Below are 238,849 nucleotides of genomic sequence, written 5' to 3' on the forward strand. Positions count from 1 at the left end.
CGATACCATAACATTGAAATAAGTAAGTGTATATGTTATTTTATTCTTGGAGGTTAAAATATAGGCTTCTTTATTTGATGTTGAGCCCCTTTGAAGGTATAATATGCTTTTAGCGCTTCTCATTATGAAATCGCCTTTTAATTATTATACTACGCTAAAACAAACCATTTATCAAAATCGTATTCGTAAATAAAAACAAAAACAGTCATGCAATCTTTATTGCTATGCACAATTTAGCTCACCTTTCCTGTTTAACCTTCGTGACCTCTGGAGTTAATAAATGATGTGTCAGATCGAGACTGGCGTGGCGAGATGTCCGTCCACATCGTCCATGGAACATTTCCTGAAAACGATGAGTTATACTTTACTGTACTTGACGGCGGTACGTTAAACATTGCGACATGGCTGAGTCAGACAAAGACTTAAATACAGCAGGTCTTTTGCCCGTCGTGTCAAATTTTTCACCGAGTAAATATGCCATATTAACAACATTATTTGTATTCAGGTATTTGTGTTGTTGATAGTCATATGTACTCCGGGTGATAAATTATGTCTTATTTAAGAGACAAGCGTGTCAATTTTAGGATGTATATTAAAAGTGCCACGCATATATTAACATTTACGTATATATATAAAACCTAAGGTGTGCTAGCAAACTTACAGAGGTTAGCGTAGATTACCTTTACTTATCTACATACTTTTAGTATACCTGTCTCTTAGGTAGTATGTCCATCCCTCTTCTCCCTTCGTCCCTCCCCTTGTCCATTCGTCCCTCCTCTTCTTCGCCCGCTCAAACGGCACTTTACTCAAACGGCACTTGGATATTTTTACAAGGTATTTGTACTTATATCGAATAGTACACATGCTTGTCGCCACTTTTGATACGAGTCTGTGTCTAATTAACAATAATAATTATGCTAATTATTCAAAATTCAACACAAATATTGATACCTTTATGATAAATTATTTTGTTTTGTTTTGTCATCTGCGTCTCCAGTGGATCAGAATATGAGACGATTGTTTGAGGTTGCTGGTGCCACAGAAACAAATTCTGTCTCCTTCACAGGCAATCCGTCATTATTAAACAAAGATTAAATAAAAAAAGTATTTATCATACTATATATCAGTCAGAATAGCATCATTATGATACCTTTTAAACGTGAATAAATGAAGCGAATCTCACCCTCGTCAGTGCTGATGTGTTTTGGGTAGTAGTGAAACTATATGCTGGTACATAAATCAACTTTCTTTCGCGGGTACTTTTCGCGTTTTCTGTTTCAAAGCAAATTCGCAGAGATTAAATTTCATAGATTTAAACTTGAATGAAAATAGCTTTCATTTTAAAGTGTGCAAAAACTGTGGAAGATAATAATTAGCGGATTTTTTTTCACGATTTTACCACAGTCGCAAAATTCGCGAAAATGCACGCAAAAGAAAGTTGGTTTACAGTATTGGTCTCGTTGCGATAGCGGTGCTTACCTTTTTGCGGGCTTATATTGTAAATATGTCAAAGTTGGCTGCGTTTGATGATTTCATTTTCGAGGTACCACTCACCAAGTTTTTGTCAGAGTTTTTGTCAGTTTTTGAAATTCCCTTCGTAAATATTTTAAAATCTATCACGTAATGGTAAATATTACAATTACCGGGTAATCACATGAATAAAAAAGGAAACGACAAATATTTCCAAAGCCAGTCATTTGTAAGTCAATGCTTAGTATTAAGCGAAGTGATTTCAATTGAAAAATATTGTTAGTTGCGAAAACGTGCCGTTAATTTACTGATGAATAACCGCCTATGGTCTTTTAAGTACATACGAAATTATATTTCCATCAAGAAATTTCCAGGATAACTTAACCAGTAACTTTCAAAGTATTTAGTAAAAGCTTCAATTTTCTACTTGAAATGATTTTGTATTTGAAATAGCCAAAGGTAAACCGTTGATATTTCGTTCCCACGCAATAATTATTTCGTTCCCACGAAACAATTATTTCGTTCGAACGCAATAATATTTCGTTCGAACGCAATAATATTTCGTTCGCACGCAATAATATTTCGTTCGAACGCAATAGTATTTCGTTCGCACGCAATAATATTTCGTTCGAACGCAATAGTATTTCGTTCGCACGCAATAATATTTCGTTCGGACGCAATAGTATTTCGTTCGCACGCAATAATATTTCGTTCCCACGCAATAATATTTCGTTCGCACGCAATAATATTTCGTTCGCACGCAATAATATTTCGTTCCCACGCAATAATATTTCGTTCGAACGCAATAATATTTCGTTCGCACGCAATAATATTTCGTTCCCACGCAATAATATTTCGTTCGAACGCAATAATATTTCGTTCCCACGCAATAATATTTCGTTCCCACGCAATAATATTTCGTTCCCACGCAATAATATTTCGTTCGAACGCAATAATATTTCGTTCCCACGCAATAATATTTCGTTCCCACGCAATAATATTTCGTTCGAACGCAATAATATTTCGTTCGCACGCAATAATATTTCGTTCGAACGCAATAATATTTCGTTCGCACGCAATAATATTTCGTTCGAACGCAATAATATTTCGTTCGCACGCAATAATATTTCGTTCGAACGCAATAATATTTCGTTCGCACGCAATAATATTTCGTTCGCACGCAATAATATTTCGTTCGAACGCAATAATATTTCGTTCGCACGCAATAATATTTCGTTCCCACGCAATAATATTTCGTTCCCACGCAATAATATTTCGTTCGAACGCTATAATATTTCGTTCCCACGCAATAATTTTATTTATTTCAAGTCCGCTCCCAGCCACCGTATTTTGTATCTGACGGAAGGTGGATTTTTTTTATCTGTCGAAAGCCATGGCGATAAGTAAACGTTTGTAAATACGGAACAGAAGCGAGAATAAACATGAGGGAAATATGTCGTGAGAATGGCGTGTTTTGTCAACAAATTGAACAAATTGCGTAGGCGGGACAAAACAGTAAAACCGTTTATTGTCAGCCGTGTTTATTTCGATGTTGACTTTTCTAATAGCAGGGCGCTGTACTCGTGAAAAGTGGGCGTGGTTCGATCGTTCGTTACAAGTCGACATTTTACGCCACTGAAGTGCCAATACCCCCGTACCATACAATTGGTCTGTCCATATATCACGTCCCTGTTTACCGAAGACGCGCAGTGGTCACTTCACATTAATTTATTACCACCTTATTTCACACTAAATGTAGAATGACCGGTGGTCATTACTGACCACTCATTGGCCGGAGAGATCCATATTTTCTATTAAATCTACGTTAACGCTCGATCGCCTTTCGTTGTGATTAATACCTTATCTGGTCTGGCCATTACGCGCGAGACGGAACCCAATGCCTGACCTAAGGGAGCCAAGAGACGATCTTAATGTTCATAAATTTCCCCCTTAATTCCTCTGACAGATTAAAGTGGTGGTGGGCCAAAAGTTCGACCCGCTATCCAAAATGTCTAATGTTTCCTTGTTAAACGTTTTAATGCCCATATGTTGTGTTTTGAACTTGCATAAATAAATGCATGATTTGCATCCACCATGCGCATTAGATATGACCGTAATTCCCTTTTGAAAAAAAAGGTCTGATAGCATCTTGAATTGAGAGTATTTTATTTCACCACATGTGGCGACCTGTAGTGGATCACACGTGCTACAGAACACGTGATAATACCCCGCGGTTTCCGTTGTTTTCGGGAAGGATATTTTAATTTCTGTATAAAGCTTATGCATACGGACTCAATCTGTTTGATAATTGGAACAGTTGATTACAGCCAAGCTAATTAAGGATTATCTTAATTAATCATGGCTTTATCGACAAAGTAGTATTTAGCATTATAGAGGTTGAACTACAGTTGGGAACCTGGAGTATTTTCCGTAAATGGGAAATATTCACATAAAAAATCTTAATGTTTTCTCTCGTTCTTGATATACTTCATTGTTATCGTCATTCTTTAAAACACGAAGTCTGAATGGTTCCTAAAGTTGTTCGTAGCGACAATAAAGCTTATGCATACGGACTCAATCTGTTTGACAATTGGAACAGTTGATTACAGCCAAGCTAATTAAGGATTATCTTAATTAATCATGGCTTTATCGACAAAGTAGTTTTAGCATTGTAGAGGTTGAACTACAATGGGAACCTGTATTTTCCGTAAAAGGGAAAAATATTCAATAAAAAATCTTAATGTTTTTCTCTCGTTCTTGATATACTTCATTGTTATCGTCATTTATTTAAAACTCGAGGTTTATATCGTGTATAACACGTAGGTTGGATGTTTTTCTCTGAGAACTCTGATATTCTCCATCACGAAAAAAACCCAGTACGTCTCTGTAGAGACATTGCTTTTAATATCGCCTATACTATATAAATCTGTAAATGCAATGTCTAGATGCAATCAAATGTGAAAATCTGAGTACTGTGAAATAAGTAGTTTTCAGAATGCACATTTGTCGCTTTATTTTGAGTATGGCACATCAGTAAAAAAATTTAGATGGTCGTATGCCCGACATTACTGGTTGAGCTAGAGCAGAACATCATTGCTAGGTTGTAGTTTGATTTGATACATGTAGATTTTTTTAACGAGGAAGTGAAATAAAAACAAAATAGCCCACGTAGGGTACCAGAAAGGAGCAGTGAAATATTGATAAATTTTTATTAAAGACAGCGAAAGACATGGTAACATGTGAAAATCTTAAACGTGTCGTAAAACTGGTTGGGATCAACTATCCATATAAATTCTGAATTTTGTTTAAAAAAATCATGCTAATTAATACACGTGAAGTTGAAACGCAACATTTACCACTTAAACACCTCCCGCGCGTGGTCAATGCCGAGATATTCCTGAGACATTATGAAACTGGACGGTAGGTTGTTTACTGATGTTACCGTTAATACGATAATCATACCTCTTTGAGTTTGGAGTCTGACTAGCGTTTACTCTGTAATTCTATTGGAAACAAGTCCATCAACCTATTAACATTGTAGAAATGGACACGATTTCTTTTCTATCTAGTTAGGTCCCGATCCGGCCCCAGAGTCGGCGCGGCGAGACTCAGCCCATCTCTCTTCCTGATAGATAGAAATTGACATATTTGACATACGGTGTTTCTGTCATTGAACTCTACACAGCACACATGCTCTTTGGGATAATCCAGTTTCCGCACCAATACTCCTGTGTATGAAATGGGTTCCAAGTATTGAAGGTATACATTAGTAATGGTCAGCGATCAATTTCTGGACAATATTGAGTTTGACAGTCGGTGCCCATAAAGGCTGTGTCCTGGTGACGAAAATGCTGCCATGGAAATAGATAGATGTGATTCTGCTCTCGCTGTCCTCTTCCATAGACAGTTCCATAAACACTCAATCTATCTATAATTTGATAACATAGATAATTAGCGTGAAGTGCACGCGGATGGTGATTGACATCAGTAACCCTTGTGTGCCGACCCTCGGCCGTAAGAGGGTGCTGGCATAGTGTCAGGGCCCTGGGGCCGACCCCCGGACCCTATTGCGAATATTGCATTCTTTTTATAAAGGCGCTAAATTCCAGCGGTAACCCGCGTATTATGCGGGTCGTATGTGCGCAAAGACGCTTTCTGAACGGACCGGCTTTAGATACGAGCGTTCTCGACATTTTGTGACCAATTCTTGTGCTTAACTTTGTTCTTAGCTCTATCAAACCGACAATAATTGCTAATAAAGTACCTTTTTCGACTTTCTAATATTTTTAATTTCGTTATTTTCTTGACGGTGGCATTGACCGGGGGTAGAGGTCACGTGATATACGATGGCGTAGGGTATCATGCCACCATTGAAAATTTGTCAACCACATGTTCAGGGAATATTAGTTACAAAAGACAGTCACGCATCTTGGATCATTTTCTCATGTACATTTTACATTCACCGAAAAGAATTGTTGCTGTGTTTTTTTATATGTAAAGAAACACAGAATTTTACGTGTACAAATAAATCGATATTCATATAAAGAAAAAAATGAAAAGTTCATCATACAGCATTCTGATGTTTCATACGGCTATGGACAAATTGAACAATTGTCACTGTACATTCTCGGTCGGCAATCTGAGCGAGCAACGCAAGTGATATAAAAACGTACAGAAAATACCAAAATTGAACACCGACCGACAATAAAGTAAATCTAATCGCAGTAGCTTACATTTTGATGGTGTCTTGTGTGACGGAATTTGATCGGTAATTAAGGATTTAATAGATACCATCGAACCTCGGGTTGGAGGAATGGTTCCAGTCGTGTCAGAGACTTAACCATAATTACCACGGGATGCAATTTGAGCAGTGATGGGTTGATGCATTTGCAGCAAAACCGAGACCCGTGAAACCTCCCATGAGTAGGCTAACGTCGAACGTTAATTCTGTGGTCAACTTTGGCTGTCGAGAAAGTGACAAGAAAGTTAGCGAGGCTGCGACCTCTTGAGGCCGTGATGGTTGACCGCATATCCGCTAAACTAGGGAAGCTGTCTGAGAGATGACTACATGGCTACATCGAGTTCGTCAGCATTTCAAACGGCGTGTATATTTATTTACACGTTACATGTACATGTATATTGTGAATATTAAGCTATGTTTATGTATCTCAATCATCAGCTGTATACAGTACACGCAATGCATGAAGATAGAAATATTCCCTCTGCACCCAGCCCCAAGTCCGACCTGTGACAGATGGATCTGTGCGCCCTGACACATATCATATTTTCAATTTTAACCTTATATAGCTTATTGACATTTAATGTGAAGCCCTGTGCACGAGGTGTTACGCTGGCCCAGGTGTCGGTGACAAACCATCCTGCATAGTGTCATTGTGTCATATTACAGTCAATGTTTAACCCTCGCTGAGGACAGCCTGACATGAAACACACTTATCAATTGGTCTATGCATATGAATTACTGGATGTTTAATATAGAATTATCAACATGACCTGTCTGTTCATACAAACATGGCTGACGCATATGAACATATCAATATGGCCGACCTGTATGTACAGTGTACATATCAACATGGCCGACCTGTATGTACATATCAACAATACCGACCTGAATGTACATAACAATATGGCCGACCTGTATGTACATAACAATATGGCCGACCTGTATGTACATATCAACAATACCGACCTGTATGTACATATCAATATGGCTGACCTGTATGTACATGACAACATGGCTGACCTGTATGTACATGACAACATGGCTGACCTGTATGTACATGACAACATGGCTGACCTGTATGTACATGACAACATGGCTGACCTGTATGTACATATCAATATGGCTGACCTGTATGTACATGACAACATGGCTGACCTGTATGTACATGACAACATGGCTGACCAGTATGTACATGACAACATGGCCGACCTGTATGTACATGACAACATGGCCGACCTGTATGTACATGACAACATGGCTGACCTGTATGTACATGACAACATGGCTGACCTGTATGTACATGACAACATGGCTGACCAGTATGTACATGACAACATGGCCGACCTGTATGTACATGACAACATGGCTGACCTGTATGTACATGACAACATGGCGACTTATGTAATACATATGACCTGTATATGACAACATGGCTGACCTGTATGTACATGACAACATGGCTGACCTGTATGTACATGACAACATGGCTGACCTGTATGTACATGACAACATGGCTGACCTGTATGTACATGACAACATGGCCGACCTGTATGTACATGACAACATGGCTGACCTGTATGTACATGACAACATGGCCGACCTGTATGTACATGACAACATGGCCGACCTGTATGTACATACCAACATGGCCGACCTGTATGTACATACCAACATGGCCGACCTGTATGTACATGACAACATGGCCGACCTGTATGTACATAACAACAATACCGACCTGTATGTACATATCAACATGGCTGACCAGCTGTATGTACATGGCTGACCCGTATGTACATATCAATATGGCCGACCTGTATGTACATGTCATTATGGCCGACCTGTATGTACATGTCATTATGGCCGACCTGTATGTACATGACAACATGGCCGACCTGTATGTACATGACAACATGGCCGACCTGTATGTACATACAGCTGTACACAATGTATTGACTTTGCCTATCTCGTAATGCTAGGTTTACACTATGTTTCCGGCGACCACGGTAGCCCCGTTTGCCCGAAACGTGGTGCACCGTGGAATCTTGGCGATTTTTGTCTCTGTATTCAAGTTGAGCTAGGTCTTGCGAAGTTTTGCCACGGTTTTATACGGATTACGTGGTGGACCGTGGATATAGGGGAAAGTGCTGTTCAAGGAGGTTAAAGGTACACTACGGTTTTAGCACGGTCTATCAAGGTACCACTACGTTCTCTCTAGGCCTGTTACGATCCGATGAGGTCTGCTACGTTTTACACGTTTTGATCAAGCTCCGATAAGTTCCGGCTGGCTGAGGCTGAAAGTCTGATGCCGGACTTTTTTGGAACATGAAACAATATTTACTGACGAAAATGTCATTTCAAACACATTACCATCTGTACCGTGACTTCAGTGGCAAATTTTTTGACAATTTAAAAATCTGGCACGGTACCCACGGTAATCACGACCGCTCACGTTTGTCTATCACGTCCTTCTGCGTTGTCTCACGTTGTCTCGCGGTCACCACGTTTCTTCAACGGTGGCCTGAAACGGGGCTGTCGTGAGCGCCGGGAACATAGTGTAAACCTAGCATTATGGAGACCTGGTTTCATTAAGTCATTATTTGAGTTTGGTCGCTTTTTATATTTTATGGGTTTTTTTTACACAAACTGAATTATATGCAAATTCTATCTCAACAAGTTACAGTATTATTTTTTGCCGAAAAACATTGTCACGTTTAATGAATTTAAAATTGATCTCGAAAATTATAAATTGGATAGTTCGAAATGATTTAATGGGGATTATAGTTGACTTTTTGACATCGGAGGGATTCAGTCTGACCTTCGTTATCATCCAATCTACAACTGACCCCACTTACACTTAGAGGGGACAATTTCGGACAGCGGTCAGAAAGCTTGACTACTGTATTACACTTCAAGGGTGGAATTTAAAGAATCAAAAACGAAAAATAAAAACATGGTGTTAGTGTTGGGTCAAGGGTCATGCGTGACTTGGACTGTCATCAGGCTAGTGCAATTGCAATATCTTATGGTCAAGGCATGCATTTCGTGTTCACAGTCATTGTCCGGAGATAGCACGTGGGCTTGACCAGTGGTCAGAGTGTGGGAACATTTTTCTCATCAATATCCGTCTTTGTGTATGCAGGTGAGGTGTCCAGGACACTCTAGACTGACCATTCGGACAATACTAGCCATTTCGGACAATATAAAAATGACCATGCGCATCATCAGACCCATCAACAATTCATTTTTCAAACAATCATATGCATCGGCGGCGGACAACAAAAGCACGAGACACCGTGTTTGTTTATACTGACAAATTCAAAATTGAGCATCAAAATATCCCGTGAGAATATCCAGCTTTTGATCAAATGAGATCGGAAGCGGAATTTTAAAATCTAAATTGATTAAAAATGCTCCACAGCTGACGAATGGTATTTTTTCTCTATCAAAATCAGGAGCAGACGATTTAGTATTTTTCTTCAGTTACAAAACTTACTTATTTACACCATTACCATCATTGAAAAGTTTGAGCTTCTTATTTTTTTAAAGATGAAAATATTAAAAATAATTAATTGCGTCACTAAAAATATCCAAGGCACTATGCCCTATATGGAATAAAGTACGGATTGCGCACACACCAAAAGCAAAATAAATTATTCTATATTACTTTTTGTATAATTAGACACATTACACACGATTAAACATCAGTTATTGTTCAAATGATGGGTTTCGTTTATACTCTGTCGGCAGTGGAGCATCTTTAATACACATTTGTTGCAGGTGAAATGCATAGCAAAATTCGTGTACTGTAATATGAATTTTTCAGCGGAAAATTGATTTCGCACAGATTGCTAGTTTTGTGATCTTTTGCGTATACATTAATTGCTATACTAACGACATACAACGAATACAATTTTATCGCTTAAAAATGCGGGAGCGGAAACCTAAAATAAAATTCCCACTAAAATGTGTATACTTACAGTAAGTTTCGAAGTATACAGGTATACACTTAATATGATTAATACAGGTCCACGTATAATATCAATTAGAGCACAATTTACGAGACAATGTTTACTATTTTGCTTAGTGTTGTAATGATAAACTTCCAGAATCAACGCCTTCTAACTTCAACTCCATGACAAACCGGGATAAATCTGTTTTCCGGAAATCTTTAGGACTAGATTTGTCTTTTAGAATTGATAGCACACCAGTAATGGATCACGTGCGTTAGAATAGCGGACATGCATTACGTAATGCACGTGTGTGGACGCAGTCCGAATCTTGTCACAGGTGCGCGTAGCTTTAATTGGACCACGTCCTATGACGTAAGAGACCATATTGTCGTTGTTGTCGCGGCAGGTTCCGGCCGGACGATATCGATGATGATTAAAGTGAATTTCACCAATGAAATTATACCCAGGCTATACCAATGTCACTCTAATATCTCCCAAAGCTTAAAGTTCAATAATGATAAAAATAAACTTAATCAATTTCTTGCTTCTTTACCGACACGGTATTTTATTGATAAAATTCAATTTCATGTCATATCTATTCCAATTTATTTTAATGATAACTTTTGATAAAACGTCTCTAGTTATAAGTAATAAAACCTTTACAAGTTGGGAGCGTCTCCTATCAGTCGCCATGTCGGCACACTACGGGATTACACCTTTTTATACAATATATAAATTTTTGTGATAATTTTTTTATATAATTGAGACACATATATTTTTTTCGTTACTAACAACACTAGCATATAATTAATTATGAGGTGGGGCTTATACCGTAACACCTACGAAGAAGTTCGTCGCCTTCCAGCTTTTTGATCCGCGAGACAACGAAAAAAAATCCGGAATCGCCGAATTAATTCAGTAAAAAAAATCCAAAATTACAACAAAGCAACATTAGATGAATAATAATAAATAGATAGATATATCAAAGTCAGTAAAATTCGAGATATACGATTTTGCTCTGTGAGATTGTGATTGTTCCGCGGGAATCTTTTAGGGAATTACACAAATTTTCCGGCGAGATGCACCCATCTTTGTGTGACAGATATCATCGAAAATCATAATAGTTTTTTCATGTGGTCAAGTGAATATGGAGAAGTCAGTAAATCGGACCAGGTGATTGGATTTTCGAGTGTCCGTAATGTCATGACCTCCGGTCAAGTTAGTTTCCCACATATAAATTTTCCCACAAAGACAAGTATTTTATATTCGCTGATCCACCTTCACAATTCCATTATTTTCAATTGTAAAGAAATGACCTCAAGATGACCAGCGACTCCGGACATGCCATGGTCTGACTGACCGCTCCGCTGGCCGGGTTGACCACAGAAAATAGTATGAAATAAATGGTTTTGTGTGGTTTTAAAGACCACAGCAGTATCGTTATAAATTTGTAGCAAACAAATTACAATAGACTTAGAAGTGGACAACTGACCAGGGGTCGTGACCTGGCCAGACTGGCCGAAATTCCTTCACTCTAATATATCACCTAAGGAATATTTGACCATCACCGTCAAAACGCTAACGTGTCAAATGCTTTCTCTCATATTTCATTGCGATTTAATAAAAGCAACCCTGGTGTGGTGGATGAGTTGTCGAGTTAATTAATAGTTATCTTCATGGTAAATTTAACAAGTAAACTGTGACTGTTTGTACGTTTGTGTTCGTGCTAAATCCATGTACTGGAGTTACACATCGGGGCTAAAGGTATAACTAATATAACCGCCACCACAAAAAAAAAAAAAAAAAAAAAGGCACCAGATTTGTCAAATATCCTCTCATAATGTTTAATTGAATGTTTAGATTGTAACTTGTTCCAATTCAATTTTTTCTGACATGTCAAACTTGCTGAATTCAATAAACATCTTCACGTGTCAAAGCAAGATTATGTCGGTATCGCTTGGTGAGCGAAGGTGTTCAATATATGGATGTTATCCTCATAATCTCAGAATATCTTGCGGATTTAGTTACTTCATGATTTATTTATTTATTTATTTATTTATTTATGTTTTGTTTGTTTGTTTTTGTTTTCTTGGTTTTTTCCCTTTCTTTTTTGGGGGGAGGGAGAGTGGGGGAATTAATGGAAACAAACTTAAGTTTAAATGTTTCGACATCCGAGTTTCGTCTATTCTGTATTTGCATATTACAGAGTTATCTGCTATTGCGGGTAGGTATTAATTGTGACGTCATGTGTTTGCGAGCGTAACGTCATACTTTTCGGAGAAAACGACGTAAATTGCGCTCACAAAATAATGACGTAACAATTAATATATTCATTCTACGTCTATTAATATATTTTTAAAGGGAAAAAAAGCAGTGCTGGGGTTCTCACATAAAAATATTCTTTCTCAATTTGTATCAAGACTGTTTTTAAATAGCATGCGTTCATCAAACTAATAAATCCCATTTTCCTTAAACGAGGAAATGTTGTAACTGATGTAAGGAAGCTACGTGTGAGTGTGTGGTTTTAGAGTTGACATTGTCGGCCGAGATAAACGGGTTAATGGTGGGTTCCCCTGTCTTATTCATTTTTCCCTTAAAAACTCACGAAGTGCGAGGTACATTTCCATTGAAAGATGCGCCGCACTTAAGACAAGTATTGTTACCGGTTTTATAATGTAACACATAAAGTCGTGGTATGATATAGAGTTATCATATATTAAAGGGACAATATACGTAACTTTTCAGGTTTTTTTTTTTAAATCACAAAAATTTACAAGACAATTATCACGTTCTCCCTGCACCGATATTATATATTTATCTGCACGGAATAATTTCATAATACACGTCTTTCATCTTTATTCTAGGTCATTGGTTCAATGTTCGATCATTGTATAATACAATTGTGATCATAAAAAAATGAAAAATTACGTATATTGTGCCTTTAATGTTAATGTTGCCTTAGAATTGTGTGAGTGGTTCATTTCAGGTGAGATTTTATGAAACGATTCTAAGAAGTGTTTTTTTTTTTTTTTTTTTTTTTTTTTTTTTTTACACTTTTGGGAGTCTTGGCGAGCAAAAAATTCAAAAACTTATATAAAATCACATATAAAATGATAAACACAAATTAAATATACTTAATACCATATAACTACAACGATCTACTTTTCGAAGAATCTCATCAAAATGCATTGTTTTAAGATCCAGCGGAGGCTGCCATTTTGTCCCGCCGTCCGTAAATTCCTGACGTCACGTCATTATTCCTGACGTCACTATATTGTTTCAGTCATGACATCACAATGGATTTACTGCCCGACACAAACGATGAAAGTCGGTCCAGTGAAAAAAGGAAAATATTACACGGGCGAAATCATTGGATGTCAGGAGAGTTATGTAATAAAAAAAGGATAAATATATAATCTTCACTGACTGTTTAGATGCTAGATTTACATTGTGTTTAGTCGGAGAAGAGACAACATATTGGTATATAATACAGTGTTTACTAATTGTTTAGATTTTGGATAAAGATAAGAGGGAAATTAAGCAACAATTTTCTTACATTTAACACTCGTTGTGTTCTTAAATAAATATTTAGGATAGCATATCTCTTATTTAATGTTCATGAATGTCAGCATCTTTGATTTCAAGTTGGTAGGGCCGAAAAGATTTGTTTTCCTTAAACACATAAAAAAAATGCTCTTGAAATTTCACAAGAATTCGAATTCTGATAAATTTATGTTTGATGTCTGATTTTTCTTGAATTCAATACTCCCAATAATTGGAGTAAAAAAATCCTTTCTGGTTCTGTTCTTCCCCATTTGTTTATTTCTTTTAAGAAAAGTGCTGGCATACTGGCATTATTCTAATATGATCATACAAGAAATCGCGTGAAACTAACAAAATAATGCCGTGAAATAATACAAATCTCACAAAGTTAATTTCTGTACCCCGGGCGATGCAAACTTACACTGACCATAATTTAAGAACCCTAAGTGATTATTGAAGATGGTCATCGCTTGGTGGATAGTGGTCAGTCTGTGACAGCTGCTGAATCAATGACCACTGGTCACCTTTAGCCCCTCGTCCGTCCCCCATGTCGTATTTCTTCTTTGATGAATACCAGCATTGAACTATACTCAAGTTCGTTTTTGTGCTCGTCCACCTGAGGTCGGGGGTCACCTAAGCAAGGGTTAAAGGGCTCCGGACAAATGCTGTCCAGTCTCCGGTCAGCACGCCTCATGCAGCGTCCAGCGCTATATGAAATATCCTTTTTATGATAAGTTCTATTGTATGATAACCCGGGTTTGCGGTCAGCGCTTTCCACTGGTGTCATGCTACTCTGGAACCAATTGCTTTCCTTGACGACGCCTAGTACTTCTTTATCCATCTGCGGCCTCTGCACGCGCTATATGAACTTTTCATCTGTTTCATTAAAAATAGGGTCAAAAAAGTCGAAACGTAATGGTCATCGGTATTGTCATACTTCACATCATCTCGAAAATGAAAGATTATCGATGGGCATCTGACCGCTGGTCAACGCCAAGATACTTAACGCGGATTTATTAACCACCAGCGGTCAGGAGTTGGCCAAAATATTGGCCAAAGGTCGAAATGATCAAGAACAAAGTCAATCGGTGGTCAGAGAGCCAAAGAAGTGTTCGCGTGGACAGATGACCTGTTCGGCCCTAGTCCGACAGTCCTTGTCGATATATGTCAACCTTGTGGCTACACACTTATGGTCCATATAGTATGCCATTTGTAGTCCTAATACGGCTCTTGAACCTTAGCGACCAAAGGAGCGCGCGCGCGTGGACGAGGGGCTTAAAAGCGCGTGGAGTACAGTAGAGCACAGAGCGATTTAAACAACTCTTTAATGTATATAATATGAAAATTGTCAACAAGTATAAACAATAAATGTTGATAAACCAAAGGTCGAGATTTTCTTATTTTTATCAAAAAATTCAACGCCGGGAGCAGTTTTGAAATGATCAGTGATATTAACAAAATAAATAAATATTTTCTGCGTTGTTGAAGCAAACTGGTTTTCATTTTATCCAACAATTAATTGTCGCAAAAATATTTAAATATGTCAATTTCCTATTTCGATTGTCGCCCGTTAGAATAACTACTGTAGGATATGTACCCATATAGTTTTGCGTTCATTACCCTTGACGTACATATTTAAAAAAAAAAAAAAAAAAAAAAAGCCTAATAACAAAGGCAGGTTTAGCGGACTAGTATTTCCATGTGCAGGGCAGTACGCTACGATTTCATCCTCGCGTTTCTTTCTTTTGCAAATAAAATCGAAGCTAATATATCTTATAATTGCTGCTACACGAAAATTGTAAAAGATATATGTATTTATACTTATAAATCTATATTTAGGTTGATTAATGTGGTTTGCTTTATTTTTAACGTCAGTAATAATATAAAGTAATTTCGGCGATATAGACGCCCGCCGCATTGCATATCGAGATACTAAATTATAACACAACACATTCAGGAAATTCCGGATTTTAGAAACATACGATGTAATACATGCAACAAGTACAATTAACATATTTAAGAATTAACAAAAAGAGGTAATTATAGTATACCAGAGCAAATTTAACATACCTTGTATAACAACACTCGGAAATAAGTAGATCATGCAAATCCAACGGGAAATAAAAAAACAATAAATAGTCAACAAACTTTCGTCCTGTGAAACCTACTTCATGTACACAGGCAATATTTCTTTACGTGCATTTCACGTGAAATTCACGTGATATTTTTCACGTGAATGCATTCTTGTGTGGATGTTTGTCATCGTTTGAAATTGTTCTAACTTCATACAAGGCACATGGAAAAATGTACATTTCTGGTAGACGTACAGTTATGTGTACACTTCCGGTGGATATAAGTACGCTTCCGGTACTATATCTTAATGCAAAACAATAGAAGTGGCATTCAGGCAACTGAAATATCAATGTACATGTACGTCGGTTTCATAAAAGTGATCTTTTGAAATTAAGAAAAAAATGTCTTATTAATATAAAGGACAATTTTTAAGACAACGTTTTCTTCTGGTTATTTTTCCTATATATTCTTCCGTTGCTATACAAATTTACTTGTAGGGATGATGAAATTATGTTTTCTTATGGCTAATAAAAAAATTTCCGAAGCCGACACAAAGTTAATTGATTTTCAGTATATGCAAAACTGCATCGACGATGATCATCCTATTTGTCTTACAAATATAAAAATCCAAGTAAATTGAGCATAAAAAGCCATGTGATATAAAGAAACTGTCGAAGGTGATAGAAATTTAGTGCTGAAGTTTTACGAAATATTGGAGAAGAGAATTCTTACAACATCTCGGTCAATTCCGTCATATCTCGGTATCAATCGCGACATCGCGGAATAATTTCCGGCAATCTTCGGAAATATATTTCCGAAGATTGTCGGAAAATTTCCCAGGTATCCGATTATCAAATCTCATGGACGATCTATGACGGAAAAACGGAGATAGAGCAAAAAACCTTTGAACAAATGAATTAATCTTTTTCTGAAATAATTAAAATTGATCAAGGATATAGTCAGTTCCTTCCCAGTGACAGCACACCAAGTAAGGTGGGGTCTGTGGACGTTCCAGTCATGGCCGCCTTGTGTTGATTCTTACCTCGTATAGTATCACACTTTCTATAAAATGCTTAAGTTTGTAAAGTAGGTGTTAGGATTATTCCCCGCCTTTCCTAATTATGTTGTTAGCTAGATCTAAGCGTTTGTTTTAATGTTAAAGCAAAACTATGTCACATTTTAATTAACAAAAAGCGATGACTAACGGGATTATCTGGACTAATAACAAAATATACTAGAATATCTATAGATAGCATCATCAAAATCAACAGTTTACAACCGAAGAAAATTTTCATAGAAATAACGAAAACATATATTTTGGTTGTATTGGAAAAAAAGCATTGACAAAAAGAATAAGTTTATTTGATGCTATATAATTATATATATGTCATCAACAATTCCATCAAACATTTTCTTCCTGTGTTCCGTCTTTGCATATTACAGAGTTGCCTCCCTTTCGCGTAGGTATCAATTGTGACGTCACTAGTTTTGGAGCAAAATTCACGTCCTTTTCTCAATCGGGAACCTTCGGCACTTTCCGTAGAAAATTCTTTAAAGAATGCCCGAGGATTTCCGATTGGTTCTTTTCTCTGAAAAGTGTGACGTCGCAAACACCTGACGTCACAATCAATACCTATCTACAAGGGCAGATAACTATGTAAAGTCCACATATAGAATAAACATAATTCAGGAAATGTTTAATAATTTGAGCGTCAGTATGGCTTGGTTAAAAAACAACATCAAAACAACAAAACCTACCCATACTTAGCCGCACAACCAATGACAATGCCATCAGATTTGGTCAATTAGTAACGTTTTGGAATTAAATTACATTTGCTGGATATAAATACCAGAATGTCAGATTTAACATTAGATCGCTTGCTGTTTGTCAGAAACGTTGAGCATTGATACCTGACAAAGTGCACGAGTGAAAAAAATCTTAATTCTCACAAAAGTGATGCTCGATATATAAGAAATATTAAGTTCAATAGAGGAAATATATCTTAGCAACCTAAATTGTTCAAATATACAATATTGAAAAGTGTATAGTACGCTTGATCGTGCATAATACTATACGTGGCTTTTTTTGACACAAAAAAACGCGATTTTATTTTCTCTCCGTGAAAATAAGATTGGTTGTAGTGTATGACTCAATAATGTAGAAGAAATTTGCAGATTTTAATGCTGAAAATTTTCGGTTCCTCAGAATATATTTCAAGAAGTACAGATTGTACAAGAAATGGTTTTCAACAAAGATTTATCACATAAGATTTCTGGGGATAATTCTTATTAATAAATTGAAAAGGCCATGGATGCAGTTCCTCAGGTTTTGATGTTTTCCACGGAACCATTGTCTATAGTTGTACTTGCACAAAAATGATGAATAGGTCTTCATTAAAATATCCTTAATTTGTTTCGTCTTCTTAATTACCAATTAACACTGTGAACTGACACAAATTTCACACAAGTTCCAGGTTTTGGTCATTCATCAAACCGAGCTATTGTGATTTATTTTCAATTTATTTTTTTCTGATCTTTCTCATTACACGTTTGTTGAAAATAATGCTGCTTATTCAAGTTTTCTTTAGATTTCTTTTTCGTGAGTTTATCATTAAAAATTGTAACCACGTCATACTGTTTAGCCATGAATGTGTAATTAGCGTTCTGTCTCCCAGATGGTCCTGGACCCCCCCTCTTCTCACACACAATCGACAAAGTGTCCACCAATGACGCGATCGTTACCAAGCAACAATGACATCTATAAAAATTTTAATTATTCGCCAATTACTTTCACCGAAAAATGATTACAGTTTCCGCATAGGACGTATCATTTGAATGAATTGTTTTTTCTAATTTGTGAGCCATTTGCAAACGCGCTGTAGAAAACAAAATGTCCCTATTTTGCATATCGCTGTATCTACCAATTGGTTTTAGGATCGCGCGTCCCTACCAAGGTTAATGGATAGTAAGCCAAGCACTTGCGCGCGCGCCACCACCCCTGACCCCCAGCCTCAGCATCTGTTGTCGTCCATCAGAACAACTGTAAGGAAAACCTAATAAACTCCAAGCCAATTCCATAAAAAAACGCCAAAAGTGATGACACAATTTTCAGATCGGAATTAAAGTGAAAAACCACCACGGTGTTTTGGCGAATTGGAATGCTTTATGAATGTTCGTTGACCTTAGGATTCTTGTTCTTCTTATTAAGTTCCGGGCCTGTCCTCGTTATTTCCACGTTTTTATTATTTCAGCCAAAATGAGGCAAAATTAATACCGGTGCGACTGTTTCGACAAGAACTGAAAATAAGTCTTTAATAATAGACTAATTTTGTTAGGACTGTAACAACTCGATGAAACCGTTTTACTGGAAAACCCAATATCCGAACACCACTGAAGCGCACGAACTTGCTACCCTTGATTGTAAAACAAATTTGCCAAAGACTTCAAATGACTCTTAACCAACACCATAGAAGCGCAAACAGTTAATGTTCTGTCTTTCTCTCGTCTTTTTATATTACGCAATAAGCAATTACATGCAATGATATCAGCGAAACCAAATATGCAATTAAAATTTGACAAAAGTAAATTAATTTCTTTAAAAGCTTCATTTTCGATACGTAAGATTTCACTTAAGGCTTTCCTGACGATGAGATTGAGCTGATAGCATGGCGCAAGACCTTCACGTGCGCTCGCGCTCTAACCTCCGACCACAACCGCACGCGCGGTTTGAGAGGCCCTACTCGTGTACATCCACTCTAGCCCAATGTGGTTTCCTCTAAAACCACACTATCGATCTTAAATAATAAAAACAGTATCTGTCATTAAATATTCTAACTCAGGCTTTCATTTTTATTAATGAAAGAACCCCGACAAGCGCTTTGGATAACGGTGTGGTTCGACTTGCGTAAGACCGCAAATAAAAAAGCTAGAAATGGCTACATACAACTCTATCATGTTTTAAACCGTAGCCTAATAGAAGAATCCTCCAAAGACAGCCTTTCTAATTTAGGCCCTCGGCAACATAATTTTCTGTCATGCAAATTTTCTTTCTCCCATAATGAGATATGAATGATCCCTAAATAATTCTTCAACATTATTTTTCGAGGTCTCGAGGATATTAATCACATATTTCATATAATGTCATTCTCATCTGTTCTTGTCGAACGTGGACGGTTTTTGGCTAACCCCTCAGGGTGACGAACAAAGAAAAAAGACATTTCTTTAATAAAAGATGTTGCATTGTGGGGCGGAGTTACTGCGGCTGAACAAAGGTTGTCGGCAACGATGGACAATGTGATGTCATGACATACACAGCGCTACCAACAACGGGGACACTCGAGGAAGGGAATACAGGCAAACCACATAATTACGGGTCTAATTCGATCTAATCTCGTAATGACAAAGATCCAAACCCGGGATTAACGGGATATTGATCGAAGGCGCTTGTTAAAAAGCAAAATGAATAATTTCCATGAGAGGGGAGAACATGTTTGTGCCGTTATGTTGGATTCACGTTTACATTATTTGTTGGCTACGGTCCGGATATTCTTAACCTAAATGATACATTTTACATTATTGTACGTTCATGTTTTTTCTTCTTCTAAATCTAAATTGCTCAGTTTTACAATTGTAAAGAAATACGTCAAATTTTATTTTCTTCTAGATGATAGTTGTTTCATTACGCATGCTTTGTCTAAAAATTAAATCCTACTTAAACAAATCGATATTCTGATAATATTCTAACAAATTTCAGGAAAGTCTCTGATGTTTCATTAAGCTTAGAGGGGTTGATTCTTGGAAATATACACTGAATACGGAGACGACAGATCCTACCGATACCCGGTATTGGATTACACGAACATCAGTTATTACGAACGGTCTATCCACATTACGGGTATTACCCAAGTAGCGTGAAATAGCACCAACCACAAGTTAATAGAAATGATAAAAGGACGCTGGCCGATTAGGACGGATTTAGCAACACGATACCCTTATACTTAGCACGGATATAATAGCTACTAGTTAATTTTTGTTAATTAATAAAAGTTTACCGGTACTTTCTTGTTTTGTGTTTGCAGCATATGGCAACGTCGGTGGCTCGCGCAACATGCACCCACGTGCATACATGCATGAGTGGGTAGTTTCTTTTCAAATAGTATTCAACGCCACACGTAGGCACCACGGCAACAAACCACTTCGCCATGGAATATTATCTGTGTCAGATGGTGACGTCGCTTCTCGGTGGCCCCACACTCATTAGCGATTCTTTATTATAAAGTTTATACTTTCACCTTTAATTAGATACGCACGAACCTATAAATTACATCGCTGCCATCTTCATGGTATTTCTTCCTGGAACATCCATTAAGGAGAGAGCTTTCTAACAAAAATACGTAATTGAATTAGGTATTAGGCTGGGGAGAGTGAAAGCATTCACTGTAAAAGACCCAGCCACCGTTTCCATATATTACATAAAAAGGACCCGGCTTTACGATCGACCCCTAATTCCTGGCTGAAAGCACATAATGTAGCATCAGGAGTTGTGGGCGGGGCTTGTGGATGTTAAGCTATGCTAGCCAAGGAAGGCCACACTCCGGCTTCAACGGCGAGCTACCGCGGAAAGGTCATTATCGATATGAACTTATGAAATATGAAATGATCACAAACTGGTAACGCTTTCCTGTATCAATATTAATTCTCTGTCAAGAGATCAGAGCCTGCACTTAGCCTTGGTCAATCCCTTGTGATGACAAAAAAGTCTTTAAACGCAATTCCAGTTGGCAGACACACCAGAATCTCAATGCCAACCAGATATTCATAGCAAACTGGTGTACATCTGTTATAGAGTTTACATGAAGCTTGTTCTAGAATTCACACAAGGTTAAGATATTTTTAACTTAATATTTTATAATATAGATGCAATGCTTACTATCATTAATATAATATCAACCTTTTCAACCCTTGACTCCCCCAATAAGTTTTGTTTCACATTGAAACTTTAAATAAAAATAAAACAAGACAGACAAAAGAAAACTGCAGACCATTTAAAGAAGTGATCCCCTATCTTTCTTGTGCACCCTTTCATATGCCATATCAAGATGGCAATTTGACCTTTGACCTCCATCATTGATGTCATAATACTTGGTTTTAGCCACTTGATATGGCAGCAATATATTAAAGTTAGCATGTAACATATCTGTAGCTAGGCACTTTGGTGTAATATTTTATTTTTAAATAGTAATGTTCTTCATCATTAAAGAATATGTAAATTTGAAGCTATTGATCTCCTTAAATTATGCAAATTAGCTAGTCCCTGGCTATATTTAGACTATGGGGGTGACTATGAAATCAACAATATAAGAGATAATTACAGATACTTACCAAAATATTAACTTGTTTGATAAAAGTTAAAACAATTTTAAGGGTGCTGAGATTTTCACAAAGACAAAATGCCAGCTGAAAACTGTAAATTTCCAATGCCTAGACCATAACTTAAAGTAAAAAGATGTAGTATAAACTTAATTTATCTTAAAGATGCTACCTGTTGACAAATAGTGTTTTTTCTGTGATGAATAGTATTTTTTCTCCATCAAAAACGGGAGCAGAAGAACATTTTCTTTTTTGAAGATAAAAAATATTGAAAATAATTAATTGCATCCTGAAAATATCCACAGCACTATGTCTATATGAAATGAAGTATTGATTACGCACACACCAAAAGCAAAAAAGTTATTCCATATTGTTTGAATGATGAGTATCTTTTATATTGTCAGTGGTAGAGCATCTATAAAGATATTGCTGAATGGAAAAGAATTTTATACTTCACTTCAGTTCACTAAATGACAAGGTTCCAATTTTTAGGTGATATGGTATGTATAGGCCTAAAGTGGCTCATTGTCTGTGTGAGACTACATTAACTCATGCATACAGAAATAATGAAATATTAGATATTTGTAAATGTTTATTTCTATACAAGATTATCACAGACTGTTCAGTAAGTACAAATTAACAAATATCAAAAGACTAATATCACACTTGGCAAATGATTAAAAAAATTTTGTTTATAAAAGGTGTAAGTTCATCATAAAACAATGCTTTATATAACATGCTTTTCCATGCATACATATAGTGTAACAAGTGGCCCAATGGGCCTTAACAGTCATCTCATGACTATACATACAATACAATATATGATAGAAATGAAGTAAGATTATAAACTATTTGATCCCTGTGACCTTGAATAAGAGTCAAGGTCATTTATTTAGTATCCCTTCATTTAAGTATGCTACAGGCCTAATATCAGGTGTTTAGGTCTCTTACTTATTTACAAGTTGCTTAAAGGTTTAAGCCCATTTGATCCCTGTGACCTTGAATTAGAGTCAATGTCATTCATTTGAACAAACTTGGTAGCCCTTCATACAAGTTTGCTACAGGCATAAGATCAGGTTCTAAGGCTCTTAGTTATTGAAAAGAAGTTTTTTTAGAAGATTTTACTCTATTTGACCCCTGTTACCTTGACTGAAGGTCAAGGTCATGGATTTGAACAAACTTAGTAACCCTTCATCCAAGTATGCTACAGGTCCAATATCAGGTGTCTAGGTTCTTAGCTATTGAAAAGAAGTCATTTAATGATTTTACCCTATTTGAACCCTGTTACCTTAAATGAAGGTCAAGGTCATTCAGTTGAAAAAAATTGGTAGCCCTTTGTCCATGCATGCTACAGGCCCAATGGAAGTCTCCTATGTTTTTTCGTTATTCAGAAGTAGCTTGAATAAAAAGTTTTCACAAGAAGGACGGCGGATAGCACACAATGCCTGACGATGCATGGTGTAAATAGGTTGTCATGATCCTTCGGGTTAGATGACATTAAAACTTATGATTGCATCAAAATGTAAGTATTTGAATTTATATCATATTTCTTTTTCAAATTGATGGTTAAATGGAAAGGTAAGATATAGGATGCAATACCATTTTTAAGTTTTACATTTCAGAATTGCTCAGCGGTTTTTAGCAGTAGGGATAAAACAGTTTGATTCTTTCAGGCAATCTTTTTTCTTACTTTAAAACAGTTATCCATGGCACTTTTACTTTGATTGAATCAATTATAAATTCTTCTCCAGTAAGAATAACCTCAGAATTTATCCATAGTTGTAATTTACCCCTACAGATATATATGAATTCTTCCAAATAAAAGACTGGAATGTTTCATTATGATATTTTAGGGGTGAACTATATACCACACCAATATATATAAAGCCTTTAACCTGTTAGGCTCTGACCCCCTTGACACAAACTGTTAGACCCTTTTCCATCTAAATAAATATTCCCTTCTTACAAAAAAACAGCCCATGTTCCTTCAGACAGTTTATAAATAAACGTATATATATATTCTATTCTATAGTAACTCATTATTTTAATTGTTATGAACAGCAACATTTTTTTACATATAAAATCAAAATATAAAGATTTGCACTCTATGGTTTCTAAATGAAAAACTTAGCAAAAAATGGCCAAAATTGACTAAATTTCCCCATTTTTATAACTTTTGCATTTTTAGGATGGTTGCCATAGCAACCACAGCTGAAATGATACATAACTATCATAACTTTTCTATCAAAAGATAATATGATATTCAACAATTCAATTACTAAATAACAGGTTTGAAAATTTGATTAATTTTGGGGCCAAAAAGTACCCAAACCATAAAAAGTCCTTTGAAGATGTAGCTATTTATGTACATATATATATATATATGCCTTGTAAAGTTTAAATTTATCATAGTTCCAAAAGTTTAGAAAAAACTTAGATAAGATTTTAATCTTGACAGTCTTTTATAAGTTTTCTACCAAATAGAAGCAGAATGTGTAAAATATTTAGATTTTTTTTAAAGCTTTGGCATTAAAAAACAATATTTATCATAAACTATATAATAGTTTATATAATTGAATGTTTATACAATTTTGATATGGAATGTGATCGTTGTTCGGGTATACATGAGGTTCGCGTTTATTTATGAAAGACAATCGTAACACAAACATATCTTAATACTATTTGGCAATTTTTAAGACATATTGAAATTTAAGAATGTGTAATACTTTTGATGTAATTGAAATGTATTTGTGGTAAACAGCACTCTATTAGGCAATCGGATATCATCGGATGTAAAACATTACCTCAAATGTGATAAATGTAAGAAAATCAAACATTTTCTTCGCCGTGAAACCTAATTATATGCCCTAACTGCCTATCAGAAAATTGATATCTATTGAAACGTTGAAATTCTGTAGTTGTATTTTAAGAAATTGAATGTAACCATTTTTCCTTCGAAATGGATGAACTGATACTTTTTGAGAGCTTGTGTCCTCAGTGGCAACCAGTCGTTATAAAAATAGTTTCAAAATGGATGTCCTTGTGTCACATCCGAGGTCAATGTATGACATCCGAGGAGTTCCGATTGGTCCGTTAGGTATGATGAGTAAAAACACCAAATCAACCACACTCACACTCTGCTTGACAAGCATGGCAAGATTACACATTGATTAGGCGAGCTACATAGAACCTTCTTCCTGTAACATTTATTCATTCATATCATAAATGTAAGTAATATATATACTGTATATAGTACACCCACCCCTTAACAATCATTTAAACTCATATTCATCAGGAATGTGAGTAATGTATACTTTTAATAAATAATATTGTACACCCCAACCCCTAAACAAATATTGGACTCATCCGATACCACAGCTGGAAAAGTCTATTACAAAGTTACAGGGTTGTAAGGTTGAAATTAATGTATGCTTTGTAGTACATTGTAAATACAGTAAAACACGGTTATAACGAACTTCTGGGGATCACAAAAGTCACTTCATTATAAGCATAGTTCGTTATACACATATTATAGATATTATAGGTATGTCATAGAAACATTGACGGGGAATGAGAATTTCTACGTTGTAACCATGAATTTTTGTAAGTCTGCTTGTTATAAATGTGTCTAACTGACAGTAACTGTAATGAAAAGAAAATAATTAATAAATATGTCTGATTGAATTTTCAAGAAATAAATAAACATTTCAGGAAGAACAGCTTGTATTAAAGTTATTTCACTCATTGTAAACATGCTAGACAACAATTTGAAGATTTTCTTCAAAAATGGCCCATAGTCTTCTGGTTAGAGAGATTAATACATCGCTTTAGGTAAATATCAACACCTGTGCAGTGAGCCGACTGACAGCGTCCTGTCCGTGTTGACGAGTCCAGACTCTACCTGACCTGAGGTACGCCACTATCTTTGGTACTGACAGTCACTCCTCGCGGCTCTATCTTTAACATAACAGTACTAGTATCGTCACAACTTTGATTCCTTGCCGCAACTAGTTTCCCACGCCGAAATTTGTCGGCGGGTTTGTATTGTATTTTATTATTATTAACATTAGTTAGTCTATTCTCCTTTTGAATTGTCTCCCCTTGACGATCACCACCAGGAGTCACTGCATCCTCAGCCTCTCTATGGGAGTCTGGATAAGCCTGTGAAGGAGATGACCGATCAGTGGCCAGTGATGAGTTCTGACCATTCACGACCTTGTCCATATCTGTCTTGTCTCTCCATGCACTAGAATACATAGGATTCCTCCTCGATGACCCCGTTTGACCTTTAACACAAAGGTTATTAACAGGTTCTTCGTTTGCTAAATAAGCTCGACTAGCAGGGATGCTGATCTTTCGCTGGAAGGATTGTCCGAGGCGGATCCTGCTGTCCTGTTTGAAGGATGTTCCCTGAGGATTGTGGACCTTGGCGTACCTCTGCATATCCTTGACCTTGTTACCTGAAGGTTTGGCGGGATTTTTCACCGGAGCTACCACAGTGTCTGACCTTGATATCTGTAACTAGAACCAAAAACAAAACCTCTAATTAATACACAGTCAACAACAAGTTAATCAGTTTCCAGTATTTTTTTTCCAAATCAGGAGTCAAAACTATTTCCGTTTCTCATTTTTTGAGAATGAAATACAACCATACATTATGATGAGGAGATTTCTAAGAAATAATAAAAACATTGATGTTTATCTACAAGCTGAAAATGGTAAAATATTGATCAACAAGACAATGAGAAACACATCCTAATGTCTAAGGGACGTAAACATTTCCATTTTTGTAAATAACATAAAGAAATTTTGTCATTTTTGTAAATAATACATTAGAATCTAATTTTTATTTCTCGAATGTAAATAATACATAGAATTTTTCATTTTTGAAAAGGATACAAAGAATCTAATTTTTATTTTTCTAAATAAATACATAGAATCTAATCTAAACTTTAAAGTGCTAGAATAAAATACAATACCAGTAATTAAAATCTTTATGTCATGCGGAAGAGCAGAATTTTTATTTCATTTTATGAGTTATTATGTAAATATTGCAGCATTTAACGCTGGTGCAATATGTATCTGGCCATCAATGTCGACTCTATAGAACCTGTTCGTCTGTGGGATAACCAGATGTTATGAATATCTCGCCGATATTAATAGCTTAGATAGACTGTCGAGGTCTAGCATTTTAAAACTAGGATACTACAGCAAAAAATATTCTCAATATACCGCATTCGACCCAATAAGCGCCCAGAGGGTTTAAAAAATTGAAGTAAATAAGGGGGCACTTCATAGAAACCACTTTGGACTTGCCTTTCATAAAATTATTCTACAAAGTAAGCCATAAATCAATTTGCAAAAGATATCGGTAATGAAACCAATAATATAGGTTCCATATTTTGAGTGTGTATGTAATTCGAAGTAAGTGAAATTTAGGCCTAAAATAGGGGAGGGACGCTTATAGGGATGGGGCACTTATTTGGTTGAATACGGTGAATAGTAAATCAAAAGTTTCATGAGTTCAAATTAAAAAAGAAAAAATGAATTTCAACAATTTTGAATATCTCCATTAGCTTATATGTAATTTATCCAATGAATCAAAATAATCTCTGGCGAAATATCCATGTAAATTAATGTCAATACAGATTTGAATCTTTCAGATCACTGTAATAGATGTAATATTATGCTTCCATTTTGTTTAATTATGCTGTCATTCAAGTGAAATAGACAAAAAAAACCTTGGTTTAATGACTTCATGCACAAACTATAAACATGCATGACCATTGGCCAGCGGTAGAGGGCTATTTTAAGTGGCTCCTAATGTCAACACCTTAAATAAACAAAATATTTATTTACATCAATTCCAAACAAGTTATACAAATCACTTTGGTTTGCTGTGCGAGAATATATTACTGACATTAGATCAGTAAAAGATGATATATCATGCTAACGACATTTCTACGGAAAATTACAAATAGTTACGTTCCATCACCATTGGTACTGCACAAACGTATATCAATGAGCAAAAAAAAATAAAAAAATACCTGCATGCCAATTTTTGTTCACTTTTCAAACTACAATAGTTCTTTGAGATCAATATTCAAATCCACACTGAAAATATGCAATTTTACTCATTTTTTACCTATACAGCTTGAAAATGAACTGTTCTAAACTTTAAATAAAGATTTCAAAGAATAAGTGGATATATACATAAATTAGATATGGAGCTGTATTAAAATGCTGAAACAAAAAACATTATTTTGATACTAATCTGAAAATATAGAAAAGGAACGTACCATTTGTGATATAAAGGTGAGGAAAGGTTCTGGTGTGATTAGCCATGATTTTATCCATTCATCCCTGTACAAGGATTTGAACTCTTTCAAATCTTTACAGGTGTGAGTGGATAATAGTGTAAAGTCATTAGTGAATTTGGACAATTAAATTACAGATATCACATCACATACATATCTATCATTTGACGTTTTTCTAAGAAAACAGTACAATCCTTTTTAACTGATTTCACTGCGGACACCCTATAGCAATACCATATTTGACTCAATAAGCGCCCATGGCATTTCAAAAAAAAAAAATAAAAAAAAATGAAAAGGTGCTTAATAAAACATAACTAATGCAAACCTATGATCTTATGCCTGGGCAATTGAAACTGAGGCCTCAAAAGTATGAAGAGCGCTTATAGGAACATGGGCACTTATTGGGTCAAATGCAGTACCTTGTACAGCTAATTTCCATTTTGGTTGTCAAGATGAGGCTGATCCGAGGTTACCTTGGTAACAAATTCAATCCTATAGACAATATCAGATGACAATCTGAATTTCAACCTAACTATTACTAAGACTGACAACCTTAAGTTCATAAGTTCATGATTGGAATTTACTATTTATAGTACTAATTATCTCCCCCTACTTTGAGCATTATAAATATGGCTACCAAACCCTTAAGATTTTGATAACAATTTCTAAGTTCTAAATTCTGGTACTAGATTATCTCCCCCTAGTTTGAGTATAACAAGACTACCAGGCCCATAATGTTTTTAAAATTGTATAAAATTGACCAGTAGACCCTGTATATTTTGATAAGAATTTCTGAACTGAATTCATTCCAGATTTCTCCCCTAGTTTGAAACTTTAGATTGGGAGATATTAGGGGCATTAGGAATGTCACAACATCTTTTAGCAATCTCTTTATCTATACCTATCTAAGCTACAGTACTTCTAGCAAAATCAAGTCCTCCTATCGAGTTGGGTGATTTTTGAGCAAATATTGATTGTTTTATCACTAAAAGGCAAGTTTCGAAGAGATTTAATTTTGCATTTTCACTAATGACAACAACATTGAAATAATTAAATGTTATGATTCATAGTTCTAAACCTCTATTGTACTTGCAGTTGAAAGGTTTTACTGAGAATTTTGCAATAATTATGTGACAATTATCAACTGCAAAAAAAACCCAGCAAAAGGTCACATTTGTATATATAATTTGTAAATATCTTAAGTGAACTTAAGATAATTAATAATAAATTTTACCCCAATAAATTATCAAAGGCAAATAATTCTATGTTTCTAAAGCAAAGAAATGATACCAATTGGAAGAAATAATTTAATGAAAAAAAAAAAAAAAAAAAAAACCTGAAAAAAATCTCAAAAAGAAATTATCAAAATCAAAGAAATACTGTTGTGAAACTGCCAATATGTTAACAATGATATTGCCTTCTAAATAAATATAATGTACCAGATATATTTGGTAAGAAGGATCTACTATATTTGCCGTAATTAGCGCCCAGGGCACTTAAACATTATAATTAAGGTGGGGGTGGTGGGGGTCTTAATTAGTAGGGAACACAAATTAAGTTGTGGACAAAAGGCCTCTAAAAGAAGTCAGCCATATTTAAACTCTTTTGGCATTCATGGCACATTATTCTGTCACAATGAACATATTTGTTTTGAGATGCATTATTACATCATTAATTCACATGAAACATGGGATACATTACTGATGGAAGAACCATGACAAGTTATAAAACATTGTTTAATCCACAGGATGTAGGGGGTTTATATAACATCAACTCCTTCTCCAGAAGTGTGAGGGGCGCTAATAAAGGTGGAAGGGCGCTAATTACAGCAAATATGGTATACTAATAAAATAAAAGTCAACTACAATATGATTTTCCGTATATATACATATATGGGTATATTAACTCTTTCCGTACCTTGTATTCTTTCCGGATTCCGTATTGGAAGTGGTTATTAGTTTCGACTCCAGAAGTTTTTGAGAAAATGCAAAAAAAACTGTCCACTTTTGTGTATACTTATTCATTTAATTTAAACATGATAATGTTTAAAATATATATCATTATAAAATCTGGAGCAAAGGCGCACCAAACCGCCATTTTGTTTAAGATGATAACTTCTGTTTGATTTATCAGATCTTGTTCCTTTGCAATGAGAACGATCGATAGATTTGGTCGAATTAAATATAAATTAGGCATCCAGAAAGTTTTTTTTATAACTTGAAATACTTTTTACATATCACTGCGATGAAACTTTGAATATAAGAAGAATTTTATTGTGAAGAAAGAATGTCAAAATCGAGGAGTGTTGACTATAGTCGACAACAGGGAAGAGGGAGAGCAAAATCTGGTCGACTATAGTCGACAACAGGGAAGAGGGAGAGTAAAATCTGGTCGACTAAAGTTGACAACGGTACGGAAAGAGTTAATAGTGGTTCGTGTGTAGAATAAAGGGAAAAAACTCAGAGGTGTCTACAGAGAGCAAAGGGTATCAAGCATAACAAACCTTTCGTCGGCGAATAAAGCTAGAAATCTTGTAATTCTGTGGATGGGCAAATGAAGTAAAGCATAAAAATCAACAAAAAAATTACCTGGTAATATTTCAACATATGTATTGTCACATTCATGCAATGTATTAATATCTAATAATTTAGAAAAATTTCAAATCCAATTTCATTTTGAAGAAATTTGAATAAAATGAACAAAAGATATAAAAAATGTGGAGATTAAAAATCAAAACAAACAAAAAAGCCTTGTGCTAGGGTGGAATAATTAGCGACTAATTAGTGATTAAAAGATATCCCTTACACAATGAACTGAGAGGGAGGTAAGTGAAATACGCTGATATCCCAGAGAACCAGCAGGATATAATTTCATTTGATTGGTGCCACATTTTATATAAAAAAATTTGTTCAATTTTTCTCATTTTCCGGACAGATAAGGTGCTCCCTGTTGGTTTTAAAACAGGCTTTTTTTCTTAATTGAATTTACACACACCAATTTCATCAGCATATAAAGCCATTTTATCAGTTTGTTTGGTAATTTTTGCGGTGCACCGTTTACATGAATATCTCTTTCGGCCAGCTGTGAGTGGCCACAAATCTGTGCCCCACATGATAAGATTTTAAATCTCTCCACACACCTGTACGTGCAGCAGGGATACCTGTATCGCTAATTACAAACTATTCAAAATAATTGTCTCCGTTGCAGGAAATGAGTAGATTTCCTATAATTTCCTGAACAGCGCCATGGCTATTCTCCAATGTATTGTTTGCAGGAAGTGATTCCATCAGCTGGTGTAATGATTTTGTCACATATAATCAAGGTTTTTGTTAATTACTTGGTCGTTACTTGGTACAGACCCACAGCTTAATGTTTAGTGACACGTTCGTATAAGTGTGTAGATCAACTCATACACCCCTGAAATGACATTTAGGCTCTTCTAAATCAAAGATTGGACCAGTCCATGATGAAATTCAAGGGTGAAAGAGTGAAGCAATCACAAACAAGGAATCATTATGGTCAATTCTGTATTTATACGAATTTTCCAAAAACCAAAAAATCATGTTTTCATTTCCTTAGGTAACAATTAAATGTAAAGTATAAAGTGTCAAATTTAGTTTGTTGAACAGAAAAACATCTTGTTATACACACAAAACGAAAACAAAATCAATCCAAAACTGCATTAGATTGGTCGAAAGCTGAATTCTTGCGTACAGAGTGTAAAAAGGTCAGCGATTGTTTGTATATATACTGTTAGTCTGTTTAGAGACCATTTATCTGGAAAAATTGTTGATAATTTTGATGTTATTTCTACCAGGGCAGATGATGTGTGATATGAATCTTTAATAGCAGGTTTAACCCTGTCAGCGACCTCAACTCACCTATGTAGAAAATTTTATTTCCCATTTGACAAACTAGGCAGACTTAAAACCTCTAAATAATTCCTAAACCATTTTGTAGATCGACTTCACGGATAGGTGACTGTCAGGCTGATAACATCAGACTTATTGTTTGAGGATGAAATATTCATGCAGTAGTGTAATGTGTGTGAAAATGATGTGATTATATCGTTTAGCCTACTCTGTTTGGCATGTCAAATAATCCAACAATTACCAAGGCCTGGAGCGTGCATCTCGCATTATTTCAATGAAACATAATATATAAAAGGTTGCGCAATTAATTGTTAAAAAAATATAAATAAAATAATACAGTACATATGTTACATAACACAAACAAATTAATTCACCACGATTTCAACTAAATTCTTCTGTCAGATTTAGCGGAAATATAAAATTTGAAAAGCCAGATATTTCACAACTAAATGCTTACTTTACAAAATATAACAACGGTTTCATTAATAATATATAATTTCCGTTTTCGTTCACAGAGCTGGATGCTATCATGGATCGTGACCATTATCATTCGGAATTCTACCGTTTTATTTATCTTTTTAACATATATGGCATGTCCGGCTTTAACAATTCATGTTATTTATGCATAAATCAATTCAATAAGCTAATAATATAAAAAGCCTGGCATTTTGGTTTGGAAAATGAGAAAAAAAGTATCTTCCAACCTTCCAAACCAAAGTGAGGCCGACTCACCCCAAAGTTAGCGTCGTTATTCTTGTTTGGAATACTGTTGGAAGGCTGCGGTGGCTTGACGTGGTTTTTCAACCTGGATATCCGATTATCAACGTCGGACGTTGTTTCTGGTGCAGCCCAACTCCTTGCATAGTCAGCGAGGGAACTTTCCGATGCTCGAGACACCAACATTGCATAATTACTTGCAGCCCGTTCAAACTGCGATAGATTGATTATTGTGGTCTCACTATGTCGCCCTGACCTCAACGCTGGACTGTCCATCAGACGACCGTCAGGAAATTTGTGTTGTACACTGTGACCGCTGCGACTATACGGTGAGTAAGTATTGTCCATATACTGTAGTCTACTCGGCCCTTCGTCGGGGTAAGACCGACCCGTAAATGGCGATTCAAACATTCGAACAACTCCATCTGCAGCCGACTTTCCCTGAATTAGTAACTTTTCAGGAGATTTATTATTTCCTCTGGATTTGAAATGTTCAATTTCAGCAAAGTCAATTTGTTTGCTAGTAAACGTTGTGTTTTCCCTGGGTAGCATAAAACTATCGGCAGAAGTTCGACTAATTTGAACAACTGTAGTAGGATGTTTCATGCCACAGGTTTTCTGACGTTCATAGTTCAGAAATAACTTGGTCATTTCGTCTCTGTTATAAGTTTTCTGTATTTTCGCACGGAATTCCCTGTTCTCCCGCGCTTCCTGACTTTCAGACAATTCATGTGGAAGTGTCTGCTCGCTGTCCACTTTGGTTGGTGCGGGACTGACATATTCCTGTGCCGCGCTCTCCGACTCCGAGCTGCTAAATGGGATTGGGGATGTGGCGGCGTCGCGTTGCGTCGTCATTTGTGGATCCTTGTTTATGGGGACCTGAACCACTAGTTTGGTAGATCGTGCACTTATAGGTATGTGGCTACCTTCCACGGGCAGTTCTGGGTCCTCTTCCTCATGCATTGCTGTGGACAACCAAAAATGTACTGTAAGCGTGGAAATTTGCGCCAGGGGGGATTTCCGCTAATTACTGGAAGGTCGCTTGATCGGGTATAATTTCCCCTGCACATATATATTTTACACATGTATGGGCTTTGTTGTTAAAAGTCTGAAATCGTATCTATCGCGGAAATAACAACACTATGAAAGTTTTGTGAATGCAAATCACGAAATTAAGCTCTCGTAAAAATATCCATGTTTAGTTTACAGTATACATACTCACAAAATACAAATGCAATATAATATTTAAAAGAAAAATTTTTTTTTAGTATTAATCATAGAGAAAACTTGTTAAATTTATTATCGGTATTACTGCATATATTTCATTCATAACAAAAACTCAACAGTGGGTTGCATTCACAAATGAAACTGGTTAATTTTTAATCTTCACAATTGGAGGTAATTTTCAAATTAATGTAACAATAGATTGATCTGATTTATTTGAATTTTCGTCATGAAGACTTAAAACATATATATATAATCTTAGATCGGAACTTACGTTCTCGAGGAATATCTGGTGTTGGTGCATAAAATTCAGCAAGGCTGAGTCTGGTTTTGTCCCTCTCCAAGGAGGTCATATCCCTCTTAAGGGTCAGACTGGGAAGTAACACACCAACCTCATCTGTGGTCTCTATACATAGGTCCTGATAATAGATGTCAAATACAGTGACACAGCTGTGGTCTCTAAATTAATCCTGACCTCAATGATCGGACCTTGAACTTTTTCAGTCAACTCTGACCTCTATAAACAAATGCTGACCTGAAAATTTGACCCTGACCATCCTTGACCTTACTTATCTGACCTTAGTTTCTATTTATAGAATCACCCTGACTTTCATAACATGATCTTTGATCTTTTGTTAATATTTGACATTACAGCAAACCATATCCTCTACAAAGGTGGTGGTCACATGATATCTACAGACAAGTCGCAAACTCTATAGCTAATCCATGCTCCCTGACCTTGGTGGCATGACCTTGACCCCCTATGGCGTGACTCTGTAACTTGAAAACCTGACCTCTATTAACAAGTCATTGGTCTATATACCGGTAGACATAAGAAGTAGAAGAAGATGACATCACCACATCTTGGTATTACCTGGTGGTTGTTTAAAGATGTCGACACAGAATCAGAATCCTCAAAGTCGACCAAGTCCTCGTCTGAGTAGCACACTGATCCGTCTGTACACACGGACTGGGCAACACTGTCGCTTCTTCTTATAAACTCTGCAAAAGATTAGGATTCTTGGTATGCTTATTGTTTTCAAAAAATTCAAAATTATTAAAGCTTCAAAAATGATAATGAAATTATTTGTACCTATATAGACAAGTGACCATTATCTAAGCCAGCTGGAGTGGTCACTCTACGAACGAACGCCTACCTGGAGAGCCAGTGATGCTAACAGCATGCCAGGACCCACAAGTAACCGACTGGACGGACTGACCCCTCGAGTTTACACACTTTGGCTCCCAGACACGGTAGCCGGTCTCTTTTTCTGGACAGATAGTGTGGCTGTTCTTACCCCACATATACAGGCGACCATTTTCTAAAAAAAACAAAAAGCATATATAAAAACAAAATGAGAATAAAAGATTTAAAAAAAAAATGAAATAAAAAATGAATATTGAAATAAAAATAACAATATACAAAATATACATTAAATTCTTTTTTCTGTCCTTCAAGAATATATCTAGCCCTTTACCAGAGATCATCGACTCTGAATGTGAAAGGTTGTGTAATAATGTCTCCCAGTTGGTCATTTGATTCTTCAGCATTTTGAACCATAAATGACATGTCTTGCAAATGTCACAAACCCTTGACACATCTGCTATCTTCTTCGACACAAATAGCATTTCCTATCCATTCCTCTACTGGGATGTTCTTGTTGTTGTTTTTTTCATACATTTTGACTTTAAATTACACTGGTAAGGTCATACATGCAGCGATTTTATGAGAAATCCTTCTGATTAGGCCCATGCATTATCTTTTGACATATTCATTTGATATTGAATGTAACTTCAAACATGTGGATGTACGGGTAATTACTGATGTTTTAAGTAAGAACATTTGGTATGAAATGCTGAGGACAGAATTTTTTTGTCCGTTTTTGTTTTTGTTAGTCCCTGAATAAATTTGATTAGTGACTACCTACCACCTTTACTTTCAACATTTGACCTTCAAAACTCCAAGAAATGTCAAGGTCAATTTGCTCACTTCTCATTTCAAGTCAGTCCCTTATGGAACAGGGTTATATTTTGTAAATGTTTTCAATATGTCTCGTGTTAGGTTTTAAGGGGTGTGCATCTTTGAATTATTATTACAATTTGTATGGAGTGTGCATCTTTAAAGCAAGATACATAACCTTTTGTTTAGAAATTGGTCTTACAAAATTTGATTACCATATTTGACCCAAAAAATTGACGTGAATAATATAAGGGGATGCTTAATAAAACAAATTTAGACTTGCCTTTAATAAAATGATTCTACTAGGTATGCGATAAATCAATTTGCCTCCAGTATTTCATTGCCATTGGCAATGCTGTAAGTACAATAAGAATAGTAAATAAATAATATAAGAAACATTATTTGAAAATGTGAATTTCTTTTATTTATATGATCATGATTTGAATATAACAATTGACTAAATGGTAAAATACTTTGCACAGCTCTACAGACAGACAGACAGACACAATAGACAAACACAACAGACAGACAAGACAACAGACAGACTGATAGACAGACATACAATAAGATAGAGAAGTTGTATTTCAGTCCTACTTTCATTGTAGGGGGTCATATATTAACTGCAGAAGGAAATGTTTATTATAATTGATATACAAATGTGTACTTTTAAGAAAATAATCAAACTATCTAAATAAGGTGAAGGAAAAATCCTATCAAAACATTTGTGAATGAGCCTTGTTGAAATGATTTATTAGGTCATTTTTTAATTGATGCTATCACCTGAGATCAATGGAATGACAATGGAGGTGTATGTAGTCATCAGACACCATGGCCGACTTTCCCCCGGTAACGCCGTAGGTGTCACAGGTAAAAGGCCACGTTGACTACAGCCACATAGCAGACGGTCACAAAACGCAAACACTAGAAACCTTCACAATAAAAGTGCATAATAACTTCATTAATTAACTTACTCAGCTTTCATTTGAAAAGATCAACACATCAACAGGACAAAAGAGGATCTTTCAATTTGGAGGAGCGCTTGACTGGTCTATATTGGAGATATGATATTGATGTGGTAACCTTGCCCTACCGGAAACAGTTTTGGTTTCATTTCATAATGGCTCTCTCTTTGTCACATCTCTCTTTGTCACAAGTCAAAGCAAAACCTCATCGATGAGTACAAAAAGGATTTCAATGCACATTTCAAAAGATAACTTCTTTTTCAGGTCGGGCTCTATAACATGGACGAGACCCAAGGCCAACGAAGCCTATTGAGTCAGATGGATTGGACATGCCTCGCTGAAATGCTTTCACCGCTGAAAACAGTTACGTCTGAGTACAAGAGCATATCATGAGCAACAAAATCCATAAATTTGTGAAATTTTACCCAGTTATTAAAACCATTTGTTCTTGCCTAAGTAGCGAGTAATATTTCATCCATCTATCACAGCGGGCTTGACATGGAGCGAGGAGATAGGGCGGCGAGTTGCGTTGTTCTTTACTGTCACTCTGGAACCATTTAGGTCCGTACAATAGCACCGATTCTTATCTCTTAACATCCCTTCACAAATTGACTGTACGTAAAAATGGCAAAACATCATCAACAGAAAAATTAACTCAGTGCTCCGTCTAGAGATACTGCCCAATGGATAATTAATGACTAGCAAAATTTCCCCTATTAGACCTAAAATACAAATTGATTTTTCATCTTATCCTATTGTAGTTGAACTAAAAATGGTTATGGAAGAGAGATGAAAAGGTTTTCTATGGAGAGCCAATGAAAGGAAATTTATGGCCTTTTGGAAAAATGGAACTGTGATGTTAAAATGAGTGCAAATATTGCGAGATATAATAACTCGATAGGGAGGAATGTAACAAATATCCTTTGTTATCATAACATGTTGGCAGACTTGTTACCAACTATTTGCTTATCTGGATACGGAATTGATGAGGTACACAACATTTCAATTAGCCAAATCTATACTACTCAATCTAGCTTTGAAGATGAAATACATATAGCGTCTGTGTGATTTTTTCGTGGTGATAATTCCGCGGCGTGACCTCGAGACAGTGCATTTCCTAGTGATTGTCTCACAGCTTTCGTTCTTTACTGCCGCCGGGTCTATATAGAGTTTGCATTTAATGGGGCACAAACTTTCAACATTTCAAATGTCGGTGAAAACCTTTCAAAGCACCGGGGTTTGAGGGGCTTTTCAAAATCTCGCGAAATAGATAACCATTGGCGATGCGATTGTTGGCCGCCAAAACAAGAGTAGATAATTTCCTCATCAAGTTCATGTTAGATAATTTAACATGGAAAAATTATGGTAGCACCCGATCTCTCCTATCAGCTGATGGACAACTGTACTGTGACAGCAGACAAAGACATTCTGGTAGAGACTATACACAATCTGGCTCCACTCCATAAAGACAGTTTGGTGACAAAATTTTTTGTCATAAGCAGAAATGTTGATCAATATGTTTACACAAGCTCCAAATAGCATCGTCCATCTGTCACCATTCCGTTCACTTTACCTAATTTTGAAATTGAAAGAGTAGTGTATTATTTTTTGCTCTATTTTATTCCTCAGATAATTTCACAATATTTAAGTGATTGACTTTCTTTTGAGTGTAGAATTTTTGCTCTATTTCTTTCATCAGAGAATTTTACAATAAGTTATCTAGTTCTTTTTCAGTGTAGAACTTTTTTGCTCTATTTCTTTCCTAAGAAATTTTACAATAAGTAATTTAGTTCTTTTTTATCACACTGTCACATTTTAGAAACAGTTTTGTTCTTTCATATCTTTTTTTATATCTATTATTCTCATAATGTTATATTTTCCCTATAAGTATTAAATTTTGAAGTAAAGATATCTGGATCAAACTTATTCCATATTTTATTAATAAGCCTTATTTGTCTATCTACAATTTATATAAAAAAGTCAATTTTGTTTTAAAAATTGCATAAAAATTGAAATCTTTTCAAGACATACGTTAGGGTAAATTACAGAATTTTTTTCAAATTTTGTTTTTCCTCTCGGTATCTAAATAATTAGCACATAATTTCACAAGAGAAAAAAAATTATTGCAAGTTTTTCCTGACTTCAGCTTGAAAATTACTTTAGAATTTCAATTTGATTTTAATTAGCTAGAAACAATTACTTCATTAAACATTAAAAATGTTTCTTATTTGTAAATCATGATATTATCATTTTTTTGTTTTAATTTGAGAAAATATATTCAAATAGAAATTTGTTAGAAAACAACAACTATTTGAACAGAAAAAATAAACAAATAATTGTTTGCATAATTTGGGATTTTTTATAATGTCTTATTATATTACAAGGAACCTGTCTCATTTTAATTTTTAGAGATACATTTAAAAGGTTTACATTCTGACATTCAGCTGGTGGCGTATTCGTACAATTTTTATGACAATTTCTAATGAGGATTTTCTGCGGTAATATAATATATCAATATATTTGCCTTAGATAATACAAAGAAGCTATAGAGTGATTAAATTAGCATATTTTATGTATGGCTTCCCTGTCAGTTTCAAACACCCGTGAACAATCAAACAGCGAATTGTAAGAAAGACTAGCTTTGTGTTCAAGTCACAACTTGTAACATCAACATTGTTCTCATTAAGAAAAAAACGTCTTCATCGCCATTAAGAGCGGTTTTCATTAATTTTACTTGAGAAAACTCAAAAACACTGAGCCCAGTACTTGTTGTTAATGTTTAATTACCAAAACATTTTACCAAATGGAATTCGGTTTTCTAGTTTCGGCGTTGTTCTGTTCAAATTTCTCAACCCATAAAATGAGAGTAATGAGGACTTTGTCATGTGCATTATATAAGATTAGATTGGCGTTAATTTCATTTGCTTGGTGCTGAAGCCAGAAGAAAACTTTACGATTCTTGTGCTCATTGCGTTTCATTTTACGTTTTCCAGTCTGTTATTACTGCGGTCTGCATCGTACCCACAGACCCCGCTCCGATGGTGATAAGGGCTCCGTAACAATACCAATGGACAACATCAACTAATTGTGCTCAGTTCTTCTGAATAAACCCCCGATGATGGAAAACCACATGACCACAAATTGTAGGGACGGCATTCGGTAAAGTCTCATTAAGATAATTGAATAAGCCATGATAATTAGGCCAGTCAGCCTCCCCATACTGAACGGATCACGGCGTAAAACATACAATGTTACGCCACTGTCACAGTAATTAGAAATTTCACCCAAATTTGAGGTGTGTTTCGTTAACCACATTTGCCAGGATGACAGAGATGCTTGCCATGTCGACCGGAGCGGTGCACTGCCACATTTTTATTTGCACAAATGTGAAAACTTTTCTCTCAACTCCGTGATGTTTATTTTATACTAATTTTCTGCGTCACCCCTAATCGATTTTGAATCTCATAAAAATTGCATAACTACGTGTTCACTAGCTGACTTGTTTCTACGAGAGTGTCTTAGTTCTTCAAATGTGTCACCTCGTGTTCCAAGTTCTTGAACCTCTTGTCGAGAAACAATTTGAAAAGGTGTACGAGTTTCCACTAATACCGTTCCCGGGTAGGCTATGTACTATAGACTTTAACGGGCTGTGTACATGGCGATAAACATGTAATTATGATGTAATAAATAACAGTTCTCGTGTTAGTCCCCCGTCAGCCTACACCAGTACACAGTGCATTCACAAGTCCGCTTAATACCATACTCATTCAAAATACATCTTGCGGAAAAATTCATTTAAATTAAAAGTCAATTTGGTGCTTTTCAACCTGACAGTAGTTATTTTCAGTTTATTTTTCTTGCATGAATAATGAATTTGGATAGTGATTAGTTTTAAACTAGTCATAGGTCTGTGAACACATATAATCACTTTGCACTATTTTGCACATACTGCTGGGGGGGGGGGGAGGAGAGGGGTGGGGGTATCAAATTTATGACTTATTGGTTCATCTATACAACATTGCCACCTGTCTGTCCTTTAAAAGTCCATAGATGTTCAAGTTAAAAGACATTTAGAAAAAAAATAATTAAGAAAGTCCAGGTTCATAATATCACATCAAATTAGCATAAGTTAAAATGAATAATTTTAATAAATCAAATCGCCACAGATTCATCTTATAACACCCTAAATGAATAGTTTCCATGACATTGAGTTATAAATGTATAATAATTGTATAGACAAAATCTGATATTTAGTTCCATTTTGTCTTTCTAATAAACCTGCTAATGCCGGAGAACACACAACCCAGTAGAGTAGTTACACAAAATATGATGGGTCTTTTTTACAGCAAGATTTAGAGGCCCAAATTCCATTCTCAATGGGAAAGCCTTTAATTGTTTCCAGTTCAATAATAAACCTGCTAATGCCGGTGAACACACAACTCAGTAGATAGTTACACAAAATATGATGAGTCTTTTTTACAGCAAGATTAAGGGCCCAAATTCCATTCTCAATGGGAAAGCCTTTAATTGTTTCCCAGTTGAAGTGTTCCAAAATAAAAGCATATTTAAAAATCATCCAAACATTTTTTAGCAACTTAGATGGTTAAGTCTTTAAATACATTTGTGTATTAATTAAATAGCTTAAAAAAATACCTAGACTACAATGGAAATTCCTATTCATTATGCTTTATTTCATATTTTATTATTTTCCCAAAATGTTGGAGTTTAATTTGTCATGCATTTTCCCGAATTCGGAGCAACAGGCCCCATTTCCAAAGTAGTGAAAAAAAGCCCTAATTGCGTGTGCAAAATACTTATCATTATGTTCATTTCAACTACCGCATTCAACCTACATAATGTAATAAGCACTCCATTTAATAGAAACAAATTTAGACTAACCATTCATAAAATTATTTTACAAAGTAGGCCATGAACCAATTTGCATCAGAAATCAGTTAGGAAACCAATACAGTTTTAAACATTTCCAGTCTGCATTTTATCTGAATTTAAAGCCTGAAAAGGTGGAGGGACACGTATAGGGATGGGGGGCACTTATTGGGTCGAATATGGTATGTTCAATTTCAGTAAGCAATTACACTGATCAATTGCCGACTGCTTATCATACTTAACATAACCTGGTATTAAAGTTAATGTTAGGTGCATGATTATAGTGGTTACCTGGCCACCCCCAACCAGATAATGACATAAGGCAGGGCCATGACGATGCAATAGGTATAATGACACAACTCGCTGTAATGTTCCGATGCATGTATGGCCGCCCCAAAATGGAGATTTTTCGATGTAGAAATCAATTTTTATGATGTATTACCACCGATCTGAGACTTGAATTAAAAACTTCACTAAAAATTGGCTTAAAAAACTCCACTTAAATTTGGTTAAAGAATTAAACTAAAATTTGGCTTAAAAAAACTCCACTAAAAATAGGCTTAAAAACTCTACTAAAAATTGGCTATTGTGTCTAGAACATGTCTGATTCTTGTAATAGTGCTCTGCTGAGAAAATCTTATCAGTTACCTAATTAACTAAATGGGTGAAGTAGGGAATTAATATGCATACCAAAGTTATTGTAATGAATTACTGAAATGGAACATGTAATTCGTACCTTTGTCCACATATTCCATATCTTAATGAAGCTTGAAATTAACACTTCAAAGAAGCAAAATACATTTTTTTAAAAATTCACTATTTTTACATATTATTGTTATCTTTTTAAATGTGGTTATAACTGGGTACACTTTTTAGCTTGTTATGATTATTTTTGTTTACTCTAAATTCTTTTTTTTTTTTTTTTGGTCTTTATCTTTTTATCTTCTTTTATATTATAAATTTGTGTTTTCTTTTAAAATAATTAAACATGTTGATACAAAAAGTGTATAGTCCTATCAGATACATTGTACATGTCATATGTCATTGTATCAATAATTAACAATGTATATATCCTATCAGATACCTTTTACATGTCATACGTCATTGTATCAATAATTAACATTGTATATATCCTATCAGATACCTTTTACATGTCATACATCATTGTATCAATAATTAACATTGTATATATCCTATCAGATACCTTTTACAATATGTCATACGTCATTGTATCAATAATTAACAATGTATATATCCTATCAGATACCTTTTACATGTCATACGTCATTGTATCAATAATTAACAATGTATATATCCTATCAGATACCTTTTACATGTCATACGTCATTGTATCAATAATTAACAATGTATATATCCTATCAGATACTTTTATGATATCCAATAATTAACATGTATATATCCTATCAGATACTTTTACATGTCATAGTCATTGTATCAATAATTAACAATGTATATATCCTATCAGATACCTTTTACATGTCATACATCATTGTATCAATAATTAACATTGTATATATCCTATCAAATACATTGTACATGTCATACGTCATTGTATCAATAATTAACAATGTATATATCCTATCAGATACCTTGTACATGTCATACGTCATTGTATCAATAATTAACATTGTATATATCCTATCAGATACCTTTTGTACATGTCATATCAGTCATTGTATCAATAATTAACATTGTATTATATCCTATCAGATACATTTACATGTCATACGTCATTGTATCAATAATTAACAATGTATATATCCTATCAGATACCTTTTACATGTCATACGTCATTGTATCAATAATTAACATTGTATATATCCTATCAGATACATTGTACATGTCATACGTCATTGTATCAATAATTAACAATGTATATATCCTATCAGATACCTTTTACATGTCATACGTCATTGTATCAATAATTAACAATGTATATATCCTATCAGATACATTGTACATGTCATACGTCATTGTATCAATAATTAACAATGTATATATCCTATCAGATACATTGTACATGTCATACGTCATTGTATCAATAATTAACAATGTATATATCCTATCAGATACCTTTTACATGTCATACATCATTGTATCAATAATTAACAATGTATATATCCTATCAGATACATTTTACATGTCATACGTCATTGTATCAATAATTAACAATGTATATATCCTATCAGATACCTTTTACATGTCATACGTCATTGTATCAATAATTAACAATGTATATATCCTATCAGATACATTTTACATGTCATACGTCATTGTATCAATAATTAACAATGTATATATCCTATCAGATACATTGTACATGTCATACGTCATTGTATCAATAATTAACATTGTATATATCCTATCAGATACCTTTTACATGTCATACGTCATTGTATCAATAATTAACAATGTATATATCCTATCAGATACCTTTTACATGTCATACGTCATTGTATCAATAATTAACAATGTATATATCCTATCAGATACATTGTACATGTCATACGTCATTGTATCAATAATTAACAATGTATATATCCTATCAGATACCTTTTACATGTCATACGTCATTGTATCAATAATTAACAATGTATATATCCTATCAGATACCTTTTACATGTCATAAGTCATTGTATCAATAATTAACATTGTATATATCCTATCAGATACATTGTACATGTCATACGTCATTGTATCAATAATTAACAATGTATATATCCTATCAGATACCATTGTACATGTCATACGTCATTGTATCAATAATTAACAATGTATATATCCTATCAGATACTTTGTACATGTCATACGTCATTGTATCAATAATTAACATGTATATATCCTATCAGATACCTTTTACATGTCATACGTCATTGTATCAATAATTAACAATGTATATATCCTATCAGATACCTTTTACATGTCATACGTCATTGTATCAATAATTAACATTGTATATATCCTATCAGATACCTTTTACATGTCATACGTCATTGTATCAATAATTAACAATGTATATATCCTATCAGATACCTTTTACATGTCATACATCATTGTATCAATAATTAACATTGTATATATCCTATCAGATACCTTTTACATGTCATACGTCATTGTATCAATAATTAACATTGTATATATCCTATCAGATACATTGTACATGTCATACGTCATTGTATCAATAATTAACAATGTATATATCCTATCAGATACCTTTTACATGTCATACGTCATTGTATCAATAATTAACATTGTATATATCCTATCAGATACCTTGTACATGTCATACGTCATTGTATCAATAATTAACAATGTATATATCCTATCAGATACCTTTTACATGTCATAAGTCATTGTATCAATAATTAACAATGTATATATCCTATCAGATACATTGTACATGTCATACGTCATTGTATCAATAATTAACAATGTATATATCCTATCAGATACATTGTACATGTCATACGTCATTGTATCAATAATTAACAATGTATATATCCTATCAGATACATTGTACATGTCATACGTCATTGTATCAATAATTAACAATGTATATATCCTATCAGATACATTGTACATGTCATACGTCATTGTATCAATAATTAACAATGTATATATCCTATCAGATACCTTTTACATGTCATACGTCATTGTATCAATAATTAACATTGTATATATCCTATCAGATACATTGTACATGTCATACGTCATTGTATCAATAATTAACAATGTATATATCCTATCAGATACCTTTTACATGTCATACGTCATTGTATCAATAATTAACAATGTATATATCCTATCAGATACCTTTTACATGTCATACGTCATTGTATCAATAATTAACAATGTATATATCCTATCAGATACATTGTACATGTCATATGTCATTGTATCAATAATTAACAATGTATATATCCTATCAGATACATTGTACATGTCATACGTCATTGTATCAATAATTAACAATGTATATATCCTATCAGATACCTTTTACATGTCATACGTCATTGTATCAATAATTTAACATTATATATCCTATCAGATACCTTTACTGTCAGATACATTTACATGTCATAGTCATTGTATCAATAATTAACAATGTATATATATCATTGTATCTAATTCATGTATATATCCTATTTTACATGTCATGTCATACGTCATTGTATCAATAATTAACATTATATATATCCTATCAGATACATTGTACATGTCATACGTCATTGTATCAATAATTAACATTGTATATATCCTATCAGATACATTGTACATGTCATAAGTCATTGTATCAATAATTAACATTGTAATATATCCTATCAGATACCTTGTACATGTCATACATCATTGTATCAATAATTAAACAATGTATATATCCTATCAGATACCATTGTAACATGTCATACATGTCAATAATTAACAATGTTATAATCATCATATACTTTTACTGTCATATCTTGTTATCAGAATTACATTTTATATCATATCATACATACGTCATAGTCATTGTATCAATAATTAACATTTGTAATATATCCTATCAGATACTTTTACATTTCATACAGTCCATTGTATCAATAATTAACATTGTATATCCTATCAGATACCTTTTACAATATGACAATATGTCATTGTATCAATAATTAACAATGTATATATCCTATCAGATACCTTTTTATGTCATACATATGTCATTGTATCAATAATTAACAATGTATATATCCTATCATATACATTGTACAATGTCATACATCATTGTATCAATAATTAACAATGTATATATCCTATCAGATACATTGTACATGTCATATCATTGTATCAATAATTAACATGTATATATCCTATCAGATACTTGTACATGTCATATGTCATTGTATCAATAATTTAACAATGTATATATCCTATCAGATACATTGTACATGTCATTGTCACATCATTGTATCAATAATTAACACAATGTATATATCCTATCAGATACTATGTCAGTCATTGTATCAATAATTAACATTGTATATATCCTATCAGATACATTGTACATGTCATACACGTCATTGTATCAATAATTAACAATGTATATATCCTATCAGATACCTTTTACATGTCATACATCATTGTATCAATAATTAACATTGTATATATCCTATCAGATACATTGTACATGTCATACGTCATTGTATCAATAATTAACAATGTATATATCCTATCAGATACCTTTTACATGTCATACGTCATTGTATCAATAATTAACAATGTATATATCCTATCAGATACCATTTACATGTCATACGTCATTGTATCAATAATTTAACATTGTATATATCCTATCAGATACCTTTTACATGTCATAAGTCATTGTATCAATAATTAACAATGTATATATCCTATCAGATACCTTTTACATGTCATACGTCATTGTATCAATAATTAACATTGTATATATCCTATCAGATACAACTTTTACATTGTCATACGTCATTGTATCAATAATTAACAATGTATATATCCTATCAGATACCTTTTACATGTCATAACGTCATGGTAATTAACAATAATAATGTACTTTTGGAGAAACTGTAAATCTAGAACTTATTAATAGAGCAATTTATATACTCTGATGTCTTTCCAATAAGGAGGATATATATACATATATCACATAACTGACCCATCCAGCCATGTCATAAATATCATAAGACGCATGTGTAATAACACTATTATGACGTCACATATAGATTTAACTTCATAATCTATATATGATGTCGCATGATTGTCTCAGTAGACGGAACCGTCACATCCGAGTCAGATTTCTACCGTTTTATATAGAGACGAAATTTAAAGTTTCACTTATATTCCTATTAATAAAAATTATGCGATAAATAGAATCTTATACTTGTGACTATGTGATATGAAATTGCCTAAAGGTTCGTGGCATATCCAATTATTGAACTTGTTTAATAAATTCCATTTTACATATAGCCACTCATGTAAGATCATCTCTAGATATGAGATTGTCTTATTAAGGCTTTCTCCGCCAATGTAATCAATTTTCTACAATAATTTGTCGCTCAAGTTTTTAAGTTGTCCATGAAACACATCAGCTAGGATGTCTGGATAAGTTCTACAAATTATAGGTACATTTTCCATAACTTTCTTCAGAAGCAACTCATAAAATCATACCAAAACTGTCTGAAATAAATATAGAAAGTTGAAATATATCAAAAACTTTCTGTTACAAGCATGCATGAAGCCGATTTATGTGTCAATAAATCACTACTTTTGACATGTCCTCATATGGATTACAACTGGTTATGGGACAAAAGTACAAAAGAAAATTGAATTTTAATTTTCCTATAGGACAAACAAAATGGTGCTTAAGTACGTTCCACCAATATAGATTTCTGTCTAAACAAACATCTTAATCAAGTACATCAATCAAAATTCGTTTTATTAATTTTATGATATAGCCTTGAGGAAAGTATAAAGTCTTTAAATAAAGAAGTATTATAGTTCTTTGCTTTGAAAAGATAAAATTACACATGTATTATAACTTGAAGAAGTTAATGAGATGTAGGTTAAATATCAGAAAGTAGGTCACAGTGACCTATTTTTTCCATATGAACTTTTATTCAATCAGATGTAAAATTAAAACATGAGATATATTGATGCATGTCCATATCAATGGGCATACAGCTATTTGCATACTGATCGATACATGCATATGTGAACGTCTTCAGGCAAAAACAAATATTGTGCTTATAATTTTCAGTGACCTAATTCTAATGTGTGGCAGTATATGCCTCAAAAATAAATCTATGGTAGTATACCTGTGACAGCAGCTGAAAAGGCCTCTCCACACGAGATTTCAGTAATCTTTCCCCGGAGTTTGTTATGTTTTAGTGGCTGAGGTTCTGACAGAAATAAAACTTTGTCACCGTGACCTAATTGTCCATCAACTCCAGATCCCCAACTGTACACGTTTCCTGAAGCTGGAATATATATATAAAAAAAATGGTTAGGAAGCTTCAAGAAGGAAAATTTTAAGTCCTTAGTATGATAAATTACATGTAACTAAAATTAATTTTAAACACATAGACTTTCTTTTTTTGATTGTTTTTTTTTTTTTTTTTAAATTCATAGTTTACCTCTGTATTTTATAACTAAACAAGAGGCTTATGAGCCTTTACAGCCACCCCCCTGGCATTAGATACAAATTAGCTATGTCATTTACTATAGCCAATTGATATCTTTTATTCTTTTTGACAAAGAATTCACGAACTAGGAAACAACGCACTTGTGAAAAATATCAAAGTTTCCACCCCACTCGATGAAATATAACTTGTATTCATTAAGAAACAATGAATATCCTCTCTTGATGCGAATAAATGTATTACTCATTATTAGATGTGTCACTAACATCTTCATAGTTTTGAGTTGATAATCTGCGATATGGATGTTGTCTTGTTGACTATCCTCACATACTGGGATACCTAGTAAAACGGTGCAAAACATATAATGGAACTGTGAGCGAAATTTAATAATGAGTATTGCTTATAATCGGAAATGTATTTCATAAATTTGTAAATATATGGTGTATATTCACAAACATATTACATAAATCACCAACTATTGCATATATTTGCAGATTTATAGAGGTTCCCCAATAAGTGACTGTTGTTGATCATGTTTATCAAACCCGAGTTAGTTTATATTTTCAAATTAAAAAAAACCCACAAGCTTTAACGAGTTCTACTGGTACTATTTATTTATTTTAACTTTTCATAACATTTGATTGAATTTTATTCATATGTCTTAATTATTATCATTATCAATGCCAGAAAATATTGCTATTACCCATCTGACTTACAACTGTTACAACATAATTTTTGACAGATGTCCAAAAAAGATGGCGATCTACTAGATCGATGTTGACAAGGTAATTGTCTGCACATAAGACCCCCTACCACTTTTGACCTTTATTTCTTAGGGTGAGGGGAGGGGGTCTTATTTGCAGTGAAATACGATAGTAGTCCATGCAATAACATTAAATTGAAATAATTAAAAGCCTATAGACACAATAAAAGAAAACTATTCTAAACGTTTCATTGAAGACTTAATTCCTGCAGAGTCATCCTGAATGAGCCAATATGTATAGTTTAAGATAGAGGAAAGCCAGAGTTTCCAGAGAAAAATCAGTCAGTACATGGCAACTGGCTAAGGTATAGATTTTGAAATTGTATTCCTGAGGTGGAGATATGTCAAAATACCTCACCCATGAGCACTTGGCCACTTGGCCCCAGGCTTGTTAGCATACCATGTAAGTGATGCATTTTAATTTCATACATATTCCTATGATTCTTAGCTAATATCTGAATAGCTATAAGATATAGCAATACCCAAAATCAAGAGAGTAGGGCTTTTTGTAAATCACTCTAAAATGTTGATAAAACGGCGATACCTTTTTCTTTAGATGTAATTTTCACCATAAATCTGACATTTTTTCTATAAAATGTTTTGTGCAGGAAGTACTAAATCATGAAGTATAGTAATTTCTGATACCACATATTGTTGTATTTTTCATTCTTTGAACCCCACCCCCCCCCCCCCCAATTTCTGCAATATTCAATTTGTGATAAAATGCCAACTCCGTGAAGTTATGGCTGCCAAGTGAATACCGCTCTGATATGTCTGCTACTGATGTGCACGTACAAAGTCACCTTAATCCTGCAAGGCATGTGTGCAATTAAATTGTAATAAACCTGCAAGTCGTATGTTTAGCAACACAAACACAGTAACAAGCCAGATTAATTGAGCTGGCTGTAAGACCATTATTTTAGCGACTTTGTATCTGGCAGGCATTGTAAGCCCATAATTAGAACAAAACAAACCAAGATCACTATAAAAGATACCAACACCTTCCCAGCTGATTACGCCCCGTCATCTGGTTTGTTCTTCCGAAGAAACCCCCTGTTTGTCTGGCCTCGGGCGAACCACGCTGGCGCAGGAAGCCATCCAACGCAGGCGACTTTCCGTTCTCTTGTTGATCACCCAATAGCAACGTTTTGCCCCGATACAAAACAATCTGGTTGTCGGTACAGGTGTTGATTATATGCAGTCTGCTAATATTTCAAACCAATCCCAAGCTAGCCCAGAGGGTCGACACGGATACACTGCAGAAACAACCAAACTGCACTTGATCTAGAGATGTTCATGGCGAGAAAGTCGACACTATAGGTGACAATGGCAACCTTCATAGAGGCTGACAGATCATGACTTAGAAATAGGTACAGACTAGTGATTATCTCATCAATGATCTCCATAAAGGCTGACAGATCAGTGACTTAGAAATAGGCAGAGTCAGGTACATGGTAAACCAGTAACTATTTCATCAACAATCTCCATAACGGCAGACAGATCAGTGACTTAGATATAGGCAGAGTCAGGTACATGGTAAACCAGTAACTATTTCATCAACAATCTCCATAACGGCTGACAGATCAGTGACTTAGATATAGGCAAAGTCACATATGTAGTAAACTAGTGATTATCTCATCAATGATCTCCATTAAGGCTGACAGATCAGTGACTTAGAAATAGGTACAGAGTTATTAGATTTTTGGTAATACGTGGTAAATACCAGGTTTTAAAGATGAAACAAAGCCAGATAATTTGGAGAAAAATGACAGACCTACTCTAGTCTCTAAACATAGGGCAAGCAGTATAGCACCAATTGGACATGTAATATATGCCTCATACTTCATAAAACAAAGATTCAAGCTAATACCGTAGGTATTTTAAAAAACGAATCCAGGATAATTTGATCTCTATTTCACTTTAAAGACAGATCTGTTATTGCCCCCCCCCCTCCATCTCAAGGTGGTGCATTCCAAACCTTGGTGGGGCCGTAACAGCATACAGGTCACTGTTGGTATAAGTTTTTCTTCTGCATACTCCGGCTTATCTCAAATGCTACCAAGAGCTAAATCAGTAACATTCTCAAATTATATCCTGACAGACAGACAGTCAACACCATGGAGTAAAATCAAAGAAAATCAATTATCCACTTAAAAGTGCAAAGTGTATATGAGTTATGAGATATGATATATAGAGCTGTCCACAACGCCCCATAGATCAGTGATTTAATGACGAGTCTTGCCTCCCTGTCTCCTGTCTGTCACAGTCTGTACCTACAGCGTCACAGGTGACGGCCATATTGATGGATTGTACCATTAGAATCACCTCCCTTTATTCTCCTCATTATCATATAAGTCTTAGGTCATCATCAAATTGTGGTTTGTTGTTGTAAAAAGTTTTGGTTACCATATTCGATCAAATAAGCGCCCCTGGCGTTAAAAAAATAGAAAAAATAAAAAGGTGCTTAATAAGATGAAATTATTGCAAACCTATACAGTTTTGATAGTTTTGGTATTTTAATTTATGACTGGCCAACTATTGAAATTGAGGCCTCAAAAGAGGAAGGGATGCTAATAGGGGCATGTGCACTTATTGGGTCGAATACGGTAATATACTTTCTTTGGTTTTTTCAAGTTTTCTAGAAAAATCACTTTCATTTTCAGTATATTTGAAAACTATTCCAATTCCAACATATTTGTTTATTAATTAATTTTAATTAACTTAAAAACTTAGTCGTCATAGCCAAAGGAGGATGTCACATAATAGCATGCTAGACACCTTAACCACTTTGCCACCAGATGGCCTATATCGATCAACATGCTGTAAAACAACTTCCATTTATGTGCGATTTACTTTCACGAATTTCACAATCCAAATAAATTCGCAAAAGTTTTTCTCCACGAATTAATGTGTACATCATCTATATTGAGAGGACATATCATTGAATTGTTTAAATCCGCCATATTAATCTTCGTGAATTTTGTTTTGAAATGAAAATCGCAAAATTTAATAGCCACGAAAGAAAGATGGTTTGCAGTATATATGCAACAACATTATTGCACTGACAGTTATCTTTGAACTCATATTTATAATTTTTAAATCATATATAGTAAAGAAATATGTCAATAAATCTTTTGTTATTCATTAACTTACTTTTAAATGATCATATGACTATTGAAAATGTCCATGTGCACCAAAGCTAAACCCCTACTTAACCTATATGTTTGAACTTTAATATTCATGTATTCAATGCTATTTTATCAATTTTACACTATGCTATGATAAAAAGTGCCATGATGACGATGATGATGATGATGATAAATTTGATGAGGAAAATCTGGCGCAGTCAACATCTGCAGAATTTGACTGCATAACACAAACATCTTTCATTGTTATAAGTGCATTAAATGATATAAATATTCATACATACATACAGGCATACAATTACACCTTGCTATATATACAGAGAGAGATATACAAGATGAAAGATCATGCATTTATGAGAATGTGATGAGATTTACAAGACCAAAAGAGCATATAAAATACACACATTTTCAATCACAATTTCTACCACTGATTTTGATACAAGTCATAATAATTTATGACATGCAGTCATTTTTATATACTTCAAAAACTTCCTGATGATTTGATTTGTCTGACATTCTACTACTATCCCTCATTTTCTAGGTAGTTGTCTTTATTCTTCTACTATGACATCTGGGATTTTGCAGAAGTCAAAAATGCTAATTATTTACAAGACTAAACATACACCTTTAATTGTCAGATTACATAATGATATTATTCTATGTGAAATATTCCATGTAATGGTCACTTGCATTTAAAGATCTGATATACATGTATAAAATTTAATCTGACAAAATGGCAAGTTGATAAAGTATATATTATGAACAATAATCTAAGTGCCAAGGCCACTCATAGATGCTGTGAATGAAGGACTCAAACAAAGGAATAAAGAAATTGGTTTTTCATTTAAATAAACTTGTATTGAATTTAGTATACTAAGTGTGCAGTGTTGAATTTCGGAGTTCAACAAAATATATTTACAGTATACTGTATTTATTTTATGATATCTAAAGTTTTTCAAGAACAATAAGTTGAATAACTCATTTTCATGAAATAACTGAAATAAATTTTATATTTAAATTATTTCTGAATTTCAACACCAATGAAACCGGTTCAGAATCTGAGTATCATTTTTTTATAATTCTTTATTAATTACTAAATGATCAATTTCACCAATGTCTCTTCAAAAACAAAACAATAATAAGTTAACCTATCCATATCTAATATCCACTTAACATTTAAGAATATTTTCGGAAAAATATAGCATTTGAAATATTACCATATCCAGATATGTTTTGGTTTCCTTTTTCGAAAACTAATATGACTTTTGACTATTAAATCATGGTCAGATACTTTTGCCAAATAAAAGGTACATTATTTCATTACTTTTATCACTCGGCTTTCTTTTAAATTGACAAGAACGCTAGCCGTTAACATCAAGAAAACTTCATGTAATATATCGGACTTTAGCAAGTCTTCGTAAGCCTAACTTTAACAGTTAACTGGTTGGCGACATCATATGTGTGCATGTGGCGACATATTATCGTGAAGAACATTTTATCGTGATTTTTGCTTTGCTGACTTTTGACTGATAATAAATCATGGTCATACACTTTTGCCAAATAAAAGGTACGTTATTTGGTTACTTATAACACTCAAATTTCTTTTGAATTCATAAGAACGCTAAGATCAAGAAAACTTCATGCAATGCATCGGACTTTAGCAAGTCTTCATAAGGCTACCGTACATTACACGGCAATATAGGTTCATCTGTCACTTTAAGTTCCTTGTTCATATATATATATCTATATTATCATTATATTTTGTAAATTTATGTTGATAAATTTTGTACTTTTTCCCTTTCAATATAACGCAGTTGTCGATAAACAAAAGACACAACTCACAGTGACCATGCAGTGACAGAACAAGTGAGGAAACTCGTACTCAAAACTATCAAATTTTACTGCGCAATAATATCATCAGATATAGTTCGTCATTGCAACCAACACAAAAAACTTGATAAAGCATTATAAGAACTTTCTTTTGCAGGTAACTTCCTAACATTTGATTACAATAATCGATCAGTAGCATGAATTACCTGGTACCTAAAATTTAAATAAACATACACATTCCAAAATCCACTGAAAGTCTGCCGCGGAGGAAGACAGCGAAGAAGGCGTTGTTCGTGATTTTCGGGAGACCACTGAACTTGGAGTGATACAAATATCATAGAGTCCCAACTGAACACTTAAAACACTCCATCCATGGTGTATATATATGTACAAATTCAATATCTGTGGTTTTGAATATTGGGGTTTTATTTTTTTCAACAAAACAACTTTTAATTTTCAACGCGGAGTGGTTTCATTGTTTTGATGTGCACAGGCTCGCCGAGCGTACCTAAGAATGCTGTTTCACAGCATCAAAAACATCTTAATTACTACTTAAGTAACAATTATGAATATACCGATACAACACTGATGCATTGACATGGTTCACTAGACATGCCACAGATCAAGGATGTAATAGTGCAATGTTAAGTCCACCACAAAGGTTTTGCACAAAAATGAAATGCAAGATACAGATCACGCAAAAGGAAATTGTCACATTAAGGCCATTATAATTTTAGAATTAAAATCAAATAGCATTCACCAACTGTTACATTGAATTATCAGACTATATAACATAGGGTAGGTGAGGGCTAGTTTGAAGTGAGACAGGTTGTGGGTAAAGATAGCACCCTGAAGTACACCCTATGGTAAAGTGATCTCAACACTCATGGCTATATAGCACAGATAATTGTTTGGTAGATTGGTCTAATGTATTATTAACTGTTATTCAGAGTCATTGAGGGACATGCCAGGTTTAGTTGGAGGAAAGCCGGAGAAAAACCACAGACCTGCGGTCAGTACCTGGTAACTGACCAACACAAGATCGAAGATCATAAGAAAATAAACTAGAACTGTCGCCACAGTAGACAACTTATTATAATAACCCTTGCAGCACAAATTTTGTACTAATTCCAATAATAGAGGACATTGTAGAACCCTGTATAGTTTATTCAACTCTCCTTTATGTCAGAGTTCTGTGTGCCAAATTTTATCAAAATCTGTCAAGTAGTTTAGGAGGAGTTCGCCAGACAAAGTTGTGTCTACAGACAGACAAATGGACGGACAGACAACCTAATTCCAGTAACCCCCCCCCCCCCATCCCCTTTAATTTAGTTGGGAGGGGGGTATAATTATTGAAATATGCTAAAATTCTGCTTCGAAACCAAATCAATCATATTTCATTGAAAACTGTGCCTTTTACAGAATTTGGAGTGATTATTGAAACGGGGGTGTCTATTGAGAAGGGGGTGTGCAATGAAAAAGGGGTGGTTTATTTACAAGTATAAGATAGGTTGTAGGTTAAGATGGCTCCCTGCATAACACCCTGTAGTTTACCAAAGTGTCATTTCCATGACCCTAACACTATATAATACCTGTTGATTACAATTTTTTTATCTAGCACAGTGTGTTTTTGGCTCCATTATTGACTCTATCGCACCTGTAACTATCTCTGCCATTACATCTCTCTATTTCTTTACAGTTGTGAATTCACTTTAATATGAGGCTCTACTAGACTTAAGTTTAAGGTTCTAAAATATCTGTGTAAAATTATACTGATAATTGATGTAATTTATTATAACATGCATAAAAAGTTTGCAAAGTGATTTATTTCATTTCTTGAATGGCGATGTACATCACAACAATAAAATATTAAAATACCAGACCAATAAAACGCTTATGAAAATATGTTAACGGTCTGCTTTGAAACCAAATAAATTATATTTTAATGAAAGTCGCTGCGTCTTTTGCAGAAATAAAATGTTCTTATGTTTAGATATGTCTAGCTGAGAAAGTTCTTCTTTTCAAACACTTATGCACCTTTCATCTATAATGTATACATGAAAATTTGAAATTAACATACAGGCTAAATTCAACACTGCCAGACATTTATTATTCATATTATTTAATTTGATGTAATAGAAAAATTGTCATATATTATACACCATATATATTTATACATTGTAATAAATTGAATAATTGGGGGCACCTGCTTGGTCTAGATTGTAATTGCCCTTGGGAACCATAGGTATTAATAAAAAAAGACATCGCTAAATAATGTGTAGATTTAGCTGAACATTTATAGAGTAAAATATACAATTAATATTTTTTACGCCAAAAATATTCAAATATTCCAAGTCCAGGGGTGATATTTGAAGTCAAGACCACCCAAATAATGAAATGTAACCCAGAAATATGCATATTTTCAAATTTTAATAAGCAATCAAACTTAATTAGTAGCTGCACAAATCAGGCGTCATTTACCCTTTAATAAAGAAGCACATATGAACTAAATTCATATCGATCCATTGTATTAACGTTAACTTTACATATAGATTGCATGAGATAAGTTAATAATTAGCATATGGTTATAATCATGAATAATTAATTAATTGTATGTAATTCAGGGAATTGATGAAAAGTACATTGTACAATTGTATGTAGAACACAAGAAGGATGTATACCTTTCTATATAACAGGTAGGGTGCACGTGTATACCTGTCTATATAACACAGGTAGGGTGTGTACCTATCTATATAACACAGGTAGGGTGTGTATAACCTGTAGGGTATGTACCTCTATATAACACAGGTAGTGGTGGTATACCTGTCTATATAACACAGGTAGGGTGTATACCTGTCTATATAACACAGGTAGGGTTGTATACCTGTCTATATAACACAGGTAGGTAGTGTATACCTGTCTATATAACACCTGTACCTGTCTATATAACACAGGTAGGGTGTGTACAATACCTGTCTATATAACACAGGTAGGGTGTATACCTGTCTATATAACACAGGTCATATAACACAGGTGGTGTGTATACCTGTCTATATAACACAGGTAGGGTGTATACCTGTCTATATAACACAGGTAGGGTGTATACCTGTCTATATAACACAGGTAGGGTGTATACCTGTCTATATAACACAGGTAGGGTGTATACCTGTCTATATAACACAGGTAGGGTGTATACCTGTCTATATAACACAGGTAGGGTGTATACCTGTCTATATAACACAGGTAGGGTGTATACCTGTCTATATAACACAGGTAGGGTGTATACCTGTCTATATAACACAGGTAGGGTGTATACCTGTCTATATAACACAGGTAGGGTGTATACCTGTCTATATATACACAGGTAGGGGTGTATACCTGTCTATATAACACAGGTAGGGTGGTATACCTGTCTATATAACCTGTACCTCTATATAACACAGGTAGGGTGTATACCTGTCTATATAACACAGTAGGTGTGTATGTAGTCCTATAACCTGTCTATATAACACAGGTAGGGTGTATACCTGTCTATATAACACAGTTGGGTGTATACCTGTCTATATAACACAGGTAGGGTGTATAACTGTCTTACATAACACAGGTAGGGTGTGTACCTGTCTATATAACACAGGTAGGGTGTATACCTGTCTATATAACACAGGTAGGGTGTGTACCTGTCTTATATAACACTTGGTAGGGTGTGTATACCTGTTCTATATAACACAGGTAGGGTGTATACCTGTCTTCTATAACACAGGTAGGGTGTGTATACCTGTCTATATATAACACAGGTAGGGTGTGTATACCTGTCTATATAACACAGGGTGTAGGGTGTACCTGTATGTAACACAGGTAGGGTGTATACCTGTCTATATAACACAGGTAGGGTGTATACCTGTCTATATAACACAGGTAGGGTGTATACCTGTCTATATAACACAGGTAGGGTGTATACCTGTCTATATATAACACAGGTAAGGGTTGTATACCTGTCTATATAAACACAGGTAGGGTGTATACCTGTCTATATAACACAGGTAGGGTGTGTACCTGTCTATATAACACAGGTAGGGTGTATATCCTGTCTATATAACACAGGTAGGGTGTATACCTGTCTATATAACACAGGTAGGGTGTATACCTGTCTATATAACACAGGTAGGGTGTATACTGTCTATATAACACAGGTAGGGTGTTACCTGTATATATAACACAGGTAGGGTGTGTCATACCTGTCCTATATAAACACAGGTAGGTGATAATACCTGTCTATATAACACAGGTAGGGTGGTATAATACCTGTCTATATAACACAGGTAGAGTGTATACCTGTCTATATAACACAGGTAGGGTGTATACCTGTCTATATAACACAGGTAGGGTGTATACCTGTCTATATAACACAGGTAGGGTGTTATACCTGTCTATATAACACAGGTAGGGTGTATACCTGTCTATATAACACAGGTGGATGTATACCCTCTATATAACACAGGTAGGGTGTATACCTGTCTATATAACACAGTAGGGTATACCTGTGTATATACACAGGTAGGGGTGTGTATATATAACACAGGTAGGGTGTATACCTGTCTATATAACACAGGTAGGGTGTGTACCTGTCTATATAACACAGGTAGGGTGTGTATACCTGTCTATATAACACAGGTAGGGTGTATACCTGTCTATATAACACAGGTAGGGTGTATACCTGTCTATATAACACAGGTAGGGTGTATACCTGTCTATATAACACAGGTAGGGTGTATACCTGTCTATATAACACAGGTAGGGTGTATACCTGTCTATATAACACAGGTAGGGTGTATACCTGTCTATATAACACAGGTAGGGTGTGTACCTGTCTATATAACACAGGTAGGGTGTATAACTGTACCTGTCTATATATAACACAGGTAGGGTGTATACCTGTCTATATAACACAGGTAGGGTGTATACCTGTCTATATAACACAGGTAGGGTGTATACCTGTCTATATAACACAGGTAGGGTGTGTACACTGTCTATATAACACTATATAACACAGGTAGGGTGTATACCTGTCTATATAACACAGGTAGGGTGTGTACCTGTCTATATAACACAGGTAGGGTGTATACCTGTCTATATAACACAGGTAGGGTGTATACCTGTCTATATAACACAGGTAGGTGTGTACCTGTACCTGTCTATATAACACAGGTAGGGTGTGTACCTGTCCTATATAACACAGGTAGGGTGTATACCTGGTCTATATAACACAGGTAGGGTGTGTACCTGTCTATATAACACAGGTAGGGTGTATATACCTGTCTATATAACACAGGTAGGGTGTATACCTGTCTATATAACATAACTGTCTATATAACACAGGTAGGGTGTATACCTGTCTATATAACACAGGTAGGGTTTATATTAGTATTTATATAATGCAGTTAAATTACAATTCATTTCCAATTCTGAAGAAACTCACCGTTGCTGTCCAAATCATAACTAGATCCATTGAATTATTAACCAGGATTCATGAAGTCCACAATATAACAATAAAAGAAGACATTTTCTTTCATATGTTACCACAATGATGAGTCTGTAGTTATTGAAATTAAGAACACCTCCATTTGATTTTGAAATATTCACACATTTCTTAATGAAATGAACTAAAGATAACTATTTTGATGGTGCACTTTTAGTCAACCATGGCATTGTAAACCGAGGGTCTCACAGGGATGCCCTAATTGAAATTAAAAGAAATATAAATATTTCATTTTTGAAGTAGAATTTGAAGTATTTCTATAACAAATAACAACATAAATATTCTTATCGTATCTTAAAGAAATAAAGTTTATTTAAAGATAAAATTTGTTAGTATGTATTATTGTAGTGATGTAATCCTGTATGGTACCCCTGAAGTTTTACAAGGGTACGGCTGACTAGAGATGTAAAGGGTAGCCATCGTCTATATGACTCCTGCCGATGAGATATGGAAGTTAGGGACCCTCCGCCACTCCGACAACTCAATACACAATGGCTATTTAAACAGGACAGATCGAGTTCCCACTTTATTTCTAAAGAAGGAAAACAATGTTCAGACTGTTAATTAATAAAACACATGCCACTCCAATCTACTGCCAATTGTATGGCTTCCTAAATGTTGATAGGATTAAATACACCATAATAGTTCCCCTCCAATAACTATACAGTCAAACTTGCATGAGCGGTCACTTGAAGTAAATGCCCATGGTCCACCCGACGCAAAATACTATCTATATAATTAACCTTAAGTAAGCGGTCACCTGTCTAACGCGGCCAATAGTCACTATAATCTGCTCAGAGTCGTTATCGACACCCTTATTCAGCCGCCATTTTGTTCGAAAGTTGACATCCATGACCACAGTATTATACAGTAAACCAAGTTGTTTTCGTGTGTGATTTATTTTCGTGAATTTCGCTATCCAAGTATATTTACAAAAATGCATCTGTATGAATAAATACCTACAGCATTTACATTCAATTTTAAATCTGCGAATGTTAATATTCGTGAACTTGTTTTAGATTTAAATCGTGAAAATCAGTAACTACAAAAGAGATTTAATTGGTTCACAGTATTAACTGTCATGAAACTGAACATGATGGATAAACTTCATGTAAAATTAATTTTTATTTGTTTTCATACTTAATCTGACTTTCTGATTGGCAGATTCAATTTCATATGAAATGTGGCAATTTAAACAAAACAAAATAAATATTTTTTATTTGTTTTCATAATTAATCTGACTTTCTGATCGACAGATTCAACTTCATGTGAAATGCAGCAAACAAACAACAATGGGAGAGCCTTTCAAAACAAAATCATTGATTTTCAATTATTTGTTTTTATACTTATAATCTGACTCTCTGATTGGAAGATTCTTTTTCTTCATACTGTTATGAAGAAAAAAATCTGAGAATGGCGGGAAAAACCGACATTATGTAAACCACCTTTAGGAATGAGGACTTGTGGTAATGTAAACCACCTTTAGGAATAGGAGGACTTGTAAACCATTCGGATGACTTAGGAACCTTAATGATAAACCACCTTTAGGAATGAGGACTTTTGTGATAATGTTGTGAGGACTTAAAGATACACACCTGTATCAAGGGTATCTACCACTAAATATATACAATACATGTGCAGTGATGTGTGACAAAATTACAAATGTCAAGAATAAATACAAGGGAACAATAACTAACTACCTGCTAAACAAGGAGGTAAACTGTTAATTTGTACGCTTCACTTGAGCCGAAAAGTCTGCAAACACCTTGGAGTATTTAAACTTGAAGTAAAATGGATTCTGTTAAAACGTTCAATTTTGGTAATAATTACGGGCAATTTTAAAATATCGGTTCAGATTTTCATTTGTTAAACACTTAGTAAAAACTGCAGCGTGATTCCTATGATAGATCCAAAGTTAGTGTGTGGAAGCATTACAGCTGTATGACACCATTACAGACCAGACTGGGGTCATCCTTGGTTACCCAACCGTACAGACCTCGACACACATATTTACTCCCGACCCCTCATTTACATACCATCGAAAAACTACATAAAGAAATGCATACCCTGCAGTTGAGAGTGCAGAACTCGTCCGTCCCTGTAATGTATAGCCTTTAATTGGCATCTAAATGTCCTCGCACCGTCCATTAAGTTTAAAGCATCATGTTACATTGTTAGACTGTGAATACCTTTAAAGTGCCTGATTTACACAGAGCCAAGTTACTCAATCTGTTTGTCCCAACACCAAACCAATGATTTACAAGACAATGTTGTCACATCTATCTAAACACATCCAACATTCTTCTCATGCAATACAAGTCAAATTTACAAAAACAGAAATATGCTTAACTTATTCAGTCCCATCAGTACACCCGTCTACATAGAATCTACTGATGGTGACAACATCTTATACCCGGTAGGGATACATGGGTAAGGTAGTTTGCTAAAATAACAAATGTCTGTTAAGACATAAATATGCTCAATTCAATGAATCAAGCGATGGGATGGGACAAATGGGTGTAATACTATACTATTATATATAGTATATATAACCCCCCAAAATCCTCCCCCCCCCATCCTCATCATCTATGATGTTTTATCTATTTGGAATATAAATTCAATTTATCTAATGAATCCAAAGAATCCAAATAAGTACAACTATGTATGGATTGAACTGTAAATAAGATATAGATAATCATAGAAAATTCAGTTCCTTATGAATGCATCCTTAGAACAAAGATACCTTGGGACTTATCTACAGAAGATCTGATTGATGCCATCATGATATGTAATAAAAAAAAAAAAAAACTTTATTCATTTTACATCAATTGCAAACAAGAGTTATCCAACTTATGCAAATCACTCGATGGCCCAGATGTAAGAATTAGTGTGGGAATTAGTGTGGGAGGAAACCATTTCATGTCTGTATTAGGGATCAAACCCTGGCAAACTAGGTGAAAATGTTATGTAATCATGATGTCAACAGCATGATTGATAGTATCTGAATACAGTATAGATTAAAAAGTCGACCAATGTTTCAGAAAAAGTCTTCTAAGGAAGGGACCTATATAGGCAATGCCTGAAATCTAACCCTTTTGAAACTGTTTAAAAGTGAACTATCAGAAAAAGTACTTTTATCTCAACAGATCATTTTGATACTATTATCACCATGACCTAATAACACCCAACAAAATCAAGTCCTGCGTTTTGTAATTGTTATGGAAAGTAAAAAAAAACAACAAAAAAACATCTTAAAGCAGAGCAGAAGATAAATTGTAAATGGAGTAAAAAGGGCTGGTATTCAGACAGTTGGATAGATGGACACTCAGGGAACACAGGAAGCTGTAGTGGTATCCATGATTTTCAAGGTCACGTTTCCTGTAATCCATAATGACATGAGAAATCTGTGATACAATATCATATCCCTATTGGAGACTATCTCAATCTTATAATCCAATATCTATTAAGAAAACCATGTCAGTTGTTGGAGATAGCAGCATTTCACAACATACAACAAAACTTAACCTGGTCATTTCGGCCCTTTAGTCCTTTTGAAATTATCAAAATCCAGCCTTTTCTTCTTTAAATTGATTGTTCATACCTCTCACAACACTTATAATTCTATATTAATGTAGAAATCAAAGACAATTGTTACAGATAACGATATTTCAACACTTGCACTGAAACCTTAACCTGGTCATTCAGGCCCTTTGGGCCTCTTGAAATTCTCAAAAACAGCATTTTATTCCTTACATTATGATTCTTCATACCCATGACAACATTTATAATCCTATATTAATGTAGAAATTCAATGTCAATTGTTACTGATAACAGTATTTCAACACTTGCACCAAGACTTCAATGCCAATGTCCACGTCAGGGTGATTCCATAAGCCCCCCTCTCTTTAAGAGGCTAAAAATTGAAAAAAAAAATCAGATATATGACAGATGAAACAATACATTCTATTACATTCATAGAGCAATCTGTCATAGAAATGGTTACATAGAGAACAAAAACATATTTCTGGTGGATTAATTGTCAATTATCAAAGGTATCTATTAATCATTGATGGTGTGTACAGACTGGTTGTATCAGCCCCTCTCAGTCAGACAGAGCACATTGACCTGGTCCCAGGGTGACTGTGGTGGGATGAGGCACATGGCTGCCCCTAGTTCAGGATCTCTCTGGCTTTTTGTTTCACGATTATCAAAATGTTCATCTTTATTGAGCCATGATGACATTTCATATCCCGTCCAAATGTTAGCACCTTGGAGAATTTTAAAAGCCGCAATTGACAGCAGAGTTTGTACCAAGCATATGGTTGTTGGGGAGTCAACACTGTCATCTTTTGTATTTATGGTATAATCCAAGTTTGATATGGCCTTAAAGTTCACATAACTTATGATGAAATTATGACACAACATGGTCTGAAAGCTATCCTCAGTGACATGCTATTTGATACAAGCAGGAAAATGACTCGGGCTTCTCGTTATACTCCACTAATGCCCTGAAAAGCTGTCAACAATTATGGATTTATACATATATATTGGCCCATTAAAGAGGTCTAATGGGTAAAATTATACTCATACACACAACATCAAAAATGCAATTTTTGCATTCTTCATGAAAAGTTATACACAATTTTTTTTTATACATATATTGACTTTATTCACGTTATTGACATTATTTGACTCTCCATTTCTTCCCCCAGATTTTGATATTTTTATCTTTATATAAATGATTAAATAGGGGACATTTTGAAACTCGAGAATCCATCATCGTCTAAATGTACTAGGTGTTGGATGAATATGTTGATATTCCACTAGTCGAATACGACCCTTCCGGACATTTGATTGGTATAGATTTAAACTTTGACCCAAACTACTTTTTTCTCAGTGGTACGTCAAATTGTTAATGTCATTGAAAATTGAATGACGTCATACTGCTGTAGTCTGATCGCTGCATGCATACATGCAGAACAAACAAGCGCGAAAATCAGATGTGTGCATGCTGGCATCGGAATGCATGATTTCTTATTTGTAGAATAAACTCAACTCAACTCAAACATGATACTTCGTTGTATTTGCATGGTTACTGTTATTTCTAGCCGTACGAGGCCCCTTACGGTGATTTTATTGATGCACTTTTACTTGGCTTGAACTTGGTTACACGCCGGTATGATGATCATTTGGCCGGAAGTGGATGTCACTTTACCATAAACATGACTGCATGTATAGTTTGACAGCGAGTAGTTTATTTGTCACACACCTATATTACTCCAACTCAAAAAGACGTTCAGTATGTAGGAATGTATGGAATAGATGTTCATAATTAAAATGATTCATTATTCATACATTTATAATACAATTATGGTACATTTTTTAATATTAATGAGTGCATATTTGCTTATGAAGATATCACTACTGGTACATCATTTTTTGCACATATGTCAGCAAATAACGTTGTCTTATTTTGGCCTTCTAGTAGATGATTTAATTGTGATATAAATAGGTCACACAACTCGGGGTTATTGGATATGGAATTAATTTCACACTCGTAAGTTAATTTTTTTAAAGTTATAGCACACAATCAATAAAGCTTGTGTCTTTTGCAATTTGCGAAAAAATAACTCACCTGTGTGAAATAAATTCCATATCCAACAACTACTCATTGTGTAACTCTATATAGCTCATACTGAATTACTACTAAATTAGATTTTTGGGTTCTATTATGTCACTACAGCCTTAATGCCACTCAGATGAGCTACATTTAAGCTATATTTATTTAATATGGCAATCACTATAAATTTCATCTGTTTTAATTTTGTTTTTGTCAATTTCTATAAACAGCACATGGTTATTTTACAGGAACCACATAATATCACATTAGTTCACCAACTGTGGGTCGCTAGTTCAAAATCTATGCGGGACATATGTAAGATTATATGACTCTTTCATATGTACATATGTAGGATAGAACTATTCCACCCGAGGGTACAGAATTTTGGGTCAGAACCGAGGCTTGCCGAGGTTTCTGAACCAAAATTCTGTACCCGAGGGTGGAATAGTTCTATCCTACATAATTTACATATGAAAGAGTTATTTTCTCACATTGCTTGTCGAATTATTTGCACGAAAGGTGAGGCAGCCATTTTGTGACAAAATCTTAACTTCTTAAATAATCGATCAATTTTAAAAATAAGAACGTCATTCGAAAGAGCTCATCAAAGTTTGGTTTATATTAAAAATATAAACAAGAAATCTTAGGTAAAACGGTTTGAAATGCAAATTAAACAAATGAAATGGTAAATAAATCCGACAAATCAATCGAAACAGAAGGAAAATGACGTCAACTTTGGCTGACATGACGTCATCTCATTGTTTTTTCAATTGTGACGTCACAGCTATGTAAGATAGATTTATCTTACATAGCTGTCTCTCATGGGACAACTCTATCTTACATGGCTAGCTATGTGAGAAATTAGTATCCCCTATATAGGATATGTATCCAATACTTATCCTATATATCCAATACTTATCCTACCCATAGGATATGTATCCCCCCATAGGATAAGTATCTGCCCCTAGTGGCATCAAACCTATTCTATACATTGATGCTGAAAATAATAATTTTATCTCATAGAAAGTTAAATAAAATTTGTTGGGGGAAGGGGGGGATAGTATACTTATCCTAGAAATGGAGGGGATACATATCCTATGGCCATTTTTTTTATCCGGATACCCATTCTACAGTCTGATTTAGTATCCAGATATATATACATATCATGTGAGGGATACAAATCCCACATATGGCACCAGTATATATATATTTGAAGGATTTTTTCAAATAGGTCGCAGTTCAGAGATATGCAGTATCAACATATGTAGCTGGATTACTTTGGGAGACAAAAACCAAAGCTGTTAAGATTGATAATGATGAATTGCTGACATTTTTTCTGTCCTTCCAAAACTAGTCTAAAAACAAATCTCTTTATCTGTTGTCATGGCAACTGGCCTTTTTATATATTGATACAAGCATACCAGAGTAATACGACATGTCATAGGTTTGATCCGAGTCACTGTGACTTTTTGAAAGATGGCTCCGAAGATGATTAGAACATGGCAGAGTGCAGCATTTTTATAGCCAGAATATTGACAAGGATTACCTCTTGTATCCATTAATGTCTAGCCTGGTCAAGTTAGTGGAAAGATAGAGTGAGTTATCTCCCCTGCATGCTAATGAGGGGGACATTTGAGAGGTCAGGGCTGTTTTAATTTGACCCCACATTAGCCCTCATGTCAGATAGCACAGGGGTCTAAACATGGCAACGGCAGGAAACCTCATCTAGGCTTACATGTCTTCTTAATGAGGTGAACGTTAAACTAATAAGAACGAGGTTTTATGAGGAGAAATTGTGACAGACAATCTCCGATGGCACCATAGTTTGCTAAAATACTTACAAAATGATTCATAACCACATTTTCATTCCAATGCTATTAACTGGTCAACTTTCCCAGGTATATCACATTAGAAAATTGTGTGAAAGATGATAAATCCGTAGTTTATTTGTTGTATGAAATAACAAAGTTAATTAATATTGATATTAAAATAAAGTATTTTCCTTCTTCCTTCTTAGAGATTTGGAACATGTATATATGATATATAATGTTAATTTAATTAATTTAATTCTATAAAATCTCTGGTAAGATTGTATAATTAATAAATTTTAGGAGATATCAATGAAGCTAACAAGTTTACAGCCCATCGTCACCACCTCTGCGTGTATTCATCACAATGTCACATTTAATTGACATATACACACAAGTTATGTGAATAAAAACTTTCATTATGAATTCATTAATTATACATTTGGTGCTCACAGAGACGTAAATGTCAGCCGAAGTGAATGACTGTATAGTGTTAGTACTATAGTGACAATGAATTATCTTTGTCTCACCTACAGGCTACTACTAAGGGCCAAACTGGTCAGTGATCTATGTGTGGGATGTACTAGTAACTAATTCTAGTACCCCCTACCCTCTACCCCATACCCTATACCTCTACCTCTACCTCCTACCCTCTACCCCATACTCCCTACCCTCTACCTCCTACCCTCTACCCCATACTCCATACCCCCTACCCTCTACCTCCTACCCCATACCCCCTACCCTCTACCTCCTACCCTCTGACCCCCAACCTCTACCTTCTATCCCTACCCTCTACCCCATACTCCATACCCCCTACCCTCTATCCCTACCCTCTGACCCCCAACCTCTACCTTCTATCCCTACCCTCTACCCCTATTACCCTCTATCCCCTACCCTCTACCCCTACCTTCTGCCCCCTACCTCCTACCCTCGACTCAAACACACTACCATCTACTCCTTACCATCTACCCCTACCCCTACTTCCTACCCTCTATTCCCTACCTCCTAATCTCTACCCTCTATCCTACCCTCTACTTCCTATCCTCAATCCCCTACCTCCTAACCCCTACCCTCTACCCTCTACTTCCTATTCTCTATCCCTTCCCTCCTAACAACTACCCTCTATCCCCTCTAATCTCCTACCCTCTATCCCCTCCTCTACCTCTATCCCCTACCCTCTATCCCCTCCCTCCTAACCTCTACCCTCTATCCCCTATCCTCTACCCTCTATCCCCCCTCTATCCCCTAACCTCTACCCTCTATCCCCTATCCTCTACCCTCTATCCCCTATCCTCTACCCTCTATCCCTATCCTCTACCCTCTACCCCTATCCTCAACCCTCTATCCCCTATCCTCTACCCTCTATCCCCTACCTCTCTCCCCTTCCCCTACCCTCTATCCCCTATCCCCTTATCCTCTACCCTCTATCCCCTATCCTCTACCCTCTATCCCCTATCCTCAACCCTCTATCCCCTACCCTCTACCCTATCCCCTATCCTCAACCTCTATCCCCTATCCTAACCCTCTATCCCCTATCCTCTACCCTCTATCCCCTATCCTCTACCCTCTATCCCCTATCCTCTACCCTCTATCCCCTATCCTCAACCCTCTATCCCCTATCCTCAACCCTCTATCCCCTATCCTCAACCCTCTATCCCCTATCCTCAACCTCTATCCCCTATCCTCTACCCTCTATCCCCTATCCTCAACCCTCTATCCCCTATCCCTACCCTCTATCCCCTATCCTCTAACCCTCTATCCCCTATCCTCTACCCTCTATCCCCTACCCTCTATCCCCTATCCTCTACCCCCTATCCCTCTATCCTCTACCCTCTATCCCCTCAACCCTCTATCCCCTATCCTCTACCCTCTATCCCCTATCCCTCCCCTCTATCCCCTATCCCCTACCCTCTATCCCTCTATCCCCTATCCTCTACCCTCTATCCCCTATCCTCTACCCTCTATCCCCTATCCTCAACCCTCTATCCCCTCCCTCCTCTAACCCTCTATATCCCCTATCCTCAACCCTCTATCCCCTATCCTCTACCCTCTATCCCCCTATCCTCAACCCTCTACCCTCTATCCTCTACCCTCTATCCCCCTACCCTCTACCCTCTATCCCCCTATCCTCTACCCTCTATCCCCTATACCTCTACCCTCTATCCCCTATCCTCTACCCTCTATCCCCTATCCCCTACCCTCTATCCCCTATCCTCTACCCTCTATCCCCTATCCTCTACCCTCTATCCCCCTATCCTCTACCCTCTATCCCCTATCCTCTACCCTCTATCCCCTATCCTCTACCCTCTATCCCCTATCCTCTACCCTCTATCCCCTATCCTCTACCCTCTATCCCCTATCCTCTACCCTCTATCCCCTATCTCCTCCTCAAACCCCTACCCTCTATCCCCTATCCTCTACCCTCTATCCCCTATCCTCTACCCCTCTATCCCCTATCCTCTACCCCTATCCCCTATCCTCTACCCTCTATCCCCTATCCTCTACCCTCTATCCCCTATCCTCTACCCTCTATCCCCTATCCTCTACCCTCTATCCCCATCCTCTACCCTCTATCCCCTATCCTCTACCCTCTATCCCCTATCCTCTACCCTCTATCCCCTATCCTCTACCCTCTATCCTATCCTCTACCCTCTATCCCCTATCCTCTACCCTCTATCCCCTATCCTCTACCCTCTATCCCCTATCCTCTACCCTCTATCCCCTATCCTCTATCCTCTATCCCCTATCCTCTACCCTCTATCCCCTATCCTCTACCCTCTATCCCCTATCCTCTACCCTCTATCCCCTAACCTCTACCCTCCCCTATCCTCTATCCTCTAACCCTCTATCCTCTAACCCCCCTATCCTCAACCCTCTATCCCCTACCCTCTACCCCCTATCCTCTACCCTCTATCCCCTATCCTCTACCCTCTATCCCCTATCCTCTACCCTCTATCCCCTATCCTCTACCCTCTATCCCCTATCCTCTACCCTCTATCCCCTATCCTCTACCCTCTATCCCCTATCCTCTACCCTCTATCCCCTATCCTCTACCCTCTATCCCCTATCCCTCTACCCTCTATCCCCTATCCCTACCTCTACCCCTCTATCCCCTATCCTCTACCCTCTATCCCCTATCCCTACCCTCTATCCCTCTATCCTCTACCCTCTATCCCCTATCTACCCTCTATCCCCTCTACCCTCTATCCCTACCCTATCCCTCCTACCCTCTATACCCCTATCCCTCTACCCTCTATCCCCTATCCTCTACCCTCTATCCCCTATCCTCTACCCTCTATCCCCTATCCTCTACCCTCTATCCCCTCTACCCTCTATCCCCTCTATCTATCCCCTATCCTCTACCCTCTATCCCCTATCCTCTACCCTCTATCCCCTATCACCCTCTCCCCTACCCCCTCTATCCCCTATCCTCTATCCCTCTATCCCCTATCCCCTATCCTCTACCCCTCCCCTATCCCTCTACCCCTCTATCCCCTAACCTCTACCCTCTATCCCCTATCCTCTAACCCTCTATCCCCTATCCTCTACCCTCTATCTATCCCCTATCCTCTACCCTCTATCCCCTATCCTCTACCCTCTATCCCCTATCCTCTACCCTCTATCCCCTATCCTCTACCCTCTATCCCCTATCCCTCTACCCTCTATCCCCTATCCTCTACCCTCTATCCCCTATCCTCAACCCTCTATCCCCTATCCTCTACCCTCCTAACCCTCTATCCTCTATCTCCCCTATCCCCTATCTCTACCCTCTACCCCCCCTATCCTCTAACCCTCTATCCCCTATCCTCTACCCTCTATCCCCTATCCCTCTATCCTCAACCTATCCCTCTATCCCCTATCCTCAACCCTCTATCCCCTATCCTCTACCCTCTATCCCCTATCCCCCTACCCTCTATCCCCTATCCTCAACCCTCTATCCCCTATCCTCTACCCTCTATCCCCTATCCTCTACCCTCTATCCCCCTATCCTCTACCCTCTATCCCCTATCCTCTACCCTCTATCCCCTATCCTCTACCCTCTATCCCCTAATCCTCTACCCCTATCCCTACCACCTACCCCTACCCTCTATCCCCTATCCTCTACCCTCCTATCCCCCTATCCTCTATCCCCTACCCTATCCTCTATCCCCTATCCCCTATCCTCTATCCCCTATCCTCTATCCCCTATCCCCTATCCTCTAATCCCCCTACCCCTCTAATCCCCTACCCTCTACCCCCCTCCCCCCCCAATCCCTCTAGCGCCTAGCTCCTCTACCCCTCCTATCCGCTACCCTACTACCCTCCAATATCCCCTATCCCAAATCTACCCTCTATCCGCCCTACATCCTCTATCCCCTACCCTCTATCCCTCTATCCCTCTATCCCTCTCCTCCTCTATCCTCTAACCTCCTATCCCTCAATCCTCTACGACCCTCTATACCCTACCCGCAAAATACCCTCTATCCCACTATCCTCTATCCGCCTCGAACATCCCCTATGCCTCTATCCCTCGTAGTCCCCCTAACCTCTATCCTCTATCCCCTACCCCTCTAACGCCCCTACCCCTATCATACCCTCTATCCCTTCTATTCCGCTCTATCCCAATCTCTATCACCTCTACCCTTCTATCCCTCCTATCCCCTATCATCTACCCTCACTATCAACTTACCATCGAATCCCTTATAAACCTATCTCTACCACATACCCAGCCCTCTTTCCTCTACCCCTGCTGATCCCCCTATCCCCCATACTCTAGCCGCCCTTTCCTCTACCCATATCCTTTAACCCCTACCCCCGCTATCCATCCCTCCTAACCCCTATCACTCGCATATCACTACCCTCTAATCCTCGACCCTCTAACCACCCACCGCCATCCCTACCCAGCTATCCCCTAAAAACCATCTATCCGGCCTACCCTCTTATCCCAGCCCTCCTGTCCCGTGCCCTCTAGTCCCCGACCCCTTTATCCCCTAGCCTCTAACCCGCATCCCTATCCCCACCCTCTATCCCCTCCCTTCCTATACCCCCTACCCTCTATCCCCTACCCTCTATTCCCCACCATCTATCCCCTCCCTCCTATCCCCTATCTATACCCCCTACCCTCCCTCTACCCTCTATCCCCTATCCCTCTACCCTACCCTCTATCCCCTATCCTCTACCCCTACCCTATCCCCTACCCTCTATCCCCTACCCCTACCCCTATCCTCTATCCCTCCCCTCTACCCCTATACCCCCCCTATCCCTATCCCCTACCCCTCTATCCTACCTACCCTATCCCCTACCCCTCTATCCCTACCCTACCCTATCCCCTACCCCTACCCTCTATCCCCTACCCTCTACCCCCTACCCTATGTACATATCCCCTCTATCCCTACCCCTCTACCTGTCCCCCTCCCCTCTATCCCTACCCCTACTATCCCCTATCCCTCTATCCCTCTAAAGTACCCCCTATACCTATCCCCTACCCTCCTATCCCCTCCCTAACCCTCTATCTCTATCCCAGTACCCTCTATCCCCTATCCTCTACCCTCCCCTACCCTCTATCCCTATCCCCTATCCCTACCCCTATCTATCCCTCTATCCCTACCCTCCCCCTAACTCCCTCTACCCCTCTACCCTCTATCCCCTATCCCTATACCTCTATCCCTCTCCTAACCCTAACCCCTACCCCTCCCTCATCCCCTATCTCTATCCCTACCCTCTATCCCTACCCTATCCTACTACCCCTATCCCTCCCCTATACCCCTAATCCCTACCCTCTATCCCCTATCCTCTACCCCTATCCCCTATCCTCTACCCTCCCTCTACTCCTCTATCCTCTATCCCTACCATCTACCCTCTATCCCCTATCCCTATCCCCACTCCCCTATCCCTACCCTCTATCCCCTACCCCCTCTATCCCTCTATCCCCTACCCCTCTATCCCTATCCCCTCCCCTATACCCCTACCCTCTATCCCCTACCCTCTATCCCTATCCCTCTATCCCTACCCTGTACCTACTAACCCCTCCCTATCCCCCCTACCCTCTATCCCCTACCCTATGTCTATCCTCTACCCTATCCCCTCCCTATCCCAGTACCCCTCCCTACCCTCTACCCTACCCTATCCCCTACAGTACCCTCCTCCCTCCCTCCATCCCTCTAACCCTCCCCTACCCTATCTATACCCTCTATCCCCTACCCTCTATCCCCTACCCTCTAACCCCTACCCCTCCCCCCTAACCCTCTATCCTCTATCCTACTCCTCTACCCTCTATCCCCTATCCCTCCCTCTACCCTCTATCCCTACCTAGTACCCCTCTATCCCTCCCTATGTACCCTAACTACCCCTCTATCCTCCCCTATCCTCTACCCTCTATCCCTATCCCCTCTACCCCTATCCCCTATCCTCTACCCTCTATCCCCTACCCTATACCCTCTATCCCCTAACCCTACCCTCTATCCTCTACCCTCTATCCCTCTATCCCTACCCTCTACCCTCTATCCCCCTACCCTATCCTCTACCCCTACCCTCCTCTAATCCTCTATCCCTCTATCCCCCTACCCTCTATCCCTATCCCCCTATCATCCCCCCCTATCCTCTATATCCCCTAACCTCTACCCTCTATCCTCTACCCTCTATACCCATCCTCTACCCTCTATCACCCTATCCTCTACCCCTCACCCATCCCTACCCTCTATCCCCTAACCTCTACCCTCAGTCCTCTACCGCTCTATCCTTCCCTCCTAACAAACTACCGCCCTACCCTCGATCCCCTACCCTCTATCCCCTAACCTCTACCCACTATCCTCTAACCCTCTACCCTTCCCTCCTAACCCCTACCCCTATTACCCTATATCCCCCTACCCTCTAAACTACCCATCCCCTACCTTTCTGCCCCCTACCTCCTACCCTTGATCACAACCCACTTATCATCTACTCCTTTACCAATCTATCCCCTGCCCGCACTTCCTACCCTCGATACCCTACCTCCTAATTCTCTACCCATCTATCCCAACCCTCGTACTTTCCTACCCTCGTATTCCTACTCTCCTAAATCTCTACCCTCTATCCTACCCTCGTACTTCCCTACACTCTACCCTCTACCCCCTAACCTACCTCTATGTACCTCTACCCTCTATCCCCTCTATCCTACCCTGTATCCCCTCTATCCCCCTATCCCCTCCTACTATCCTCTATCCTCTATCCCTCTAAATCTATCCTCTACCCTCTATCCCTACCCTCCTATGTACTACCCCCTATATCCCCTAACCCTACCCTCTACCCTCTATCCCCCTCTACCCTCTATCCCCTACCCCCTCTACCCTCTATCCCTATCCCTACCCCTACCCCTATCCTCTATCCCCCTACCCTCTACACTCCTATCCCCTCTATCCTCCCTAACCTCCCCTACCTCCCCTCTATCCCCTATCCCTCTATCCCCTCTATCCTCTACCCCTACCCCCCCTATCCCAAATCCCCTATCCCTACCATGTACCCTCTATACCCTCTACCCCTAACCCCCTCCCTATCCCTCTATCCTCTATCCTCTATCCCTACCCTCATCCCCCCTCTATCCCCCCCCCCTAGTACCCCTCTATCCTCTATCCTCTCTACCCTCTATCCCTATCCTCTATCCCCCTCTCCCTACCCCCCTATCTCTATACCCCCTCTATCCCCTACCCTAATACTCTCTAAATCCCTCTATCCTCTACCCCTACTCTCTATCCCCCTATCCCTACCCCTTATGTACCTCTATCCCCTAACCCTACCCTCTCCTACCCTATCCCCTACCCTCTAACCTCCCCCCCCCTACCCTCTATCCCTACCCCCCCCTATCCCTACCCTCTATCCTACCCCTACCTAAGATATACTACCCTCTATCCCCTAAATATCCCTCCTAACCCCTCCTCCCCTAACCCCTACCCCTATCCCTATCTCCCTCTATCCCCTACTATCCCCCCTACTCTCACCCTCTATCCCCTCCCTATCCCTACTACCCCTCTACCCTCTATCCCTCTACCCTATACCCCCTAATCCTCCCTATCCCCTACCCTCTACCCTCTACCCTACCCTCTATCCCCTATCCTCTATCCTCCTTCCCTACCCTATCCCTCTACCCTACCCTCTACCTCCCCTACCCCTCTACCCCCCCTCTATCCTCTACCCTAACCTCTATACCCTTACCCTATCCCCTACCCTAACCTCTATCCATCTATCCCTCTATACCTTACCCCTTATCTAACCCCTATCCCCTATCCCTCTATCCCCTACCCCTCTATCCTCTATCCCTTATAACCCCCTCTATCCCCTACCCCTACCCTACCCCTCTACCCTCTATCCCCTAACCCTCACCCCTAACCTATGTCTACCCTCCTACCCCTATGTACCTCTACCCCCTCTCCCTCTATCCCCCCTATCCTCTACCCTATTCCCTAACCCCCTCTATCCTACACTACCCCTCTATCCCCCTCTATCCCCTATCCCTACTATCCCTCTATCCCCTACCCCTATCACCCTATCCTCCTCTATCCCTACCCCTCTAACCCCTCTATCCCTATCCTCTATGTACAGTATCCTCCTATCCTCTACCCTCTATCCCCTAACCTCTATCCCTCTCTACCCCTATCCCTCTACCCTCTATCCCTCCTATCCCTATCCCTGTAACCCCCCTCTATCCCTACCTACCCTACCCTCCATACCCCTATCTATCCCTTCCTCTACCCTACCCTCTATCCCCTCACCCTCTATCCAGTTATCCCCCTCTCTATCCCTCCCTATCCTCTACCCTCTATCCCCTACCCTATATCCCTATCCTAACCCTCTATCCCTAAAATCCTAACCCCTACCCCCTATCCTATCCCTCTACCCTCTATCCCTACAATCTACATCCCCTATCCTAATACCCTATCCTCTATCCCTATCCCTCTAAATCCTATCCTATCCTCTACCCTCTATCCCTATCCCCTATCCCTACTACCCTACCTCCCTCTATCCCTACATTACCCCTCTATCCCTCTATCCCCATACCCTCTACCCTATCCTCTATCCCTACCCCTATCTACATACCCTCTATCCCTCCCTCCTAACTACCCTCTCTATCCCCTATCCTCTATCTCTCCCTACCCTCTATCCCCTATCCCCTACCCTCTATCCTCTATCCCTACCCTTAACAACTACCCTCTATCCCTACCCTATCCTCTATCCCCCTTACCTCTACCCTCTATCCCTACCCTCTATCCCCTAACCTCTATCCCTATCCCTACCCTCTATCCCCTCCCTCCTAACCCTCTACCCTCTATTCCCCCTATCCCTTATCCCTATCCCTCTATCCTCTAACCCTCTACCCCTACCCTCTATCCCCTACCCTCTATCCCATCTACCCTCTATCCCCCTACCCCTAACAACTACCCTATCCCTACCCTCCCCTTCTCATCCCCCCCCTAATCCCTACCCTCTATCCCCTATCCCCTATCCCCTCCCTCCCTAACCTCCCTCTATCCCCTCCCTCTTATGTACACAGTACCCTCTATCCCCTATACCCTCTATCCCCTCCCTCCTAACTCTAACCCTACCCTCTATCCCCTCCCTCTAACCTCCTAACCCTCTATCGCCCTACCCTCTATCCCCTCCCGTCCTAACCTCTACCCTATATCCTCTAACCACTATCTCTCCCTTCCCTCCTAACAATACCCTCTATCCTCTATCCCCCTCCTTCCTAACCCCTACCCACTATCCCCCTATCCTTTCAACCCTCTATCCCCTATCCTCAACCCACTATCCCCTATCCACTACCTCTACCCTTCTATCCCCCTATCCTCTACCCTCTATCCCCTATCCTCTACCCTCTAATCCACCTATCCTCAACCCTCTATCCCCTACCTCAAAACCCTCTATCCCTCTATCCCCTACGACCCTCAAATCCCAACTCCTCTACCCTCTAATTCTCCCCTATCCTTCCCTCAATCCCCCTAGTCCTCGACCTCTATCCCCATCATCCTCAACCACTCTATCTCCCCTATCCTCAAGCCTCTATCCCCTAAACCTCTACCCCTTCAAATCCCCTACCCTCTATCACCCTAAACCATCTACCCTCCAAACCCCTATCCTCTACCCTCTATCCCCTACTCCTCAACCCACTATCCCCTACCCACTAACCCCCTTAACCCACATCCTCACCCTCCTAATTCCCCCTACCCACAATCCCTACCCTCCCCTAACCCCTACCCTCTATCTCCCTAACCACCAACCCTCAACCCCTATAACCCTCTAACCTCTATCCCCCTACCCTCTAACCCTCTATCCCCTAATCCTCAACCCTCTATCCCCTATCCTCAACCCACTATCCCCTATCCTCACTACCCTCTATCCCATAACCTCAACCACCCTCTATCCCACTATCCTCAATCCCTCTAAATCCCCAACGCCTCAAACCCCTATTTTCCCCATAACTCTACCCCTCTAATCCCCCCCTATCCTCAACGCTCTAACCCCTAGTCCTCTCCTTAGCAACCCCTATCCTCTACCCTATATCCCCTGATCCTCACCCTCTATCGCCCTATCCTCAACCCACAAACACCCTAGCCTCCTGACCCTCTATCCCCCTATCCACAACCCACTATCTATCCCCTATCCTCGAACCCTCCTATCATTCCCCAAACCTCAACCCTCTAGACCCCAACCCCCCTCTATCCCCCTAACCTCTACCCTCTATCCCCTACCCTCCTATCCCCTCCCCTCCTAAACCCCTACCCATCTATACCCCTAACCTCTACCCTCTACTTTCCCCCCAAACCTCTACCCTCTATCCCGCTAACGCCTCAAACCCGTTCTATCACCCAATCCTCACCCATCTAATCCCCTATCCTCTACCCTCAAACCCCTATCCTCTAGCCCTCTATCCCCAAGTCCTCAAACCTTCTAAGCCCCTTGACTCGTCTACCCTCTAACCCCTATCCTCAACCCTCAATCCCCTGTCCCCTACCCTCTATCCCCAATCCACAACCCACAAATCCCCTACCCTCCATCCACTACCCACTATCGCCCCTATTCCAACCTACTACCCCCTAATCCCCCTACCTCTAACCTCTATCACACCTTATCCTCTACCCGTCTCTATCCCCTATTCCTCAATCCCCTCTATCCCCCTACGCTCTTACCTCTCTATTCCCATATCCCTCAACCCTCTATCCCTCCCCTAAACCTCTACCCTCTAACCCCCTATCCATCAAACCCTCTATCTCGCCCAATCCTCAACCCCTCTAACCAAAATCCCCTATCCTCAACCCTCTATCCCCTATCCTCAACCCTCTATCCCCTACCCACTATCCCCTCCCTCCTATCCTCTACGCCTCTTAATCCCCTAACCTCTACCCTCTAATTCCCCCCTACCCCTCTACCCCTCAATCCCCTAACCTCAATAACCCTCTATCCCCAATCCTCTACCCTCAATCCCCCAAATACACAACCCTCTATCCCCTACCATTGGACATCCGACTTAGTGAAGGTCATCTGCTTCTTATCATTTCAATTTCTGTTCTTGACTACATGGCAGGAAAATTACTATCTTCGAGAAAACGCCTAATTGAAAGCAGAGTATTTGTATTCTGCACAACATCCATCGCATTAAAAGTTTCAACAGAAATCATTATAAAATGGCAAACAAAGTTAAAGTCACTACTGCTCAGCAATTGACCAAATGGGGGTAGAACAGAGTAAAAATTGACAACAACTAAAGATGCTTTCTTACAAATGGAAGAAAAATATCTCAATGAAAAACAACAACAAACATCTCTAACCCCCATCACTTAGCCTTTCTTTAGGTGAGGTTTAATCTAGACTTGTTTCTATCTATAGATGCACCATACCGCTGGTACAGCGACAGCTCATAAACGATACTCATCAGTAACTGATGCTTAATATGTGTATATATATAAATGGGTCTAATTAGCACAAAAATACTTAAGAAATAATTCCATTTTTCATTTTTGTATATGCGAAATCAATGCTTCATTCCATATAGGAGCAAAGTTACATGAAAATTGTTTTCGGGAACACAAATATTATTCATTTTTATCGATTTTTATCTTGAAGTTAAAAAAAATATGTCAAACTTTTTTCAATGGTTGTAATGGGACAAAGTAAGTAACTTTATGTAAACTGAAGGAAAATACTAATTCATCTCTCGCCTTTTTTTGATAGAGAAAAAATACTATTTGTCAGCGGTGTGAGCGATCATTAAGCTGGACTTGCTCTATATAAATACATGGTGGACACAGCATTGATTGTATTGGAATCTGTCATTGAGTGTTTGTCCCTAATTGTATTAACACACTTCAGACTCTCGGTCAACAAACTGGACAAGCAGAATGCAGGACAATACAGCAACACAGGGAGAGCGTGATTTATTCCCAATATTAACAAGTTCCAGCCGCCATTATTCAAACTATTTTCCCCCCACCTTGTCCTACAATAATTGAGTCATGGTTATGCAGGTCATGAGGTGCCAGTCAATTAGTGGGTTATTGTCCGCCCGCTAGAAGGGCCCAGACACTACCACCTGAATAATCAATATCCAGAGCCCCAAACAGCTGCCGCATCAACTTGGTGTGTCCATGGGTCCAGCTCATCACATGTCCCGGTCCACTAACCGTGAACACAGAAACAAGACTGGGTCCAGAACTTGCTGTCGGGAAATTAGTTTTTCGATGGATTTGTGAATAAAGTGGTATCAAGATTGATGTGGTTCATTCTACTATCGTAATGGTCACGTCAATAACTGTTAGGGCGGGGCCGATGTCCACCTAGCTGAAGTGTGATGCAGGTCAACACGCAGGGAAATTTAATCATCAATTTCACACAAAACTTTCAATTAACACTGTGTTTTAAATACTGGAAATGATTTATAACATCATTACTGTATCAATGAAATTAATCTCAGTTTTAATATACTTTTACAGCCGTTGCAATGGCGACGAAATAATTAGGATCTTAAAGTAGTGTTATTTCATAATGAGATTTGTTTATGAAACAAGTCTAGAAGTTTTTATATTTTTGAGCCTAACAAGCAAATTTAAACTTCGAAACAGATATCATAAAATCAGTTTATGAAATGAATTTAAGATACTATTTTTTTAACTCACATAACTTACAACAAACTACATATGCGAAGAAATCTCAAATTTAGTATGTATATGTTGGATGGGGTGCGGGCGTGTGTGGGAAGGGGAAAATCAAAATGATATATATAACTCAGTATATTATATAAATAGGGAACCATCAATACAATTATATCACATACTGAAGTAATAAATGATTGTATAATAGTAATATATAGCTCAAAAAAAATAAATTATTCATAAAAATTTTGTCCATTATCAGTTGAATTTATTTCCACTAATTAAAATTTATAATTGGTCCCTGACATGGTTATAAATAAGGACATAGTTTTTTTTAATGAGGATGATAATTATATCGCAATTAATCTTTAATGAAATTAATTTGGATTTTTATGTAATTTTTCCATAGTTGATCATTTTCTCAGAAAAGTTTTCAAAAAATTTGTCAACACCTCCTCCTGGAAATATTAAAAGCTCTGTTGAAGAATCTAAAAAAAAAAACTTCACATCATCAAGGTATGCCGAGATAGCAGACGGTAATCGAAACGACGGAACGATTGTCCTTATAATAAAAACTATAACGATTGTTCCTTATAATAAACTATAAAAGAAAATGGTTAACTGTTTTTATATACTCTCGGTAAATAAAGACTATTGACATTTATCTGCCTGAACCAATATAAGGTTAGAGGGAAGTGTTTACCTGAGTTGACTTAAACCTTTACATACACCTGTATGACAACACCTGTAATCTTAAGGTGTATCTTCCTAATTTGTCACACCCCTGTAAATATTAGCTGACCTGCAAATAACCCTATATCAGCGGTCAAGGCCAACTCTAATCAGACCTGTTTGTGGTCACAAGAGTTCTGTAAACATCAGTGGCCATTAGAATAAATATAAAAGCTATCACACTCTGTTTAATCTTGTCAACTACCTGTTAAAAGGGAACTCAATCCCTAGATTACTATTCCGTACCATCACAGTCTAACAACAGGTATAAAAGGGACACCAATCCTCTAGATTGCTATCCCAAGGGACCCAATCCCTAGATTGGCTATCCCAAGGGAGTCATTCCCTAGATGCTATCCCAAGGGACCCAATCCCTATTGCCTATTCCTTACCATCACCGTTGTAAAGTCTAACAACAAGTTAAAAGGGACTCAAATTACCTAGGATTTGCTATCCTAAAGGTTTGGTTTGTTTAGTTTTTACTGTCCTATTAACAGCCATGACCCAGAGTAAGGACGTGGCCAGGTTTGTTTGGTGGAGGAAAGCGGGAAGTACCCGAGGAGCAAAACCACCGGCGCCAGCGGTCAAGTTCTGCCTGGCAACTGCCCCCACATGGTATTCGAACCCGCATCCCACGAGGTTGGTGGGCTTTCGGTGGTCATATGTCGGGACATCTTAACCCACGTCGGCCACCGCGGGCCCCCACCCCCCTTTCCTAAAGGACTCCATCCCAGATTGTAATCCTGTGTACCAATCACAGTCTATACAATCAGTTTTAAAAGGGACTCAATCCCTATGATTGGCTATCCCAAGGGACCCAATCCCCTAGATTGCTAACCCACAAGGGGAGCATCAATCCTGTAGATTGCCTATTCTAGTTTTTACCATCACTAGTCTATCGCGTTTACCATCACGGTCTAACAGTAGTAAAAGGGACTCCATAATCCTAGAATAGCGATCCCAAGGGGACTCCATTCCATAGATAGCTATCCTGTACTATCACAGCCAAAAACCAGTAAAACGGGGGAACTCAAGGAACCCTAGAATGGTATCCCATACCATCATCAGTTCTAACACCAGTAAAAGGGTTCCCAATCCCTATATTGCTTTTCCATATACCATCACACTTTCCCGTACCATCCTAGAAAGCTATCCCAAGGGACTCGATCCCTAGATAGCAATTCTGTACCATGACAGTCTATCCCGTACCATCACGGTCTAACAACAGTCTAAGAGGGGACCTCAATCTCTAGATTGACATCAACAAATCACTCATTCATAAGCAAAATGGTTTTATTACATCTGTCATAGTGATATTTTAAATCTTAAACAAATAAACTTCTTGTGTCATTTAGACAGGAGCTTGAAAAGGTCAAACAATGTGTGACAATAGAAGTGTCACTATCCAGGACAAACTAAACAGAAACAATAACAAAACATCTATTTTTATAACTTAACTAAAATGTATGTTTTAATTACTTTTAACAGTGAAGGACTTATGATAACACCTTGGCACACATAAATGAGACCTCACCTCAGTCTGTGCATCGCATGTGATGGCCATAGCGTTCTAATGTCAGTACACCTCACATCAGAGTTAGGACATTAATATTCCTTTTATGAAATATTTTTATATATTCTGACTTGACCACTTAAAACTCTTGATATTTAGTCATTTTTATTCTATATTAGCGGGTGCAATTTTTTATATTAGGATTTTTCTTTAATTTATTATATACATATATATTTTTCATGTAGTACGTTTGTGAAAACATTCTGCTAAATTATAAACAGCATATTATTCTCCACATAGTCTACTCCTCTAGACAGTCCACTCTATAAGGCACCACTCCTCAAGACACCAAAAACAACTTCACATGGCACCAAAAACCACTCAAAAGTACAAGATGCCACTCCTTAAGATACCAAAAACCACTCTAAAAGACCACTTTACAGTACAAGACGTCTTGAAGGCACGAAAAACCAATCCACAGTTCAAGACACCACTCAAGGTATTAAAATACACTCCAAAAGGCACCAAATAACACTCCAAAAGGCACAGAAACGCACTCCACATAAAAGATGCCATTCCTGAAGGCACAAAAAACACTGTACAGTACAAGACACTACTCACCAAGGCAACAAAAACCACTCGACACTATACTACATGACACCACTAAAAACTGCCTGTGGTACTCTAAGGCATGAAAAACTATTCCACAGAATAAGACACCTACTTCTCAAGGCACCAAAAACCACTCAAAAAGACACCAGAAAACACTCCACAATGGCACCAAAATAATGTGTTACTCACATGTGAATCTGTGTTAGAAGAAATATCACATCCAATTAAAGCTGATTTAAGTTGGTGGAGGTTATTAGTATCTTGAAAATCGGACTGGCCCTTTGGCACAGATAAAATCCTATCGATGAATATCCCATTGGGTGTTATGTAAATGAGGATAAAATTGACAAACAATCCTCGGGACAGGTCCGGGGGGCCATATAGCCAGTAGTGTTGGTGAATGTTACCCCACTCTACAGCACCATGTATTTCTACCCATAAAACTCTGATCGCCAAGGTGACAGGTTATGTGTAATCCTGATTGACTTTAATGTCACAAATGTACAAGACAATTGTTTGTGAGACATAACCGGTCACTGAGGTCTTGTGTTGGCAACACAAAACAGATCGCCCCGGGGTGGAGTAAAGGCATAGCACTAAAATACACAAATCTAAATATATCCCTCGGGAGTCATCCCCGACATGATCCAGGACCCTCCGAAAGAAATACTCTGATTTCAGGGACGAGAGGCCAGACCATTTCAAAAATGAAAATGAATTTGAGAAAATGTATGCACTTTCAATTCATCTTTGGGAGAAATATAAAGTTTGTTCAAGGATGCGATCTATGGTTTATAAAACAAAAACTTTGCGAAAAGTGGCCAAAATTGTCAAAATTTCCACATTTTCAAAATTTAAGCATATGTCGAGTAGTTTCGAGTAGTTTCCATGGCAACTGAAAATGCAAAATTAGAAAATTATCATCACAATCTTGGCGCCAACCTAAGAACGATCTTTGTCTGACAAAGGAAAGAGGGATCTTTTCTCTGCTTTTCAAGCTTTTACTACATATTACTACACATGAAATTTGAGAAAGATCCTTTGACTACTTTCTGAGATATATATCAGTAACAAACTTCAATTATCAAAATCCAAGATGGCTACCTGTCGGCAATCTTGTTCACCGATCGGTCCTAAAATGCAATATGCACAACTAGACCCCTAGAAGAACCTGCACATACAATTTGAGACAGATCCCTTCAGTACATTCATAGACATAGCGGAAAAAAACTTCAATTGTCAAAATCCAAGATGGCGTCCTGTCGGCCATATCGTTCACCGATTGGTACCAAAATGCAATATGCATAACCAGGGACCTAGGGGAACCTGCACATGAAATTTGAGACAGATCCCTTCAGTACTTTCAAAGAAATAGTGGTAACAAGCTTTAACTATCAAAATCCAAGATGGCCTCGGCCTGTCGGCCATCTTGTTCATCAATCAGTCCCAAAATGCAATATGCACAACTAGGCCCCTAGGGGAACCTGCACATGTAATTTGAGACAGATCCCTTCAGTACTTTCTGAGAAATAGCTGTAACAAACTTCAATTGTCAAAATCCAAGATAGCGCCTGTCGGCCATCTTGTTTATCGATCGGTCCAAAAATGCAATATGCACAACTAAGGGCCCTAGGCGAACCTGTAAATGATGTTTGAGAAGAATTCTTATAGTACTTTCTGAGAAATAGCGGTAACAAACTTTAACTATCAAAATCCAAGATGGCAGCCTGTCAGCCATCTTGTTAATCAATCGGTCCCAAAATGCAATATGCACAACTGGGGTCCTAGGGGAACCTGCTCATGCAATTTGAGACAAATCCCTTCAGTGCTTTCTGAGAAATAGCTGTAACAAACTTCAATTGTCAAAATCCAAGATGGCGGCCTGTCGGCCATCTTGTTCACCGATTGGTCCCAAAATGCAATATGCACAACTAGGGCCCTAGGGGAACCTCTACCTGAAATTTGAGAAGAATTCTTTTGGCACTTTCTGAGAAATAGCCGTAACAAACTTTAAACTATCAAAAACCAAAATGGCGGCCTGTCAGCCATCTTGTTAACCGATTGGTTCCAAAATGCAATATGCACAACTAGGCCCCTAGGGGAACCTACATATGAAATTTGAGCGATTTGAATAGCCCACCATCTGTTGATGGTGGGCTAAAAATACTAAATATGTCAAATTCAACAATTTAAATATTATATAACAGTTTTGAAAATTAGACAGCTTTGGGGGCCAAAAAGGGCCCAAACCATACATATAGTCCTTTCAATTAAATCTTTATAATGTAAAATTTAAAAACAAATACAATAACTTTTTTAGTGAAACTTGGAAATGCTTTAATTCATAGTTTTTTCTTTCTAGAAAAAGATTTAAGGTCATTCAAAATGCATCCTGGGTAAAAGGTTGGGTCAAAGGTTGTTCACATGGATAAGTTCTCTGAATTAGCAAAGCCACAGTGCATGCTTATTTTTTTCCGGCAACCTCAAGTCTGAAATTTCATGTCTAATAATACTGCAGACAGTTCAAAAGAGTTGTTAACTTGTGAAAGCCTACAATGGCGTAACTAAATGTTTGATGAGCCACTGAAGGTCAATCAGCTGATCGTTTCCGAGCATGGCAGTTCTCGGAGAATCACAGCCTTCCACCCAGCTCCTAATCAAATATCACCAATTTTGGCCAGCATGGAGATTTTTTAAAACGCGCAACTGTACTAGAAGTTTTCTGGGTCATGTAGAGAGCTTTTAGAACACAATGGCACCAACGTCTTGAGTTATGGTATCAGTGAAAGATAATCTTAAAAGTGCACATAGGTGTATCATTTTATCTCTAAAAGTTGTATTATTTTTACATATCTACATCTGTTGTACAAAAGATACAGTGTAGTCTTGGCCTCAAAGATCACAGCATTATGACATGTTCCCACATTCGATGGAATTTATAGTCTTTCAACAATGTAGACTTTCTTTTATACATGTCTTATTCAGTTATGCTCTAGCTTGCATCAGGATAAAAGTCATGCGACCTTGCATAAGCGCAGCACGACCTTGCACGATATGTCGAGACAGCTTGCCCTGATCTCGTAACCCGGGCCACAATCTTTTGTGTGGCTGTCACCAATATGTAGACTAACACTGCACATGTTGCACAGAGAAATCTTTAGTAGTACAATACATGTAATATTACACATAGGGTAAAATTAGACCCGACACACCCATGTACAGTGGTCTTTGTTAAAGGCAGGCTGCTGAATGACTACAGATCTTCAGGTTGTGTCATGCCTTTTCTGTGTATCTATTATGCATAATCATATTTGCAGTTCTAAAGATACATATACCTTTTTAGTTTTACCTTGGTTTATTGTTCATCAATCAATGACTGGTATTAATTTTGCGGTAACAGAAGGTCCACAGATTGAATTTTATGTACTTTATTCGATGCAGAATGCACATTCTAGAAAACAATTAGTTATAAAATACATATTGATTTTTATATTTAACAAAAGAATAAAAAAATTCTAATCTAACGATTTTATCAGGTCATCTGATCCGGATCCTATTTGACTTCTCTGACCTTGAATCAAGGTCAAGGTCAATCATTTGAATAAACTTGGTTGATGGACACCTAACCACAAGGACTGATGCTGGCATAAGCTCACTTGCCCCTCTCCACCGCCACCTCTCTGAGGCTCTCCCACCCCCACTTAATTTTTTTAGTCATGTAACTTGATACATACATATACAATTTATGTTGGCCAAGCTAATACGGCATTCAGATCTTTGTCTTAAACCACTGATTTTTCTGAATTTTATTTGATATCAGATATATATAGTGAATTAAGAAATCCATCCATTTTGATTAAGTTACATCAAATAATATATAGAGCAGACGACAAAATTAAAATCTGACTCAGAGGAAACCAGCAAGATAAAAATTGATGACGGTTTTCAACATTTGATCAGTTGTTAGACAAATTGGTCGGCAAAATACCCCACAACAATATAGAAAGGTTAACATAATATTGTAGGCAACGCTGAAGGTTAAACATATACGGTATGTTCCATTTGAAGGTCAAATTTGGTATTGAATTTCAGGCCTGCTGCAAATGGGAGATAGGTATCTCTACATAATAGGAGTTTGTGACATAGAATGCAGACGTCTTACTGATCAATGTAGTCTTCTAAACATATACCTGGTATTGAAGCAGGCTAACGATTGAGGGAAGTAATTAACTTGACATGTTGTAACAAGACAAGAAAAGACACAAAAATCCATCATTTTAGAAGTATTTAAGTTTTTTGTCTGGGCATTAAAAGGTACTGGGTCGTCAAATTGATTATAGTTTTCTACATAGCCATAATCCATATACAGTCAAACCTGTCTATAAAGACCTACCAAGGGATAATTAAGAGAAAATAGTCATTTTCTTTTTTTTTGCACTCAGAGGAGAGATATCAGACATTATATCATAGCCAGCATTTTTTTGTCAAAAAACTAAACATGAGAAAATAGTCATTATGGCCAAGTTGTCTTTATATGCAGGTTAATTTGTGTAGAAATAACCATTTGTGACCATAAAAAGTGGTCTTATTAGGCAGGTGGTTTTGATACAGAGGTGGTCCCTAAGGCAGGTTTGGCAGCATGTACAGATAATTTCTCTATTCTAAACTCTGGTGCACTTTATAATTAAAAGTAGGTTCTGCTAGGAACAAAATCGAAATAAAATAAATGTTTTTGAATTTTCCGAAATACTTATACACATAATCAAAATGTATGCACTAACGAGTAGCAAGATCTGATGATATACATATGATGGTTTGAAGCTGAGATGTACAGTACAAACTTATCAAAGTTAGAGCCTGTAACATACATCACAGCATTCTGACATCTTGTTAACTGTTTATAAATAATCCCCCACCAAATCGTCCTAGTAACACTTTGATTCCCGTGGTGACCCTGAAGTGTTAGGGTCTGTCAGGGGCCGCAAGGTGCCCCTGTTGATGTAGGGGTCACTGAAGAGGTTGTGAGCCAGCACCTTGGGTCTATCTCTGTGTTTATCAGGCTAATTGATTTATAACCAACTCCTCTGTCAGATACAAATTTTTTGCTGACCCTGAATGACCTCTTCCCTCTCCCATGGCAAGGTTGAGCCCCTAGGTCAAGAGATTGATTTGCTCCATCTCTAGTTATAAGTACTGTAAGTGGAGTGTATACACTAATGCCATAAATCATGGCTCCTTTTACACACACGCTCCTCTTTTTAATCCACAACTAACAGTTTTGACCCAAGCCAGACACACTATGATAACAAACCTAAGGTCCTATCAGTATACTTTTCCCTTTTTACCAAGTAAAATTATACTTTCATTACAAAAATATATTGTTTTATAAATTTTTTTGTCGTTTTGAAATAAATACTAATAAATGTCAGCCTTACAATGATCATTATGATTGATCAGAATCTGGCTCTTACTTCACACTGAAGGGGTAGTGTAAGACATATAGTGTTACCCAGGCCAGTCCAATCCTTCTCACTTCTCTTTGATAGATGGAAATAAGCTATTTTAAAATGTATCTTAGCTTTCATTTTTTATGGAGACATTGTCTGCTGTACCCATACTACAAAACTACAGACCATTCTCTATCTTTAACTCTTCTCCTTATGTGGTCCCCAATTAAACCTCATCAGTCAGGGGTCTCTATATACCATCACCCTTCCCCAGTCTGGGTCCCTATATGCCACTCCCCCTCCTCCTCCCCTAGTATCAGACAGGATCCCTATCTGCCCGTCCCCCTCCCCTAGTATCAGACAGGGACCCTATCTGCCCCTCCTCCTCCCCTAGTATCAGACAGGGACCCTATCTGCCCCTCCTCCTCCCCTAGTATCAGACAGGGTCCCTATCTGCTCCTCCCCCTCCCCTAGTATCAGACAGGATCCCTATCTGCTCCTCCCCTTCCCCTAGTATCAGACAGGATCCCTATCTGCTCCTCCCCCTCCCCTAGTATCAGACAGGATCCCTATCTGCTCCTCCCCCTCCCCTAGTATCAGACAGGATCCCTATCTGCTCCTCCCCCTCCCCTAGTATCAGACAGGGTCCCTATCTGCTCCTCCCCCTCCCCTAGTATCAGACAAGGTCTCTATCCGCCCCTCCCCCTCCCCTAGAATCAGACAAGGTCCCTATCCGCCCCTCCCTCTCCCCTAGCATCAGACAGGGTCCCTATATGCCCCTCCCCCTCCCTCTCCCCCTCCCCTAGTATCAGACAAGGTCTCTATCCGCCCCTCCCCCTCCCCTAGAATCAGACAAGGTCCCTATCCGCCCCTCCCCCTCCCCTAGCATCAGACAGGGTCCCTATATGCCCCTCCCCCTCCCCTCTCCCCCTCCCCTAGTATCAGACAAGGTCTTTATCCGCCCCTCCCCCTCCCCTAGTATCAGACAAGGTCCCTATCCGCCCCTCCCCCTCCCCTAGTATCAGACAAGGTCCCTATCTGCCCCTCCCCCTTCCCTAGTATCAAACTGGGTCCCTATCTGCCCCTCCCCTTCCCCTAGTATCAGACAAGGTCCCTATCTGCCCCTCCCCCTCCCCTAGTATCAGACAGGGTCCCTATCTGCCTCTCCCCTTCCCCTAGTATCAGACAAGGTCCCTATCCCTACATACCCCTTTTTCTTTTTTTTGTTACACATAGAGATATAAGTTTTAGTCCATTTCTCAGTCTTATTTTCTGGTTTTTTTTTTGTATTTTTCCTTCACTTTTTTTTGTAATATTATTATCTGTTTCATTGAACTTATACTTTCATTTGCCACCAAAAGGTGTCCAATCCATTCATTAGCTTTACTATCATTGAACATAACCTAACACAATCATAAGTTAACGGTCATTTGAAGGATATATTCAAGGGTTCGTAATTATTAGAAAATATAATTTCATATTTTGTTTTAAGAGTATTAATATCTGAACTAGCAACATATGGTTGGAAGAAAACAAGTGAAAAAATAACCTTTGTAACAGTTAATGATTCCAGACAAACTGATTTACCCATTTCATTAACACACGAACTGTTACACATTTCACAAAAGTTTTATTACAATTCATGATTTATTCATTGCACTTTCTTTCATGGTCCTACTAACACAGAGACTACGGTTGTGTTTGGTCTGTACCGTTCTATACCATCCGTCTATCTTCTCGTGCTCAAATCATTAGTTATCCATAAGACTTAAATGCATCTGGGAGATTATATGGTCACAGAAATTTTAATCTATTTTCTAAAAACCTTTAACCTAAAGCCAGAAACCTTTGCATCTTCTGTCCGATCCTTACTAATTGATTTCTCTATCCAAATCACACACACAATACAGCTATAGATTGTTTAGATAAGATGAGAAACCCTCGCAAAAACCAGACAACAAAACACCTAATTTGTTTTAAAATTGAAGCGCATAAAATGAAAAAAAATCTGTAATTATGTCTTCATTTTTAAGTAACTCACATCAAAGTTTAAAATATCTAATTAAAATGGACTGTTTCCATTTTTAAGGTAAAATGTCAATGTTGTTATCTTCGTATTTCATGGCTTTGATCTGAGTATATGACAAAAAGGGATTGTCTTGACTTATCTCAGATCTTCCTCTATCTGTTTCACCCCACACAAGCTTCCGATGGCACTTCACATTAAATAGCTAGTACAATCATGAGCTAATTAGTAAAGTTCAGAAATTAAAAGAAATGTGACACATTACTAGGCCGTTGGTAGGTAAAAGATACACTCGGTCGTCAGTACTGCATTCTAAATGCAGACAAATATGCATTAATACTGCATTTTCTGTCGGTTTGTTCCCGCTCGTACCAGGCACTGGCCTGACAAAACATTAAACTGATAGTCGTGGTCCTTGGTGTAAGTTGTTTTTAAATGAGCATCATATTTTTGTTTGTCATCGAGTCCATGCACTTCGCTACAGCTATTATAGGGAAATGGTTTGACGGTATGTTGGTGTTTCATTTCAGATATTTTTATATCCTGCAAAAAAAATATATGATAAAATGGTAACATCTGTCACTATGTAGCCAATGTATACAATCAGATGTGTCTAGTATATCATATATCCACAGAAGATATTAAACATGGCTGATTCCAGATCCACCCATTTACCTATGGCAACTCGCACCATTCCGTTTATTAGTTAACAACATGCCAGATTTAATGGTGGAGGAAAACCGGAGTACATGGAGAAACACCATCAGCCAGCAATCAGCATCTGCCAACTGCCCCACAAAGGATTTGAACTCACGGCCCAGAGATTTGGGTTTTACTACTTTAACATCCTATTAACAGCCAGGGTCATTTCAGGACGTGCCAAATTTAAAGGTGGAGGAAACCGGAGTACATCGAGAAAAACCACCCACCAGCAGGCAGTATCTGGCAACTGGCACCCCACATGGGATTCGTACGCGCAACCCAGAGGTGGATCGAGGGCTTGTAGTAATAAGTCGAAACACCAATCATGGTTATAATTTAGACAAATTGATAGCTAAAATATTTTTCTATTATAGATATATGCATACTATCATTATATATAGCATTTTATGGGTAGTAAGAGTACTCAGAGAAAAGCCATCAGCCTATCAAAAGTACATACATAGTTGGCTTCAAACATCAAAATAGGTACTGTGTGAAAGACCAGTGTTAGAATTTCCTCAAACATATCCTTCACTTGAAAGAAATACGTTGAGCATATTTTCACTACCCTTGCATGATTTATTAACGTTGGAAATTCCTCTAACAAGTCAAAGATGCATTCTTTACTATTTGTTCCGTCCTTGTCGTCTAGATTTCAAATTTAAGATGTTTTTGATAGTATAACATGACCCTAATTTCATTTTCAGTTAACTTCAGCGCCCTGATTATTTTTATACGCTCATTTTCGTATTCACTGTCAACCTGTGTAATGCCATAAAAGGCAAGCACATAGATCGTGGTTATGGTTGACAAAGATGTTATTCAATACTATTTTGTACTGGAAGCTGTACTTTTAGCTTGTCAAATCAAAATCATTAAATTAAACTAAAATCCCATTTTAGATTTACGATGCAGCTTTTTATAGTCATCTTTACAGTGTCTGTTTTGAGCACAAATTTTAGAATTGAGTTCATGCCTGCAAGGATCAAAAGCCGCACTTTACTTCAAAACTTATATTGTGAGGAATTCATTGAGATTAGCCTTCATTGAAGGTGTCAAACTGCAAAATTGTCTTTCAACATTAACTAGCCTTTTACTTGACAAACACGCAATAAACCCAGAGGTATGACTATTCCATCTTTGCATATTACAGAGTTAGCTCCCTTGAGGGCAGGTATCGATTGTTATGTCATTATTTTGTGAGCGCAATTCACTTCGTTTTCTCCGAAACATATGACGTTACACTCGCAAACACATGAGGTCACAATCAATACCTACCCGCAAGGGCAGATAACTCTGTAATATGCAAATAAGGAATATTGTAGTGATTTAAAGGAATTGCCTGTATTTCCCCCTATTAGGCCCCATCCATTTTACTCAATGAGGGCCAGAGCCAAAACTTATACAAATCTGTTCCTTTACTCCAGGAATGTTTCTGACCAAATTTGGTTACAATCCATGCAGAACTTTATGACAAACACTGGTTTAAAGGAATTGTCTCTTTTTCCCCATATTGGGCCCTGCACCTCTTGCAATTTGGGGGCCAGAACCAAGATTTATATAGTACAACAGCGTTTGATCCACTTCACCAAAGGATGTTTCTGGCCAAATTTGGTTTCAATCCATCCACATTAAGTCTATGACTAGAAAAGACATGATGGAACTACTTTTATTTCCTCTATTTGGCCCTGTCTCTCTTGCACCATGTGGTTCATACTCTTATCTTCCAAGGATGGTTCTGGACAAATTTGGTTACAATCGATATAAAAGAAATAACAGACAGACAGAAATAACAGACAGACAGACAGACTCAGACAAAAAACCTCATGGATGACAAATGCTGTATTTAAGCATGAGCTCAGAGCTAAGAATTGATAAGACAATGTCACAAAAACAACTCTGTTTTCTGTGCTAAACATTTTCAAATGCCATATAGAATTGTCAATTCTTTTCAAAGTTTTTAATGGTTTGAATGATACAAAAGCGCAACAAAGAAAAAAATATGGACCTTTTATTAAAAGAGGAGAAATTAGTGGATCTTTTTGTTATAGATTTGAAGATTTTAATGTAATCACGTGTTTCTGTTCATTACTGCAGATCAAAAGAACAACCATATAGCACCAATGATCTACACTATCTCACCTGTACTACAGCGACCCACACATAGGATGGTCTTTCTTACGAAATTTTAGGGTTTCCTCAGGTAGAAAATTTGACGGTTATTTTTCGAGCATTATTATGCACCCTCATGCGACCAGTGCATTGTACTGGGTGATTAGTATACTGGCCTGCACAGTGTGGATTTCACTGGTATTACAGCTCGGAGATTAGATGTAATAATTAAATGTCTCCACAACAGTAGACCACAGAATTATAACTGTGAAGAACCATATAAAACACGAGTACCGTAATCGATCCAATAAGCGTCCATGTCCCTATAAGCGCCCCTCCCCCTTTTTGAAGCCTCATTTCAATGCCCAGACGTTAGACCAAACTATATTGGTTTGTAATAATTTCGTCTTATTAAGCACCTTTTAATTTTTAATTTTTTTTTAAATGCCCTGGGCGCTTATTGGGTCGAATACGGTATAAGGTCAACACAATCACATCACCATTTTTCTTATCCATTGGACAAAAATATATCAACTCTTCATAAATTTTTCCGTGTTCATATTGCATTAAAATCTTGTGACATGTATCTTGTTCATAGCAAAAGATGCCATTAAATGATATTTAGAAAACAAGAAATAAATACCTAAACATTAAATCATTACAATCAATACATCCCAACTATGAATGAGTTCATTATCATCGATCTCGTGATCAAAAAAATTATTTCTTACTTGAATATTTTGTATAATTTTCAAGTTGAATGAATTATCAAATTAAAATAAGTTGCAATTTTTCCTCTCTATATTTTAAAACGACTACTATACAAAGAGTTGGAGATTGATTAGCACCCTCAATAGAATATGGTATGGAGGTTGAGAATTAAATCGAGTTTGGGTGAAGACCAGGATTTCCAAAAGTAACTTTAAACCAATAGATAATATCACATGACCATCACCTCGAAAACTTTATTCTGGTTATTTCTGCACACCAGGTCCAGCCTACATTAGATTGACACCCTATATAAAATGTATCGGGAAATGTACTGCTTACATTTTTATACAACTTGTATTTTCATTTCATTTTTTCTGCCATTGTTTGGGATGTTGTAAAAGATGGATCGTGGTTAGAATTATGTCACTTAAAACGTGTTACACTGTTACATCTTGCATATGCAAATTATATCGGTTGAAGTAGGGTTTGCAGGGTGGGAAAATTTTTGATACAAACGTTGATATTGGATTTCGTATTGATAATGAATCGTAGCAGCAAATGTCAGGCGTTTATCAACCCAAACCAGATATCCAGTTACGGATTATCAAAAAAATCACCATGTGTCATTCGTTCGCTTGTAACATAAACATGCAAGATGTCACTGGCAATTTTGGTGATGGTTTCAAAATAATGCATTTTTTTTCATCATTGGTCTAAAAGATTGAACTTTTAATCTTTATAAATCTCCAGTATAAAATGAGTAAAACACAATGATGGTGTTATTATCCTCCACAGAAAAGCATTATCAAATATCTAAATGATTTAATTCAGAATCAAATGTCGATGTTTAGAAAAGAAACATTCTTTGCAGATTATTTTAACTTTTAAAATTTGATTAGTTTAACGTCCTTTTAAAAGCCAGGGTCATTAAAGGATGTGCCATGTTTGTTGGTGAAGGAAAGCCGGAGTACCCGGAGAAAAACCACCGACCAGCGGTCAGTACCTGGCAACTACCCCACAAGGGATTCGAACTCGCGACCCAGAGGTGGAGGGCATGTGATAATATGTCGGTACATCTTAACCACTCGACCACCGCGGCCCTTATTTAAACTAATTTAATGCTTCTTATAGTTATGTTTCAAGAGACTCTGTCGCTGACATAGCATAAACAATACTCATCATTTTAATAATAACTGATGTTTAGTCATGTATATATGTATCAAATCAACAAAACAATACATATAAAATAATTTGTTTTGCTTTTGGTACATACACAATCAGTACTTCATTCCATATAGAACATATAATGTAAAGGATATTTTTCGGGATGCAATTAATTATTTTTAATACTTTTATAATGAAGCAAAATAGGAAACTAAACCTTTTCAATGATGGTAATTGTGTAAAGTAAGTAACTTCTGTAACTGAAGAAAAATTACTAATTTGTCTACTTTTCTTTTTTAATTAAGATAAAATACCATTCCTTTTTGATGTAGCATCTTTAAATGAAAATTTCAAATCTTCATAAAAATATCATGAAAGGATTTCCAGAAAGACGACAATGGAAAATAAATGTGTTCATACCTCAAGAAATTATAGTGAAGTAATTATTAGTCTTATGTTTGAAATAATGCATATAAATATCATAAAATTTACACTGATATCAGAGAATATAGGACACTATGAAAGAAAGCACAGATGGTTGTCACAGACGAAGGGAAGTAACTGCAATTCTTTCCATGACAAAAGTTTGTCAAAAATATTTACTAGGTATGTGGTATAACAAGGTATATAATTATGAAGTATTTGGTAAAATCATCTGCAAATTAGGACAGAGGTGTAATTCTTATGATAGCATGGCCTTATCTAACTCTGAATTTAAAGCTTTAATTTAGACGGAAACAAATAAACACCATGTTCTTTCAAAATCTTTTGCCAATACTGTCAGCTTAATATATACACATCAATTCATGATACAGTTTCGATGTTTTAAAATCACATATTGTTAGTATTTAATACATATTTTTTTTGGAAATTACAGGGGCAGAAAAAGGATCATTCCCTACCTAGAGAGTAGCACAAGGAAATCTCTTATCTCGGAGGATATTCACGACAGTTTAACCCTGGGCAAGCCTTGGGTTAAACAGTCGTGAATCTCCACTTTGGGTATAGAGATTTCTCCGTTCTACCATCAAGGTAGGAAAAGATTGGATTAATCTTAAGAAACACTTGCTATCTCAAGGTTAAGAGACCAACTTGTCCCGTAAAACACCGCTACTTTAGTAAGACGGATCAAGAAACACTTGCAAGATCAAGAATACTCGGCTCAAAGCATCTTGATGCTTTCAAACAAAGAATCAGAACAGCAACAATGTAAACATTACTCTCATTGGTTATACACTTAAAGACCATGCAGTCAAGATGCCAGCGAAATTTCTATAAGGTTGTGGTCAGAAAAAAAAAAGCTAGGAATACGATGCAATGTTAAGCTCAGACCACTGTTGATTTTGTTTTGTTACGGTTTAGTCCATATAACTGTATCACTTTAAGTGAGTTATTTATTATAGAGAGGTTAAATGGTAACTGTAAATCCCTCAAAAATATTTTCTTGAACAAAACTTTCCATTGTTCATCCCATTAAATTCCATTTAGTATTTAAATACTATATAAAAGTTATCATATTGGATTGAATAAAAGGACCAAAATGGGCCCAAACCACATAGTTCTTTCAGAACAATACTTCACTTCTTTCCATATACAAAACTATTTTTTCGTTATTGGTCCATGGATCTTTGGTATAACCATGTTTAATATAGTCAAAAATATTATCAACAACAGGTTTATTTGCTGAAACACGGTACGTTAATTATTGAACAAGAGGCCCAGAGGCCCAGTGTATCGCTCACCTGTTTTTTTTTAATAATTATCACAAGACTCTGACAATTAGAAAAATAAGCAAAATTGACTCTCAAAGTTTAATTTTGAATCACAACCATACAATGATGCTATTGATACCATACAAATATGCTATCCAATACATTGGTTCAGAGACAAAGTAATTTATATGAAAATATTACCTAATTGACCTTTTTGACCCCGCATCTATTGCCGTCTAAGGCCGGGAGGTCAGCCCTATCATTTTTACAATTTCAAATCCCAACCCTATAAGGATGCTACCATTGCATTATGAGTGGTCTTCCATGCTTAGTTGCAGAGAAGAAGTCGTTTATATAGAAATAGCTAAACTGACCCCTTTTGACCCCACCCTTCAGGCCCCCGGGGGGGTCAGCCTCATCATTTGCAAACTTTTGAATCCAAACCCTCTAAGGATGTAACCATTGCATTATGAGCGTAATCCCATATTAAGTTGCAGAGAAAAAGTCATTTATATGGAAATTGACCATTTCTGACCCCGCCCCCCCAGGCCCCGGGGGGTCAGCCCAATCATTAGCACAATTTTGAATCCCCACCATATAAGGATGCTACCATTGCATTAGGGGTGCTATACCATGCTTAGTTGCAGAGAGTGTCATTTATATGGAAATAGCCCAATTGACCACTTTTGACCCCTCCCCTCAGGCCCCCGGGGGCTCAGCCCTATCACTTGCACAATTTTGAATCCCCACCCTATAAGGATGCTACCATTGCATTATGGGTGCTATCCCATGCTAGGTTTCAGAGAAGAAGTTGTTTATATGGAAATAGCCAAATTGACCCCTTTTGACCCCGCCCCTCAGGCCCCCGGGGGATCAGCCCCATCATTTGTACAATTTTGAATCCCCACTCTATAAGGATGCTACCATTGCATTATGGGTGCTATCCCATGCTAGGTTTCAGAGAAGAAGTCGTTTATATGGAAATAGCCAAATTGACCCCTTTTGGCCCCGCCCCTCAGGCCCCTGGGGGGTCAGCCCCATCATTTGTACAATTTATAGTTAGTAGCCTATAAGGATGCTACCAGTCAAATTTTGTTGAAATCCGACCAGCGGTTATGGAGAAGAAGTCGATTTTTGACGGACGCCGGACGCCGGACGCCAGACGCCGGACGCTGCGGTATCCCATAAGCTCACCTCGGTCCTTCCGACCAGGTGAGCTAACAATGTAGTCCAATAGATATACCATACATATGTTTTAGCATTCAGTTGGCTTCACTAAAGTCATACACTGTTTCCAAAGTAAGAAATGAAACATCTTGTATAGGGCCATACTGTTTCCAAAGTAAGAAATAAAACAACGACCTTTAAGGGCTATGCTGTGCCCAATGGTTTTAAAGTCATGCAGTGTTCCCAAACTAAGAAGTGAAAGTACGACTTGGTCCTACCTGTGAGGGCCATGCTGTGCCCCATCCCTCCCGCGACCTTCGTGACCTTGCTCCTCCATGCTGATATCACCATTGGTGACAATACATCAGACTTGCTGCCACAGGCTTTTCCATAACCCCACACATAAACCTCGCCATTGTCTAAACAATAAATAAAAAATAAATAAAAAATGCATTTTCAGGGAAGACAGTCAATTTCTTTTCCTTAACATTCATTTATTAGGGGCCATGGTAGCTGAGTAGTTACATTCATGTAAAATTTCTCAACATATCACCACAAGCCCTCCATCTCTTGATTTTGAGTTTGAATCCCATGTGGGAAAGTTCAAGGTACTGACCACTGGTTAGTGGTTTTTCTCTGAATACTTCAGCTTTCCTCCACCAACAAACATGGCATGTCCTTGCGTGATCCTGGCTGTTAATAGGAGATTAAACTAATAAAACCAAACAATCGCTTATCATTTTTTCTTGGATTACTTCCCTTGCCGGTCTTTTAAATGATTGTCACCATGTACCTCTCATAGTGATACCTTTACTAGTCCCATCTCACCTGATATAGCCAGGCTATGGTTAGAACCACATCTCACCTGATATAGCCAGGCTATGGTTAGAACCACATCTCACCTGATATAGCCAGACTATGGTTAGAGTCACATCTCACCTGATATAGCCAGGCTATGGTTAGAGTCACATCTCACCTGATATAGCCAGGCTATGGTTAGAGTCACATCTCACCTGATATAGCCAGACTATGGTTAGAACCACATCTCACCTGATATAGCCAGACTATGGTTAGAGTCACATCTCACCTGATATAGCCAGACTATGGTTAGAGTCACATCTCACCTGATATTGCCAGACTATGGTTAGAGTCACATCTCACCTGAGAAAGTCAGGCTATGGTTAGAGTCACATCTCACCTGATATAGCCAGGCTATGATTAGAGTCACATCTCACCTGATATTGCCAGGCTATGGTTAGAACCACATCTCACCTGATATAGCCAGGCTATGGTTAGAACCACATCTCACCTGATATATCCAGGCTATGGTTAGAGTCACATCTCACCTGATAAAGCCAGGCTATGGTTAGAGTCACATCTCACCTGATATTACCAGACTATGGCTAGAACCACATCTCACCTGATATAGCCAGACTATGGTTAGAACCACATCTCACCTGATATAGCCAGGCTATGGTTAGAACCACATCTCACCTGATATAGCCAGACTATGGTTAGAACCACATCTCACCTGATATAGCCAGGCTATGGTTAGAGTCACATCTCACCTGATATAGCCAGGCTATGGTTAGAACCACATCTCACCTGATATAGCCAGACTATGGTTAGAGTCACATCTCACCTGATATTGCCAGGCTATGGTTAGAATCACATCTCACCTGATATAGCCAGACTATGATTAGAGTCACATCTCACCTGATATTGCCAGGCTATGGTTAGAACCACATCTCACCTGATATAGCCAGGCTATGGTTAGAGTCACATCTCACCTGATATAGCCAGGCTATGGTTAGAGTCACATCTCACCTGATATTGCCAGGCTATGGTAAGAACCACATCTCACCTGATATAGCCAGGCTATGGTTAGAACCACATCTCACCTGATATATCCAGGCTATGGTTAGAGTCACATCTCACCTGATAAAGCCAGGCTATGGTTAGAGTCACATCTCACCTGATATTACCAGACTATGGCTAGAACCACATCTCACCTGATATAGCCAGGCTATGGTTAGAACCACATCTCACCTGATAAAGCCAGGCTATGGTTAGAGTCACATCTCACCTGATATTACCAGACTATGGCTAGAACCACATCTCACCTGATATAGCTAGGCTATGGTTAGAGTCACATCTCACCTGATATTACCAGGCTATGGCTAGAACCACATCTCACCTGATAAAGCCAGGCTATGGTTAGAGTCACATCTCACCTGATATTACCAGACTATGGCTAGAACCACATCTCACCTGATATAGCTAGGCTATGGTTAGAGTCGCATCTCACCTGATATAGCTAGGCTATGGTTAAAGTCACATCTCACCTGATATTACCAGACTATGGCTAGAACCACATCTCACCTGATATAGCCAGGCTATGGTTAGAACCACATCTCACCTGATATAGCCAGACTATGGTTAGAGTCACATCTCACCTGATATAGCCAGGCTATGGTTAGAACCACATCTCACCTGATATAGCCAGGCTATGGTTAGAACCACATCTCACCTGATATAGCCAGACTATGGTTAGAGTCACATCTCACCTGATATAGCCAGGCTATGGTTAGAGCCACATGCCACCTGGGTAACCGTACTGGACATATCCATCGTCTTTGGTACTAAGGCTTCCTCCCTGTCTCCTGTTCCTATCTGTCCATTAGCATTGCACCTACAACAAATGAGGAATTGTAAAAATAAAACTTAGCACTGATTGAATTATCTAATATCTGATAAACAAAAGTTGAAAGGTGGATGATTTTATGCAGATTTAATGCAAAACTTGCTTGGCTCCAGACCAAAATCTGAAGAATAGTTCCCAACCACCAGACCAAAATCTTAAGAATTCCCTACCACCAAACGATATCTTATGAATATTTCCCTTCCTCCAGACTGAAATCTAAAGAATAGTTCCCTACCTCCAGATCAAATTCTAAAGCATGGTTCCCTACCTCCAGATTAAAATCTAAAGCATAGTTCTCTACCTCCAGACTAAAATCTAAAGGATAGTTCCCTACCTCCAGATTAAAATCTAAAGCATGGTTCCCTACCTCCAGATTAAAATCTAAAGCATGGTTCCCTACCTCCAGACTAAAATCCAAAGCATAGTTCCCTACCTCCAGATCGAAATCTAAAGAATAGTTCCCTACCTCCAGACTAAAATCTAAAGCATAGTTCCCTACCTCCAGATCGAAATCTAAAGCATAGTTCCCTACCTCCAGACTAAAATCCAAAGCATGGTTCCCTACCTCCAGACTAAAATCTAAAGCATAGTTCCCTACCTCCAGACTAAAATCTCAAGCATAGTTCCCTACCTCTAGACTAAAATCTAAAGCATAGTTCCCTTCCTCCAGACTAAAATCTAAAGCATAGTTCCCTACCTCCAGATTGAAATCTAAAGCATAGTTCCCTACCTCCAGACTAAAATCCAAAGCATAGTTCCCTACCTCCAGATCGAAATCTAAAGCATAGTTCCCTACCTCTAGACTAAAATATAAAGCATAGTTCCCTACCTCTAGACTAAAATCTAAAGCATGGTTCCCTACCTCCAAACTAAAATCTAAAGCATAGTTCCCTACCTCCAGACTAAAATCTAAAGCATAGTTCCCTACCTCCAGACTAAAATCTAAAGAATAGTTCCCTACCTCCAGATCGAAATCTAAAGCATAGTTCCCTACCTCCAGACTAAAATATAAAGCATAGTTCCCTACCTCTAGACTAAAATCTAAAGCATGGTTCCCTACCTCCAGACTAAAATCTAAAGCATAGTTCCCTACCTCCAGACTAAAATCTCAAGCATAGTTCCCTACCTCTAGACTAAAATCTAAAGCATAGTTCCCTTCCTCCAGACTAAAATCTAAAGCATAGTTCCCTACCTCCAGATTGAAATCTAAAGCATAGTTCCCTACCTCCAGACTAAAATCTAAAGCATAGTTCCCTACCTCCAGATCGAAATCTTAAGCATAGTTCCCTACCTCTAGACTAAAATATAAAGCATAGTTCCCTACCTCTAGACTAAAATCTAAAGCATGGTTCCCTACCTCCAAACTTAAATCTAAAGCATAGTTCCCTACCTCCAGACTAAAATCTAAAGAATAGTTCCCTACCTCCAGATCGAAATCTAAAGCATAGTTCCCTACCTCCAGACTAAAATATAAAGCATAGTTCCCTACCTCTAGACTAAAATCTAAAGCATGGTTCCCTACCTCCAAACTAAAATCTAAAGCATAGTTCCCTACCTCCAGACTAAAATCTAAAGAATAGTCCCCTACCTCCAGATCGAAAATCTAAAGCATAGTTATCTACCTCCAGATCGAAATCTAAAGCATAGTTCCCTACCTCCAGACTAAAATATAAAGCATAGTTCCCTACCTCTAGACTAAAATCTAAAGCATGGTTCCCTACCTCCAAACTAAAATCTAAAGCATAGTTCCCTACCTCCAGACTAAAATCTAAAGAATAGTTCCCTACCTCCAGATCGAAATATAAAGCATAGTTCCCTACCTCTAGACTAAAATCTAAAGCATGGTTCCCTACCTCCAAACTAAAATCTAAAGCATGGTTCCCTACCTCCAAACTAAAATCTAAAGCATAGTTCCCTACCTCCAGACTAAAATCTAAAGAATAGTTCCCTCCCTCCAGATCGAAATCTAAAGCATAGTTCCCTACCTCCAGACTAAAATATAAAGCATAGTTCTCTACCTCCAGACTAAAATCTAAAGAATAGTTCCCTACCTCCAGATCGAAATCTAAAGCATAGTTCCCTACCTCCAGACTGAAATCTAAAAAGTAGTTCCCTACCTCCAGATCGAAATCTTAAGAAAAGTTCCTCACCTTCATATCAAAATTTAAAGGAGAGTTTCCAACCTCCAGACAACAATCTAAAGAAGACAAGAGTTCCTTACCTCCAGACTGAAATCAAAAGAAAAATTCCCTACCTCCAAACCAAAATCTAAAGATTGCATACCCAACACAAGCGATGGCTCCTGACTGGAATCTGAAGATGGAATGTTTATCTCCACAGGCTACTGCAACAACTGGCATACCAATTAGGGACTTCAACAAGTAAGGGCGTGTCTGGAGTGGAAAATATCAATTAGTGAATAATACTGAAATAGGTATTACATTATATAAATATTGACCTATTTTCAGGTGCATATATTGATTTAAAAAGCTGAGGAAGACAAGCAAAGGCCGAGAGCTAATATCACCATTATGGGTTGATAAATAACTGTATCCACCTGAAAACAGGTAGATAATTGTTACATTAACCTGGAATATGGTGAACAATGTTCTGTATCAATGGGAGAAAGTTTGGCTTCAGCCAATCAGGAACGATTAAAAAACACAGCCATATAATAAATCATGATGGTAAATCTTTGGAGTGAGTTTTCTGGATGGAACAACAATATGAAGTAATGATAATTAATTAAATAATAATTTGATATCTCATTATGGTCAAATTATCTTTAAATCTTACATAAGAGTAGTCAGCAACATAAAACAATGATAAAACAGTTATCACTTTTTCTAGCCAATATATATGCACATGTACACTTACAAAGTATTCTTTTCCACCTTATCAAAGTATGTTGTAAGGCAACAATGACAAGATGCTGATTATATAGCCTGACACTATAATGTATCATAGTTCTAGCACAGAATCACCATTGGTTACTATGTTCCCAACATGAAATGAAAGGATGGTAATGTAATCTATGTTACCTTGCATTTTTTCATGTTCCATTAATATTTCAGAAGCATACAGAAATGTAGTTGTCTTACATACATTTTCCTTATAAGTTAGAGTGTACCTGGAAATGGCCCTCAATAATTGTCCTATTATAGTGCTAAAGGTCCCAGTCTGTCCTTCTCTGTCCCATCCCAGTCTAACCTACTCTGTCACATCCCAATCTGTCCTACTCTGTCACATCCCAATCTGTCCTACTCTGTCATGTCCCAATCTGTCCTACTCTGTCATGTCCCAATCTGTCCTACTCTGTCATGTACCAGTCTGTCCTACTCTGTCACATCCCAATCTGTCCTACTCTGTCATGTACCAGTCTGTCCTACTCTGTCATGTACCAGTCTGTCCTACTCTGTCACATCCCAATCTGTCCTACTCTGTCACGTACCAGTCTGTCCTACTCTGTCATAAACCAGTCTGTCCTACTCTGTCATAAACCAGTCTGTCCTACTCTGTCATGTACCAGTCTGTCCTACACTGCCACATTCCAGACTGTCCTACTCTGTCACATCCTAATATGTCCTACTCTATCATGTCCCAATCTGTCCTACTCTGTCTTGTCCCAGTCTGTCTTACTCTGTCATGTCCCAATCTGTCCTACTCTGTCTTGTCCCAGTCTGTCTTACTCTATCATGTCCCAGTCTGTCCTACTCTGTCACAACACAGTCTCTTCTACTCTGTGATGTCCCAATCTGTCCTACGCTGTGACGTCCCAATCTGTCCTACACTATGACTTCCCAATCTGTCCTACGCTGTGACGTCCCAATCTGTCCTACACTGTGACGTCCCAATCTGTCCTACACTGTGAAGTCCCAGTCTTTCCTACGCTGTGACGTCCCAATCTGTCCTACACTGTGAAGTCCCAGTCTGTCCTACTCTGTCACATCCCAGTCTGTCCTACTCTGTCATGTACCAGTCTGTCCTACTCTGTCTTGTCCCAGTCTGTCCTACTCTGTTATAAACCAGTCTGTCCTATTCTGTCACATCCCAATCTGTCCTGCTCTGTCATGTCCCAGTCTGTCCTACTCTGTCATGTCCCAGTCTGTCCTACTCTGTCTTGTCCCAGTCTGTCCTACTCTGTCATGTCCCAGTCTGTCCTATTCTGTCACATCCCAGTCTGTCCTACTCTGTCATGTACCAGTCTGTCCTACTCTGTCTTGTCCCAGTCTGTCCTACTCTGTCATGTCCCAGTCTGTCCTACTCTGTCATGTCCCAATCTGTCTTACTCTATCATGTCCCAGTCTGTCCTACTCTGTCATGTCCCAGTCTGTCCTACTCTGTCATGCCCAAGTCTGTCCTACTCTGTCTTGTCCCAGTCTGTCCTTTTCTGTCTTGTCCCAGTCTGTCCTATTCTGTCATGTACCAGTCTGTCCTACTCTGTCATGTACCAGTCTGTCCTACTCTGTCTTGTCCCAGTCTGTCCTACTCTGTTATAAACCAGTCTGTCCTATTCTGTCACATCCCAATCTGTCCTACTCTGTCATGTCCCAGTCTGTCCTTCTCTGTCACATTCCAGTTTGTCCTTTTCTGTCACATCCCAGTCTATCCTTCTCTGTCATGTCCCAGTCTGTCCTACTCTGTCATGTCCCAGTCTGTCCTACTCTGTCATGCCCAAGTCTGTCCTACTCTGTCATGTCCCAGTCTGTCTTACTCTGTGATGTCCCTATCTGTCCTTTTCTGTCACATCCCAATCTGTCCTACTCTGTCATGTCCCAGTCTGTCCTACTCTGTCATGTCCCAGTCTGTCCTACTCTGTCATGTCCCAGTCTGTCCTACTCTGTCATGTCCCAGTCTGTCCTACTCTGTCTTGTCCCAGTCTGTCCTATTCTGTCATGTCCAAATCTGTCCTACTCTGTCATGTCCCAATCTGTCCTACTCTGTCTTGTCCCAGTCTGTCTTACTCTATCATGTCCCAGTCTGTCCTACTCTGTCATGTCTCAATCTGTCCTACTCTGTCTTGTCCCAGTCTGTCTTACTCTATCATGTCCCAGTCTGTCCTACTCTGTCATAAACCAGTCTGTCCCATTCTGTGATGTCCCGATCTGTCCTACACTGTGAAGTCCCAGTCTATCCTACACTCTGTCATAAACCAGTCTGTCCCATTCTGTGATGTCCCGATCTGTCCTATACTGTGAAATCCCAGTCTGTCTTATTCTGTCATGTCCTAGTCTGTCCTACTTCAATGGATATTTATAAGTACTACCATAGTTGAGTGGTCACTGAAACAAAACTTTAAACCACAAACTCTTTTCACTCCAATCAACACAAAAATCAACGGTGCAATTTTCATGTGGGATGTGAAGGATCACAAGTTATACTTTAAGGTAAGGATTGTTTTAATGCATAGACAATTTCACAGCAACATAATCTCTAAAACATCACGATCAACACACGCAATTAGGAACAACAAGAATTACACGTAAGTATTTATCCCGCCTATCCCGTTTTGTTTAATTTCATTTGACAATCAAAAAACAGGACAAATATTTCTCCGTAAGATTGATGCCATGAATGTGATAATAGTAGTATGAACTTGACCATGTCTCATACTGAATTTATAAATCAGCTTTGTTAAAACATAGACATTGACATAAATTCTCAAAATCCACTAAAATTGATAGTTTTTCACCCCAAAACATCAGAACTGATACAAATATAATTGTTATATGTATTTTGACTGATAGAAAAGCAACCTGATATAATTTATTTTTCAATTAGATGATGCGATTAATTTTATACAATGTGGGCTCAAAATTCTTTGTTTTTAAGCCAAAAATACCAGAACCGTTTACAGAATGTGGTTGTACCGTAAATGTATAGATATAAATTAGCACAGAAAGATATATCTATACGTATATATGTACCGTAAATGTATGGATATAAATTAGCGCAATAAGGTAGTACACCGGAAATACCTAATTCCAAAATATAGTGCATTACATGAATAAGCACTTCAAACACAGCATGGAAACCGCTAAAATAAAACTACCGCTTAAATAAGTCCATTTACAGTATATCTCAATCTTTGTCCATGTGTTCTAACTGATACAAAGAGTTAGTTGCTTGACCACTTAGTTCCAGTTTTAACTGATACAAAGAGTTGCTTGACCACTTAGTTCCAGTTCTAACTGATACAAAGAGTTGCTTGACCACTTAGTTCCAGTTCTAACTGATACATAGAGTTGCTTGACCACTTAGTTTCAGTTCAGTTGCAATTAGATGTGATTAACTTTGTCCAAAGTGGACTTAACCCAAATGATGCCATTGCCAAGCAACAACTCACCAACTATATTGTCAAAGGCGAGACAAAATATTGTGACTGCCAAACCTGGAAGCCTACATAAAAGTTTTTTCTTTATTATTTCTTTTAAACACATAAATAATACTAGTATATATGTTGAATTTTTTTTTGCATATTAACAAAACTGAAAAAAAAATTCCTGGTATACATGTTACTACATGGCTTTTCCAGCAAGATTTGGGCCCAACTTTCATTGTTCAAACATTAAATATCTGTGATGTTTTCCAATCCAAATGTATGAGATTTTTATATTTGGAGTTTCCATTGATGTGCTATTACTACAATAGCTACTATATAAACCTAATCAAGGTACAACCTAGCGTCAGTGAGAACAGAGGTTAGCATCACATCAACACACAAACTGGTGCACCAGATGTCTTTTCACCTGACTTGGGTTGGGCTTCTGCTGTTTTATTGTCGTAGTTGTCTCCCCTGGTAACCTCGGTAATTTAGGTAAGGGAGGTAACAACCGACCCTTAACAACCAAACACACCATATGATTTAGATTCACGAAGTACACAAATTAGAAATATGATGAAGTCATTCCCATCTATTGCAATCATTATTTTTTCCTTGTTTTCATATAAATACGACTTTCTGATATTGGTCAACACTTTTTCTTCATACCACTACGAAAAACAAGAGGCCCATGGGCCTTAACAGTCACCTGAGTTCATATACAGAATGAAACAAAGACATAGAAACATTATATATTGGCCCATCAGGCCCTTGAAGTCAGTCAGTGTCAGTGATTTTATAAATTTGACTTTTTAATCCATGAAGAATATTTGGTTCCATAAAATCTGTGAATTCAGAAGAAAGATTTTTGAAATGTTTTCCATTTTGACCCCTTTTGGCCCCGCCCCTCTGGCCCCTGGGAGTCAGCCAGGACCAATATGGATATGACGATATGCTATCAAAAGCTAATAATTCTAACCTAGATTGACTACTTTCCTATGAAAACTAAGCAAATAATGTTCATAAATGTGTTTTTCCTATATAAACTATAGTAAATTTGATACCCTCCACAGGGAAAAATGTGCATGAGATCCCAGGGTCATAAAATTCACAAATTTTGTAAAGGATCTTAAGACCTTCCAATCTATAAAGAGTATCTGGTTCCATCAGATCTGTGAATTCAATATGGATATGGTGTTAAAATGCAATTTCAGGCTAATAACTCTAACCCAGTTTGAATAATTTCCTATGAAAACTAAGCAAATAATGTTCATATATGTGTTTTCCTACATAAACTATAGCAAACTTGACCCCCTCCCCAAGGGGAAACATGAGACCCCAGGGTCATATAATTCACAATTTTTGTAGAGGACCTTAAGACCTTTCTATCTCTGATGCGTATTTGATTCTACCAGTTCCAGAATTTCAGATGATTTTTTAAAGTTTAAGCCTATTTGACCCATTTTGGCCCCACCCCTAAGGCCCTTTGGGTTCAGTCATGGAAAATTTGTTAATAGGGTTCAATGGCCATCTCATAGGGATAATTCTGCCAACAATTGACTAATTTCCAATTAAAAATGACCAAATAATGCTCAAAAATGTGTTTGCCCTATATAAACTATAGTAAACTTAACCCCCTCCCAAGGGGGAAACCTGAGACCCCAGGGTCATATAATTCACAATTTTTGTAGAGGGCCTTGAGACCTTTCTATCTATGAAGAGTATTTGATTCTACAACATCTGTGAGTAGAGAAGAAGATTTTTGAAATTTTAGCCAATTTTACCCCTTTTGGCCCCTTCCACAGCCCCCTGGGGAAGTGGGGGTCATGTAATTCACAATATTGATTGGCCTTATGCCTTAGAAGGTTTTTAGAAAATTCCATTGAAATTGCTTCAGCAGTTTTGGAGTAGAAGTCGAAAATGTAAATTGTTTACGGACACACGACGGACAACAGACGACGCACTAAGACGGACAAGGCAATTAGAATAGGCAACTTGAGACTTCGTTTCAGGTGACCTAAAAAATCCAAGAATGGCAAAAAAACTTAACATTATCATGACATCAATGTTGTGTATTGATTTGTAGTTGAAAAATTAATGAAATCATAAGTTTAAAAGTATATGATTTTTTCAAGTATTCTGAAAAATTAATTATTAGCATTGATGTCACTATTTTTTAAAATCCATCGGGATATGGAATAAATTTTGTTTGCAAACTTTTGTGACAATCCACATAGCAGATTCACACATTTTACAAACAAAAATTTCTTTCGTATCGTGATGAAATTATAAAATATAGTGATATCAACGCTTAAATAAATTATTCCAGACTTGTAAAGTTCAAATGTAGAAGTAAAGGGATGCTTTTGTCGATTTTGAGATGGTTTAAAAAATCACTCCCCATATATTTTTGCAGTATAATGTGTCAAAGTGAAATTACTTAAATGTTTTCATATATATATATCAGTGTATTATCTCAACATTATCATTAAATAATATCTTTTTTTCCTTTTTTACTAAAAGTCATATTTTTACCTGATTTTCTTTATAGTTTTTCTCACGAAAGTTGTAGCCAAGTTGGGCATAATAGTTGTTTCCAAAACTGTAGACCTGGCCGGTTTTTAGAACTACCATTGAGTGACGCCCTCCGCAGGCGACATCCTGTACCTCTGGGTCACATGACCTCTGGGCGAGTTTTGTTTGGATGTTATGAAGACGATCAGATACCCCCGTATCCTCAGGTCTACCTAACAGTTCAACTCGTCTCGGCTCATGGCTGCTGTTAGTATCACATGTCCCTAGTCTGGTAAAGAGAAAGAAAGACGCTTAATTAAAGCTTGAAATAAACAAGAAACAATAGGCCACAGGGGCCTGTATCAACCACCGGGTATGTTAAAGATGCTACACTGCTGACACATGGTATTTTTTCTATATCAAAAACAGGAGAAGATAAATTAATATTTTTTTCAGTTACAAAAGTTACTTACTTAACACCATTACCACCATTGAAAAGTTTGAGCTTCTAATTTTACTTATTGATTAGGATTAAAATATTGAAAATAATTAATTGAATCCCAAAAAAAATCTGTGGCACTATGTCCTCTATGGAATGAAGTATCGATTGCACATGCACCAAAACAAATACATTATTTCATATCATTTTTGTGTTAATTAGACATATACACAGATATTCATGATCAAGAGTTCTAACTTACAATTGAACATTAATTCAGTAGGCCCACTGTATAAACAATTAAACACCAATTATTGTTCAACTGATTAGCATCATTTATGCTCTGTCGGCAGTGGAGCATTTTTAATGCAAACTAACAATGTTATAATATATAAGTGTGTTAAATGTTTATCTTTTAATGGATAACAATTTAACAGGAAACTGGTGAGATACATCAGAAAACAATTATTTGCCACCAATTATGTCTCCCCTATTGTGTGCCAGACACCTTGGTTTACAGTCTAAAGAATCTCTTCTATTTTCATTATAAGGCCCAATCCTTATAGAACAAATTTGGTGCTCCTTCCCCTAAGGATGCTTCAGACCAACAATAATCCATTCATGACTTCTGTAGTAATAAAATTGCAGAAGGATTTTTAACATTTTACCCCTACATCCCTATTGGGCCCAACCCCTCAAGCCTCTGAGGGCCCAGACTCCCCCTTCCCAAGCCTCTGAGGGCCCAGACTCCCCCTTCCCCAGCCCCTGAGGGCCCAGACACCCTTCCCCAGCCCCTGGGGTCAGACCCCCTACCCTAGCCCCTGGGGTCAGATCCTTCAGCCCCTGAGGACCCAGAACCCCCTCCTGTAGCCCCTGGCATAAGACTTCTGACTTAAAAGAAATTGGTTCATTAACAGTCAAGGATATTGTGGACCAAATAATATTGTACAAATCATTTGATTTTTAGTCAGTCTGGGGGCCTAGACCCCCTCCACAGCCCCTGGGGAGCCCAGACACCCCTCCCCCAGTCTCTGGGGGCCCAGACACCCCTCCCCAGTCCCTGGGGGCCAAGACACCCCTCGCCCAGTCCTTGGGGTTCTAGACCCCCTCCCCAAGCCCCTAGGGGCCCAGACATCCCTTTCCAGCCTCTGGGGGCCCACACACCCCTACCCAGCCCCTGGGGGTTCAGACCCCCTTCCCCGGCCCCTGGGAGCCTAGATCCCCTCGGCCAGCTGCGGTAAAACTCAGCTCCAAGAACACAACAATTTTAAAAGTACATGTCAACCTAAACTGATTCCAACGCCAGAACATATGCCAGGAGTGCATAGTGATAGATCTAATACCAGTAAAAATCAACCCAAATAATCATAAAGCATATGGATGTCCCAGATCCTGGTCGCCAAAGTTCATTATCGTAACATACAAAGGCTTTCCAATATGTCATAATTACTGTTAATTCATCCCGAGTTCATCGGGATCATGTAAGAATTGTCACCATAGCAGTGGGAAAGATGCTCCCTGACCTAGCTCTGTAGGATTTAGTGACCTCCCCACCGACAACTCGCTGGTTCCAGTTTGAACATATGGTAAATTGTATTGATGGAAAAGACCAGAAAGTTTTATGGAAACTGTTGTTAAAATAGTAATTGCTTGTGTCTTCTCAACAGTTCAACACTGGTAGCAGAAGATTGGATGTTCTATAGCACTGCGGTGGTGGGGTACGGAGACAATGTTAGTATGAGACGACGGTGTGGACAGGATCGAGTGGGTGCCAAACACACTGCCATAGCGGCAAGTCTTCTAGCCAACACCTACCAGCATTCACACTTGACAAGGAAAAGAAATCACAAGTAACACTTTGTGTCGGCAAAAGACAAAGGCAAGACCAATCTAAGGTTTTATACATAATGTATAAGGAACCAACTCCTTCTGGGGTTACGCAAAGAATTGTTTTCAGTAAAGGTGTCAAATTGTGCATGGAAAGGAGAGATTGGCGGCCTGGCTAACAGGAGGGGTAGTGTTGGAGTGGTGACACCACATTACCCTGGCTGTCCCACGGGGGCCACGATAGGGACCTCCATACCAACAGCACAATCAAGTCGGATCAATTAATTTGATTGGGGCAGACAAGTGAAAACACCCGCCATTAGATTAGCGGAACTGGAATTGGATCTAGCTGCATACTAGTGCAAGGACCAGGCTTCAGTTGGGCATATGTCACTGTTCTATTGAATTAGCACTGTCACCTCTAGCTAACGGTGTCTCTACTGATTTCCTCTCAATTAATCTGTGAATCGGCGACCGCTAGCTCTGGGCCAGAGGTCCAGATCAATCAGGACAACGCTACACCAACATCTACCCATCCCTGTTGACTTCTGACCGCACAGGTTTCGGAGTCGTCAATCATCGCAGATGTAGCCCCAAGTCTCCACATATACACTGCAGGTTTACCTTTCTCTAAATCACTGTTCAAAGTACATATCAGCAGACTTTCTAGACCGTTTAAAGGTATAATGTGAATGCCGGCAAAATCAGGTCAGGAAAAGTTTCTACAAGTCATTCAAATATTGTCACTAATGCCTATCGGATAGAAATTAGATAATATTTCCAATAAAATATTTTAAAATTGCTACTCTAAAAGGCACGATCGATGCATTTCTGAGAGCTGTGATGTAAAACCTGTTGGATACCTGACTACAGTCAAACCTCGATGTATTGAAGTTCAAGAGACCAACAGAAAAACTTCAAAACATCGAGACTTCCAGTTATTCATGGTTGGAATTAGGCCAATGTTTTTTTACCATGACCAACTGTGGTAGTTGTGTACATGTCGTCTCCGTTCCGTAAACTTTATAATCATTGTATTTATCACAAAATAAAAAAATATAAAAATAAGTATGCAATTAATCACATGTATTGCTATTGTTAGCAATATATTATAAACAAGACTTGCGTGTACCAGGCCTAACCCATCATAAACTAAAGTAAAAAGGATGGACCGAGAGCGCTACAACACCTAAAAAATTACTTGGATTTAGAATTTTCGATTTGCTACAAAATGTATGCTAAAGTTAAGGAATGTAACAGTTTTGAATACGAGTTACTAATTATGTGGCTCACTATTTATCATTCCGTAAATTCTACAAACCACTACCAATGGCGGCAGCGAACATCAAAAATGACTAAAAGTATCTTTGCCATTCTAATGATTTAATAACGTAGCTTATAAAACAAAGCCTCAGTATCGGCCTGATCAGTGATATTAATTATCTTGACGATATAAAGCAAACAACACTAACTGTCATAATCCCTTTTGTCCAGGGGAAGGGCCGTCGCGAGACAGGTGTGACAGCATGCTGCGGGGTATCAGCGAACACCTGATCTGTACAGGTAAATTTTTATTCAAATCATCGATTGTCATTTACCTATGATTCTATAACAAATTGCCCATGAAAAATATTCGATACATAGAGAACTTCAATTCATACCGCTTCTATTTCTACATGGGTTTGTTGGTAATGTTATATAGCGAAGAAATTCAGGACCAAGCAAAAAGTTTGATACAGCGGGAAATTTGATTCATCGGAGTTCGAATCATCGAGGTTTGACTGTATTTAGGTACAATAGAAATGGAACAAGAGGCCCAGAGGAGCTGTAACGCTCACCTGGCTGTTGTAATGCCAAGAAATGTTCTGATTACAGGATCATTGTTTCTTTTCTGAAAGAGTAGCAATTTAAAGGATTTACCTTTATTTCCTTTATTGGGCCCTACCCCTCCTGCCCCTGGGGGGTCAGAGCCAAAATTCATACAAACTCTGTTCCCCTTTCCCATGGATGATTCTGGCCAAATTTGGTTACAATCCATGCAGAACTCTATGACGAGTAGCAATTTAAAGGCTTTACCTCTGTTTCCCCTGTTGCTCCCCGTCCCTCCTGCCCCCAGGGAGTCAGCCAAAATTTATACAAACTCTGTTCCCCTTCACCCAAGGATGTTTCTGGCCAAATTTGGTTACATTTCTTGTAGAACTCTATGAAAAGGAGCGATTTAAAGGCATTACCTCTATTTTCCCTATTGCACCCCGCCCCTCCTACCCCTGGGGCGTCAGAGACAAAATTTATACAAACTCTGTTTTCCTTCACACAAGGATGTTTCTGGACAAATCTGGCTACATTCCATGCAGAACTCTTTGACAAGTAGAGTTTTAAAGGAGTTACCTCTATTTCCCCTATTGGGCCATACTCCAAACACTCCCCTAACAAAAATACCACCAATTCTGTCCCCCCCTACCCCTCCCCACACTCCCCTAACACTGCTACCACCAATTCTGTCCCCCCCTACCCCTCCCCACACTCCCCTAACACTACTACCACCAATTCTGTCCCCCTACCCTACCCCTCCCCACACTCCCCTAACACTACTACCACCAATTCTGTCCCCCTACCCTACCCCTCCCCACACTCCCCTAACACTGCTACCACCAATTCTGTCCCCCTACCCCTCCCCACACTCCCCTAACACTACTACCACCAATTCTGTCCCCCTACCCTACCCCTTCCCACACTCCCCTAACACTGCTACCACCAATTCTATCCCCCTACCCTACCCTACCCCTCCCCACACTCCCCTAACACTGCTACCACCAATTCTGTCCCCCTACCCCTCCCCACACTCCCCTAACACTACTACCACCACCAATTCTGTCCCCTACCCTACCCCTTCTCCTCTCGCACTCCCCTAACACTGCTACCACCAATTCTGTCCCCCCCTACCCCTTCCCACACTCCCCTAACACTGCTACCACCAATTCTGTCCCCCTATCCCTCCCCACACTCCCCTAACACTACTACCACCAATTCTGTCCCCCTACCCTACCCCTTCCCACACTCCCCTAACACTGCTACCACCAATTCTGTCCCCCTATCCCTCCCCACACTCCCCTAACACTACTACTACCACCAATTCCCCCCTACCCTACCCCTCCCCACACTCCCTAACACTACTACCACCAATTCTGTCCCCCTACCCCTTCCCCACACTCCCCTAACACTACTACCACCAATTCTGTCCCCCTACCCTACCCTACCCCTCCCCACACTCCCCTAACACTACTACCACCAATTCTGTCCCCCTACCCCTTCCCACACTCCCCTAACACTACTACCACCAATTCTGTCCCCCTACCCTACCCCTCCCCACACTCCCCTAACACTACTACCACCAATTCTGTCCCCCTACCCTACCCCTCCCCACACTCCCCTAACACTACTACCACCAATTCTGTCCCCCTACCCCCTACCCCTCCCCACACTCCCCTAACACTACTACCACCAATTCTGTCCCCCTACCCTACCCCTCCCCACACTCCCCTAACACTACTACCACCAATTCTGTCCCCCTACCCTACCCCTCCCCACACTCCCCTTACACTACTACCACCAATTCTGTCCCCCTACCCTACCCCTCCCCACACTCCCCTAACACTACTACCACCAATTCTGTCCCCCTACCCTACCCCTCCCCACACTCCCCTAACACTACTACCACCAATTCTGTCCCCCTACCCTACCCTACCCCTCCCCACACTCCCCTAACACTACTACCACCAATTCTGTCCCCTACCCTACCCCTTCCCACACTCCCCTAACACTACTACCACCAATTCTGTCCCCCTACCCCTCCCCACACTCCCCTAACACTACTACCACCAATTCTGTCCCCCTACCCTACCCCTCCCCACACTCCCCTTACACTACTACCACCAATTCTGTCCCCTACCCTACCCCTCCCCACACTCCCCTAACACTACTACCACCAATTCTGTCCCCCTACCCTACCCCTCCCCACACTCCCCTAACACTACTACCACCAATTCTGTCCCCCTACCCTACCCCTCCCCACACTCCCTTATCACTACTACCACCAATTCTGTCCCCCTACCCTACCCCTCCCCACACTCCCCTAATACTACTACCACCAATTCTGTCCCCCTACCCTACCCCTCCCCACACTCCCCTAACACTACTACCACCAATTCTGTCCCCCCCTACCCTACCCCTACCCCTCCCCACACTCCCCTAATACTACTACCACCAATTCTGTCCCCCTACCCTACCCCTCCCCACACTCCCCTAACACTACTACCACCAATTCTGTCCCCCTACCCTACCCTACCCCTCCCCACACTCCCCTTACACTACTACCACCAATTCTGTCCCCCTACCCTACCCCTCCCCACACTCCCCTATCACTACTACCACCAATTTTGTCCCCCTACCCCTCCCCACACTCCCCTAACAATACTACCACCAGTTCTGTCCCCCTACCCCTTCCCACACTCCCCTATCACTACTACCACCAATTCTGTCCCCCTACCCCTCCCCACACTCCCCTAACAATACTACCACCAGTTCTGTCCCCCTACCCCTTCCCACACTCCCCTATCACTACTACCACCAATTCTGTCCCCCTACCCCACCCCACACTCCCCTAACAATACTACCACCAGTTCTGTCCCCCTACCCCTTCCCACACTCCCCTCACACTACTACCACCAATTCTGTCCCCCTACCCCTCCCCACACTCCCCTAACAATACTACCACCAATTCTGTCCCCCTACCCTACCCTACCCCTCCCCACACTCCCCTAACACTACTACCACCAATTCTGTCCCCCTACCCCTCCCCACACTCCCCTAACACGGCTACCTCTCCGCCTAACCTCCCCAATACCATGGATATAGAACTCTTGATCACGGAATCCAAACAAATTGGAAAGAAATATAACAGTTTTGAAAGTGAAGGCAGGAGGAGAAAGTTGATAGAGATTATGATAGGAACACATCAAGAAAACAGTAATTATAGCCCCTGTACACTGCCAATCAATTTTTGACATGCAAATATTACATTGTTAACCCCGGGGTCAGCCCTGCGATGCCATCTCACCCACTGACGAGGAGCAATTCTGGCTCGGTGACACCTCTATTGACTCGAGATCAATATCCCGCCCGTCCCAATCACGGCCTGATCACATGTCTCTTGGTATCATAATCATAGCAACGCCATGGTAACACTAATACACCGACGGCCATCTATCATAATACAAATATATAGACAAGATGTAACCAAATTAATGACCGACAGAATCTCCACAGCTTCATTTCTGATCCCACCCATCACCCTCATCAACTGTCAATTTTTTCGATGAAAAATTCGCATAAAATCCTATCAGAATTTCTTTACCGTTGTTATCTCCTTTTCAATAATAGCAAAAGACTTGGCTTCCACTCGCAATACAAAAGATGTTCCCATCTTATTTCCACATAATATTCAAGTGTTGTACAATGCTTTCAAGCATACTTGTTCGCATAATTTGAATCGATAAGGGACAGCAGAATTTTTCCCAATATCACTATGAAAACTGTCAGAATTTGCATTTCCAAATTGAACTAAGTCCGTATCTGAATGCCTCATATTAGATATGATGTCATATAAGACCCTATTTTGTTCGTAATTGACAGCGTGGCATCCCTTATTCAGCTTCAGATGAAAACTGAAATTAAATGATTCTTGGCTGAGCATGGTGAGCTCAAACTGTTCATTTTCACCCTATCGAAGTGAAGGCTTCAACGACTTAACAAATATAGCACAAAATGCACAGAGGCTGCAAATTTTGCAATTTCATTTTTTTCCAAGGGTATGGACATTTAACACAGATAAATTGACTTTTTAACCAAGAATTGATTGACTTTATTTTTATACCCCGAGAATATTAACTGGTTTTGAAGATTATGTAATACAGCTCAAAGACTTAAGTGAATGTCTCTGTACTATTTTGGCTGTATATAAGTGATACACCTAAGACAGTTGACATATTACCACCAGCCATCATGGTCGACATATTACCACCAGCCCTCGTGGTCGACATATTACCACCAGCCCTCGTGGTCGACATATTACCACCAGCCCTCGTGGTCGACATATTACCACCAGCCCTCGTGGTCGACATATTACCACCAGCCCTCGTGGTCGACATATTACCACCAGCCCTCGTGGTCGACATATTACCACCAGCCCTCGGGGTCGACATATGTCCACCAGCCCTCGGGGTCAACATATTACCACCAGCCCTCGGGTTTGACATATGACCACCAGCCCTTGGGGTTGACATATTACCACTAGCCCTCAGGGTTGACATATGACCACCACCCCTCGGGGTCGACATATCACCACCACCCCTCGGGGTTAACATATTACCACCAACCCTCGTGGTTGACATATTACCACCACCCCTCGGGGTCGACATATCACCACCACCCCTCGGGGTTAACATATTACCACCAGCCCTCAGGGTCGACATATTACCACCAGCCCTCAGGGTCGACATATTACCACCAGCCCTCTAGGTTAACATATTACCACCAGCCATGGTGGTCGACATATTACCACCAGCCCTCGGGGTTGACATATTACTACAAGCCCTCAGGGTCAACATATCACGACCAGCCCTCTGGGTCGACATATCACCACCAGCCCTCGGGGTCGACATATTACCACCAGCCCTCGGGGTTGACATATTACCACTAGCCCTCAGGGTTGACATATGACCACCAGCCCTCGGGGTTAACATATTACGACCAGCCCTCAGGGTAAACATATGACCACCAGCCCTCGGGGTTGACATATTACCACTAGCCCTCAGGATTGACATATGACCACCAGCCCTCTGGGTTAACATATTACCACCAGCCCTCGAGGTTGACATATTACCATTAGCCCTCGGGGTCGACATACTACCACCAGCCCTCAGGATTGACATATGACCACCAGCCCTCTGGGTTAACATATTACCACCAGCCCTCGAGGTTGACATATTACCATTAGCCCTCGGGGTCGACATACTACCACCAGCCCTCGGGGTTGACATATCACCACCAGCCCTCGGGGTCGACATATGACCACCAGCCCTCGAGGTCGACATACTACCACCAGCCCTTGGGGTTGACATATCACCACCAGCCCTCGGGGTCGACATATGACCACCAGCCCTCGGGGTCAACATATTACCACCAGCCCTCGGGTTTGACATATGACCACCAGCCCTTGGGGTTGACATATTACCACTAGCCCTCAGGGTTGACATATGACCACCAGCCCTCGGGGTTAACATATTACCACCAGCCCTCGGGGTTGACATATTACCACCAGCCCTCAGGGTTGACATACGACCACCAGCCCTCTGGGTTAACATATCACCACCAGCCATGGTGGTCGACATATTACCACCAGCCCTCGGGGTTGACATATTACCACCAGCCCTCAGGGTCAACATATCACCACCAGCCCTCTGGGTCGACATATCACCACCAGCCCTCGGGGTCGACATATTACCACCACCCCTCGGGGTTGACATATTACCACTAGCCCTCAGGGTTGACATATGACCACCAGCCCTCGGGGTTAACATATTACGACCAGCCCTCAGGGTAAACATAGAACCACCAGCCCTCGGGGTTGACATATAACCACCAGCCCTCGGGGTTGACATATTACCACTAGCCCTCAGGATTGACATATGACCACCAGCCCTCGGGGTTAACATATTACCACCAGCCCTCGAGGTTGACATATTACCATTAGCCCTCGGGGTTGACATATGACCACCAGCCCTCTGGGTTAACATATTACCACCAGCCATCGTGGTCGACATATTACCACCAGCCCTCGAGGTCGGCATACTACCACCAGCCCTCGGGGTTGACATATCACCACCAGCCCTAGGGGTCGACATATGACCACCAGCCCTCGGGGTCAACATATTACCACCAGCCCTCGGGTTTGACATATGACCACCAGCCCTTGGGGTTAACATATTACCACTAGCCCTCAGGGTTGACATATGACCACCAGCCCTCGGGGTTAACATATTACCACCAGTCCTCGGGGTTGACATATTACCACCAGCCCTCAGGGTTGACAAATGACCACCAGCCCTCGGGGTTAACATATTACCACCAGCCCTCGGGGTTAACATATTACCACCAGCCCTCAGGGTTGACATATGACCACCAGCCCTCAGGGTCGACATATTACCTCCAGCCATGGTGGTCGACATATTACCACCAGCCCTCAGGGTTGACATATGACCACCAGCCCTCAGGGTCGACATATTACCACCAGCCCTCTGGGTCAACATATCACCACCAGCCCTTGGGGTTGACATATCACCACCAGCCCTCGGGGTCGACATATGACCACCAGCCCTCGGGGTCAACATATTACCACCAGCCCTCGGGTTTGACATATGACCACCAGCCCTCAGGGTTGACATATGACCACCAGCCCTCAGGGTTGACATATTACCACCAGCCATGGTGGTCGACATATTACCACCAGCCCTCAGGGTTGACATATGACCACCAGCCCTCAGGGTCGGCATATTACCACCAGCCCTCTGGGTCAACATATCACCACCAGCCCTCGGGGTCGACATATTATCACCAGCCCTCAGGGTTGACATATGACCACCAGCCCTCAGGGTCGACATATTACCACCAGCCCTCTGGGTCAACATATCACCACCAGCCCTTGGGGTCGACATATTATCACCAGCCCTCAGGGTTGACATATGACCACCAGCCCTCATGGTCAACATATCACCACCAGCCCTCGGGGTCGACATATCACCACCAGCCCTTGGTGCTGACATATTACTACCAGCCCTCGGGGTTGACATATTACCACCAGCCCTCAGGGTTGACATATGACCACCAGCTCTCGGGTTAACATATTACCACCAGCCATCGTGGTCGACATATTACCACCAGCCCTCGAGGTCGACATACTACCACCAGCCCTCGGGGTTGACATATTACCACTAGCCCTCAGGGTTGACATATCACCACCAGCCCTTGGGGTTGACATATTACCACCACCCTTCGTGGTTGACATATTACCACCACCCCTCGGGGTCGACATATCACCACCAGCCCTCGGGGTTGACATATCACCACCAGCCCTCGGGGTCGACATATCACCACCAGCCCTCGTGGTCGACATATCACCACCAGCCCTCGGAGTTGACATATAACCACCAGCCCTCGGGGTTGACATATAACCACCAGCCCTCGGGGTTGACATATTACCACCAGCCCTCAGGGTTAACATATTACCACCAGCCCTCGTGGTTGACATATGACCACCACCCCTTGGGGTCTGATACTACCTTTGGTTTTGACTGGGGAAGTTGCTATATAATGTCCTTTTCATAAGTCAGTGAAATTTGCTTTCACCGAATTAACACATACTTAAATTACTCTGGCTGTTACCGATAAAAACCCATTAATTGAAAGTAAACCCAAACTTAAAGCTATGATAATCTGGCTTAAATTATAATTAATTAATAATATTTAAAGGCCCATTACCTTTCCGGAGCAAAATATAAAGGTTTCTTAAAAAACATTAATAACATCAGAAAATGCATACCTATGACCTAAAATAAGGTTACGACACCAAACATATGCAAGATTGCCTGCGTAATATATGAAAACAGTGGAGCGTCAATTCGCTGTTTTGCCGTCTGGCACAGTGATAGTCAACTACAGCGCGGTATTTAGGACGACTGCGGGAAACATAATACGACCCGTGTCATGAAAATAAACATTATATTTATTTTAATCAAATCGTTCAGAAGGTGATGATAAATGTAGTATTAACGCTAAGTTAATGTTTTTTAAGACTCCTCAAAATTATCGATCTTGTTTTACATTCACATTTTAAAAATTAAAAGCCGTTTCGGAAAGGGCCTTTAAGGGAGAATTAATTAATAATAATATATATAATAATCGGTGGTGGAGCATCTTTAATTAATTGATAATTAATGGATATTATTATCCTACTTACTGTCCACTGTTTCCATTTCCCCATGAGTACACCTCGTTAGAATCTGAAATTAAAGAAACCTCATTATTTGTTCGGATTACTTCAATTCTTCCTTTCTACACAGTTCAAATTAACACAAAAGATTCTAGTTTGGAAGGTAATGATTTTATGTTAAGTGTTTGCTTAATCATTTTTTCATTGATTACTGGAAATGTGGAAATTTAACAGATGGTTAATTTTGCGATTTCTTATGGTAAACCATAAACCATATGCTCGGGAGTAATTTTCGCAATCTAATGACCTTAACATTATTTCGTCTGTTTCTTCCTTAGAATGAGACGTGTCCCGAAACAAATGAGAAATTTTCATACTTTTAACTCTTCTTTATGTCAGGGTTCTGTGTACCAAATTTAATCAAAATCTGCCAAGTAGTTTAGGAGGAGTTCGCCCAACAAAGTTGGGTCTTTTAATATGGACAGACAGACGGACAACCCAATTCCAGTATACCCCTCCCCTAACTTTGTTGCAGAGGAATAAAAAAAACATATTTCTGTCTTTTTGGCATAAAATGTTTCAAAATGTCTTTTGGCTTTCTACTCCATTGTAAATTGTAGGTTCTGATGTAAACATCATCATGTTTTAATTTACAGTTTGTAAAAAGGCTCTAATTATCACCAATGTTGAAATAAACAACAGTATTTTGATAAACAGAAACACTGCAGATATTACAATAAATGCATATCTTTATTGTAAGTTTCATAATTTTGACAACCATCATTTTGAATCATCTTTTTAGTGAAAACCTGAATTCAAACACAAATGAAGCATTTTCAATTATTACCCCCTGAAGACACATTTAGACTCTTCTAAATCAAAGACTAGACCAGTCCATTATGAACTTTCATGGGAGAATAAGTTAAATTGGCAAAAATCAGCATACTTTTAGCATTGAGAAAATCAAATGACTTATGACCCTGTGGCATGGAAGCACTTTCTAAGGAATGTTTTAATTTTTATAAATGACGTATATTAAATCTGCAAAATTCTAGTTCTCGACAAATAAATTCTACTTTTATTCAAACAAGGGTTTGGAGACCACAGGCAGCTCTTGGGAGTGCCACGAAACACTTAGATGTGAGAATGCTAGAATTTTAAGGCAATCATGTAGCAGAAGAGATACACGATGAGCCACTTTGCATGTCATCCAACGAGATCTAAAACCGCTTTGCATGTTACGAGTTGCCTAACCATGGCCACGAGAGTGCGGGAGAGAATTTATCACCATCGCACTGCTGTGTGTATCGTTAGGCTCTGTGGCAGCCCGGCCAGAGATCAGGGCACATGACAGCCCCCCGGTCGCCAGATCCCCACACGTCAACAACATTACAACCCCGCGGCTCGCACAAAGACGTTATGACAATCATAATCCTACATCATGATTCGAGTCCTCATGGACTAATATTGTGTAGAAATTGGCAATAAAGACTGATCTTGTATGATGAAGGAGCATATTTGTCAAGAAAAACCATTCGGCCCAGCAATTCATTTCATCACTGAAATATTTAGGAGGCATAATTATCAAGCCTGATTCTCCACCAGGTCACATATTACCGGCGAACAAATTTGACACGGGCCTCTGGATCAGGACTAAATATTCGGCTGGCCATGTAATCACACCAATTACCACCTATAAAAAATGTACAAAGATAAAAGCCCTAGATATCTGCACTTTGTCACCAGCTCATAACCACTCACATCCAGTAGCCATTATCTCAACCCAATCTGCCCAAAATGACATCTCCAATCGACCAATGTGCATCCCCCACTACAGCATAGCAATCATCAAAAACACGACACATGGCGATGACTTGCAAACATCCCTATTGAATTTTTTATCTACTCTTTTTGGTCGGGAATTTCCCAAACCACATGATAAAGATTGAAAGCAAATTACAAGCAGCTAAATTCAGTTCCATGGAGAGAAAATATCACTGCAGATTATAATGTGTGATGGTCTTTATGGAGACATTCGGGGCTCTAGATGGAAAGACGAAATTATTATCAACTTCTGTAAAACATACCAATTCAAAATACTAGTGTAATAATTGCTACATTATCATCCTATCGTCACGATTTTGTCTACTGTCATAGTGTATATCTAATCCAAAATGGTACCTCATCATAAAATTCTACTCATTCTTAAATGGTCTTCTTAGTTTTGAATTTCCTAATTCTTAAGCAAATTGACTTTTTTTCAAATAATGACGATGGGTTGACCATCATTTACCATTCAATTTGTAGTGATAATAATATGCATAGATTTTTTTATTAGCATTTTTTTGTTTGTTGCTTTTTCCCCTTTTTTCAAATCTCATTTTGAATTTTGAAACCATCTTCTTCAAGTTACTGGAATTATTTTGCTTGAAATGGTGGAAGAGCTTTAACATACACCTTAATTGTTATTGCAACCAAATGCAAAAATGACATTTTTTTGATACATTGCTCTCCAAAATGTAAGAAATGGTTAAATCATAAAAACCCTGAAAACCAGCAAAAAAATCAAATTGAATTTCTTCGACCAAGCTGAAATTGCAAGAAAATTTTGACCTGTGTAAATAACGGCTATACGGTATCGTGGGATAATTTGTTTGGGCCAAAACAACAAGATCGAGACCTGGTTATTATGTCTGAAGGACCAGAGCCTGCTGCTCATCATCAATCAACTAGGTCCGTCGTATAATGTTGTGATAATTCGTCACACACGCTGCTTTGTCATATCATGGTATTGACAAATGTTTGTATGATTTTAAGAGTGTCATAAAAAAATTTTTGTTGAGATTTCAAATGTGTCTAATGTAATATGCATATAAAATGCTTCAAAAATAGATAGCAGTATCTTCAGTGAATTATGAATTTAATGTCTATTTCACCTAAATGACCTTCAGATAAAATTGAAAATGAGTTGTTAGAGTTAAAACAGGCCATTGAATAAGATTTATTGATTTGTCACAGAATTAATGGTACAAAATTAAAAAAAAAGGGGGAGGTATCTTTTACGATTTCTTAATACTACATATAAATTTAAGATTTCACAGCAACTTGACTTAGACATAGTGTTACATAATTAAAAAAAAGTTCATGAAAATATAATTGTTTTGTTTTGGAATACCAAGCTTTTCATTCAGTTTTGTTTTGGAATATCAAAGTTTTTCTTCCAGATGGATTAATTTGAAAAAATGAAAACCTTATTTTATATTAAAAGCATAACTCATATAAAATATAATTTCCACAGCTCTCAGCTATAATAAATAACCAATGCTTCAATAAGGACAGATTACATAATGATCATTGCATTTTTTTTTCATTTGGATAAGAATTTTTTATTATCATATTCTGACAATTGGCTTTTTAGTAACGTGAGCTTAAACTTCATTTACCCATAGCATTCTATTAAACCAAACAGTCTTCCTGGAGGATGGAAATCGTGAATTAGACTGGTACATTGTGTAAATATTGTAATTCTCATCTCAAATGATCTTCCTGGAGGATGGAAATCGTGAATGAGACTGGTACATTGTGTAAATATTGCAATTCTCATCTCAAATGATCTTCCAGGAGGATGGAAATCGTGAATTAGACTGGTATATTGTGTAAATATTGCAATTCTCATCTCAAATGATCTTCCCGGAGGATGGAAATCGTGAATTAGACTGGTACATTGTGTAAATATTGTAATTCTCATCTCAAATGATCTTCCTGGAGGATGGAAATCGTGAATTAGACTGGTACATTGTGTAAATATTGCAATTCTCATCTCAAATGATCTTCCTGGAGGATGGAAATCGTGAATGAGACTGGTACATTGTGTAAATATTGCAATTCTCATCTCAAATGATCTTCCTGGAGGATGGAAATCGTGAATGAGACTGGTACATTGTGTAAATATTGTAATTTTCATCTCAAATGATCAATCAAATCAGCATGTAATCGTCAGATCATCGCTAGAACTGGACATGGCTTACAAAACCTGTCAATTTCGGTCACCACAATATTATTTCAATATCAGTAATTAATCACTTCGACCCCATGACACGTCTATTTTTTCACTTTTTTTTTTTTTTTATGAAAGGGTGACAATGTGAGAGAGTGTGACCTTTAATTTGGAACTTGGACAATTGGTCTCTCGGAGTCGCGTCCTCGATCATTATTACCGACAAACAGGCCAGGACACAAGTGTGATTTTCCAATGATTTCCGTGCTCTAACCAACCCCTATGATAGTTATTCTTCAGTTGTGGTGTTATTTTGGCCCTTAGCTGATCTGGGGTAGGAATAGACTGCGCGTTAGGCCACCCATCTGTCAGGGAAAAGTCACTGTTCCTGTAAAACCCTAACTGCTACCTTTTAACACGTTCCTAACTCACCCTTGGCCCAATATTGAAATTATTACCATGTTCAATAGCTTAAATTGAATTAAATTTATCTTCGTTGGTTTCCCAAATTTTACACAAAAACAAAATGAATATGGATGTTAGAGCACTATGGCCGAGCCTAATAGGCTCTTGCCATGCAAAACCCACTTTTCACACTGCATATGCTGCACAGTGGAAGACCCACGTCTTAACCAAACATAATTAAGAACTAATTTAAATAAATTTCAAAATGTTGTGTTCATTTTTTTTAACAAAACAAATTTCATTATGCTTAAGTCCAACATCTGTATGAACAGAAACAAAGACACATGACTAGTGGCTGGAATAGACATTAAGCTTAGAAGCCTATCAGGTCACCATTCACAGATAGATCACACAGGAAATATACGGTAAATATTCCATGTTTTCACGCATGGAAAAAATACAAGTACTGTAAATACCTCAATAAATGCAATTTCAAATTCTTTGTACCGTTTTCGTCGTAATTAGCGCCCCTCCCCTTAAACGCCCCCATCTCATGGATTTAACAATGTGATGCCTCTAACATCAGTATTTTATCCCATAGTACAGAAAGATTTTCCATTCACAACTTAAAGTTGCTCCAGCGCTGACAAATGGTATTTTTTCACTATCAAAAACAGGAGCAGAGGATTTAGTATTTTTCTTCAGTTACAAAAGTTACTTACTTTACACCATTACCACCATTGAAAAGTTTGAGCTTCTAATTTTACTTAAAGTTAAAAATATTAAAAATAATTAATTGCATCCCGAAAAAATTCCCTGTCACTATATTCTATATGGAATGAAGTACTAATTGCGCATGCACCAATGGTGAAATAAATTATTTTATATTATTTTTTGTGTTAATTAGACATATATATACACGATTAAACACCAATTATTGTTCGAATGATGAATATCATTTATACTCCATCAGCAGTGGAGCATCTTTAAATTTTGATTACTTAATAAGCCCCCCCCCCCCTACTAGCCCCCGTGGGTGCTTATTACAGCGAATACGTTACTGTAAATACTGTAGGTAAAAGATTCACTTCAAATTACCCTGGTCAGAGCCAAGATTTATACAAACTCTTTACCTTTCCCCAAAAATCTTTTTTACCAAATTTGGCTGCAGTCCATGCAAAACTCCATAAAAAGAAGCAGGTTAAATAATTCACCTCAGTTTACCCATATAAAAACACCCATTCTCTCCGGGGAGGGGAGGGGGGATGGTGGTGATGGTCAAAGCCAAGATATATACAAAATTTATTACCCTTTTCTCAAGGATATTTATGGCTTCATGTAAATCTGGTTACAACAATTGCAGAACTTTTAAGACTTGTAGCAATTAAAATAATTAACCATTGGTTATCCTTTTTGGGCCCATCCCTCCTGCCTCAGGGTGGGGAGAAAAGGCGGAGGGGGGGGGGCACAACAAAAATGTACACAAACTTTGATTTAAAGAATTTTCCACTGTGTTAAAAATATATTAGATATAACTTAATTGTTTTTTAAAATTACACTGATCAGTTTTACATAGAAATATCCCTAATATTTATAATTTTCCCTGGTTGCTTTAATGAGTAATTCATATAACCGCTTCTTTTAATAAACTAAAATTTCCTGACATCAAACAGAGCATAAACAATATTCATCATTTGAACAATAACTGATGTTTAATCATTTATGTAAGTGTCTATCATTAGCACATAAATAGAGAGAAAATAATTTAAAATTTGCTTTTGGTGCATAAACAATCATTAGTATTTCATTCTTTATAGGGAATATTGTGACATGGAAATCTTCTGGATGCAATTAATTAAATTTTCTTATCTTGAAATAAGCGAAGAAGCTCAAACTTTTCAATGGTGGTAATCATGTAAAGTAAATAACTTTTGTAACTGAAGAAAAATACGAATTCATCTGTTCCTGTTTTGTAGTGAGAAAAAAAAAACTATTTGTCAGCAGTGGAGCATATTTCACAGTCACAGTAATGTCTCGCAAAATTGTCAAAGAAATTTCATCCCAGTGAAAACTTACTAACTACAATATCACTTTTGTTACAAGATATTTATGAATTTATGTATAATATCCCCGTAATTTTCTCAAATCATTTAATAGAGGAACTTTTCTCAAACTATTTAGAATTTTACACAAAACTATTTAAATTAAATGAAAATAAGCAAAGTAATTCAGATTGAGGCATCTATTATAGATGACATAGTCAAATTAAAATTATAAATTATCATTTTATGATATTAAAAACTTATAAAGCATGCTTCAAATCAATTTTTAAAAACTCTATACGATAATTGCTTGGTACATAATGTAGCTGGTATCGTTTCAATGTAAAATAAATCCTATCTTTCAACAAATGCAATCTGTCATTCAATATTTGTTTAACATGCTGGACGAGGTTTCCTACCAAGCTACACTTAAGTCCCTGTTATGAATTTATGGTACCCAATAACTGGAAACACTACACCAGCCAATATACAGATATAACACCACCAAAATTCTACAATTGTAGCATCCTAATACTTTACACAACTATACAGACAAAGGGAGACAACCCCTGTAAAATGATCACACAGAGTAAGTGCTACAACCCCACAACACAGCAATACCAGCCCAACTCACAACATTTATCATGAATACCAACAACTACCAATAGTGGTCAGGAGACAAATAATACCAACTAATACATAACTAAGATTATAATAATGTACACTGTACAATGAAGCCTGTGTCTTCAACCCCATCCTCAAGATTCCAGGGGTTACTGTCGCTGACATAATATCCACCCCTTGACTATTTCATTGCAAAACTGAAGGCTGTTCAGGAAAAAATAACTGACCAAACAAAAACAGGCCTGTAGAGTCTTTGTTTGAAGATTACAGAGAGAGCGACACCCAATTTCACAGCAACAGAGTCAACCAACTAACTTTTCCTTATACACAATGACCTTGATGTACATCAAAGGAGTAAATTACCCGTGACTTAGAGTGCCTTCACTTTTACTTTGAATTTTAATATCCCAGATATTTCACGATATCTCAAGTCAACAAAAAAAAAAGAATATTATTTGATAAATATATAGCTAATTTTTCTATAATTTGTTGTAAACTATTGCACAGTTTCTATTATCAAGAAAGTTTAAGGAGCTAAAATTCATGATTTTTTTGCATATTAGTAATATCTGATGTTGACAGGAAACAATGTTATAATTTGTTTTATGTCTATATTAACAGTTATTGTTACTTTTTTCTTCTCTTCTTGCCTCAAGTTTCAATCAATAGTTTTTGTATCTGAGAAATGTAGCATTTTTTAAATGGATTACCTCCCTTAGTCCATACATGTAAAATGACAATTGTGCTGTTATAAAGATGCTCCACCGCCGACAGAACATAAATGATACTCATCATTAAAACAATAATTGGTGTTTAATCATGTCTAATTAACACCAAAAAATAATATAAAGTGTTTTTTTACTTTTGGTGCATGCACAATCAGTACTTCATTCCATATAAGCCCTAAATGACCTTAGTTGTCCAGGGGCCTTAAAACTTGAACAAGCAAAATTCCATATTGAACATAGTGTAACAGAATTTTTTCAGAACGCAACGATTTATTTCTAAAACTTTTTACTTGGAAGTAAAATAAGAAGCTCAAACTTTTCAATGGTGGTAATGGTGAAAAGTAAATTACATTTGTATATTTAATTAGTAACTTTTGTAACTGAAGAAAAATACTAATTTGTCTGCTCCTGTGTTTGATAGAGAAAAAAATACCATTCATCAGCGGTGAAGCATCTTTAAACAAAAAATATGCTCAATTTAATCATGATTACAAAATTTCTTTTTAATCTAGATTATTAATGTCAAAGTTACAGAAAAATTCTTTTGGTAACATCAAGTGTCATTTAAGAAAATGTCAGAATTAATAGGTTAATTAAGGAAATCCAGAGTACCCCCAAAAAAATCACTGATTTGCAACCATTCAACTCACAACCCAGAGTAGGAGGGCTTGTGACAACATGTTGTGACATCTTTAACCATTCGGCCACTAAAATACATGAAGGAGAAAAGCCAGGGTATGCAGATGTACTAACCACTTTTCCGCCAAAAAAATCAACTTTGCCTACTCGCATTTAAAAATCTTGATGTGCCACACAACTGTCCAAAACCTCCCCTCTCCCCTTCCCTTACACCAACTATACAATCATGCCAATGGTTTCAGATTTTTAATCTAAAACAACAAAATGGCATTACTCTTAACTGAGTAGTGAATCTCATTCTAATATATGTTACACATATCTACACTGTTACCACCAAGTTTCATTGATCTCTCCAATAGTTTAGGAGGAGTAGTCATGTTATCAACAAAGGGACATTACTCTAAAAACAAGAGATCCCAGAGGGATCTTGGCGCTCACCAAAGAATGATCTATATCTGACAAAGGAAAGATGGATCTTTTCTCTACTTTTTAAACTTTTTCAAACATACTACATATAAAATTTGAGACAGATCGCTTCAGTACCTTTTGAGAAATAGCGGTAACAAACTTCAACTATCAAAATCCAAGATGACTCCTTGGCGGCCATCTTGTTGATCGATCGGTCCCAAATCACAATATGCACAACTAGGGCCTTAGGGGAACCTACATGTGAAATTTGAGAAAGATCCATTCAATACTTTCTGAGAAATAGCGATAACAAACTTTGAATATAAAAATCCAAGATGGCTGCCTGGCAGCAATTTTGTTGACCGATCGGTCCCGAATCATAACATGCTCAACTAGGGCCCTAGGGCAACCTACATATGAATTTTGAGACAGATCCCTTCAGTACTTTCTGAGAAATAGCGATAACAAACTTTGAATAACAAAATCCAAGATGGCTGCCTGGCGGCCATCTTGTTAACCGATCGGTCCCAAAATGCAATATGCTCAACTAGGTCCCTAGGGGAACCTACATATAAAATTTGAGACAGATCCCTTCAGTACTATCTGAGAAATAGCCATAACAAACTTTAACTATTGAAATCCAAGATGGCGGCCATCTTGTTCATCGATTGGTCCAAAAATGTAATATGCACAACAAGGGCCCTAGGGGAACCTACATATTAAATTTGAGAAAGATTCCTTCAGCACTTTTTGAGAAATGGGGATATCAAACCTTAACTATCAAAATCCAAGATGGCCGCCTGGCGGTCATCTTGTTTTTCCTATCAGCCTCAAAATCTGTATGGCACAAATAGGGACCAAGGGTAACCTCCATGTGAAGTTTGAACAAAATTTCTTCAGCAGTTCTCAAGAAATATCGATAACAAACTTCAACTGCCAAAATCAAAGATGGCTGCCTGGCGGCCATCTTGTTTTTCCGATTAGCCGCAAAATCTGTATGGCACAACTAGGGACCAATGGTACTCTCCATGTGAAGTTTGAACAAAATCCCTTTAGTAGTTCTCAAGAAATATCGATAACAAACTTCAACTGCCAAAATCAAAGATGGCTGCCTGGTGGCCATCTTGTTTTTCCGATCAGCCTCAAAATCTGTATGGCACAAATAGGGACCAAGGTAACATCCATGTGAAGTTTGAACAAAATCCCTTCAGTAGTTCTCAAGAAATATCGATAACAAACTTCAACTGCCAAAATCAAAGATGGCTGCCTGGCGGCCATCTTGTTTTTCCTATCAGTCTCAAAATCTGTATGGCACAACTAGGGACCAAGGTAACCTCCATGTGAAGTTTGAACAAAATCCCTTCAGTAGTTCTCAAGAAATATCGATAACAAACTTCAACTGCCAAAATCAAAGATGGCTGCCTGGTGGCCATCTTGTTTTTCCGATCAGCCTCAAAATCTGTATGGCACAACTAGGGACCAAGGTAACCTCCATGTGAAGTTTGAACAAAATCCCTTCAGTAGTTCTCAAGAAATATCGATAACAAACTTCAACTGCCAAAATCAAAGATGGCTGCCTGGCGGCCATCTTGTTTTTCCTATCAGTCTCAAAATCTGTATGGCACAACTAGGGACCAAGGTAACCTCCATGTGAAGTTTGAACAAAATCCCTTCAGTAGTTCTCTCAAGAAATATTGATAACAAACTTCAACTGCCAAAATCAAAGATGGCTGCCTGGCAGCCATCTTGTTTTTCCGATCAGCCTCAAAATCTGTATGGCACAAATATGGACCAAGGGGACCCTCCATGTGAAGTTTGAACAAAATCCCTGCAGCAGTTTTTAAGAAATAGTGATAACAAGCATTGTTGACGGACATTCTGAAAAAAATGTATTGTGGAGGCAGATGCCCTGTTTAATAGCAAGAATAAACGAAGATTCGAGTACCTCGCCCCCGCGCCCCTTAGATAGGTAAAAACCTAAGTGGGCTCAACAAGAGACTGTCCAAGAGAAGGAATCCTAATGGGAACGGGCTGAAAAACCATGAACCTGATTCTATGCCAAAAAGGGTGCAGGATCAAGTGTAGAAGGGTAACCAGGCAGAGCTATCCTCTGGCCCAACGAAAAGGCACGAAGAGTGAAATGGATATCACTCCTCCTACGGCCTGAGGCAAGGGCCGAGCAGGAAGACAGCTTAAAAGTTAAAAACATATAGGAGACAGACCCGCAAAGGCTCCATAAGGAGCCCCCTTTGACTCTAACCACAAGAGCTAGGTTCCACTGTGGAGTAGGCCTGTCCATACTGAAGCCCCTAATCAAAGCAGACCACGAGGTTAGAACTACCTCTCGCCTATCATGAAAGACTGAACACTGGCAATGAGCCGGTTGATCAATCTTCCTGCCGAGTACACCAATCACAGAAGATCATCAGCTTGACCTGGTAGATTGCCTGAGCGAGGCCCTCCTGAGATAGCTTCCACGCGTGAAGGTGATCGGGACCGTGAAACGAATCTTCCGTTTGACCGAGGCTGCGCAGGAGATGGAACTGAGATGAAGAATCATGCATATCCGGAACCATGGTTGTCTCGGCCACAGGGTCGCTATCAAAGGATGGAGCATGTCGTACTGTTGCCCAGCCAGGATATGAATGGATGGAAAGCATAAGCCTGGCAAGCCCCTCCCAATCCAGAGATAGCGCGTATTGTCTTGGTCAAACGCACCACGAGAGACAAAGAGTTTGCAGCTGATTGTGATAATGGTGACAGAGTACTACAAGGGCCACAAGCCATTACTACACTGGTAGAGTATTCCGTAGCCACACAAACCACCTTACAAATTGGCCTGAACAGTCGTGAACCTGGACTCGCTGTCATGGGTGGGAGCTGCTACCCCCTTGTCCTTTTGATTCCACCACCGGTGCAAACGTCTTACACGACTGTTTGAGAGGAAGCCACCATTTGACACACTGGAGAGGTCTTTTCAGGCTGTTTATGAGTAAGGTGACGTGTAATTCCCAAAATGGTGGTAAATCTACTGGCAAAGCCCTGACCCCATTGACAAAGTGTCTCGAGAAGGGGAGTACTTGAGGGCCCGAATGTATGCACCCTTCGCTGTCAATGTTTGAGAAAGATGCAGCAGATTTGAAAACCAAAGGAGCAAGCCCAATTCAAGTTCGACTAGCAATGTAAACTATAGTTATGTAACCATCATGGATCAACTTATGTCAATAGCGCTTTTATTAGAGAAATAGCCTGTTGAAGGCACTTTAGAAATAGATAACAGCCTGGAGTCATTGTGTATCTACTAATCCCCCGAGGAGGGAAGAAAGATAGGCTTTTTTTTATCTCAGACTCAGGGAGGAAAGAAGTGACAGACTATCTCGACTTCGGCTGTGCAGTAGACTGAGTAGCTGAAGTTCTAGCCTCCTTCTTCAAAGAAGGCAGAAGCGACCGAGTACCACCTCAAATTCCTTCTGAACAGTAAGTGAAGAGTCAATCCAAAAAGAGTGGCCCAGAAAGGGGGGCAGTCAATCGGATGCGACCGGGCGGTTTTTTCCAACAACCCAGACGACGGACAAAGACACCTCTAAAGACGGGACAGTCCAGATTACGAGCACACGGACTAACCGTCAGAAAGTCCAATATAAGACAGAATTTGAATGGAAATCCGCAGTCATCAGCCTCTCCATCTTGTGGTGGCTACCTTGGAGCCTGAACCCCACCTGTCCCACTTACGTTGCCGGGACCACGGACCGCATGCCCTCGTGAGCCACCAAGAACCAAAGGGTGTTGGACTCCGGATGGGATGCGGTAAGGTGGTGGGCAAACCTCCGCCCCGAGAATCGAGATACATCGGCCCTAAGTGCCCCGCAATCCCCAGACAAAACCTGCTGTTTGAATAAGCTTGACCGAGGTCCCAACGGGGAGAAAAGGGCCAGCAAAAGAGACAGACTCACCATCTGAGGGCTCGACTAAATGACTTTGAGACTCGGAGACAAACGGGACTGGTGGGACAGTAGTGGTTGGGGGGGTTAGCAACCGACCCGCTGACAGGTCACCGCGAGGGAGAGACCAAACCAAGGGTAACCAATAAGTGTGAATAGCCTGGGTTAAAACCGTAACCCTTAAAATACGGAAAAAACTGGCTGCCTGAGACTGGGTGGCTGGCCAAGTTGGAACCACCCACTCCCCAATCCAAGTGAAACCCGGACATTTATGGCCTGACGGCCCATAACGCCGGGATGCTGCTGAAACCGCAACAACCATCACGCAGGCTGTTTGATGGTTGCCCGCAGGCACCTTAACCCTAAGCCAGGGGGAAAAGGAGGCCGAAAATGACCAACAAACCCATGACCCAGAGAGTATGGGAAAGACCCGAGCCAGCAAACACTCATCGAGTGTTTGGACCAGAAATGATGCCGGGTTAGGAGAGATGCATTCACTAATCCCAAGTTGGAAACTATGAACCCAAATCGAACGAATAGGTCCCGGCATCTTACAGCAATTGCACCTGGTAGTGTTTTGTCAGGCACCTACTGCCAGAACAACCTGGACAGGAGGGACCACCCCTGATCTCGAGAAGAGCCTGTACTACGAGACAGGACCAGAAACAGAACATGCATCCTTCTCCTCCCTGTTGACGAATCCCTCTTAACGGGAGGACGAATGATCCCGTGTTGTAATGTCCGGCCTGGGCCAAGAGCCTCCCAACTGGACTCACAAGGAGAGGACACATTACAAAGGCGACATCATGCATCATGTGGGGGTCCCAGGAAATGGGAACACCATGATAGTTTACCAGGCATTTACAAGAAGGTTAAGAAAATTACGTTCAAAAAACGTTAAGCAACACACTCTAGAACCCGTAGCCTCAGCGACGAAAAACCGACACAAAAAACAAACGTAAACAACCGAAACAGCGAGACGTCACCAGTAAATGACGGATCGTGTCGACAAGCCTGGTAACTTGCAGATGGGTCGAATGTGTGTTTGACTAAAAGAAAGATAACATTAGACACAATGCAATAGCCGTCCGAGCTGTGTAGCGCCATAAAGGAAAGATGAAGGGAGACCACTATTTACTCTCGTCGAGACAGATGAGGACGGATAGGGTATGACGGATTCCATACTCAAATCTTATGTTTGTTTGGGGCTAGCAAAGATGGTTTGTAAGTTTTATCTTCAAATAGTCTTCTTTCTACGAGAAGACAGAGGACAGACACGAAGACAACCTGTTTATGGGGAGAGGAATAAAATAGATTCCCTTATAATCAAACTGTTTATTGATAAAGGAATTTTCAATACACATGGTAGGCAAGAGCTTTTTGATTTTGGGGAATAAATAATTGTTTTTCAACAGTCGAGAGAGAGTTTACACTCACTACATATAATCTTATTTCTTTGAATTAAAGGGATGACAATAGTTTTGAATTATAGAACTTTGTTTAACTGATTACGTACCAATAGCACCAGGAAATAAATTCTAAAGCATTGTAAAGAAATCCTTTGTGTGAGAATGAAGTTACAGCAAATAATAGTGTATAGGGATTTTAAAATATATCAAACCAAATACAAGGCTACCACTTTCAACAACTTGCGTTACCATGGACAAAAATAAAGGCTTCAGAATGCTCAAAATTAGGATATTATTTCATTTTGGTGAAAATTGTTATGTAGGGCTTTTGGGGTATACAATACAATAGTATATGTCAGTAAGGGCATTTGGGCAACTTTTTTTATGTAGAATGATTCGTGGCAAGGGAGGGGGCTTAAAAGAGGAATAATGTAGGATGATCCTTGGCAAGGGAGGGGGCTTGTTAGAGGAATACGGTAGGATGATCCTTGGCAAGGGAGGGGGCTTGTTAGAGGAATAATGTAGGATGATCCATGGCAAGGGAGGGGGCTTTGTTAGAGGAATACGGTAGGATGATCCTTGGCAGGGGAGGGGGCTTGTTAAGAGAATAATGTCGGAATGATCCAATGGCAAGGGAGGGGCTTGTTAGAGGAATACAGGTAGGAATGATCCTTGGCAAGGGAGAGGGGCTTGTTAGAGGAATACAGTAGGATGATCCTCCATGAGGCAAGGGAGGGGGCTTGATTAAGAGGAATACGGTAAGTTAAGGATGATCCTTGGCAAGGGAGGGGGCTTGTTAGAGGAATACAGAGTAGGATGATCCTTGGCAAGGGGATGGGGCTTGTTAGAGGAATACGTGTAGGATGATCCATGGCAAGGGATGGGGCTTGTTAGAGTGGTAGATAGATCCTTGGCAAGGGAGTGGGCTTGTATAGAGGAATCCGTATGATGATCCTTGGCAAGGGAGGGGGCTTGTTAGTAGGAATACTGGTAGGATGATCCATGGCAAGGGAGGGGGCTTGTTAGAGGAAGTAACGGTAGATGATCCATTGCAAAGGGAGGGGGCTTGTTTAGAGGAATACGGTAGGGATGATTCCTTGGCAAGGGAGGGGGGCTTGTTAGAGGAATAGCGGAACGGTAGGATGATCCATAGCAGAGGGAGGGGGGTCATAGTCGCTTAAGAGGAATACGGAAGGATGATCCATGGCAAGGGAGGGGGCTTGTTAGAGGAATAATGATAAATGATCCATGGCAAGGGAGGGGCTTGTTAGAGGAATACAGTAGGATGATCCATGGCAAGGGAGGGGGCTTGTTAGAGGAATAATGTAGAATGATCCATGGCAAAGGGAGGGGGCTTGTTAGAGGAATACTGTAGGAATGATCCTTGGCAAGGGAAGGGGGCTTGTTAGAGGAATACGGTAGAATGATCCATGGCAAGGGAGGGGGCTTGTTAGAGGAATAATGTAGAATGATCCATGGCAAGGGAGGGGGCTTGTTAGAGGAATAATGTAGAATGATCCATGGCAAGGGAGGGGGCTTGTTAGAGGAATACGGTAGGATGATCCATGGCAAGGGAGGGGGCTTGTTAGAGGAATAATGTAGGAATGATCCAATGGCAAGGGAGGGGGCTTGTTAGAGGAATACAGTAGAATGATCCATGGCAAGGGAGGGGGCTTGTTAGAGGAATACATGGCAATGAAGGTAGAATGATCCATGGCAAGGGAGGGGCTTGTTAGAGGAATAATGTAGAATGATCCATGGCAAGGGAAGGGGCTTGTTAGAGGAATAATGTAGAGATGATCCTTGGCAAGGGAGGGGGCTTGTTAGAGGAAATACGGTTAGGATGCTCCTTGGCAAGGGAGTGGGCTGTGTTAGAGGAATACGGTAGGATGATCCTTGGCAAGGGAGGGGGCTTGTTAGAGGAATAATGTAGAATGATCCATGGCAAGGGAGGGGGCTTGTTAGAGGAATAATGGTAGGATGATCCTTGGCAAGGGAAGGGGGGGGCTTGTTAGAGGAATAATGTAGGATGATCCTTGGCAAGGGAGGGGGGCTTGTTAGAGGAATAGGAATGTAGGATGATCCATGGCAAGGGAGGGGGGCTTGTTAGAGGAATAAGAGGGGGGGCTGTAGAATTGATATCCTTGGCAAGGGGAGGGGCTTGTTAGAGGAATAATGTAGAATGATCCTTGGCAAGGGAAGTAGGGCTTGTGATCCTAGAGGAATACAGTAGAATGATCCATGGCAAGGGAGGGGGCTTGTTAGAGGAGGAATACGGCAAGTAGGATGTGTGATCCATGGCAGATTGGGAGGGGGCTTGTTAGAGGAATAATGTAGGATGATCCATGGCAAGGGAGGGGGGGCTTGTTAGAGGAATACGGAAGTGGTTAGAGAGATCCATGGCAAGGGAGGGGGGCTTGTTAGAGGAATAATGTTAGAATGATCCATGGCAAGGGAGGGGGCTTGTTTAGAGGAATACCATGTAGAAATGATCCATGAATGATCCATGGCAAGGGAGGAGGGGCTTGTTAGAGGAATAAATGTAGAATGATCCATGGCAAGGGGGGGGGGGCTTGTTAGAGGAATAGGGAGGGGGCTTGTTAGGAATACAGTATGATGATCCATGGCAAGGGAAGAGGGGGCTTGTTAGAGGAATAATGTAGAATGATTCATGGCAAGGGAGGGGGCTTGTTAGAGGAATAATGTAGAATGATCCATGGCAAGGGAGGGGGCTTGTTAGAGGAATAATGTAGAATGATCCATGGCAAGGGAGGGGGCTTGTTAGAGGAATAATGTAGAATGATCCATGGCAAGGGAACGGGGGGGCTTGTTAGAGGAATATAGGTAGAATGATCCATGGCAAAGGGAGGGGGCTTGTTAGAGCGAATACGGTAGTTAGGATGATCCATGGCAAGGGAGGGGGGCCTTGTTAGAGGAATAATGTAGAATGATCCTTGGCAAGGGAGGGGGGCATGTTAGAGGATTAATCGGTAGAATGAATCCATGGGCAAGGGAAGGGGGGGGGGATTGTTAGAGGAATACAGTAGGATGATCCATTGCAAGGAAGGGGGGGGGGGCTTGTTTACAGGAATTCGGTACGATGATCCAATGGGATGGCAAGGGATGATCCATGGCAAGGGGGGGCATTGTTAGAGGAATACGGTAGGATGATCCATGGCAAGGGAGGGGGCTTGTTAGAGGAAATAATGCGCTAGAATGATCCATGGCAAGGAAGTGGGGCTTGTTAGAGGAATACGGTAGAATGATCCTTGGCAAGGGAGGGGGCTTGTTAGAGGAATACGGTAGGATGATCCTTGGCAAGGGAGGGGGCTTGTTAGAGGAATAATGTAGAATGATCCTTGGCAAGGGAGGGGGCTTGTTAGAGGAATACGGTAGGATGATCCATGGCAAGGGAGGGGGCTTGTTAGAGGATAGACGGTAGGATGATCCATGGCAAGGGAGGGGGCTTGTTAGAGGAATACGTAGATGATCCTATGGCAAGGGAGGGGGCTTGTTAGAGGGAATACGGTAGGGAATGATCCATGGCAAGGGAAGGGGCTTGTTAGAGGAATACTGGGTAGGATGATCCATGGCAAGGGAGGGGGCTTGTTAGAGGAATACGGTAGGATGATCCATGGCAAGGGAGGGGGCTTGTTAGAGGAATATGGTAGGATGATCCATGGCAAGGGAGGGGGCTTGTTAGAGGAATTACGGTAGGTATGATCCATGGCAAGGGAGAGGGGCTTGTTAGAGGAATACATGGCGGTAGGATGATCCTTGGCAAGGGAGGGGGCTTGTTAGAGGAATACGGTAGGATGATCCTTGGCAAGGGAGGGGCTTGTTAGAGGAATACGTGTAGGATGATCCTTGGCAAGGGAAGGGGGCTTTTTAGAGGAATACGGTAGGATGATCCATGGCAAGGGAGGGGGCTTGTTAGAGGAATAATGTAGAATGACCCATGGCAAGGGAGAGGGCTTGTTAGAGGAATATGGTAGGATGATCCATGGCAAGGGAGGGGGCTTGTTAGAGGAATAATGTAGAATGATCCATGGCAAGGGAGAGGGCTTGTTAGAGGAATACAGTAGAATGATCCATGGCAAGGGAAGTGGGGTGCTTAGTTAGGAGGAATAATATTAGGAATGATCCATGGCAAGGGAAGGAATAGGAGGGCTTGTGTTAGAGGAATACAGGTAGGATGATCCATGGCAAGGGAGAGGGGGGGTAATTGTTAGAGGAATACGGTAGGAATGATCCATGGCAAGGGAGAGGGCTTGTTAGAGGGTAGAATGATCCATGGCAACTGGAGGGGGCATTAATTAGTCAATCCAGAGGAATGTAGGATGATCCATGGGGAGGGGCTTGTTAGAGGAATACTGGTAGGATGATCCATGGCAAGGGGAGAGGGCTTGTTAGAGGAATAAGGGCTTGTAGAAATGATCCATGGCAAGGGAGGGGGCTTGTTAGAGGAATAGTATGTAGAATTGTCCCATGGCAAGGGAGAGGGGCTTGTTAGAGTGAATAATGTAGAATGATCCATGGCAAGGGAGGGGGCTTGTTAGAGGAATAATGTAGAATGACCCATGGCAAGGGAGAGATAGGATCTCATGGCAAGGAGGGGGCTTGTTAGAGGAATAATGTTAGAATGATCCATGGCAAGGGAGGGGGCTTGTTAGAGGAATATGGTAGGATGATCCATGGCAAGGGAGGGGGCTTGTTAGAGGAATAATGTAGAATTGATCCATGGCAAGGGAGGGGGCTTGTTAGAGGAATAATGTAGAAATGACCCATGGCAAGGGGCTGGGGGGAATTGTTAGAGGAGGGGGCATGTTAGGTAGGATGATCCAATGGCAAGGGAGAGGGCTTGTTAGAGGAATACTGGTAGGATGATCCATGGCCAAGGGAGGGGGCTTGTTAGAGGAATAAGTTAGTAGAATGATCCATGGCAAGGGAGGGGGCTTGTTAGACGGATGGGTAGGGATGATCCATAGGGGGCTTTGAATGATCCATGTAGGATGATCCATGCAAGGAGAGGGGGCTTGTTAGAGGAATAATGTAGAATGATCCATGGCAAGGGAGGGGGCTTGTTAGAGGAATAATGTAGAATGATCCATGGCAAGGGAGGGGGCTTGTTAGAGGAATACGGTAGAATGATCCATGGCAAGGGAGGGGGCTTGTTAGAGGAATAATGTAGAATGATCCATGGCAAGGGAGGGGGCTTGTTAGAGGAATACGGTTAGGATGATCCATGGCAAGGGGAGGGGCTTGTTAGAGGAATACGGTGGTAGGATGATCCATGGCAAGGGAGGGGGCTTGTTAGAGGAATAATGTAGAATGATCCATGGCAAGGGAGGGGGCTTGTTAGAGGAATAATGTAGAATGACCCATGGCAAGGGAGAGGGCTTGTTTAGAGGAAATGGCAAGGGAAGGGGGGGGGGGGTAGGATAAGATCCATGGCAAGGGAGGGGGCTTGTTAGAGGAATACGGTAGGATGATCCATGGCAAGGGAGGGGGCTTGTTAGAGGAATACGGTAGGATGATCCATGGCAAGGGAGGGGGCTTGTTAGAGGAATACGGTAGGATGATCCATGGCAAGGGAGGGGGCTTGTTAGAGGAATACGGTAGGATGATCCTTGGCAAGGGAGGGGGCTTGTTAGAGGAATACGGTAGGATGATCCATGGCAAGGGAGGGGGCTTGTTAGAGGAATACGGTAGAATGATCCTTGGCAAGGGAGGGGGCTTGTTAGAGGAATAACCCCGGTAGAAAAGATCCTTTGGCAAGGGGGAGGGGGCTTGGTAAGAGGCATACGGAAGTATGATCCTTGGCAAGGGAAGAGGGGCTTTTGTTAAAGGTAATTACGGTAAGAATGATCCATGGCAAGGAAGGGGGCTTGTTTGGAGGAATACTGTAGGATGATCCTATGGCCAACGGAGGGGGGTTGTGTAGATGAATCCTGGTAGGATGATCAGGCAAGGGAAGGGGGCTTGTTAGAGGAATACGGTAGGATGATCCTTGGCCAAGGGGTAGGGGCCCTTTGTCGGAGGAATACAGTGAGGATGATCCTTGGGCAAGGGAGAGGGCTTGGTAGTTTCACCTACAGTATCTCACATACCTTGTACTCACCTGTACAATAGGTTGGAAGGGTAAAAACGGTTGTAGGATGGTTTGACAGTATCTCACATACCTTGTACTCACCTGTACAAGGTGGTAGGTAAAACTGGTTTACCTACAGTATCTCACATACCTTGTACTCACCTGTACAAGGTGGTAGGTAAAACTGGTTTACCTACAGTATCTCACATACCTTGTACTCACCTGTACAAGGTTGAAGGTAAAACTGGTTTACCTACAGTATCTCACATACCTTGTACTCACCTGTACAAGGTGGTAGGTAAAACTGGTTTACCTACAGTATCTCACATACCTTGTACTCACCTGTACAAGGTGGTGAAGGTAAAACTGGTTTACCTACAGTATCTCATATACATACCTTGTACTCACCTGTACAAGGTGGTAGGTAAAACTGGTTTACCTACAGTATCTCACATACCTTGTACTCACCTGTACAAGGTGGTAGGTAAAACTGGTTTACCTACAGTATCTCACATACCTTGTACTCACCTGTACAAGGTGGTAGGTAAAACTGGTTTACCCTACAGTATCTCACATACCTTGTACTCACCTGTACAAGGTGGTAGGTAAAACTGGTTTACCTACAGTATCTCACATACCTTGTACTCACCTGTACAAGGTGGTAGGTAAAACTGGTTTACCTACAGTATCTCACATACCTTGTACTCACCTGTACAAGGTGGTAGGTAAAACTGGTTTACCTACAGTATCTCACATACCTTGTACTCACCTGTACAAGGTGAGGTAAAACTGGTTTACCACAGTATCTCACATACCTTGTCACCTGTACAAGGTGAGGTAAAACTGGTTTACCTACAGTATCTCACATACCTTGTACTCACCTGTACAAGGTGGAAGGTAAAAATTGGTTTACCTACAGTATCTCACATACCTTGTACTCACCTGTACAAGGTGGAAGGTAAAACTGGTTTACCTACAGTATCTCACATACCTTGTACTCACCTGTACAAGGTGGTAGGTAAAACTGGTTTACCTACAGTATCTCACATACCTTGTACTCACCTGTACAAGGTGTAGGTAAAACTGGTTTACCTACAGTATCTCACATACCTTGTACTCACCTGTACAGTGGTAGGTAAAACTGGTTTACCTACAGTATCTCACATACCTTGTACTCACCTGTACAAGGTGGTAGGTAAAACTGGTTTACCTACAGTATCTCACATACCTTGTACTCACCTGTACAAGGTGGAAGGTAAAACTGGTTTACCTACAGTATCTCACATACCTTGTACTCACCTGTACAAGGTGGTAGGTAAAACTGGTTTACCTACAGTATCTCACATACCTTGTACTCACCTGTACAAGGTGGTAGGTAAAACTGGTTTACCTACAGTATCTCACATACCTTGTACTCACCTGTACAAGGTGGGTGGTAGGTAAAACTGGTTTACCTACAGTATCTCACATACCTTGTACTCACCTGTACAAGGTGGTAGGTAAAACTGGTTTACCTACAGTATCTCACATACCTTGTACTCACCTGTACAAGGTGGTAGGTAAAACTGGTTTACCTACAGTATCTCACATACCTTGTACTCACCTGTACAAGGTGGTAGGTAAAACTGGTTTACCTACAGTATCTCACATACCTTGTACTCACCTGTACAAGGTGGTAGGTAAAACTGGTTTACCTACAGTATCTCACATACCTTGTACTCACCTGTACAAGGTGGTAGGTAAAACTGGTTTACCTACAGTATCTCACATACCTTGTACTCACCTGTACAAGGTGGTGGTAGGTAAAACTGGTTTACCTACAGTATCTCACATACCTTGTACTCACCTGTACAAGGTGGTAGGTAAAACTGGTTTACCTACAGTATCTCACATACCTTGTACTCACCTGTACAAGGTGGTAGGTAAAACTGGTTTACCTACAGTATCTCACATACCTTGTACTCACCTGTACAAGGTGGTAGGTAAAACTGGTTTACCTACAGTATCTCACATACCTTGTACTCACCTGTACAAGGTGGTAGGTAAAACTGGTTTACCTACAGTATCTCACATACCTTGTACTCACCTGTACAAGGTGGTAGGTAAAACTGGTTTACCTACAGTATCTCACATACCTTGTACTCACCTGTACAAGGTGGTAGGTAAAACTGGTTTACCTACAGTATCTCACATACCTTGTACTCACCTGTACAAGGTGGTAGGTAAAACTGGTTTACCTACAGTATCTCACATACCTTGTACTCACCTGTACAAGGTGGTAGGTAAAACTGGTTTACCTACAGTATCTCACATACCTTGTACTCACCTGTACAAGGTGGTAGGTAAAACTGGTTTACCTACAGTATCTCACATACCTTGTACTCACCTGTACAAGGTGGTAGGTAAAACTGGTTTACCTACAGTATCTCACATACCTTGTACTCACCTGTACAAGGTGGAAGGTAAAAACTTGGTTTACCTACAGTATCTCACATACCTTGTACTCACCTGTACAAGGTGGAAGGTAAAACTGGTTTACCTACAGTATCTCACATACCTTGTACTCACCTGTACAAGGTGGTAGGTAAAACTGGTTTACCTACAGTATCTCACATACCTTGTACTCACCTGTACAAGGTGGTAGGTAAAACTGGTTTACCTACAGTATCTCACATACCTTGTACTCACCTGTACAAGGTGGTAGGTAAAACTGGTTTACCTACAGTATCTCACATACCTTGTACTCACCTGTACAAGGTGGTAGGTAAAACTGGTTTACCTACAGTATCTCACATACCTTGTACTCACCTGTACAAGGTGGTAGGTAAAACTGGTTTACCTACAGTATCTCACATACCTTGTACTCACCTGTACAAGGTGGTAGGTAAAACTGGTTTACCTACAGTATCTCACATACCTTGTACTCACCTGTACAAGGTGGTAGGTAAAACTGGTTTACCTACAGTATCTCACATACCTTGTACTCACCTGTACAAGGTGGTAGGTAAAACTGGTTTACCTACAGTATCTCACATACCTTGTACTCACCTGTACAAGGTGGTAGGTAAAACTGGTTTACCTACAGTATCTCACATACCTTGTACTCACCTGTACAAGGTGGTAGGTAAAACTGGTTTACCTACAGTATCTCACATACCTTGTACTCACCTGTACAAGGTGGTAGGTAAAACTGGTTTACCTACAGTATCTCACATACCTTGTACTCACCTGTACAAGGTGGTAGGTAAAACTGGTTTACCTACAGTATCTCACATACCTTGTACTCACCTGTACAAGGTGGTAGGTAAAACTGGTTTACCTACAGTATCTCACATACCTTGTACTCACCTGTACAAGGTGGTAGGTAAAACTGGTTTACCTACAGTATCTCACATACCTTGTACTCACCTGTACAATAAGTGTATGACTGGTTTACCTACAGTATCTCATACCTTGTACTCACCTGTACAAGGTGGTAGGTAAAACTGGTTTACCTACAGTATCTCACATACCTTGTACTCACCTGTACAAGGTGGTAGGTAAAACTGGTTTACCTACAGTATCTCACATACCTTGTACTCACCTGTACAAGGTGGTAGGTAAAACTGGTTTACCTACAGTATCTACATACCTTGTACTCACCTGTACAAGGTGGTAGGTAAAACTGGTTTACCTACAGTATCTCACATACCTTGTACTCACCTGTACAAGGTGGTAGGTAAAACTGGTTTACCTACAGTATCTCACATACCTTGTACTCACCTGTACAAGGTGGTAGGTAAAACTGGTTTACCTACAGTATCTCACATACCTTGTACTCACCTGTACAAGGTGGTAGGTAAAACTGGTTTACCTACAGTATCTCACATACCTTGTACTCACCTGTACAAGGTGGTAGGTAAAACTGGTTTACCTACAGTATCTCACATACCTTGTACTCACCTGTACAAGGTGGTAGGTAAAACTGGTTTACCTACAGTATCTCACATACCTTGTACTCACCTGTACAAGGTGGAAGGTAAAACTGGTTTACCTACAGTATCTCACATACCTTGTACTCACCTGTACAAGGTGGTAGGTAAAACTGGTTTACCTACAGTATCTCACATACCTTGTACTCACCTGTACATGGTTGAAGGTAAAACTGGTTTACCTGCAGTATCTCACATACCTTGTACTCACCTGTACAAGGTTGAAGGTAAAACTGGTTTACCTACAGTATCTCACATACCTTGTACTCACCTGTACAAGGTGGTAGGTAAAACTGGTTTACCTACAGTATCTCACATACCTTGTACTCACCTGTACAAGGTTGGTAGGTAAAACTGGTTTACCTACAGTATCTCACATACCTTGTACTCACCTGTACAAGGTGGAAGGTAAAACTGGTTTACCTACAGTATCTCACATACCTTGTACTCACCTGTACAAGGTTGAAGGTAAAACTGGTTTACCTACAGTATCTCACATACCTTGTACTCACCTGTACAAGGTGGTAGGTAAAACTGGTTTACCTACAGTATCTCACACTTTGTACACCTTACACAGTGGTAGGTAAAACTATATCAACATACCTGTACTCACCTGTACATGGTGGTAGGTAAAACTGGTTTACCTACAGTATCTCACATACCTTGTACTCACCTGAACAAGGTGCTAGGTAAAACTGGTTTACCTACAGTATATCACATACCTTGTACTCACCTGTACATGGTGGTAGGTAAAACTGGTTTACCTACAGTATCTCACATACCTTGTACTCACCTGTACAAGGTGGTAGGTAAAACTGGTTTACCTACAGTATCTCACATACCTTGTACTCACCTGTAACAATAAGTGTATGACTCGCTCCACAGCAGCGACCTTCACACAAAGCTCCAAGGTCGTTACTAAAGTTACTCAGTAAGCCATCTTTAAAGGCAACATCTTGCTTCGTTTGTTTAGATGGTTTACCTACAGTATCTCACATACCTTGTACCGTCAACCTGTACAAGGTGGTAGGTAAAACTGGTTTACTCTTCAGTATCTTCACATAACCTTGTACTCACCTGTACAAGGTGGTGAAGGTTAACTGGTTACCTGGTTGTAACCTACCTGTAGGTAAAATGGGCCCTACATTACCTTGTACTCACCTGTACATGATTGTGTAAAACAGGTAAAACCTATGTTTACCTGACAGTATATCACTACAGTATCACACTACCTTGTACTCACACCTGTACAAGGTGGTTGGAAAAGGTTTAACCTACAAAACTGGTTTACTCCACCTGTACAGTATCTCACATACCTTGTACTCACTACTCTGTACAAGGTGGTAAGGTAAAAATAGTTGTTAACCTGCAGTATCTACCTACATATCTCACTACCTTGACTCACCTGTACAAGGTGGTAGGTAAAAACTGGTTTACCTACAGTATCTCACATACCTTGTACTCACAAAGTCATGTGGTAGGTAAAACTGGTTTACACTACAGTTAGATATTGTGTCATGGTGGCCATTTTCAATTTGGGATCAAACCTATAAAATATAACAACACTTAGTCGGGACCATGTTAGGATCATTTCAGGCAAATTTCAGCTAAGTTTTGAAAAGAAATTCAAAATGTATTTTGGCGGTTGTGACGGCCATCTTGGATTTCATATTCCATTCAAGTTCTGATAAGGTCTATAATGCCTTAATGTAATGAAGGTATTCGGTTGTGTTTTAGCTATATATAGTTTGACTTTAAACCAGCTGAGGTCTATATAAACCCAACACTCTACTGTAAAAGTCGTCTGCTAACATACTTCATATCTACACAGAAGTGTTTCTCAAGTGCATAGTAAAGTACATAAACTATCAATATTTAGTAACACTGATCAAATATCTCACAGTTTAAGACATATTAAGGTCAAATTATCTATAAATAAACACTAATTAGAGAGAATTATTGATCAGTTATTGACCAGTATCAAGCAATAGATATAATTTCTTCCTTACACCCATCCTCAATATTCCAGGGGTTGCTATCACTGACATTACATTACACCCCCTATCTTGACTCTTAATAAAATGAGGATACACCCCCTAACACCATCACAGAAGTGTTTTCAAGTGTATAGTAAAGTAAATAAACTATCAAAATTTAGTAACACTGATCAAATATCTCACAGTTTAGGACATATTAAGGTCAAATTATCTATAAATAAACACTAATTAGAGAGAATTATTGATCAGTTATTGACCAGTATCAAGCAATAGATATAATTTCTTCCTTACACCCATCCTCAATATTCCAGGGGTTGCTATCACTGACATTACATACACCCCCTAGACCATCTTGACTCATAATAAAACTGGAGGCAGTTCAGGAGAAAAAACTGACCAATTATAGACCTGCAGAAACTTCCTTTGAAGATTACAGAGAGAGTGAGGTCTGACGTCAAAGCGGCACAATCAATCACAGTGTATTGTTGTACGTCAAAGTGGCACAATCGATAACCGCGTATTGTTGCACAATGCCTTTGATGTTTGACATCAAAGGATCAATATTATCTGTGTCTTCTGTTGCCTCTAGTTCTACTATAACATAATCCAGGGGTGGATATAGTGTTAGTGATAGTAACCCCTGGAGTATTGAGGATGCCTTACATCAGACAGTACTCTGTACTCTATTCCTTGTCGAAAGCCCAGGATTCAAACCCTAGTCCCAGGGTTGACACCCAATGCTCTACGAGTTGATCCACTGTGAAACAAACGCTATGCATACAAAATCAATGTATAAATCCTACTTCAAGCTCTTACTTCTCTACCTACTGCTTTTCTTGAGATTTCCTAAATCCCACCAGAAACTTTTAACCAACTTCTATGGATTTCTGCCAAGTGAACCACACTGTGCACGATCTCCTTTTAAAACTCCATGGACCTGTGTTAAGTATAGTATAGTCTGATATTCTGTCTGGCATCGGCTAGCAAATGGATGGTTTTTCTCCCAGAACTCTGGCTTTCCTGGTTTAGGTGTTGATCTGACTATCGATGTAAAGCACAGATAACCTAGGAACCACCTATCACACAAGCTCCTACCACACAACCTCCTTGCGAACTACCCATATTCTCACCCCCTATGGAGAAATAATGTATTTTTTATTTCTCATTTTATTATTATGGAGATATTTTATAGAGTTTCATGTATGTGATAATAGTTTTGACACCAAGCAATGTCACTTTTCCTTCCTCTTTGCTTTCACCAAAATACGCCCATCACAATATCTTGATCACAGTTGAGCACCTATTCATTATGACACCAGAACTTTTCTATCAGGCACTAATGTATAAAATTTTAATAATGAATTCAAGGTAATTATTGATTAACTTAAAACAAGCGTTATGAATACTGCTGAAGCATAATACATTTACCATGAAGATCTCCCACAAGCTATTACAGGGATCTTACCCACTTTCAGAAACAGTAAACTTTATAGTTGACCTTTTGATCCCAAATTGAATCCAAAAATCAATATTCGGACAGACATGCAGACAGACGAATGGATGGACAGAAGTTCAGATAGACAGGTGAAGGAAAACACTTTAGTCCAAACAGGAGACTCATAAAAGCTAAAATAAATTCAATTTTTAATTTTAATTTAAACAAAGAGGAGCTATGTTTTGTTATAAGCCTTACTAGACTATACGTCTATTATGTTGGTAAAAAATTGAACTGGTATCGGCTTATAATTAACCTATACACACATGTATACACACATATATACACACAGATTAAATAATATTACATGTGTACAAATTATATGTGTTGGCAATTAATTTCAACAAAAATACTCTCGCTGAATGACAGTTTTATCAATATATTGGATCTACGGTACAATGAAATGAGATTTAATCAGATGAAAGTTAAACTTCCTAAATGGTGACAACCAATTAAACCGAAAAGAAATTAAGAGCTTTTTAAACTGCGTAGAATTCATAACTGTTCAGCCATGAATGGCTGGCTAACAGTCCGCTGTAGTGATCAATTGATGAGATAATATCTCAGTTCATTTCATTTTTAAAAGTTTTGAGCAGCTTAAATGCTTTTAAAACCTTAAACACACTTCAGTTTAAGATAAAATGTTTCCTCTATTTTCAAGTTCAAAGTTAGAACATTTTAACAAGGAAGTCATTAAAAGCTCTATTATTTTTAATTTGGTTTAAAAAATCGTAAGTAAAAAATGAAATTTATTGTCCTCAAATTAGCAACATAATTCTTATAAGGTGTTATGTTACCATTAAACTCAAGTCCCAAAAGAACATCCCAAGCCACTTCCAGCATCTGTTGGATTGACAATTGTCTTAACAGTTCAAATCTTCAGTAATACTCCAGTTCAATTAATATTGATGATAACTCTCATAATTAGTACATATCTCCTCTGTTTGTCCTTAGAGATTTTCTTGGTTCACCAAATATCTTTCAGTAAATTATCCATCAGTTTCAATGATTGACCAAACATGTTATCAAGGATATATTATTAGACTGGCCTTGTATAAACTACAATCAATCAATCAATCAAATCAATTAAAGATGCTCCATCACCGACAGCATAAATGATATTCATTATTTGAACAATAATTGGTGTATTATCGAGTATATATATGTCTAATTAATACAAAAAATAATATAAAATTATTTATTTTGCCTTTGGTGCATGCGCAATTGGTGCTTCATTCCATATAGGACATAGTGCCACAGAATTTTTTCGGGATGCAATTAATTATTTTTCATATTTTTAACTTGAAGTAAAATTAGATGCTCAAACTTCTCAATGGTGGTAATGGTGTGAAGTAAGTAACTTTTGTAACTGAAGAAAACTACTAAATCGTCTTCTCCTAATTTTGATTGTGAAAAAACACCATTTGTCGGCGGTGGAGCATCTTTAAAGATTATCAATTGCTGACAAATGGTAATATTTCTCTATCAAAAACAATGAGCAGACAGCATTTTTCTTCAGTTACAAAAGTTACTTACTTTGCACCATTACCATCACTGAAAAATTTTAGCTTCTAATTTTACTTCAAGATAAAAATATTGAAAACAATTAGTTGCATCCTGAAAAAATTCCTAGGCACTATGTCCTTAACGGAATGTTGTACTGTTGCGCATGCATCGAAAGCAAAATAAATTATCTTAAATTATTATTTGCTTTAATTAGACATATATATACACGATTAACCACCAATTATTGTTCAAATGATTATGTACCATTTATGCTCAGTCAGCAGTAGAGCATCTTTAATTGATTGATTTTTATAAATAACATAGAAATAATTACCGGTATAATATGGCAGCAAATTATTGATGATCTAGAAAACTTTTCTTCGCTCTAAACTCCACAAGTTTTCCCTGAACAGTAATAAAAGGACTTAAGTACTGATGCTTTTTTAATATCTGATGTTTGCTTTGCTCTTGTTTGATTTTAATCTTGTTTGGTTAGGCCACATTTTGACATTTTATTTGCCATTGACCATTATGAAATACTTGATACCAGAATTAAATATCGCCTTTAACAGTAGCATACAACTACCACAGTATTCAACCCAATAAAGCACCCATGTCCCTATAAGCGCCCCTCCCCCTTTTTAGGCGTCAATTTCAGTTGTCCTGGCATAAATAATGACCAAAACTTTCAAAACTGTATAGGTTTGCAATAATTTCGTCTATCAAACACCTTTTCATTTTATCAATTTTTAAAAATGCCCTGGGAGCTTATTGGGTCGAATACGGTATATGTAATATGCTAATGATGAGATACTGGTCAAGGTTACTCTATTAGTGTTTTATTGTACATGTGTTTATTACAACTTAGCAACGACCTTCGTTACATGCCAGGAGAGGAATTTGCTTGACATCCACACCATTGGTTAATTATATTACTATATTTCGTAAAAATACCTATATCTTACTCAATTTTTTTTTTTAATTTCAAAATGTAATTGCTTTAAATTGAGTTTGATAATTCTGTTTGTAAAGTAAGAAGTATTATTATAGCTTTCATTTACTAGTAATACTGCACTTAGCATCACTTCCTTAACAAACACTTATGAACAGATAAATTATATGTTAACTTAATTTCCATAACACAGGTAGTCTGGCATCATTCTAATTATCACCAAGTAGTTGAATATTACCGTATTTCACCCCAAATAAGACTGCTACCCAGAGAAAAAATAAAGTTCAAAAGTGATGGATGGTCTTATTTGCAGACAACCCGTCTGATAACATCAATCTATGAGTTTAACATCTTGGATTTTTGAATGTTCTGTCATTGTTGTAGCAATTAAGATGTTCTAGCATTGATAATGATAAAAAAGACGTATGATTAAAATCAAATAAAACGTTACGAAAAATTAAAATACAAACAGGCGGCAAAAATCAAATGATTCTTCAAAGTTAACATAGACTTATGCAGGCATTATTTTGATTATTTCAACCTCCTGTTTACTGCTAGAGTCAGTTAAAGACCTGCCAGGTTTAGATGGTGTAGGAAAGCCGAGTACCCAGAGAAAAATCACCAACCAGCAGTCAGTATCTGCCTGACATGGGATTTGAACTAGCGATCAAAAGATGGAGTGCTTTTGGTTATCATGTCAGGACATCTCAACCACTCAGAAAATTTCACAACAACAACCTGATTGGGCTTTTAAACGCTGCCAACCAAATTCTATAATATCATAATCAGAACCAAGCCAAATTGAACCTTTAGGCCCCCGCCCCTCAGGCCCCAAGGGGGTCAGCCCCACCATTTTTAGTTTTCAGTCAGTACCCAATAAGGATGCTACCAGTCAAATTTTGTTAAATTCTGACCAGTCGTTATGGAGAAGAAGTTAATTGTAGACGGACAGATGACGGATACCATGGTATCGCATAATCATATAAGCTCACCTTGGTCCTTCAGCCCAGGTGATGGTCCTTCGAACCATGAGTTAAAACCTATACCCAGTCTATACATATAAACAAAAACACATACAGGGGTTTTCAATGTTTAGGTATGTGTACCAAAATACTTCACCCATCACTATACGTACACTGTGCTTTTGTTATTAAAAAACACAACATAAGATATATGTACACAACACTAATACCTCCGGATTAGAGAAATTTTTGTCCCCGAGGCGGATTGGATTGAACTGTTAGACGTCGTAATTCCTAATGCCATATATAGGTACATGGGATCAGACCGCACAAGTGTAATCGGATGGAAAGGCATACAGACATTATTCTTCAGTGCCCTGTAGATTTTTTCTCATATCAGCCCCTCGTAACATAAACAACCTACCAGGTATATAAACATTTGATGATCTAAATCATATCTGTATGAGGGATTAACGTTTATGGCTAATTCAAAACCAACAAATCCATTAGTCAACTAGGGATAAAATGACTTTAATTTAAGATAAGTTTTCAAAATTTCTTTTTGTTATTCAGAAAAAATAATTCACAGTAAATCCATAAGTCAACTAGGAATACAGTGCCTTTAAGATCAATTTTGAAACGTTTTCAATTTTTTGAAACGCCCTTGGCATATATTGGGTTAAATACGGTATATCATGCTAATTAAACACTTAAAGCCAACTCATTTATTTAGTTGTTCAAAATTACTACCAACTTACTTCAACCAAATATAGATTGGTTTAATATTGAAAAGAAAAAAACCCCAGATAGGTCTTACTCTGAACAGACAATTGCAATCACCATAAAATATCTCGGCTAATATTAGCTCTAAATGATATCCATTTAATTTTTACTATTTTTGAATAATCTTTTCAAGCGATTTCAATAGATTTATCAATGGTAAAGAAGTTTACATCCTTACCTTTCTGAACTACCAAATCAGTTTACGTTATAACGCTGCACAAGGAAGCACTTTATAGGGCTCAATGAAAATCACAGCAAATCCACTTCCTACTCAATCACTTTCTGGTTAATGATTGATTTATCAAATACAAACTTTGGTTATCAAACAACATGTGAACTGCATGAGTGTGTAATATATTGTGAGTCTGCATAGAATATGAGTTTTCATAACACACTGTAGCGGGATTGAACTGGTTTGATCATCAGTGACCAGATATAGCTCAGTGGTAGAGCATTCAGCTAGTCTTCGAAGGTCCAAGGTTCGAATTTTTTCCTCTCCAGTTACAAAATTGGCACCCAACTAAAATACCCACGGTGGTGGTATAGGAGTCTTGTATGTCGAGGGCGAAGACTTTGAAAAAGGAGGGAGGAGTGTAGCGGAATTGAACTGGGTCGATCATCGGCGACCAGATAGCTCAGTGGTCTCAGCAGTGTTGGGAGGTCCCAGGTTCGAATCCCAGTCTGGCCACTACATTTTCTTCTCTCCTGTTACAGTACATTAGGGTAGATATTAATTAAGTCAACTAAGTGTTTAGTTTGATTATTCTAACGTCTTTTTAACAGCCAGGGTCATTTAAAAAAAGCTGGAATACTCAGAGAAAAACCACTGTCCAGTAGTCAGTAACCTGGCAACTGTCCCGCATGGGATTCGAGCTCACGACCAAGAGGTGGAGGGCTTGTGGTAATATAATTAATTGATTATTAAGTCAAGTTCATAATGAAATTAAAGTCTTAGGTAAAATAAAGGTCAATGTTTGAACAAACTTTATAATATCCCCACGTACTCCAGCATGCCCCAGGCCCTGAATAACATAGGGCTTATAAGCGAACCAAAATGTAAGATGTGGATGAAAAACGCCAACCCTATTTGAAAATTTTCTGTACTCATGGTACATTTAATTTAATCTGTTACACTAAACATGCATATGCATTTTATGCTTTGAGACTCATTATTATGTTGTGATTCACATGTAATAGACTCGCAAGTTCATGTAATATACAATCCTGATGTTAGAGGCATCAAATGTTGTAAAAAATTGTTAAATCTATGGTATGGGGGCATTATTATTAGATTATAGAACTTCAACTCCTTCTCTGGAAAAGAGGAGGGGCGCTTATAGGGGAGGGGCGCTAAATATAATTAGGACAAATACAGTAAACACTATTCACATAGCTTTGATACATTTTAGACTACAGCACTCTCAGTCAGTGCGAAATGTTTGTTGTCAGTAACTGACCAAAACCCACAAAAGTCACATTACATTCTGTACCCAGATATTAAATTCTTTCAAAGCCTTCTCTATAGAACTAAATTTGACCCCAGAATTTTTCTGACACTCGATTAAAGGAATCAATACAGCTAAAAGTCAGTCACCCAGCCACAAATAATTATCTTACAGAATTATATATCATAGAGAGTATACATGGTAAGAATCTTACAATGCAAGATTTTGGTGCGAGACGTAGGAAAGCTGAAATGACAAGGCTTTGCCGAATCATCGCTCAGATTCTGTGTCGAGCACCAAAATAAACCTTGTATTGTAAGATACTAACCATGAATTCTGTTTATCCTGTAACCATTTCCTTATAGATGGCATTCAAAGTAATAGAAAGCAAATTACCAGTTATTTATTGGGTTTCACTAGAAAAAATACAGAGGAAAAGATTCATTAAACCGAATGGGAATGTATTCCTTTTAAATGCCATGGGGAAAACATAAGCACATTCACAAACAATCCAAGTAATACTACTATTCAGAGTTTAATATCACTGAAACAATATAGGAATACAATGTAGTATAAAAACAAAAATTACCAAAATAGATTTATGGCTTACTTTATACAATGATTTTATGAAAGGCTAGTCTAATTTTGTTTCAACAAAGCGCCCGCTTATTTGCTTCTTTTTTAAGTGCCCAGTGGGCGCTTCTTGGGTTGCATACGGTAAGTCAAAAACATGAACTTGATATTTTAATGTCTATAAGTTTAAACATTTGAGTAATTTATGTATCAGGTGATACTATCATAGTTATGAGTTTAGATTTCAGGGACAGTGTAAGTAAAGACATCTAATATACATTCATCATGTATAATGATTTATAATGACAAAATTTACTCCAGTATAATTAAGTTACATTGAACAAGTTCTTTTCTTCTTTTTGGACTAATAATCATGATAGTAACAAAACAATCTACTTTTTTCATAGCAAAGTCAAGTTCTCCACAACTAGATAAGGTATTGTTTGGTTTCGTTTGTATGATTTTAATGTCTTATCAACATGTACAGCCAGGGTCATTTATAAGTAATAACATGGTTAGGTTTAGATGGCGGTCAAATATGGAGTACCCAGAGAAAAACCACCAACCTGTGGTCAGTATCTGGCAACTATCGCACATGGCAATTTGAATTTGATACTAATGCTGTATTCGCCGTAATAAGCGCCCCTGCCCCTATAAGTAACCCCCATTTCTGGAGAAGAGTTGAAGTTGTATAAACGCCCCCATCCCATTTTATATCTTACTATATCCCGATTTTTTAATCATTTTTCAAATCTCGTTTTTTTTTTTTAAATAACATAACTGTCATATATTCTCATCAGTCCATCCACCAAATACAAAAAATGTATGACAACATCCATTTTCATTGAGTTGGCCCCCTGTGACGCTGCCTACCTTCAATGCTCCCTTGTCAATTTTCAGTCCTCCATATGTACAAATTCAATATATATCTACAGGTCTTAGGATTTTCAAAATCAATAAAATAGTTTGCCACCTCTTACTTTCCAAAGTCAATGAGAAATTATGCGTGACTTGGTCCTTGACAATATAGCAAGTTAAAGCTTATAGCAGGATCTTGAAGTTAAAAGGCATACGCAGAAAGTCTTTTATCCTATCAAATCTATACTAATTCATGACTGCAGTGCTGGTTTTGTAAAACTGAATTTTATCAACCCCTTTTTATCAGGGCATGTGATCTAGTGTATTTGGTATATATGTATATATATAGCATTACCATAACTGAAGCCACTATATTATTTGGTATATAATTTTGCCCCAGCTGGCAGGAATGGAGTATACATATAGGTAGCTATAGACTGGCCAGGTATTTACAGTATAAGTTGGCGTATCAACTATATAGCACTTGACATGAGCCACAAGACAGCGAGGAACATCAATAATTTATTGAACTCGGGGGGGGGGGGGGGGGTATTAGGCGGGGGTATTAGGCAACTCAATTTACCTGTACAGACATACCGGTAACTGTTTCTTTACCTATAATATATATAGCTGGTGTTTTTGTTTATAAGCCCTGAAGAACATAAATTTACATTTAAAGTGACCAAAAATAAAAAATATCAGGTACATGCTGCTATTGTATAATACACTGGATATATGTGTATTCAATCATGTTTTGGGAAAGGGTTTTGGGAAAGGAATCTATATAAGCTGTTAGATGTGCTCTAACTTGGTGAGAATTTCAACATGATATTTTCCTTCATTAATCTATTGAAAACCATCCGGTTTGATTAATTATATAAGTTTTAAAAAGCATTCAAATGGACAGACAAACATATGTATGAAGATTAAAGGCCCACTACCTTTCCGGAGCAAAATATAAAGGTTTCTTAAAAAACATTAATAACATCAGAAAATGCATACCGATGACCTAAAATAAGGTTACGACACCAAACATATGCATGATTTCCTGCGTAATATATGAAAACAGTGGAGAGTCATTTTGCTGTTTTGCCGTCTGGCGCAGTGATAGTCAACTACAGCGCGGTATTTAGGATGACGGCGGGAAACATAATACGACCCGTGTTATGAAAATAAACATTTTCTTTATTTTAATCAAATCGTTCAGAAGGTAATGATAAATGCAGTATTAACGCTAAGTTAATAATTTTTAAGACTCTACAAAAATATCGATCTTGTTTTACATTCCCATTTTAAAAATTAAAAGCCGTTTTGGAAAGGTAGTGGGCCTTTAATCATCGATGAAAATATACCTGCCTATATGTCAGTTATATATAATTACTAATAACACTAAAAAAATTAAATCAAATTAAAGATGCTCCACCGCTGACAGAGCATAAATGATATCATTTGAACAATAATTTGGTGTTTAATCATGTATATATATGCCTAATTAACAAAAAAAAATATTATAAAATAATTTATTTCGCCTTTGGTGCATGCGCAATCAGTACTTCATTCCATATAGGATATAGTGTCACAGAATTTTTTCGGGATGCAATTAATTATTTTTCATATTTTAACTTGAAGTAAAATTAGAAGCTCAAACTTTTCAATGGTGGTAATGGTGTAAAGTAAGTCACTTTTGTAACTGAAGAAAAATACTAAATCGTCTGCTCCTGTTTTTTATAGTGAAAAAATACCATTTGTCAGCGGTGGAGCATCTTTAAATAAAAAGTGTAAACCATAATTCGGCTTCATAGTCTGTCTGTATGTGCTCATTTTACTGCGTTTGAGACCTAATTATTAGGTTTGGCAGTACTCGTGCTTGCCAACCCTCCCTATTTTGGAGGGAGACTCCCGATTTTGAACCCTTATTTAAGGCCATTTTAGCAAGTCCAAATTATTTAATATTCAAAATGTCAAAAATCTTACTATACCATCAGAAAGAACAGGTCAAAATATGCAAAAATCAATCTTTACTTTCTTCATAGGGGGTTACTAAGTAGACTTTCTTGAGGTTAAAAGTTTAAACACATGAAATTACCCCCATAGGAATTTCAAAAAGTTGATAAGTATGAGTACTGCCAAAATTCAATTTAAGCTCTTATGATTATTTGTACGTGTAAAAATAAAACCTATGCATTGTCATTCTTTTGATTCTCAGAATGTTGGTAAACATTTATTGGTTAATAACATATAAAAAGCTCTTCTTGATAAGTTGGTATGAAAATTATGGCGCATTTAACTTTAAGCTTGTTTTTCAATTCCCAAATATGCTACGTTTTTTTTATACATACATATATTTAAAAGTCCCGAATTCAAATCATGTTCTCCAAAATATACTCAAAATAGTAATGGTCTTCAAGCTGACGTTCATTTCTACATCAAGTTGACAATACAATATTTTGTTAACAGAAACCAGAAACATATATTAGAGAGATTAGCACCTCCGCCGTTTATACGATCGGCAGATGTACGTCTGTATGTGCTTAGGGTTTTTCAAATATACTCCTAAATAGTGAAATACCTGTGAATAACTTTGATTTGTTACAAATGTTTCTGCAGAAACTAACCTTACTCCATTGTCATCTTGCAATTTTTAATCCACGTGGGTGTACGTCACAAGTTGAAAGCCAATATAACGGTTAATCCACATAAAATAAACTGTACCTCCTTGAATCGAAACTGCACGATATATATCCCGTTATGATTCCACCTTCCGTACGCCGAACAAATTATCAATGTCCGCGGAATCGTATGAAAAATCAATTACCACATTATCTGAATACGAGTAGAACTAAAACAGGAGTACTCCAAACAGTGGTCCGATAAATTTCTCGCCTTTATCGGGAGAAAACCAGTCTTTGTACTGTGATTAGAGGATTTAACTGGTCTGCTAGCTAGCGTAACGTACTCAATTCAGATCAATTGCCAATCTGTCACTCAGAACAGGTAAAAGTTTACAGGTAGCTATAGGTTTAAAGTGATACATTAACAAATGATATCTCGCAGGTCTGTTCAGAGTTATTTAATCTTATACTGGCCTTAATTATACAACTGGTTATTTGAGGCTTTTATATTGTAATTATGTTCTATAGTGAAACAACGGGTCTAAAGGACATATGCAACTCACCTGGAATACTAAAGCGCAGTCATGGTTTCTACAAAATCGGCTCATTTTCCTCATGGGAAGCTTTTAGGCATTGGTTGTAACATAGGTCTTCGATGTTTTGTGACGCAAAGGAGCCTGGGACTTGATTTCACGTGCTCCCACAGGTGTTGTGAACGTGACCGTGTGTTAATCTGTGACCATTTCGTATACTCCAGGGGTTACTATCATTGACGTTATATCCACCCTCTGAACTATCTCATAGTTAAACTGAAGGTAGTTCAGGAGTGACAAATCACAGGCCTGCAGAAGCTTCGTTTGGAGATTTCAAAGAGAGCGACTGCAAACATGCATGCATTCAGCCACAAACCTGAGTTATATATGCGGTCATCCTCGTGATACTGTAGGGGTTAATATCACTGACGCTATATCCGCCCCTGAACTATCTCAAAGTAAAACTGAAGGCAGTTCAGAAGACACGTACTTTGACTATTTGATGTATATCAAAGGCATTGAGTAACGATACACTGGTTGACTGTTGCTTTGAAGTTGGGCGTCGCTCTCACTGTAATCTTCAAAGGAAGTCTCTGCAGGCCTGTGATTGGTCAGTTTTTTCTCCAGAACTGCCTCCAGTTTTTAACGTCAATGATAGCAACCCCTTGGATATGGAGGCTAACTTCACACCTATTTACTCAAATATACTTTTACAATATAATTTATTATATTACATAACAATATGATAAGAATTTATTAATGAAAAAAGAACCCTGTACATAGAATTTACCCACCACAAAGATCCCTGTACATAGAATTTACCCATCACAAAGAACCCTCTACATAGAATTTACCCATCACAAAGAACCCTCTACATAGTATTTACCCATCACAAAGAACCCTCTACATAGAGTTTACCCATTACAAAAGAACCCTCTACATAGAATTTACCCATCACAAAGAACCCTCTACATAGAGTTTACCCATTACAAAAGAACCCTCTACATAGAATTTACCCATCACAAAAGAACCCTCTACATAGAATTTACCCATCACAAAAGAACCCTCTACATAGAATTTACCCATCACAAAGAACCCTCTACATAGAGTTTACCCATTACAAAAGAATCCTCTACATAGAATTTACCCATCACAAAGAACCCTCTACATAGAATTTACCCATCACAAAGAACCCTCTACATAGAGTTTACCCATTACAAAAGAATCCTCTACATAGAATTTACCCATCACAAAGAACCCTCTACATAGAGTTTACCCATCACAAAAGAACCCTCTACATAGAATTTACCCATCACATAAGAACCCTCTACATAGAATTTACCCATCACAAAAGAACCCTCTACATAGAATTTACCCATCACAAAAGAACCCTCTACATAGAATTTACCCATCACAAAAGAACCCTCTACATAGAATTTATCCATCACAAAAGAACCCTCTACATAGAATTTACCCATCACATAAGAACCCTCTACATAGAATTTACCCATCACAAAAGAACCCTCTACATAGAATTTACCCATCACAAAAGAACCCTCTACATAGAATTTACCCATCACAAAAGAACCCTCTACATAGAGTTTACCCATCACAAAGAACCCTCTACATAGAGTTTACACTTCACATAAGAACCCTCTACACAGTATTTACCTATCATAATTTAAAGAACTTTTTTACCTACATATTACCACTCCAGTCTTAATTCATGAATACTTAATAAATTACTTTAAAAGGCTTAAGTGTAATAGGGTGCATTTTAATTTGAACAGATTTGCGTAATTAACCATGAAGAACGATACACAGTACAAAAGACTAAAACTTAATCACTTGAAGGCCATTTAGCTAATCTCATATAAAATAACCTTGAAATTACAGTATAGTTCTGTAGACTGCAATATATCGAGATCAATCAGCAACACCGTTATTTCAGTGTTAGAACGCCTGGCAGTGAGGTATATTTGTTATAAGACCTAGTTATTATTAGTTATTTAGTCATTTACTCAGACCCTCTGTAAAGTGTATACACCAAATTTGGTTAAAATTGGACAATAAATAAAGTTATTGCATGGAAACCGTTTCCCGGACGCCAACGCCGACATAGTGATACCAAGTGCGCCTTGGCAACACAAAAATAGTCTAGCTACAATGTTACATTCACCAGTATTTCTATCATGTACATAGAAATCCAGAAACAACCAACTCCAATAGAAACGCATCTTCGATACTCCAGGGGTTATATCAATCACGTCATATCCACCCCTAGACTATCTGGAAATGATGGTGGCACATCTTTATGACAAGGCAGTCTTGTTTAATTTATAACGTCAACTCCAGCACCAATAAAAATCATACCATTAGCAGTAACATCTTCGTCCACAGTCGGTCTTGACAGACTGATGGAGAATAACTAGCCCGAGATACTCTGTCCCTGACACCAGACTTAGACATTGTGACTAATCCAGACATCTATCTGTCATAATGTCCAAGTCTGGTGTCAGGGCCAGAGTATCTCAGCTAGGGAATAACATGTTGTGTGTAACAGCAACTCCAGCAGAAGCTTTGTATACTGTGTACACATGAACAGGCCTTAAATCTCTAATGCAAGGTTTGTCAAAGATTGGGACCAGTAGGCCTATATCTGACAATCCATGGCCAATTGTAACCCCTTGATGAGTCAAATACTGTGTATTCCTCAAATTATTGACCTGGTTCCTGGAATACTTCAAATCGACAGACAGATATTTTTAATTTTGTATGGTACAACATGTAGCATGCCATAGAAATGTCAAGAGATGGCCTAAAGCATAGAAAAATTCTCACTCAAGCCGATGACAAGCTACACAAGATATTTGCATGTGTTCAACAATTGTAAGATTCATACTCTTAGGGATGATATTGGAGATCTCGACTCTTGTGATAAGATTCTACAGCAGTCACACAAGGCTTTGTCAAGTGTTTGACAACCTAAGAATCGTATTCCTCCAGTTGTGATTCTTTGGAGTGAAAGATTCCATTAATCTCAAACGGCCATGTCCTAGCATGTGTGATATACAGGTGTATGATTGGTCAATTACTTATGGAACCACGTTAAGAAAACAAGAGTACTACAAACAAGCAACTGGATGATGTATCTAGATATAAACACACATACTAGCAAGTGTGATTTCTACCCAACTTTCAATGTTATGAAGCTGCAGAGTTGACATGCCAGGGTTTTCAAAGGACGTCACGGTTTCCGAGGAATTTCCTGAAGACACCTAGTAAATATTTCTACAGTATGCTATGTTGAATCATAAACCAAATTAAAGATAAAGATACAGATGTATAAAAATTATCTGCCTGTCAATTGAAACTAATCCCATTACCACATCTCTGTACATTTTACCAGGCATTTTCTGGAATTGGGTAGTGTCATATAGGCTACAAGAGTTATGAACCTTGACATTACGCAAATGGGCCTCAGGATAGCAGGAACTATAACTAGTAGTCCAAAGCCCGTGGTCTACCATGGATCAATCTAGTTTTTTGGGGAAACTACCCTTTTTCAAAATAGGGGAAAAGTTTGGCGAAAAGAAGTGGAATTTGAATCTTATTTTGGTTCAAAATTATTCATTTTGACGAAAAAGTGCTGTAAAACAACTAAATTTATTTTTAGATTTAGTAAAGCAAGATTTTAAGCTCAATAATGAATAATGAAAATTTTTGAGTTTATCATTAAATATGCAGTAGCTGTATGATAAATATGAAGAAATTTGCAAACAAAAGTCTTAAAAAATTAATGAGAATAAGTTACAGGGGAAATTGTGTAAAAAAACAGTAATTTTTTAGCTTCAAATGGGGAATTTTGAAATCTTCTTTGGAAATTTAGGCCAAAGGGGAATTCATTTCTTGAGGGGAAATTTACCCATAAACGGTAATAAATCAGTCTTATTTAGAGCTAGATTGATCCCTGCCTACCAACTAACAACATAACTCTAGTATACACCAACCCCTAACTTTGTTTCGGGAGAATTACTTTAAATGAAAACATACACCCAGATTGTGAACCAGACACGTTTAATTTATTCATTGTATTTAGTCTCTCATCATCATCTTTTGTCTCTTAAGTTTCTTCTGGGAGACCTTCTTTTTAACTGGTTCATCTTCGCCGGGGCCTGGTCGCGGCACAGCCTGTTCCCTCTCTGCTAGAATCACTTCAATGTGACAAGGACTGCTCATGTAAGCTGTCAAAACAGGACATGTAAGAGTTATTTCCCTTGCTAACTACAAAGTAATTCAACACAGGACATCAGAGTTATTTCCCTTAAAGATGCTCCACCGCCGACAGAGCATAACTGATATTCACCATTTGAACAATAATTGTTGTTTAATCATGTATATATATGTCTAATTAACACAAAAAATAATAAAAAATAATTTATTTTGCCTTTGGTGCATGCGCAATCACATCCTCTATACTCCAGGGGTTCCGATCACTTACGATCTCTACACCCCTGGACTATCTCATCGTAAAACTGGAGGCAACAGAACAGAACAGGTAATTTAGTCCTTTGATGTACATCAAAAGAGCCGTATAACGGTACACTGTGGTTGACTATGTGGCTTTGAAGTTGGGAGTCGCTCTCTCTGTAGTCTTCAAAGGAAATCTTTGCTGGTCTGTGATTGGTCAAATATTTTCAGCTGAGCTGCCTTCAATTTCACTATGAGATAGTCCAGGGGTGTAGAGATCGTAAGTGATCGGAACCCCTGGAGTATCGAGGATGGCGCAATCAGTACTTCATTCTATATAAGATATAGTGCTACGAAATTTTTTCTGGATGCAATTAATTATTTTTTATATTTTTAACTTAAAGTAAAATTAAAAGCTTAATCTTTTCAATGGTGGTAATGGTGTAAAGTAAGTAACTTTTGTAACTGAAGAAAAATACTTTATCGTCTGCTCCTGTTTTTGATAGTGAAAAAATACCATTTGTCAGCGGTGGAGCATCTTTAATTACTACAAAGTAGTAAAATTTGTTTTAGTAGAGGAAAAAGTTGCAGGAATAAGTGGATATCTAAGTGCAGGATGCTATTTATAATCTGTCTTGATCTCAACATCTATTTGGAAACTCCGACAGTGATCAGCTCTTTCTTTAACAAACTGAGCCTAAAGCTGAAAACAGATGCTGGGGTCCTTCTCAGCCAGTTGATTATCTAGGTTAAGATCATTAACTTTAGTGTACTTCTGGTAAATTATTGCTTTAACCACCCTATGCATGCTTGAGAACTTACGATTGATTCGTCCGTGAGCCCTGTAGGTTCGTCGTCTCATCTTTGGGGCCTCGTTGACCATGATGTGTTCAATGACTAAATGGTCGGTGTCAAGACCCTGTAATTAACAGTATATCATTAATAGATGAAGTAGCAGACAATTAGGCTAAATTTCTACTATCGGAAAATTACATACAACAAAACACTATTACTGTGGTTTCATCCTTCCTTTGCACCTAACAGTAAGTGCAATAATATAGTATTGCATTACTGTGATTCAGAAGTCAGTACATTACAAAACAACTGTTTAATACGATAATTTATAGGCTGAACGTCTTCAATATTTGTTTAATGGCTAATTTTTCCTACATGTATATTAGATAGGTATGCATCAGAATTACTATCATTGTCATTATATCTATCCCTGGGAATGTCATGGCAAAGCTGAAGGCTCCGAATGCAAAAGCAGATGTGACAGGTAGTTTGAAGTACATTGAAAGAATTGAATAACAGTATACTGTCTTTGAAGTTGGTGTCAATGTCCCTGTAATCTTAATTTCCAACGATATTACAGGGGTGTATATAATGACAGTGATAGTAGCCATTGTAGTATTGACGAGATACACAGAGCCATGACATCAGCCACAATTGGATTTCCACCCCACCTATGCTATGCCAGTTACAAAATTTCTGTATATAATATATACATTTTCTAGACAAATACTTTAAAGTTGGTCTATGTATTTGTTTATCTCCGAAACAGCCTTCAAATAATTTTTGACAAGAAGATGGTATTTCATGTGATAATGTTTACAATCGTAGCATAGGTATTAGAAAAAATATGCATAGTTCTGCATAGTTCTTTTTCAAATAGGGTATGTAAAAACAAGGACTAAGAAAGTGCTTTCTCCCATACTGAAGTAGGTTATCCCATGGTTGCTAGTGAAAAAGACTAATATAATCTAACATGGGTCTGTGAAGTGGACAAGGATATCTCAACCCCAGTGAAAGATTTTGGCCAGACAGCCTGAGGCTTGCTGACAGATATCCGTCTACACTTGACAGACCCATGTTTGATTATCTTTCTCTCATACACAGACAAAATGCGTGGAAATTAATGACGTCCTTAACATGATGACGTTCGTGCGATAATGGCGCGATGAAATAGATGAAAACCAACTGGAATTTCTATCCTTTTTCTACTAACTATGGGAGAAGAAGAATCAAACATGGGTCTGTCAAGTGGACAGGGATATCGCAACCCTCCTGAAAGATTTTGGGCGTCAACCCTCGGCAAGCCTGGGGTTGACCAGCCAAAATCTTTCACTCGGGTTGAGATATCCCAGTACACTTGACAGACCCACATAAGATTCAATTAATCTTTTCCCTAGCAACCGAGGAACAACCTCGGGACTAAGGATGGGTGAAAACTAAAGGATTATTATATACATTATATACCTACCTTGTATTCAGCATTGCTCTCAGCATTCTTCAAAAGCTGAAGCAAAAACTCTGCACTTTTCTTGGGCCATCTACCCTGGGATGCTTTGAATGGCTTGGTCTGAAATAAAGCATAATATTTACAGTTAATAACTGATTCCTTGGATCGAATACAGTTTGTACAGTTTGATTTTATTTGTAAGTAGTGCAATTATGTAGGTCATTATAACGTTACACAAATCTTATTTTCATATGAAAGAATGTAACAACACTTAAGTAATCTTTACAGTAACACCTATTGGTTACTTATTCTTACATGTTTTTTTCTTGATCTTTCCATATATTTCTGATATATATGATATTCTACGTATGAACCGGAAGTAAGTTGGTTTATGCGCACACATGGACAGGATATGGGTCCAACTTAAACACCATTTTAAGAAGCAGCGAATCACTTGACTTTCAGTCAGAATGGCTTAAAAAGTATAGCGGCTTATAATCCGGAAAAAATGGTACGTACACCTGCTATGTAGTTGTATTAATTACCTGTGCATTCCTACCAACACCACCGTTGAATCTGCGGAAGGGAATACATTCCTTCTTGTCGATCACATTTTTAAGGTACTTGGTGGCTCTCGAGATGTGCATACGCTTGATTGCCTGAGCCGTTTCCCTGGTGTTCTGAAATTTAGAACATAAAAGATGATCCAGACAATCTTTGATATCTGCTAACAACTTTGGTTTTACCTATACAGTCAAATCTGTACTAAAGACACTCTCTATTAATTAATACTAAAGACACTCTCTATTAATTAATAAGTTCTGTACTAAAGACACTCTCTATTAATTAATAAGTTCTGTGCTAAAGACACTCTCTATTAATTAATAAGTTCTGTGCGAAAGACACTCTCTATTAATTAATAAGTTCTGTACTAAAGACACTCTCTATTAATTAATAAGTTCTGTACTAAAGACACTCTCTATCAATTAATAAGTTCTGTGCTAAAGACACTCTCTATTAATTAATAAGTTCTGTGCTAAAGACACTCTCTATTAATTAATAAGTTCTGTACTAAAGACACTCTCTATTAATTAATAAGTTCTGTGCTAAAGACACTCTCTATTAATTAATAAGTTCTGTGCTAAAGACACTCTCGATTAATTAATAAGTTCTGTACTAAAGACACTCTCTATTAATTAATAAGTGACTGGTGTTTACAAACATTTGTTACATCAAGCACTTATAAATTATACACAGAATAGGTCAAACTATGTTTTGCAATATTTTGTGACCCTCAGGAAGAATACCTCTATCCTTCACATCCACATAATAAGAGTCTTGTAATATTTAGCAGGAGGAAAAGAAATAATTTAACAAAGTAAGATTTACATCTTCAGCGTTTGACGAAAATAGTATGCGATACAGATTCCAGCTGATTTGGATGACTGATCAAATATTATTGTAAATTCATCTCTTAATGCATTTCTAGAAATGTCTGTATTTGTTCCAATTGGTAGTCCCCTTAACACCTGACAATGTTGAAGCCCTTACCTTGAAGTGAACTCTGAGGTATGAACCCCTAGCCTTGGCAGCTAAAAAGGAAAATAGAAAGAACTGATGAATACACATCAATGTTGCCTATTGTAAATTATGTACAGTTGTGTGTTATAAATAATGATAATGGTAACTGATGTTTCTTAAAATCTAAATACACTAGCATCAAAAAGAGCTAGAAATATATTATTTACCCAAAGGAATTTTTACAATTTGAGTTTAAAAAATCTAATATATTTTCTGTCATAGTTAAAAATTTGTAGGTCATTCCTTATATGGTAAAGTTGCCATATTTATATATATAATTGGAGCACAAGACTTTCTAACTTTCCAAGTGAGCAGTGTCAGAGATATGAGCCATTGAAATGTGATTACAAACATGATTTAAACATGAAGGTGGGCGATATAAATAAATAACGGGTTTATGTTAGAAATATTGTATATTGTTAATGTAATCTAATTGCAAATTACTTGAATGGACACACATGAATTGTATCATTTTCATCACTGGACGATTTACAACATTACAGTCAATGGTACAGAATTGTACATAGCTCTGATGACAATAATCTGGCAGTAATCTTTCGTCTGTTGTTCAGAGCTATGTCATTGCAGCTGATGGGATGCTTCTAAACAAAGCATAATGGGTATCAATAAGTAAATGAATAACAGTTTTACTAATTATTCAAAACTTACACTTTGTGGGGTTCTCAGGCTCTGACGAATATCGTGTCATATTGTCGGCTGGTTCTGAAAAAAATGAATGATATCAGTTGATATTGACCATTTATAATGGACCAATGTGTAAAATACATATAAAAATTGCATGGTCAGTACAATTTCATATCCTGGCGGCGATTTTCTCTATAATTTCAGGGGTCTGTACCTTTGCAATGGAACAATACATTGCATCTTTCTTGAAACATGTATATTTTTTAGTTTTTTTTCTTCTTTAATTGGGAAAATATTTGCATAAAATTGGGAAAATACAGCAAAATATCTCTAGCGGAAGGATCAAGGCTTTATTCAGCCCCATATGTCCCTAAGAAAATAAAATTCCATTATTTCCTATGGACTTATGAAAATATAACTTCTAAAAACAGCTAACTGTTAGTATGTATTTAGTCAAGACATATGTAAGGTTGTTATACATTTCCGAGTGATCACAGATTTATTACAAAATAATGCCAAAAGCAAGTTTCATCAAAATGTTATTACTTTCTGTAGGTCTTTGTTACAAACTTGTCAATCCTATCTGACGCAGAACACTGGCTTACAATATAACAACACGTTTGCTTCAATTTCAAAATACACACAACAAAATATTGTCAACACAAGCCACTCTACACTTAAGTCCACACGACATGTACGGATCAGCCGTATCTAATGCATATATGGAAAATAAACTTAGCATGGTCTGCATAACGGTGATGCTTTTAACGACACATTATATTTAACATTACACAGTTAGATTTGACGAGAAAAAGTTTTGTTTCGATGGTTGTAGGTTTCACTTCACATTTTCATAATAGAATTTGGGAATGAAAACGGACAAAATAACGTGTCATAGCAGATCAAATATTAATAGCAACATTTAATTTTTGTTTATGCGACATGATAAACAGAATATATGCTTAGATGATGGAGATTCATGTGGATTTTTCGGGCACGATAAATATCTACACATTCTCACCCTATAGTGAGCCGGAAGAGGAAGTTGGTATTTTACTACGATGTTACTTCGCACACGCTAATGAAACCTCATAAGAACGCATATATGTACAGATTACCATGTAGCAACAGGTCAAAAGAACCCTTAATTTTGTTTCTATATTTCAATTTTTGTCGACAAAAATATTATTAAATGAGAAATATTGAAATTTATTATTACATTATGGGATTTATAAGTCTCATATATACGTCCTTGTTACATAATACGTACATATAATCGTGCAAATGCATTTCAAGAATTGATATGAAATCTTGATTTATTTAATTCTGAGACTGTAAGGATTACTTTTCCAGAGTACAATAGTGAACTTTTTAATATTACATTATTTTTACATCATCTGTCATATTTTGTAATGATTTTAAATTTGTTTCTCGTGGAATCATAATGACTAAATTGTAACATCAGAGACTAGATGCTCCACCGCCGACAGAGCATGTAAATGATATCCATCACTTGAACAATAATTGGTGTTTGATCTGGTATATATATGTCTAATTAACACAAAAAATAATATAAAACAATTTATTTTGCCTTTGGTGCATGCGCAATCAGTACTTCATTCCATATAGGATATAGTGCCACGGAATTTTTTCGGGATGCATTTTTTTTTTTTTTTTTTTTTTTTTTTTAATTTTAACTTGAAGTAAAATGGTGTAAAGTTAGTTACTTTTGTAACTGATGAAAAGTACTAAATCGTCTGCTTCTGTTTTTGATTGTGAAAAAATACCATTTGTCAGCGGTGGAGCATATTTAAGAAATTGGAGACTTAACACACATACAAAAAATATATAGTTTATTTTCATTAGCAAATAGAAACGTATATGTTTTAGATAGACTTACTTGATAGGATCAAACAACAAGTCACAAATCTTGGTATTTTAAACGATTGTTTGAGTGTAAAAACGGTCAACATTTAGTTTGGTAACTTCGCTAACCATAGAAGGTATTTAGTGCGATCGACGCTCTCTCCGAAACAGCTAGTTTCAGGTAGAGTATCGTACTGAATACTAATGGCTAGCGAAGTTGATACATGTACAAAATGTAGATCGGAGTAATTCGCTTGATAAGATGTGTTTGAAAATTGTTTACTCCCATTTTAAAAAGTTGCCTCCTTAGAGTTTGTGGAATATATCGTATGGTATGCTCAGTGAATACTGATGCCATGGGATCTGAGAATAAATTAGTTTATATAATTATGGACCCACAAGAGTACTCTACATAGTACTACTTGTGGCGTAGGAAGATGAAACGGGGGGGGGGGGGGGGGGCAAAGGTCCTCAATATATTGTAACCCCCTTTCTTCTCCCCCCCCCCCCCCCCCCCCCCCCCCCCCCCCCCCCCCCCCCCACCGCCGCCGCACCTACAGGAGGAGATTAATTCAACACACAACCATATACTCTATATACTTTTTCATATATCATTAAATATAATCCTTGTACACATTTATAGACAGCGGGGTCGCTAAAAGGAAATTAACTACATTGTATATGCAATGGCCAAATTAGCGTGTAAGCGCCGAAGGCCGACCCCGGGAAAAATATTACGATTTAGAATGGTTGAGATGAGTTTTACAATACATTTTGATGATTTTGCGAGCGCCCGAAAGCGCAAGAATTTGGTGTTTGGGGGTTCGGGGGTCTCCCACGGGAAAAATATTACGATTTAGAATGGCTGAGATGAATTTTACGATGTATTTTAATGATTTTAAAGCGTTCTTACCATGGTAATTTTTCGATTTAAAGTAACCTGCATTTAGAAATGATAATTGTGATAATTGTGTCGTCATATCATTGTGCAACCCTGCTCGATCTGAACATACCGGCTTCACACCATCGGCACATTGTTTTGTAACTAAAAATAATAAGGAATTAATTGTCTTGCTAAGACATAAACAAAGTAATCTTTAAAGAGACATTTTTTGAAATACAAATGTAGCACGTAGAATCCCTTAATGGGCATTTTTATTGTAGTTCATGTGTATTGAATTTCTGCTATTAAAGGTTTGAACATTATGTGCTTGAACGTTTTTGGAAATGCGCCGCGCAGCAGAAAATTTTTTAGCACGAAGTACGAAATTGTGCAGGAGGACCTTTTTTTCTTTCAAATATGCAGTTTAAGAACATTTCAGTCGGCGAAAATGGGGGGGGGGGGGCAAAAAGACATGTTTCCCCCCCCCCCCCCCCGCTTCCTTCGCCCCTGTCCACGTACGTATAGGATGGAAAGCTCCTCGAGACGAAACTGCTACCACCATCTATCTTTAACGACTTAAAAAATCACATTTTTATTAAGTCTTCACAAAAACTGTTGCTTCCATTTGAATGGGCGATATTTTCCCTTTCGAAATGATTCTACACGGACGATAACAGCCCCATTTCAACAAAAAATAACACGCACTTGAGCCTGAAAATGCATCATGGAAGATTAGGAGATGACCTACGTTGTCGGCGAATTCTACCTTTTCATGTAGTAATGCGCTCTGGTCCTAAACCAGACATCTATCTGTCATATGGCCAAAACAATATACATTGTATATATCTGCTTAGGGTTACCCGACCGACCTTATTTTTTAACCGCCGACCCTATTTTTGCCACTTTTCTTCGAAAAAAAATAAAAAGTTCGGATTTCGATCTTAGATTCCGGTTCCGGTCATTATTTTATAGTGAAAGATACTTAAAACTATGATTTTTTTGCGCCAATGTAACCCTAAACTAACGTATATTTTTGGCTAATGTCAGTATAAGTCTGTTGTTAGGGCGAGGGTATCTCGGGCTAATGAGCTAAATAACCTTAAATCTTAAACGACCTCATATCAAGTTTTGGAAAGTCTAGAGACCTGATATTGGGTCTGCGTCATGCTGAGATAAATAATTATTAAGTTTGTTAATATAAATGACCTTCAATCAAGGTCAGATGAGCCAAATAGCCAAAAATCTTTGAACAATTAACGTCTTGTCAAGGTCTTATGTAAAGGCTTAGAAACCTGATATCGGGCATGTAGCATGCTGAGATAAAGGTCTACCAAGTATGTTAATATAAATGGCCTTGACCTTCATTCAAGGCCACTGGACTGAAAAGAAAATTAAAAACTTCTTTTTTAGGTTCTAAAAGGCTTTTATTGGACATGTAGCATGCTGAGACAAAGGGCTACAAAGTTTGTTAATATGGATGACCTTGACCCTAATTCCTTGTTGGTGAAAAGCCCGTCAAACTGTTCAATGCTATGGCTAGCTTCTTCTTGTGTTTGGAGATGCACCTGTGTTTAGGCAAAACGAAGGGAAGTAACTCTGATAATAGACGGTTCGATTGAGATTTAAATACTTATGTGAAGTAACATTAGTGTCAATCTGCCGGACGTCACTTCCGTGTCAAATTATTGATTTAGTTGTCGATTAGAACCTCGCATCCCGGAGTTTCATTGGAGGTTTTCTAGATGTAACGGTTATAACTTTAATAATTTAATCCGAAGACTTTGACATTTAGAGACAGATGCATTGTATATAGTCTGTTGACTCGATTTGACGGCGATACAGTGATGAGTAAACCTAGAAAGAGACCGGATCTGCGGCTGCCGTCTAACTCGGGAACTGAGCAACTCGGCTCATCAGCAGCTGGACTCGATGGAGAGTAAGACAGTTGTTCATGTGCATTTCTCCTCTTATCTACAAACTGCATTATTTGCATATTTTAATAAGAAGTGAGATGCTTGCATGCATTGTACCAAAATTGACTATATTTCTTAATCGATATTTTAGAGACGGGAAAACGCCCACACCTTACGGAGTTACGGCAGTCAGTTAGGAAGTCGGACATAAATTATTCCATGGAATCTCGGAGCACTGATTTCCCGTTATAACTTGTCTGCTATCTAACATGTTTCAAAATGTGCATAAGGTGTTTTCTGCTTTCTGTCATCGCGTTTTTAAGACATGATAATGCCACTGGTACGTGCAGCATTTTTTTTCAGAAAAAAAAAGGAAAAAAAACCAACATGAATTAACAGTTCAGCTACCGTTTCACCGCTTTTATTGACGTTTTCCTTTGAATGATATTCATATAGCTGGAAAGATAGAGTGGATTTTTTTTTTGTTTCTGGAAAAATGTTTTAACATCAGAATAAACATGCATGTTAAAAGTATAATTGATAGCTGTCATTGGGACCAAAAATTCAGTTAGTGTTGTCATTATTTTTGAGTTTTCTGAATTCAAATTTTCCGAGTCTTTTTTAAGCAAGAATAAGAGACGTTCATCTGGGACCAAGTTTGTATTAAGCAGGGTTGTCATGTTATCTGATTTTGCATCTCATTCTCCAATGTTGAAAAAGCCAGATGTAAGCCTAAAAGTAGCATTGTATGATCTATCATATGAGCTTGTATCCTTGATACACCAGTGGTACTATTACTGTTGTTATATCAAACTTTGGAATATCTTTTACTAACACTAGTGGCAACATTACAGAAAACGGGTAATTAAGTCATTTGATGTACATAAAAGAATGACAATTTGTATAACAGTACCGTATGGTTGGGTGTCTTTCTCTCTCTGTAGTCTTCAAAGGAAGTCTTTGCAGGCCTGTGATTGGCTAAATTTTTTCTTCTGAACTGCTTTCAGTTTTAGTATGAGATGGGCCAGGAGTGGATATAATGTCAGTAATAGCTATAGTAACCCAAGGAGTATCGAGAATGGTCCAGGGGTGGATATAACTTCAGTGATAGATATATATAGTAACCCCTGGAGTTTCAAGGATGATCAGCTACAGAATGAATGTCACTTTAAATGTGTCCTCAACAGTATAGCTAGTCTAAAGGAATTGGAATATTTGATTATATTAACTGTTACACAAATTGGGAAAATTTCATCAAAAACTTTTTATCATAAAGGAGGAATCATAATTTTAAAGTCAAAGTATCCACATGTACATTTGTAATAGGAGCGGAAAGTTTAATTCTTCCCATTTCTATATTTTTCTACAGCAAGTCCAATACAGGAACAGCCAGCCTTGAGGCATTGCAGCAGAAACTGAAAGAATTAGATCTGAATGACCAGCAGAGAGAAAGATTGGAATCTTTCCTCACACAGAAGCAGCAGGTTGGCGAGCTATGTGCTGAGGACTTTGAGAAGCTAGGAGAACTTGGAGCAGGCAATGGTGGAGTTGTCCTCAAAGTGCGCCACAGTAAACTTGGTCTGGTTATGGCCAGAAAGGTACTTGTTTCTTAGGATTTCAGTTTGCCATCACTTAAAATGGTCTGGGAAGAACGTAAACTTATAATTATTTTAGTGGTCAAATTTTAGCACAGATTTGAAAAACTGTAAGTTATGATTTATTATTGTGAATATATTGCTGGTCGCCTGTCCGTGTATCATGGCTTTTATCGCTGTTGTATAGGGGTGTAACAATACATCAGACTTTCGATATATTGCAATTGTATGCCTCTTAACTTGATCAGTGGATAGCAATTTTAAATAAGTCGATAACAATCACTGATAGTATGCCAATTGCAAACTATCCATAGTTTCAATTGTAAGATATTTTTCTGTAACTTAACTAAAATCATGTACTCACAGAGGATTGATAAACAGACTAACACAATAAAATGTCACTTTTTCCATGCTATTAAATCAAAACGCAAATTGCGACATTGTTCTCAATCACGTTCTTGATTGAGTTAAGTTGGTACTGACGCTAGCAGGTAAAGGGAAATAACTCTAAACCAATATTGCACTAGATGTACGTCATGGCAGCATATTCACTGTCTGCATTTTAATATAATTCAGAATGCAATACTATTGCAATTGTAGTTTGCAATGGTTAAAGTATCGCAAAAGTGTTTTCCCTGATAGCAATAGTATTGCAGTAGTAAAAATTGTAGGCGATAGTTACCCCTACTGTTGTATTTGCATTGTGTGTGCTATCAACAGTTCTAACCACTTATGGTCATGCTAGGTTTTGGTGATGAGAAATTTGTTGATTACAGTAAATACCATTTTGCAAAATTTTGTACTGAACATTTTGATGGATACTTTTCTATACTATCTCTTTATGCTATCAAAAAAGCCCAAATCAGGCAGTACCACAGGCAGGTTTGACTGACAGAAAGTACCAGATACCACCTGACATTAAAACCCCTGCTGGGTACAAAGTATGTATATATAATAGTATTAAATGTAACTGGATATTGTTAGAATAAATAGTAGTTCTTGTAGAAAATAAAGCTAATTACATTTTTTTTGTTTCAGCTGATACATCTTGAAATAAAACCAGCTGTCCGCAATCAAATCATCAGGGAACTCAAAGTACTCCATGAATGTAACTCTCCTTTTATCGTAGGCTTTTATGGAGCATTTTACAGTGATGGTGAAATCAGCATTTGTATGGAGTATATGGTAAGTAGTAATGTTAAGGACTTTGTCAGTCAAAAACCAGGTCATGCATTATGATATCTATAACAAAGGACTGCATTTGGTAGCTCATCCCTTCTATTCAAGGGGTTACTATCACTGTGGTAATATCCACTTCTGGACTATCGCATAGTAAAACTAGAGACAGCTTGGGAGAAAAAAACTGACCATTCACAGACCTTCAAAGTCTTCTTTTGAAGATACAGAGAGTGCGGTGCCCAACTTCAAACCATGTAGTCAACCACAGTGTTCCGTTATTCGATTCTTTTGTTGTACATCGAACAACCAAATTCAGCTGAATTTACCTGTGTCTAATATTGCCTTCAGTTTTACTATGACATATTCCAGGGGTGGATATAACTTCAGTGAAAGTAACCCCTGGAACATCAAGGATGTTGGTAGCTATATATACCTTAACATATTTATGGTCTTTTGTGTATTCTCATTCCCGTTCTGTGTCACAGAAACATTGCATACAGTCATTTGATCTCCCATTCTTTGTGCAATTACCGTAACAGTTGTCTTTGCATATTACAGAGTTAGCTCCCTTGCGGGTAGGTACTGATATCATTACTTTGTGAGCATCATTTCCTCTGAAAAATAAGTTTTGTTTGTAAACACATGATGTCATAATCAGTACCTACCCGCAAGGGCAGATAACATGCAAATACAAAATACAGCAGAGAAATGTAAGTTTTATAGAATTATAAAAAATGTCTTTATTTTTTCCAGGATGGAGGGTCGTTAGATTTAATTCTGAAAAAAGCTGGACGTATACCGGAGCAAATACTGGGTAAAGTCACAGTGGCGGTAAGTGGCGTGTAATTAAATTAAAGTACGGCAGCAGTATGAGATTTAGTGAGAGCTGTCTGAAGGTCGATGTCATAATAGTAGATAAATTTTCAACCTTCATCATCATTATTAGGAAAGATTATGTATAATTAATATGTTCTAATTAACATGACTTAATTAAAGCTTTAGAATATCAGTTTCAGTAGAAAGACATCTTTTTCAGGTTCTTCCAGTGACACTAGGTGCAGCTAACTGAACTAGGATATATTATAAAAAGTCAGGTTTTAAAATAATGAAAAAAATATGGTCGTATTAACCAGAGGTTTACTTTTTCAGGTTCTAAAAGGACTGTCATATTTGAGAGAAAAACATCAGATAATGCATCGAGGTAAATATTCACCATATGCTAAGCCCACCATCATCAGATGATGAGCTCTTTCAATCACCTTTCGTCCTTGCATGGTGCTTGCTTACCGTGCGTCCGCCCATCTGATAACAATTCTTGTTACTGTTATTTCTTAGAAACTACTGAAGAGGTCTAGTTTCCTCAAATTAAATTGTAGAGCCTTCTTAGTCTGTAGTTCTGCATATCCTTTTCAGAGAAAAGGTCCCTCTATCCATTGTCAGATATAGACCATTTTGTGGTGGGCACCAAGATCCCTCTTGGATCTATTGCAATGTTAGATTCATACATCAAGTGTTCATTGTACTTTATGTGGCCGAGTGGTTAAGATATCCCGACATATTACCACAAGTCCTCCACCTCTGGGATGCGGGTTCGAATCCCATGTGGGGCAGTTGCCAGGTACTGACCGCTGGTCGGTGGTTTTTCTCCGGGTACTCCGGCTTTCCTCCACCAACAAACCTGGCACGTCCTTACATGACCCTGGCTGTTAATAGGACGTAAAAATAAACAAACCAAACCAAAAATCATTGTACTTTATCTAAATATAGATGTCTTCCTGTTTCAGATGTGAAACCTTCCAATATACTTGTGAACTCCCGTGGAGAGATAAAGATCTGTGATTTTGGTGTGAGTGGTCAACTCATTGATTCCATGGCCAACTCCTTCGTAGGAACTCGATCTTATATGTCGGTAAGTTAGACAGATGTCACAAACTCAGCCGAGGTGAATGCTTAGGATCTTGATGTGGCAACTTTGTTTGCCTGAAGTGGAGTTATAACATTTGTATATATAGGCTTCACTTAAGATGAGAGCCCTTTGAAAATAGGCAATGCTCTTTTTTGATGACTGTTCTTGAGTAAAACTGAAGTTAAATATAGATTTTAGTCATACTTTTTAACATAGTTTACATAATGGAAATAACATTTAATTTCTTTGTACTAATTAGCCCTTTGTCTTACCTACACTGCAGTTATGAAACCTGGAACATTGATTAAAAACAATAGTTGCTAAAATTACATGAATTATATCAAAAACTGATTAATAACTAGGGGGTTTTATGAGATTGACATGTATTTAGATTGTTACTAAGGTCTAACAATTTATGAACTTGGGTTCTTCTTTCGTGTTACAGCCGGAGCGACTCCAGGGGACCCACTACTCTGTTCAGTCCGACATCTGGAGCATGGGGCTCTCCCTAGTAGAAATGGCCATCGGGCGATATCCTATTCCGCCACCAGACCCCAAAGACCTTGCCAGTATTTTTGGTGACGACGTATTGGAAGAACACAAAGAGGCATCAAAAACGGGCAAACCACTCAAGGGTAAGATGGTCTATCACTGATTAAAGGGTAAGATGGTCTATCAATGATTAAAGGGTAAGATGGTCTATTTATGATTAAAGGGTAAGATGGTCTATCAATGATTAAAGGGTAAGATGGTCTATCACTGATTAAAGGGTAAGATGGTCTATCAATGATTAAAGGGTAAGATGGTCTATCAATGATTAAAGGGTAAGATGGTCTATCAATGATTAAAGGGTAAGATGGTCTATCAATGATTAAAGGGTAAGATGGTCTATCACTGATTAAAGGGTAAGATGGTCTATCAATGATTAAAGGGTAAGGTGGTCTATCACTGATTAAAGGGTAAGATGGTCTATCACTGATTAAAGGGTAAGAGGGTCTATCACTGATTAAAGGGTAAGATGGTCTATCACTGATTAAAGGGTAAGATGGTCTATCAATGATTAAAGGGTAAGATGGTCTATCACTGATTAAAGGGTAAGATGGTCTATCAATGATTAAAGGGTAAGATGGTCTATCAATGATTAAAGGGTAAGATGGTCTATCACTGATTAAAGGGTAAGATGGTCTATCAATGATGAAAGGGTAAGATGGTCTATCAATGATGAAAGGGTAAGAGGGTCTATCACTGATTAAAGGGTAAGATGGTCTATCAATGATTAAAGGGTAAGATGGTCTATCACTGATTAAAGGGTAAGATGGTCTATCACTGATTAAAGGGTAAGAGGGTCTATCACTGATTAAAGGGTAAGATGGTCTATCACTGATTAAAGGGTATGATGGTCTATCAATGATTAAAGGGTAAGATGGTCTATCAATGATTAAAGGGTAAGATGGTCTATCAATGATTAAAGGGTAAGATGGTCTATCACTAAGATGGTCTATCAATGATTAAAGGGTAAGATGGTCTATCAATGATTAAAGGGTAAGATGGTCTATTTATGATTTAAGGTCAATCCAAGGGTTTTAATATCGGGTGGTACCCAGTACTTTTTGCCAGTTAAATCTGGCTGTGGTACTGCCTGATTTGCGCTAAATTACATTAGATAGCATACAGATGGTATAGAAAAGTACCCCCTGAAATTGTAATTGTACCGCCTCTCCTGAAAAATAATGAAACCCCTGTTCTATCACTGATTAAAGGGCAGTCTTGATTATACAGCTGCGTGTTTAAACTATATATATACTTGGGACATGAGATCATCCAGGACATTCTCAAAAAAAGCATAGAGATTAAATTTGACCGTTGCAATGTAAAATATTTGGCATAATGTTAATTAAACAGCTGTTAATGTATTTTGAATTCGGTTTGGATCAGGAACTTCTTAAAGTATATTTTGTATATAATATGTCATAAAATTATTCAACACATTGGCCTGTGAACACAAAAACGATACTAAGAATGTATGTCTGAACAATTATACACTTCTATATTTCAGGTCTCAAAGACCAAACTGTTTTATTTGATGAAATGGTTTGTGATCATGATATTGTGTAAAAAGTTTTATTTCAGCTTGAAGGCCAGCTTCCCTTTCCTGTATATGTATATATTTATGTATGTAATGATATACCAATAATACATGTACCAGGTACATGATTATATACTATTCATGTGTTATATTGTTGATGTTGTGTATATTGATGCCACATGTCTATATTTCAGTTCTAAAGCAACATATACGGTATTTAGAAAACTTGTAACTTATTTCAGTTTTGAGAACATGTACTTAAAAACGAGAGGAAAAGACTGGTTTTAATGCTGTAAGCATTATTGGTATACAAATGTATATAGATTTAACACTTGAGGACAAAATGACAGATCTTAAGCTATTTGTACAAATGGAGATTGGACACCAAATATGGAAATTTTTTGTAATTTTTACTTTGCATTGCTGATCACAAGTGGTGTGAGCTGTGTATCGGGATCAGCAGCGAAGGGAGAGGGAGGGGGAGCATGGGGAGGAGGGGGAGGGGGGGGCAATACCCAAGGGGAAGGGATGAGGAATGGACAATACACAAGCATGTGACACTCGGGCCAACGATGCCTGTAAGACCTTTTGTGCATTTAACGTGTGGTGTAAGAAAGATCTACTGCCCATTTCAGGATGCCCTGGCGACTTTCAGGTGATAACGGGAGACGGCCCTCTACCTATGGCCATATTTGAGCTACTAGAATACATAGTTAATGAGGTAAAGCACAACCTGTCTGCGGGCAAACCACCACAGTAGCGCCACCTGCTTCAGACATTATTACCATGGAAACCAGCTCTAGATCGCGGTAGTTGTGTTCACTGCTCTGGATGTATAATGGGGAGAATGTTACTAACGCTGAGGTCTTGTGTTGCGTGATGCTTCCATTGCATTTCATGCTTTAATGTTGGGGTTTTGATGTTTAGTTAGTGGTTTTTATGACTTTTATAGTTAATTAAGGATTTTATGATTTTATGTTGTTAATTGTTTTCAGGAAAGAATCTCCTGTGATATGGTTGTTACCAGTTTATCTTCCATAGAATTTATGGTGTCACTAAAAGTATCTTGTTTAGAATAATAGGGTTAATTATAAATTTCGTGTAGATTTAATGGGGTTATGAATTTCAGATAGAATCAATGAATTAAAGTAAATAGATTCATAAAAGAAATATCACAAGGAATTTTAAATTGTCCATTGATGAACTGTATTCATACTTCATGTTCTTTTCGGATGCCATCCCGGAAGTAATGTAATAGGCTTGCCCTGGAAGTTTTTGAGAAAATGCCGAACAAAATGTCCAGTTATTGAGTGCTAATTTATTTATTTAAACATGGTACGGTTAGTGCAATTGTTTGAACTTACTTTCATTATTTTATTCATTCATTTTATGAATGATTTAAAATCTGCATCAAGATATTTTGATATTACAATCCGGAGTGAATCTGTGACATTGTTTATGATGATATTGTCTGTTTGATTTATTTTGATCCTCTGCCATAAAACAGTTATACTTGGTCCAAATGGATATTTTGTTAGCATCCAGAAAGATTACTATGAACTTCAATTTTTTTCATATCTCACTACATAGAAATTTTGAATATAATAGGAGATTTATTGTGAAGAAAGAATGTCGATATGGAGTGTCGACTATACAGGTAGTCGACAAAGGGGAATATGGAGATTAAAATAGTAAAAAACGGGGAAGAGAGTGTGCAAAATTCTGTCGATTATAGTCGACAACGGTACAGAATGAGATAGTAAAACTCACATGGAACTAAGTTTTTAGTCCCCTGCTATGAAATTGGAGTTGACTAGTAGTGTCTGTCTCCGTGTCTATCTTTGTCTGTCTGTCCAGCTGTCTGTTACTTGTCTGTAGGTTACCTGTTGATATTAAATTTGAGAATGTTAAATCTTCATAGAATGGTAGCCTTACGAGGTAACAAAGACTGGGTCAGCTACAAAGGTCACTGTTTATAAAAATAGATTATTCTGGCAAATGTAGGTTTCCTAATAACAACTTGAACAGACTGGTGGATTTTGTTAAAACTCAATGATATAATGTTAATGATAATTTATAAGGTAACAAAACTTTGTTATGAATTTGGGATCAAAAGGTCAGTCTTACAAAAGTACAAAGGTCTCTGTTACTAAAAATAGTTTGAGGTCACTATAATACATGTTTAATATTTCAGAAACACAAGTGACAAAGGATGCCAATTTTATGATTAGTGCCCTATCTAGCTTGGCCTCAAACTAGTGTCCAAATTGGCCTAGCCAAACATACCTATGGTTCACACCATTGAACCACATCCACATTTCAATGGCGAAGTGATGGTTGGCCCAAAATGCTAACATGATCACAGCGGAAATTCATGATTTGTATCTTGATTGCAATGTATATATGTATGGATACAAATTGTGCACATATGATAATTATCTTGACAGGAGATTGAAATCTAAAACTTTGGATCAGCAACACATTCTGCCAAGATAGTTATTCTGTGGACCAAATTATTTGAGAATTGAGTGTTCTTTGGATCAAGTTGTTTGAGACTTTAGTGTGGATCAATGCTTGATATGATATTATGGTATTATGTGGTAATACATGTACAGAAGTCATTTAACAGCGTTTTGGTTTTGGTTTTACTAGTTTAACACCCTATAACAATCAATGTCATTTAAGTATGTGTCAGGTTTGTTGTTGAAGGAAAACTGGAGTACCCGGAAAAAACCACTGACCTGTCAACTGCCCCACATGGGATTCAAACTTGTAACCCAGAGGTGGAGGGTTGTGGTAATATGTCATGACATTCCGACCACTCCGCCACCGCGGCCGCCTGTCAGTATACATTGTATCACAGCTTGTATCATTGTTGTATTTGAAATGTGAAAAGCCATGATACTTCACAGAAAAAAAATCAACAATCAGTTTAAATGACGATGTGCATATTGCCAATTATCCAAAACGAGGCTCAGGTTAGAAGTGATAGAAATATATTGTGTATGGGAGTGAAGGGCCTATTATGTATATAATAGCTATCCTCGTGTGAAGATTAAAGTTGGAAGCTTCTCAATTTGTGAAAATTTGTTTTTTCTTTAAAACTTGAGAAACAGATAGATCTGCTGCTTGATGCTTTGCTGTAACTAGATTGCTGCTGTGAGTCCACACTGAGTTGGCCTTATACAAATGGTGACTTAGAAATCTTTTAGGTATTTTTTTATAATGGATTTGTACTGTAGATCCATTGGATTAATGCACGTTTGAAAGACGAAGGGCTTTTCATACTATTTTGTCAACAGACAACTCTTGATTTTAAAAGAGTCCAATATACAAAGGTTGGGCATGCTGTTCTGATAAACTTTGATGAGTCTTGTAAGAAAAGCATGAATCTCTGACATGTATGTCCAAGGTATTTGTGTCTACTGGGACTGAACACAGAAGCATGTCTGAAGCAGGAGGGGTTCTCTGTGGGGTACTGCTAAGACTGTGTCCATATATATCTATATATACATATAGTGTCGACATCTGCCTTATCTGTTTTTGGTTTGTAAGTGTATGACTTGATTACATCCAGGCCAAGTCTTGAATATTGTCACCAATGAATTAATGACTTCTATTCGAAAAATTGTTAATGATGTCTTATATGAATGATGTTGTTGAATAATCACGCAGTTGTTTGACTGCTCTGGTCATAGCATTGTTGTGACGGTATTCTAGACTTGGCGTGGAGCTTTGATTGTTCTCTGAATACTCTACGCTTACTGGTACGTTGTTCTACATTTTATGTTGCTGTTTGATTTTATTTTGTGCATTTTAGGATCAAACAGAAATAGTTTTAGCTTCCCCACGCCTCCAGGCAGCGATGGACCGCGCCCCATGGCCATTTTTGAGCTTTTAGATTTTATTGTCAATGAGGTATGTGAAGGCCTACGTAACCTATGGACACGCTATTATCTAGGCCATCATGTATTAACAACCATAACCATCTGTGTATGGTGTTTTTACTTATCCTGTTACAGATTAACACTGACTTGCACTTTACTGTCTAAATGGTTACATCCTCAATCCGTGTCAGACTTCTATTTCAACAGGCCATTGTGTTTAATCGATTCTCACCAAAGTTATATATGTCATCTTTTAAATAGTCTCTCAAAGTTAAGCTTTCAAACTTGAGCAGTCATAACTATCACTGTAACTAGATCACACTGTTTCTATAAATAAGTCAATGTTACTATTACTAGGTTGCTCTTTCTATAACTAGACCTTTGTTAATATAACTAGGTCACAGTTTCTATAAATAAGTCAATGTTACTATTACTAGGTTGCTCTTTCTATAACTAGACCTTTGTTAATATAACTAGGTCACTGTTTCTATAAATAAGTCAATGTTACTATTACTAGGTTGCTCTTTCTATAACTAGACCTTTGTTAATATAACTAGGTCACAGTTTCTATAATTAGAACTATGTTCCTAAAACTATATCTTTGTTATTATATCTAGGTCATTGTTCTTATAACTAGGTCACTTTTTCTATAACTAGATCTATATTACTATAACTAGGGCACTTTTTCTATAACTAGATCTATATTACTATAACTAGGTCACTTTTTCTATAACTAGGTCTATGTTATTCTAACGAGGTCACTCTTGCTATAACTAGGTCACAGTTACTATTAGTAGGTCTCTGTTGGTATAACTAGGTCATTGTTTCTATTATTAAATCTATGTTAATATAACTAGGTTACTGTTTCTTTAATTAGATCTATGTTTCTATAGCTAGGTCACTGCTTTTATAATTAGATCTTTGTTACTTTAACTAGGTCTATGTTAGTATAACTAGGTCACTGTTTCTATATCTACAACAAATAGCTTCGTTATAAGCATAGTTCGTTATACACATATCTTATAATAACCTTGACAGGGAATGAAAGTTACTGCGGTATAACCATGAAGTGGTTGTGAGCCTGTTCATTATAAAATGTTCTCCTGTATATCTATGTTACTATAATTAGGTCATTATTTCTATAACTAGGTCACTGTTTCTATAATTAGATCTATGTTACTATAAATAGGTCTATGTCACCATAAATAGACATTGAAATTTACATAATTTCTCCACAGTTTACTTATGTGCTTCCACAAAACTCGACACTCATAAAGAAATGTACAGGGTGCTAGAGCATTGTTTTGGTGCAGAATTGTATTGGTGTTACAAATTGCTGACCGGGTAGCTTAATCAATAGAACATTTGGCCGTTATTCAGAGCTTCGAATCCAGGTCTGGCTGCTACATTTTCTCCCTGCTCTCCTGTTACAAAATAGATGTGAACTAGATATAGAACTAGTGGTAGAATGTTGGCCCATGGACACCTTATTAAATTGGTTAATGCGGTGTTTGGTACCAGGCAATGAATAACTAACATACTGTACGTATGACTTCTCTACTCTGAGTTTAGTTCAGATTTTAATAGGTTGCTTCAATTTTTTATGATAAGCACATATGGAATGGCCCTCCGTTTGGAAACAGTTCTCCCCAAATGATATTTAAATCAATCCGAAAAGTTTCAGGAACGTCCTTGTAATGTTTACAGATTAAAAAAGACTTGCTTTCAGCTAATGTTGTTCAGTGATGGATTATAAGTCGGCAAGAATTTATATTTTGTTGTTCCTTTTTTCGTTTTAACTTTTGTTGAATTAAGTTTTTCACTGTAGTTTTGTTGTTTTATTTTTTTTTTACTTTTTTTTAACGAATACATGTTACTATTTTATAAAAAAAATCATTTTATATATTGAAAAGTTTTTGGTAACAGTTGATGTACTATTATAGTACAAATATAAACCTTGTGTAAAACTTAGTTGTTAGTTTAAGTGTTAGTAAACCTTGTGTCACAATGAGTTGGTGTAATAGTGTACTTGTGTAAAGTGTTGTGTACTTGTGTAAAGTGTCAGTTGGTGTAATAGTGTACTTGTGTAAAGTGTTAGTGTAATAGTGTACTTGTGTAAATCTGTCAGTTGGTGTAATAGTGTACTTGTGTAAAGTGTCAGTTTGTGTAATAGTGTACTTGTGTAAAGTGTCAGTTTGTGTAATAGTGTTCTTGTGTAAAGTGTCAGTTTGTGTAATAGTGCAATTGTGTAAATTGTCAGTTTGTGTAATAGTGTACTTGTGTAAAGTGTCATTTGGTGTAATAGTGTACTTGTGTAAAGTGTCAGTTTGTGTAATAGTGTACTTGTGTAAAGTGTCAGTTTGTGTAATAGTGTACTTGTGTAAAGTGTCAGTTGTGTAATAGTGTACTTGTGTAAAGTGTCATTTGGTGTAATAGTGTACTTGTGTAAAGTGTGTTTGGTGTAATAGTGTACTTGTGTAAAGTGTCAGTTGGTGTAATAGTGTACTTGTGTAAAGTGTCAGTTGGTGTGTAATAGTGTACTTGTGTAAAGTGTCATTGTGTAATAGTGTACTTGTGTAAAGTGTCGTTGGTGTAATAGTGTACTTGTGTAAAGTGTCAGTTGTGTAATAGTGTACTTGTGTAAAGTGTCAGTTTGGTGTAATAACTTGTGTACTTGTGTAATAGTGTACGTTTGTCAGTTGTGTAATAGTGTACTTGTGTAAAGTGTCAGTTGGTGTAATAGTGTACTTGTGTAAAGTGTCAGTTGGTGTAATAGTGTACTTGTGTAAAGTGTCAGTTTGTGTAATAGTGTACTTGTGTAAAGTGTCAGTTGGTGTAATAGTGTACTTGTGTAAAGTGTCAGTTGGTGTAATAGTGTACTTGTGTAAAGTGTCAGTTGTGTAATAGTGTACTTGTGTAAAGTGTCAGTTGGTGTAATAGTGTACTTGTGTAAAGTGTCAGTTGGTGTAATAGTGTACTTGTGTAAAGTGTCAGTTTGTGTAATAGTGTACTTGTGTAAAGTGTCAGTTGGTGTAATAGTGTACTTGTGTAAAGTGTCAGTTGGTGTAATAGTGTACTTGTGTAAAGTGTCAGTTGGTGTAATAGTGTACTTGTGTAAAGTGTCAGTTAGTGTAATAGTGTACTTGTGTAAAGTGTCAGTTTGTGTAATAGTGTACTTGTGTAAAGTGTCAGTTGGTGTAATAGTGTACTTGTGTAAAGTGTCAGTTGGTGTAATAGTGTACTTGTGTAAAGTGTCAGTTGGTGTAATAGTGTACTTGTGTAAAGTGTCAGTTTGTGTAATAGTGTAGTGTAAACTTGTGTCAGTTGGTGTAATAGTGTACTTGTGTAAAGTGTCAGTTTGTGTAATAGTGTACTTGTGTAAAGTGTCAGTTTGTGTAATAGTGTACTTGTGTGTAAAGTGTCAGTTTGTGTAATAGTGTACTTGTGTAAAGTGTCAGTTGGTGTAATAGTGTACTTGTGTAAAGTGTCAGTTTGTGTAATAGTGTACTTGTGTAAAGTGTCAGTTGGTGTAATAGTGTACTTGTGTAAAGTGTCAGTTGGTGTAATAGTGTACTTGTGTAAAGTGTCAGTTGTGTAATAGTGTACTTGTGTAAAGTGTCAGTTTGGTGTAATAGTGTACTTGTGTAAAGTGTCAGTTTGTGTTAATAGTGTACTTGTGTAAAGTGTCAGTTGTGTATAAGTGTACTTGTGTAAAGTGTCAGTTTGTGTAATAGTGTACTTGTGTAAAGTGTCATTTGTGTAATAGTGTACTTGTGTAAAGTGTCAGTTTGTGTAATAGTGTACTTGTGTAAAGTGTCAGTGTGTAATAGTGTACTTGTGTAAAGTGTCATTTGTGTAATAGTGTACTTGTGTAAAGTGTCAGTTTGTGTAATAGTGTACTTGTGTAAAGTGTCAGTTGGTGTAATAGTGTACTTGTGTAGTTGTGTATAGTGTACTTGTGTAAAGTGTCAGTTGGTGTAATAGTGTACTTGTGTAAAGTGTCAGTTTGTGTAATAGTGTACTTGTGTAAAGTGTCAGTTGGTGTAATAGTGTACTTGTGTAAAGTGTCAGTTGGTGTAATAGTGTACTTGTGTAAAGTGTCAGTTTGTGTAATAGTGTACTTGTGTAAAGTGTCAGTTTGTGTAATAGTGTACTTGTGTAAAGTGTCAGTTGGTGTAATAGTGTACTTGTGTAAAGTGTCAGTTTGTGTAATAGTGTACTTGTGTAAAGTGTCAGTTTGTGTAATATGTGTACTTGTGTAAAGTGTCAGTTGGTGTAATAGTGTACTTGTGTAAAGTGTCATTTGTGAATAGTGACTTGTTAGTTCGTACTTGTGTAAAGTGTCATTGTGTAATAGTGTACTTGTGTAAAGTGTCAGTTGGTGTAATAGTGTACTTGTGTAAAGTGTCAGTGTCGTTAGTGTAATAGTGTACTTGTGTAAAGTGTCAGTTTGTGTAATAGTGTACTTGTGTAAAGTGTCAGTTGTGTAATAGTGTACTTGTGTAAAGTGTCAGTTTGGTGTAATAGTGTACTTGTGTAAAGTGTCAGTTTGTGTAATAGTGTACTTGTGTAAAGTGTCAGTTTGTGTAATAGTGTACTTGTGTAAAGTGTCAGTTTGTGTAATTATAGTGTATTGTGTAAAGTGTCAGTTTGTGTAATAGTGTACTTGTAAAGTGTCATTTGTGTAATAGTGTACTTGTGTAAAGTGTCAGTTGGTGTAATAGTGTACTTGTGTAAAGTGTCAGTTTGTGTAATAGTGTACTTGTGTAAAGTGTCAGTTTGTGTAATAGTGTACTTGTGTAAAGTGTCAGTTGGTGTAATAGTGTACTTGTGTAAAGTGTCAGTTTGTGTAATAGTGTACTTGTGTAAAGTGTCAGTTTGTGTAATAGTGTACTTGTGTAAAGTGTCAGTTTGTGTAATAGTGTACTTGTGTAAAGTGTCAGTTGGTGTAATAGTGTACTTGTGTAAAGTGTCATTTGGTGTAATAGTGTACTTGTGTAAAGTGTCAGTTTGTGTAATAGTGTACTTGTGTAAAGTGTCAGTTTGTGTAATAGTGTACTTGTGTAAAGTGTCAGTTTGTGTAATAGTGTACTTGTGTAAAGTGTCATTTGGTGTAATAGTGTACTTGTGTAAAGTGTCAGTTTGTGTAATAGTGTACTTGTGTAAAGTGTCAGTTTGGTGTAATAGTGTTTGTGTACTTGTGTAAAGTGTCATGTTGTGTATTAATAGTGTACTTGTGTAAAGTGTCAGTTTGTGTAATAGTGTACTTGTGTAAAGTGTCAGTTTGTGTAATAGTGTACTTGTGTAAAGTGTCAGTTTGTGTAATAGTGTACTTGTGTAAAGTGTCAGTTAGTGTAATAGTGTACTTGTGTAAAGTGTCAGTTTGTGTAATAGTGTACTTGTGTAAAGTGTCAGTTAGTGTAATAGTGTACTTGTGTAAAGTGTCAGTTTGTGTAATAGTGTACTTGTGTAAAGTGTCAGTTTGTGTAATAGTGTACTTGTGTAAAGTGTCAGTTGTGTACTTGTGTAAAGTGTCAGTTTGTGTAATAGTGTACTTGTGTAAAGTGTCAGTTTGTGTAATAGTGTACTTGTGTAAAGTGTCAGTTTGTGTAATAGTGTACTTGTGTGTAAAGTGTCAGTTTGTGTAATAGTGTACTTGTGTAAAGTGTCAGTTTGTGTAATAGTGTACTTGTGTAAAGTGTCAGTTGGTGTAATAGTGTACTTGTGTAAAGTGTCAGTTTGTGTAATAGTGTACTTGTGTAAAGTGTCAGTTTGTGTAATAGTGTACTTGTGTAAAGTGTCAGTTGGTGTAATAGTGTACTTGTGTAAAGTGTCATTTGGTGTAATAGTGTACTTGTGTAAAGTGTCAGTTGGTGTAATAGTGTACTTGTGTAAAGTGTCAGTTTGTGTAATAGTGTACTTGTGTAAAGTGTCAGTTTGTGTAATAGTGTACTTGTGTAAAGTGTCAGTTTGTGTAATAGTGTACTTGTGTAAAGTGTCAGTTTGTGTAATAGTGTACTTGTGTAAAGTGTCAGTTTGTGTAATAGTGTACTTGTGTAAAGTGTCAGTTTGTGTAATAGTGTACTTGTGTAAAGTGTCAGTTTGTGTAATAGTGTACTTGTGTAAAGTGTTTGGTGTAATAGTGTACTTGTGTAAAGTGTAGTTTGTTTATAGTGTAATCAGTTGTGTACTTGTGTAAAGTGTCAGTTTGTGTAATAGTGTACTTGTGTAAAGTGTCAGTTTGTGTAATAGTGTACTTGTGTAAAGTGTCAGTTGGTGTAATAGTGTACTTGTGTAAAGTGTCAGTTGTGTGTAATAGTGTACTTGTGTAAAGTGTCATTTGGTGTAATAGTGTACTGTGTAAGTGTCAGTTGGTGTAATAGTGTACTTGTGTAAAGTGTCAGTTGTGTAATAGTGTACGTTAAGTGTGTGTCAGTTGTGTATAGTGTACTTGTGTAAAGTGTCAGTTTGTGTAATAGTGTACTTGTGTGTAAAGTGTCAGTTTGTGTAATAGTGTACTTGTGTAAAGTGTCAGTTTGTGTAATAGTGTACTTGTGTAAAGTGTCAGTTTGTGTAATAGTGTACTTGTGTAAAGTGTCAGTTTGTGTAATAGTGTACTTGTGTAAAGTGTCAGTTTTGTGTAATAGTGTACTTGTGTAAAGTGTCAGTTTGTGTAATAGTGTACTTGTGTAAAGTGTCAGTTTGTGTAATAGTGTACTTGTGTAAAGTGTCAGTTAGTGTAATAGTGTACTTGTGTAAAGTGTCAGTTTGTGTAATAGTGTACTTGTGTAAAGTGTCAGTTTGTGTAATAGTGTACTTGTGTAAAGTGTCAGTTTGTGTAATAGTGTGTACTTGTGTAAAGTGTCAGTTGGTGTAATAGTGTACTTGTGTAAAGTGTCAGTTGGTGTAATAGTGTACTTGTGTAAAGTGTCAGTTTGTGTAATAGTGTACTTGTGTAAAGTGTCAGTTGTGTAATAGTGTACTTGTGTAAAGTGTCAGTTTGTGTAATAGTGTACTTGTGTAAAGTGTCAGTTTGTGTAATAGTGTACTTGTGTAAAGTGTCAGTTTGTGTAATAGTGTACTTGTGTAAAGTGTCAGTTTGTGTAATAGTGTACTTGTGTAAAGTGTCAGTTTGTGTAAATGTGTACTTGTGTAAAGTGTCAGTTTGTGTAATAGTGTACTTGTGTAAAGTGTCAGTTTGTGTAATAGTGTACTTGTGTAAAGTGTCAGTTTGTGTAATAGTGTACTTGTGTAAAGTGTCAGTTGGTGTAATAGTGTACTTGTGTAAAGTGTCAGTTTGTGTAATAGTGTACCTGTGTAAAGTGTCAGTTGGTGTAATAGTGTACTTGTGTAAAGTGTCATTTGGTGTAATAGTGTACTTGTGTAAAGAATCAGTTTGTATTATAGTAAACTTCTGTAAAGTGTCAGTTGGTGTAATAGTGTACTTGTGTAAAGTGTCAGTTTGTGTAATAGTGTACTTGTGTAAAGTGTCAGTTTGTGTAATTGTGTACTTGTGTGTGTCAGTTGGTGTAATAGTGTACTTGTGTAAAGTGTCAGTTTGTGTAATAGTGTACTTGTGTAAAGTGTCATTTGGTGTAATAGTGTACTTGTGTAAAGTGTCAGTTGGTGTAATAGTGTACTTGTGTAAAGTGTCAGTTTGTGTAATAGTGTACTTGTGTAAAGTGTCAGTTTGTGTAGTAGTTTACTTGTGTAAAGTGTCAGTTTGTATTATAGTGAACTTGTGTAAAGTGTCAGTTTGTGTAATAGTGTACTTGTGTAAAGTGTCAGTTTGTGTAATAGTGTACTTGTGTAAAGTGTTGGTGTAATAGTGAACTTCTGTAAAGTGTCAGTTTGTGTAGTAGTTTACTTAAACTGTTGCTATGTTGGTCTGATAATGTACTTTCAGTTAAGTCTTCAATATGTACTCATATTTATCCCCTATGATTCATTTGAATTTTTTTAGAATTTTTTTTTTCATATATCCAAACAAGAAACCTTAATTAGTTATGACTAATATACATATGATGCCGCCTTTCTTCTAACATCTTGCTTTAATACAATGTGTGCTTTAAACCCCCGGATAATTCCACCAATTATAGGGATGTTTTAAGTTAAAATCAAGTGAATTATCCAATTATTTGATGTAAATAAGTGTATTTATTGCCCTGTTATTAGCCAAACAACAGTCTTCATTACTACACATTCTATATGATAGAACATGAAATCAATACTTCTAAAACAAACTTTGCCATTTATAATGAAATTAACCAATCACAAATAATGTAGGTATTATTTGCTTTCAAATAATTTATTTTATTTTTTGTTGATCCCTCTGTTTCTCCTCTGTTAATTTTTGTTTGGATTTTTTTTAACGTTCAATGTTTATTTCTTTATACAACAGGAGCAATTGTTGCGCTAGATATTGTATCAGAGCATGATTTTTTTTTTATTGTATTTTTTCTCTCCATGATTTGCATGTCAAGCAAATACAGTGTGTATTATGAAACATTTTAAAACTGATTGAGTTTTAGTTCCAAAGAATATATTGATGGATGCAAATAAAAAAAAACTGACCAATTATCTCGTAATGGCATACTGTATGGAAAAGAAGACACATATAATTGTTTACATCTGTACCAGTATTGGAAATAGTATGACTAATTTAACACAGTTGGAAAAAAATATTGATCAATTTTTGAATTATCATACTATTTATCTCCAGGTAGATAACACTGTTTAAAACGTATTTATATCTTAAAGTGTTACCCGTGTCTGAAAATGAAATCACATTAGGGGAAACAACTCTTGATTAGGTGAAGACAGTAAGGGAAATAAGTCTAGATGAGGGTAAGACAGTAAGGGGGATAACTCTAGATGAGGGTAAGACAGTAAGGGGGATAACTCTAGATGAGGGTAAGACAGTAAGAGGAAATAACTCAAGTTTAGGTGAAGAAAGTTTTGGAGATAACTCTAGATTAGAGGAAGACAGTAAGGGATATAACTCTAGATTAGAGGAAGACAGTAAGGGGGATAACTCTAGATTAGAGGAAGACAGTAAGGGATATAACTCTAGATTAGAGGAAGACAGTAAGGGGGATAACTCTAGATTAGAGGAAGATGGTAAGGGAGATAACTTTAGATATGAGGAAGACAGTGTTGGGGATAACTCAAGATTAAAGGAAGGCTTTGAGGGAGATAACTCTAGATTAGGTAAAGACAGTAAGAGATATAACTAGATTAGGTGAAGACAGTAACGGGGTAACTCTAAATGAGGGTAAGGCAGTAAGGGGGATAACTCTAGATGAGGGTAAGACAGTAAGGAAATAACTCTACATTAGGTAAAGACAGTAAGGTAGATAACTCTAAATAATGTGAAGACAGCAAGAGAGATAAATCTAGATAAGTGGGAAACAGTAAGGGGGATAACTCTAGATATGGGAAAGACAGTGTTGGGGATAACTCTATATTAGGAGAAGGCAGTAAGGGAGATAATTCTAGATTAGGGGAAGGCGTTAAGGGAGATAATTCTAGATTAGGGGAAGGCGGTAAGGGAGAGCTTTTTACAATATCATTTAGTCATGTTGAAGGACAAACTATGTTTTGTCGATGGAGAAAACTCCAGATTTCTGAGTAAAAACCATTCTACATGGAGGCATAGCGCTAGTGTTAATAGTCATGTCTTAGATAGCAATCAAACCCAGAGTTCTGAGTAAAAAAGCACCGACTTAAAGTCAATGTTCATGCACCTAATAACACAGATCTCAATAAAAGCTATTATCAACATAGATAGATCAATCAAGAGGTATTATATAGAAGAAATATAAAAAATGTTAGCGATAGAAATAAAAAGATATTTAGTATTTAGTTCTATTTTTCATTATTTATTCCCCATACGAAGAATCTTGCATGTTTATTTTTATACTTTTTCTAAGTTTGAGCTTTTGATATTTCTAATTGATTTTATATATTTCTATTTTTGATTGATTTTGTTGATTGTGGATTGTGAATCAAATTAGATCTAGTTTAAGATATTTTTTTATCTTTTTGTGGAAATTTATTGTTATAGTAATATGGTCTAGCCTTCATTATAAAATTCATATCGCAGGCTGATATTAAACCACTAGATAAACCACAATGTACATCTCTCCAAAAAGAAAATGGGATGTGGCAATTTTTATGAATTTCATTATAAAAATTTGGCCTGTCTTGCTCTGCTTTTTTATTGGGCTGTTTAAAGTCAGGATACAAGTTTTAGACTAATTATGCTCAATAATGATAGCTCTACTTAGCCTTGCTTGAATTGCTTCTGTGTAGTATGTAGTTATCTCCCTTGCTTAAGACTAATGTATGATACTATTTCTCTTCAGCCACCTCCAATGCTTCCTAAAGGGAAGTTCTCCGAAGAATTCATAGATTTCGTAGACAAATGGTAAGTGTATGCAATAATAATAACATTAATACAAATAACAACCCAATAAGTGTCCCTGTCCCTATAAACGCCTGTTCCTTCATAGAACTTGTCTATGTCCAGTGGGCGTTCACTATTCTATTTCTGCCAATTAAATTACAACTTAAAACCATTCATTTATTAAATAATACTTCAATGTTATGTTGATATAAAATTAATCAGAAAGAAAGAGAAATTGCATATTAACCAGAAAGAAAGAGAAACTTGCATAAGTATTGAATGTTTATGATAATTTCACTAAGTGATTAAGTGATAACCTGTTAATATTTTCAGTCTGAAGAAGAACCCATCAGACAGAGCAGATCTTTCCTCTTTAATGGTATAGTATTCCTATTGCTTCTTGATTCTTTATTGTGAAGCATTCCATTTTTTTTGTCAAAAGCATCCTATTCCATCTTCAATATTACAGAGTTAGCTACACTGCTGGTAGGTATCGATTGTTAGGTCATTATTTTGTGAGCGCAATATGATGTTTTCTCCAAAAAGTATGACTTTACGGTTGCAAACAGTACATGACGTCACAATCAATACCTATACCACAAGGGCAGATTACTCTGTAATATGCGAGTACATAATAACTTTAGCTAGCTGAAATTAATATGTTACAGTTATATTTAATATAGAGATTAGTGTTTTAAAGTTAATTCAATTTGAAACGTCATAGCACATCATTAAAGTCTGTAAAATATATGTATGTATTGTAAAACAGGTTCATCCATTTGTGACCCGGTCAGAAACAGAAGACGTGGATATCGGGCACTGGGTGTGTAAAGTGATGAAGACAAACTCGGAAACCTAGACTCTGGATAGGTGCTGTCAACATCACACCTACACAGGAACATTTGTTGTAACATTAGAGGAACATGTGTCACACATGTAATTAGAGCAACATGTGCCACACTTGTAGAATGGGTGTAGCACCTATTAGAGAAATATGTGTCTCACCTGTAATTAGAGAAACATGTGTCACACCTGTACAAGAACATTTGTAGTAAAATTTGAGAAACATGTGTCACACCTGTAATTAGAGAAACATGTGTCACACCTGTAATTAGAGAAACATGTGTCACACCTGTAATTAGAGAAACATGTGTCACACCTGTAATTAGAGAAACATGTGTCACACCTGTAATTAGAAACATGTGTCACACCTCTACAAGAACAGGTGATATAAAGACTGGTGCCCTGGTCCCAGTTTAATGAACATTCCTTAATTTAAAGGAATTCCTTAAACTGAAAATTCTCCATAGGAAAGCATTACAGAAGTTTAGGAAACAATCTTTAGTTAAGAAGCCTTCCATGAAATCCATAATGCTTTCCTATGGAGAATTTTAAGTAAAGGGATTCCTTATTCAAGGATGTTGCTGAAGCTGGGTCCCGAGGGTCCACTGCTGATCGTACTGCTGTATTACAGGTCTATCACAGTATTGACCGCTGTAGGGGACGGTAGGTGTGGGGCCACTGTAAAATACATTTATATATAAATATGTCAGTTAAAAAGGGAGGAAACTGTAAAGGCTGACACTACATAATACAAAATGGCAGTACTAGTCTTAAATATACAGGCATTCTCTATCTATCTTGGAATGTGTGGGAGTGTGGATGTTTTTTCATGGAATGCTTCGTCTTCCAATCAGGTTTGTACATGTTGTATAGCTCCCGGGGGCATTACCAAATATCATTATCATAATTATACAAAAGGAAACGAGAGATGTTCCAAATTATCAATGTTTTTTCCACCACCCAAAACTTACATGTACCCTATAACATGTATTTGATGAGCAAACTGGTAATCTACACACATCATCCGTAATATTACAAATGGATTGGTGATGATTCTGGAATATCTCTTGGCAATATAACTGTCTGTTGAGTGAAATATGAAAGTTTTGTCTGCATTATAATTGTTATATATACCTGCTTATTTGAACTAAAAAACTGAGTTGATAAAGGTTGTTTAAGACGGACCTGCATCAGTTTCCATATGTTTGTTCAGGGACACTTTGTTGAGATGCTGAAATGATATAAAACTTTCTGAATCCTTGAGATGCTGAAATGATATAAAACTTTCTGAATCCTTTGATCTAATTTCTATACATGCATGTTTATTGATGTTTGTCCACTTTGAGTTAAAATCCTGTACAATTCGCTTGGTACTGGGTATTGATCATCAGTTTCTTTAAATGAAACATTACACGACAGCAAGATACATTTTTTATAATTAAATGATGCATCTAACAGGCATACATTTTAGTTGCATGGTCAGAAAAGAAATTTTTTAGAGTTATGCCCCTTTACCGAGGATTTGATCAAGTGAAGGATAGCTATAGAGACACGTTATATTATTTTACATCATCTGGTTTAAAGAAAACTTGAATTGTTCATTTCTTGCCTGCAGAATTTTGTGAAATATGTTTAGAGAATAGTAGCTAAAGTTTAGAGGAAAGTAAAATAGATTTTGGTGATAGTACCAAGTCACTGGTTTCCTTAAATACTATTACAGTTTGAATAATTGAAATAGATGGAAATGAAATGCTATCATTAGTGTATGCAATATAAATCTCTAAAGGCCCACTCCCTTTCCAAAGCAACTTTTATTGTTTAAAATGGAAATATAAAACGAGTTTGATAATTTTGTTGAGTGGCAGAAGGTATTAGCTTACTGTAAACTGTTATCTGTTTCACTTATCATTACCTTACTTTTCATAAGCCGGTCGTCTTGTGTTCTGCTGTTGTCCTAATTACTACACGTTTGTTGACTTTTACTGCTCCAGATGGCATAACAGTGAAACAAATTTTCACTGTTAGCAGAAATTACATAGAAAATCTTGCATTTGCTTGGTGTTCCACCTCATCTTAGGTTATCGATATACATATATTTATTCTTTTTAAGAAACTAAAAAATTTCGTGTCAGAAAGGTAGTGGGCTTTAAGCATGATCTTCATGTCAGTATAACATATTAAAATTCTATATTTCATCATATTTAACATGTCTATTTAATATCAATTTGTAAATATTTTTTTTGAGATATGAGAAGCTCGAGTTTATATCCTTGTATAGAAATCATAAAGATTGTGCTACCAATAATTTGTTATATGCAGTTAAAGCTATATTTTATCCGATAAGTTGGTATTGTCAGAACTGTCATCCCCCTCCAAGTTCATTTTTTAATTCACCACCTTCAGACGCTGGACTCTTCAAATCGCTTTTCATCTGTAGTCGGTTGCCCAAGAATTATTGTTATCGGTATTTTTCAAAAATTCTTTACAAGATACCAATGAAATTATACATACGTTCCCCTTGGTCTTAAGTTGTGCTTATTGTATTCCGAGTGTGCATTTGAGCATCAAACTTGTTACTCAAGATGTAAATTGTTGATCACCATAGTAACATATCAGCATCATTTAAGTGCTTGTAATTGTAGAATGGTAGCATAATTGATATCATCTGTGATGTAATATCATGGTCACTAAAATGCTGATTAGGTGAAATATATCCTAGCTAGTCATCCATTTCTCAAAATTTCTCACTTTGTTATAAGATTACCAACAAATCATGCTTTAAAATAATAGTTCTTTGAAAAAATTGATTTGGACATTCTGAATCCTATATCAAGAACTACTTTTGTTACCTTTGACATAGTAAATGTTCTAGGATGTTTTGTTTCAGATGAATGTTAGGGTCACGGAAGTCTTCGATTTCTTTATTTGCAATATCACATGAATATAAATTCTATTCCGAGGATATGATATTGAAGTGTTTCATTGTACCGACTCTACAAAGCCATGATGTCAAACTTATTATACCTAAAACATATTAGAAGTGATTATGTAGCAGTTAACGAGTGGAGGTGCTGTATATTTGTAATTAATGTTCTGTTGGATAAGACATAATATCCATACAACATTCCTTTTGTATCGCCTAGTCTTAATTGTGTTTAGCTATTTACATATATAACTGCATTTCTTTCTCTCTATATTTAAACCACTACATTAAGTTCTATGAGTACATATGATATGTTATTGTTGATTTTCTTCAGCATTGTTTTTTTCTCAGATAATTTTCTAGAAAATCTTGACCTGGTTTTAGGTCTGTGATATAGAATAGAGAATGTTGTGTGATGTGATCAATGTTGTTTTTGTCAGCATTGGAACTGATTTAGATGGATCATTACAAGATACAAGTATTTTTAGGTAATCTGACCCGAGGGTAGCTTGACATACTACCAGTACTGATTTCTAATTGTGTATCCTACAAATCATTTCAAGGATTGTAAGATTTGCATCTTTAGTACATTTATTGTCTGGAATACTGTATTTGAAAAACTGGATACCGTATAACATGAAATATTTGTGTGTACATTTTTTCATAGTTTGGAATTTTGATATTATTTCAGGGAGATAGATATTGGGGTTAAGCAATTGAGCAATAAAGTGGAAATTCTATAGAAACAAAATTATTGGGTTTTTTTGCAGCAATCATAAAATCAGCAAAATTATCTACACCAGAGATATTTCATACTATACAGTAGTCACATAGATATGTGTTTTAATTTGAAAGCGAATACTGAGAATTATTTGAGTTTGCATACAGTATTCATATCTATTGAACAAAAGTTCCCCAATCATGCTATTTGTAGTGCCGTTGAACTGTCTGAATTTTTCTGTCTATTGAAATATATGTTTGTATAAGCTTTTCACACTTACACATGATTTAGTTTGTATTATCTGTAAGTGAAAAAACTAACTTCATAACGATATAATAAAAAATAACTGAATTTCCAAATTAAGTCTTTTGTTGATTATTTATCAGACTTATATAAGTAGCCTTCTTGACCTCCTCTGTTTGTTGTGTAGAACCATCTCTCTCTAAAGTAGCATTACCTGTCGTGAACAGGGCCTGGTTGTTCATGGGCTGATTAGCTTAATCATGTGATTAGTGAAACTTCATTTCTCGGTTGCTGCAAAATTTATGAATAATATCATCACCAAAATTAGCAAGCAAGTATAGAATGAAGTTAATCAAATTTTGTAAAATTCGCATTATCAGAAATTATTTTATCTTGATTTTAAAATTGCTGTTACTCAGGGTAAACTGTATTATATACCCTAATCATCTTTTGAACACTTGGGCCCAGGTATTTCACACATAAAATGTCATTTGACGTATGGATCTCCCAGGTCAAGAATAGAACTAACTCTCTATTCCATTGGTTAATTTTAACCAGCATTATTATTATAATGTATTGCAGCAAGATATCAAATTTAGGGCGAAACAAAAGGTGTATTTTTGAATACTTACCATGTAATGATTCTCTCCATACTAGAGACACCCTCGATACTCCAGGGGTTACTATCAATGACATTATATCCATCCCTGGACTATCTTATAGTAAGGGGCCGCGGTGGTCATATGGGTAAGATGTCCCAACATATTACCATAAGCCCTCCACCTCTGGGATGCGGGTTCGAATCCCAAGTGAGGCAGTTGCCAGGTACTGACTGCTGGTCGGTGGTTTTTCTCCGGGTACTCCGGCTTTCCTCTACCAACAAACCTGGCACGTCCTTACATGACTCTGGCTGTAAATATGACGTTAAACTAATAAAACCTAAAACGCATCTTATAGTAAAACTGAAGGCAGTTCGAGAGAAAAAATCTGACCAATCACATGTCTGCAATGACTGCATTTGAAGACTACAGAGAGAGCGACGCGCAACTTAAAAGCCACACAGTCAATCACAGTATACAATTATTTTGATACATCAAAGGACTAAATTACTTTTGTTTGAATGTGTTGCCACCAGTTTTACTATGAGATAGTCCAGGGGTGGATATAACGACAGTGATAGTAACTCACAGATTTTCCAGGTTGTAATAGAGATGACTTTTCACTTGGAAACTGCTAACATGGGAATCAAACTCGAGACCCAGAGGTGGAGGGCTTGTGGTACCTTAACCACTCTGCCACCGCGGCCCCTCCTAAATACTTGAATCATATGTCACATCACAACTTCGCTAGCCAAGGGAATTAGTCCGATTCGGACACTATTTTATAAAATTTTACCACAGGAAGAAATGGAAGAGATTCTCATATTCCGTGACTCAGAAATAAAGATTTGAAAGTTAGGCCAATAGAAAAGTCCTTATTGCTAATGATAAGGACATGTGTATTGGGATTGGCGGAACTTTCACATCTGTCGGAGTCATAGGAACATGCCTACCATACTGTGGTATGAAGTGTGTGGTGCGTGTTTTGGAGACTTCAGTATTTTCGTGTTGTGTCTTCTTGACAGTTCTACCACTTTTATTAACTTTGGTGTGTCTCAGTCAGTGGACAGAGCCCCGAGCCCACCTCACAAGGGCGAGGCAGCAGGTAACACACTAACTTGAGGTTATACAAGAATGTAGTTGCCACCAGTTTAAGGAGTTTTAGATGTAACTAAAATCTAGGCCTAATCACTCATGGATTTTATGGCCATTCAATTCTCAAAACTTAAGTAAGTTTCTAGAATGCATCCAAGATAATATCATATAACGTTAACAGGAGTTCAACTGAAGGACAAAAGTTTTTTGTTTTTTTTACAATTTTGCTTCTAATAAGATTACAACTTCATGCAGATCTGCATTAAAATATTATTGAAGAAAAAAATCAAGTTTCTGAAGTTATCTAATAAAATAATACTGCCATTCACTAGCCCGAGATACTCTGGCCCTGACACCAGACTTAGACATTATGACAGATATATATGTCTGGTGTAGGGCCAGAGCGCAGTGCTATATCAAAAGGTGGAACTCGTTGACATTGTTATGTATCGGGCCATGTCATCTCCGATGGAGACTGCTTACAAAACTGGGGCCGCGGTGGCGAGTGGTTAATAAGTATACCTACATATTACCACAAGCCCTCCACCTCTGGGTCGCGAGTTCGAATCCCATGTGGGGCAGTTGCCAGGTATTGACTGCTGGTCGGTGGTTTTTCTCCGGGTACTCCAGCTTTCCTCCACCAACAAACCTGGCACGTCCTTAAATGACCCTGGCTGTTAATAGGACGTTAAACTAATCAAACCAAGCTTACAGATAATTCCCATGTCAAACTGAACTGCTAATATAAGCAGTTATTAGGCAGTTTTGTAGCAGTCCCACAATTTTTAGGCAGTTATTAGGCAGTTCTCAGCAGTCCAGTTTTAAGCAGTCACTGAAAACTGCTAATATTTCACCATACAAGATTTAAAACTGCTTGTTGAACTGCTAACTATATTTGTAAGCAGTCAATGACTGCTTATCACAGACTGAAACTGCCTGTCATTGACTGCTTATAGACCTTAGCAGTTTACCAGAGCAGTTCACATATCAAATGGACAGAGGCAAGAAAATTGCATGGCAAAATAAAACTTACATAGTGAAGTAGTCTTGCAACTTTTTATTAAATGCAAATGGGAACATGAATTAAGATACATCATTAAATTGTAAATTTAAAATGTGTGATTAATTCCTATACTTCAAAACTTTTTTTTTCAATTTTACACACCATAAACCATTTAAATTATGCAATTCAAAACCAAATAAAGGTCAGTTTAATCAACATTATTCTATACATGTATTCATAAAATATCAAAGTCCTATTATTATTTCTCATATTATTGATAAATATGTGCCAATAATACTATTTTGTACATATAAACATAGATGCATATACAGTCCCTTATCTCTAACACCCTGGGGAGGCAGCTACAGCCATGGGTCATCATACACAGTGATGGTGACCCCCACATGTAGTGTTGCTGTGTGTACACATGTGGTGACCTTTGAACCTGTATAGTCTCCCTCCAAATTCCAGCGGTCAGTTTGAACAGTTTGGTGTGAGGAAGCATGTGCACAGATAATCTTCTACATAATTTGGACCATTTGGTGAATATTTTGGACATCTAAATAAGTGAGGTGTAGTTTTCAACATGCAGTTTTACATAGTTAAGTGTATAAGTATAAAGAATTGTGTATAGCCAGGAATAGAAATGGTAAAACGTTTCAGTTTTGGATGTATGCATTCTGGTGTTGTACTGGATTATAACCCTATAATTTTGCTGTAAACCCCCAAAGTACAAGGTAAGATGCATGAGCTTGCAATCTATGTGCATGTATATATAGCTGCATGGGAACCATGCATTTAAATTTGGAAACTTAGAAGTTAACTATTTCATTTTTTTTTTTATTGATAAAATTCAAATTAATTTTCCATTTTACTCTTATACACCCCCAGTATATATAATATATATGATGCATTTTCTTTTTAAAACAATTTGTATGACACAAAATAAACATTATGATTTATGTGTACATGTATACATATATTTTGGATTGGTTTATATTATTCAATCTTTTATTTTCTATAAATTTCTGAAAAATGAATACCGGTAAATGCATGCATATAATGCAAGGCAAGTACATATATAGTTTCCTTTACGCAACTTGAAATCTTCTTACTCGTCGTCGCCATTTTCTCATAGTATACAAATCGCCTCTAATCTTGACGGATTGCTATATTATTCATTTGTTGACAAGACCAAGGTAAGTGGAACTTCTCGGAGGTCAGTCGATCTGAATCGGACCTGGCCCGATACCAAATGGTGTCGGCGAGTTCCACCTTTTGATATAAAACTGCGCTCTGGCCCTACACCAGACATTTATCTGTCACAAATCCTTGATCTGTCATAATGTCAGAGTCTTATGTCAGCACCAGAGTATCTAGCCATTCACATTCTTATTGCATGTACATTGGAAGAAACAGTGATTTACACGAAATAAATCGAAATTGAACTTGCTACATCGATGTCTTTACTTTGTATAATATTTGCATTTCGGTCACCAAAAATGTAATAGAGTCTAGGCTGGATATTTTTCATTTAGACTTACAGTATGTCAAATATATTTTAATCATTTTTTAAAAGTTGCTAATGAAGGTGATGATCTAATCAATTGAAATGAACATTGTAAATGAAAACACTTGTAAAGTTATACATGTATGTAGCTAGTTCTTTACGCTTCCGTTAATCCGTATCCGTACGCGCGTTAAGGCTCACTTCCGGTAACCCAGACAGGCTGTTTTTAGGCGAAATCAAAGATGGCGGAACCCTCAGACGAAAACGTCGATGTCTTGATACGACAGAATGCAGACGAAGTTTTTGAATTTTCGTCTGATGAAGATGCCAAAAGGTTCATATCTGACAAAGAATCCAGAAGCAGCATAAAATATAAAACACAAAAAGCTACAAACATACATGGTAAGTTAGTGGCGCTTCCCAAGGACGGTAAATGTTACCCACTCAGTTCTAGACGCTAAATGTTACCCACTCAATTCTAGACGCTAAATGTTACCCACTTAGTTCTAACTAACGTTAGTTTCGTTTTCGTATCGTGCAGATCCAGTGCACTATGGTGATTTTTCGTAGGGCAGGTATTTGTTTTCAAGTGTTGACTATATTTCAACTAAGTTTGAAATATAGATGTTATATTTTAAAAATATCAACAAGCTCCAAAGCACTTTTTTTTAGTTATTGACATTTCTATGTTTAAAACTGTAAAAAAAAACGACGTTAGGCTAACTTAAAAACTGTTCAACACATGACAACTCATTGAAACTTTCTGATTATACCAGACAATTTCCTTAGTTGTGCCTTTTGTTATTGCGGATCTTCATAAATCCATGTTTGGTATTTTTCTGTTACCATGGAAACTTAAGTAAAAAATCATAATTTAAAGTTGTATTTTAATTACTCTTAATTTGAGCTTGATAAGTTGCATGTATGTTTTTTGAGTTTCCATACCAAATGCGGGCGCGGCATACAACATGTATATACATATGTATAATGCCACGCTCTCCGGCTGGCTCCAATGTTCAACTTTGTAAACAGCCTAACGTAATAGTATATATATAACTATATTTGAAAGATGACATACTAGTCCAAAAATCATAAATATATCAGATAATAATTTATTAATTTTGGAGTTATTGCCCTTTGCAATAATTGTATATAGTATAATCAACATTATTGGACCTTATGAACATTAATAAATAACTTTAGATATTTATTCAGACTAGCTCAATGAAACTTTGAAGGTATATATATAGTCAAATTTATATATGGAAATAGTCTGACAGTATCCTACAGAGTGTAACGGGAGAGGAGAGAATGTAAGTGTCCAGACTGGAATTCAAACCCGGAACCTTCGAACACTAGCAAAATGCTCTACTGCTGAGCTAGTCCTGGTCACTGGTGATCAACCCAGTCAAATCATGCTACACTCCTCCCTCCTTCTTCGAAGTCTTATAATTATGATTAGAAGATATGATGAGACATTCTTTGGAAAGGTCCTTTCACCATTTTGCCTGTAACATCATATTAAATGGTAACTATTTTCGTTTTGTTTCAGCTTGATTTTAAACTTTACATGTTCATATCATTGTACATAGCATTTCAGTTTCTGTTTTTGATAGATAACACGATGGGCTGTGATATATGCTGGGAGGATGCAGATAACTCCACTGGTTTCGCAGACAATCTAGCTTCTGACAGTATGCCATATATCATTTTGGGGAGCGAAGAATTGACCTGTACATACAATCTTCCAACAGAGAGCTTGAGCCGTAAACGGAAATTGGTAAATCTTGTGATATTATGTTAAATACAGATCTCTTATACCGTATTCGACCCAATAAGCGCCCCCATCCCTATAAGCGCCCCTCCTCCTTTTCAATTTCACTTATTTCAAATCAAATGCAGACTGAAAATATGAAAACTGTGTTTCCTTACCGATATATTTTGGAAATTGATTTATGACTTACTTTATAGAACAATTTTATGAAAGGCTAGTCCCAATTTGGTTGCTTTAATGTTAAGCGCCCTGGGTGCATATTGGGTCGATTACGGTACTATAATAAATACATATATTCATTTAACACCATGACTACCATGTACCTAGTAGTAGATAGACCTTTGAGCATCTTAGAAAATTTGTAACAAAGGGGGTGCTTATTAAAGATCCAACCAAAATGTAAGTTGACTTGTGGATGAAAAAAATCAGCAATATATTAACTCTTTCTGGACTAATGACACTTAATCTGTTACAGAAATGTGTAAATAACTTTTAACCTGTGAGATACATTATTATGTCATGATTCTCATGTAAAAGAATCACAATTAAGTTCATGTAAATAAATATTGGATAGAAATTATAGAATGCTGATGTTTGAGGCATCACAGGTTGTAAAAACATCGTTAAATCCATGAGGTGGGGAGAACATTTATCTAACATCAACTCCTTCTCCAGAAAAGGGGAGGGGCGCTAATTACGGCTAATACGGTAAGCTCGAGTTTCCAAGAATAGATGAAATTGCTGCCCCCTTTGAATTATTTAGTTTGTGCTTTTACAGGATGAAGATGATCATGTATATGGGATGTTGGAAGGATGTTGTTCAGCTCAAGTGAAAATATGCAAAGTCATCAAATTCCCTCAGTATAAGGTATATATCCGAACATTGAATTTTATTTACATTGTAACACAGTATATTGGCAGGTCATGTAAGGTTTTCATGTTATTGCAATATCCCGCTTTTACCTTTACTGTACTGATATACAAATGTATAAAATATAATTCTGTGCTAGTTTCCGTTACTTGTCCCTGTGCATAACATTCGATCGTAAATACATCCTTACTTGTGTGTCACTTTTTCTGTCAAGGTTGTTTTGTCATTCTAATTTCTCAAAAACCGGTTTTTTATTTAACCAGGTGAGCGATACATGCCCTCTGGATCTCTTGTTTTATTAAATGTGCTCCACCGCCGACAGAGTATAAATGATATTCATCATTTGAATAATAATTGGTGTTTAATCGTGTATATATATGCCTAATTAACACACACACAAAATAAAATGATTTGTTTCGCCATTGATGCATGCGCAATCAGTACTTCATTTCATATAGAATATAGTGACATGGAATTTTTTCGGGATGCAATTAATTATTTTTCATATTTTTAACTTGAAGTAAAATAAGAAGCTCAAACTTTTCAATGGTGATAAATGTGTAAAGTAAGTAACTTTTGTTACTGAAGAAAAATACTAAATCGTCTACTCCTGTTTTTGATAATGAAAAAATACCATTTGTCAGCGGTGGGGCATCTTTTGTTTTATTAAATGTCAAAGAACACTTTCTGGTGCATGTGTAATCCTTTTGAAATAAATATGTATCTTATTAACATAGACTACAACTAAAGTCATATTGATATATATTAATTGTCTATTCAGAGGAACTTGTTGGAGTCTAATTATATAACCATTGGATGAGTCAAATATTTTGCCTGCATGGCCTCTCATTAACTTCGTCTTATCCATTTTTTATTGTATATTGTTCCTTAGATAAATAACGCCAGAAAATTATTTCAATTTTGAATATTGTTCCTTAGGAATATTTAGTGTTATCTGTTGTATTTCCCTATCTGATGATGTTGTGTGGTGTATGATATTTTTGAGGTTATCATTTAGTTTTATCTACCTATTTTGACACAGAGTAGTGGTACAGATTTAAAAAGCCTGCTCCAGAGGACAATTTTGTCAGAAAAGCTGAAGAAAAGTTTTAAGAACAAGTCCACTATAAAGAAATACAAAGTATTTGTCCGAATGCCAGCAAATGAGGACCATAACCATTCACTTCCTTCAGTCCCCTCTAAGGTAAGTTTATAAGATAAAGATGCTCCATCACCAACAAAGCAAAACAATACCCATTATTTGAACAATCACTGATGTTTAATCGTGTATATATATATGTCTATATTTATCACAAAAAATATATATATATAAAATAATTTGTTTTGCTATTGACACATTCACAATCAGTTCTGTATTCCATATAGGGCGTAGTGCCATGTATTTTTTTGGGACGCAATAATTACTTTCAATATTTTTATATTGAAGTAAAATAAGAAGCTCAAAACTTTTCAAAGATGGTAATGGTGTAAAGAAAGTAACTTTTGTAACTGAAGAAAAATACTAATTCATCTGCTTCTGTTTTTGATGGAGAAAAAATACCATTCGTCAGCGGTGGAGCATTTTTAGGAACATAATTATGAAAATGAGATCTGTGTAATGTCTTAGTTCAGGTGTTTATATGTTAAACCTCTCAACAAAGGGAAGTAACTCTCAGACTGGTAGATCAGAATGCTGCACTGGTACACTGACATTTTCAGTGAGCGAAATTAAAGTTAACTTACTCAGTGTCTCCTGCAATTTCTGAATGGACTCTTCCACTCTTAGCACTAGAAGAGTCCAAAAGTGTCTTTAGGGGTGTTGATTTAATGTCAGTGTCAGGTACAGAGCTATTGTATTGTTCTGATTGTAGAAGGTGGTGAATATTCCGTTGAATGAGCTGTTACAGTCTCTACCCGAGAAGTTGGTAGGTGGAACAATAAAGGAGGAACCTATTGAGCTTACAGAGGCTGAAGGCAACTCAGAGGAAAGTATGGCCCAACAAGAAATAGAGGTACAGGTTGGTATATATGTATTGCCTTCAACAAGTTGTGCATCACTCGACAGTAATGTCAACATTTGCGTTAAAGTCCACTATTGACAAATTGTTAGACATATCCAATAGCAATAAATGAACTGTGATAAAGTTGCTCTTTAATCTGTATTTGTATATCAAGAGTTATCTGCCCGTGTGGGACGTAGGTAGTGATTGTGACGCTGTTTGTTTGCTAGCGTAGCGTCACACTTTTCGGAGAATACGACGTGAATTGCGCTCAAAAAATAATATTTACATATTCACGGCAGTCCCACTATGTAACCTTACCAAGCGCAGTTGGCAGTCATATAGACAATGAACTTCAAGCGCTTATTATGACGGACGTCATTATAATTGTGATGTCACAATTGTCGTGCCAGCGATCACGGAAAACGGCTGTTTAAATGGCTGTTCCATCCATGATGATAACAAATGATTATTTCATTATAGACGCAAAATTCCTTGGGATTTCATCATAAAATTGTAACCAAGTGTAAATATAAGCATTGAACGTCTTTCATTTGGCAATCATAGCCAATATGAATGCCAACTGAACAGAGGCACATTCAACAGAAGGCACGCTTCATGGAATTTGCCTCTGTTCAGTTTGCATTCAACATTGGCTATGATTGCCAACTGAGAGACATTCAATGCTTAAATGACGTAACAATTGATACCTACCAGCAATGGAGCTAACTTTGTAATATATGCAAAGACGGAATATCAGTCATACCACATGAACAAAACATAAGAACAATATCTCACCAGGTTTTTAGGGTGGATTTTGGTAGTTAATGTTTAAGTCTACTTTTTGACAAAGTAGAATATCTGTGAAGCCTACATTTTGACATTAATTCTGATGCATGCATCATTTTTGAGAATTTGCTTTCATGAAATACTTACATGGTTTTTTGAACCAAGTTTATCAAGTTTATCAAGTTTCATCGTTGAAGGAAAAACACCGTTACAAAATCTTAAGAATAATAACTTAGATATATAGCACCCATCCTCTGAATCTACAATAGATTGTATATTTGACCAATATACTCCTATATGACATTTCTTTATAAGTCAGCTTATTCTTGAGATAATTTCCTTGTGAGGACATTTCTTTATAAGTCAGCTTATTCTTGAGATAATTTCCTTGTGAGGATCCAAGGTTTACTTTCAGGTGCAGTATTGAGATAATTTCCTTGTAAGAATCCAAGATTTACTTTCAAGTGCAGTATATTTTCAAAGCCAACATATGTTTTCAAGATACATTTGACTGCACAATATCCAATGTAATCCAATGCTTACATTCAAGACTGGCCAATTTTCGATTCAGGCTTATAATCATGATTTTAAGGTATTTCATACAAAGATAATTCATTAATAAGCAAAACCAAAATTATCTCTTTGTTGAAAATAAGATAAAACCTACAAAATCTTAAAAAATCAACGTCCTCGAAAATACTTATTTTGAGGTAATAGATTTAAGCCTGCTTGATTTACTATCGATAAAACATGCATATTCATTAATAAACCATAAAAAATGCATATTCATATATAAATTATAGCACATGCGCATTATATTGATTAAACACAAAATAGATCTATTGGACAATTTTTCTTTCTCTTTTCAAATTGCTTAAATTTACATTATTTTGTATCATGTATATCGATATACCTTTTATTGAATGATGTTAACATGATTTAACATTAAACCCAAACCCAACAATGTTTTCTTGTGACCAACAGATTGAAACAGATGAGTCATCCCCCATGAAGTTTTCCCCAGCTCAAGAATTGGAACCCACATCACCAAGAAATATTGCTGCTAGTGCCCTGGCATCAATGAATGCTATGTCAACTGACACTATATCCACACCAGAAAAATTATTTGTTAATGTATCTTCGCCAAATAAGTCAGCATCCGTGAAAAGTCGAACACCATCAAGGCTGGTTTGGCTTGAGAGACCCGGCCAGACTCCGGGCTATGTATTGATTAATGCGCCATCGGAACATAAGGACCAGCGACAGTCTTATTCTTCTCCATCAAGGCAAACTCATTCAACGCCATCAAGGCAGTCTCATTCAACGCCATCAAGGATGTCTAATTCTACGCTGCCAAGAATGTCTTATTCTACGCCTTCAAGGCAGCAAACGGTGCAGACGCCTAGATTGAATATTAAGCAAGAAATAGAGTCTGCACAAGTTGTACAGGAAAGTCAGATGCCAAAAGTACCGTGGAGAGGCATAGAAGGCAGCGTGGCAGTGTCTGATACCTGTTTCTACACAGACGATAGGGATGTTATGGAAGAGTGTATCAAAAAGTATGAAGAAGACACTTTCAGTATATTCCGTTGTAACAAGACCACTAGGATCACTGACTTGGGATTAACAGGTAATAAAGCACTTAAAAGTTGTCTTTACTGGGTTAAGAGGTAATATTACCCTTAGAAATGGCAAAGAAATATCTCTGCCAGGTAATACACTTAAAAAATGGCAAAGAAATGTCTCTGCCATGTCTAATTAGTTACAAAATCAGAATCAGGCATGAATGTTTATTTCAACAGTTTTTTTATGAAAGTTTTTGTAGACACAACCAATGAAAAATTCAGTGATTAATAGTAAGAACTGAAGCATCCAACTTATGTAACTTACAAAATGTTTGTAATTTATTTTATGGTAATTTATTATAAGATTTGTTTAAAAAATGAAGAAAAAAAAAACTGTTTAAAGTCTTTCCACCCATATTTATACAAAATAAGTGACAGATTTATCCTTAAAAGTACATTTTCTGCATTATATGTTTTCTTCTTTACAGAGGTGAAAGGTTTAGACAATCACCGTGTACGCTGGTGTCCTCTCACAGATCAGTGGAAGTCGGCGAATTATGTTCCCGATAACGTCCCCTATTTGGTTCTAGGAAGAGAGACTCGAATGTGTCGCTTCAATCGCAACCCTAAATTAAGGAAAGTCAAGAAGAAAGCATGGTGTGCATTGTGTAACCTGTCTCCAGAAGAGCAGCAGGTGAGGAGAAGCTATAGTAGTCAGGTTGTTAGCTCTCACGCTTTTAGTGAGACTCACAATTTTCAAAGCCCGTCTCTCACGAAATGAGACTAATAGTGTTTTACAATACAACCTTAAATGTAATAGGTATGTTTATGTAACATGATTAAGTTACTTAGCCGAGACTACATGTTCACATATCAGATAATGATTTGTAGATGTGTATTGATCTTTGTATACAAATAAAAAAAGACATAGTCAAAGTTTGGTATGTTAATTAAATTTTGGCGCTTTTGTGCCAACGAAGCCAAAATAAACATTTGTTATTCAAAATAAATTTTAATATTCATTTTACATCAAAACAGAAACTGTGTTCAAATCTGTACTTTGTAAATTGTTATAAACATTCAAATGAATCACTGGACAGGACTTTCAATTGGGGTGGGGGGTGTGTGAACTCCATAAATAAAAAGAATATAGGGGAACTCCATCGATTATGTTGCCCCATATATGGGATATCTCGTTGAAGAACAACTATTGGAGCTTCTTGGGGCAATGACTTTCAATTCAGAATGAAGTAATTGTAGTGACTGATGCAGACCTCAAGAAAATCATGTGTTTTATTTCAGAACGATAACATGTATAGGCTATTTATTCAATAAAATTTGTTTTGCTCAATGCTAGAACTATTCCGTCTTTGAATATTACCGAGTTACTTCCCTTGCAGGTATAGATAAAAATCATGGAGTTTATCCACAAGTACCTATTATTTATTTATTTATTTATATATTCATTTATTTTTATTTTTTTATTTATTTATATATTCATTTATTTTTATTTTTTTGTATATTTATTTATTTTCATTCATTTATTTATTTATTTTTTATTTTGTTACTAGTCTAGTACAGAGGAGTGTTCGTGCAGACTTCGGCAATCAGTGAAGACAGAATCAAGACAGCCATGTCCTGCTTTAATTTCCATACACAGTATCATCAGATTTATAGACTTTAAGGTAAGAAACCAATTGTCTGATAAGCATGATGGAACACACACTGAATCCTATCATTGTAACAATATGTATTTTTGAATATTTATCCTAAATAGAATAGCCTTGTTAAATTTGCTTCATATGGTATGAAATGAAAAAAATCATGAAAAATTTCTTGCTTCAGTTAATTATACATCGTGATAGTTTGCTGATTTTCTTAATCTTTGTCTTGTCTTTAGCAATACTGTAAATATGGAAATGTATGCTAATTACACAAAGTAAGGTGGTCTCAAAAATTGTCCCCTTGCGTGGTATTCAAATGAAACTTAAACCTCAGGGGAAGACAGCTGTTGCTTTTCCGTAGACAGTATGTCAAATGTGAAAACCTAAATGAAATTGACTGGTAAAATCAGTAATAAATTGTTGATGACTTATATTCATGTTTAATTTATTACATTCAGGCAAGTTCTAGAAAGAAGAGAGTTGAGATGTCCAAGAATCTGAAGTGTGGGTTAGAGCTTATAGAAAGATTAAAGATGAGAATTCGTCAGGAAAAACGTATATATGTGACTGTGCCCAGCATTGAGGTTCATCAAAACCATCCCATCCTTAATCATTCGGTAAGTGAATTAGGAGATATTCTCCTTCCATATTCCTAATGATGACAGTAAAACACCGTTATAACAACCTCTGGATACCTCCAAATTTCTTCATTATAGGCATATATCCTTATAACGAAGCTCTGGACACCTACAAAATTTCTTGGTTATAGACATATTGCGTTATACAGATATTACACACAACTTATAAGAATCTTCATTGGGAATAGAAATTAATACATTATAACCATGAACTTGTTGTAAGTGTGTTCATTATAAACCTGTTTTACTGTATTAAATATTTTTCTGTTGAATTGAAGAATCTTTCAACCTCTTGAGACTGAGATGGGGGAATCTCAGTCCGAGGTGTAGGATTATTAAATTATTGAATTGTCGACCATATTAGGTTTGTCAAGTGTTTGACAGTTTACAAATCTGACCAGGGTGGTTGTAATGCACATTGTCTCATGATCAAGGGAATGAATTATTTTTTTCTCTTGTTTGTTTTCTAATGTATTTACTGAAGACCAACAACAACCTCGACGTGATGCATTGAATGCTTGGGCATTACATCAAAAACAGTGTTGTTGTGACGTCATGGTGTTATTGTAATGAGAATATACAAAGATCCTGATCATATACCCTCAGCAGAGTAGTGAGGATATATCTGTCCAAGTAATGAGAATTATATCTCCCATACTTAACAGGGTTATCTCACGGTTGCTTGGGAAAAGATAACTCTGTCTTTTACCTGGGTAGGAATAGGACAGCTCACATGCCCTAGACAATGACGTCATTGATGTATGAGACTGCTGTTGAGAATCTCATTCATTTTTCTGAATTTTTATTTACAATAGTATAGGAGAAAAATAATCAAACATGGATCAGTCAGATGGACAGGGCTATCTCAACCCTTGTAAAAGATTTAGGCCGCCAATCCACAGTAAGCCTCGGGCTGACTAGCCAAAATCTTTCACTGGGGTTGAGATATCCCTGTCCACCTGACAGACCTATGTAGGATTCTATTAGTCTCTTTATGAGATTAAAAGAGATGTGGTGTTAGGACTGGGATTCTGTTATAATCCTATGCTATAACAAGATCCACCTGTTCAATTAATGTAGCTGAAACATACTTGAAATGATCCTGACATAGTCTCAACTAAGTGTTATTTTTCTCGTTGATTAGACATACAAGATATGGCTACGACTGTTGCCATTAGACATCCATAAATTACCTGAGGAAAACAGCCTTTTAGCGTTTAAACTTGAAAGTCATCATCTTGAAATACTTATTTTATTCTTTTCCTATACAATCTGTACAAATTTTGTTGGTTGACCATTGTCAATTTTGAGATCGTTTAAAATTACAAAGTACTGGTAATGGATATTTAGCTATCTTGATATGTGCAATCAATGCTATATAGACCCTATATATAATGAAACCATTACCGTTAAATTCATGTAATGTTATTTGTTTATGTAGAAGGTGGAAAATCCATGTTGTCCCTGCTACAGAACAGGAACATGTGGCACCTGTCCGTGTAAATCTACAGGCTGCTCAAGGTGTAACAACAACGCCTGTCGCTTTAGGACTGCAGAGGTGAGTATTTAATATACAAACAATAAGTATGTTTCACTCTGCTCAAAGTATATGACAATACTATTCTGGATATGGTAGAGTACGAAAGAATGAGTGACTGTTTGTGTAGGAATGAGTGTACAAATCACATTTGTAAGAATGAGTGTACAAATCACATGTGTAAGAATGAGTGTACAAATCACATGTGTAAGAATGAGTGTACAAATCACATGTGTAAGAATGAGTGTACAAATCACATGTGTAAGAATGAGTGTACAAATCACATGTGTAAGAATGAGTGTACAAATCAAATGTGTAAGAATGAGTGTACAAATCACATGTGTAAGAATGAGTGTACAAATCACATGTGTAGGAATGAGTGTACAAATCACATGTGTAAGAATGAGTGTACAAATCACATGTGTAAGAATGAGTGTACAAATCACATGTGTAAGAATGAGTGTACAAATCACATGTGTAAGAATGAGTGTACAAATCACATGTGTAAGAATGAGTGTACAAATCACATGTGTAAGAATGAGTGTACAAATCACATGTGTAAGAATGAGTGTACAAATCACATGTGTAAGAATGAGTGTACAAATCACATGTGTAAGAAGAGTGTACAAATCACATGTGTAAGAATGAGTGTACAAATCACATGTGTAAGAATGAGTGTACAAATCACATGTGTAAGAAGTTGAGTATACAAATCACATGTGAAAGAAAGAGTGTACAAATCACATGTGTAAGAATGAGTGTACAAATCACATGTGTAAGAATGAGTGTACAAATCACATGTGTAAGAATGAGTGTACAATCACATGTGTAAGAATGAGTGTACAAATCACGTTGTGTAAGAATGAGTGTACAAATCAATGTGTAAGAATGAGTGTACAAATCACATGTGTAAGAATGAGTGTACAAATCACATGTGTAGAATGAGTGTACAAATCACATGTGTAAGAATGAGTGTAAAATCACATGTGTAAGAATGAGTGTACAAATCACATGTGTAAGAATGAGTGTACAAATCACATGTGTAAGAACAAGTGTACAAATCACATCTGTAAGAATGAGTGTACAAATCACTTGTGTAAGAATGAGTGTACAAATTACATGTGTAGGAACGAGTGTACACATAACACATGTAAGGAGTGTAAAAATCACACGTGTAAGAATGAGTGTACAAATCACATGTGTTTGTTTCATTCAGCTTTAAGTGTACATTGTATATAACATAACAACTCTAAATATTTTCTTCTCATATCTGCCAGGGCATGTATAAGCCTTTGAGACAAAGTCGGAAAAGGGCTGGATCGAAGAAGAAGAAGATGGTTACTCCATATGCAGCGAAAAGTATTCGCAACATTCGACTCAATGTAGATGAACCAACACTCAACGAACAACTGGATAGAGAGGCTGAGTTGGAAATCTACCAGGAACGTGCTACTACCTTTAAAATACAGGTGAGACATTGCAGAATTGTCCTAAAATATAGATAATACGCCAGTGTATTAATTCTTTTCTGATAATTTCTTTATCTGTGTAATAACCTTGTTTCATTACTATTTTTTCTAGTTTTCAATGAACTCAAATCCCACCCCCTCCCTACCAACAAAAAAAACCCTTTAACTAAATTCTTTTATTTTCAGTATAGACAACCAAACACTTGAAGTATATTCAAAATTTAGGCGAACCAATACTTACATTCAAATAAATATAAATAAGAAATAAAGGAGATTATCTATAACTCAACTACATTCTGTTTAAATGTAGAAATTTCATTAATAATCAAAGCTAAGATGACAGGAACCTTTTTCACAGGGGATAAAAATACAACTTTTGCAAACTTTACTTATTAATAATTTCATGTGTATTCATTATTGCAGCAAGAAATTTTGGGAATGTCACTTGACCAAACTCGCCAGGCTCTGATACAGATGCTGGAAGATGACCCTTTTCATGTGGAGTCGTATGTAAAGCCTGACCACGCCCCTTACCATCGAGTACAAATAGACACGCCCCCTAAATGGTGCTCCTGTACACAGTGTATTGAAATGAACAACAGTCAGATGAGGATGTGTTGCGGCCAGACCCCCTGCCTGAGCTTTCATCCGACCTTTCGTAGTGTGTGTCTCCGGCCAGACCATCTCCTCGTGGGCCTACTAGACTTGGGATTACCCACAGATAATTTCGCTGAGGTTGGAAGTTTCTCTAATGCCCAGTACAGACGCCAAGCATATCGTTGTTTTATTCTTTGGCAGTGGAATAACCTGGGAAAAGGCGACATAGAGGTTCCAAAACCTCCAAGTTGTGTGGTGGCTAGAATCAGATGGCGCTACCCCTCTATTGATAACCACCTCAGCGACGGCTTCTCTGCTGAGAGTGACTTTGAGGAGGGTAATCGGTGAAATGTGGAATAATACCATCACCTGTTCTCAACTGACTTTTGTCTTTGAGGAGGATAATAAAATCATTACCTTTCCTCAACTGATATTGAGGAGGGTAATAATACCATCACTTGTCCTCTACTGACTCCAATCTCAGATCTTTATTCCTTCATTCTCTTCTGACCTTGTGAGAACAAAGGTTAATGTAAGTAAGTTTTCGTCTGATGATCCTCGATTACCTCAACTTTTAGGTTCAGGTTCCTATGACATGGAAAATATCTACGAAAGTCTTCCAGGATATTGTTGGAGAAAATAACAGATTACGTAGTTGTTAATGTTTTGATGACTTTGATGAAATTCTTATTATGAATGTCTGCTGTACCTATCTAAATGTGTTTTTGTTAATAAAATACAAATGCTAGTGACGATCAAATTAAAATAAGACTTGTAATTCCGCTCCACTACGATGCTCTACAATATGATTCAATACAAGATCTAACAATGCCCAGTTCTATATATCGGAAAAAGATACCTCCACCTTTTTAGGTCATCTGACCCGAAGGGTCAGGATGACCAATTGTCATCATGTACCGTCCTCCATTGTACGCCGTGCGCTGTGCATAAACCTTTCATTCAAACGACTTCTTCTCATTAACTGCAAGGCCTTAAGAACTCATATTTGACCTGTAGCATGCTGGGATAGAGGGCTACCAAAGTTGTGAAATGAATGACCTTGACCTATTTTCAAGGTCAAAAAGGTCAAATAGGCAAAAATCTTAACGACTTCTTCTAACTAACCAAAGGTCCAGGGTACTCATGTTTAGTCTGGGTACGCTGGCATAAAGGGCGACCAAACTTGTGAAAATGAATGACCTTGACCTACTTTCAGGGAGTCAAGTAGACTAAAATCTTTGAGCAACTTCTCCTACTAACCAAAAGGTCCAGGGTTCTCATATTTAGCCTGTGGTATGCTGGGATAAAGGGTGACCAAAGTTGTGAAAATGATTAACCTTGACCTACTTTCAAGGTCACAGGGGTCAAATAGGCTTAAATCTTTGCACAACTTCTAACTAACCGACAGGTCCAGGGTACTCATATTTAGCCTGTGGTATGCTTGGATGAATGGCAACCAAAGGTTTCAAAATGAATGACCTTGACCTACTTTCAAGGTCACAGGGGGTCAAGTAGACTAAAATCTATGAACGACTTCTAACTTACCCAACGGTCCAAGGTACTCATATTTGGCCTGTGGTATGCTTGGATGAAGGGCTACCAAAATTGTGAAAATGAATGACCTTGACCAACTTTCAAGGCCACAGGGGGGTCAAATAGGCTTAAATCTTTCCACAACTTCTTCTAACTAACCGACAAGTCCAGGGTACTCATATTTAGCCTGTGGTATGCTGGGGTAAGGGGCGACCAAAGTTGTGAAAATGAATGACCTTGACCTTCTTTCAAGGTAATAGGGGTCAAATAGACTAAAATCTTTGCACGACTCTTTCTAACTAACCAAAATGTACAGGGTACTCATATTTAGCCTGTGGTGTGCTGGGATGAATGGCTACCAAAGTTGTGAAAATGAATGACATTGACCTACTTTCAAGGTCACAGGGGTTCAAGTAGACTAAAATCTTTGAACGACTTCTAACTTACCGAAAGGCCAAGGGTATTGGCCTGTGGCATGTTGGGATGGAGGACTATCAAAGTTATGAAAATGAATGGCTGAAAATTGCCTGGAATGACCCTGATACGATCTTGACAAAGTGTTGTTACATCTCTGGTTTGTCCCAAATCGAAGATGGCTACCATGACACCATATCTAATTTCCAATACGGCTATTGCCAAGGTACTCAGATGACCGTTAAGGCCTTTGGGCCTCTTGTTAATCATCGTTCTTCGTCTTTCGTTGTCCGCTGTTAGCCATCCGCCATGCGCGGTCTGTAAACTTTTCAACTTCTCAAGTTCTATCAGTGCGATTTAGCTGAAGCTTGCCTGAAATGTTTCTGACATGGTCTCGACGAAGTGGTGTTATTTCTGGATTGACTGATAAAGATGGCTGCCACAGCTGCCATTTTGAAAACTCATTTTGAACTTCTTGTGATTTAGATGAAACTTGTCTGAAATAATCATGATTAGAAAACAACATTGCAGATCAACAGTCATCTTTTATTTCGTAACTTTCTGAAAAGTACTTATAATTAATAGGTTTAGCAACTTGTATGGTATTCTTTGTCCTGCGTTAACGTTCTGCATATCCATTTTGAAACAAATCCAAGCACAACATGACAACCATGCATACCATATTATATTTTGACAATTGAAGTGACTGTTTTTGCAAAGGAATTTAATTTCAGCAAACTTTGTGTGTAGTTTCTCTATGTCATTTCATATTTGAAAGGGAGAAGGAAAAGAAGAGAAAAACAGAGAAAAGAACCTTTTTTATTGTCAGACATTGAGCACTCTTTGCTCATTCTCAATTTCTTTTGGGGTTTGCATTCTTCACAGACGATAAGTTTCTATGGTAAAGAATGTCCGACTATTTTTGTCTACGACATCATAAACCCAAAAAGATAATTAGAATAATGATTATGATTTAATTTAGATCACTTTATCAGGTACTAACTAGACATAAATTTCCGTTATTTTACTTATAATTAATTTTACAATAAATCAAATGAGTTGTGACGCATTGATATATATTATTTTCCGTTATTTTACTTATAATTAATTTTACAATAAATCAAATGAGTTGTGACGCATTGATATATATTATCCGATAGTTCAGTTTAACCAATGACCGTGCCGGTTTTAAAATTTCACGAAAAAACGTGCTGTTACTTTATACACGCAGCACACCGCATACATAGGAGGCCGTGCTTACATGACCATGGCTGTTAATAGGACGTTAATTTAATAAAAAGAAAAAAAGCAAACAAACTGTATATAACTAACTTCATAATACTCGACATACATTTCTTTCGGTCTATGAAAAAATAACTTCAGATATCCAATAGAAATGAGTGTAACATACGAAATATTTTTTTTTTGTACAATGAGTTACACGGTAGTGGTGTATGTGGTAGAGTCCATAACAGGATCGTTTATTATAGCTACTGATCATGAATCTACCACATAAGTAATGCATGACCTCCTGTTCACACTCCATATTTGGACATTTGATAAAACTTGATTAAAGACTCCGGAGCTAAATGTTAAACATGTCTAAAGTCACTGACAGTGGTTATAAGCCACTTCTTTCAAAGTATATAATACTGTACAAGGTGAAATAGTTCATCTTTTATATATTGTTATACGTTGCATGATAGAAGGTTATCAAAATCACACTAGCGTTTTCCACGACTTACAGAAGTAGACAAACATCAAACAGAGCTGATAGAGACAGTAAATATAGAGTTAGTGCATGTGTAAGTAACCCTGCTTGCTGTATAAATAAGCCTATCTCTGTCTGATATCTTCATCTACCCTTTATTCGTCCAGTATCTTCGTTAGCCAAGGGTATTAAGTCCGATTCACTTCCTAATATGAAAATCGGCTAATATCCTTGGCTAGCGAAGTTACTTCAAGTGGTAAACAGTTTGCTTACGAAAGAAATGTATTCATTGACATTTTTCGAATGAGAGTAGTACAAATTGAGGTATCAAAATGACCCACAACTTAGAACAACAAAATACATATCAGGGCCCAATAATCATAATATGTAGTGATTGTACGCAGAAATAAGGGTAAAAATAATATTTTTAAGCTCAAAAATGGTGCATTTTTCAGCAAAAGTTTTGGCTTGACGACAGCTCAAATTTGTTTTCCCAACAACAAATTATTTCTCGTAAATCAGTTATTTAAACTCCTATCTTACGAAAGAAATGTTATACCCTCAATTGTGTTGATTAGCAGCCCCCACTCAAAAATATTTATTTATAGCACAACGCCTAATGATAGCCGTCTACAAATGTAACCTAAGCATAAACTCGTGTTTGTTAATATCATTAACAGTTTCCCAAAACGTTTGTTGTCTTTTGATTCATTGTTTATTTTGATGCATAGGCATAAGCAAAATGTAGGATGGTTACATCAGTGTCACATATGTCTTTCACTGGTTCTCAATGATAACCTATAATCACCACACTGCCATATCCCTATCGGCATTTCTGGATAGCTGGCAATGCAGTCGAATTAACGTAATCGAGATATCGGTTCCCAATTTCGTTGAAAAGGAGCCGATGCGTCGTTGTTCGATGTCGAAGAGCTTAAATGTGACACTACATTGCCTGTGTTGTTCTGTTCTTCTTTTATGACCCATCCATGGCAGAGTTTCATATCAGGAAACAACAGGTTAACTAAATTTATCGTAAATATATGCTGTTTCAATACTACCGGCATGATGTCGGAATTACCACCAGATAGTCGCATAGCCTCCATTAATTCGTATGAAGTGACTATTCATCAATCTTGTGGACCCTAGGCTGCAACCATAAAATGGCACATGATATCAATAGGTCTATTAATGAGGCACAAGTTGTTAAAACTCCTTTTTTTCATTCGGTCTGACTTTTCCCACTCCTCTTGAAGGTGCTGGTTGTGATAACATCTGGTGTATGCGTCGAGTATTATTACGTTGAGAAACTTTTGAAGTTGACATGTGCCACCAATCAAGATTAGATCTATGTGTGATATTCTGGTGCTAAATTGGACATCATATCGAATTTAGGTGATAGGGAAGAGGAAGAGCTCCAACATCTGAAACTTAACGGTTGATAGTTAATTAGAACCACGATGTAACCCGATAATGTAAGTCAATTCGAAAGACGATAGCATCTAACTTAACTAAATTATTTCAGTTTGAGAGGATACAATTTTGGTAGCAATGTTATCAAGGAAATTCGCCCTAAAATTTGCCGCATCCGGTGATATTTTGTAATTTTCTTTTGCATTTCTAACTGATTGATAAGTGGTCATAATTAAATGCGTCAATTTGCTTAAAATCGTATGTTTATAGCATCATAACTTAAGTCGGAAAAAATGTCAAAATGATATTTTTCACTTTTTCACGTGATTTTTTGGCCATTTTGTGACACAGTCTTAACCGAGATTTTATACGATGGTTGAAATGGTTTTTGCTTGTTTCGTTGCTTAAACTGACTTGAATAATGGTCAAAAAAACGTATTTTGAAATAATAGTTTAGATGTTGGGAAACATTTTTGCTGCGTCAGCAATTATGAAAAAATCTTGCTGGAAAAATTCCATTTTTGAGCTTTCATATGTTTTTCATAGAAATCACTATATATATTGGATTTTTTGGTCCATTTGGATTGTTGATTGCATCTAACTTAACTTCAAATGTTTAGTCAAATTCAGAGATGGCGGCCAATCTTAGGATGACCGTCATTAACCAGGAAGTTCATCCCAACTTATGCAAACTGTTTAAAATTTTGATTTGTGATCTGTGGGTCATCAATGGTTCCAGAAAAATATTGGTTAGGAGGTTTGGCGGGGGGGTGCATGTGGGACACTCCTAGCCCCATGGCCTATTAATGTCAAACTTCGATAGCTTAACGTATATGTTCAACTTCGATAAGAATCTAATTTCTTAAATGTAAAATTTGGATAGCATTCGTAACTTATACTTAAAATGTCCAAATTTGGATAGCATATAACTAACTTTAATGTACACTTTCGTTATCATATAAATGTAACTTAAATGTCAATTTGGAGTTCAGCATCTAACTTAACTTAAATGTCCCAATTTGGGATCTGCATCGAGAACTTAATCTTATAATGTCAATTTGGATAGCAGTCTAACTTAACTTAAAGATGTCAATGTTAGATATGCATCTAACTTAACTTAAATGTAATGGATAGCATCTAACTACTAAATTATCAATTTGGATGCATCTAACTTTAACATTTAATGTCAATCTTCTATAGCCAATCTAACTCTATAGCTTTTAAATGTCAATTTGGTTGCATTCGAAGCCATCTTAATGCAACTTGGATAGCGTCTAACGTAACTAAATGTCATAGTTAATGGATCTAGGCATACTAAATCTAACTTAAATGTCAATTAGGATAGCAATCAAACTTAACTTAAAATGTCAATTTAGATAGCATTAACTTAAACTTAGAATGTCAATTTGGATAGCAACTAACTTAACATTTAATGTCAATTTGCGATATAGCAATCTAACTTAACTTAAATGTCAATTTGGATAGCATCTAACTTAACTTTAAATGCAATTTGGAGAGCATCTAACATATCTATGAATTGGTCTCAATTTGGATAGCATCTAACTTAACTTTAAATGTCAATTTGGATAGCATCTAACTTAACTTAAATTGTCAATTTAGATAGCATCTAACTTAACTTAAATGTCAATTTGGATAGCATCTAAACTTAACTGTAAATGTCATTTGGATAGCATCTAACTTAACTTAAATGTCAATTTGGATATCATCTAACTTAACTTAAATGTCAATTTTGCAGATAGCATCTAACTTAACTAAATGTCAATTTGGATAGCACCTCTAACTTAACTTAAATTGTCAATTTGGATAGCATAACTTAACTTAACTTATAATGTCAATTTAGATAGCATCTAACTTAACTTAAATGTCAATTTGGATAGCATCTAACTTAACTTAAATGCTCACAATTTGGGCAATCTAATACTAACTTAAGATGTCAATTTAAATGTCTAACTAACTTAACTTAGGATAAATGTAACTTAACTAAAATGTCATATTGGATAGCATCTAACTTAACTAAATGTCAATTTGGATAGCATCTAACTTAACTTTAAATGTCAATTTGGATAGCATCTAACTTAACTTAAATGTCAATTTGGATAGCATCTAACTTAACTTAAATGTCAATTTGGATAGCATCTAACTTAACTTAAATGTCAATTTGGATAGCATCTAACTTAACTTAAAATGTCAATTTGGATAACATCTAACTTAACTTAAATGTCAATTTGGATAGCATCTAAACTTAACTTAAATGTCAATTTGGATAGCATCTAACTTAACTTAAATGTCAATTTGGATAGCATCTAACTTAACTTAAATGTCAATTTCGATAGCATCTAACTTAACTTAAATGTCAACTTGGATAGCATCTAACTTAACTTAAATGTCAATTTGATATAGCATCTAACTTAACTTAAATGTCAATTTGGATATGCATCTAACTTAACTTAAATGTCGACTTGGATAGCATCTAACTTAACTTAAATGTCAATTTGGATAGCATCTAACTAACTTAAATGTCAATTAAGATAGCATCTAACTTAACTTAAATGTCAATTTGGATAGCATCTAACTTAACTTAAATGTCAATTTGGATAGCATCTAATTTAACTTAAATGATAACATCAATTTGGATAGCATCTAACTTAACTTAAATGTCAATTTTAGATAGCAACTTAACTTAAATGTCGACTTGGATAGCATCTAACTTAACTTAAATGTCAATTTGGATAGCATCTAACTTAACTTAACTTAAAATGTCAATTTTGGATAGCACTCTAACTTAACTTAAATGTCATTTGGATAGCATCTAACTTAACTTAAATGTCAATTTGGGATAGCATCTAACTTAACTTAAATGTCAATTTGGATAGCATCTAACTTAACTTAAATGTCAATTTGGATAGCATCTAACTTAACTTAAATGTCAATTTGGATAGCATCTAACTTAACTTAAATGTCAATTTGGATAGCATCTAACTTAACTTAAATGTCAATTTGGATAGCATCTAACTTAACTTAAATGTCAATTTGGATAGCATCTAACTTAACTTAAATGTCAATTTGGATAGCATCTAACTTAACTTAAATGTCAATTTGGATAGCATCTAACTTAACTTAAATGTCAATTTGGATAGCATCTAACTTAACTTAAATGTCAATTTAGATAGCATCTAACTTAACTTTAAATGTCAACTTTCGATAGCATCTAACTTAACTTTAATGTCAACTTGGATAGCAATCTAACTTTAACTTAAAACAATTGGATAGCATCTAACTTAACTTAAATGTCAATTTGGATAGCATCTAACTTAACTTAAATGTCAATTTGGATAGCATCTAACTTAACTTAAATGTCAATTTGGATAGCATCTAACTTAACTTAAATGTCAATTTGGATAGCATCTAACTTAACTTAAATGTCAATTTAGATAGCATCTAACTTAACTTAAATGTCAATTTAGATAGCATCTAACTTAACTTAAATGTCAATTTGGATAGCATCTAACTTAACTTTAATGTCAATTTAGATAGCATCTAACTTAACTTAAATGTCAATTTGGATAGCATCTAACTTAACTTAAATGTCAATTTGGATAGCATCTAACTTAACTTAAATGTCAATTTGGATAGCATCTAACTTAACTTAAATGTCAATTTGGATAGCATCTAACTTAACTTAAATGTCAATTTGGATAGCATCTAACTTAACTTAAATGTCAATTTGGATAGCATCTAACTTAACTTAAATGTCAATTTGGATAGCATCTAACTTAACTTAAATGTCAATTTGGATAGCATCTAACTTAACTTAAATGTCAATTTGGATAGCATCTAACTTAACTTAAATGTCAATTTGGATAGCATCTAACTTAACTTAAATGTCAATTTGGATAGCATCTAACTTAACTTAAATGTCAATTTGGATAGCATCTAACTTAACTTAAATGTCAATTTGGATAGCATCTAACTTAACTTAAATGTCAATTTGGATAGCATCTAACTTAACTTAAATGTCAATTTGGATAGCATCTAACTTAACTTAAATGTCAATTTGGATAGCATCTAACTTAACTTAAATGTCAATTTGGATAGCATCTAACTTAACTTAAATGTCAATTTGGATAGCATCTAACTTAACTTAAATGTCAATTTAGATAGCATCTAACTTAACTTAAATGTCAATTTGGATAGCATCTAACTTAACTTAAATGTCAATTTGGATAGCATCTAACTTAACTTAAATGTCAATTTGGATAGCATCTAACTTAACTTAAATGTCAATTTGGATAGCATCTAACTTAACTTAAATGTCAATTGGATAGCATCTAACTTAACTTAAATGTCAATTTGATAGCATCTAACTTAACTTAAATGTCAATTTGGATAGCATCTAACTTAACTTAAATGTCAATTTGGATAGCATCTAACTTAACTTAAATGTCAATTTGGATAGCATCTAACTTAACTTAAATGTCAATTTGGATAGCATCTAACTTAACTTAAATGTCAATTTGGATAGCATCTAACTTAACTTAAATGTCAATTTGGATAGCATCTAACTTAACTTAAATGTCAATTTGGATAGCATCTAACTTAACTTAAATGTCAATTTGGATAGCATCTAACTTAACTTAAATGTCAATTTGGATAGCATCTAACTTAACTTAAATGTCAATTTGGATAGCATCTAACTTAACTTAAATGTCAATTTAGATAGCATCTAACTTAACTTAAATGTCAATTTGGATAGCATCTAACTTAACTTTAATGTCAACTTCGATAGCATCTAACTTAACTTAAATGTCAACTTCGATAGCATCTAATTTAACTTAAATGTCAATTTGGATAGCATCTAACTTAACTTAAATGTCAATTTGGATAGCATCTAACTTAACTTAAATGTCAATTTGGATAGCATCTAACTTAACTTAAATGTCAATTTGGATAGCATCTAACTTAACTTAAATGTCAATTTGGATAGCATCTAACTTAACTTAAATGTCAATTTGGATAGCATCTAACTTAACTTAAATGTCAATTTGGATAGCATCTAACTTAACTTAAATGTCAATTTGGATAGCATCTAACTTAACTTAAATGTCAATTTGGATAGCATCTAACTTAACTTAAATGTCAATTTGGATAGCATCTAACTTAACTTAAATGTCAATTTGGATAGCATCTAACTTAACTTAAATGTCAATTTGGATAGCATCTAACTTAACTTAAATGTCAATTTGGTTAGCATCTAACTTAACTTAAATGTCAATTTGGTTAGCATCTAACTTAACTTAAATTGTCAATTTTGGATAGCATCTAACTTAACTTAAATGTCAATTTGGTTAGCATCTAACTTAACTAAATTATCAATTTGGATAGCATCTAACTTAACTAAAATGTCAATTTGGTTAGCATCTAACTTAACTAAATGTCAATTTGGATAGCATCTAACTTACCCATGTATGGACGCGTTTTTTTAACTTACATGTAATTCCAGAACATAAAGAACAGAATATGTTCCTTGATTTATCAAAAATAGGCAAGCTCGAGCTAGCACCTCTCCACACTTTTGATATTCCATCAATGCCTTTTCTGTTTACACAACTTGTGATAGGCACAGTTTTAGGCCTGTTGGATGTTTACACAACTTCTGATAAACATAGTTTTAGACCTGTTGGATGTTTACACAACTTCTGATAGGCATAGTTTTAGGCCTGTTGGATGTTTACACAACTTCTGATAGGCATAGTTTTAGGCCTTTTGGAATCATACATAATTGCAAACCATATTTTTCGTGATTTGAAGTAAAATAAAATCGTGACGATGAAGAATACACCAAGTTAAATTTGGTTTACAATACAGTATATGGCATTTATAAATGCTCAACCGCTGACAAACGGGGTTTTTTCTCAATCAAAACCAGGAACAGACGAATTAGTATTTTTCTTCAGATACAAAGGTTACTTATTTACACCATTACCGCCATTGAAAAGTTTGAGTGTCTAATTTTACTTCAAGATAAAAATATTGAAAATAATTAATTGCGTCCCGAAAAAAAATTCGTGGCACTATGTTCTATATGGAATGAAGCACTGGTTGCACATATACCAAAGGCAAAATAAATTATTTTAAACATGTATTATCTTTTGTGTTAATTAGACATATCCATACACGATTAAACACCATTATTGTTTAAATAATAAGTATTGTTTATGCTATGTCGGCGGTGGAGTATCTTTAATAAAATAAAAATCTTTAATCTATCATACATATGAAAAGCGTGAAGGCTTAGTTCAGACCTTAAAGGAAAGTGTTCCTGTCAACAGACATTTTCGATTGTATAAATGTTGAATATCCTTGTGATGGAATTTAAATAGAAAAAGCAAAACTAAAATAAATCTGCGATCGATCTCTAACGTTTTCCCAGCTGCCGCTGTTCTTCGGGAGATGTTTATTTATGTTGAGAATAAACATCTCCTGATTATCGGCGGCAGCTAGGAAAAGGTTAGAGATCGATCGCAGATTTGTTTTAGTTTTGTTTTTTCTATATATACATATATATATATGAACAGTTTTATGTGTTTGTTGACATTGGACAAGGAAATCAAATGGATAAATCATTTCTATTATGAATTACGGAAGGACTTCAAGACAGAACAAAATGATAAAATATGTAGACTACTGATGGTTGGGAAATACACGCTCTATACAAGTAAAGTATGAAGGGAAACCATAAAGAAAATGAGGCTAAGTAAAATTCGAAATAAAAAGGGATGAACGTTTAAAGACCCACTACCTTTCCGAAACGGGTTTTAATTTTTAAAAAGGGAATGTAAAACGAGATCGATAATTTTGTAGAGTCGCAAAAGTTATTGACTAACCGTTGATACCACACTCACTCATTTTTACTAAAATAAGAAAAATGTTATTTTTCATAACGCGGGTCGTCTTATGTTTCCTGCCGTCGTCCTAAATACTGCGCGGTAGTTAAATATGACTGTGCTGGATTGCAATACAGCGAAATGAATCCTCACTGTTAACATAGATTGCGCATATCGTTTGTGGAGCATCTTTAAGTAGTCAGGAAGAACTTTAAGAAGCGCTTAATTCAAGTTGATGTTAGTTCACGAAGAGGTCGATAAGCCCAGCAGATAGGTGCATACGATAAACAATTGTAACAACATGTATTGGAATATAATTTAATATGGAGAATGACAAAGCTTTTTCTTGGTCAGTAAATTAAAATTATCATAGAAATCACCTAAAAGTATACTGATAGAATACAATTACCTTTAAAAGTTATTCTGGAGTAAAACGCGGTCAAAGGTTGAGACATTACAGTGAGTAGTGAAACGCTCCTCCCTATCTGTCTTGGGAACGACTCCACCAATCAGATAATGTATTTCTCAAATTATGGTCTACGTATTGACCACTACTAATGGGTCATTAAATTTTCATACATAAGATAAATAATTAGCATTAAAAGCAAGCGACAGTCTGCCGTCGGCCATTGCTGGTTTCACTTGAAACGCATCCGGACATGCTAGCCACGTGGATTGTGTCAAAATGACGATTTAAACTCAGAATCAAGAAGAACTTTTCATATGTTATTCACTACCAATATTTACCAACATTTTGAGAATTGCAATTCTTGCAATGCATATGTTTTTATTTTACACAACAAAATATGAGCTCAAAATGAATTTTGGCAGTACAACCAAAAACAATTTAAGTACGCTTAAAGTGCAATGAATTGTGTACATATGATCAGACCATGAAGTCGCGTTCTGGTCTACAGTTTCATCTCGCATTTTCACAGTGATATACAGATATGTTTTCATCAAAACATACATAAAACATAAAAACAAGCACTTTCACAGTGCAAAGTTTTGTTTTGTAATGAAACTAATATTTATAAAGCACCATACAGTTTTGTGTGTCCATTTGAATGATATCCACAGCTTTATTCATCAAACCTTATGTTTTCCAATAGATTACTGAAGGGAAAAAGCAACAAGTCAGAATTTTCGCCCAGCTACGGCACTATAACTTTAACCTTGAAGCATATAGGTATAATTTGTCATTGAATATTCGTATCAAGAATAAAACAGTGAAAGTTGTGAGCAATTTAATAAACGTCTTTGCTTTACCGCCCTAAATGAAAATGTACTATCAAAGTTGGTGACAAAGGAAGCGTCTGATTGTATGTTAAAGTAAGGATAGTAGTATCGTTCAGAATTTGAATGCAATTTTTCGGAGGTAAACCATATAAGCATGTTTATCATTAGATCGCCTCCATTTATGCCATTTTTACTTTGTTTAATTTACGACCGCAATATAAAAAAAATTGTTTGCTTCAAATCCGGTCAAAACACATCATTGAATATAAATTTTGGGACAGAAACAGAAAACTAACCTGTTGTATTTGTACATTTTATCACATATTTTCTCTACAAACTGCTCTACAAATCCTACAAATACGAATTACGCGTGAATAGTGAGGCCTACGGTTAACCAACTGTTCAAAGACGTGATTTAAAAGTATCACGGGATTTAACGTGGGATAAAACCTTAAACCTTCAGTCAAAATCCTGTAATTCCCTTCTAATTTTTTATCTAAATCTGCTATTTTGAGTCTGCTGTTGTCATCACATTATCGCTGCCTATACACTTATTAATTAGTCATGCACCACGGTAAAATGTTCATTTAAAGTTTTATTTGCCGTTACTTGGCAAAACTTTGACATGTTATTTTTTTCTTCATTAGTCTATTGAAAACCATCACGTTTAATGAATTAAGCTGTAAAAATCATTCAAAACTTCATATGCCTTATAAACGTTCGTGACAACACAGAAATCATGTAAACAGTAAGATTTTTGTTTTCATGCCTTGTTTAGATGGAAACATACCTGCAGAAATCACTTTGCAATTACTAATAACACTGTAAAAATGTGAAATGAAATTGAAGACCAAGATTTGGCTTCATGATCTGACCGTAGTTACCCGTTTCACTTCACTATAGATAAAATATAATGATATTCGGCAGTACCGCGCAAATTATTTTCTGCTGTTATTTGTATTTTAAAAAACTTTAAATGCATCGAAAGTACTGTAATTCACACAATGTTGGTAGTTTTCGGTGATGGAAACTATATCAAAAGCTGATCTTGGTTCATGGTTATGACAAATACGGAACATATAACTTTAAAAAGGAATTGTCAAAAATATGTTAACACACGGTATCAATTTATATATTATTTCAAATAAACATTTATTTTTTCATTAAAGAAAACGCAATCCTTTTAAAGTAAGTTCTTAAAATCCATTGATATTGTATAGTATATGCATAAATTCGATAGTAACATAAATGATATATCTATTTTTAGATTTAATCATGTTTAATATAGAGCGTCATCGTGTACTTATTATTTCGATTTCAATATTCAGTGCATCCTTGATGCTCAAGGGGTTACTATAACTGACGTTTTATCCACCCCTGAACAATATCAAAGTAAAAATGAGGTAGCCCAGGAGAAAAAATCTGAATCAGTCATACGCCAGACAGAGCGACACCCAACTTCAAAGCCACACAGTCAGCCACAGTGTACCGTTATACGACTCTTTAGATTTACATAAAAGGACTAAATTACCTATTCTGTTCTGTTGCATACAGATTTACTATAAATTAGTCCAGGGGGTGGATATTACGTCAGTTATAGTAACCCCTAGAGTATCGAGGCTTCATTCAGTGCATCAGCACCACTAACCAGGGCGATGACGTCATATCACCACGTGACCTTGGGTAGGTATTTATCAGAAGACAATTTTTTACCAACAGGTAGAATCGTTCAGTGTAGGTTGCTGTTGAACCATTGAATAGCTAAAAGTGTTAAAAAAGAACTAAGGACCCATTTATGTTGGCTTACATATCGAGTTATACAAAGTTTTCAAAATAAAACTATATGTATAGATTTAAATGTAGCTTCCAGCTTTAAATATTCTCACAAAGGCCAAGAGTCTGTTTTTATCACATAGGTTGACATTCTGTGTCGATGTATACGTCATATGTCTGACAATGATAAAACGGAACTGAGAAGTTTCTGTTTATCAAGGCCCCTAGCTACAAACCTGCTCTGTTTCCGCTTATATTACTCACTGACGAGAACAGGTAGACATTTGTGGGTTTTAACTCTAGTCACGTGCTCGAAAAGTTATTTAAACAGAAAAAGTGCCGCACGATTAAATGTAGCGATAAATGATATATTCACCTTAACATAGTATTACCTAGGAGACAAGTATGGGACGACTCTTAAATTGAATATTCATTTGATAACATTTTAAAAAGGGTTTCGATTTTCAGTTACATTGATGGAACAATCTTAAGAAAGGGTTTTTGCAAAACGTTTTTGAAGATAAATCTTCTATACGATGCTTAAGATACTTTTTTTTATCATTTTACTTCAAAATGCAAGATAAATCATTGGAAGTCAATTTATTACTTTTATTACTGGTATGACTTCATAATAACTGCAAATCAACTTTATTTGGTGACGAATTATTTTCGCATATGCATGCCAAATTGCGATTTGTAAAAAGAGTGTAGCCGTCATTTAGAGTACATACATGTATGGATATTTGAAAGATTATCCTTCCTGTAATAACTAACTAGAATAAAACAGTACTACTTAAGTGAAATAAAGCCCTGAGATAGCTCAATATGACTTGTTCGATATGCATTAGGCCAAATATATTGAAAGTATTTGATTTTGCTCATTTGTTGCGCTGAATATTGATGCATGCTGCACACAATCATTTGCTGAATTGGAAACCCAGCTATTACGTCATTTGCGTCATTTCTTGTATGCGATGGGATACAGGAGTGCCATAGAAAAAAACCCCGATATATTTCGAGTATCTTGCAAATACAATGTACCTAGGCAGACTTGGGAGTTCTGAAACTGGCCCCAGTTTATCATTAACTTCAGAGTGAAACACAAACTTAGTTTAAAAGAATTATAGAGGTATAGGGCACTTAAGTTTTTGTTTAAAGCCAGTTGGATTTTAAAAAAAAAGAGATGTTCATTTTTTTTGCCGAAAATCGGAACAGAGATGAACAGCAAAGAGTAGAATCTGTTACAAGATTCAGTCGCCATAGACTTATAATACCTAAATTATATAATACTGTCATGGGATTCTGTTTTTGTCATGCATATATCATTGCATTTCCTAAGAGGAAACCGAATATATTGTATAACTTTTAACTGCATTTCTCTTATTATCACATTAATCGATATATATGCTTTTTATAAACCCCCTCCCCTCTTTATCCGTAACGAAGGGGATATACTGGAACAGCTTGTCTTTCTGTCCGTAAAACAGATTGCTCGAACAAGTCCTCCCTGGCTGCTGAATCAATTTCAATCATATGTTGCATCAATATTGGGGACCATGTGTAGATGTGCATGCATGCTTTCGTTTGTCGACATTTTGGTTGCCATGGTTACGAGGTCACGATACACAGGATTCAACATTTGTTCGCACAGTTCCCCTTTAACAACTTGATCAAAGAATTTCAGTTTAACTTCGCATTAATGTTGGGAACCATGTTAAGATGTGCATGTATGGTTTCGTTTGTCGACAGGATTCAACATTTGTTCGCACAGTTCCCCTTTAACAACTTGATCAAAGAATTTCAATTTAACTTCGCATTAATGTTGGGAACCATGTTAAGGTATGCATGTATGGTTTCGTTTGTCGATATTTTAGTTGCTGTGGTAGCCAGGTCACTAGTTTTGTTGGGGGTTTACATTAGTAATCGGTTTACAGTTCTAGGTAATTCAGATAACATTAACTTACTTGTGTGCCAACAGCCCTCATCGTCGTTTTGTCTAAGCAAAACCGGTCCTGATTAGTGAAATTGTTTCGCTGCTTACCAGAAATTGCTTTTTTAAACCGTTTAAAACTTTTAATTGTGAATAGTGATTTTAAAATATACATAATGTAAAATATCACCTCGTTGCGCAACAAGAAGAGGATCAAGGATGAAACCAAATATAGATCGGCCTTACAAGTCCAGGACTTACAACGGCTGGAAAACAGTGTGAGCAGTGTGAACTTGTTTGGCGGTACAAAGAAAGCTATTACCGTATAAATAAGAAAATAATAATATGTCGTAGATTTAGGTTTCTTCAACAACTAGAATGATTAATTTAATGTGAAGTGTAATGCAAGATTTGTAATGTTTTTGTTTTGTTTGTTTGTTGTTTTTTGTTTTTTGGTTTTTTTTTTTTTCGTTTTTTTTTTTGTGTGTGACTGTTTTCAGTATATTTTATAAAACAAGACAATTTAGCGTGATCAATAATCCTAACTTTGATGTTTGATTTTAATTAGAATAAGAAATTAACAAACAATAAACGATACTTCGAGATGCAAAATTAGCTTTATTATAAATCCGATACTTTCTGGTACTCCTACTAAATCACAGTTCTATGATAATTTATTATTAATTATGCCATTTCGTTGTAACTTAGTGTTTTTCTTATTTAAACATATGTTGTTGTTTTTTCTGTAAGAGGAAATGTTTTGAATATAATAAATGATGTAGAAGGAGTTTTTTCTTGTCCTTAATTTAGATCCATCGATAAAAATAAAATAAGCATTAATAGCGGGAAAACCCTATGACGATGACTGTATATCCTATTGACGTACATGTATACATAGCTTTATACATCAGTTATAGTTCCCTCTCCTTTGCATTTAACCGATTTGGTGTGCATCACAATTAAGGTGACAGTTATTTCCGCATGCGTGAATCACGCTTATAGTTTGACTGACATTACTGAAGATTAGTGATGTAACACTGTATGGATGGTTATAGACAAATTATTCATGTAACCTTTTCACGTTTATTTTTTTTTATTTTTTATGTAATTTTTTATTTTCATTTTTCAAAGATTTTTAAAGAATACATGATATTTAGATAACATCACCAATCACACCCACACCAAACCACTCACCTTCCCTTACACATACACACACGCCCTCACACACACTATCACCCACACACACCCACAAGCCCACATTCATACAAATCTAATATTTTTTTCAAATTCTAATTTCTCAACCCCTATCTAAGTGTATCTCTCTCATTTCATTTCTTTTTCCTTTTTTGAAGTGAATATGCTTGTTTTCCTTAAGTATGAAAGATTGTATAAAAGATATGAACTTGATTTGAAAAAAAAACGTTAGATTTTATTTGTATGGTTCTGATCAGGTGGATAGATTACACAGCTTTCTACTGCATTTATCGCGAACTTTCCTCTCATTAAACTTAATGTATATCAGAATACATAACTGAAAAAGAAAGATTGGTAAAGATTTATTTCTACTATCGTTGATGGGTTGGAGAGATACACTTAAATAATGTTATATTTTCTGTTCATGTGTTTTGTTGAAAAATTGTGCTATTCCGAAATAGTTTGTCGATGGCTAAAATAGTCTTTGCCTGATGCCAAACTCTTTTTCTCTTTTTTAGCAATAAAATTTGTTGAAATTGAACTTAAACTCATTGAACTGAAGAACCATTTTCGTAGTGACATATATATGTTACACTGACTGTCTCCCGATTCCGAGCTTGTAGCCCTGTATTAGCGTAAGTTTTCATTGTCCATATGTAAGATATTGAAGTACGTGTATATATTTAAGCTTTAAACTTTCTTCCTATGGCATCTATGTTCTATATAGATGCCAGAGCTTTGCAGACAATCTTCATAATGCTCTTATCGCGCTTTATGAGATGATTGTCTGCAAAGCTCTGGCATCTACATATACCACAGATGCCATAGGAAGATAGTTTAATGCTTATATTTACATGATCATTTCATTTTAGGATCTCTGTATTAACATTGCTTAAGCTAGACCAAGAAAATCATTTATCAACGACGATTTGATCCACAAGATGGAACAGCCATTTGACGGTGAGCAGTTGACGTCACCACGTCAAATTTAGTAACGTCATAATGGTCACGTTTTGGTGTCAGTTTTATACCGTCATATACTTCATTTTGCCTTGGTTAGTTTATATAGTAGAAGTGACAAGTATATGTAAATATTAGGCATTAAACATCCTCGATACTTCAGAGGTTACAATAGCTGACGTTATATCCAACCTTGAACTATCTCATGGTGAAACTGGAGGCATAACGGTACCCTGTATTTGACAGTGTGACTTTGAAGTTGGACATTGCTCGCTCTGTAGTCTTCAAACGAAATCTTTGCAGGCGTGAGATTGGTTCAGATTTTATCTCCTGAGCTGCCATCATTTTTACTCAGGGGGTCAACTCAATGAAAATGGATGTTGTCATACGTTTTTTTTTTTGTTTTTTTTTTTGTATTTGGTGGATGGACTGATGATTCTACATGAAAGTCGTGTGATTTTTTTTTCAGAAAATATGAGATTTGAAAAATTATTTTTAAAAATCGGGACATTTACAATCTGTTTTATAGTAAATATCCCGATTTTTAAATAATTTTTCAAATCTCATATTTTCTGAAAAAAATCAAATGACTGTCATGTATATTCATCAGTCCATTCACCAAATACAAAAAAAGTAATACAATGTCCAACATCCATTTTCATTGAATTGGCCCCCTGTGCATTTTTACTATGCGATAAACCAGGGGTGGGTATAACTAGTATTGAGTTCACTGCATCGGGTTATCATATCTGTATGGTGTTCAGGCTTTTCTCCACATCTTTTCAACATATTTGTGAAAAAATAACACAAAAATCTAGAAGTGATGATGACGATGTAACATCAACCTCTTGAGTTCTTAATTGTTGAAATAATCGTGACATCGGTGTTTAATGTTACGACGGATTCGATTTTTCTTTACACCATCTCTATGAGATTTACAGTGACGTTCTGTAATTATGCGCTCATCGCGTGTTTGCTGATATTGTGACAATTCCTGAAGATTAGCATACAGATTAATATTATTTTTGATATAATAGGTGTATTGAATTTCTTACGATAAGATTTATAACGATCTCATGTTTGCATAATGATTTTATATATACAGTGTTTACTGAATCTGCTTTATAGTTTATGTGAAGTATTGTAAAGCACGTGTGCCTTTTTGTGAATATACGGTCACACGACACCCTGTAATGGACACTCTAGCTTCCATACCTGGTTGCCATGGTCACCAGCCTCTTATCACGTTAAATCAATAGAATGCTAATACGTGCACAGTATAAACTGCTCCATTGTGGATAATGTCATCCATGATTTGTATTAGTACAGGTGTACGGAATTCATGTACATTCTTTTACGGACCAATTTGATTTTACCTTCTTATCCGTGATTGACGAAATTTTACAATCTAACTTAGTCTGGTTTGGACAAACGTAAATTTACAATGATGTATTTTACCGACGAACTAAAATTTACGTTAAAGTATGTTAATGACGAACTTGATTTTCCATTAATACTTTAAAGTATGTTACGAACGAACTTGATTTTACATTAAAGTATGTTACGGACGAACTTGATTTTACATTCAAGTATGTTACGGACGAACTTGATTTTACATTAAAGTATGTTACGGACGAACATGATTTTACATTCAAGTATGTTACGGACGAACTTGATTTTACATTAAAGTATGTTACGGACGAACTTGATTTTACATTCAAGTATGTTACGAACGAACTTGATTTTACATTAAAGTATGTTACGGACGAACTTGATTTTACATTAAAGTATGTTACGGACGAACTTGATTTTACATTAAAGTATGTTACGAACGAACTTGATTTTACATTAAAGTATGTTACGGACGAACTTGATTTTACAATAATACTTTAAAGTATGTTATGAACGAACTTGATTTTTACATTCTAGTCCGATATGGACAAACGTAAGTTTACAATGATGTATGTTACGTTCTAACTTGATTTTACATCATAGTATGTTACGGACGAACTTAATTGGGTTTACATTCTACTTTTTATGGACGAACTTTATTTTACTTTCTATTTTGTCATGCATTTAGGTTCAAACTTTGTCAGCAGTTCTTCCTTTGTCTGAGCTATCATTTACATTTAGGTTCAAACTTTGCCAGCAGATCTTACAGCCATTTAGATTCAGGTTTAAGAAAAGCCACCGGTCCAAAATCAGTACCTCACAACCGCCGTGAGTTTGAACCTCGCTACAGAGAACTGATAGTGATAAGACACCTTAACCACTATGCCACCACGGTTCCGTTTTGTTACTTATTATTGATGCGGGCAACATGTACTTTCTCCTAATAGAAACAAATTAAATCCAAGCCCTCTTTAGTAAGGCGATAGTTTGGAGGTATCCGACAAAACGCCTAAAATAGAAGGTAAGTTATGCGGTCTATATACTGCCACAACTACCTAACGCCATTGAGAGGAGACAACATGACACAACACTTTTACCTACTCTTAAAC

At 37.2% G+C, this 238,849-nt stretch overlaps 6 protein-coding genes across 9 annotated transcripts; 2 read left to right on the top strand and 4 right to left on the bottom strand.

The window, feature by feature from the left end:
* Window positions 1–21,750: 21,750 nt before the first annotated feature.
* Window positions 21,751–148,035, bottom strand: LOC138333859 (uncharacterized). Of its 2 annotated transcripts, XM_069282493.1 has the most exons (13): window positions 147,912–148,035; window positions 122,831–122,873; window positions 110,514–110,781; window positions 103,940–104,049; window positions 101,520–101,644; window positions 99,231–99,371; window positions 48,931–49,092; window positions 35,434–35,598; window positions 35,151–35,278; window positions 34,551–34,695; window positions 33,068–34,017; window positions 30,967–31,002; window positions 21,751–26,667 (listed from the first exon to the last, which is right to left on the bottom strand). In XM_069282493.1, exons 3-13 carry the CDS (start codon window positions 110,610–110,612, stop codon window positions 26,044–26,046), a joined length of 2,685 nt encoding a protein of 894 aa, XP_069138594.1. In that variant the 5' UTR covers window positions 110,613–110,781; window positions 122,831–122,873; window positions 147,912–148,035; the 3' UTR covers window positions 21,751–26,043. The 2 variants fall into 2 exon arrangements, with proteins under 2 accessions (XP_069138594.1, XP_069138593.1); XM_069282492.1 differs by lacking the exons at window positions 30,967–31,002; window positions 122,831–122,873; window positions 147,912–148,035 and having other exon boundaries at window positions 110,514–110,742.
* On the bottom strand, window positions 119,331–121,664 carry LOC138332700 (ice nucleation protein-like). The gene has a single exon (XM_069280691.1). The coding sequence runs from the start codon at window positions 121,662–121,664 to the stop codon at window positions 119,331–119,333; it is 2,334 nt and encodes a 777-aa protein (XP_069136792.1).
* Window positions 138,164–140,757, bottom strand: LOC138332701 (uncharacterized). Its single transcript, XM_069280692.1, has 2 exons — window positions 140,571–140,757; window positions 138,164–138,624 (listed from the first exon to the last, which is right to left on the bottom strand). The coding sequence occupies exons 1-2, from the start codon at window positions 140,755–140,757 to the stop codon at window positions 138,164–138,166; spliced, it is 648 nt and encodes a 215-aa protein (XP_069136793.1).
* A 16,799-nt stretch (window positions 148,036–164,834) lies between the features above and the next one.
* LOC138333860 (large ribosomal subunit protein uL22-like) lies at window positions 164,835–169,873 on the bottom strand. The gene is made up of 6 exons (XM_069282494.1): window positions 169,737–169,873; window positions 169,038–169,078; window positions 168,032–168,166; window positions 167,508–167,606; window positions 166,067–166,163; window positions 164,835–165,018 (listed from the first exon to the last, which is right to left on the bottom strand). The coding sequence occupies exons 1-6, from the start codon at window positions 169,774–169,776 to the stop codon at window positions 164,870–164,872; spliced, it is 561 nt and encodes a 186-aa protein (XP_069138595.1). The 5' UTR covers window positions 169,777–169,873; the 3' UTR covers window positions 164,835–164,869.
* A 4,252-nt stretch (window positions 169,874–174,125) lies between these two features.
* On the top strand, window positions 174,126–200,281 carry LOC138333861 (dual specificity mitogen-activated protein kinase kinase 1-like). 2 transcript variants are annotated; one of them, XM_069282495.1, is made up of 11 exons: window positions 174,126–174,397; window positions 175,744–175,972; window positions 177,008–177,154; window positions 177,902–177,979; window positions 178,298–178,349; window positions 178,933–179,057; window positions 179,500–179,689; window positions 184,961–185,058; window positions 195,395–195,456; window positions 195,769–195,814; window positions 196,205–200,281. In XM_069282495.1, the coding sequence occupies exons 1-11, from the start codon at window positions 174,306–174,308 to the stop codon at window positions 196,292–196,294; spliced, it is 1,209 nt and encodes a 402-aa protein (XP_069138596.1). In that variant the 5' UTR covers window positions 174,126–174,305; the 3' UTR covers window positions 196,295–200,281. The 2 variants fall into 2 exon arrangements, with proteins under 2 accessions (XP_069138596.1, XP_069138597.1); XM_069282496.1 differs by lacking the exons at window positions 184,961–185,058; window positions 195,395–195,456; window positions 195,769–195,814; window positions 196,205–200,281 and adding an exon at window positions 181,776–184,954.
* Window positions 200,282–204,555: 4,274 nt separating this feature from the next.
* LOC138333862 (uncharacterized) lies at window positions 204,556–217,812 on the top strand. 2 transcript variants are annotated; one of them, XM_069282498.1, is made up of 12 exons: window positions 204,556–204,774; window positions 205,989–206,152; window positions 206,925–207,014; window positions 208,060–208,221; window positions 208,889–209,029; window positions 210,791–211,436; window positions 211,860–212,065; window positions 212,943–213,056; window positions 213,494–213,652; window positions 215,115–215,231; window positions 216,488–216,679; window positions 217,103–217,812. In XM_069282498.1, the coding sequence occupies exons 1-12, from the start codon at window positions 204,615–204,617 to the stop codon at window positions 217,622–217,624; spliced, it is 2,673 nt and encodes an 890-aa protein (XP_069138599.1). In that variant the 5' UTR covers window positions 204,556–204,614; the 3' UTR covers window positions 217,625–217,812. The 2 variants fall into 2 exon arrangements, with proteins under 2 accessions (XP_069138599.1, XP_069138598.1); XM_069282497.1 differs by having other exon boundaries at window positions 204,557–204,774; window positions 208,889–209,035.
* Window positions 217,813–238,849: the final 21,037 nt, after the last annotated feature.

The sequence above is a fragment of the Argopecten irradians genome, chromosome 10 (genome assembly GCF_041381155.1).
Source record: "Argopecten irradians isolate NY chromosome 10, Ai_NY, whole genome shotgun sequence".
NCBI classification, from domain to species: Eukaryota; Metazoa; Mollusca; class Bivalvia; order Pectinida; family Pectinidae; genus Argopecten; species Argopecten irradians.

Coding starts and splice junctions, on each gene's coding strand:
- LOC138333859 (XM_069282493.1), bottom strand. CDS start 110,612: ATGGTAGTTCTAAAAACCGGCCAGGTCTACAGTTTTGGAAACAACTAT. Junction 34,018..34,550: donor ACCAGATATTCCTCGAGAAC/GTAAGTTCCGAT, acceptor GGTTGTCCACAG/CAATGCATGAGGAAGAGGAC. Junction 26,668..30,966: donor GCTTTATTCGCCGACGAAAG/GTTTGTTATGCT, acceptor TTTTGGTTCTAG/TTACAGATATCAAGGTCAGA.
- LOC138332700 (XM_069280691.1), bottom strand. CDS start 121,664: ATGTCAACCCCGAGGGCTGGTAGTAATATGTCAGCACCAAGGGCTGGT.
- LOC138333860 (XM_069282494.1), bottom strand. CDS start 169,776: ATGACACGATATTCGTCAGAGCCTGAGAACCCCACAAAGT. Junction 169,079..169,736: donor GCCTGAGAACCCCACAAAGT/GTAAGTTTTGAA, acceptor TTTCCTTTTTAG/CTGCCAAGGCTAGGGGTTCA. Junction 165,019..166,066: donor GGCTCACGGACGAATCAATC/GTAAGTTCTCAA, acceptor CTGTTTTGACAG/CTTACATGAGCAGTCCTTGT.
- LOC138332701 (XM_069280692.1), bottom strand. CDS start 140,757: ATGTATTCCTCTAACAAGCCCCTCTCCCTTGCCATGGATCATACCTAC. Junction 138,625..140,570: donor GCCATGGATCATCCTACCCA/GTATTCCTCTAA, acceptor TCCTCTAACAAG/CCCCCTCCCTTGCCATTGGA.
- LOC138333862 (XM_069282497.1), top strand. CDS start 204,615: ATGGCGGAACCCTCAGACGAAAACGTCGATGTCTTGATACGACAGAAT. Junction 204,775..205,988: donor AAAAGCTACAAACATACATG/GTAAGTTAGTGG, acceptor TGTTTTTGATAG/ATAACACGATGGGCTGTGAT. Junction 216,680..217,102: donor CTACTACCTTTAAAATACAG/GTGAGACATTGC, acceptor TCATTATTGCAG/CAAGAAATTTTGGGAATGTC.
- LOC138333861 (XM_069282495.1), top strand. CDS start 174,306: ATGAGTAAACCTAGAAAGAGACCGGATCTGCGGCTGCCGTCTAACTCG. Junction 177,155..177,901: donor GCATTTGTATGGAGTATATG/GTAAGTAGTAAT, acceptor TATTTTTTCCAG/GATGGAGGGTCGTTAGATTT. Junction 179,058..179,499: donor GAACTCGATCTTATATGTCG/GTAAGTTAGACA, acceptor TTCGTGTTACAG/CCGGAGCGACTCCAGGGGAC.